At 42.6% G+C, this 215,269-nt stretch overlaps 3 protein-coding genes, 1 long non-coding RNA gene, 1 other non-coding gene and 1 pseudogene across 12 annotated transcripts; 3 read left to right on the top strand and 3 right to left on the bottom strand.

The window, feature by feature from the left end:
• Nucleotides 1–9,487: 9,487 nt before the first annotated feature.
• Nucleotides 9,488–98,494, top strand: MAP3K2 (mitogen-activated protein kinase kinase kinase 2). The gene is made up of 17 exons (XM_016949683.4): nucleotides 9,488–9,715; nucleotides 54,320–54,388; nucleotides 58,457–58,575; nucleotides 59,734–59,774; nucleotides 61,546–61,645; nucleotides 66,991–67,104; nucleotides 67,485–67,572; nucleotides 70,698–70,828; nucleotides 71,704–71,783; nucleotides 73,271–73,338; nucleotides 73,517–73,609; nucleotides 75,260–75,466; nucleotides 79,174–79,322; nucleotides 79,731–79,862; nucleotides 82,306–82,435; nucleotides 88,418–88,595; nucleotides 89,373–98,494. Exons 2-17 carry the CDS (start codon nucleotides 54,385–54,387, stop codon nucleotides 89,596–89,598), a joined length of 1,860 nt encoding a protein of 619 aa, XP_016805172.1. The 5' UTR covers nucleotides 9,488–9,715; nucleotides 54,320–54,384; the 3' UTR covers nucleotides 89,599–98,494.
• LOC107973761 (uncharacterized) lies at nucleotides 29,654–102,923 on the bottom strand. Its single transcript, XR_001716176.4, has 5 exons — nucleotides 102,665–102,923; nucleotides 95,274–95,385; nucleotides 35,531–35,626; nucleotides 30,904–30,950; nucleotides 29,654–29,962 (listed from the first exon to the last, which is right to left on the bottom strand). It is a non-coding gene; the product is annotated as an uncharacterized LOC107973761 (long non-coding RNA).
• On the bottom strand, nucleotides 80,513–80,619 carry LOC112208558 (U6 spliceosomal RNA). The gene has a single exon (XR_002943018.1). It is a non-coding gene; the product is annotated as a U6 spliceosomal RNA (small nuclear RNA).
• Nucleotides 102,924–102,930: 7 nt separating the features above from the next.
• Nucleotides 102,931–139,900, top strand: ERCC3 (ERCC excision repair 3, TFIIH core complex helicase subunit). Of its 8 annotated transcripts, none has more exons than XM_016949674.4 (15): nucleotides 102,931–103,065; nucleotides 103,399–103,604; nucleotides 104,264–104,500; nucleotides 106,782–106,831; nucleotides 107,242–107,377; nucleotides 107,565–107,729; nucleotides 108,200–108,404; nucleotides 110,047–110,361; nucleotides 116,453–116,637; nucleotides 117,708–117,910; nucleotides 124,144–124,240; nucleotides 125,645–125,762; nucleotides 135,815–135,933; nucleotides 137,709–137,861; nucleotides 139,463–139,900. In XM_016949674.4, exons 1-15 carry the CDS (start codon nucleotides 103,038–103,040, stop codon nucleotides 139,592–139,594), a joined length of 2,349 nt encoding a protein of 782 aa, XP_016805163.1. In that variant the 5' UTR covers nucleotides 102,931–103,037; the 3' UTR covers nucleotides 139,595–139,900. The 8 variants fall into 8 exon arrangements, with proteins under 8 accessions (XP_016805163.1, XP_063647108.1, XP_063647110.1 ...); XM_063791040.1 differs by having other exon boundaries at nucleotides 102,939–103,065; nucleotides 104,406–104,500; XM_016949673.4 differs by having other exon boundaries at nucleotides 102,939–103,065; nucleotides 107,547–107,729.
• A 7,142-nt stretch (nucleotides 139,901–147,042) lies between these two features.
• Nucleotides 147,043–149,941, bottom strand: LOC459591 (WW domain-binding protein 11-like; annotated as a pseudogene).
• Nucleotides 149,942–176,985: 27,044 nt separating this feature from the next.
• LOC470525 (cytochrome P450 27C1) lies at nucleotides 176,986–211,769 on the top strand. Its single transcript, XM_009443230.5, has 9 exons — nucleotides 176,986–177,378; nucleotides 190,961–191,151; nucleotides 193,329–193,528; nucleotides 195,571–195,780; nucleotides 197,262–197,425; nucleotides 201,279–201,445; nucleotides 202,913–202,991; nucleotides 203,484–203,687; nucleotides 209,716–211,769. The coding sequence occupies exons 1-9, from the start codon at nucleotides 177,082–177,084 to the stop codon at nucleotides 209,830–209,832; spliced, it is 1,629 nt and encodes a 542-aa protein (XP_009441505.2). The 5' UTR covers nucleotides 176,986–177,081; the 3' UTR covers nucleotides 209,833–211,769.
• Nucleotides 211,770–215,269: the final 3,500 nt, after the last annotated feature.

The following is a 215,269-nucleotide window of genomic DNA, read 5'->3' as shown; positions in this document are numbered from 1 at the left end:
CACTGCAACCTCTGCCTCCCAGGCCCAGGCTTTTTTTTTTTTTTTTTTTGTGACAGGGTTTTACCATGTTGCCCAGGCTGGTCTCCAACTCTATAGCTCAAGCAATCCGCCTGCCTCGACCTCCCAAAGTACTGGAATTACAGGCATGAGCCACTGTGCCCAGACAATACATAATAATTCTACATATTTATCAGGTACATGTGATATTTTGATACATGCATACAATGTGCAATGACCAAATCAGGGTATTTAGGATATCTACCACTTTGAACATTTATCATTTCTTTTTGTTAGAAACTTTCAAAACTTTTATTCTAACCATTTCAATATATATATTATTGTTAACTATAGTCACCCTACTGTGCTATCAAACACCAGAACTTACTCCTTCTATTTAATTGTATGTTTGTACCCATTAACCAACCTCTCTTTTTTCCCTCCTCCTCCTCACCGCTCACCCTTCCCAGCCTCTGGTAACTATCATTCTACTCTCTACCTCCATGAGATCAAATGTTTTATTAGCTCCACATATCACTGAGAACATACAATATTTTTCCTTCTGTGCCTTGAGTATTTCACTTAACATAATGATCATCCATGTTGCTACAAATAACAAGATTTCATTCTTTTCAATGGCTTCATAGTATTCCATTGTGTATATATACCACATTTTCTTTTTTCTTTTTCTTTTTTTGAGACGTAGTCTCGCTCTGTCTCCCAGGCTGGAGTCCAGTGGTGCGAACTTGGCTCACTGCAAGCTCTGCCTCCCGGGTTCATGCCATTCTCCTGCCTCAGCCTCCCGAGTAGCTGGGACCATAGGCACCCGCCACCATGCCTGGCTAATTTTTTTGTATTTTTAGTAGAGTCGGGGTTTCACCGTGTTAGCCAGGATGGTCTCGATCTCCTGACCTTGTGATCCGCCCACCTCAGCCTCCCAAGGTGCTTGGATTACAGGTGTGAGCCACCGCGCCCGGCCCACATTTTCTTTACTCATTCAACTCTTGATGAACACTTGGGTGATTCCGTATCTTGGCTATTGTGAATAGTGCTGCAATAAACATGGGAATGCAGCTATCCCTTTGATATACTGATTTCCTTTATTTTGGATAAATACCCAGTAGTGAGATTATAGTAGTGAGATTGCTGGATCATATGGTAGTTCCATTTTGAGTCTTCTGAGAAATCTCCATACTGTTTTCCATAGTGGCTGTACTAATTTACATTCTACCAACAGTGTATAAGAGTTTCCTTTTCCGGCTGGGTGTGGCGGCTCACTCCTGTAATCCCAGCACTTTGGGAGGCTGAGGTGGGTGGATCACCAGGTCAGGAGATCGAGACCATCCTGGCCAACATGGTGAAACCCCGTCTCTACTAAAAGTACAAAAATTAGCTGGGCATGGTGGCACGTGCCTGTAATCCCAGCTACTCAGGAGGCTGAGGCAGGAGAATTGCTTGAACCTGGGAGGCGGAGGTTGCAGTGAGCTGAGATTGTGCCATTGCACTCCAGCCTGGACAACAGAGCGAGACTTCATCTCGAAAAAAAAAAAAAAAAAAGCCCACAAAAATTAGCCAGGGATGGTGGCGCACACCTGTAATCCCAGCTACCTGGGAGGCTAAGGTGAGAGAATCATTTGAACCTGGGAGGTGAAGGTTGCAGTGAGCCGAGATGACACTACTGCACTCCAGCCTGGGTGACAAAGCGACACCCTGTCTCAAAAAAAAAAAAAAAAGAAAAAAGAAACTACTTATGCCATGTGAAGTGAAAACTGTAAGACACAAAGTTGCATGTATAGGACAGATCACAACTATTAATACCTAAGAACGATTTAAAAAGTATCTAAAAATAAAAAAATACCAGCACAACAAAGATTTACGAATAGAGAAAAAATTGAATAGAAACAGAACTATAGAAGGAATGAGCTTTTTCTTTTCCTCCTGTTTTCCATATTTTCTATTATAAATATGCGTAACAATGGAAAATATATAACAAACATAATGTTAAAGTAGGAAGTTAATGTACTAGCAACCGATGGATAAAAGAATTAGAGCTGATCAAGATCACAGAGAATTCAAGACAACTGTCTGTTAGAAATCTTGTCACATTGCCTCTTTCCACACTTAGAAAACTTTGTGGGCATTCCACACAGCAGAAATCCCAGAAATAACTTTTGTTTGGCTGTGGCAGCACTGTGAACTTTAAAAAATCAGATTTACTAATGTTTTGCTTCTCGTAACAGTGAAGTGGCCCTGGGGATAATCATAATAGATTTGTGGAACATCATTTACATATGGGGTAGGCCCTACAGTCCACTCTGGTCCCCCAAGTCTTGCCTCTCCATGAGCTTCTCAGAGCCAACACAGTTGGCTGCTAGGCAACAACCATCCATCTCTCAGCTCCTTTGTAACCTAATCCGGCTTCTGCTTAGATATAGCCAGGCAGTGTGCCCAGCCCCACGTGGTCCTCGTGTGGGCTGAACCCATCATGGTGATCCTGACTTCTATGCATGCATAGCCATGTGACCCAACTCCAGCCAACAAGATACTATTAGCAGTCAGTTCAGCTACCAGGGACAGTCATTTACATCTCCCATGAGAAACTACACAGCCCTGTGGTCCAGATTAGGGAGGGGATTCTGCTCCCAGAGCCACCATTCCTGTGTATGGCCCCATGTCCTGACTCTCCAAGATGGCCTGCAAGTACTCCAGTGTGGGAGGAAGGGATGAGGGAAGATGTAAAAGCAGTAGTCTCTTAAGAAAGGGACTCTCGGTGAAGGTCCCTGGATGGACACACTTCAGTTGACTTCCCTTTTGCCATTACTTAGTCACCTGGTCACATTTAGCTGCAAGGGAGGCTAGGGAATGAACTCTTTATTATGAGGGTCCTATATGCTCAGATAAAATTTGATTACAATGGGAAGAGGAGAATGAATTTGGGGGCACAATTAGCAGACATTGCTGCAAAAACAAAATGGGTAGTCTGCTGGGAGGCTGATGGGAAATACTATCTTTTTTTTTTTTTTTTTTTTGAGACAGAGTTTCACTCTTGTTGCCCAGGCTAGAGTGTAGTGGCATGATCTCAGCTCACTGCAACCTCCGCCTCCCAGGTTCAAGCAATTCTCCTAACTCAGCCTCCTGAGTAGCTGGGATTACAGGCATATGCCACCATGCCCAGCCAATTTTTTGCATTTTTAGTGGAGATGGGGTTTCTCCATATTGGTCAGGCTGGTCTTGAACTCCTGACCTCAGGTGATCCACCTGCCTCGGCCTCCCAAAGTGCTGGGATTACAGGTGTGAGCCACTGCGCCTGGCCCTGGAAATACTATCCTTAATGAAAAGAGAATCCTTAGCACACCTAGCACCAGATATTGGTCTCTAACACCATTCTCCAACAAAAGAAACCAGGGCCCTTTGGAAAAATGGCTGATTCTAGACTGGGACAGGAAATATTCAAGATGATTTTGGAGTGCTGGCAGTGCCAGAAAGCAAAGAAGTGCTGAAAAAGGAAAAAAAAAATCATAATGAGGGGTGTCAAAGGGACACAGGAGACAAATCAAAGAGCTACCAATGGCCAAACCCAGAATAATTAGAGCAACAAAATAAGTAATGTAGTATTAGATTATAACCCAGAGCATAAGTTATATACCCACAAGTCTATATTAATATAAATAAAAGATTACATAAGTAAACAAGGGGAGAAGAGACAAATCTCACATGCAGAAGAATTCCTAGTAATTTATGCAGATACTTCACACACAAGGAGGTGGAGCATAGCTCCCCATTCCTTAGGTGTGGGCTGAGCATAGTGACTTCCTTGCAAAGAGTATAGTATGGAAAGAGGTGAATAAAGAGTAGCTTTATGGGGGAAAAACCTGACAAACACTATCTCAGGCAGGTGATCAAGCTCAACACCAAGTCATAAATCATACTGACAGTATATACCTGCTATGGTTTGAATATGTCCCCCAAAGGTCATGTTTTGGAAACTTGATCCCCAATGCAACAGTGTTAGGAGGTAGGACCTTTAAGAGGTGTTTAAGTTATGATTAAGTTATGAGGGCAGAGCCGTCATGAATGGATTAATGTCATTATCTATGGAATGGGCACCTTATAAAAGGATGAGTTTGACTCTTCTTGCTCTTTCTCTCATCTTCTCTTTGCCCTTCCCCAACAGGATGACACAGCAAGAAGGCTCTTGCCAGATGTCGGCCCCTCAATCTTGGACTTCCCAGCCTTCAGAACTGTGAGAAATAAATTTCTGTTCATTACACATTACCCAGTCTGTGGTATTTTGTTACATGGACAAAGACAATGGACTACCTTTGATAGGATGTGATAAAGATGGCACTTTACTTCAGTGGTCTCCTTCCCCAGAACCCATAACCTCAGTGTCATCATGAGAAAAACTTTACATGATTCACAATTGAAGAATATTCTACCAAACACCTAACCAGTATTCCTTAGCACAAGGCCATCAAAAACAAGGGAACTCACAGCCAAGAGAAGCCTAAGGAGACGTGATGACTAAGCATAGTGTGGGCTCCTGGAACACAAAAAGGGCATTAGGAAAAAACTGAGGACATCTGAATAAAGTATGGACTTCAGTTAATGACAATGCATCAATATTGGTTCACTAGTTATGACAAATGTACTATACTAATAATACAGGTTCGTAATAATAGGTGTATTAGTCTGTTCTCACATTGCTATAAAGAACTACCTGAGACTGGGTAATTTATGAAGAAAAGAGGTTTAATTGACTCACAGTTACACAGGCTATACAGAAAGCAAGGCTAGGAGGCTTCAGGAAACTTAAATCATGATGGAAAGTGAGGGGGAAGCAGGCATATCTTACCATGGCAGAGCAGGAGAGAGAAACATCAAAGGGGGAAGTGCTACACACTTTTAAACAACCAGATCTTGTGAGAATTCACTTGCTATCACAAGAACAGCAAAGGGGAAATCTACCCCCCTGAGCCAATCACCTCCACCAAGGCCCCTCCTCCAACACTGGGAATTACAATTTGACATGAGATTGGGTGGCCATACAAAGCCAAACCATATCAATAGGAGAAAATGAATGCGGAATGTGGGTATAGGAGAAGTCTCTGTACTATTGTCTCAGTTTTTCTGTAAATCTAAAACTGTTCTTGTAAACAAAAAATAAAATTCTAAGGCCCCCAACCACCTGAATAGACCCCTCCTCTTGGCCAAGGGCACTCCAATGTTAACCTGAAAAACCTAGTTCAGGCTGTGATGGAAAGGGGGAGCTGGACATGCCTCATTCTACCCTCTTCCCTTTTGGAATTTCTGACAGAACAGACTCTTTAAGTCCAATAAGAAACATGTACAATCTATTGTCTCTGAAGCCTGCTATCTGGAGGCTTCATCCACATGATAAAACGTTGGTCTCCATAACCCCTTACGGTAACCCAGAAATTATCTTCTATTGATAGTAACTCTTTCAACCAATTGCCAATCAGAAAATCTTTGAATCCATCTATGACTTGGAAGCCCCCACTTCCAGTTGTCCTGACTTTCTGAACCAATGTACACCTCACATGTATTGCTTGATGCTTTATGTCTCCCTAAAATGTATAAAACCAAGCTGTAATCTGGCCACCTTGGGCACATGTTCTCAGATCTCCTGAGGGCTGTATCACAGGCCATGGTCACTCATACTTGGCTCAGAACAAATCTCTTCAAATATTTTATAGAGTTTGACTCTTTCGTCAACATTCTAAAATAAAAAGTTTATTTTAAAAAAGAATGAGGGAAAGAAACAGAGGGATGGTTCCCCCTTCTTTACTGCGTGGGAGGTCATGTTTGGAGCTGAGGTGGCCGTCCATTGATTCTCAATATGCCTGTTCACAGCCCTAACCAACCTTGGATCCATCTACTGGATTTTTGTTAGGTTACAAAATCAACCTCACTGTTTAAGCTGTTTTGGGCCAGGTGTCTTGTTCGTTGCAGTTGAATGCATCCCAACCAATAGTACTCGTATCATTTTCATGGCCACAGCTGTGGTTTAGACCTTTAGACTTTCATCTCCCTTCCCAGCAATTTGGCCTGCTCTAATATTCCTCCTTCCCAATCTCCTGGCAGCTCTCTTCCTTCTCTAGCTTCACCCCCTGCCTGCATTTCTCTCAACACCCAGTGGCCAGCAACTCTTGCCATTCCTAGGCAGGGCACGTTCCCTCATACTTCCAAGCTTGGACACACTTGATTCCCTCTGCCTGGAATGTGTACTCCTCCATCCTTATTTCTTCCAGCAAATAACTACCCCCGTTCAAGTTTCAGTTGCCAGCCATGGCACAATATGTGGCCAGCAAGATTCTAAGATGTCCCTGCAGATCCCTGACGGCTGGTGTACATAGCCTGCATAACCCTCAGTACTGTGAATATAATGGATTATACTCCTATGATCAGGTTATGTTATGTGACACTGTTGATGTTAAGAATAGATTATCTCAGTGGGCCTGATCTAATCATATGAACTCTCTAAAAGCCGGGTGCAGTGGCTCATGCCTGTAATCCCAGCACTTTGGGAGGCCAAGGTGGGCAAATCACGAGGTCAGGGGTCCGAGACCAGCCTGACCAACATGGTGAAAACCTGTCTCTACTAAAAATACAAAACTTAGCTGGGCGTGGTGGTGGGTGCCTGTAATCCCAGCTACTCAGGAGGCTGAGGCAGGAGAATCACTTGAACCTGGGAGGCGGAGGTTGTAGTGAGCCGAGATTGCGCCATTGCACTCCATCCTGGGCGATAGAGTGAGACTCCGTCTCAAAAATAAAAAAAAAATAAAAATAAAAGCAGAGAGTTTTCTCTGGCTGGTAGCAAAAGAGGAAGTTAGAGAGAGATCTGATGTAGGAGGATGTTTGGCACGCAAGAAGGTCTCTGTCGCTGGCTTTCAAGATGGAAGGGGTCATGTGGCAAGGAATGCAGGTGACCTCTAGGAACTGAAGGCAGGCCCAGGAAATAGGGATGTCAATCCTACAACCACAGGAAACTGAATTGTGCCCCAAAGAAGAATGAGCTTGGAAGATCTTTGCAAGGGCCTCTAGATAAGAAGTCAGCCCAGCTGATACCTTGATTTCAGCCTTGCAATATACCCTGAGTAGAGAACTCAGCCTTGCCCCTGTGCAGACTTCTGATCTGTATAACTGGGAGCTAAAAAACAGACACTGTTTTAAGTCACTAAGTTTGTGGCAGTTTGTTATGCAGCAACAGAAAAGGAACACGCCACATTTCCTCTCTGAAGTCATCTCTCACTTCCCCAGACACACCTGTGACATCTTCCTCTTGCTGCTGTGGTGCCTGATACACATCCCTCCCATGATGCAGGTCACAGTGTGTTATCATTATCCATTTACCTGTCTGCCTTCCTCACAGGATTCTGAGTTCCTGGGCAGTGGGGACTATATAATTTTATCACTGCAATCCCAGGCACAGAGTAGGAAGGCAAAAAAAATATTCATTGAATGATGGTTTCATCAATAAAAAAAATCCCAATATCACTAATTTGTAATCATATATACTAAAGTAACCAAAGATGTCAGAGATTTAATATCTAAGCAAGAGGAAAAGTCACCAATATAAAAGGAGAATGGCGAAAAAGAAAGAATAGCTACTATAACTATACCCACGGGATGTTTCTGAGGAACCCAGAGGTGAATGAAGTCCCCGGGGTGGTAAGTGAGGGAAGGGAGTGGAGAAATGAGCAGCACTATGAGGGGAAAAAATTTATCTCTAGATTACTTAGTAAACAAACACGTTTTTATTGAATGCCTGCTATGTGGTGACCCAGTAACTGTGGAGAACAATATAGATATTTAAGATTTAAATACTATCCTCCAGCATTCTGAGACCCTCCTTTCTGTGGCATACAGGTCTTAGAATGTTAGATTCAAGAAGGTCTTAGATTTATGCATAAAAGTCCTCCATTTTTTAAACAAATAGAAGCAAACTGATTTTCCACTGAGCTCTGTGTTTCTGAGGTGCACATCCTTGTTCCTGTGACTTTGACACCTCTGTTAATGGGTCTGCAATAAAAATTCCTGGAAGAAACCCAGAGATATTTTGACATTACACAACAGTTTCTCCCTCAGTCTCTGCCCCACAAGTGCCAGCTCCCTTGACCCTCAGAGCCCAAGTTGGGTAGCTCCTTACCTCTGGGTCGGGTGAGTCCCATTCCCATCTCTCATTTCAAATGCTCCAGTGGAAATGTGGTCTGGAATATGCATGAAAGGGGTGGATCCAGAATGTACGAAGAAACCAAGTAGAAGCTGAACAGGGAAGAATGGTACAGGAAGTTGTAAGGGGTATTTAAGGAAAGGAGAAGAGATGGGGCGGAAAGATGCTTTCTGGATCAAAGTAGGGTGAAAACGTCGGGATGCAGGTTAGTCATACCACGGAGGGCCTCACCACTAGTCTGATTAATTTGCATTTTATCCTGTGGGAGATGAGGAGCGAAGGAAAGGGTTTTAGATTCTAGCTTTGGGGGTGGGGTGTCAACTCATGTCTCTGGGCTTAAGTTTCCACATCTGTTAAGCTGGAGAAGTAATACTTGCTGGGCTAACCAATGTACACAACCATTGTCATAACCAAGTATCGATGGTGATAAGAACTAAACAGAAAACACAAATAACACTTAGCCAGTCTCCAAGGGGGTGGTTTAAGGTTAGGTGGCAAGCCTGAAGTAATTTCTAAAGTCCCTCAGGAAAAAAATTCTGAAACTTGAGCCACAAATTAAGAGGCAGACGGCTTTTCTCCTTGCAAATGACCTGCCACACAGTCCGTCACTGCCTCTGCTAGCTCTGCTACCCTTGGGCCCTGTCCACAGCCCACGTGGGAGACCTTTTCACGGGATCTACTCGGATGTCTGGGATCTGGCCACTACCGCAGGCTCGAGACAACCCAGGTGCGTATGCGCCGCGCACACGGAACAGCACAGGCTGCCCGGGGGCAGCGACGGGGGCGGGGCCGAGGCCGGGGCGGAGCCAGGACTGGGAATCCCCGCGCCGTCCGGCCGGTGGGGGCGGCGGCGTGTGTGTGGGCGTGGCGGGCCTCTGCGCAGGCGCCGACCCACTCCCCTGGGCCGGGCGCGCGCCCGCGGCGGGTTCCGCTACCGCCGGGCGGAGGGGTGCGCGCGCACGAGCGAGCGGCCGTGACGTGCGCCGCGCTACGCCCGACGTCACGGGTCCGTGTGTAGTGGCTGTCGGGCTGCCTGCCCTCAGCGGCGGCGCCTGACGAGGGTGCCGCGGCCGCTGGGCGCAGCGTTCGGGGGTTGCACGGCCGGCGGCGGCGACGAAAACAACGACCAGGACGCTCGGCGCCCCTGTCCGCAGAGTCGCCACTCCCGCCTTTTCTCCGGTCTCTAGCGACGCGGGCCCGCGGCTTCCTCCTTTCCTGCCCAGTTCCCCGCGGGCCTCGGGGTTGCAGCGGCTAGAAGCGCCGAGGAGCGCCAGGAGGACCCGGCCGGCTGCGAGGATTCACGCGCCCGCCACCCCGCCCGGCCCGGGCTTCATGTGAAAGAGGGACGGGCCTGGACCCAAGGCCCGCGCCCGCCTCCTCGCGCGCCCCTCCGGTCCCCGGGGGCCCCGCGGCAGCCCCCGACCTGGGGCCGCGGTGACAGGCCGCGCTGGGGCGGAGGGGCGGGCTCGGCGGGGGCGGCCCCTCCTTGGGCCTCCGGCTCTCTACGTCCCTGCGGAGCAGCCGGTACGTGCGTGTGTGCGTGCGCGCGTGCGTGCGTGTGTGTGTGTGTGTGTGTGCGCGCGCGCGCGCGCGTGTGTGTGTGTGTGTGTGTGTGTGTGTGTGTGTGTCGGGGGCCGCGGGCTGGGCGCCGGGAGGGGGGCTGGCGGCGGCCTAAGCGCCGCTCCAGGGGCGGAGATTTCGCTGGGTGATTGCCTAGCTGCGGGAGGGCGGACCTTGGGCCCCCTGCATCCAGTCCTAAAGCCCAGGTCAGCGCGAAGTAGGCTGCTGGGCTGTGTTAGCTGTCAGACACGTACCCTGCAGAGATTTTAGAAGAAAGGTTGCATCTGGTCTTGGGATGAAGCAGAAATGGTACATGCAGTAAGCGAAAAAGTGCTTGTCTTTGCACTGTCACTGTGTGGTAATCTTTTGATGTAAGGTTGTTTCCCCCTTTTCTCTTTACGGAATATTTAGGTAGCACTTAGGGTGCTCTTAGTCTGCGCCCGGCAGTTGTCATGCATTATCTCTCTTCATCTTCCCAGCCCAATGAGGTGGGTAAATTGCCCCATTTTACAGGTGAAAACTTGAGGCTCAGAGAGATTAAGGCATTTGTCCAAGGTCATGAAGCTAGTAATCCAGGAAGGCTTGGTTCGAATATGCAGATGTCTTTTTGTAAGACTGTATTTCTCGTCTTGCAAAAAATAAATACGTTTAGAAAATGAGACTAACTGGGCAGTTTCTTTAATGGGATAAATTCTAAACACATAGACAGATACAGTTTAGTTTTCCCTAACGTAAGCTCTTCGATATCTTTTGCCAAATCATTTTCTTGGCTTTAAAAAAAAATTTTAAAGATGGCTTCAGATACCTTTACTTTGTATGTACTAGTACTGGACAGAAAAAAATTATTCTCTTACAAAAAATAAATACATTTGGTAAAACTGCATAGATCTTGAAAAGTCACAAATTTACTTTTGTAGTTTGACCTTGATGCCCAAAGGGAACTCACAGTTGGGTTATTTGCTTGAGATTTCCTTGTTGCAAAATTTGTTGCTGGATTATGTGGCAATTTAGTGATTTGTTCGTTGTCTTATGCAATCTTTTTTAGTTCGATGTCAAATTTTAATGCGTAGAATATCGTAGGAAGTTTGATGGTGTGATTCTTTTTAATTTGTATGGAGTGCTACTAGTCAGTGTTTATAAGTTAACTGAAAATTCTCATTTTAGCATGAGTTTGTATTTTTTAAAACTATGGTGAGAGGAAAAAATAAGGAGCCAGAGCTCTGTACTGAAAAAAAGTCGATACATTTCCTTTGAGTAATTGAAGCTCTATGCATAATTGCAAATGTTTAACAAATCTATTGATGCCCAGTTATATTACTCTGTAATTTTCCTAGTATATTATCAAGTTGAAGAAAATTTGTGGTCTTGCAATCTCTGTGGAGAAAAGGTGAAATTACAAAGTTAACATGTGGATGGTTTACAGATTGATTTGTTGTTTGGTTAAAATATAAACATGTTGAATCTTATTGAATTATGTTGTATATGATATCATTATAGAATGGTTATCCATGTGCCTGTTTTGAGAAACTAGCTGTTAAAGGCTTATCTTAAATAATTGGATTGCATTAGAGACTGAGTCTTATAAGCAATGTTTTAGGTGGAGCTTTTGTTTCTAGTTTATTGGTACCAAAGGGTTAAACTAATAGGTGCTGTATTAAAATAAAGTCATGTTTGATACTCTGCATTTCCTACAGCGTTGGTTTCAGGTTGATTTTCTCTTTCCCTATAGAATTGGAGCTATTTCCCCCCACCTCCCACTTTTTATTATCAAACAATTTCAAGCATACAGAAAATTTGGTAATAGTAAACCACTTGTATCTTGACCCTCTAGATTAAACATTTGTTGGTATCTTGCCATATTTGCTTTATCTATAGGTACATGTACAGGCATACCTTAGAGAGATTGTGGCTTTGGTTCCAGACCACTGCAACAAAGGAAAAGAAGTGAGTCACATAAACTTTTTAGTTTCACGGTGCATATAGTTATGTTTGCAATATACTGTAGTCTATTGTGTGCAATGGCATTATGTCTAAAAAAAAGTATATACCTTAATTAAAAAATTATTTATTGCTAAAAATTTCTAAAGAAATTTGAGCCTTTAGGGAATTGTAATCTTTTTGCTGGTGGAGGGTCTTGCCTCCATGTTGATGGCTGCTGACTAGTAAGGATGGTTGATAAGGGGTGGTTGTTGAAGTTTGGGATGGCTGAGGCAATTTCTTAAAGTAAGACATTAGTGAAGTTTGCCGCATCGATGGACTCTTCCTTTCATGAAAGATTTCACTCTGGCATGTGATACTATTTGATAACATTTTACTCACCATAGAACATTTTTCAAAATTGGAGTCAGTCCTTTCAAACCCTTTATCAACTAATTGCTTATCACTTATCATCTAAGTTGCTTATCGTTGCTTTATCAACTAAGTTCTTGTAATCTAAGTCCTTTGTTGCTACTTCAATAATATTCACATCATCTTCACTAGGAGTAGATTCCATCTCAAGAAGCCACTTTCTGTCCAGGCGTAACGGGGTCACGCTTATAATCCCAGCAGTTTGGGAGGCTGAGGCAGGAGGATTGCTTGCGCCAAGGAATTCAAGAACAGCGTGGGCAACATGGCAAAATCCCATTAAAAAAATATAGAAGTTAGCCAGTTGTGGTGATTTGGGAAGCTGAAGCAGGGAGAGTGCTTGAGCCGGGGAGGAGAGGTCAGGGCTGCAGTGAGCTGTGGCAGTGCAGACCAGCCTGGGCAACAGAGCAAGACCCTGTCTTAAAAAAAAAAAAAAAAAAAAAAAAGGCCACTTTGTTTCCTCATCCATAAGAAGCAACTTTTCATCTGTTCAAGTTTTAGCTCCGCTTCTAATTGTAGTTCTCTTGCTCTTTCCGTCACATCTACAGTTACTTCCTCCACTGAAGTCTTAAACCCCTCAAAGTCATCCATGAGGGCTGGAATCACCTTCTTCCAAATTCCTGTTAATGTTGATATTTTGACCTCCTCCCATGAATCATCAGTGTTCTTAATGGCATCTAGAATGATGAATCCTTTCCAGAAGGTTTTCAATTTTCTTTGCTCAGATCTGTCAGAAGAATCTGATCACTGTCTATGGTAGTTATAGCCTTACAAAATGTATTTCGTTTGTTTTTCTTTTTTTAGTTTCACAGTGCATATAAAGTTATGTTTACAATATACTGTAGTCTGTTAAGTGTGCAATGACATTCTAAAAAGCTATATATATATATATATATATATATATATATATACACACCTTAATTAAAAATTATTTGTTGGCCGGGCACGATGGCTCACGCCTGTAATCCCAGCACTTTGGGAGGCCGAGGCGGGCGGATCACGAGGTCAGGAGATCAAGACCATCCTGGCTAACAGGATGAAACCCCGTCTTTACTAAAAATACAAAAAAAACCCCCCAAAAAAACCACTAGCCGGGCATGGTGGTGGGTGCCTGTAGTCCCAGCTACTCGGGAGGCTGAGGCAGGAGAATGGTGTGAACCCGGGAGGTGGAGCTTGCGGTGAGCAGAGATGGCGCCACTGCACTCCAGTCTGGGTGACAGAGCGAGACTCCATCTCAAAAAAAAAAAAAAAATTATTTGTTGCCAAAAAACTGCTAAAAGAACATCTGAGCCTGGCTCAGGCTAGCCTAATTTTTTATTTTTATTTCTATTTTTAGAGTTAGCATCTCAATGTGTTGCTCAGGCTGGTTGCAAACTCTTTGCCTCAGATGGTCCTCCCACTTTGGCCTCCAAAAATGTTGAGATTACAGGCATGAGCCACTGTCCTGGCTGTATTTCTTAAATTAAGAAATGCATCCAAGTTGGAAAAGTCAAAATACCCTATTCCCTGATGACATGATCTCTCTCATATTTAGAAAAACCTAAGGATGCCACCAAAAACCTCTTGAATTTGACAAATAATCCAGTAAAGTATCAATACAAAATCAGTGTACAAAAATGAGCATTTCTATACACCAATGACGATCCAACTGAAAACTAAATCAAGAAAGCAATCTTCAAAAAAAGAAAAAATCCACCTAGAAATGTATTTAACCAAGGAGGTAACAGATCTCTATAAGGAGAACTACAAAGTCCTGATGTGAGAAATTCTAGATGACACAGACAAACGGAAAAACATCCCATACTCGTTGATTGGAAGAATCAGTTTTGTCAAAGTGACCATACAACCTGATATGGGTTGTTTGTTTGTCTCCTCCAAATCTCATGTTGAAATGCAATCCCCAGTGTTGGAAGTGGGGCCTGGTGGGAGGTGACTGGATCATGGGGGTGGGTGCCTCATGAATGGCTTAGCACCATCCCCTTGATGATGAGCAAGTTCATGTGAGATCTGGTTGTTTAAAAATGTGTGGCATCTCTCCATTCTCTCACTTGCTCTTGCCAAGTGATGTCCTTGCTCCCACTTTGCCTTATGTCATGAGACCTCACCAGAGGCCAAGCAGGTGCCAGCACCATGCTTCCAGTCCAGCTTGCTGAACCGTGAGCCAATTAAACCTCTCTTCTTTATAAATTACCCAGCCTGAGGTTTTTCTTAAGAGCAATGCAAGAATGGCCTAATACACTACTCAAAGCAATCTGCAGATTGAAGGCAACCCCTATCAATATACCGACATCTGCTGGGTAGAGTGGCTCATGCCTGTAATCCCAGCACTTGGGGAGGCCAAGGCAGGCGGATCACCTGAGGTCAGGAGTTCAAGACCAGCCTGACCAACATGGTGAAACCCTGTCTCTACTAAAAATACAAAAATTAGTGGGATGAGGTGGCAGTAGTCCCAGATACTTGGGAGGCTGAGGTAGGAGAACTGCTTGAACCCAAGAGATGGAGGCTGCAGTAAGCCAAGATCGTGCTGCTGCACTTCATCCTGGGCAATAGAGTGAGTCAATTTGTAAGAAAACACATTATTATCTGTGAAGCACAATGAAAAGTGAAATAAAACAAGGTATACCTCTACTGAAAGAAGAAAACTATCAAACTAGAATTCTAGATCCTGGAACTATATATTTCAAAAATAAAGGAGAAATAAACACTTCCAGATATCTTTTTTTAAAAAACACCACTATGAAGCAGAATAAAATGAAGCTCAATAAAATGAGATATACTTGTATATTATTTTCAGCTGAACTCTTTGAAACTAAGCTATGGACATTATGACATTTTACCTCTCAATATGTCACATGCATCCCCTAAAGTTAAGGACATTTTCTTACATAGCCAAAATACCATTATTGTTACTTTTCTTAGGTGCGATACTTCTTTAATATACTCTAATATATATCCATATTTACATCTCATTCGTACTGAATTGTCATTTGTGGTTTGTACACCCATCCCCACCAAATCAGGATTTCATCAAAGTTTATTCATTGCATTTAGTTGTTAAGGCTTTTTGATCTCTTCTAGTCTACAGCAGTTTCACCTCTTACCCCCTTTAAAAATGACAATGATTTTTTTTAAGAGATCAAGACAATTGTCTTATGAAGTGACTCATATTCTCGATTTGTCAGATTCCACCCCCCTCCCCCCGTCATAGCATTGTTTAGCTTGTTCCTGTATTCCCCCATACCAGTTGTTAAGTGTAAACTAGATTTAAAGGGTAGATTAGTTTTAATTTCAACATTTTGGACAAGAATACCTAATAAGTGATTTAATATATTTTATATGCCTCCCATTAGGAGACGTACACTGTGCAGTCCCATTGTTTGTGATACTAAGTTTGATTGCTTGGTTGAGAGGAGTAAGGTGAGGTATATTTTTCTCACTGCAGTCAGCAAGTAATCTGTGGCATGATAAATTAGCACTGTAATGCTAGCCTGTTCTCCAGTGATCTTTTACCTAATAGTTGTGGTATCTTTTGCTGATCCTTGTCAGGCTAACTTTTAAATTTCAGTGTTAATAAATGTTTGTTGGTCTATAGATGGAAACAAGTCACAGGAATTAAAAAATATCCAGCTAGGTTAATCAGAATCTGATTTTGTGGATTTTAAAGATTTTAACAAAGTATTCAAAGTATCCTTTGTTACGAATTTTATAAGAAACCTGGCTTGAAAAATGGGAATAACTCAATGCTGGTCTTCTGTACTCTTAAGAAGTGCATTTAAATTTTTCTTAGATAACATCTACTGCACAAGAATAACCCAGAAATACAATATAAAGGAAGGGTGGATCTACTAAAATACATTTTGAAAAAATTGTCTATTTTCTGATGTAATGGGAGGAACACTGGATTGAGAGAAGATCATTCCTACCATTATATGAAGTTCAAGAATTACAAATTTTTGAGCTGGGCTGTGTGGTGCATGCCTCAACTACTCAGGAGGTTAAGGCAGGAGAATCCCTTTAGCCCAGGAGTTGGAGGGCATCCTGGGCAACATAGCAAGACCCTGTATCAAAAATCAGGGAAAAAAGAAGGATAAATTTTAAAACTTTACTGCATGTTCTTATTTCATAGTGATTGCTTTAGTAAACATTTATCAATAAAGAATGAATTTCTGATGAGATATGTTTGTTACATTTAGAAGTGAACTTCATTTTTATGAAGCCAGTTATAAGTAAATCAAATGTATGTAATACAAAATTGAACTTAAAAAACCTTTCCTCTTATTCTCAAAGTGTTGTGTGAGATGTATCTATATATCTATATCTACACACACTTAACAAGAAATGTTAAGTTTGTCTTTTGTCTTGGATATTCCTGGGATTGATTTGGAACATTGGTTGACTATATTTTTCTTGGTAGTTAATTACTAGTTGCTTTGTAATATTTCTTGTATTGTTGCCTTTATTGTTACTTAACTCTTAGGTTAAAGAGTTAAGATTAGGTCTTAACTCTTACTTTGTTGTTGTTGTTTATACCTTGCCTTCCCAACTAATAGGAGGATAGGGTTAGAATCTTTAGATTCCCTACTGTCACTAGCTTACTGGTTTTCTTACAAGTGGTCAACAATTATTTGTTTGAGATTCATAGTACCATAAATTTAAAAAGCACTATGAGGTTTATAAACTTTGGAATTTTTTCCATTTGTGTGGTTAGTCATTTAGTGTGAACTTTAATAGTTAATAATGACAAAAGAATAGTTTAATATATTTTATCGGTATTCTTTGGATCATTCTCAAATTAGGTCCCTTTATTGTCACTGAGAATGCTCCTAGAGCACTCTGTGCACACTTGCCTCTACCATTGTACTTGCCACATTGCACTATAATCATTGATGTGTCCTTCGGTAGTAAGTTAGCTCATCAAGAACAGAGGCAGCGTTTTGTTGTTTGGTACTCCAGTACCTAGCACAGTGCAGACAGCAGGGATCTCCTTTTGCAGTGCTGTAAGATTACTTAAAAGGTGATGCCTCCCAAAATCATTGATGATTTACAGAAGTTTTGGTTTGAATTTACTGGTTGAGTTTCCTTTGTTTCTTTTTTTCTCCCACGAGATACTGGTTTTACTTTAGTTAAATGTAATTTTCTATGTTCTAGGCACTGATTTCAGTACTGCTTTGAAGATTTTGATTCATTTAATCCCTACAACAACCCAGTGGAATTAGTTACTGTTACTATATCTGTAGTGCAGATGAGGGAACTGAAGCACAGGGACAATAAGCAACTTGCTTAGGTTCACACATCTTGTCTGTGGTGGAGCTAGGACTTGAACTCAGGCAGCCTGGCTCTAGAATATGTGCTCCTAACATGCTGCTTTTCTTGCTTTATCAGGGCAATGAGAAAATTAGATTTGTAATATATCTTTCATCAAGCAATATAAAAACATTCTTTGACATTTATATAATACTATGTAATTCATTGAGTACCCACTGTGTACCAGAGTGGAGATGGTATTTCCAAAAGGCCTTGAAGAGTCGTCAACAGTTGAACTAAGTTAACAAACCTTATACGTTAACCGACTGTGCTTATAATGTGTATTGAAAAAAACTTTAAAATATAGAAAAGATAAAGAAAATAAAGGTAGTGAATAGCTAAGACTATGAGCTTGGGATTTAGACCTGAGTGTGAGTCTGAGCTCCACTCTCTAAGCCTCACTCCTCTGTAAAATTGGGGTATAGTGTCTAATTCATGGGGTTTTTAAATGAGGTTTAAGTGAGATAATATGTTTAGGACAGTGCCTAGCATATAATAAGTATTCCAAAAACATTATCAGTTATTGTAAAAATCTCTCATAATCCACATAGATTCTGCCTATTTTGATGTACAAAGAAGCTCTCTTATTTAATGTGATTGGGAGTTAGTATTTATTAAATTTAAAAAAGTTATTAATATAAGGGGAATACAAATGATACATTCTACCTTAAATGTTTATTTTGTTTAAGAAAACATAGAGGCCAGGCACCATGGCTCATGCCTGTAATCCCAACCCTTTGGGAGGCCAAGGTGGGTGGGTCGCTGGAGCCCAGGAGTTTGAGACCAGCCTAGGCAACATGAGGAAACCCTGTCTTTCCAAAAAAAAAAAAACAACAACAACAACAACAACAAAAAACCCCACAAAATTAGCCAGACGTGATAGCACACACGCCGGTAGTTCTAGCTACTCAAAAGGCTGAGGTGGGAGGATTACTCAAAAGGCTGAGGTGGGAGGATTGCTTGAGCCCAGGAGGTCCAGGCTACAGTGAGGAGTGATCATGCCGCTGCTTTCTGGTCTGGGTAACAGAGTGAGACCCCATCTCAAAAACAGAAAAACCCAGAAAACAAACAAACACAAAAACCATATAGATGTAAAGCAGTCTGAGTATATGATCCATCTAGAGACGTATGATTTTTTCCTCCTAGTCTTTTACAGTTGATTCACCTGTACCTGATTTAACAGTTTTTGTAACTAGCTGTTGAGTTTTTCTAAAATTCAGGTTCATTTTTATAGAATCAACTCTTCATATTTACAATTTTACTGATTTATGTAGTATTTAAACTGAATGTTATTTTATCATAAAAAACTATGTTACAAACTGTAAATTATAAATATAACTAATTTTCGGTAAGTTGATGGGAACATAAATGTATTGGTTTGATGAAAAGTAAGCTTCACTAGTGGCGAATGTTCAGTAATTTGTTGGAGAGAATGGAGAGTGTTGTTTAATTTGCCAAATTAGTTTGTTAAGGATGTTGGATAAGAGAAAATATTGTTGCCTTGCCTTCTAGTATCTCTGAGTAATTGAGAAAGTATTATACAGATATTTAAACAAAGGATTCAGCACTACATAATAATAATGTACCAGTTTTGTTTCAGCTCTTTCAAGTTTTTAAAATTTGTACCTTTGGTTTTTCTTTGTATTCTGGTTCCTTGAGGATGTGTAGTTTTTTAGATCTCCATTTTCCATGTCTGTCGTCTTCTCTCAGTATCTTTGCATTCTGGTAAAGCTTCTTAGGTTTAATCTCTGTAGCCACATCAGTAGTTCTTTTCCTTATTCCCTCTAGTATCTATTAAAAATATTTTTTGTCTTACAGTTTTTGTTGCTGTTATTGTTTGTTTGTTTTGAGACAAGGTCTCTCTATGTTGTCCAGGCTGGAAGGCAGTGGTGTGATCTCAGCTCACTGCAACCTCTGGCTCCTGGGCAAGTATTTTAATCTGCAGTTGAATCGGTATTATCTTGGTAGTCCTAGATTTCACCCATTTCCTTTTTCACGTTGTCTTTGTTTTGCATCTCAGCCTAGCCTCCCATTTGGCTTTCTCTTCCTGTTTTATAAAGACGTGTCTTCTGGCATTGAAGCTATCATACAATTTTCTACAAATTTCAAACCGTATCTTAGGAAGCAGAGATAATATTTGATTGTCTACTGTGTGCCAGAAAATTCATATTACATTTTTAAACTTAATAACTATGGTATATCATATTTTTCTGATTTTACAGGTAAGGCTGAGTCACATAGTGCAGTTGGGATTTTGTGTGGCTCTTCCAGTTAGAGCAAAGGTTCCTAACATTCCCGCTGCCTCCACATTGCTCATATGCTCATTATATTCATCATTCTCTATAATGACTATGTGCACTGGAATACATATATTCTCTGTGATGAATGTGTGCACTGGAATCTTCTGGGGCTAGGGCCAATGTAGTTTAAAAAAAAAAAAAACCACTGAAATTTAGATGCTATTCTAAATAGCTTTTATAATTGCTTTTATAATTGCCCACATTTTTTATAATTGCTAAGTCAGAGTTCTGATAAATATTTGAGTAAACGAATTATTTCTTTATTTGTATTACATATACTTTTCAGTGGGATGACAATAAACTCGTCTATTTTAAATAAATTTTATGGGAAGTGGGTTCATTTTTCTGATCTCTAAGAGAAGTAATATGGGAGAGTTTAATGTCCATAGTTAAAGGATTTATTTTAATTTCTTAAAATGAATAGAGTGAACATTGGGTATTTTCAGTATGATTTCTTTTTTTTTTTTTTGAGACAGGATCTCGCTCTATCATTCAGGCTGGAGTGCAGTGTCAGGATCACTGCTCACTGCATCCTCGACCTCCCAGACTCAAGCAATCCTCCCACCTCAGCTTCCTGAGTAGCTGGGACTACAGGCACACTATTATACCCAACTAATTTTTAAATTTTTGTAGAGGTAGGGTCTCTGTATTGCTCAGGCTGGTCTTGAACACCTGGGCTCAAGCGATCCTCCTGTCTCAGACTCCCAAAGTGCTGGGATTATAGGTGTGAGCCACCATGCACAGCATCAGCATGATTTTTAACTAGTTGTAGACTATTATTCTGAGTAGGCTGTGAACAAAAACCCCAATATCTCAGTGGCTTAAAACAACAGAAGGTGTATGTTTTGCTCATACCATGTATTCATTGAGGGTCAGCTGGGGGCTCAGCTCAACATTTTTGTCATCCTTACTTTGGGTCCCACTTTGGGACCTCACGTGGGAGCAGCCCCTGTACGGAACTGCTGGGTCCAGCCTGCAGACCCTGGCTGAATGATGGATGAACAAGTGCACTCAGACACCAGAAACCAGTGAAAGAGCGGGCTAGGGGACCAGGCCACCCACAGACACCAAGGAGGGTACTGTAAAGAGTTAGCAGCTGCGGCCCTGACAAGCCTGCACTGCCGGCATTTATTCAGTATAGATTTAATGACAAAGGCCTTGAGTCAACACACTGGTAGGCAGTTCACATGGTTGCGCCCCCCCCTTCCCACCCTCCCACCCCAGTAGTCCTGCACGTGGATGATTAAAGGCCAGGTTCCAAGGTCTAAGTAAACTTATCTAGATCAGTTTCTTTACATTCCCTTTTTATCAACCTAAACTGTCAGGCACTGGATAAGAGAATTTGGCTGCCTTCAGCCAAATCTTTTTCCGAAGCTTTTGTAAAACCTTACAGCCTTCCAAGAAGGTTTGCATCTTCCTACAGTTTTTCCCATCACCCTGACTGATCTCCTACATCTCTGCCTTTTCTGTTTTTAGCATCAGGTTTTATTGATAGGAGAGTACAGATATGTGCAGTAGGTTTGTCAGGCGTGGTGGTAACTGCTCATATTCCAGCTTTGCATCCTAGCATTAGTAAATAACATAAGACAAACTTGAGTATAATCAACATTTTTTTTTTCCAATCAAGGAGTGACGTATATTGTTACTCGGCAGTTCAGTTCATTGTGTGCTGTTACTAAGGAACCCCACTGGGGTTATGTTAATCTCTCTCAGCCAAGCAGTCACGTTGTTAGAAGCTGGGAAGGTCGGGTATTTGTCTAAGTAACAGGGCAGAAGAAAGGCGGATTTAGAGGATGGGCCAAATAGAGTGTAGCAGGTACTGGTTGCAGGCAGAGTGAGAGAATTAATCCCAGCACTTTGGGAGGCTGAGGCAGGTGGATCACGAGGTCAAGAGTTTGAGACCATCTTGGCTAACATGGTGAAACCGCATCTCTACTACAAATACAAAAATTAGCTGGATATGGTGGCGTGTGCCTGTGGTCTCAGCTACTTGGGAGGCTGAAGCAGGATAATCACTTGAACCTGGGAAGCGGAGGTTGCAGTGAGCCCAGATCGCACCACTGCACTCCAGCTTGGTGACAGAGTGAGACTCTGTCTCAAAAAAATAAATAAATAAATAAATAATAATAAAGCATAACAAGGAGCAGATTATCTGGAGTGAATGGTGTCTGTGTCCAGAGCAGGATTCACTCAGTCTTCTGACTTGTCTTCTTGAGCATCCTGTCCGGGGCCTGTGTCGTCTGATGAAGCCACATTGTTCGGGGCTATGGGTCCCATAGGGTTATTTTCTTTATTTCTGGTACTGGGTTGGGTCCTAGCCACGCCATGGTATGGTTCGATGCATTATGCTGGAATCCAAAGAGGACCTGAGGGAGTGTGAACACAAGCATATCCTCTCCCCCACGTTAACAATTCATTTGGACCACACCATACATTACTGTTTACGTCTTTCCATAAAACTGCAGGTTTTCTTTCTTGAGAGGTTTTAGCAAAGTGCTTTTCTACAGCTGATTGAAATTTATTTAAATTTTAAAAATTAAGGGTAAATAAGGCTTGTGCTAGTAGTGTTGCAGAGTCCTTATTCATATTCCCCCTTTTTTGTTTTCTGAGCATATTTTAAAGGGTGGATTGGGTACGTTCTATGGCCTGTCCTTGGGAGTTACACGGGATGCCTGTGGAATGTTGGATGTTCCATGTGTGACAAAATTGTTGAAATTGTGAGCTGGCATAAGCCAGACCATTATCAGTTTTAATTTCTGTGGGCCGTCCCATAAATGCAAAAGTTAAAAGAAGATGTTTAATGACATATCGGGTGGACTCTCCAGGAAGAGCATGAGTACTAATTAAATGAGAATTGGTATCAATGGATACATGTACATATCTAAGTTTTCCAAATTCAGGGATGTGTGTAACATCTGTTTGCCATAACTGATTAGGTTCTAGTCCTCTAGGGTTAACACCTGTTGAAGGAGGGGATGTGCCTGTGAACTGGCAATCTGGGCATTGTAGGATAATTTGTTTAGCTAGTCTCTGGGTAAGTTGAAATTGTTTAGATAAGTTTCTCAAGTTTTGGTGGAAAAATTGATGCAATTCGGTGGCTTGGTCAAGCGGTGATGTCATAACCTGTAGGTCTGCTTGATCATTGCCATAAGCCAGTGGGCCAGGCAGTGAGCTGTGGGCCTGAATGTGTGTAATAAAAATAAGATGTATACATTGATCTAGCAGTTGCTGAAGTCGGAGAAAAAGTGCACACAGGGTGGGCTCCAGAGTGGTCTTAATGAAAGCCGTCTCAAAGTTCTGCAATAAATAAACAGTAAGCAGAGTCACTAACAATATCGATGAGCTGAGTGGAAAAAGTTTCTAAGGCTAATATTAAGGCTCCAGTCTCAGCTCTCTGAGTGCTAGTAAATCCAGAATGAGTGAGGGAATTATGTGATCTCCACCAGACAGCCGCTTTTCCATGTTTACCAGAGCCATTAGTAAACAATGTTAAAGCATTAGGTATGGGGGATTGAACTATTTTAGTAGGCAAAACAACAGAAGTACGAGATAAGAACTGAAGGAGTTTGTCAGCAGGAAGGGTATGCCCTATAAGGCCTGTGTAATCAGAGAGTGCTGTTTGCAGGTCCATAGATAAGGGCAATACTACTTCAAATTGCTTTTTACTTAAAGGAATCCTGATGATATCAGGGTCATAACCTAGCAACTGATTGCATTGTCTGAAGCCTGAATAGATGACTTTATTGACTCACTGGACATAGGGAGAGAGTGTTTTAGTCCCGGTATGTGAGCAAAAAACCCATTCTAGAAAGCATAGCTCTGGGCCCATCTGTCCTGTTAACCCTGTAGGGGAGTGTTTAGTGGGAAAAACAAACAGCTGAACTGAATATCATGGATCTGTGCGATCTAATTGCCTTTGAGAGATAGCTTGCTTTACTTCTTCAATTTCCCTTTGTGCCGTAGGAGTTAAATACCTAGGAGAGTCTAGGGCAGCATGGCCTTTTAAGGTAGAAAACAAGTTTTGTAACTTATCAGTAGTTATGCCTAGGGTGGGGCAAAGCCAGTTAATATCACCTAGTAATTTCTGATAATCATTTAAGGTGTGTAAGTTGCTAGTATCTAATTTAAGCTTTTGAGGTCTTAGCAAGAAATTAGTCTGTATCCAAGATATTTCCAAGGAGAAGACATCTGTACTTTTTCAGGTGCTATGATTAAACCTCTTAACTGTGTATTCTTTGCTACAGAGTTATATAACCTTAAAATCACTGGCTCTGTTGGGGCTGCTAGTAAAATATCATCCATAAAATGAATAATCTTGCCATTAGGAAATTCTTTTCTACTGGGAAGAAAGCCTGATTTACACGATACTGACACATGGTAGGACTGTTCAGCATTCCTTGGGGAAGCACTTTCCATTGAAATCAGGGAGCTGGCCTTTCATTATTGATTGCTGGTATTGTAAATGCAAATTCTTCTCTGTCCTCTTCTGCTAGGGGACTAGTATAAAAGCAGTCTTTTAAGTCAGTAACGATTATAGGCCAATGTCGAATGGCTGTGGGGGAGGGGAGCCCCTGCTGAAGGGGCCCCATAGGTTGCAAATTAGCATTGATAGCACATAAGTCATGCAAAAGTCTCCATTTACCAGACCTTTTGGGAATGATGAAAATGGGTGAATTCCAGGGGCTGTTTGATGGTTCTGTATGGCTGGCTTTTAGTTGCCCCTCAACTAATTCACGGGCTGTTTGTAATTTCTTTCCCTTTAAAGGTCACTATTCTACCCAAATAGGATTTTGAGAGAGCCATGTCAAGGGTAGGGGAGGAATAACTGTGGCCATTATTAGAAAGAGGTCTGCAGAGTGACTCCCCCATTGGGCTAATAGGTCCCGTCCCCAAAGGTTAACAGGGAAGGGCATGAGTTGAGGTTGTATAACTGCCTTTCTTACCTCTGAATCGCAACAGGTTAGGGGGCACGTGCTCTGCTTGGCTGTGTGCGCTTCCCCAATGCCAACAATTTTTTGTTTCTGAGTGACCCAAGGACAAGTTTCTGGCTAGTTTTGATCATTAATGTTTGAAATATCCACCCCTGTGTCCAATAAGCCAGTAAAATTCTTATTTCCAATTTTTAAGGTGATCATGGGTCTCTGGTTAGTGATTAATTGATTCCAGTATACTTTTGTGGCTCCTGTGCTTCCAAAACGTCCCTTTCCCCCTTTCTGGGCATTGGGGACCCAGTATGGTAAAAGCAGTTAACAGAGCTGTCTTTGATCCGGGGGGAAGAAATATGCAGACCTTTACATTCCATCATAACTAGTATCTCACCTCGATAATCACTATCAGTTACCCCAGTGAGCACATTGATTCCTTTACTGGATAGGCTAGATTGCCCTAGGACTAATCCCACTGTTCCCAGAGGCAGTGGGCCCCAGATCCCGGTTGCAACCCTTTTAGTGTCTTCTCCTCCTTTTAGCACTAATTCATCGGGGCAGAGTAAGTCCATTCTTGCGCTCCCAGTGGTGGTTGCTCTGAGAGAGAGGACTGTGGGCTTTCCATCTGACAGAGGAAAGCCACTGACATTGCCCCAGTTTGCAGCAGGGCCTGGGGTCAGCCCCTCATGAAGTTTCCCGCCTGGTTACTTACGGAGTTGTCGTTTTTATCAAATTTGGACCTGCATTGATTTGCCCAATGTTTCCCCTTTTTACATTGCAGGCATATAGAAGGGGGTTCTTTTCCTGAGTTACCTTGGTCTCTATTATTGGGACATTCCCTCTTCATATGACCTGCCTCTCCACATAGAAAACAATTTGGGTTTCCCTCCCTTTTCACTTTAGGAGGCCTTAATGCCATAGCCAATATTTTGGCTTTGTGTGTTTCAGTCCCCACCAGTTGACATGCTTGTGTAGTAAGTTCCCTGACTGTGGCTGCCTTTCCTCTGATTGCATGCATTGCTTGTTGGCGATCCACATTAGCGTTTTTATAAGCCAGTTGTAACAAGATATCAGTCCTGGGTGTGACTAATTTGTCTCTTAATTGCCTGGGTTAAACAATTGATAAATTCAACAAATGGCTCCTGAGGCCCTTGTCGAACATTTATAAAAGATCCCTGTTGATCTCTGCTTTTGGAAATTCCGTCCCAAGCCCCGAGAGCGCACAAAGACACTTGTGCATAGGCCTGGGGGTCAAAATTAGTTGTTGTACATCGGCATGGGGACCCCTCCCCTGGAGCATAGCAGCTGTTACATCTTGCACGGCCACCTCGTTCTGGTTGGCTTGTTGTTCGCACAACTCATCGTATTCTGCCCTCTAGAGGAGGTACTGGCTGGCCTCCAAAATTGTTCTAGCTAGCACTGACCAGTCCCATGGGGTCATACGGAAGTTGTCTGCCAAGGCTTCAGTCATTCCTTTCGTAAGGAAATGGGCTAGCGGCTCTGTTTTCTTTAATGCTTTTTCTTAGCTTTTTATAAGCATTAAAAGAAATGGGTTCATGTACCTGATTGCATTGTCGTTCTTGCATTACTGGGCAGGCTAAGAGCTCCCCTTCTAATGCCACTTGCTTAAGACAGGGTCCCCTAGCTGTAGCATATCCCTTGTCTTTTCTTCTAGTTTATTGGAGGAGGGGGCTCAGGCAAAACCTCTGTTTTCTCTTTGTTATTTTGGCCCGGTGATAGCGGGGCTGAGGGATAAGGAGGCAGTAAGGTAGATGACGGTTCCTCCTCCCTCCCCTTTTTAGGCTCTTCTGTGTATAACGGGGCCAGAGCTGCCCTAACTAAAGCCCGTAATGTTAAAGATGTTACTGGGACCTGTTGTCCTTGTGCATGATGTTTAAGATTTCTCCCCACTTGTTCCTAGAGCTCTATGGCTAGCGTACCTTCTTCCAGGAACCATGGGTTATGGGATACAACAGTTTGCATTAGGTGCCTTAATTGAGCCTGTGAAACCCAGGCTCCACTAGCTTTAAGCAGCTTTTTAAATACTTTTATATACTGTTTCTGTTGAGCTGATAACTGTTGTCCCTTGATGAAACCCTAGCCTGAGCAATTCCCTCGAACTTGGAAATTCAGAGCAGGCAACAATGACTTACTGACCACAGTTTTTTCACCTTCATTTTCAAGGGTTCTGTTGTGATCTGTTGCAGCATTCCTCACACAGGGCTCTACCTGCCGGGTCCGACCCACAGACCCTGGCTGAACAACAGATGAACAAATGAACTCAGACACAGGAAGCCAGTGAAAGAGCGGGCTAGGGGACTGGGCCGCCCACAGACACTGAGGAGGGTGTATAAAGAGTCAGCGGCTGAGGCCCTGACAAGCCTGTGCTTGCACTGTGGGCATTTATTCAGTATAGATTTAATGACAAAGGTCTTGAGTCAACACACTTGTGGGGAATTCACATGGTCGTGCTGCGCCCACCCCCACCCCCCAGTAGTCCTGCATGCAGATGATTTAGGCCAGGTTCCGAGGTCTAAGTAAACTAACTTACCTAGATCAGTTTCTTTACATCCCCTTGTTATCTAACCTAAAGTTTCAGGCACCAGATAAGACAATCTGGCTGCCTTCAGCCAAATCTTTTTCCGAAGCTTTTGTAAAACCTTCCAGCCTTCCAAGAAGGTTTACATCTTTCTACAATTTTTCCCACCACCCTGACTGATCTCCTACACGGAACATTACTGGTTAATTAGTTAAGAGAGAAAAGAGACCATATCAGACTACACTCTGGCTTTTAAAGCTTTTACCTAGAAACATTCACCACTTTCACCCACCAGCTCTGGCCAAAGGAAGACTCTTGACTGTACTTGGGATATAAACAGGATGGGGAAATTTAATCTTTCCATATGCCCAGAAGGATAAAAACAAGTATTTGTGAACAGCCCTCCCACGGAGACAGTGTTTTCTGTGGAAAAGTTTTTGAAAATTAATTTTGAAAATCATTAAGTGGAAGCCAGTGGGAAAAATGTGAGTCAATACTATTTCTTATTAGTCTTTGGGAAGAGATCTCCAATCTAAGATGAAGTCATTTTTTACTTGTTTCTTTGCTGCTTTGTAATAATACAGTCAGTCCTCTGTATCTGTAGGTGCTGCTGCATCTGTGGATTCAACCAACCACAGATAGAAAATATTTGAGAATGGCCAAGCACGGTGGCTCATGCCTGTAATCCCAGTACTTTGGGAGGCCGAGGTGGGCAGATCACAAGGTCAGGAGTTCGAGACCAGCCTGGCCAATATGATGAAACCCTGTCTTTACTAAAAATGTAAAAAAAAAATAGCTGGGCGTGGTGATGCGTGCCTGTAATCCCAGCTACTCGGGAGGCTGAGGCAGGGGAATTGCATGAACCAGGGAGTCGGAGGTTGCAGTGAGCCGAGATCCCATCACTGCACTCCAACCTGGGCAACAGAGTGAGACTCTGTCCACACAAAAATAAAAAATAAAATATTTGAGAATAATAATACTAGTCACAATTCAACAAGCCGGGTGCAGTGGCAAATGCCTGTAGTGCCAGCTGCTTTGGAGGCTGAGGTGGGAGGTTTGTTTAAGCCCAAGAGGTCGAGGCCAACCTGGGCAACATCACGAGACCTCATCTCAAAAAGAAAAAAAAAAAATACAAATTTAAAAAATAACTTATAACAACTATTTACATGGCAGTTATATTAGGTATTAAAAATAATCTAGAGATGATTTAAAGTATATGGGAGGATGTGCATAGTTTATATGTAAATACTTTGCCTTTTTATTTTTATTTATTTATTTATTTATTTTTGAGATGGAGTCTCACTCTGTCTCCAGGCTGGAGTGCAGTGGCACGATCTGGGCTCACTGCAACCTCCACCTCCCTGGTTCAAGCCATTCTTCTGCCTCAGCCTCCTGAGTAGCTGGGACTACAGGCGCCTGCCACCACACCCGGCTAATTTTTTGTATTTTTAGTAGAGACGGGGTTTCACCATGTTAGCCAGGATGGTTTCGAACTCCAGACCTCGTGATCTTCCCGCCTCAGCCTCCCAAAGTGCTGGGATTACAGGTGTGAGCCACCATGCCCGACCGCCTTTTTATTTTTATTTTTTTGAGACAGTGTCTTGTTCTGTCACCCAGGCTGGAGTGCAGTGGTGTGATCTCGGCTCACTGCAGCCTCTGCCTTCTGGGTTCAAGTGATTCTTGTGCCTCAGCCTCCCAAGTACCTGGGACTACAGGTGCACACCACCACACCAGGTTAATTTTCCTATTTGTAGCAGAGACAGGGCTTCACCATGTTGGCCAGGCTGGTCTCAAACTGCTGACCTCAAGTGATCCACCCGCCTCGGCCTCCCAGAGTGCTGGGATTACAGGCGTGAGCCACCATGCCCAGCCGATACTTGCCATTTTGTATGAGGGACTTGAGCATTTGCAGATTTTGTTATCTGTGGGGTCCTGAGACAAGTCCCTTGTGGATACTGAGGGATGACTGTAGTTGGATGCTCCTAAGTCATATTTTATTTTAGGTTTGTGACTTAGACGTGTTTAGATGTGTTTCATTATCATTATTTGAGAGTTTCTAATTACTGTTAAGTTTGACTGGCTTTGTTACATTTTAATGGTATTATGGAGGTTTTGTTTTGAGACGGAGTCTCAGTCACCCAGGCTGGAGTGCAGTGGTGCGATCTTGGCTCACCACAACGTCCGCCTCCTGCATTCAAGCCATTCTCGTGCCTCAGCCTCCCGAGTAGCTGGGATTACCGGCATGTGCCACCACGCCTGGCTAATTTTTGCATTTTTAGTGGAGATAGGGTTTCACCGTGTTGGCTACGTTGGTCTCAAGCTCCTGACCTCAGGTAATATGCCTGCCTCAGCCTCCCAAAGTGCTGGGATTATGGTTGTGAGCCACAGTGCCCTGCCTGGAGTTTTAATCCAAAGTATTTTATTCTAATATGATAGGGAAATGAGACCTCATGTCTCCTGATTCAGTTTAAGGAGAGATAGATCAATATTATGTTTCATATGATGGCTTTAATGTATATTCTGATTAGACATTTTAAAGTAACCTGTTAACTCCTTTTTAAAGTTAATAATATCTTATTGTATAATATACATATGTCAGACAGTATTTACAAAACTTCTTAGTTGCTCAGATACTATAAGGAAACAAGATAAGTAGAGGGTTGCTCAGCCTTAGATTGATAAAAATCTACTTTTAGAGATGATGTGACATTAATCCAACCAGTCTGTGATCAGTACATGGCTGCATTCTTTTGACTTCACCCCCAAGCTGTTATGTCTCTTCATATATAATCTTGCCCTGTGATTTGAGAAAGGGTAGATTAGTTATGTGTTCTGAGATCATGTAATGTATATTAATTCACTTCACAAGAATTATATCCCACAGTCAAGGGTTTTTTTTTTTTTTTTTTTTTTTTTGAGACAGAGTCTCGCTTTGTCACCAGGCTGGAGTGCAGTGGCACAATCTCAGCTCACTGCAACCTCCACCTCCCGGATTCAAGCCAATCTCCCGCCTCAGCCTCCCGAGTAGCTGGGATTACAGGCATGCACCACCACACTCGGCTAATTTTTGTATTTTTAGTAGAGACGGGGTTTCACCATGTTGGCTAGGCTTGTCTCGAACTCCTGACCTCAAGTGATCCACTCGCCTTGGCCTCCCACAGTGCTGAGATTACAGGCGTGAGCCACCGTTCCCAGCCAGTCAAGGGGGTTTTGGATATTGCTTTTAGAGTTGGAAAGTTTACACAGGGATGTGCCTGAGGGATTTCTTGCCTAGAGTTTTTCTGAAGGGAGTATCACAAACTACATTCTATTCTGTTCAATAGTTGATGGTAGGTAGGCAGCGTGAGTTAGTCTTAAATCTGCAGTGACTTCAGGATTTCTGAGTTTGTAATAGTGACGCTACCCTCGGACTTGTTGCCTCTTAAGGACCTGTGTAGCCTGTGATTCTGTGAGGTCCACAACTTACCAGAAAATGGTAAAGAGGCAGAAGATACTTAAACGTTTGTGTTCTTGCTTAGAAGGTTGTTAACATGGCAGCAGTCTGGAGAACATTTGTTACAGGACAGCATTTGGAAGGAAGTTAAGTAGCTCTGTTCAATGTGTTTAGTTGATCCAAATGAGATCTCTTACTTAAAGGTATTTTATAGCCAGAAGGTTTGCATTGACCTGTGCTTGATTTATAGTAGGCTCTCAGTAAATACTTGTTGAAAGAGTGAATAAGATAGGAATCAGAATCACCTGTGGGACAGCTTAGTAATGAACTCCAGAATAGTAAGCATTGAGCCCTAGAAAATAACAGAGAACAGAATTATTCTCATGTTATGAGTGGAGAACCAAGACTAAGAAAATACATTTTTGGAAATATGTTAGCCAAAAAGGTAGGGAGTGGGGTGAAGATCTTTTTGGAGAAGGAAAAAAAGTATTGGAAAAATTGTACATACAGTCTTCCTTTATGCCCAGTAGCAACCGAAAAATAATTCAGGGAGACACTTGGATAAGCCCAAAATGATTATATAAAAAAGTGAAGCTTCCTTACTTCAAATGGGGGGAAAAACACATTTTGGGACAAACTATACATCACGAAATATTTTTCTTCTCAGAATTTTTTATTTCTTGTTCTTCCTTTCTCCATCTTCACATTTCTAACTAAAGCATACACGTATCCTCTGAGTATTCTTTTTGTTTTGTTTTGTTGGTTTTTTTTTTTTTTTTTTTCAGAGATAGGGTTTTTGTATGTTGCCCAGGCTGTACTCAAACTCCTGGGCTCAAGGGATCCTCCCACCTCAGCCTCCTGAGTAGCTGGGGCTGCAGGCATACACGACCACACCTGGCTAACCCTGGAGTGTTTTTAGCTAATCTTGTTCTTAGTTAATAAATTGGTATTGACGTTTGTTAATCTGTTACCCACTCTAGTATTCTCTCCATTAAATATTGCTTTTTGCAAATGGGAGAATCAAGTAGTGAGATACGACTTTTTTAGAATGAGGGTTACTTGTTCCTTGGAAGCAAAGAAGGACAGTGCAGAACTGATAAAACAAGGTTTGTTTGGAAGCAGTCAAATTGGAGACCAAATGATGTAGATTTTGTTATATATGCAAGAAGATCTCAGAGGGAAAGCTGCAGAGATTTCTTGGTCAGTAGATTGGGAGGAAGCTTGAGTACTTGAATCATTTAAGGGCTCAATCAAGAAAACAGAGCTACTATGATATTATGGAATAAGGGATTTAGGAAAGGAATAGGACTTCATACAGCTGTGGGAGAAACTCCAGAAGTCAGAGTCTGTAGGGCAGGTCAGAGAAAAGCTACTATTCAGCCTCTTTGAAGCAGTTGTGCAGTGGTCAACTCAGCGTTTACAGGTGAATCTGAGAAGCCAGGTATGCCCAGCTGCTGGAGTGGGACCACACAACTGGAGCTGGTGAAAAGTTTGTGGAGAGCTGTCCCCTCTGTGTAGCTGCCTCTTTTGTGGTCCTCAGTCAAGCTTTTGGTGGTGAACCTGGGGTTGCTGTTTGGTCAGCAGGGTTGGCAATCAAGAAGAGGAGCTGTATACAGAGCAGAGGAGAGCTGTGCAGTCGGCTGGCAACTGCAGCTCTATCTAACCATACTCTTCAGAAAGTCTTTTGCTCTTTTGGCCACCTACCCTATGGAAAGAGGATTCTGGGAAATGTAGTTTGGATGTAACCAGGTTGACACAGTATAAACTGCCACAGCAGTTAAGGATGAAAAGAAACACAGTGGGGGATGTTAAAGTTGTGGGAGTCCATAGTGATGTTTTATGGATCAAGGCTCATACAAATGTGAGAGAGCAAGTTGCTTAAGCTCTCTAAGCCCACTTCCTCCTCTGTGAAACAGGGAAATGATAACTACCTTATGGGATTGTTGTAAGGATGAAATCAAATGTAAAACACTTAGAGTGTCTGCTCAATGCAAGCCATTATAAATAGTAGCTTTTTTTTTTTTTTTTTTTTTTTTTTGAGGCAGAGTCTCACTCTGTCGCCCAGGCTGGAGTGCAATGGCACGATCTCGGCTCATTGCAACCTCTGCCTCCTGGGCTCAAACCTCAGCCTCCCAAGTAGCAGGGATTACAGGCATGTGCCACTACACCCGGCTAATTTTTGTAGTTTTAGTAGAGACAGGGTTTCGCCATGTTGGCCAGGCCAGTCTCAAACTCCTGACCTCAGGTGATCTGCCTGTCTTGGCCTTCCACAGTGCTAGGATTACAGGCGTGAGCCACTGCGCCTGGTCAATAGTAGCTTTTATTAGTAGTCATTGCAGTGGTAATGAGAAGAGATTGAGAAATAGGAGGGGTATATTTTTAAAGATGAGGGGAAAGGTGGAGGGAAAAGAAGATGAGTGCAGAATAAAGTAGAAGACATAGTTCCTATATTTGAGGTTATTGTAGTCTAGTGGCAGAGAGCACATGTAAAAATATGGAATAGTTAGGAAGCTGTTCTGTGAGGTAATATCCTTTCAGAAAGGTGACTGTGTGATGAGTGGAGAGATGGCAAGTGCTGTCATTCCAGTGTAGCCAGGGTTAGGTGCTAGTGTATGTGAAATGTCTAGCACATCGTCTGACAGTCCACAGACGATAATTCTTTTCCATTATCATTTATACATGGAAAGATGACCAGGTGAAGAGGACAGGGAGGGCTTAAGCTGGGCCCTTAAAAGATGGTTTGGACAAGTAGAAAAAAGGAAGCATTTCAGACAGCACAGAGACAAAAGAGACAAAAAGTAGCTATCAATAAGGCACCTGGAACACTTCGTAGTATAGCTCAGAACCTATTGACTCCTACTCTTTGCTTTTTTTGATTATCTATTTGCTTCTTTTGGTTATCTGAATGGTTTTCTGGGTAAATTGTTTTGAGATGCAAATTAGTAGTAAGATTTACTAAAGGAGGGGAGATGGGTATTCAAGGGATGAGCAGAAATCAAGGACCAGGAAGGGGGCTCTATTAATAGCAAGTCCTTTGAGAAAAGCAGATAGGTTAGATTGACTGAAACATATGTGTGCTATATTATGTTATGGTTGTAAGGAGAGTCAAATTTGCGATTTATTTAAGATGTTTGGTAATAGGCTAGCTATGTGCAAAGTACTGTTAGGTGCTATGGGAGATAGAAAGATACCTAAGTAGTGTTTCCTGGCTGGGCTTGGTGGCTCTTGCCTATAATCCCAGTACTTTGGAGGCTGAGGCAGGAGGATCACTTGAGGCCAGGGGTTCAAGACCAGCCTGGGAAACATAGCAAGACCCCATGTCTAGTAAAAATTGAAAAATTAGCCAGGCGTGGTGGTGTGTGCCTGTAGTCTTAGCTACTCAGGAGGCTGAGGTAGGAGGATTGCTTGAGCCAGGCTAGGTGACAGAGTGAGACTCTATCTCTAAAATAAATAAGTAAATACATTTTTAAAAGGTCCTGTATAATGAAGACAGCCAGCTACACAACATTTTTACAAAGCATGGAATGAAGAGGATTACAGGAATTGATTTGAAGAGAATTGGCTAGTCTTGGGTTTTTGTGTTGGAGTTTGAGGTTCAGGCAACGTGTTGACTTCAGAATTCTGACTGAGAAGTACTGTGTTTGATATCATTGGGGAGTTTTGCAATAGAAAGTGTTAAACTCCCATCAGCAAAATATTAATATGTTGTTCAATATGAACTGATTTTGACTGAAGCCTTGGTCATGGTTTTATTATATTAATAAAGTATTAAGGTATAAATTCTGCTTACTTTGGAAGGATTTTTAATTTTTAGAGGATGTTAGCATTTTATCATTTTTAAAATCAAGATTGGTGAGGAGAGCATATTGGCACACAGTAAGCATATGTTAAATGTTGGTTGAAAAAAATAAACAATAAGAGGCAGTGTAATACACAGTCGTCCCTTGGTATCTGCGGGGGATTGGTTCCAGAACCTCGACTCCCACAGATACCAAAATCCCCAGTTGCTCAACATCTCTCATATAAAATTGAGTAGTACTTGCATGCATCCTACACACATCCTTCCGTATACTTTAAATTGTCTCTTGATTACTTGTAATACCTAACACAGTGTAAGTGCTGTGTAAATTATTGTTACACGGCATTTTTTGTGTTTTTTTATTGTTGCATTATTTTAAATTAAATTTGTTTTCGATCTCCAGTTGGTTGAATCCACACATGCGGAATGTGCAGATAGGGAGGGCCAACTGTAGTGTGTAGAAGTGGATTCTGCCCAGGATTGGGCTCAAATCCTGAACCTAATAAATGTTAGCTATTTTTTAAATGTTCACTCTGCTCTGGTATTGTTTTAAGTGCTTTACAAATAATATTAAATGTTTGTAACAATCATATAAAGTAGATACACTTGTCTCCATTTTTACAGAGGAACCGTGGCACTGACAGCCGTTATTGCTAATTATCGTCCATAAACAGTTGAGTGATGTTTTTGGTAAACCAATTATGGGTTGTTGCTTTTTTTCTAGTGCCTGATAACAGTATCAGGGACAACAGTCAGGGTACAGATTGAGAATTTTTTTTAAAGTCTTAAATTTGTTCTAAGAGCTACCTTCTTTCCTCTTTAAAATAATCAAATATAGAAAAAAATTAAGATTTGTAGACATTTGTAAACATTTAAAACAAATTCCCCCGCATTCTCAGTATTGAGAACTAAGTGGGGTGGGGGAAACCCCTAAGTGTGTATCAACTCAATTTTGTTTAACAAACATTTGCATAATTACTACTATATGCCGGCCTCTTTCTAAGCACTTTACATTAACTTAAACGTTTAACTTCCCTAGCAATCTTGAGATACTATTATGCCATAAATCTCCATATTACAAGTAAGGAAATCAAGGCAAAGAAAGATTAAGTCATTTGCCTGCGGTCACACACCTGGTAAGTGGCGAATGCCGATTTCAGTCCCAAGCAGTCTGGTTCTACCGTCTGAGCTCTTCTTGCTGTCTTTATTTTTATACGTAACATGACCCACTGAGAGAGAAAGTATGGATGAGTAAGAAGGGATCTGTTAAAAATTACAAATATGTTGTCTGAGTAATACCTTAAAAAGGAGAAAAATCAATTTGCTGCTTAGAGTTGAATATTGCCTTTAATACTGAGCTGTTTGGAGGAAGAGAACTGACATCTGATAAGGTGTCAGGTGTTTGTGTTAGGTGTTATATATTGTTTTATTCAGCACTTAAAGCAAACCTGTCATATAGTCTCTTCTATCTTCATTTCATAAACAAGGACATGGGTTTGTAATAGCCGAGAGTCACCTATAACTACCGCTAGGTTTTGAACCCAGGTCCCTGTGTGACTCTAAAACATTCTACAATACTTTGTGTCCTAAGAAAATATTAAAAACTCAAATTTATTTGCCAAATAAACTACACATTCTTTTGAAATATTCAAGAAATGATAAAACATTTTATCAACTAAAAGACCTTTTAAAACTCGATAAGAGAAAGGAAGCAAATACATCCCAAATGTGATAATTACTAGGACCACAGGGACCACTAGATGAAAATTAGATTTTTCTCTGCCTTTCTGAGGATGTGCAGGCATGTTTACAAATGACTGCCCCTTTATGTGGAGTGTGATCATTCAAACAATTTGAGATTACATATGTGGTATGACTATTAAGTTATTAAAACTTAACCAAATTTATTGCATCTATGGAAGTATTATTTTATTCATTCTGGGAGGCTGTATATTGTTGCTCTTATATTATTACTTAAAATGTTGGGAGAACACTTTTTAAATTTGTTTTTGTTTTTTTTTTTTTTTGAGACAGAGTGTTGCTCTGTCCCCCAGGCTGGAGTGCAGTGGTGTGATCTCCACCCACTGCAACCTCTGCTTCCCGGGTTCAGGCGATTCTCCTGCCTTAGCCTCCCGAATAGCTGGGACTACAGGCGCCTGCCACCATGCCCAGCTAATTTTTTGTATTTTTAGTAGAGACGGGGTTTTACTGTGTTAGCCAGGATGGTCTCGATCTCCTGACCTCGTGATCTGCCCACCTTTGCCTCCCAAAGTGCTGGGATTACGGGTTTGAGCCACTGCGCCCTGCCTAAATTTGAATTTTATATGGTTTTGAGTAAATAATAGGGTACAAAGTTCAAAATGTTTGGAAAGATACACAGTGAAAGGTCTCAGAACCCTCTCCTCTCTTCCTTTTACCTGCAGCCACCTAATTTTTCTCAGAGGTGACCGGTGTTATGTGGGAAATACTTCTTTGAAATTATCTTCAGAATTTTTGAATACTTGCAATTAGGATATATGTAACCAATGATGATAGATTTGACTTTATTTTTTAAAAACTCAGTTCATTTACGGTCTGGCAAACAAAGGAATCACCAGTTTAAGTAATATATTTTTTAAAAATCAAAAGCAAAGATGTCTGCAGAGTAATGAGATCTGTGGTGTGATTCATAAATTGGCCTAAAATCAATGATCAGAGTTGCAGAGCTAGTAGCATTAAAGAATAATTTTGTCAAATAACTTGAGATAATTAACATACAATAAACTGCACATTTGAAGTATATAATTATGGCAAATTTTGACATACGTGTATAACTGTCAAACTGTCACCCCTAGTTTTGGTAGTTATAAATAAGATAGTGAACATACTCATCATCTCTGAAAGTTTGTTCAGGCTCTTTTGTAATTCATCACTGTCTTACCTCTATCCGTTGTTCCTAGATAACCAATGATCTGCTTTTTTTTTTTTTTTTTTAAACCAGTGGTCTACTTTCTGTCACCATAGATTAGTTTACCTTTTCTAGAATTGTGTATAAATGGGGTCATGCAGTGTATGTGTGTACTGTTTTTGAAGTGGGGAAGAGTCTAGCTTCTTTCACTCAGCATAATTATTTTGAGATTCATCCATATTATTGTATGTATCAATAGTTTATTTCTGTTTATTGCTGAATATTCTTTATTCTACTGTATGGCTGTACCACAATTTGTTTAACCATTTACCTGATGATGGACATTTGGGTTTCCACTTTTGGGCTATTACAAATAAATCTGCTAAGAACATTTGTGTACAAGTATATTCATGTGGACATATGCTTTCATTTTTCTTGAGTAAATACCTAGGCATCGAATGGGTGGGTCATATGGTAGGTGTATTAGTCCATTCTTGCACTGCTATAAAGAAATACCCAAGACTAGATAATTTATAAAGAAAAGAGGTTTAATTGGCTCACAGTTCTGCAGGTTTTATAGGAAGCATGATTTTGGCACCTGCTCAGCTTCTGAAGAGGCCTCAGGAAACTTAAAATCATGGCAGAAGGCGAAGGGGGAGCCAGCACTTCACATGGCCAGAGCAGGAGGAAGAGAGAGACGGGGGAGGTGCCACACACTTTTAAACGTCCAGATCTCAAGAACACCATCAGGAGAGCAGCACTAGAGGGATGGTGCTAAACCATTAGAAACCACCCTCATGATTCAGTCACCTCCCACCAGGCTGCAGCATTGGGGCTTACATTTCAACATGAGATTTGGGTGGAGACACAGATTTAAACCATGTCGGTAGGTGCATGTTTACCTTTGTAAAAAATTGTCGAACATTTCCGAAGTGATTGTACTGCTTGACACTCTCATCAATGCAATGTATGATGTTTTAGTTGTACAACATCCTTGCCAACATTTCAGATGTTGATGAGATGTCTTTTCAAATCTCATTTTGTTTCTTTCACTTTTTGAAGGTGAAAAGGAGGGAAGTTTATTTTTTTGAGCAGTTTTAGGTTTATAGAAAAATTGAGTGGAAAGTAGGGAGTTCCCATATATATTCTCATCCTCTTAACTCCCCTCCTGGTTTCCCGTTATTAACATCTTGCGTTAGTGTCGTACCTTTGTCATGGGTGATGAGCAAATAATGAGGCATTATTGTAAACTAAAGTCCATAATTTACATTAGAATTAACTCTGTTGTATATTCTGGGGGTTTTGACAGATACAGTGTTGTATAGTATAGTGATGTATATCTGCTATTACAGTATCATACAGAATGACTTCACTGCCCTAAAAATCCTCTGTGGTCCACCTGTTCATCCCTGCTCCCCTCCTCCTGAATGCCTGGCAGCCACTGATCTTTTTACTGTCTCCATAGTTTTGCCTTTTCTGAAGTGTTACATAGTTGGAATCAATAGTATCTAGCCTTTTAAAAATTTTTTTTATTTTTTTTATTGTTTTGGAGACAGGCTGGAGTGCAGTGGTGGAATCTTGGCTCACTGCAACCTCTGCCTTCCAGGTTCAAGCGATTCTCCTGCCTCAGCCAGTCAAGTAGCTGGGACAAGCATGCACCACCGTGCCCGGCTAATTTTTGTATTTTTAGTAGAGACGGGTTTTGCCATATTGGCCAGGCTGGTTTCAAACTCCTGACCTCAGGTGATCTGCCTGCCTCGGCCTCCCAAAATGCTGAGATTACAGGTGTCAGTTACTGTGCCCAGCCTCAGATTGGCTTCTTTCACTTAGTAATAAGCATTAAAGATTCCTTCATGACTTTTCTGTGACTTGATAGTTCTTAATATTCCGTCATATGGATATGCCACACTTTATTTATCTGCTCACTTTCTTAAGAACACCTTGCTTCCAAGTTTTGGCCGTTATGAATAAAGCTGCTAATAAAATTCATGCATAGGTTTTTGTGTAGATCTAAGTTTTTGACTCATTTGGGTAAATATAAAGCATGATTACTGGTTCATATGGGAGTATGTTTAGTTTTGTAAGAAACTGCCAAACTGTTTTCCAAAGCGGTTGTACCATTTGACATTCTCAACAGTAGTGCTTGAGCATTTTAGTTGCACGGTATCCTTGCCAACACTTTGGATGGTTAGTCTTTTGTAATCTTGTAGTTTTGGTTTGCATTTCCATGATGACTAATGATATTGAGCATCTTATCTTATTGACCATGGCTTTATTTGCCATCCTTAATGTCTTTTTGGTGAAGTGTACGTCCTAATCTTAATGTTTGTCTTTTTTTGTTGGGTTGTAAGAGTACTTTAGATATTCTGGATACAAATATTTTGTCAGGTATGTGTTTAGTACATTTTTTCTCCTAGTCTGTGGCTTGTGTTTTTATTTTTTTAATGGTGTTTTTTGAAGGGTAAACATTTTTAATTTTTGAAGTTCAATGCATTTTTTTCTTTTAAGATATGTACTGTACTTTTGCTCTTCAAAAGACACCATTAAAAAATGCAAAGAAATGTTTGCCAAAGTCAAGGTCACCATAATTTTTTTCTATAAGTTTTATAGTTTTAGTCCTTATATGTAGGTTTATGATCTATTCTGAGTTAGTTTTTGTCTGTTATGAGGTGACAGCTGAGGTATCCAGCTGTTGTACCACAGTGTATAGAAAAGATTATCCTTTCCCCATTGAATAGCCTTAGCCCTTTAAAAAAATTAACTGGCCATGTATATATGGGTCTGTTTCTAGATAATCTGTTTCATTAACCATTTATCTACCTGTATGCCAATAACACACTGTCTTGATTATTATAGCTTTATAATAAGTCTTGAAGTTACATAATTTAAGTTCTCTTTCTTCTTTTTCAAACTCGTTTTAGAATTTCTAGGTCCTTCACATTTCCTATTCTGTTCTGTTCTATTCTTCTGTATTCAACAGGGTCTCCCTCCCTTGCCCAGGCTGGAGTGCAGTGGCGCAATCATCGCTCACTGCAGCCTCGAACTCCTGGGCTCAGGGATCCTCCTGCTTCAGCTCCTTAGTAGTTGGGACTATAGGAACATGGCACCATGCCCAGCTGATAATTTTAATTTTTTTGTAGGTATGAGTTCTTGTTATGTTGCCCAGACTGTCAACGTAAATTTTACAATCAGCTTTTCAGTTTTCACAGTATTGGCTGCCAGGATATTTAAGATTTCATTGAATTTTGTAACAACATTGAATCTTCTGGTCCATGAACATGGCATTTTGTTCAATTTATAGGTCTTTGATTTCTCTTAGCATTCTTTTCTAGTTTTTTAAAGATCTTGCCGTTCTTTTGTCAAACTTCTTTTGAAAAATGTCTGTTCATGTCCTTTGCCCATGTTTTAATGGGATGATTATTTTATTTTTGTGTGTGTGAAGTTGTCTGAATTCCTTGTAGATTCTGGATATTAGTCTCCATTGGATGTATAGTTTGCAAATATTTTCTCCCACTCTGTAGGTTGTCTGTTTACTCTGTTGATTATTTCTTTTGTGTAGAAGCTTTTTAGTTCAACTAAGTCCCGTCTATTTTTGTTTTTGTTGCCTGTGCTTTTGAGGTTTTAGTCACAAATTCTTTGCCTAGACCAGTGTCCAAAAGAGTTTTCCCTAGTTTTCTTTTCGTAATTTCATAAATTCACATCTTACATTTAGGTCCTTAATCCATCTGGAGTTGATTTTTGTATACGGTGAGACATAATGATTCAGTTTCATTCTTCTGCATATGATAGTCCAATTTTCCCAGCACCATAATTGAAAAATTACATGCCTGTAATCTCAACACTTTGGGAGGCCAAAGTGGGAGGATCACCTGAAGCCAGGAGTTTGCAACCAGCCTGAGCAACAGTGATACACTGTCTTTAAAAATAAAAATAAAAAATTAGGCTAATAAAAAATTAGCCTAAGCCAGGCTCACATGTTTTTAAGCATTTTTTTAGCAATAAATAATTTTTAAATTAAAGTATATACAGTTTTTAGCCATAATGCCATTGCACACTTAGTAGACTACAGTATATTGTAAACATAACTTTATATGCACTGCGAAACTAAAAAAAGAAAAAGAAATGCATTTTGTAAGGCTGTAGCTGCCATAGACAGTGATCAGATTCTTCTGATTAATCGGAACAAAGTAAATTGAAAACCTTCTGGAAAGGATTCATCATTCTAGGTGCCATTAAGAACATTGGTGATTCATGGGAGGAGGTAAAAAAATCAACATTAACGGGAGTTTGAAAGAAGCTCATTCCAGCCCTGATGGACAACTTTGAAGGGGTTCAAGACTTCAGAGGAGGAAGTAGCTACAGATTTGATGGAAATAGCAGGAGAACTAGAATTACAAGTGGAGCCTGAAGATGTGACTGAATTGCTGCAATCTCATAAAACTTGGATGGATGAGAAGTTGCTTCTTATGGATAAGCAAACAAAGTGGCTTCTTGAGATGGAATCTACTCCTGGTGAAGATGCTGCGAACATTGTTGAAATGACAACAAAAGATTTAGAATGTTACATAAACTTACTGGTAAAGCAGCAATAAGCAACTCAGTCGATGAAGGGTTTGGGAGGCTTGATTCCAATTTTGGAAAAAGTTCTATGGTGGGTAAAATTTTATCAAACAGCTTCGAATGCTAGAGTAAAATTTTTCATGAAAGGAAGAGTCAATTGACACGGCAAACTTATTGTTTGTTTTAAACTAAATAAAACTGTTGTCTTATTTTAAGAAATTGCCCTAGTCACCCCAACCTTCAGCAACCACCACCACCCTTATCAGTCAGGAGCCATCAACATGGAGGCCCTCTAGTGGCAGAAAGATTACAACTCTGAAGGCTCAGATGTTCTTTAACATTCTTTTAGCAATAAATAATTTTTAATTAAGGCATGTACATTGTTTTTTAGACATAATGCCATTGCACACTTAATAGACTACACATTGTAAACATAACTTTTATATGCATTGGGAAACAAAAAAATACACTTTATTATGATGTTTGCCTTATTGCCATCATCTGTAACTGAACCCGCAATATCTGAGGTATACCTTTACTTTAATGATGATGTTTTCTGTCTTCTGGTTTGCATTATTCCTGATGAGAAAGTCTGCTGTCATCCTATTGCTATTTCTGTGTGTATAATGTGTTTTTTAAGCAGTTTGTGATGCACCTTGGTAAAGTGTTTTTCAAGTTTTTTGTGCCTTGGGTTCATAAAGAGTTTTGGATCTATGGGTTTATAGTTTCTGTCAAATTCCAAACAGTTATGGCATTTCTTCAAGTATACATTCTATCTTGCCCTGCTGTCATTTGGGGACTTCAGTTGAATGTATATTAGGCTCCTTTCAGTTTGTCTTAGTGTCTGCTTATGCTCTGTTCATTTTTTGTAGTTGTTTATTGGTTTTATTTTTTGTCATCATTATTGTGTTTACTAATCTTTTTCTCCGATGTCTGATTTACTGTTGTTTATTTCATTCAGTGTAATTTTCATCTTAGGCATTGTATTTTTTATCTGTAAAAATTTCATTTAAAAAACATCTTCCATGCCTCCACTTAGCGTCTTCCCTCTATCTGCTTGAACATATGGAATATAGCTGTGACAACTGTACTAATTCTATCATTTGTGTCATATCTGGGTCTGTTATTGTTAGTTGACTGGCTCACATTTTCCTGCCTCTCTTCATATTTGGTACTTTTTGATTCAATACCATATATTATGAATTCTACCTTGTTGGGCACTGGACATTTTTGCATTCTTGTATGTTTTGGGAAGCAGTTAAATTACTTGGAAACAGATCCTTTGCGTCTTGCTCTTAAGTTTCATTAGGTAGAACCAGGGTAGCATTTAGTTTAGCATAATTTTTATCTACTTTTGAGACCACACCCTTCTGAGTACACTACCCAGTGTCCTGTGAATTTTGAGGTTTTCCAGTCTGACAGTCTGACAATCATGATGAAATCTTATATGTGAAAGAGATAAAATCAGGGTGTCTTTGCCAGAGCCTCATCTCAGTATCTCACTAAATCAGGAAGTATATTTGGCTGTGTGTAATAAATACAAGGGGTTACCAAATAAGGGATTTACTTTTATCGTATAATCATTCTGAAGACTCAAAGTAGTCAGCATGCACTCTTTTTTTTTTTTTTCAAATGATATTTCTTTCTTTCTTTTTTTATTGATCATTCTTGGGTGTTTCTCGCAGAGGGGGATTTGGCAGGGTCATAGGACAATAGTGGAGGGAAGGTCAGCAGATAAACAAGTGAACAAAGGTCTCTGGTTTTCCTAGGCAGAGGACCCTGCGGCCTTCCGCAGTGTTTGTGTCCCTGGGTACTTGAGATTAGGGAGTGGTGATGACTCTTAACGAGCATGTTGCCTTCAAGCATCTGTTTAACAAAGCACATCTTGCACCGCCCTTAATCCATTTAACCCTGAGTGGACACAGCACATGTTTCAGAGAGCACAGCGTTGGGGGTAAGGTCATAGATCAACAGGATCCCAAGGCAGAAGAATTTTTCTTAGTACAGAACAAAATGAAAAGTCTCCCATGTCTACTTCTTTCTACACAGACACAGCAACCATCCGATTTCTCAATCTTTTCCCCACCTTTCCCCCTTTTCTATTCCACAAAACCGCCATTGTCATCATGGCCCATTCTCAATGAGCTGTTGGGTACACCTCCCAGATGGGGTGGCTGCCGCCGGAGGGGCTCCTCACTTCTCAGACGGGGCGGCTGCCGGGCGGAGGGGCTCCTCACTTCTCAGACGGGGCGGCTGCTGGGCGGAGGGTCTCCTCACTTCTCAGATGGGGCGGCCGGGCGGAGACGCTCCTCACCTCCCAGACGGGGTGGCGGGGCAGAGGCGCTCCCCACATCTCAGACGATGGGCGGCCGGGCAGAGACGCTCCTCACTTCCTAGATGGGATGGCAGCTGGGCAGAGACGCTCCTCACTTTCCAGACTGGGCAGCCAGGCGGAGGGGCTCCTCACATCCTAGACGATGGGCGGCCAGGCAGAGACGCTCCTCACTTCCCAGATGGGGTGGCGGCCAGGCAGAGGCTGCAATCTCGGCACTTTGGGAGGCCAAGGCAGGCGGCTGGGAGGTGGAGGTTGTAGCCAGCCGAGATCATGCCACTGCGCTCCAGCCTGGGCACCATTGAGCACTGAGTGAACGAGACTCCATCTGCAATCCCGGCACCTCGGGAGGCCGAGGCTGGTGGATCACTTGCGGTTAGGAGCTGGAGACCAGCCCGGCCAACACAGCGAAACCCCGTCTCCACCAAAAAAATACGAAAACCAGTCAGGCGTGGCGGCGCCCGCCTGCAATCGCAGGCACTCGGCAGACTGAGGCAGGAGAATCAGGCAGGGAGGTTGCAGTGAGCCGAGATGGCAGCAGTACAGTCCAGCTTCAGCTCGGCATCAGAGGGAGACCGTGGAAAGAGAGGGAGAGGGAGACCGTGGGGAGAGGGAGAGGGAGAGGGGGGGAGGGGAAGGGGGAGGGGGAGGGAGAGGGAGAGGGAGAGGGAAGCATGCACTCTTTTTTAACTTACTGCTTTTGCCATCCTAAGCATGTGGCCAAGGATTAAAATATCTAACAACTAGTTTTATATAATTTGGAATTTGAAGCTTAGCTCTGTCTAGATTGGAGATACAGATTTGAGGGTTAGTTTATAGGTGATGTTTCTTCAAGAGACTCAATAGAATGAAAAGAGTAGTAGTGCAAGAATGAAACTTCAAATGACACTGGCATTTAATAGCCAGACAAGGAAGAAGAGATTCTGAAGCAGACTCAGGTGAGATGTGGGAAGTGGAGTGAAGAATGGAGACTCGTGAGAGTGCATTGCCATGGAAGCTGTAATGGATATTTATGTTTTTAGCCTACCGGTATTTAAACAGCCTTTTCTTTTCTTTTCTTTTTTTGCAGTGGTGGGGATGGGGTCATCCATTGTGTTAGTCTTGGCGGAAGTAGCAGTGTTCTGTATCTAACCTTTACTGTAGTAGAATATAACATCAAAAGTAGGGAAGTTGGCCAGGCATGGTGGCTCACGGCTGTAATCGCAGCACTTTAGGAGGCCAAGGCAGGTGGATTGCTTGTGCCCAGAAGTTCAAGACCAGACTGGGCAACATAGCAAAACCCTATCTCTACCGAAAATACAAAAATTAGCTGGGCATGGTGGTGCATACCTGTAGTACCAGCTACTTGGGCAGCTGAGGTGGGAGTATCACTTGAGCCCAAGAGGTCAAGGCTGCAGCGAGCCGTGATTGGGCCACTGCGCTCTAGCCTGGGTGACAAAGCAAGACCCTGTCTCAAAAAAGAAAAAAAAAAAACAAACAAAACAAGAAGTAGGGAAGTCTAGATTATATGAAGTAAGCCATGGCAAGGACTTTGGAATTTATTCAAAGTAGAGAAACTACCAGTACTTTCTGACAGAGAGAGAGCATTAACATTCTCTGACTTACTTTTTAAAAGGATGATCCTTATTGTTGTATAGGAAATGAGTTATATTAGAGTTTGGAGTAAAATCAAGTTGAACAGATATGAAACTATTTCAGTAATCCATGCAAGAGAGGATTATGGCTTGGAGTAGTGAAATATATTTTTAAGGGAAAGCTAATGGGATTTGCTAATGGACTGGAATATAAGGTGAGAGCATGAGAGGGGTCAAGCCTATCTCAAAATTTTTGTTTTGAGCAACTGGAAAAATAGAGATGCTTCTTGATAAGACGAGAAGAATAGATTTTTTTTCACTTTGTTTTTGTTTTTACACTTTTTTTCTTCTGAAATATTAATTTTAAGCTCCAAAAGTTGCAAAACCAGTATAAAGAAATTTGTTTTGATTATTTGAGAGTAACTTGCTAACATGAGGTCCCATCACCCCACAACATTTTAGTTTGTAATTGCTATCAATAAGGACATTTTTCTACATATCCAGAATCCAACTGTCAAAATGAGGAGGTTAGCATTGATAGAACCTGTGGATTATATCATCTAATCCACAGAACCCATTCAAGTTTTGCCAGTAGTCCCAATAATGGTCATTTTAGGAAAATAATTCAATCAGGATTATAATTTGCATTTAGTTGTTGTGTCTTTTTGATGTATTTCAATCTAGAACAGCCATAACGTTTCCTTGACTTTCATGATTTTGACAGTTTTGAGGTTTACAGAGCAGTTAATTCTTAGACTATTTCTCAATTGGGATTTGTCTAATGCTTCCCTATGAATCAATTCAGGTTATCAATTTTTGGTAGCAATATCACAGAGGTGATGTGGTATTCTTCTCAGTGTTACCTTACCAGTTGGCACATTTTTTTTAATTTTTAAAAATTGAAGTCAGGCTAGTTAGGTACATGATTTTAATTTGCCTGTTACTGATGATCTTAATTAACATGGATCACTTGACTTAAGCTTTTTTTTTTTATCTGCTGGGTTTCTACACTAAAAAGGGTACTTTTTTTTCCTTTGAAAAATGAGTGGAAATGATTATTTTTTGGAGATGGTGTGTTGAAACTAAGTAACTCATTCCTCATCACACTTTTCATCCACTAGCTTTAGCATTTGTTGATTTTTCTTGGTTGAATTATTACTTAATTATTTCTATTGATGATTGCTGAATGGTGGTCTTTCTAATTTTATTACATTCATTAGTTGACATTCTACTGTAAGAAAAAGCTTTCTCTTCCTCCCATTGTTGATTTATTTGTTTATCTTTGTTTTTATGGACTTATGGTTTTCTTCTTTCTTTTTTTTTGTTTTTGTTTTTGTTTTTGTTTCAGGAGATGGGATCTTGCCATGTCGCCCTGGTGGGACACAAACCCCTGGGCTGAAGTGATCCTCCTGCCTCAGTCTCCTGAGTAGCTGAGATTATAGCTATTGGGCCTAACTTCATTGTTTCATTTTTCTATTCAGGGGGCCTGTAATCCAACATTATTTTTATTTTGATGCTCAAATTGTCCCATATTTGATTAGTGGAATCCCCTTCAAGTTGTGCCTGTGGCCTTTTGACATGTCCCCATAAGTCTTTATGTGCTTTCTTTCTGGTTCAGTGAGATGTTTTAGGCTCATTTTGCAATTACCTCCTCTAAATCAGCTGTATCTCAGTCATATTCGGATTCCTCAGCCGTACAGTGGGGATTGGTACTTGCAGACATCAGGGCAGCGTGGCAAAACTCCATCTCTACAGAAAATTAGCTGGGCGTGGTAGCAAATGCTATAGGCTGAGGTGGAAGAATTGCTTAAGCCCGGGAGATTGAGGCTGCAGTGAACTGTGATAGTACCACTGCACATCAGCCTGGGTGACAGTGCAAGACCCTGTCTCAGAAAACAAAACAAAACCACCTGAAAAATTTCGTTGAGAATTTAAATTTTTATTGAAAGAGAATATACTAAATAAAACTTCCCCAACCACTTTGTGACTTTCTCTATGTGCATATGTATGGTAGGAGAATTTCCTATTCCAGCTAGTTGTTTCCTCAAAAGGTAAATTGGAGTGATATGGCATTATGGAAAGTTTACTTGAGTAAGAAATAAACAGGTATTCAAGTCTTAGCTTTGTCCAACTTTATAAGTTATATTATCTTTTTGGCCCTCAGATTTTAAAATAAGATGTTTAGACTAGATGTTTTCTTCTCAGCTGTTTAAAATTTAGTCTTATATTTGTCTTGATTAAAAGTCCTAAAAACTGAGGTAATATAGTGGTTGCCCTTGAAATGGTACTGATAGGCATGATGAAAGGAGCACTTTCTCGAGACCAGGCTGGATGGCCTGTAATCCCAACACTTTGAGAGGCCGAGGCAGGAGGATTGCTTGAGCCCAGGAGTTTGAGACCAGCCTGGGCAACACAGTGAGACGCCATATAAAAAAACAAAAACAAAAAACTAGCCAGGCATGATGCGTACCTGTAGTCCCAGCTACTTGAGAGGCTGCAGCAAGAGGATCACTTGAGTCAGGGAAGTTGAGGCTGCCACAGGCGGTGATCATGCCACTGCACTCTAACCTGGGCAACAAAGTGAGACCCTGTCTCAAAAAAAAAAAAAAAACAAACAAAAGAAAGGAACACTTTCTTGTTTTATGTTATATTCTGTGTTAATAATTTTTACATTTTTTCTTTGATAATTCCTTAATGTTACTTGACATTTGAAAATAATATAACTAAAAAGAAATTAAAGTTGTCAGTGCTTACAAAATGGCAGCATGCAAGGATAACATGGTTGTTTTTGTAAAAATTTGAATTAGTTGCTAATATTTGAAATTGGGGAGATCTCACATTAAAATTTGGATTAGGGCTTTTTGAAAAACCAGCATATCTGATAATACTGAGCCCGAACTTCTGTAGCAGCTATTGACTGGAGCTGAGGCAGTTGCTTCTCTAGGTGAGCAAATGATCTCTAGTTATTCATAGAACCAGCCACTTCTATTTTGTTTCCTTCCTTTCTCCCTTCCTTCCTTTTTCAGATATAATTTGCATACCATGAAATTCACCCTTTTAAATACTACAATTCAGTAATCTTTCATTTATTCACAGAGTTGTGCAACCATCACCACTGCCTCACTCCAGAACATTTCCTCATCCCCCAAAAGATACTTCATACTCATTCACAGTCATTCCCCATTTCCCATACCCTGGCTTTAGGAAATCACTAATCTACTTTCAGTCTCTGTAGATTTGCTATTCTAGACATTTCATGTAAGTGGAATATGGGGCTTTTAAAAAATCTGGCTTATTCCACTTAGTATAAATTTGTCCATGTTGGAGCATGTATAAGTACTTTATTCTTTTTAATGACTGAATTTTATTTATTTGTTTATTTATTTATTGGAGATGGAGTCTCACTCTGTTGTCCAGGCTGGAGTGTAGTGGTGTAATCTGGGCTCACTGCAACATCTGCCTCCCATGTTCAAGCAATTCTCCTGCCTCAGCCTCCTGAGTAGCTGGGATTACAGGCTCCTGCCACCACGCCCAGCTAATTTTTGTGTTTTTAGGAGAGATAGGGTTTCATCACATTGGACAGACTGGTCTCAAACTCCTGACCTCAAGTGATCCAATTACCTCAGCTTCCCAAAGTGCTGGGATTACAGATGTAATCTGTAAGCCACCACACATGGTCAATAATATTTCATCATATGGATATAGGACATGTTTATCTCTTCATCAGTTGATGGACATTTGGGTTCTTATAAATAGTGCTGCATTGAATTTACAGAGTTTTGTGTGGTTGTGTGCTTTCAGTTCTCTTGGGTATATACAATAGGAGCGGAAACAGTGGCTCATATTTCTTCACATCTTCATTACCACCTGTCATTGTCTTTTCTTTTTGATTATAGTCATCCTACTGGATGTGAGGTAGTATGTCATTTTGATTTTTATTGGCATTTGCCTGATGACAGATGATACTGAGAATCTTTATTTTTCTTTTTCAGTATTGTTGCGGCTCTTCAGTGCCTATTGCAGTTTCATATGAATTTAAGGATCAGCTTTTCCATTTCTGCTAAAAGAGGCCATTGGAATTTTGATAGAGAGTTCATTGAATCTGTAGATAACTTTGGGAGTATTGTTATCTTAAAAATATTGTTTTCCCATTCATGAATATGGGATGTCTTTCTGTATATTTAGGTCTACTTTAATTTCTTTCAACAGTGTTTTGTAGTTTTTAGAGTGCAAGCTGCATTTTTTTGTTGTTGTTAAATATGTTCCTAAGTACTTTATTTTTTTTGGTGGTATTGTAAATGAAATTGATTTCTTAATTTTATTTCCAGAATGTTTATTGCTAATGTATAGAAATATAATTGATTTTTGAATGTTGACCTTGTATCCTGCATCTGTGCTGAACGTGTTTATTGATTCTAATACTGTTTTTGTTTGTTTCTTAGGTTTTCCTGTATCTAAGATTATGTCACTTGCAAATGGGTATAGTTTTACTTCTTATCCAATCTGGATTCCGTTTATTTCATTTTCTTGCCTCATCTTCTGACTAGAACCTCTAGTACAATATTAAATAGATGTGTGGCAAGAGTGCACATCCCCATATTCCTGGCCTTACTGGGAATGTATCCTGTTTTTCACCATAATCAACTTGATTATGTCCTCTTCTGTTTGTTATCTTTTGAGCATAAAAGGGTGTTGAATTTTGGCACATGTGTTTTCTGTATGTTTTGAGATGATTTGGTTTTTGTTCTTTCTTTTTTTTCTTTTTTTCCTTGAGACAGAGTCTCGCTCTGTTGCGCGGGCTAGAGTACAGTGCAGCATGATCTCTGCTCACTGCCAACCTCTGCCTCCCAGGTTCAAGGGAGTCTCCTGCCTCAGCCTCCCAAGTAGCTGGGATTATAGGTGCCCATCACCATGCCTGGCTAATTTTTGTATTTTTAGTAGAGGCAGGGTTTTGCCATGTTGGCCAGGCTGATTTCGAACTCCTGACCTCAGGTGATCCACCTGCCTCAGCCTCCCAAAGTGCTGGGATTACAGGCATGAGCCACTGTGCCTGCCTGGTTTTTGTTCTTTGTTCTGTTAATGTGGTTTTTTACATTGATTGGATTTTATGTGCTGAACCAACCTTGATTTTGTTGGATATATCCCAAATGTGCATGGTATATAATTTGTTTTTTAATGTTCTAGGTTAGGTTTGCTAGTATTTTATTGAGGATTTTTGCATCTGTATTGATGAGATATTGATCTTTAGTTTTCTCATCTTGTGATGGCTTTATCTGGTTTTGGTATTGGAGTAATACTGGCTTCACAATGAATTGGGAAGTGTTCCTTCTGTTTTTTTTTTTTTTTTACCAGTTTTTGTAAATTCTGTAAATGTTTGAAGTGATCTGGTCCAGGGCTTTTATTTGTGAGAAATTTTTCATTTCTAATTTAGTCTTTTTACTTTTTATAGGTCTGTTCAAATTCTTAATTTCTTCTTGATGAGTCGATTTTGATAGTTTGTTTCTTTTTAGGAATTTGTCTATGTCATCTAAGTCATCTAATTTGTTGATGTACAGTTGTTAACAGTATTCTCTTATCCTTTTTATTTCTGAAAGGTTGGTGTAATTGCTCCCTTTTTAATTCTTGAATTTAGTTATTTGTGTTTTCCCTCTTCTTTTTTTGATTAGTCTAGCTAAAAGTTTGTTAGTTTTGTTGATCTTTTCAAAGGGCCAATTTTTGTTTTCTTGATTTTTTTTTTTTAAATTTCAGTGGTATTTTTATTTTCTACTCCCTATTCCTTTAGCTTGTTTCAGATTTAAATTGTTCCTCATCTTCTAGTATTTTAAGGTCAAAGGTTAGGTTATTGATTTGACATCCTTCTTGTTTGTCAATGTAAATATTTACAGTTATAAATTTTATCTTTAGATGCATCCAATAAATTTTGTTTTGATGTGTTTTCATTTTTATCTCAAAGTATTTTCTAATTTTCCTTATGCCTTCTAGTGACCCACTGATTATTTTTATGTTTTTAAATTTTCACATATTTGTGAATTTTCCAGATATCCTTGTGTTGCCAATTTCTAATTTTATTGCATTTTTGTCAGAGAACACACTTTGTGTGATTTCAATCCATGTAGTTACTGAGATTTGTTTTATTACCTAATATTTGGTCTGTCTTGGAAATGTTCTATATGTATTTGAGAAGAGTGTATATTCTGCTGTTTTGAGGTTGATTATTCTGTAGGTGTTTGTTAAGCCTAGTAGTTTATAGTGTTGTACAAGTCTTGTATTTCCTCATTGATTTTCTGTCTACTTATTTTATCCATTATTGAACGCAGGGCATTGAAATCTCCAACTTTTATTTTTGAATTGTGTTTCTTCCTTGAATTTTATACTTTTTTGCATTGTGTATTTTGCGATTCTGTTGTTAGGTACATATAAGTTTATAATTGCTATATCTTTTTGATGTATTGGCTATCTTTCATTATAAAATGCTGTTTGTCACAACAATTTTTGTGTCTGTTTTGCCTGATAGTGGTGTAGCCACTGCAGGTCTGTTTTGACTACTGTTTGCATAGTATATCTTTTTCTATCCTTTTACTGTCAACCTGTTTTGTCTTCGAATTTAAAATGTAGACCAGGTGTTGTGGTTCGTAGTCCCAGCACTTAGGGAGGCCAAACTGGGAGGATCACTTTAGCCCAGGAGCTTGAGACCAGTCTGGGTAATCTGTACAAAATCTTTTTTTAAAAATCAGCTGGGTGTGATAGCATGCACCTGTAGTCCCATCTACTCGGGGGTGCTGAGGTGGGAGGATTGCTTGAGCCTGGCAGATCAAGGCTGCAGTGAGCTGTGATCATGCCAGTGCACCTCAGCCTGGGAAAGAGAGCAAGACCCTGCTCCTGCCCCCCCAAAAAAGTGTCTGTTGTAGGCAACATATTCGGGTCAAAATGTTTGGGACCAGAAGTTTTTTGGATTTTTTCATGTTTTGTAATATTTGCATATACATAGTGAGGTATCTTGGGAAAGGGACCCAAGTCTAAACATGAAATTCTTTTATGTTTCATATACATCTTATTCATATAGCTAAAGGTAATTTTATACAATTTTTAAAATGTTTTCGAGACAGGGTCTCGCTCTGTCACACAGGCTGGAGTACAATCATAGTTCACTGCAGCCTTGACCTCCCTGGCTCAAGCAGTCTTCCCACTTTAGCCTTCCAGTTAGCTGGGACTACGGGCATGCACCACTACACCTGGCATTTTCTTTTTTAAATCTTTTTTTTTTTTTTTTTTTTTGGTGGAAATGGGAGTCTCCCTATGTTGCCCAGGCTGGTCTCAAACTCCTGGGCTCACGTGATCCTCCCACCTTGGCCCCCCCAAATTGCTAGTATTATAAGTGTGAGCCACTGTACTAGCCAACAATTTTTTAAATAATTTTGTGTCTGAAACAAAGTTTCTATTTTATTACCCTTGTAGGCCTCTTGCATGGGGGAATTTGGGCATGCATGGAAAAGATATATTGCAGTGGAAGGGGCTGGTAGGGTCTTTTTTCTCCTGGGGGATGCTGAATAAACTGAGTTGTGCATCTGCCTTTTGACTGTGACATATCACATGAGGACAGGTTTGTGGAATTTTCCATTCATAGTGTCATGTTGGCACTCATATTTTTCATCTTATTTTCTAGTTGACCTGGGGATTACAGTTAACATCTTGTAATAACATAGTTTGAGGTAATATCAACTTAATTGCAATGGTATACAAACACTTTTTTTTTTCTTCTTGACAGTCTCGCTGTGTCGCCCAGACTGGAGTGCCACAGCTCACTGCAACCTCAACCTCCCAGGCTCAAGTGATCCTCCCACCTCAAGCCTCCCAAGTAGCTGGGAACTACAGGCATGCACTACTGCACCCGGCTAATTTTTGTATTTTTTTGTATAGATGGGGTTTCGCCGTGTTGGACAGGCTGGTCTCGAACTCCTGGGCTCAAGCAATCCGCCTGCCTAGGCCTCCCAAAGTGCTGGGATTATGGCATGAGCCACTGCACTTGGTCATAAACACCTTTCTTTTATGTAACTCTATCCTTTCCCTTTCCTGTGTGCTGTTAATATTATGTGAATTATATTATTATATATTGTATACCCAGCAACACGGTTATAATTATTGCTTTATGCAGTTTTTTTTTAAACCAACATATTAGTTTCCTATTGCTGCTTATATAGAAAAAGAGTTAATGTAGTGGGCCTGATTGCTGATTTGTAGAAGGCCTGCTTAGGAGTCAGCCTTTGGCTGACACCTGAGAACTTGGATTTCAGGAGAGTTCCTGCCTCCAACTGATAATGGTTTGTACAAACACTATGGTTTATGCTGAATACCTGCTTTTCTTCTGGGAGTCTGGAATTTTGGTATGTGTTAGGCAAGGGGGTGCCTACATGATCAACCTTCAATATAAAACACCTCCCCCTAGCGAAATGTGTAAAGTATTCATATTGTATATTTTTCATTAGTATTATTTATACTGACTTTTTTTTTTCTTTTCTGGCTCCTTTTCTGTTTCTTTTTATTAATATGTTGATCTGTTTTATCTTCTCAGGCCATAAAGAATGCTGATGGGAGAACCATTTTCCTAATTTTCAAATTGTTGAGCTATTTGCCATAATGGGTGAGTTCAAACTAAAAGCGTTTTTCAGTAATAATTAAAGGATAGAATGGAAGTGAAAAAACTTTCTCTATTATGTGTTATTATAAACCTTTTTATAAATAAATTTTATGATATAGCAGATTTATGAAATGTTTTATATTTACTTAATAGACTTTGAATTAAAGTACTTTTTGTGTTGCTGTAGTTTTAGAATGATCATTTTATGCATAACAGTAGGGACATTCAAAATAAGCTGTTAAGATGTGTTGTGATTTGCTTGAAGTCTGATGGCAAGAGAGAAATCATAAAATTTAATTTTATCATTCATAGAGCAGCAAATCATTGGTGCTCAGGGAGAATATGTTATACAACTCTTGGTCGTATATTGTGGTATAATGTTAGTTTAAAGACACTATGGGAATGGATTGTGTATGTTCAGTTTACATATCATTTTGTTTTCCTCTTTACCTCCTTTTTGTTTTTTCCTTTTCTCCTTTGTGTTAAGGGTTCCAGCGTGAGGCAGGGAATTAGTTAGACAGGAAGACACTAGAAGGAAATGGAGTCATGAATGGCCCACCCTATCCTAAATCAAGAAAAATGGTACTGAGTAGTTGGATGCTAAATTTTGAAACTTAGACTGATCCTGGGATTTAATTCTGACATTTGCTTGCCAGAGTTTGCCTTTATCACACATTTTCTACTTCTTGCTTAACAAAACAAATACACACACACACACACACACACACACACACACACACACCCTCATGAAGAACTTATATTTGCCCATGTGATGAAAGTGGGGGCTAGGACACTTTCACTGTGTGTCATTGTAGCAAGTATGTAAGCTTAGACTTCACCTCCCTACTTTAAAAATTGTTCTTCCACTTCCTCTTCTGTAGTCATGAGTAGCAGTGCCCCCTTGTAGCCCAAATTCTCCGCTCTAGTCAGCCTTACTTTCAGCTCCAAATTGGATGTACTTTTACTGAACTCCTTTCAACTTTTCATTTTGGGTGCTGTCACTTGTACTCTATGTATCGATCAAATTTATTTTTGTCAGCCTCAGATAATACTGCTCTATAGTAGGGCAACATTCATTGCTTAAAAACATATACAAAGTTAGTCGCAGAACACCATGACAGATGTTTGAATTTTTGATTGAGGATGTTCTTCTGTAATTATTTTTCAAATATCATGAGTAAGCATATAAGGTATTTAATTCAACATTTCTGATAAAAGATTTTTGAAAAAATTATTTTCCAAGTATTTTTTGGTTTTGTGCTCAATTCAGTTTCCTTCCAACATGTGTCAGAAACCCATTGGGCCGGGCGTGGTGGCTCATGCCTGTAATCCCAGCACTTTGGGAGGCCGAGTCGGGTGGATCACGAGATCAGGAGATTGAGACCATCCTGGCTAACACAGTGAAACCCCATCTCTACTAAAAATACAAAAAATTAGCCAGGCATGGTGGTGTGCGCCTGTAGTCCCAGCTACTCAGGAGGCTGAGCCAGGAGAATGGCGTGAACCCAGGAGGCAGATCTTGTAGTGAGCCGAGATCACGCCACTGCACTCCAGCCTGGGCGACAGAGCAAGACTCTGTCTCAAAAAAACAAACAAAAAAAAACCATTGTACTTACCCATAAGTACATAAGTGTACTTATGGGTAAATAAGTGCCCAGTAGTAATTCTTCAAGCCCGCCAAGTAAGGAACTCAATTAAATTGCCCTTTGTTTTGTATGTCACCTTCCTAATATGGGAAGTTTTGTTCAACTGGCCCCACCCTTTTTTACATATATAACAGAAAACGGTACTTATTTTTTTTTCCATTCTCATTTTTCTTAATAAATAAGTAGGCCGGGTGCAGTGGCTCACATCTGTAATCCCAGCACTTTGGGAGGTCGAGGTGGGTGGATCACGAGGTCGGGAGATCGAGACCAACCTGGCTAACTCGGTGAAACCCCATCTCTACTAAAAATACAAAAAATTAGCCAGGCGTGGTGGGGGGTGCCTGTAGTTCCAGCTACTCGGGAGGCTGAGGCAGGAGAATGGTGTGAACCCAGGAGGTGGAGCTTGCAGTGAGCCGAGATCACGCCACTGCACTCCAGCCTGGGCAATAGAGCGAGAATCCATCTCTTCTTGCCCCCCGCCCCCCCAAAAAAGAAAGAAGTATTTATAAATGTGATAATTTTAGCCAAAGGCCCTCCCCCAAGGCATTTATTTTGACATTGTAATATTAAGCATATAAAATTGTTTAAATTCAAATGTTTAGGTTTCTTCTAATAAAAATTAGAACAACATAGATAGATTTAAGTTTCCACTTTGGGAGGCCAAGGTGGGAGGATCACTTGAGCCCAGGAGTTCAAGACCAACCTGGGCAACATGGTGAGACCCCCATCTCTACAAAAAAATAAAAAAAGAATTAGAGTTCATCTATCCCTAGTATAGAATTAAGGATTTACCTTTTTTTTTTTTTTTCCTTTTGGGAAACAGATTCATGCTCTGTTGCTCAGGCTGGAGTGCAGTGGTGCAATCTCAGCTCGCTGCAACCTCTGCCTCCTGGGTTCAAGCGATTCTCCTGCCTTAGCCTCCCAAGTAGCTGGGACTACAGGCACCTGCCACCATGCCTGGCTAATTTTTGAATTTTTAGTGGAGACGGGGTTTCACCATATTGGCCAGACTTGTCTTGAACTCCTGACCTTATGATCTGCCCCCCTCGGCCTCCCAAAGTGTTGAGATTACAGCCTTCAGCCATTGTGCCTGGCCAAGGATTTACCTTCTTAAAGAAGGTCACATCAAATGCTTTTATTCCAGTTGAGATCATTGTGAGCTTATTGATGGGTACATCTATTGTGATTATATTGTACCTGACTGTGGCTTGGTTACCTATTTGGCTAAACTAACATTATGATAAAATTTTATTTTATAAAAAATCCTTGGTGAAGGATTATAAAATTTTTTCTTAACCTGGAAATATTAATAAATTAATAAACCAATAATAAAACCGTGGCAACCATAACCTTTAAATTTTAATATGCAAATAATTTCACTACAAAATAGACTATATTAAGTGTTATTAAAAATTAGTAAATTAGAGAAGTCAGCTGTTTGTGTGTTTGAGAGACTATTAGGGCTACTGAATTGTTGGAATATTTTTAGTGATTTCCCATACAGGATATGGCATGTTTTAATTTTTACTACTCCAAGAACATAAGTTACTGCTCACCAAAATGGTTACATTTTAAAATGTAAAGTGTAAAGTCTCTTGATTCCTTTATTTATCATTTGTGATTATCATTAGTAGAATTGATTTACTAGTGAAAATAAATTAAGTTGTCCCTGATGTCTTCTGGAGAGCTTATAATTGGCATTACTGGCAGGCACATGGTTTTAGTCTCAGAAGGAAATCTTTGGTGTATTTAGAAGAGTCTAAAAGTTCATGTTCATGATCCTTTCTCTCAGTTTTATGGACTTGGTACTTTTTCTAAGGAAAGGAATTTTCTTACATTGTTGCTGGCCAAGATCTGTAAATAGTCTGTTTTTAGTCTTGTCAAACCTTATGGTGAAGAAGTTTGAAAGAGCATTTCCAAATACAGTAGGCCAGTATCCACAGGTGAAGCTTTTCTTTGCTTCTGACTCTTAAGTATTGATGAAAGAATAAAAAAACCTTCCAAAATTAAGTCTGTACTTTGAATATAAATGCTAAGTAATGAGATTTATACAAAGTTGTTTATTTTTTTTTCCCTACTTTTTAAAACATTTTAGATACCTTGATGTTTTGTTTAGGAGTCATAGAAAAGAATTTGTTATAACAGGGCAGTTTTGACCTTATTCTAGGATATTAAATCATTGGAAGAATCAGAATGACTTCATCTTGTCCATTAGTGTCTCATGTGTGGACTGATGCTAGAGATTAAGTCTAGTGCAATTTTATTTTACCAAAAGTGTAGGCATTAAAAATGTTCTAGATGCATTTTTGCATTAATACATTCTCTACATCAAATTTTATTTTAAATTTTGTGTTTGATGTCTATACATGTTGATATATATGTCACAATTACAATTCTATGTATGTGTTGTTTCAAAACTACCTAGATGATCAGCAAGCTTTGAACTCAATCATGCAAGATTTGGCTGTCCTTCATAAGGCCAGTCGACCAGCATTATCCTTGCAGGAAACCAGAAAAGCAAAATCTTCATCACCAAAAAAACAGGTATTTATTTTAATAAGTATTTTTTTATGAATTACTTTCCTTTAATATCCTAATCTTATGGAGGACTTGTTTAATGTGTTTAGCTTTTACACTTTCGAATCAAGAATTTTGTTAGTGTTTGTTACACATTTTTGTGTAAGAGTGTGTGTTCATCTATTAACAGTAGCAAAGACGTGGAATCAACTTCAGTGTCCATCAGTGGTAGACTGGATAAAGAAAATGTGGTACATATACACCATGGAATTCTATGCAGCCATAATAAATAACAAAATCATGTCCTTTCAGGAACATGGATGGAACTGGAGACCATTATCCTTAGCAAACTAATGCAGGAACAGAAAACCAAATACCACATGTTCTCAGTTATAAGTGGAGGGTAAATAATGAGAACACATGGAGACATAGAGGGGAGCAATAGACACTGGGGCCTGTGAGAGGGTGGAGGGCAGGAGGAGGGAGAGGATCAGGAAAAATAACTAATGGGTACTAGGCCTAATACCTGAGTGACTAAATAATCTACAAGCAACTCCCCGTGACGTGAGTTTACCTGTATAAGAAAACTGCTCATGTACCCCTGAACTTAAAAGTTAAAAAAATTTTTTTTAAGTTTGTGTTCATAAAGAATTGTAGCATTCTGCAGCCAAGGTTGACCCCTTCCCAGAAAAAATAAGGTAGCATTTCATTTAATGTGCTAACTGTTCTCCAAAGCTGACATTTCATCCATTTTTCAAGCACTTAAGCAAATTGTGTTTTGTTTTGTTTTGTTCTTCAAATAGTCTACTCTGGATTTTTAGAAATGAGGATGTTTTTGATTCTGATAAATGAAATTAGTTTTGGATACTCAGCATGACACATAAAAATATGATATTCTGTATTTCCCATAACAGGATCAGCAAATGTCTCATACTCCTGGTACCTTCACTAATAGATCTTGGTGTTCTTTCCTGTTGAGCCCAGATTCAGCAACATAATTCTCAACTTTTTAGCAGACACTATCAATTGTTTGGAGCTGGTACAGAACTTCAAACTTCCCTCCTCGTCTGGTCTATTTTAAATGAATGGCTAAAAAACAAAATCATTTAGAAATTGTAGAAATTTTATCTAATCTCTGAATGATTTGTCTAATCTCTGAAAGACTGATTTGTCATTTCATTACAGAATGATGTCCGAGTCAAATTTGAACATAGAGGAGAAAAAAGGTAAGGAAGGAAACATTACATGTTAATTAATTGATTTAATCAAATGTGTATTCTAATTAAGCTATTGAAAGGTTCTTTTCAGATTTGAATGAAGTTTCATGGTTTACAAATTGAGAATAGAGTAGTCCTTGGGAATGTGTAATGTGCTTAGACTTAAGATAGATAAAATATGTCAAAATTCAGGTTAAATATTAGAAATGATTAATGTCTTTGCAATTTTCAGAGATAAATAAGATCTCTGTTTAATACAGCCTTTACATATTTTCACTTCCTTTTATTTTTACTTGGGGGAAATTAAATATATTTTTCCTTATAATTGTTTCATCCTTCCAGATACTATATAGCATTTATATACGTGAGCTTAACATTTACAATTCTGATTATTCTCAAGAGACCTCAGTTTTATGACATTTACGTCATTAGTAATGTTGAGGAAAGTGAATTGGACTAGTGGCTGCAAATTATTTAGCAGAGATGTAAACCTAGTCTTCTACTTGGTATCTGTATCTCAGTGCACAAATGATAGGGTGGTAGTTGACAACAAAATTGCTAACAAGACCTAATAGGAGTTAAGGCCGATAGAATTTTTTTTTTTTTTGAGTTGGAGTCTTACTCTGTCGCCTAGGCTGGAGTGCAATGGCGTGATTTTGGCTCACTGCAACCTCCACCTCCTGGGTTCAAGCGATTCTCCTGCCTCAGCCTCCCGAGTAGCTGGGATTGCAGGCAACTGCCACCATGCCTGGCTAATTTTCATATTTTTTAGTCGAGATAGGGTTTCACCATGTTGGCCAGGCTGGTCTCGAACTCCGGACCTCAGATGATCCACCCGCCCTGGCCTCCCAAAGTGCTGGGATTACAGGCGTGAGCCACGCTCCCAGCCTGACGATAGAATTTCATTTCTGCTATTGGTGTCTCATGAAATTAATGTAGTGAAAAGCCTAACAGTTTTAAGGATTTTAAAGTGGCTCACAAATCATATAAGCATATTCTACATAGAAATATTTAAAACTGGAATATATCAGATAAACCATGGAACTATCCAATCTATTTTCCTGTTTAAGATTCTTTTTTGGATATTTTCCCAATTTTTTCATTCATTCAGCATTATTTGTTGAGTACTTAGTATATGCTAGGCCCCAAAGGAATAAAGGGAGCAAAGCAGACACAGTCTTTTTCCTTATGGGGCTTATAGTGTGGTATTGGTGGTCTTCAAGCTTTAGGTGCATGCTCTCTAGGGGCAGCACAGGCCAATCCTTTGGGAAATAGAAAGAAAACACTAGAATTTTAATCTTGTAAAAATATTTATTTTGGAAGTATGCCTACATGATATATGTACCCAAAAATGTTGAGTTGATAAGGATACAGAAATCAAAATTTGAATCCCTGGAGAACAACTTTATTCTTTTTAACAGTTTCATTTCATTCTGTCATACAGATGTCACATAGTTAAGTTTAATCACTTTCCTGAATAAACATTTTGCGTTGCTCTTTAACATTCATATGGTAGTTTCAGTGCAAATTAAAAACTGCAGAAAATTTTGAGAATTTCCTTTTTAAAATTTGTATTAGGATAAAACAGACTTCAGAGTTTTTGAACTTTGTGTTGAAAATGTGTGCCTGTGTTAAAAAATGTGCTGTTGTAGTGTTAAGTAAAGTGAATATTTACGTAATTTTTAGTTAATCTTGTATCACTCTAAAAGGAGGTAACTTTTGCAAGTTTATTATTTAACTTTGCCTAAGAAAATAAAATCTTAAAATTGTGTTTATATAGAATCCTTCAGTTCCCCAGACCAGTTAAACTGGAAGATCTGAGATCTAAAGCTAAAATTGCCTTTGGACAGTCTATGGATCTACATTATACCAATAACGAGGTAAACATGTACAGTTTAACTTTAGTAGATCTTACCTTCAAAAGTAATGTGTTCGTTTAAGAGACTGCTTTTAAGACTCGTGTTTTTATTTAGGGATTGATAAATATATGGTATGTCAGAAGAATAAAACAAGTAAATTTTAACTGACTAAAATGGATTTATTTCATTGTGGAAAGTAATAGAGGGTGCTACTATGCAAATAATTGAATGAGGGTGTATTATAGGGGAAAATATATGTATTACTTGGAATTTTGCTGCTTATTTATGGTTTTGTTTTTATTCTGTGTACTTTATTGATGAACTGTCTTTTCCTCTCATACTCTACACTTGGCTACAGATGACAGAGCTTTGGTAGTTAAACAATTGAGTTAAAGGATTATTTTAGTGTTGGTTAGGGCTCAATTAGATTATTATGTTTGGGAATCAGTATGTATGATCTGAAGGGCTTGCTCTAGCAGTGAGGAGCTCTGCGTTGTGGAGAAACCCCTTTTTAATGTTCTGTAAACTTAGGATTGGATTCAGTGATCTCTGAAGTTTCTTTTAGTTCTTGAGATTCTATGAGATATCAGGATCTTGTGATCTTAAAATTTATAGGACAATTTAGTTAATAATTGGGTTAGTAATTAGGTGAATTTGTTTTTTATATTCAGAAAGTATTTATTAATTTTTCAGGCATAATGCTATAAGTTGCAGCACCTCATGGAGTAGACCTTATAGACTTGTGGTACAAGCAAACCATTAATAAATGAGTTGTTTGAATATACGAAGTTCTTTGAAAGAAATGCATAAAGTAGGCCAGACACGGTTGCTCACGCTCACGCTTGTAATCCCAGTACTTTGGGAGGCAGAGGTGGGCAGATCACGAGGTCAAGAGATCAAGACCATCCTGGCCAACGTGGTAAAACCCCATCTCTACTAAAAATAAAAAATTAGCTGAGCGTGGTGACGTGCACCTGTAGTTCCAGCTACCTGGGAGGCTGAGGTAGGAGAATCGCTTGAACCCAGGAGGCAGAGGTTGCAATGAGCTGATACCGCGTCACCGCACTCCAGCCTGGTGACAGAGCGAGACTCCGTCTCAAAAAAAAAAAATGCATAAAGTATTGTGTCGAAGAGTAACGGGCAGAGCACAGTGGCTCATGCCTATAATCCCAGCACATGGGGGGAGGCCAAGGCAGGAGGATCACCTGAGGCCGGGAGTTCAAGACTAGCCTAGGCAACATAGCAAGACTCCATCTCTACAAAAAAGTAAAATTATCTGAGTGTGATGGCATACACCTGTAGTCCCAGCTATTCGGGAGGCTGAGGCAGGGGGATTTAAGGTGGGAGGATAGCTTGAGCCCAGGAATTTGAGGGTACAGTGAGCTACAGTTGCACCACTGCACTCCAGCCTGTGTGACAGAGCTGTCTGAACAAAAAAGAATAAATTTTTTAAAAATGTCTTGAACTTGAATTATTATCCCATAGGATGATTATAGGGGAGCCTAAACATATTTTTTTTCTTTTTTCTAAAATTGTATTATGGAAAACTTTCAAATGCCAAGATACATTAAGACTACAATATTGTCTTTATCTACCAGCCTAGTAGGTCTATCAAGAAAAATGAGGTTAGCATGACATGATTTGTCCATATTATACCTATGTCACCTCCTAAGAATTGCTGTTTTTTTTTTTTAGTGACTTCTCCCAGTTTGCTATGTAATTTTTTTCTGGGGTTTTCTTGAGGATTGACATCAAGCTAACTGGTTTTTGTTTTTGTTTTTTGTGTGAGACGAGGTTTCTCTGTCACCCAGGTTGGAATGCAGTGACCTGATCTCACCTCACTGCAACCTTTGCCTCCCAGGGCTCAAGTGATCTTCCCACGTCAGCCTCCTGAGTAGCTGGGACCACAGGCAGGCACCACTGCTCCCGGATAATTTTTGTATTTTTGGTAGAGGCGGGGTTTCACCATGTTGCCCAGACTGGTCTCAAACTCCTGAGCTCAGATGATCCACCTGCCTTGGCCTCCCAAAGTGCTGGGATTACAGGTATGAGCCACCGCGCCTGGCCTGATCTGTATTTTTAAGAACCTTTTCCCATTTTCTAAAAATTGGAAAACTGCTTCATTTTTAGTTTATTTTTCTCATGCTTTCTGAAGGATTTCTGTGAGTGGTTCTACCATTATATTTTGGTGGCCTCTTGGCAGGAATGTGGTAGGGGTGGCATTAGGATAAGATTACATTTAAGATTTCTTGCAACCCTGAGATTCTGTGAGTGAACTGTATCCTGTTTCATATCTTGACATATTGTCCCAAACCAAATGCATGATCTTGGACACTGGGGGTACTAAAGAAAGTCTTACTAGTTTGTGGACATGTGGTCAGGCAAAAAATTCATTTATACTGCATGTTATTCCATTTCTATAAATATTTTTTTCTAGTGTAATATTAATTCCTCTGTTCAAAATGAACTGTTACTCTATAAACTTCTAGTTGGCTAGAATTGAAACGTTAAGGAAATTTAAGCTGGAAATATAAGCTGAGGTTGTTTGGATTTGTTAGTTTGGCTTCTCTTTAATAAGGTGTGTGTGTGTGTGTGTGTGTTATGAGGGTTGGTTGTGGAGGTGTTCAGGGTGCATGTGTGTGTGTGTCATGGGGGTTGGATGTGGAGGTGTTCAAGCCAAGTAAGGATTTTCTAAGATCATTTCCATTTTAGATGAGTAGAGCAGGAATTTTTTTTTTTTTTTTGAGACAGCATCTCCCGCTGTCACCCAGGCTGTAGTACAGAGGCACAGTCATGGCTCACTGGAGCCTTGACCTCCCTGGCTCAATCAATCCTCTCCCCCCTCAGCCTTCTAAGTAGCTGGGACTACAGGCATGCACTACCATACCTTGTTAATTTTTGTATTTTTTCTAGAGATGTGGTTTCACCATGTTGCCCAGGCTGGTCTCAAACTCCAGGGCTCAAGCGACCCGCATACCTCAGCCTCCCAAAGTGCTGAGATTACAGGTGTGAGCCACTGCGTCCAGCCTGGAGAACCTTTCAATGGCTGTCTTCATACTTCACTATGTAAATTCAGGAAGATAATTCAGTTCTTTCAGATTTCAGTTCTGTTTAATGGTTCTCGAACTCAATTTTAAGTTTCCTTTCTAGAAAGCATTTATATCAACAAACAACTGATTTATCAAAAATAAGCCAGAGGGTGATAGATTTCATGAATGAGACTGAAATGAATTCACCAAGCAAGAAAACATTATCTGATTTATTTAGTGTAATGTAGATAACCTGGGACTTGTTCATGACTCTTAGTCCTCATTTTACGGTTTGTAATAGGTAACCTTAGAACACAGGCAGGATCACATTAGGTCTGTAGGCAAGTGCCTAAGCTGCTGCACCAGGCACTCCTCCAGGATGTTCACATTTTACAGCAGCAAACTGAAGAGCAGCAGAATCATTTATGTTCATATTTTTTTCTGTCATTTGACTTAGTGTTGTTTTCCCCCAAAAGTAGCAGTATCTTGGAGAAGTAAACAATCCAGTTATAAATGAATAGTAAAAGTAAGTATTCAGATTTTCCCCTCAAATGAAAAATCGGCGGAACAGTCATTACCATTGCTTTAAAATGTTTTCCAGTGCTTGAAAAGTAATAGACTATTGAAGATAGAAGCAAGATATACCAATATGTTTCCTAATTGGTGGGAAATAGAAATGTGTTTAAGTAGATCAGTAGATCAGGCTTGTTCTATGATACCAAACAGTTAATAATTGTATTTTATTAGAAAAAAATTCTCATAGAGCGAAAAGAGCCCAGTTAGTCGGTCACTTACAGTAATACAAAATTAGCTACAAACAGAAATTGGGAATATATTTTAATAACAGAGTAAGTAAGTGCAAGCAGATTGTCTGATGGAATTCACATAAATCCTTCTTTATATTCGTGTTTGGCAGCCTTTCTTATAACAAGGACTTTTTTGGCTGGGCACGGTGCCTCATGCCTGTAATCCCAGCACTTTGGAAGGCCCAGGCGGGCAGATAATTTGAGGTCAGGAGTTTGAGACCAGCCTGGTCAACATGTTGAAACGCTGTCTCTGCTAAAAATACAAAAATTAGCCACACGTGGTGGTGCATGCCTGTAAACCCAGCTACTGGGGAGGCTGAGGCAGGAGAATCACTTGAAACCAGAGGCAGATTGCAGTGAGCTGAGATTGCCACTGTACTCCAGCCTGAATGACAGTGAGACTCCATTTCAAAACAAAAAATCAAAAACCCCAAGGACTTTTTTCACAAAGAAGTCTGCAGAATGAACACACACCATGCCAGCTAGTGGGTTTGGGTTCAGATTGAGCTTTTAACACTGTGAGATTTATTAGACAGCATTTACCAGGTTGTCTGCTCTTTGCTCATTGCTGGTGTAGGGGGTCCTTGTCTTCAAAGAATTTATACTGTGAGACCCCAAATTAATTCAGCCTTGCATTTTAATGGCTCATATATTGTGCTGAGTAGAGCAGGTTAACTAGTGCAGAATATGTTCACTTGTTTTTATTCTGTTCCTCCTTCAATGAAATGGAATATACTTTGAAGTTATTGACAGAGTCTTCTTAAGTTACTAAATTGACTTTTTTTAAAAAAAGAACGTATTTTTATTTCTTAAATTGTATGAATTACACTTTTTCTCATAGACCTCTTAGGTGCTTTTGTCCTCTATAACATCTGCTGCATGAGAAGACTAGTGAAAGCAGATTCCACATGCAGGGTTTACTATGGAATAGTTAACTCATTAGCTTATTTGTTTTAGGGTATAGTGGTCAGGTCACCAGGCTCAGAGAGAAGAACTCTAGGTGGGCTGTAGATTGCAGATATGTTACTAGTGGTACCCCTCCATGGCAGCTGTCCTCCATGGCAGGTGCTCAGGATGTTGGTATGTTGAAGAGCACACCAGCTGAGAGTGCAAATTTGTGGTTACTATTGAAAAAAGAACTGAGTTTCATCTATACAGAAGAAAAGTAGTACCTTTATTTCATATGGTCTTTGTCTGTACTCCTTCATTCTTTTTAGGGGCGAACATACTATAACTTAAATTTAGCAATATTATGGAAATATCCTAGAAAATTAATCTTTAAATGTTATTTTCTAGAAGAATGTAATGATTAATAAAGAAAAATTTAAAAACATACATGTTCATTCTAAGATTTTAGTGGCGGTAGAATGAGGAGGGCAAAACAATCTACACATACACATTCAGACTTTCATCATAGTAACAAATCAAAGAGCAAGGTATTTTGACATTTGTAATTCCTTAGTAGTGGAGATGCTCATGGAAGAACTTGACCTGGTGAGATAGCTGCATGATTCCTTATGTTTGTTTTTAGTTGGTAATTCCATTAACTACTCAAGATGACTTGGACAAAGCTGTGGAACTGCTGGATCGTAGTATTCATATGAAGAGCCTCAAGATATTACTTGTAATAAATGGAAGTACACAGGTATGATTTGGGATATTTTTTTCAGTAAGAATTATAGGACTTAGGCTTGTAAAAGTTAACATATGAAACATAATTATATTCTATAATCATTGCAATATTTTCATTATGATTAAATGTAAACTTAACATCCTTTAATTACTATACTTTAATATCCTTACTCCTCAAAAACCCCAGTCATAGAAATAAGTATAATATGTTGTACATACGAAGCTAATAGAAACTGACAACTTAGAATTATGTTAGAATTAAAATTTCAAAGAGTAGAGGATTTGATTAAGGCTCACAAACAATATAAAATGTTTTGTACTTGGCAGGGGAGAGGATTCTGTTTAAAGCCCCAAGGAGGAAGAATAGCATTAACTGTCTTTTCTCCTTTGTAGGCTACTCATTTAGAACCATTGCCATCACTAGAAGATTTGGATAATACAGTATTTGGAGCAGAGAGGAAAAAACGGCTATCTATAATAGGTAAACTAGTGTCTGAATTATGAAATGAATGATTTCTCAATTTCTTCTCCATCCTTTAATGTAGTGTGGCACCTAAACATATTCCTGATAAACAATATTTTATTTCTCTACTTCCTATAATTTAATTTAAATACACTCTAATATTTGACGTCCCTTGGAAATTCAAGTTTACAGGATTAGTAATCTCCAATTTAAATTCTTTATTTATATACTCAGGGTATTTTAATATTAACAAATTCAAATAAAACTTTAAAGAGGTTTTAGGCTGGGCGCGGTAGCTCATGCCTGTAATCCCAGCACTTTGGGAGGCCAAGGCGGGCAGATCACAAGGTCAAGAGATCGAGACCATCCTAGCCAACATGGTGAAACCCCATCTCTACTAAAATTACAAAAATTAGCTGGGCGTGGTGGTGCATGCCTGTAGTCCCAGCTACTCAGGAGGCTGAGGCAAGAGGATTGCTTGAACCCGGGAGGCGGAGGTTGCAGTGAGCCAAGATTGTGCCACTGCACTCCAGCCTGGCGACAAAGCAAGACTCCATCTCAAAAAAAAAAAAAAAAAAAAAAAAGTTTTAATTGTACAAATAGAATGGAGGAAAAAAATTAAAAGAAGTAATTATAATGTATTAAAATTAATAGACTGTAAAGTCACAAGCCTTTCTCTAGGGTTTTAGTGATTGCCAAGAATGCTCTCAAAATAAAGATACTCAGAATTTTTATATTATGCTTTATTATTACTTTATTAGTATTCATTTTCATTTGCCATTAATTTATTGTTATAATTAAGATTATGATATAAAGAAATAAAGATCTTGCATGCTGTAGTTTAAGGAGGCTTTATTCGTGCAACATGAGTTGGACACAGGTACTCTCAACTCCCCATTCTGTCTGTTCTTCAATTTGTATAAAACATTGATAATCTACATTTTTATTTGATAAAAGCATTACATTGTTTCAAAAAACTGCTGGTATAAATGTTCTTTGAGAGAGGGCAGTGAGTATGGCCATTAAAGATGGCATGAAAACATGTATGAGGGGCGGGTTTAAAAGAGAAAAGTTAAAGAGGAGGAAAAACAAATGTGGTTGGGAATCTAAAAAAGATTGGTAACAGAAGAGGATTGTTGATAATCAAAGAAAAAATTGTATTGGCATGTGAACCATCAAAAAAATAGACATTATTCATGTTCTCTTTTGGTCCCCAGAAGAAGCTATTTTATGACCATTCTCTTCTAAGTGTCTGTCTTAAATAAGTCCTACTTTGGGTTTCAGGAATGCAGAAATGCGAGCAGCAGAGGTGATACACAAGCAAAATACAAATGGCTTGTCTTTAGCATTCAGATATGTTTCGATATAGTTTTAAAATTTGGTGAAAGAACATTTGAAACACCCAAATTCAAATTCCAGCTCTCTGATGAACCTGAGACCAGTAAATGTGTCTTCATCTTTAAATCATGGGATTGTTGTAGCATTAAATTGAGAGAACACTTGTACATTTTACTTTTCAAACTAGAAAGCTTATTGTACATTTATACATTTTGTACATTGTACAAAGCTCAGATGTTCATTGTACATTTCTTTCTTTATGCCCATTTCTTATCACATTACAGTACTTGTCATTTTTTTAAAAATTGCTAATTCACTTTATTTTATTTATTTTTTGAGACAGAGTCTCACTCCGTCACCCAGGCTGGAGTACAGTGGCGCGGTCTCGGCTAACTGTAACCACTGCCTCCTGGGTTCAAGTGATTCTCCTGCCTCAGCCTCCTGAATAACTGAGATTACAGGCGTCCGCCACCATGCCTGGCTAATTTTTATATTTTTAGTAGAGATGGGGTTTCAGCTTGTTAGCCAGATTGGTCTCGAACTCCTGACCTCATGTGATCCACCCACCTTGGCCTCCCAGAGTGCTGGGATTACAGGCGTGAGCCACAGTGCCCAGCTCTAATTCACTTTAGTTGCATTGGACAAAACAAGCTAAATGTACTAGTTAAACTGACATTTTAAATATATTTTGAATTAAAATTACACTGAATACCTCAGTCTTATTCTAATAAATATTCTTGTTTGACGTCAGTGCCAGCATAAGAAGAAATTGGAAATCATAAAGTATAGAATTAGTGGTCTTTTATTGGCACTGCTTTAAACTTGGAATGGCTTTGCTAGATATGACCATTATCTATTTTTCTTATATGTTGGCAGTTATTGTTTTTAATTGTTTTTATAAAAGGGAAATGGAGGAAAAACTCCTTTAGGTTAGGAGTGTATGCTGATAAACAGGTCTCAACCAAGAGTGCGTTGGCATACGCATTACTGTGAAAAATGGGTTGTCAAATAAGGAGACAAAATTTTCATAGCTTTTTTTTTTTTTTTTTTTTTTTTTGGTCCTATCTCCTTTTAGTAATTGACTATATTGATCTTTTGTAAGCACGGGTATATGGAAGGAATAAAAATATTAGGGACCAGTATTATTGTGGCTACAGTTGTTATGAAGCCTAAATCAATCCTGACTCAAATTGAGCTCCTAATCATTTTACAGACAAGTGTAGACAGTACTCTCTTTTATGCACATGTCTTGGTAATAATTTTGCTCTCTTTTTCCTCCCTGTCTCACTAACAAATGCTTACATATACTCACAATGACTCCTTTACATAAGGCTAAAATGTTTTTTGCTTTAAATTGGACCAGAACTTAAATGCTCACATAGTTTAATTTCAAAAAACTATGAGGAAAGGTGAGACACTGTACTAATAAATATAGCATCATTTCCACAGAACCAAGTAAAATAAAGTGGGTTATTATCTCATAAGAAATGTGATTACTTAAATAAACTGTCTTAATGCCAGAAATCTATATTGTATTATCATCCTATCAGCAGTCAGAATACCATCCTACCTAGTGAGTATAAATGAATATTATGGTGAGGTTAATAATTATGATAGGGTGGGAATTTACAAAGGTTATAAAGCTATTTGAAGATTTACAAATGAATGTTCTGATAAGTTTTAATAAAAATTGAATTTTCTTTTGCTGAAATTATTAATGATATAATTCAGAAATATAGCCTATTTAAAACAAAACTTGATTCCCTTGCCTATAATTATAAATTACATTATTTTTCTTCCTTGAGGTCCTACTAGTAGAGATAGAAGTTCTCCTCCCCCAGGTTACATTCCAGATGAATTACACCAGGTTGCCCGGAATGGGTCATTCACTAGTATCAACAGTGAAGGAGAGTTCATTCCAGAGAGCATGGACCAAGTAAGCAAAAGTTTGATTTTTTAAATTTAATTTAAAGAGATGTTGTCAGGGTCAGTGTGATTTGGCAGGTTACTGGGTGTTTGTGTGTATTATCTCTTCTCTAATTACATATCTTCTTAACTGAACAAAATAGAAAAAATATAGGAAAATGCCCATTAATTTACATGTGCCTGTATAAAGAAAGCTGGAATACAGCTGGTTTTATATTGCTCAATAAGTGAATGAATGAGAGTGAGTGAATGATAATGCATTTGCTTTGTAATTTAACAGCCAGATTTTTTTTTAAACATTTGAAAGATAGAATGAAACTATAAATATTTACCTTTGTGAAACTGAGGTTTGTGAACTTTCTGAAACATTTAAAAAGTACTTCAATTTTATAGTATTAAAATGTTTTCATGGAGTTGCTGTTATTCCCTTAACATTGCATTGCATTGCATTATATGTTCACACTATTATAGTAGTTTACATTTTCTAATAATGTAATAGTCATAGTGTCATTAGTCTCAGTTTGGGTGGGGCCATTGTTCAGTTTTCAGTAAGCAAAATAGTGTGAAATATTGTAGCTTTTAATTAGTCAATAGTCTATAGAGAAAGAATATTTTTCTCTTAGGAAATTTTGAAGTCGTGGCTTGCTTACAAGGGACATTTGAAAATGAGTAACTCTGGAGAGTGACCATTATTGAGTATGGAATTGTTCTAAAATTGTGAGTGAGGGTTGCACAACTCTCAGTATTCTAAAAGCCTTGACTTGTATACTTTAAATGGGTGAATTTTATGTTACATGAAGTATGTCTAATTAAGGCAGGTTTTTTTTAATAAGCAACTTTTGGTTATATCAAATTGAATCATGGTGGAACTCCTTTTTTTCCTAGATGCTGGATCCATTATCTTTAAGCAGCCCTGAAAATTCTGGCTCAGGAAGTTGTCCATCACTTGATAGTCCTTTGGATGGGTAATGTTTATCGTCGTTTTTGGAGGGTTTGTTTGTTTATTTGAGACAGAGTTTTGCTGTCACCCAGGCTGGAGCGCAGTGGCGTGAATGCGGCTTACTGCAGCCTTGACCTCCTTGGCTCCATCAGTCCTCCCAATCTCTGACCCCCGAGGAACTAGGACCAAAGGCATTTGCTATTAATACCACATCTGGCTATTTTGTTTGTATTATTTGTAGAGATGGGGGTCTCACTTTGTTACCCAGGCTGATCTCGAACTCCTGGGCTCAAGCGAACCTCCTGCCTTGGCCTCCTAAAGCGCTTGGATTACACACATGAGCCACCATGCTCAGCTTATTGTAGTTTTTCTTTTTTAATAGATATGAGTAAATATTCATACAGATAGAATGTTGAATTATCAGTAACTTTTTTGTGCTACATTCAGAGGAATAGAATTAGTACTTGTGTATGATGACGGCAGATGAATTTTTGCAGTGTGGATAAATCCCTTTACCTCATGGGACTCAGTATCTTTGTTAGTTAAAAGGAAATCTGATTATAATAGTTTGAGTATTCCTGCTTGTCAAAATTGTGTGTTTGAAGGCAAATCAAATTTAGAATTTATGTACATTTACTTTTAAAACTGTGTTTATGAAAAGTGCTATCAACTTTTACATTAATATGTTTGGTTTTGGAAATTTCCTGAGTTATTTCACCTGTTCAGGATTATGTTCATTCTGGCACCAGATTAGAAATAATTTAAATTCTTGGAAATTGTAGCCCACTGTGTCACATTGGTACATGTAGGCAAAAATTTAAGTACTTTTGTGAAAAAGCTGTTCAGGAATATGAGCAGGATAAAGTTGCAAAATGTGAATTTTTTGTTACACGTGCTCCCCCTCCTGGTCTCAATAGGACAGTATTCTTGGTAATCCTCTCTGGAATTGCTTTATGAAAGCAAATTCTGAAAAAATAACTAATATTGCGTGGGAATGCACATTTAAGTTTCTTTTATCCATGTATATGAAATTTCTGTCTGTGTCAATGTCTATCTTAAGGTAGACATTTAAGAAATTCAGGGAAGTAGTGACGAAAAAGCTATATATTTGAGTACTTACCATTTGCAAAACACTATCCTGGATACCTTACTTATGTACACTTGAATAGTTGGAAATTATCTTTTTTGTTGATGCAGAAGGGTGATTTGCCAAGGTTACATAGTTAAGTGGCAGAGCTTGGATTGAAACACAGTGCTTAGAAACACCTAATGATTCCAAAATACGTCATTCTTCCACTGTACTGTAAGGTTAATTTTAAAAGTCATGCTCTTTGCCTACATGTACCAAGTAAGTGTAGTTTTTCTTTTTTAGGTATGCTAACCTTTCAAAGTGAGCTCCTTTACACAAACACATACAGAGAGGCACAGATAGATATAGATATTGCTCAAAGATTTTCTTTTTAATGTCTTACGTTCTTTCTGTAAACTTAATGTGACGTTTTTTCTTTATAGAGAGAGCTATCCAAAATCACGAATGCCTAGGGCTCAGAGCTACCCAGATAATCATCAGGAATTTTCAGGTTAGACTTTATGAATTCTAAATGTTTAAATGTTTATGTCATTGGATAATGTTTTGGCTGGGAGGGAGAGGGGGGATTTTTGAAAAGTCAAATAAAGATTTATAAATGTGCTTTTCATCATTAGAAATATTTAACTATTTTTTTAAATAAAAGATAACCATCTTATATGTCTTAACAGACTATGATAACCCTATCTTTGAGAAATTTGGAAAAGGAGGAACATATCCAAGAAGGTATCATGTTTCATATCATCATCAAGAGTATAATGATGGTAAGTTTCTAGCAATTAGACCACAAGAATAGTTAAAAAATCTCAACAACAAAAATAAATACAAAAAGTTTTTAAAACCTCATATTTGTGTAATACCATTAGAAAAATATGAGGAATTGTGTTATAACAAAAGTATAATGGGCATTTTGGCTTTATGTCAACTTATAAGACTTGGTTATCCCTTAAAAGAAAATGAATAATTTTTTGTTTTAAGAGACAAGGTTTTGTTGCCCAGGCGGGAGTGCTGTGGCATGATCTTAGCTCACTGTAACTTTAAATTCCTGGGCTCAAGTGATCTTCCTGCCTTGGCTTCCTGAGTTCAGGTGTGTGCCATTACAGGCATTTGCCATCACACCCAGCTAATTAAAAAATTTCTTTTGTAGAGACAGTGTCCCACCATGTTGCCCAGGCTGGTCTTGAAGTCTTGGGCTCAAGCAGTCCTCCTGCCTCACCCTCCCAAAGTGCTGGGATTACAGGTGTGAGCCACTGCACTTGGCCAAAAAGGAGTAATTTTCTTTCTTTCTTTTTTTTTTTTTTCTCCCCGACACAGAGTCTCACTCTGTTCTGTCACCCAGGCTGGAGTGCAGTGGCATGATCTCTGCTCACTGCACCCTCCACCTCCTGGGTTCAAGCGATTCTCACCTGGCTAATTTTTGTATTTTTAGTAGAGATGGGGTTTTGCCATGTTGGCCAGGCTGGTCTCAAAACTCCTGATCTCCAGTGATCCACTTGCCTTGGCCTCCCAAAGTGCTAGGATTACAGGCGTGAGCCACCGTGCCCGGCCTAATTTTTGTATTTTTAGTAGAGATGGGGTTTTGCCATGTTGCCCAGGCTGGTCTCGAACTCCTGGGCTCAAGTGATCTGCCTGCCTTGGCCTCCGAAAGTGCTGGGATTACAGGCATGAGCCACTGCACCCATCCAAAAGGAGTAACCTTTAAATGATATTAGAAAATTACTCTTTGATGATGAGATTGATACTTACATCATCCCTTTAAGAAAAAAAATTACTGGCCAGGTGCGGTGGCTCATGCCTGTAATCCCAGCACTTTGGGAGGCCGAGGCGGGTGGATCACCTGAGGTCAGGAGTATGAGACCAGCCTGGCCAACGTGATGAAACCCTGTCTCTACTAAAAATACAAAAAATTAGCTGGGCATGGTGGTGGGCACCTGTAATCCCAGCTACTTGGGAGGCTGAGACGGGAGAATCGCTTGAACCCTGGAGGCGGAGGTTGCAGTGAGCCGAGATTGTACCACTGCACTCCAGCCTGGGCAACAAGAGTGAAACTCCATCTGAAAAAGAAAAGAAAAAATTACTACCTGTGAACTTCTGCATCTTTGTTTTAGATTTTAAAATCATTATTGGAAATGAGAGTAAATTTTTTTTATCCTTTTTATCCAGAAGTGAGGAGGTTCCTTTTTATGATTTGTGTGTGTATGTTTGTGTGTGCACACTCATACATGTTTTATCATAAGAGATTATTTGAATTGGTATTCAGATCCTGTTTATTTTTTCCCACCCAATCATTCCTATTTGGGTTTCTTAGCCTAGTTACAGGACAAATTTCTATTCTCTGCATTACAAATTTTAAATACTTTAAAAGTATAACATATTAATAAAAGGTATAAGGTCATTCTCTTTTCATTTTTTAGGTCGTAAAACTTTTCCAAGAGCTAGAAGGACCCAGGGGACTAGCTTACGGTCTCCTGTGAGTTTCAGTCCTACTGATCATTCCTTAAGCACTAGTAGTGGAAGCAGTATCTTTACCCCAGAGTATGATGATAGTCGAATAAGAAGAAGGGGAAGTGACATAGACAATCCTACTTTGACCGTAATGGACATCAGCCCACCCAGCCGTTGTAAGTAATAGAACTTGGTATAGTGAAATGTAGAGCAGAACCTTTGCAGAATTTTATATTATTAAAAGGAATAAATACTAAGTGAGTTTTTGGGGTCAGATGAACTACTCAAAAAAGGTAATAATGGTGTTTCTAAAAGGTGGTTGGAATGTCAGGTATAAGCATGGTATCACTGCTAATTACTTTAGTTCTTCACTTGTATTAGGAAAATTATTACCAACTAGTCATTCTTTATCCATGCATTCCACATATCCTTGTTGAATGCCTACCACTGAGATTTCAAACATAATCTCCAAGACGTAATCTAATGGGATAGATGATATATGGAGAAATAATTATTGTATAGCATTTAAATGTGAGTAGAAATCACCAGCTGAGGAGCTAATGTGCAAGAGGCCATAACATCATCTAAAAATGGGGAATAGTTCAATTTTTGGCTGATGTGGGAGTATCTTACTTGAAATAGTGGGAATAGGCCTACAGTGGTAACTCAGGCTGGATTGCAAAGCATTCAGACCTTACTGTGTAAGCAGTGCATACAAAGATTCATGTTCAAAGATGTTTATTGCAGCACTATTTGCATACTCTGAATTCCTTTTTGTGTGCTAGTGTGTCATAGTTTACTTTTATATCCATGTTGACCCCATGCTATATTGCTGTTATTTTTGCTTTAGACAGCTATCTTTTGAAGTGATTAAAAATAAGAGAAAAATGTCTTTTTTATATATCTTCAGTCTATTCATTTTTATAGATCTTTGTATATATCCAAAATCTGTATAAACAAAGACAGATCCAAGATCTATTGGGTATCAAATTCCTTCTGCCTGAAAAACTGCATTTTAACCTTTCTTGTAATATAGGCGTGCTGGTAATGAGTTCATTCTGCTTTTGTTTGTTTGAAAAAAGTCTATTTCTCCTTCATTTTTGAAACAGGATCTCACTCTGTCACTCAGGCTGTGGTGCAATCTCAACTCATTGCAACCTCTGCCTTCTGGGCTCAAGCAATCCTCCCACTTCAAACTCCCAAGTATCTGGCACTACAGGCATGCACCACCATGCCCAGATAATTTTTGTATTTTTTGTAGAGAGTGGGTTTTGCTGTGTTGCCCAGGCTGGTCTTGAACTGTTGGGCTTAAGCTGATTCACCTGCCTTAACCTCCCAAAGTGCTGGGATTACAGGTGTGAGCCACTGCACCTGGCCTTTCTAGCACTTTAAAGCTATTGTCCCATTGTCTTCTGGCTTATATACTTCCTGAAGAGAAATCTGCTCTAATTCTTATCTTTGTTCCTCCATATGTAATATGCTTTCTTCCCCCGCAGCTGCCCCAGCTGCTTTCAAGATTTTGTCTTTGATTTTCTACAGTGTGAATATGACGTGTCTAGGTATATTTGTGTAGGGTTCCCAGCTGGTGTTCTTTCAGTTTATTATATTTATAGTTTGTCTGTGAAAAGTTCTCAGTTGTTACCTCTCCAAGTATTTTTTCTGTCTCATTCTTCCTTTTTCTTTTGGGATTCCTATTACCTATACACTAGACTATTTGATACTGTCTCATACCTCTGTTGTCTCTCTCTCTCCCTCCCTCTCCCTCTCTCCCTGTCTCCCTCTCTCCCCCACCATTGATCTATTTTCAGGTTCACTGATTCTTTCCTCAGCCTTGTTGCATCTATTTATGATCCTGTTGAAGGAATTCTTAACTTCTGTCATTGTTTTTCATTTCATGCATTTTCATGTGACTCATTCCTGTAGTTTCCATCGCTCTGTTCACCATCTGTTCATGCATGTTGTCTACCTTTTCCATTAGAACCTTTAACATGTTAGTCATAGTTATTTTAAATTTCCCTTCTGAACCTCCTGAGTCTGGTTGTATTAATTGCTTTCTCTTTTGATTTTTTTTGGAAGGGTTGCTTTTTTGTGTCTTATCATTTTACATTGAATGCCATATATCATGTATAGGATAAGGGAGGAGGTAAATAGAATGTATGCCTGGAAATAGGCACAGCTCTTCTTCTGCTAGGCTGTTACTGTGAGGAGCTAAGTCAATCAGTCTAGTTAGGAGTTGAGCTGGGTTTGGATTTTGTTGTTGTCATGGTCTCTGTGCACCACTGACTTTAAATTCTTCTAATTACCTTGTGCTGGTTTCCTAAAGGGATTTTCTCAATGGTCCTGCTCCATCAGCTTCTTTTTTTTAATCTGAGATGGAGTTTCACTCTTGTTGCCCAGGTTGGAGTGCAGTGGCGCGATCTCAGCTCACTGCAACCTCCCCTTCCCGGGTTCAAGCGATTCTCCCGCATCAGCCTCCCGAGTAGCTGGGATTGCAGGCATCTGCCACCACACCTGGCTGTTTTTCTTTTTCTTTCTTTCTTTTTTTTTTTTTTTGTATTTTTAGTAGAGATGGGGTTTCACCACATTGGCCAGGCTGGTCTTGAACTCCTGACCTCAGGTGATCTGTCCGCCTCGGCCTCCCAAAGTGCTGGGATTACAGGTGAGCCACTGCGCCCAGCCTTGGCCTTTCTTTTGTGCCTACTTCTCAGAGAGGGAGGATCTCTCCATGGCCTTGTCATGCTCTCAGTAAGTGGATTGCTGTTACTTGCCAGCCTAGGAGAGGGGAGGCAGACTAGAGGGTTCTGTGTTGTCCTATCCAGCTTCAGTCTTAGGCAGGCTTTATCTCCTCAGTTCTCAGAGATGGGCTTGCCCACCTTCCAGGAGTAGGAGTGCTCTAATGATCAGGGTCACAGAAGGTTTCCAGCCTCAGCCTCTCTCTCAGGGGTAGGGTTGTTGTTTTTTTTTTCTTTTGGATTCCCCTAGCCTCAGTGGGTCTTTAACTGTAATGCAGGGGTGACAGGGTTTGCTGCTTTCTCCAGCAGCTGAAGGCTCTTGTTTCTTAGGGGAGAAGGGTTTGGAAGGACTTTCTGCATTTCCCACAACAGTGGGCCATTCCCCTTCTCCAGGCCTTGACCACCAAGGGAGGCTTTCCCTGGTGTCTCCTGCTCCTGTGAGTGCATGGTAGAGGTCCACAGAAAAGACTTAGAGCAGGTGTGAGCTCACCTGTGTCTAGATCTCCCAAGGGTTCAGTACTCTCATGCCAGCCCACATTTGTTTAAAATGGAGGTGAATTCTTCCTTGCTTGTGTGGGTCTTTGTCTGTGCTTTGCCACAAGTGAGCCAGTGCTTCTGTTCTGTCTCTCCTTGGAGGTACCACTTTTTCCTTAGATTTCAGGTTAGCTGGTTGCCCTGCAATCTTAGTTTTTTGATATGTGTTCAACAAAAGTTAAATTTTGTAGATTACCCAGATTTCTCTTGTTGTTTGGATGGGAATGATACTCTTTCCAGCTTTCTACATTGTAGGTGGAGGCTGAAAAACTAAGTACAAATATTACTGCAGTGAAGAATAGAAATGGTGCATCTTACAGTCTTTGGAATGTTAGATTGAGTGAAAGAAAGATGCTGTCACATGTGTAATTAGGAAAACAATTTCAGAAAAAAATGAGTCTTGGGATACGAATCTCTTTTTGGTTTAGGATTTGTAGAAAATTGACGAAAGAAAAATTTGAAAGATGGTAACTATGTGAATTTGGATAATCATAATTTTTCCTTATATCCAAGTACATTCAATGAAGGATGTCACTAATGCAGTATGCTCATTTAGTTATTAACCATTTATTTGTGTGCTGTTTGATATTTCACTTTAAGAAAGTGTTCTTTTTCAGCACCTCGAGCTCCGACCAACTGGAGATTGGGCAAACTGCTTGGCCAAGGAGCCTTTGGAAGGGTCTACCTCTGTTATGATGTTGATACAGGAAGAGAATTGGCTGTTAAGCAAGTTCAGTTTGACCCCGATAGTCCTGAGACCAGCAAGGTAAAAATCACTGCACAAATTACTTTGTCACATTATAAGAAACTTTATTCATTATTATTTTTTAACATTAAGCGCCTTCCATTCTAAATAAGAAGCATTTTTTTTTTCAAAAAAAAAAAAGCAGTTTTCTTTAGTATAAATTATTTGTAAAACAGATTAGATATGTTTGTCTATTTTTTAATATGGATTTTTCTTTTTTAGTACTTCAGTTATAATCCTAATCTGAGTCAGTGTTGCGTTAGCATATCATCAAGGACTGTTTAAAAAGTTATTGGTTAGAGACTTTCAGATGTTTATTACTTGGGAACTAAAATTTTCAGAATGAAATCACCTTGATGGTCCATGAAGTTAGAATTTTTTGCTTTTACTGACATTGTTGAAGACTTAACAATGAATTCTCTCTTTCAGGAAGTAAATGCACTTGAGTGTGAAATTCAGTTGCTGAAAAACTTGCTACATGAGCGAATTGTTCAGTATTATGGCTGTTTGAGGGATCCCCAGGAAAAAACACTTTCCATATTTATGGAATATATGCCAGGGGTAAGTTAGTACATCTTTTTGAAAATACACATTCTATTTAAAATTTTAGTTAATAAAAGAAAAACAACAAAAACGTAGATTATAAAATGTTAACCCTAGTTAAGGACATTTTGGAAGAGTTTTAAATTAGAGCTGAGTAGTATTTTCTATCCTCTTCCTCTGTCTTTGTATTTTTTAACTCATTAATGATAAAAGTATTCTCAAGTAGGTTACAGACATCTTAGCAGTCCATCTTCAGATTTCCTTAAATGCCCTAAAATGCCCTTTATAGCTGATATATTCACACCAAGTTCCAGTCTATACATACATTTAATTGTTATGCCCCTTAATTATCTCTCTCTTCTAAAACAATTTTTTATAATTCTTAAAAAGAAATAGAGACAAGGTCTCACTCTGTTACCTAGGCTGGTTTCAAACTCCTGAGCCCAAGTGATTCTTCTGCCTTAGCCTCCCAAAGTGCTAGGATTACTATCTAGAGCAGTCAATTTGTACATGATATAGATTTGACAGAGAGAGGAGGATAGCCTGTTAAGAGTCTTCACTCTCAGGATCTGGAAGAATTTGAAAAAAAAAAAAAAAAAATTCGCATGGATTTCTCTAGTAGCATTCTTGTGGATTTTGTTTTTTTGTTTTAAATTTTTTATAATTTTAGTTATATGGAATGCTTCACAAATTTGCGTGTCATCCTTGCACAGGGGCCGTGCTAATCTTCTCTGTATCGTTCTAATTTTAGTATATGTGCTGCCGAAATGAGCATGCGGATTTTAATTTGTTTCTTTATCCCTTTTTTACTATAAACTCCAAGTTAGATCTAAGGTCTAAATTAGATTCACATTCAACCTTTTTTATCTGATACATCATAGATGAAGCTGTGTACTTTATGTTGCATCCTATCAGGAGCCAATTTCTGGTTATTCCACTGTAGCAATGCAAAGACCTACCATTAGATGAGGATGATTGACATATTGATTCCTGCATTGTAAAGTTTTGTTTTTTCCTGCACACCAGAAAGTAATATGAGGTATAGCAGTGGCACATAGGAATAGCCTGTTCCTTTTCAGCCATCCACCTAATGTTTTTAGCACTGATTGATAGTCATCACTAGAGTCTATAATTTCATTAGGAGTTATAAAATGTGATTTGTGACATCTGTCATTATATAGAGTACATCTAGTATTAATGATTTTCAAGGTGGTGATTAATATGTTTACTTATTTAAAAATACATGCATTTCCATAATTTTTATTTGTTTATTTTTGAGATGGAGTTTCGCTCTTGTTGCCCAGGCTGAGCAATGGCATGATCTCAGCTCACTGCAACCTCCGTCTCCCGGGTTCAAGCAATTCTCCTGCCTCAGCCTCCCGTGTAGCTGGGATTACAGGTGCACGCCACCACACCCAGCTAATTTTTGTATTTTTAGTAGAGACGGGGTTGGCTAGGCTGGTCTCGAACCCCTGACCTCAGGTGATCTGCCCGCCTCAGCCTCCCAAAGTGATGGTATTACAAGCGTGAGCCACCACGCCCAGCCGATGCCTGGCTAATTCTTGTATTTTTAGTAGAGATGGGGTTTCACCCTGTTGGCCAGGCTGGTCTTGAACTCCTGACCTCAGGTGATCTGCCTTCCTCAGCCTCCCAAAGTGCTGGGATTACAGGTGTGAGCCACTGTGCCTGGCCTATTCTGTATAATACTACAAGTAGAGACACAGTAGACTGAACAAACAAGCCATGCTGAACTGTAGGTGTGAGTAGTTGACTGGGCACACTTGCTGCTTTCCATTATGTGTGTTTGCAAATTTGGGTCCACAGAATTGCAAAATGCTCTCCCTCCAAGGATGGCTCATAAACAGTGGAAAGGACAAATGGTTAAATCTGTAAAATCCAAGGATTTACTTTCATATGACGGAGTACACCGTTTACCAAAATTCAAGGAAAAGCAGAAACATTTGGATGTATTTTCCTGTCAAAAAAGAGATGTGTCCCTCAGGAAGCATTTTATTTCTGTCTTTTAAAGGGATTATTAATCAAACTTATACATTGGAATCACTAGGGAAGTTTTCAAAATTCAAATACCTATTCCTCACTTCAGACTGATTCAGCTTCCTCAGAGATGGCACCTTATCCTGCCCTAAAAAACACTTGAGAAAATCTATTCTCCTTTTGTGTATGTTCTCATGTTTCGAACTTGAGTGTTGAGTATATAAAGAAAAAACTTTAAAATCTCTGTGTTCTTTCTAGTTATACCCATTCCTTTTTCTGAGAAAATCAGCAGATGTCAATAAAATACTTTAAAAACAGAATAAGAACAAAATAAGTAAAATTCAAGTAGGACATGCTTAGACGAGTGAGATGAGAATTCCTGCCCTCTTTACTGATAAAGATTTAATAGCAGTTTTCATTTCAAACCATATACAGTAGTTTTTATTTTTGTTTTCTTTTCTCCTAGGGTTCAATTAAGGACCAATTAAAAGCATATGGCGCTCTTACTGAGAATGTGACTAGGAAATACACCCGTCAGATTCTGGAGGGTGTCCATTATTTGCACAGTAATATGATTGTCCATAGAGATATCAAAGGTAAGTAATGAGGTATTTTCTATTTTAAGTACACAATTCTTAGTGAATGTGAATGAAACAAGTGATGTGGGTAAGACATTTAACATTAATTCATCTATCTCTGAAATACTACAGGGAAACAGTTCTCTTGCTTTCTTATGGACTCTGTCAGTGTTCTGTCACACCAGTCCTGTCTCCACAAATGGGTAGCTCTGCTGTGGGGGCTCACAGAGTCAGTAAAGTTTAAGAGACCATACAAGTGAGATCATGTTTTCATACATATTGCATAGGTATTAGGATAGATTGGCTAAGAGTAGGATCCCTGCTGCCAGATGGCCTGATTCAAATTTGGGCTTTTATCCGCACCGTGTGGCCTTGGACAAGTTACTCAGTCTCTCAGTTCCTCATTCTTAAATGATGGAGATAATAGTATCCAGCTCATAGGATTCTTGTAAGGAGTAAATGAGTTAATGCATGCAATATGCTTTAATTTAAACTCGGAGGAATGGGTGTCACTACCGAGGGAAAGAATGAAGAGAAGCAAAGAAAAGAGCCCCAAACTGAGCTTTGATGAACCCCAACTATGTCAAACTGACTTTAAAACTCAAAAACTCAACTGTTTGCAGGGATAAAGGATGTAGGTAAATGCATAAAGTCACACAAAAGCAAGTGGTGGGGATAGGTACAATTTAAGAATGCTTCAAAATCTATACTACAAAACATACCTGGAGGTTTGGTCCTGTAAAGGTAGGTTGTGGCCCCAAATTTAGACATCACTTTATAAATCAATCAATAAAAATAATGAATAGCAGCATGATGGTGCATGACTGTAGTCCCAGCTACCTGGGAGGCTGAGGCGGGAGGATCGCTTGAACCCAGGAGTTCAAGTCCAGCCTGAGTAATGTAGCGAGACCCCATCTGTTAATAAATAAACAGTCATGTGCCACATAATGATGTTTCCACGTCATTATGGACCACATTTACAACAGTGGCTATACTATATAGACTAGGTGTGTAGTAGGCTATACCATTTAGGTTTGTGTAAATACACTCTATGATGTTTGCATAATGACAAAATTGCCTAAAAATGCATTTTTCAGAATGCATCTCCATTATTAAGCAATGTATTACTGTAAATGTGTATGTGTACATGTTTGTATTTGCATGTATAAAGATATTACTCATTGGTCTTGCTGGGGACTCTTACGAGCTCCCAGGCTTTCACTTCCCCTTTGAGGTGTGGCACGTCCTAATTATGGCCATATTCAGACCAACAAGAACATTCCTAACCAGTTCCTGGTGATAGAGTAGAATGCAGAATGCCTAAGCCAGATCACCTGTACTAGAATGGGACTTAGAGTAAGTCTGAAAAGATGGGGACATTGCTCATGATCTATGCATCTTAGGCAGACCTCCCTTGTTAAGTACGAAACCTGATAGCTTGAAGAACCTCATAGAGAAGTTACTCAGTTAGGAATAATGTCCATTCAAGCCAGCTTCTCGTTAGCCCTCATAATGAGGCAAGGCAAAGGAACTGAGGGAGCTACCCGCCGAGTGGATCTTCTTCAAACTTTGCCAGAAGTGATGAGCCATCCTGGTCAAAAGAGAAGGCTGGAAGTAAGCTTATTTTAAAGCATAGGGCAAATATACTGATAAGAGAATAAATGTAAAATATAAAATTGGATGTGCAATATGATCTTAAGTTTGTAAAATTCAAGTATGACCTAGAAGGAAAATTTCCATATGATTGATGGTGGTTATCATCAAGTGGCAGGATGAGTGATGGTCGTTTTTTTTTTTTTTTAAGAGAGTTTCACTCTTGTTGCCCAGGGCTGGAGTGCAATGGGGAGATCTCGGCTCACCACAACCTCCACCCCCACCCTGGGTTCAAGTGATTCTCCTGCCTCATCTTCCCTAGGAGCTGGGACTACCAGCATGTGCCATCACACCCGGGTAATTTTGTATTTTTAGTAGAGACGGGGTTTCTCCATGTTGGTCAGGCTGGTCTCGAACTCGCAACCTCAGTTGATCCACCCGCCTCGGCCTCTCAAAGCGCTGGGATTACAGGCGTGAGCCACTGTGCCCAGCCTTTGTTTTTTTATTTTGAGTCAGGGTCACCCTCTGTCACCCAGGCTAGAGTACAGTGGTGCTGTCATGGCTCACTGAAGCTTCAACCTCTTGAGCTCAAGCAGTCCTTTCACCTCAGCCTCCCGAGTAGCTGAGACTACAGGCACACACCACCATGCCCAGTTAATTAAATTTTTTTTTGTAGAGATAGGGTATTGCTATGTTGCCAAGCTCCTATATACTTTTTCTGTATTTCTCAAATTTCCATGAGCAACTTTTAAATCGTAAGAGAAAAGGAAGATAGTTGATTGGTTTTCAATTTAGACCCATGAAGTCATAATGAAACCTAGGATGAAAATGAATTGATTATATTGCTAGGGAACCAACTCATTATTTCAAGAACTAGTTGCTCTCTTCTGCCTTTGTTTTTGTTCCGTTCGTTTTACAAACTAGACCACTGAAGACGAAATTAATGGATGAAAGGACACTTATCTTCATAGAAGTATTTTGGCTAACAAGCGGAGAAAGAATAATGAACAGATATTGCATTAAACATTAATAGCTGCTGATATCACTTAGAGACTGTCTAGAATACAGCATCATCTATCTAGTTTTGTTCCTCAGTCCCCCAGAAATTGAACCTGAATCTGATCACGCCTCCAAATTCGACTACAGAATTATGTAATATACATATAGGACAGATGAGCATGTTAAAATGATTCTTTGGGATGCAGTCAGCAAAATCTAGACCATGAGAAAGCTATAGGCAAACAACTTAGTTTCTTCATAAGTTGCAAAGAAAAAAGAAAAGGAGATTGGAGAGAACTTTAGGAAAGACTTAGAAGATTTATCAGTGACTCCCAATGTATGGACTTCATTTGGATTCTAGTTTTTTTTAATGTAACAAATTGAACACCGACTATATATTTGATAATATTAAGAATTTATTGTTCATCCTCTTGGATGTGATAAGAGTCCTTATCTTTGAAAGATATGTACTGAACCATTTGTTGATCATGACATCTTGAATTTGCTTCAAATCCTAGAGAGGGGAGGGGGAGTGGTTGGCAGTATGGCTGGGGCAGGATTGTCCAGATGGATGTTGAGGCTGGGTGATGGCTGCGCATGCTGCTCTACCTTTGTGTATGTCTGAAAAGTCTCCTTAATAACTTATTTTTAACATGTCCAAAATAAGTTTTTAGAAACTTCTGTTGGAGCCTGGCTACCCGTTTTCTCCTCAGCCCTTCTTGTGGATAAGCATTGGTTCCACATTGGTGATTCCGCCCCAGAGACAGCTTCCCCTGTCTGTGACCTGCCTTGGACTGTTCCTTCCCCTATCAGAGCCCTGCTTGTAGCCAGTAAAAAATGGGCTTTGTTGTCCTTCCACTGGTTAAGTATTCTAGAGACGGTGGCTTTTTTGACATTCCTTCTTAAAGTACTGGATGGTAGGAAATGTTAGACAGTGCTCTTTTAGAAGATCACTAATGTCATGGCATGTTTACACTTAAGGTGTGCAGAGAATGGACCCTGGACTCTCTTCTGGAGAGAGGCTTTAGGGAACCATCATTGACTAGACTGGGGAATTTGCTGGTAGAACAGAAAGACAGGTACAGAAGCCCCGTGATAGGGGTGGGGTCTCTCTATCCTCTCCAGTCTGTAAGGTAGCTTTTCTCCACTATTCAGTCTCCTTCTTAGAGACCGTTTTTTAAGAAAAGGGTAAGAGAACCAAGAAAATGAATCTCTTTGTAATATAAAATATGGTTAAGGTTATGGAAGAGTTAAAAATAAGAATTGAAGTAAAATTTTAAAATTAGATAATAAAATAAATGGCTTATTTAAGAATAGGTAAAGAAAAAGTTAAAAATGAGAAGGTCCAAAGTAATGAGGGCTATGTGGAAAAAAATGAGAAGAGAAATGATTTATAAAAGACAGAAACTAGATTTATAATCCCAGAAAAAATACAGAGTTTTTAAAATGATAAGAGTGAAAATAGAGAATAAAAAACAAGTGAGCCTAGTGCCCAAGCTTGGTTTTTTGTTTTTGTTTTTTTGAGACAGGGTCTCACTTTATCACCCAGGCGGGAGTGCAGTGGCATGATCTCAGTTCACTCAGCCTTGGCCCTCTGGGCTTAAGCGATCCTCCAGCCTCAGCCCCCAAGTAGCTGGGACTGCAGGCACATGCTACCATGCCCAGCTAATTTTTTTGTATTTTTTTGTAGAGATGGTGTTTCGCCACGTTGCTTAGGCTGGCCTTGAATTCCTGAGCTCAAGCGATCCACCCACCTTTGCCTCCCAAAGTGCTAGGATTACAGGTGTGTGCCACTGCACCTGGCCAATATCTTGTTTTTTTAATACCATTCTCCACTAAAAGGAACCAGGCCTCCTTGAGAAATGGCTGATTCTAGCACTGGTGCAGGAAATATACAAGATGAGCCTGGAGCATCTTCAAATGCCAGAAAGCAAGAAAGTGCTCCAAAACAAAAGCCAAGGATACAATGATGGGGGTATGGCAAAGGGACACAGAGTCAGTGGAAAGAACTCCAGTGGCTGAAACTGATAAATAGCAGGCGAATAAAGTAGTACTGGATTATAACCCAGTGTATAAAACAAATATCCATGTTCATAGTGATGCAAATGAATGATTTAATAAATATGTGGGAGAGGGGAGACAAATCTCTTCTGCAGCATAACTCCAAATAATTTATGTAGCTACTCAGCCTGGAGCATAACTCTTTACTCCTTAATTGTGGGCTGTGCGTGGCGAATTTCTTCCAAAGTACGGAAAGGGTGGGGGAGAATGACTTTACAGTGGAGAACCTGACAAACACTATCTTAAGCCAGGTGATCAAGGTCAGCATCAACAATGATGTTGACACTATGTGCCTTTAATATCATATGATGAGAATGGCAGTTTACCTGTGGTCTTCCTCCAAAAAACTTACAACCCCCGTTATGAGAACATGAGACAAATCCTAATTGAGGGGCATTCTACAAAAACCTGACCCCAGTACTCCTCAGAAATGTCATGGTCATCAAAAACAAGGAAAATTTGAGAAAGTATCCCACCTAAGAGGAGCCTGAGGGGACACGATGACTAAATATGGTGTGGGATCCTGGTTAGGATCCTGGATCCAGAAAAATGATATTAGGGAAAAACTGAGGAAATCTAAGCAAAGTATGAACTTGGTTAATAATATTTCAGTATTGGTTTATTAATTGTGGCAAATGTACCATACTAAGAGATTAGTAATAGAGAAGCTGGGTGTGGGGGTATATGGGAACTCTCTATACTATCTTTGCAATAATTCTGTAAATCTGAAGCTATCTAGAAAGTTTATTATAAAAGCTAATGAAATTTTAAATGAAAAGCTCAAAGCCTGCCTATGAGACATTTAAAATATTAGAAATTGGGAAGTAAAATTAATATAAAGCAAGATTCAATATTAAGAAAACTCTAAAATATAAGGTAACTAAATTTAAGTAATAGAGGGGGAAAATGCTTTTGTTCTGAAGGTCCCTAAGGAAGTTCTGAGAAAAGGCTGACTTCTCAGGGAAATAAGCTTCAGCCATGGGCTTCTTGCTTTATGATAGAGAAACTGGGGGCTTTCTTGGTCCTTCACTGAGCTTCATTCTTAGCCCTTTTCCCCTTTCTCCTCCTCTTCACCCCCACCTCCAACCTGCACCAGTCCTTTTCAATAGAAACGTCCTAGGTCCTAAACACACAGCTGACCTAAAAATGTAGTGTTCTTGCAGCAAATCCTTAATGAGCACCACCTGTGTGACTAGCATTATGCCAGCTACTGCCAGAGGATGAAAAGCAGCCTAACTTTGGGGACAAGTCAAAGAGTCTATGAAGTAATTCTCTGCCATTGTTCTTTTATGCTATATTCGAGACTGCCAATAAAATTAATGAAATGAGGCAATGTCTTATTTTTAGGCGCAAATATCCTGCGAGATTCAACAGGCAACGTCAAACTAGGAGATTTTGGGGCCAGCAAACGGCTTCAGACCATCTGTCTCTCAGGGACAGGAATGAAGTCTGTCACGGGCACACCATACTGGATGAGCCCTGAAGTTATCAGTGGAGAAGGCTATGGAAGAAAAGCAGACATCTGGTAGGTTTTGATATGAAGTTTGCTTGAAAACCACCTGCCGCCTATGTATTTCCACCTGGGATTGAATTACTGAGGCAGATGTAAATGATCTTTTGTACTTCCAAAATAGGACGTAAGAATTGCGAAGATTAACACTATATTAATTGTGCCTTATTGAGGCTTATAATTGACTAAATAGTTAGAATCCTTGAACCTGTCCTCCATTCTTTAGGAAGGATTTTGTCGCGAGCAAACCTCAGCATTAAAAAGCTTTTTGCTATTACAGAAGTAAATAAATAGTTACTTTGTTTGTCTAAAGACCTTTAAAAGTACTTCATCTTTGTTGTCAGTGTCTTATAATTCATTTAATCTTTAATTCTTTTATAATTTTAAGTTAGAACATGAAATGGCCATTTTCTACTTCCCACCCAGAAAAGACTTTAATAGACATTCATTTTAGGCACCTGAAGGCAATTGATTTCTAATGCTTATATTCTTTGTAAGATAAAGACAAAAATTATTTTTAATATCAGGTTAGAAATTATATAAAACAAAAATAATATGAATAATGTTCTTTGCCCAACCGTTTGAATTAAGTGATAGTCATTAAATTTATTTTAATTGATTTTTATGTTTAAATTAGTTTTACGAAATTAGAACTTTTTAATGAAACTTTGAACTTGAAATTAAGTCATATTTAAATATATATGGACTTAATGCCTGTTTCTCATTTTCTAGCTAACTAGCTTTCTTTCATGTTGTTGTTTGTGTAATGTATTTCTTTTTGTTTCTTTTCAGGAGTGTTGCATGTACTGTGGTAGAAATGCTAACTGAAAAGCCGCCTTGGGCTGAATTTGAAGCAATGGCTGCCATCTTTAAAATCGCCACTCAGCCAACAAACCCAAAGCTGCCACCTCATGTCTCAGACTATACTCGAGATTTCCTCAAACGGATTTTTGTAGAGGCCAAACTGAGACCTTCAGCTGATGAACTCTTAAGGCACATGTTTGTGCATTATCACTAGCAGCCAGTAACCTCTCCTGTGCCTCTACCTAGCTCCCATCTATTCATTCACCTTCTCTCTGACTGCACTTTTCTTTTTTATAAAAAAAGAGAGATGGGGGAGAAAAAAGACAAGAGGGAAAGTATTTCTCTTGATTCTTGGTTAAATTTGTTTAATAATAATAATATCCTAAATTTTTTATATTTAATCTTTTTTTCCCTTACAAGAACTTGAAGTTTTTTTTTTTTTAATTTTTATAATGTACTGATGTGGTTCAGAGAGATAAAGCACTTTAGTACATAGTCACTCTTTTTAGTACAAACAAATCATTTGGAATACCTAAAGATTGTAGAGTCATTCCCTCTATCACTGACACATCAGTGACGATGGGAAGACATGGAAAACAAGGAGAAGAAAATGATGTATAATTTGTAGTTTTTAGTGATAGTATTTAAAATATATCCTCATTTGTGGGGTTGAGCCCTAAACTTTAGTTTAGGGTAGGTACTCAACTTAAAGAATATAGGTTTCTTCTTACATCTGTATTCTTTAGATCCTAACCTCTGTCTACCAACCTTTTTGCTCAGTAGGAGTCTTGATAGAAGATATGAATCTCTGAGAGGTATGTTTATTTGTTAATCCTAACCAGTATAATAAGCAAATACACTATAATAGATCCATGTTACTGGAATCTGTAAACCTTGAGGGATAGCTTTCTGCTTAAAAACACACACACACACACACAGAAAACCTTTATTTTAAAGTCAAGTTGTGAGCAAATCGAAATAAAAGACAAAAGGACATCACTCTTACCAAATGTGTGAGCAGTAGAAGAGACCACATTTACAGTCAATAGAAATAATGAAAAAAATAAGGTGTTTAGTGTATTTTAAACAGTTTTGTTTTGTTTTACTTGAGGGGGACGTCCCAAAATTAAAGGAATGGAGAAATAATCAAAATCATGTATACCATCTTCTGTTTCCAGCTCCTGATTCCCCATAGGTAACATCCCTTAGGAGCGAAGAGTTCAATTAGTAATGTTTATGTGTTATGTCAGGAGATGAAACCCTTGTTCTTAGGATCACAGAATACTAAAGCACCTCAAAAAAACAGGTATCATGTGAAACAGTGGTTGCCAAAAGTGGAGCGAGGATAATTTCACTAGGCATTTGGCAATTCTTAGAGACATTTTTGGTTGTCACAATTGGAAGGATACTAGTGGCATGAATTGGGTAGAGGCCAGGGATGCTGCTAAATAGATTATAATACACAAGGAAAGCAGCCTCAAAGAATTACCCCTCCCAAAATGTCAAAAGTGCTGAGGTTGAGAAACCCTGAGGTAAAGATCAGTCCCAGTTATAAACTGAAAACAGCTATTTACAAAGCAGTAAATGCAAGAAAGAAAAGGAAGTCGCAAAGAGAAAGTGATGTAATGCAAATTGAGGATTTTACAAGATCAGATACTGCTGCTTTAAGTCAAGGGTGAATAATCTCAACAAACAGCAAATAGCAATCACTTTACCAGCTGCATATTGCACCCACATAGGTAACTCTTCATTTTAGGAACAAACTGAATTTGAACACTGAGCCTTTTGAACTCAGCCATCTCTATATATTCTTTCCTTAAAACTCATGATTTTGGGCAAAAAAAAAAAAAGCATATCAAAACAAAGTTTTAACTACTAATGGGAAGGTTAAAAAGCTGCCAGGTATTTCTAGTACAATGTATCCACTAAGAGCAAGGACATTGTTAAATGGAACAAGACAGCTGGGAAAGGCCCCACTATCTCTAATAGAATTGTGCTACTATAAAACATGAAGATATCAGCAATTTGGCCACTTGCAGTTTTTTTCAGCATGTTAAAGCAAGTGCTAAGTACTTTATTAGTACTTTATTTAGTACTTTATTTTAAAGGTCTAGAAAACAACAGTCTTCCTGGAGGCCCCAGAATCCCTTTCATGGGATTCATAAGGGACTCAGGTATTCTTATTTTCTGCCAAAACGTGTGCTTATTTAGGGACTCTTTTACGATACTTTGTTTCTGAAGTTAGGTAGATCTTGGTTTACTGTGCCAAGGTCCTACCTAGCATTCCCTGTAGGAATATTTGAAATTCCACTAGCTAGTCTAAGAAGTCAAAGCACAAAATTAATTATCAACGCTTCTCTCATACTCTTAAAATTGAAGCAGTTTGCAGGGAAGAACAAGAATGAGGTGTCCCTGCCTTGGTAAAGCAACTGCCAAATTTTGTTCTAGAAAGAATCCCCAAGTGTGTGGATCTATTATAATTTCTTTATCTTTTATGAATGAGGGCATCTTTTCTACTTGAGCAAGATCATGGTCCTCGACCAGTGGGCTTTTCCTTCATATCTGTCCTGTGTAGTTGTGCTTTTCCTTTGGCTCGTTTTTGGTCTGTCAGGGTAACCAGCAGTGCAGAATATGAGACAAATGCTCCTTAGAGAGAAATCTGGTGAGACTGTAGAACCCAGAGCAAAACTGTTTTTTTTTCAGTCTCTGTTTTCTTTTCTAAATGCTATAGAAAATAAAGGCACCTGAAAAGAAACTACTACTTTAACACTGCTGTGGAAGGCCTTTGCTTTATAAGAAAAATATTATTAGCTATGGGAAAGTAATGTTCTTTATGTAAAGACTTAAAAATAGACTAATAGTTTACAGAGTTATTATATAAAATATGATGTGAATTTATTTCAAACAAGTTGTGAAGGTACCAAAAACCACAATAAAAGTTAATATATATAAAAACTACTAGAACAAAAAAGCTTGAAGGTGTGGGGGTGGAGGGTATGGAAGACCAAAAGTAAATTTAAAAAAGAAATTTTTGAAAGGAAACAGCTTCATCAGGGGAAGTTAAATATAACACTCCGTTTTTTTCTTCTTTCTAATAATGGTATGGATCAACAAATGCAATTTGAACTTTTTAAGATAACTCTAAATGTATTTTGTTTCTTAAATGCACAATTGATTCTTCTATACTGTAATGCTTCTTTGCTGACGCTGGAAAATGGTCAGACTGCTGACTTTGTGCCTTTAAAATGCATTCTGCTTTGACAGTGGCAGACTTTTTGGTGCTGGAGAAGATTCACTAGCAGTCTTATATGTGCTTTTCAGGAAATATCTTTCTACTTAAGGCCTTGAGAGATTCAAAGTGGCATGACTTAGGCTTGGACCAAATATAAGATCTTTTACATTGCAAACAAAGTGTTGTATTGAATAAAAGGGTTAAAAAAATCATAATGACTAGTGGAAATTTTGATGGGTTGTTAATTATTTAAAATGTATTTAAAAGTATACAGACTGAAAATTTCAGTATGAATATCTTGAAAATTTTCAGCACTTTTCCTTGTTTACAAAACATCTTTCTAACTTAAAAAAATGACTATTGCCTTAGAAAGTTTTAAAAGGCACAGTTACCCTTACATAACATATATAAGGAATTAAAATATTAATGCATTTGCTGAACTGTAAAAGAAAATTTTAAACCTTGATTTCAGAGTGAATTGGATTGGCTTTCACTTGAGAGAGTCTTTACCTTATTCCCAAAGAAACTGCATTAAAAAGATGAAACTATTTCTTTAGACTAAGTCTCTGCTACTCCAGCTCATATATATGTCAGATCTGCTCTGTAGTATTTCTGACATGGAGTTGTTATAAGATATGTGAAGTCACTTAGAAAATAAAATCAGATGTGAATAGTTTAGCAGGATGACCAAGCCAGATGTAGACTCCTTGGCCTATGGCAAAGTTCTGTGCCAGTGATTTTATTTGGAGTCTGGGAACTGATAGCTTGATATAAAATCACCTGGTGTCAATTAAATATACGAATCTATCTTTTTTAATGGAATGAATCTTCTTTGTTCAATAATTGTAACTTATTATGTCAGGTACTAAATTAACATCCTTAAGGAGGTCACAATCTAGGAGGAACATGGGCAAACAGTTACTTATTTTATGGCATACGCTAACTCTGAAAGTTCAGCAATGATGTTTTAAAATGTTATTTTTTATTAAGGGAAAAGCAATTTTAGGTAATCATTGGCTGTTATAAACGGAAATGTCACTGACAACAGGGATTAGAGTAAAAGTATCCCCAAACTGGAGGGATCCCCTCCCCAACCAGGTCACATAGCATCTCTCTCAGGACCCCCTCTTACTGCAAAACCCAGCCTCTACTCAACAGTTCTGGTGATGGGGAGCATTTATTCCATAACAGTGTTTTTTTGTTCTTTTTTTTTTTTTTCCCAGTGTCTCTTTTAAAGGAAACATACTTTATTTTGGTCTAAATTGTGAAAATACCCAAAACATTTGATAGAAATTGAACTCTGTCAACAGTGTTATTTATACTAAGATCAGGACAGTTTCTTGAGATCATACTGTTTTATTACTAAGTTTGGCCTTTGTTTTACAAATGTAATGTTCGTATTTATTTGAATTTTAAGATTGGTTAAATGTTAATGAAAAGCAATCCAATTGTTAATTTTTAGTAGTGCCTTTTCTCTGTATGCCTTAATTTTATTTTATATTAATAATTCAAGTTACCCACCAAAATGAAGATTTTTTTCCAAAATCAGTAGGCTTCACAAGTTCATTTGGCCTTAGACTGTGTATTGGTCCTTAAATGTTTCTTAATGCCTGCCTCCTCCTACCCTTTTCTACCTCCTTTTTTAAAAAATAAATAAATAAATAAATAAATGTTAGGAGAGAAACATTAGGATTTGTCTGTGATAGACACGCTGCAGCTTCCACTAGACATGAATTCCCTACACAAGCATAGAAAGAGGTATTCTCGTTCTAAAGAGACATGTAAATGTTTTCTGGGTTGGATATTTGATTTTCAATCACATTGGCACTGTCCAAGTTCTTGGCATATTATAGTTCAGTTATGATTTTCATGGTAGAGTTACAGTACTTGTTTTTGCCCTAAAGAAGTCATTCACATGGTTTACAAATGTTAAGGCAATGAGATAGGACAGTGAGTAGGAAATCCAGGGATAGCAGATTCTAGTCCTTAATTCTCAGCTAACATTTTGGGTAATACTCACAGAAAAGAAAGTTACTTTTCTGTGAAGTGTGTGCATGTGCGCGTGTATGTGTGCGTGTGCATGCGTGTGTGTGTGTGTGTGTGTGGTTAGAGTTGGAGGCAGGGATGGGAAGGAAGAAGGGGAAAGGTATGAGTGTTCAATTAGGTCAGTTTCTGGTTTTGGAAGAACAACTTAAATGTATGACCTACTGATGACATACAGTGAGTGTAGTCATCCTTGGGTAGGAACACCAGTACATTTTCCAGAAGTAGCTAGTACAAATGATTGTATAATAATATTGATTGTAAATTGCTATACTCTTGGTTGCTAAAGGTAGATTAAAATTCAATTTGTGTATATGTAAAATAATCTTATATATAATTCTTAAATAGAAAGTAATTGATTTTACATAGTTCTTCCTGAACTTTTTGGAACTGAAATTCTGCCAAACATTATCAAAATGAGCTTCCTTAGCTTACCAAGTATTCACAAGGAAATTCTCTTGTACCTCTTTTTGGTTGGCTAGGGGAAGCATGCTGTGAAGCAGCTATTCCTACTTACAGTTGTCTTTGGCTTGGCTTTGACTTCTGCCATGGTTTGGACAGGATGCCATGGTAGGTGTGGGAAGTATCAGGGCCTCCCATCTTCCCATACTCACCTTCCAGAGCTGTTGATGGAAATGAGCTCTTGGGGGAGCCTAGAGATTCTTTTTTCAGTGGTCCTGTAAGCATTCAAGGTTGAGCTTCAGAAAGATGAGGGAGGAGTCATAGCTACAGTAAAGAAAAGAATAGATTTTATCTGTTGCCTGTATACAGTCTCATAGAATTCTTCTTATTTTTTATAATTGTGCATTTTAATTGATAGTCATATGGTATTTTTGTTAATAACAGCAAAGGCATTAAATCAGTACCATTGTTCCTTCTGCCTGATGACTTCTTGTTTGTAACACAATCTGTATTATCAGAATCACTTTAAACCAAAGCTTTTATATTCCCTGTACACATAGCCAAAATAATTAGCACTGTTACTTCTGTCCACTTGTAAGCTAATAGTATAAAAATTATAAAGCAGATACTAGTAGAATTTGTATTCTGGTATATCCTTCAAGGAAAAGGACAGGTGATCAGTGCATTTAGACATCCAGAAGTTACTTCCACTATTGAGGAACTATGTAGACATGAATTTAAGCTTGTACATGTGCCAATCTTGTTAATGTCACTTGACCACTGATTCACATAGACATTAACTTCTGATGCCTCAGGTTGATGGCGAACTTTCTTCCTAGTGTCTTAACATTTATGAACTTATGTTTGACTTGAGGGGCATTTCAGCAAAGCTGTGAGGAAAAGTAGGTTCTGGACTGATGTCTGCTTTGTGCCATAGACATTTTGGAACATAAGGAAGTATCTGCTTCTACTATATATACAGGACTTGTCCCCAAATAATTTCTGAATCCCTTAATGCAGTTGAGAATCCCTTAATGCAGTTGAGAACAGTAAAGTTCATGACCATACCGAAAAGCACTTTTAAGTTCACTTCTTTTTAAATATTTTTTTAGAATTTATTTTTTAAAAGCATATGTAACTAGTGATGATTTTAGCATTAGCTTTACTTGGAGGGGAGAAGAAACAAAATTACACCTTAAACTCTATTAGATAGACTACAAAATGGATTTGATGTATTCTTACTTTTCCAAAGAATTTTTTCCACCTGGAATAAGAAGAAGAGGACTAGTTGAAACATTTGAGCTGGAGAGGCTTATGGGCAAAATGAAGTGGGCCAAATTCTTGCAATACACCCTATTCAATTGAAAGTACAGTGTCTAAGGATAAGAATACTTCTTTAAAGACCAACAATTGTTTTAATGCAATCTTAATTAGTAAGTGGTTTACATTTTTTCTATTGTTATTGGTTTTAAAATTTGCTACCCTGAATTCTGAAATATTATAAGAGTTAATACCAAAAATACTTTTAATGTCTGACATCTCTTACATTTCACATGGTTCTTTTTATTCATTGTAAATAAAAGTAAACTTGGATAAATTTGAGAATAAACTTTGAATTGTTAGCAAACTATGATTATCAATTTGTAAATTTACCCTTTGACATAATAATGTACATTTTTAAATGTAGCCATTAAATTCTCTATATTTAACCTATTGGTTTCTCTCTAAATGTTTTTAATCTCAGTTGAATGCTGGGCAGTTTATAATTATGTACAAAGGGTTTTTTTCCTATTAAGATTGACATTTTTGCACATTTTTGGAAATGTTTAATTTGTACACTGATTTACTACTATGACCAATAATTGTTGATGAGTGTATGAGCATCATGAATGCGTGCATTGAACTACTGTCTGTGTCTTTATGTTTTAACTTCTTTCAAGATGTAGCCATCAGTTACTGCACTGCTATTACTGACTTAAATGGACCTTTTTGCTTTTACAAACTATACTTATCTATGGTTCTTTGTTGAAGAACTCAGGAGTTCGACATTAATAGAAATTAGAAAATTTTATAATGTATTATAAAATCCATTACTAAGTTGAAAGTATGCTTTTAACTCTGTGTATCAGGGGATGTATGTTTGTGTGGAGATGTTTTTTTCTGTCTGTAGGCACATGTATATATCCCAGTAAGTTCTTATTTTCATTTCATTTCTACATTTTTATGAACTTGTTTTATAAGGGTACTATTTAGTTGTGATAATTAAATATATATAAAAGCTTTCTGAGAGATTATTTACTATACGAATATATTTTCAGCTGGCTGATCAAAAGTATTTTTAAAATTTTGTTTTTAGCCATTCAAAATGTATTTGTATTTTCAGAATTGAATGCAAATCATACTTAGAGCTCAATTAAAATACTCTTGCAAGAAAAAGCATTAAATTCTCTTTGAGAATTCTGTGAAATGCAAATTAAGGGAAAAATAGGTTTCAAGCAGTAGCAAAAACACACCGCTAAAAATGGCCTTTGAATTCTCAGAGCTATGGAAAAATGTGAGAAACTAAATTGTCTCGAGATGTCAAGATTTTTCTATCTCCAGTTGCTATTGGCCTGTCCTACTGTTGTCTTTGAATATTTCCTGTATTCCACCCCAAAAGATTTCAACTTTTAGTTTTTCTATCACCGGGCAAGGTCAGACTGGGTTTATAAAACAATATATTGGCATATTGTGATTCTTTGTAATTGACTATAAATTGGTTTTGAAATGTCCAAACATACGTTGTGTGTCTTTATATTGTACTGTGTGTTTTAAGTAACTGGCAGAAAAAGAATTGGAAATGAAATTTCCAATCAGACAATGTAGTATTAAAGAAAACTTTGTTTTAAATATGCGGTACCATGTAAAATTACTCGTGTTAGGAATAAAGTCCACTGTTGAAGTTGAATGTCACTAAGCTTATTATGTTAAAAGGAACCAGTGTGATTAGGAAAACCTACCAGAAGCCAGATACAGTGTGGTACGTGCCACATTTCATGCACATTTTGATTTTGTGTTGTCATTCAAAATTGTGCTTGTAAAAATGTATACAATTTCTGAGTTTTATAATTTCTAGGTACTTGTTTTTTCTTGCTGGTAAATAGCTTTTTTTAAAAAAAATCTAATATAAAAGAAACCATGTTTATATTTTGTTAGTGATCAATGACTTTGTTTATATGGAAATTTGTATATTGTTGGCACACATTTTGTTCAGGTTTACGTGCATGAAGGCCTGCAATAATTAGCACAATGAAAACTGCTTTTTCTTATATGTTCATTTTTTTGAAAGATTGTGGTGCAAAGGCTTACTCTAAGTAACCTTCTGGACTATGGAATGAATATAAATGAATGGCACTTTGAGTGTTAATAAAGCTAATATTTATTTCCACTGTGATTGGTTTTTCCAAATCTATTCTTGGACACATTTTATTTACAGTTATTCCCTCCTTGCTTGCGTTGAGCACTCTCTAGGAGACCAAGCGCAGACAAATCTAAAAACAATGAAACTAAACCAAATCTTTCCAGTATCTAAGTCTATAATGTTCCACCCAACTTGTAGTATATCTTTGGCTGGACATCTTGATTACCTAAATCAGAACTAATGATTAAAAACAAACACAAACCCTACTATCAAACCTACTGAGTATAAGGAATGGTCTCTCACATGGTGTTGGAGATTATTTATTTATTTATTTATTTATTTTGAGACAGAGTCTTGCTCTGTCGCCCAGGGTGGAGTGCAGTGGCATGATCTCGGCTCACTGCAAGCTCTGCCTCCCGGGTTCACGCCATTCTCCTGCCTCGGTCTCCCGAGTAGCTGGGACTACAGGCACCTGCCACCATGCCCGGCTAATTTTATTTGTATTTTTAGTAGAGACAGGGTTTCACCATATTAGCCAGGATGGTCTTGATCTCCTGACCTCGTGATCCATCCGCCTCGGCCTCCCAAAGTGCTGGGATTACAGGCGTGAGCCACTGCGCCTGGCGGAGATAATTTAATACTTTGGTATAGAGAGCAACTTAACACAACCTCAGAATTGAAACCTCAGAATCAGAATCAGAAACCTCAGAATTGGCCGGGCATGGTGATCCCAGCACTTTGGGAGGCCGAGGTGGGTGGACCACTTGAACTCAGGAGTTTGAGACCAGCCTGGGCAACATGGTAAAACCCTGTTTCTACAAATAATACAAAAATCAGCCAGGCGTGGTGGTGCATGCCTGTGGTCCCAGCTACCCAGGAGGCTGAGGTGGGTGGGTTGCTTCAGCCTGGGAGACAGAGGTTGCAGTGAGCTGAGATTGCACCACTGCGCTGCAGTCTTCATGACAGAACGAGACCCTGTCTTAAATTTCAGAACCTTGTATATCCTCTGACCCACCAATTTATACCTAGGAATTAACCTGTGGAAATAGATTGTGAATGTTTTATCTATAAAAGCCCAAACTTAAAACTCTAAATGTCCAACAATAGGGGCTATTGTAACAAAGTACCGCACATTAGGTGGCTTATAATAAAAAATTTATTGTCTCACAGTTATGGAGGCTAGAAGTCTGAAATCAAGGTGTGGGCAGGACCATGCTCCTTCTGACACCCATAAGGGAATCCTTCCTTGCCTCTTCCAACTTATTTTTATATATTAGAAATTGGGTCTCACTATGTTGCCCAGGCTGGCCTCATACTTCTGGGCTCCCACCTCAGCCTCCCAAGTAGCTGGGACTACATGTGCTCCATGGCGTTGTGTCCAGCTGCCTCTTCCAACTTCTGATAGCATCCCTTGGTTTGTGGCAGCATAAATCCGATCTCTGCTTCCATCAGCACGTGGTGCTTTTTGTGTGTCTATTGACACAAGTGTGTGTGCTCCCCTTTTTATAAGGAGACCAGTTACTGGATTAGGCCCACCCTAATGACCTAATTTTAACTTCATTACCTCTATAAAGACCCTGTTTCCAAATAAGGCCATATTCTGAGGTAGTAGGGGTTAGGACTTCAAAATATCTTTTTGGGTCAGGCACAGTGGCTCATGCCTGTAATCCCAGCACTTGGGGGGCCAAGGCGATGGACAACTTAAGTCCAGCAGTTCAAGACCAGCCTGGGCAACATGGTGAAACCCCGTCTGTACAAAAAAATACAAAAAGCCAGGCATGGTGGCATGCCTGTAATCTCAGCTACTTGGGAGGCTGAGGAGGGAGGATCACTTGAGCCCAGGAGGTTGAGGCTGCAGTGAGCCCAGATCGCACCACTGCACTCCAGTCTCGGCAACAGCAAGACCCCGTCTCAAAAAAAATAACTTTTTGAGGGGTGGGGGACACAATTCAACCCATAGTCTGTCCTCTGGCCCCTACAAGTTCATATCCTTCCCACATGCAAAGTACATTCACCCCATCTCAACATCAACAAAAGTCAGTCATTCCAGCATCAACTCAAAGTCCAATATCATCTAAATATCAGTTCAAATCTCATCACCCAAATCATCCAAATCAATTGACTCTGGGTTAGGTTTCCTGTTGGAGCAAATTTTCTATCTATGAACCCATGAGAACAGACAAGTTATCTGCTTCCAATTACAAAGGGATAGGCAGAGGATAGACACATTCCATTCCAAAAGGGAGAAATGGCAAGGAAAGAGACTTGCAGGTGCCAAGAAAGTCTGACACCTAACAGGGCCAATGACAGGATTTTAAGGCTTGAGAATAATCCTCACTGGCTTGATCCTCTGTCCTCAGGGCCCACTGGGGTTGCAGCCCCGCACCCTCAGAACTGAGGAGGTGGTGGCAGTGGGTTCAAACCCAAGCCTGTCCCTTTCAGTCCTGTGGTGGCGGAAGCAGCCTCACTGGCCTCTGAACTGCCCCTGCCAATCCCTTTCCTACCTGTGGAATCCTGGAAGTCCAACAGCCTTCCTTCATTTCATCCCATCTATGTACCCTAGTCAAAACTGTCCAGGTTTCTGTGGAGATGGGTGATTGGGTCTATAAGCCACACACCTAATCTCTTGCAAATAAATGGTTGTCCACATCCTTAGTGTTTCTCCAGAGCATACTTTCTCTCTCCTTTTTTTTTTTTTTTTTAAACAATGTGAGTATGCTAAGAATGATCCAAATCTTCAAGTTCTGGTTCCTTTTTGTTGAATAATTCCACCTTCAGTGTATCTCTTCTCACATTTCACTATAAGCAATAAGGAGAAAGCAGGCCTCAGTTTTTTTTTTTGAGACGGAGTCTTGCTCTGTTGCCCAGGCTGGAGTGCAGTGGCGTGATCTCTGCTCACTGCAACTTCTGCCTCCTGAGTTCAAGAGATCCTCCTGCCTCAGCCTCCTGAGCAGCTGAGACTACAGGCGCGCGACACCACGCCCAGCTAATTTTTGTATTTTTAGTAGAGACGGGGATTCACCATATTGGCCAGGCTGGTATTGAACTCCTGACCTTATGATCCCCCGCCTCGGCCTCCCAAAGTGCTGGGATTACAGGCGTGAGCCACCACACCTGGCCCAGGCCTCACTTTTAACCATTATGTAGAAATTTCCTCAGCAAAATGTCCAAGCTTATCACTTATAAGTTCTACTTTCCACCCAACAGAATACAATTCAGGCAAGCTCTCTACCACTTGCCTCCAGTTTCAGTAACATATTTCTCCTTTCCATCTGAGCCGTCACCAGAATCACCTTTAATGCCCATACTTCTACCAAGGCTCTTCAAGACAATAGAGGCTTTTCTATCATGCGCCTCAAAATTCTTTCAGCCTCTACTGATTACCCAATTCGAAAACCACTTCCCCATTGTTAGGTATTTGTTACAGCAGTACCCTATTCCCCGTACCAAAAATCTGTGTTACGTTCTCCAGAGAAACAGAACCAAGAGGCCCACTGAGCAAGCGAGATTGATTGATTGATTTTAAAGAATTGGCTCATGCAATTGTGGGGGTTGGCAATTTGGGAATTCAGGTACGAGTTGATGTTGTAGTTTTGAGTCCAAAGGCTGGAAACTCAGTCAGAACTTTCTGTGTTGCAGTCTGGAGGCAGAATTCCTTTTTCCTTGAGAAACCTGTCTTTGCTCTTAAGGCCTTCAACTGATTCGGATGAGGCCCACCCGCATTATTGAGGGTAATCTGCTTTATTTAGGCTGAGACATGAGAATGGCATGAACCCGGGAGGCGGAGCTTGCAGTGAGCTGAAATCGCGCCACTGCATTCCAGCCTGGGCGACAGGGCGAGACTCCGTCTCAAAAAAGAAAAAAAAAAAAAATTTTTTTTTGAGACGAACTCTCGGCCTGTCGCCCAGGCTGTAGTGCAGTGGTGCAATCTCAGCTCAGTGCAGCCTTTACCTTCTGGGTTCAAGAGATTCTCCCACCTCAGCCTCCCAAGTAGCTTAGACTACAGGCGTGTGCCACCATGCCTGGCTACTTTTTTTTGTATTTTTCGTAGAGATGGGGTTTCACCATGTTGGCCAGGCTGGCCTCGAACTCCTGACCTCAAGTGATCCACCCACCTCAGCCTCCCAAAGTGCTGGAATTACAGGCGTGAGCCACCGTGCTCAGCCAAATTTTTTTTAATTAAAAAAAAGAATACTTCCTTACCCATGGACTCAGGTCACATTCTCTCTCTCTCTCTCTCACACACATTTATTGCCCACATGGCTTCATTAAAATTTAAGTTCCAGAAGGATGAGGCCTTTAATTCGCGCACTACACGGGTGCTCAACACACAGTATTTTCCTTCAGTTGTAGAGAAATGAACAGTGGAGGACCCCCGCTGCTGGGTCGCACGAGCTAACAGATCGGCTGTCGCTGGCTCTCCGCTCTTCCAGCCACCCCCATCACGGCGCCTAGAGGCGGGACATCCTGTGTGGACAACAAGGAGCTTCCGGATTGAGCCGGAAGTCCCCCCAGAGCGGATGCCGCGGCGGGCCTGTGGGAGCACGGTCACCTTCTCTCTGCTGCTGTAGCTGCCATGGGCAAAAGAGACCGAGCGGACCGCGGTGAGACGTGGCGCGGGCACGCTCAGCCACGACTGCCCTCGCCGGCCCTGCCCCCCGCTCTGCCTCGGAGCTGCTCCGGGCCTCTGCGCCGGCCGACCCTGCTGGCCCTCCCGCGCGCACCCCGTTGGGACAGGCCTTTGGGCGGGAGAGATGCCGGACCTGGGCGCAGCCCAGCGAACTCGGCCTAGGGGAGACGGGTGAGGGGCGCAACGCCTGCGGGATGCAGGTGGCTCTTAGCTAGGAGTTTGCGGCGGCGCAGGTGAAATGCTGCCAAGCGGTGCGGAGGGAACCCTAGGCTCCTGCTGGGCTTACTTCTGTGTTGGTATCTTGCAGACAAGAAGAAATCCAGGAAGCGGCACTATGAGGATGAAGAGGATGATGAAGAGGACGCCCCGGGGAACGACCCTCAGGAAGCGGTTCCTTCGGCGGCGGGGAAGCAGGTGGATGAGTCAGGCACCAAAGTGGATGAATATGGAGCCAAGGACTACAGGCTGCAAATGCCGCTGAAGGACGACCACACCTCCAGGCCCCTCTGGGTGGTAAGCATGCCCTTATTAGCAGGGCCCAGGAGTGTGCGGAGCGGCAGCTAAATCTTGGGCATCCTCAGAGTCAAAACTGACATTCAGGATACTGCCCCTAGAACTGGCCGGGAGAGAATTTTCATCCACACACGTTGGAACAGCCCAAGGCAACAGCGAGCAGTTGCGCACACGTGTGGCGGCCGGACCTGGGCTTCCAACAGCTCTAACCCCTCGGTTTACTCTCACTCCTTCCCCAGCCCTACCCCATGTAGTGAATCCTTTTATCTGCCGAATAAATAGCATTTATCATGTAACAGTTTGTTTCCTCAAGTAATGGAAGACATGTTCGGTAGCAAGCGTTTGCTCTACTTAAAATAATGTTATACATTTAGTTGAAATCTAGCCAAAAGGTAACTTGAGGATAGCCAGTAAGATGGGCTTTCTCTGTGCAGAATAGTAGGAAACAGCTGTTGACTTTGGAAACATTTTCTTCTATTTTTCTTTACTCTTCTGTATCTGATTAAAGTAACAGGCCCCATAGTTGTCTGAAGGAGTGCTTGCAAGAATATCTGTGGTGTTGGGCAGCTTATTCTTTCTTGATAATGATATGGGCAAGAGCCCAGTAGTCTCTGCAACTCATGTTTCCTTGTCTGTTTTGTCCATTTGGTATCTCTCAGGCTCCCGATGGCCATATCTTCTTGGAAGCCTTCTCTCCAGTTTACAAATATGCCCAAGACTTCTTGGTGGCTATTGCAGAGCCAGTGTGCCGACCAACCCATGTGCATGAGTACAAACTAACTGCCTACTCCTTGTATGCAGCTGTCAGCGTTGGGCTGCAAACCAGTGACATCACCGAGTACCTCAGGAAGCTCAGCAAGACTGGAGTCCCTGATGGAATTATGCAGTTTATTAAGGCAAGTGACAGCTGAGACCAGCAATTCCACCTGCCCTGCTAATGTAACAATGGGCATAGGTGCTCCATGTTGTCAGCCTGTGGCAGCCATGAGAGTGTGCCATTCAGATTTCCCATGGGGAGCATAACGACTGATTACCCCAGCCGCTACACTCTGGATCCAGCATTGTGTTCTGGGTGAGGCCACGCTTCTCATGAGCCGCTCCCAGCTGTGGGTATTAACACAGAGGGGCTACTAATTCAGGCCCATTGTAGCCAGGGAGAATTTGGAAATGCAGCCCAAAGTGAGTGTGCTGGGGACTGAATTGTGTGTGTTCCCCTCAAATTTTGTCTTCAAAACCTAATATCCAATGGTAATGTATTTGGAGTAAGAAAGTAGTTAAGACTAAATGAGGTCGTGATCCGATATGATTAGTGTCCTTGTAGGAAGAGACACCGGAGCATGCTTTCTCTCACCTGCCCTTCTTGTCATGTGAGTACACAATGGGAAGGTGGTCCATGGACAGGAGCCTTCACCAGAAACTGAATCGGCTGATACCTTGATCATAGACTTTCAGCCTCCACAGCTCTGAGAAAATACAGTTCTAATGTTGAAGCCACCCAGTCTGGAATTATATTATGGCAGCCCAAGCTGACTAACACAGGTGGTAAACTCTGTCTAAAGCTAAGTATCTGCAGGAGACCAATAGTCAGCAAGTTCCATGAGGGAAAGTCAAAAACAACTTCAGATGTTTTTGACAAAACAAAGAGGGTTCCATGTGATTAATAGTTGAACATGCTAGGTTTCTTCTGCGAGATGGGTGAATGCCATTTAAAAGAGATGGACAGTGACTTTCATTGCCTTTGGCTGATCCAAAAGGAGTCAGATTCAGACCTTGGGATCTGGAGTGGCAGAAGAGTGCCACAGGAATTCAGTATGGTACTGCAGCCAGTCCCAGAGAAGCTGCAGGAGTCCTGGAGAGAACTCTCTTTTCCTGTGATGTGAAAGCGTGCCCGGCCAGGTGCAGTGGCTCACTCCTGTAATGCCAGCACTTTGGGTGGCTGAGGTGGGTGGACCACCTGGGGTCAGGAGTTCAAGACCAGCCTGGCCAACATGGCGAAATTCCTGTCTCTACTAAAAATACAAAAATTCGCCAGGCATGGTGGTGGGTGCCTGTAATCCCAGCTACTCAGGAGGCTGAGGCAGGACAATCACTTGAACCCGGGCGGCAGAAGTTGAAGTGAGCTGAGATCTCACCATTCATTGCACTCCAGCCTGGGCAACAGAGCGAGACTCCGCCTCAGAACAACAACAAAAAAGAAAGCGTGCCCAAGGAGAGGACCTTGTACCAACACTGTGGCTCTGCCTGGTCTTGGCTGCGAATTGCCTGCAGGGATGTAGGTGTTGGTGCACTGTAGTGGTGGATCAGGGACAACAGCGGGGATAGGCAGCCCCTCAAAGTCTGACTGGCAAATTTTTTTTTTCTTTTTTTTTGAGACGGAGTCTTGCTCTGTCGCCCAGGCTGGATAGCAGTGGCACGATCTTGGCTCACTGCAACCTCTACCTCCCGGGCTCAAGCAGTTCTCCTGCCTCAGCCTCCCAAGTAGCTGGGATTACAGGCGCCCATCACCATGCCCAGCTAATTTTTATATTTTTAGTAGAGATGGGGTTTCACCATGTTGGCCAGGCTGGTCTCGAACTCCTGACCTCAGGTGATCCACCTGGCTCGGCCTCCCAAAGTGCTAGGATTACAGGTGTGAGCCACCGTGCCTGGCCTGAGTGGCAAATTTTTATTGTTGCCACACAGCCTCTACTGTATTCCTTCCTAAAGGTGGTTGGGAACCTGGGAGGATTTAAGCTGTATTCTCTGCCATCAAGATGCTTACATTCTATTTGGGGAAATAGGAGCATTGGTGAAGAGGCTTTGCATTTTATTTAAGCCGCAATTACTGTGCACATACTCTGTGGAGTTGTAGTAATACTGGTGTGGTCTTCTCTAGGCTAGGGTGGGGGCTGTGGGAATAGAGAGGAAAGGCAGAATGCAAGATTTTAAGCAGCGTTTTATAACTTAATGGATATGCATCAGAATTACCCAGGCAAGAGGAAGATTTTGGTCTCAGAAAGCAGAGGCCAATGGAAAAAGCTCAGTTTAGGCAGATCTGACCACTTTAGGATTGCAAGTTGGGTTTCCCTGAAGTAAAATGAACTTTTCACTTGGTTGGTAGGTGTAAGATGTGACCAGTAATGAATGTGTTCTGAGTTAGCTGCACATTTACCTGTTGGATGTTATCTGTATTTGCAGTTGTGTACTGTCAGCTATGGAAAAGTCAAGCTGGTCTTGAAGCACAACAGGTAAGAGATTCCGTGACAGGCCTGTCCCAAGGCACTGTCACTCTCTGTGCACCAGCAGGAATAAAGGGATATGGGAAGGACCTGATGTTTATGCTGTCTTTTCTGTGAAGCACAGATAAGAGGAGAGAAACAAGAGATGTGGCCCAGACTGGAAACTCGTCCACTGGCCACTGTATTTCCTCTAGCAGTGGAACTGGGCTCAGGCCCCTGCCTACTTGACCTCAAAGTGGGGCTTTGCCCACAACCCTCATATGTTAAATCATGGCCGGCAGCTCATGGTACAGATTTGGCGAAGGGTTGTGGGGAGAGTCATGAGGCTTGTATTTCCAGACCATCTAATTGAATGAGCAGTGGAATCTCCAGGAGGTACCTGCTGGTCAGTAGACCCCTTCTTCCTCCCCTGCTTGCAGATACTTCGTTGAAAGTTCCCACCCTGATGTAATCCAGCATCTTCTCCAGGACCCCGTGATCCGAGAATGCCGCTTAAGAAACTCTGAAGGGGAGGCCACTGAGCTCATCACAGAGACTTTCACAAGCAAATCTGCCGTATGTGGACTCCTGGGCCACCCTTGGGTGGGGGCAGGCATTTAGGATTTCAGTTCTCTCAGGTGTCTTTAACCCAGCACTTACAACCTAGCAGCCCTGCTGGTTCTACCCTTTACAACTTCACCCATTGCTTGATAACAGCAGAATTAAATGTTGTGTGCACGTTCAGCACCTACCTCTCTCACAGATTTCTAAGACTGCTGAAAGCAGTGGTGGGCCCTCCACTTCCCGAGTGACAGATCCACAGGGTAAATCTGACATCCCCATGGACCTGTTTGACTTCTATGAGCAAATGGACAAGGATGAAGAAGAAGAAGAAGAGACACAGACAGTGTCTTTTGAAGTCAAGCAGGTTAGTGAATGTACCTTCCTCCTGGTTCCTTCACTGAGCTGCTGTTAGAAGCTAGCCCAGCCATGTGTCGACTCTGCCTGTAGTCTGTGTGAAAGGAAGGAGTCCCTGTTGGTCCCTGAATTGCTTTCTCCTTTTTATTATCTGTGAGCCATGGCATCATTTCTCCTGATGGAGTTAAAGTCCCAGTGTCCTCTTTTTCAGGCTGGTAGGCTGGTCTTCACAGGTTCCTGAGGAGATGTGAGAAATGGTGCCTGAAGGTCAATTTTGCCTGCTGATTAGATTTCATTTTCAAAGTGTTGTTAGTCTGGGTTGCTTTTCTGTGCTTTATCCCGGTTGTTGACTGAGCAAGATCTAAAATTGTAGAAGTTTAGATAGAATGCCACTTTTTTGACCATTGGACCTCTTAGAAGATGTAATGTTTTTGAGCACAGTAACAAGATTTTAAAACCCCTTTTGTGCCCTCTTTCCAGGAAATGATTGAGGAACTCCAGAAACGTTGCATCCACCTGGAGTACCCTCTGTTGGCAGAATATGACTTCCGGAATGATTCTGTCAACCCTGATATCAACATTGACCTAAAGCCCACAGCTGTCCTCAGACCCTATCAGGAGAAGAGCTTGCGAAAGATGTTTGGAAACGGGCGTGCACGTTCGGGGGTCATTGTTCTTCCCTGCGGTAAGTGGTACCAGAGTTAAGAAGGTGGCCAGGCTGTTGTGTCTGGATCTGCCAGCTGCCTCCCGCTTTCTCTCTGCACATTTCCCTAAATCACACCTTGCTGAAAAGCCAAGATCAGGTGACTCCCTGATTCATGACTTGACAAATATTTGAGTGCTTGCTGTGTATGGGCCCTGGCCTGGACACTGGGGGTATTATGGTGGCTAGAACAACACTTCTGACCTCATGGAGCTCACTCTTCTGGGGAAGAGACAGATGGTAAGCAGATGTGTACAATCTTGGGTGGTGCTAGAGTCGGCGAAGAAAAATTAGAGCACATGAGGGGTGAGATTGTAATGATGGCAAGGGGCTATTGCACTTAGTGGGGTTAGGTTCTTGTTCTTGAATCAGCCTTAGGGGTTGTGTATTTGGAGACTCCCTAGCACAGAAACTTTGGTGTTCCTGGATGACTAGGATGGTGTGCAGGTCCAGGGAAAGGCAGGAGTGGCCCCCTGGGCACCTGTTTGACCACTTATCCCAGTAATGTCAGGTCCTAGCCTAGCTTCTTGGCCAGAGACCACAGCAGACTCACCTTGGGACCCCACTGAGGACTTACAGAGGCAAGGTCTTCAGGGAAGGGGAGGTTCTTTTTTTCCAAAACTCCAAGGGTTATTTTGATGTTGTTTTCCTTTTTTATTTCACTTTACAAATTTTTTTTATTTACGTTTATTCCTGGTAACTCACAGTGTATTTTTATAATAAAGGAAGGATCTCTGTTTAATGGAAAAGCTTGATTTTTCTCTTGATCTTCAAATGGTGGATGGTAGTAAACTCAGAAGCTCCTGGAATTTCATTTTCTCTGTACACACATAGCGCATCCCTGAATTCTCAGCCCCGTTTGCTGTGTAATAATAATAGTGGTCTTTTGCCGAGTGCCTCCTTCTGTGGGCCAGGCATGCTGGGACCCAGTAGCTTCACTGTCCCGTGGCTGTGGGCAAGGTAAAGTACTCCTCAGCTTTAGTTTTTCAATCTTTCTTTTTTCTTTTTGAGACAGAGTCTTGCTCCGTTGCCCATGCTGGAGTGCAGTGGCGCCATCTTGGCTCACCACAACCTCCGCCTACTGGGTTCAAGATATTCTCCTGCCTCAGCCTCCCAAGTGACCGGTATTATAGGCACCCGCCACCATGCCTGGCTAATTTTTTGTATTTTTAGTAAAGATAGGGTTTCACCATGTTGGCCAGGCTGGTCTTGAACTCCTGACCTCAAGTGATCTACCCATCTCGGCCTCCCAAAGTGCTGGGATTACAGGTGTGAGCCACCGTGCCACGGTGGCTCAGCTAGGTTTTTCTATCTTTAAAATAACAATAACAGGCATTTCTCTTCTCACTGGTTTGTTTTGAGATTTTGACATTTAAATGAGATGTGTGTAAAGTGCTACAGTAGGCCCCAGCGCCTGCCAATTCTCACATATGTATGTGAAGTGGGCATGTCTCCTCATTATAAAGAAGAAAACAGGCTGGAGCAGTGTGTGTCGCTCAGATGTCAGCTATGTGGACTGTTACAAGACATTTTCCTAGATTGCTGTACTTGTGAGTCATTCTGCCTGTCCCTGTCCTTCATTTCAACCTGTCCTTGGGTGGAATTGCACTCTTGTTTCTTGTAGGTGCTGGAAAGTCGCTGGTTGGTGTGACTGCTGCATGCACTGTCAGAAAACGCTGTCTGGTGCTGGGCAACTCAGCTGTTTCTGTGGAGCAGTGGAAAGCCCAGTTCAAGATGTGGTCCACCATTGACGACAGCCAGATCTGCCGGTTCACCTCCGATGCCAAGGACAAGCCCATCGGCTGCTCCGTTGCCATTAGCACCTACTCCATGCTGGGCCACACCACCAAAAGGTCCTGGGAGGCCGAGCGAGTCATGGAGTGGCTCAAGACCCAGGAGTGGGGCCTCATGATCCTGGATGAAGTGCACACCATACCAGGTAAGCAGGCTGGAGCTGAGCTGTCCACTTGCTGAACAGACAAACCAATTTCCAGTTGTTAGGTTGGGAAAGGGACTGCTGTGTAGCCCACCCAACTGGCTAGAAAGACTTGCTGGCTTGCTGGGTAAAGCTTTTAATAGTTCTTTTTTTTTTTTTTGAGGGGGAGTCTCACTCTGTCACCCAGGCTGGAGTGCAGTGGCACGATCTCAGCTCACCACAACTTCCACCTCCCAGGTTCAAGCAGTTCTCTGCCTCAGCATCTGAGTAGCTGGGATTACAGGCACCTGCCACCATGCTAGGCTAATTTTTGTATTTTTGTAGAGACAGGGTCTCCCCATCTTGGCCAGGCTGGTCTTGAACTCCTGACCTCGTGATCCACCCACCTCAGCCTCCCAAAGTGCTGGGATTACAGGCGTGAGCCACCGTGCCCGGCCAGTAATTCTTAAGTGGGATGCAGGCAGGAGTGTTCACATTCACAGTTTGCCTAATCACTGGCTCAGTAGTGATTTAGAAAATGATATTTTCTTTCCTCCATCTTCCTTTTGCTGCTCAGCTTCATCTGTCTTTTAATGGCCCTCTAAAAACTGGGTTAGGAGCACTGAAAAGCCCTTCCCAAAATGGTGGCGATGTGTTTTATTTGAAGCCCGGAATATTGATCCTTAGTCAATATGTAATAGAAGCCCTACTTCTCCAAGTATCATGGGCAAACCTTTTTTTTTTAAGCTGCTCTATTGATTTAATTTATATACAATAAAATCACCCCTTGTAAATATATAATCCAATGAGTTTTAGTAAATTTGTGGACCAGTGCAACCATGACCATGATCCAAGTTTTCTTTTCTTTTTTTTTTTTTTTTTTTTTTTGAGATGGCATCTTGCTTTGTTGCCCAGGCTGGAGTGCAGTCGTGTGATCTTGGCCCACTGCAACCTCCGCCTCTTGGGTTCAACTGATTCCCCTGCCTCAGCCTCCCAAGTAGCTGGGACTACAGGTGTGTACTACCACACCCGGCTAATTTTTTTTTATTTGAGACAGTTTCGCTCTTGTTGCCCAGGCTGGAGTGCAGTGGTGCAATCTCAGCTCACTGGAAGCTCTGCCTCCCGGGTTCAAGTGATTCTCCTGCCTCAGCCTCCCGAGTAGCTAGGATTACAGGTATGCGCCACCACGCCCAGCTGATTTTATATTTTTAGTAGAGACAGGGTTTCTCCGTGTTGGTCAGGCTGGTCTCAAACTCCTGACTTCAGGTGATCCGCCCACCTCAGCCTCACCCTGGGATTACAGGCATAAAGTACCACACCTGGCCAAATTTTTGTATTTTTAGTAGAGAAAGGGTTTCGCCATGTTAGCCAGGCTGGTCTTGAAGTCCAGACCTCAAGTGATCTGCCTGCCTGGGCCTCCCAAAGTACTGGGATTATAGACGTGAGCCACTGCATTCGGCCACCATGATCCAGTTTTAGATTTCCTTTTTACTCATTTGCAGTCAATCTTTGTTTCTCTATCTAGCTTCAGATGACTACTGAACTGCTGTCACTATAGATTTGCTTTTTATGGAAAATTTATATAAACACAATCATACAATATATATTATGTCTGGCTTCTTTCACTTCCCGTAATGATTCATCTGTGCCTTAGCATTTATCAGTAGTTTGTTCCTTTTATTGCTGTACAGTTTTTTGGGCGAATCTTTTTTGATAAAAACAGATTAAGGGATTAAGATTAACAAATTAGGAGTGGGCATGGTGGCTGACACCTGTAGTCTCCTAGCACTTTGGGAGGCCAGGGCAGAAGGATTGCTTGAGCCCAGGAGCTTAAGATTAGCCTGGGTAACATAGTGAGACATGTCTCTACAAAAAAAATTTTTTTTAATTAGCCAAGTGTGGTGGTGTGCACCTGTGGTCTCAGCTGCTGAGGAGGCTGAGGTGGGAGGATCACTTGAACCTGGGAGGTTGAGGCTGCAGTGAACCATGATTGTGCAACTGTACTCCAGCATGGGTGACAGAGTGTGAGACTCTGTCTCAAAAAAAAAAATAAAGATGAACAGATTAGGGTAAATTAAGGAGTCTAATAGAGGTTACTATGAACAAAATGAAATCTGAGGCATTTTCACAGGTAGTGTTCAAAATGTCAAAATGGCCCCAGCATCTGGTTCTTTCTGTGCATGAGAGCTCTTCAGCCCTGATGGGTTTCTGGAGATACCTAGAGATGTTCACAGCTGGCCAGGGAGGGCTTGGAGGTCTTTCTGATGGAAGCCCAGGGTGTGGGCCCTGCTGTGGGAAAGTACTTGGCATAGTGAGACAGCACAAGGTGGCCATGCGGCCAGAGGAGAGCATAGGAACAGTAGTCAAGGCTGAGGAAGATTAGCGGTATTGGGGCAGGTCTTGTAGGACCTTGTAGGCCACGACAAGAACTTTGGCTTGTACTCTTAGTGTGAAGCCATCTGAGGGATTTGAGCAGAGCATGTCATGAGTTGACTTCACACTGTAAAAATACTGCCCTGGTTGCTGTGCTGGAAATAGACTGAAGGAAGCAAGACAGAAGCGGTGAGGTGAGTTTGTGGAATCCCAAGAAGTGTGAACCAGTAAGGATGAAGGCGTGATCCGACTCTGGATATGTTGTGAAGCTTTAATTGACAGGTCAGGTGTGGAATCAGAAATCAAGAATGACACTAAGGTTTTTGGCTTGAACAAAGGGAGGATACAGTGGGCATTAATTGAGATGGGGAACACTCTCAAAGGAGCTGGTCTGGAAGGTGACTATCAGGAGTTGGGCTTTAGATGTGTGAATTTGAGTTTCCTGTTAGGCATTCAGGCCGTGGCAAAAAGGTTAAGAAATAGGCCAAAGAAATTGATAGACATTTCACCAAAAAAGGATATACATATGTCAAAAAAGCACTTGAAAAAGGGTTCAACCTCATTAGTCATCAGGGAACTGCAGATTTAAACCCACCACAGGATGCTCCCGTATGCCAGTTAGAAGGGCCAAAATAAAAAATACTGATGTGCGGGTGCTGATGAGGTCACAGCAACTGAACTGTCACACATTCCTGGAGGGATGGATTGCAAAGTGTACGGTCACTGTGGAAAACAGTTTGTCCATTTATTATAAAATTACCACATGACCCATCAGTCCCATTCCTGTGTATCCTGGATACATGAAAAGAGGTTTACACAAAATCCTGTACACGAATGTTTATGGCAGCTCTGTTCATAATATCCAAAACCCAGGTGCTCATCAGTGGGTGTCTGGATAAACAAGCTGTGGTACATCCATACACTGGAACACTACTCAGTAGTGAAAAAGAACAAACTTGCTGCATGTTGCAACCTGGATGAATCTCAAAAGCATGGTGCTGAGTGAAAGAAGTCAGCCTCAAAAGCTTCCATAGTATGTGATTTCATTTATACAACGACAGTATAGTGCTGGCCAGCAGATCAGTGGTTGCCAGAAGTGGGGGGTCAGAGATGGATGACTCTAAAGGAGAGCACAGGGGAATTTTGGGGGATGCTGTCTTTATCTGTACCCTGATTGTGGTGCTGGTTACAAAAATGTAAATATGTTAAAATGCATAGACGTGCCCCCCCACCCCCCGCCCCAAGTCAGTTTTACTGTGAGAATTTAAAAACTCAAAAGAAAAAAGGTGGAAGGGTGGGTATTGGGTCTGCTAGGATTGAAAATTGATGGTACAGAGAATCACTACCCACAAAGGAGTCTGGAATTGTTCTGTAGCAGTTTGGTTGGAAGCTGTGTTCAGGGCTTGAGGCATTCTGTCTGACTATATGTTTGGTACACGTTCATGTTTTTCTTTAACCCAAGCCCCAGGTCCCAGGTTCCAGGGGACAACAGCACAGATTTGGGATTGGTTATCTGATGAACAAGTACAAAAAGGTGCATCTCACACTCACATATGTCTGTGAGTTTGTCTCTCTCTCATCTAGTTCACTGGATGAGTTAGTCTTTGGTTGAGTTGCGGAGTGAAACCAACAAACTCTAAGGGATTTTTGAGTACAGGCCCCATAAGCCCAGTGGCCTGGCCATGCTCATTGTCCCAGAGAGCAAATGTTAAATAAGGGAATGCTAGGAAATCACAGTAAGTCTCCTGACTGTCTTAACGTCTGCTGTGTTGGGTTAGGTGGAGTGATCAATCTTTGAGATTTATCTCAAAGGATAAAGATTGCTGTGCTGTTTTACAGATTTTTCAAAAGGAGCTCTGTTATGCCTTTTTATTAATGATTCATATTATGGTACTTGTGTATATTAAGTGCTTCCTGTGTGCTAGGTACTGTGCCAGTTTCATTATTTCTACAGGTATTTATTGAGAACCTACTAAGTTTAGGCACTGTACTTGGCACTGGAGACAAAGTGGAAGGGACAGCCAAGTAACCACACAAATAAATGCCAAATGACAACCATGACATAATGTTGAGTGATACAAGCCACACACAAAAGTGCATACTATGATTTCATTCATGCAAAGTTCAGAAAGGAGGCAGACCCCTCTCAGAAGTCAGAGGAGTGTTTCCCTCAAGGAAGAGTGCTAGTTATTGACAGAAGGGGTCAGGGGAGAGACCTCTGGGTGCCTGGTTCTCTATATCCTGATCTAGGTGGTTCCACAGCTGCATGTCTGTAAAAATATATTGAGTAGTATGCTGTGAGTTATTCACCTGTGACAGCTGTCAGGGCTGTAGGAGAGTGTAATAGAGGGGTGTGACGGGGTCACGGGTGTCCAAGCAGAGTCCTACCTGCCTTATCCTTGTCTTGGGTTAGTATGTCCCCCAGTGTTGCCTCTCTGGGGCCCACACTGGGTTGGTGTAGCCATTGCCTTGACTACCATTTCCCTCTAACATGGGGAGCTTGGTCTGAGGTTCTTGGCTACTGTATTTTGGAGCCAGCACAGTCTTTCCTTAGACATAACCCTGAGCTGATTTTGTTTTCTGTGTTGTGTGTGTGTGTGTGTGTGTGTGTGTGTGTGTTTGCATGTGGTGTTGTGTGCAAACCATGTAGATGTAAAAACTAAACATTTACTTAGAGTTAGGCAACCCTATGTTATTTCACTGTGAACGTCTTTGTGTTTTGGTGCATTCAGGCCTCTTTTTCCTTAGATTTTTGTGTCTATTTACTTCTGAAATATCATTAGCCCTACTTTCAATTATATTGTAAGATAAGCATGACTCAAACATTTTAACCTTGCTTCAGAGTATTAGAATTTTTAAAAGGTGAGCCCGTGGAAATCCATAAATTAGGTTTTTTAAAAATGAATAACTCATACCCTTTATGTGTTTATTTTATTTGATAAACCAGAGAGAATTATAATGTTCAAAAGAAAGGAAGAAAAAGAGGTTGCTGGTTGACCAAAGTGATTGAATTGGTAAAGTTTGGAGAGGGGAGTTTCCTAAGGCGGGCCGGAGGGCTTGGGTGAACAGTTCCTGGAGTTTCATCACTCCCGTGGGATTCGCTTTCTTCTCAGTTTCTGGGAAAATGATGGGAAGCTGAGCAGAGCTGGCTTCTTTCATTTCTTCCTCTCCCTAGATTGTCAACTTTCTTTTCAGTAACCTGGGTACAAGTTTTAGGGGAAAATTCTTTGTGTAATTTAGAGCTTAATGGTATTAATAGTAAGTATTGCAGGTTGTATTTCAAATTGCCATCTGCACTTCTACTGATAACTGTTGTGAGGGGAATGCTGGGATTCATTAACTTGGAGATTCCTTAAGCTCATTTCACCCTCTTGTTCTCCTTTTCATTTTCCTTTGGACAGGTCTAAAAGTGATGGTGAAGCGTTTGCCTGGTCATTCTTGTCTAGAGCCAGCTTCTGTGGTCCTGAAACCCGAGGGTTAGTTCAGATGGTGTCATAAGCCAGTGTTAAGTTGCACAGCTATGAGCATTTGAAAAAGTGACAGTGTAGGCTGGGTGCAGTGGGTCACGTCTGTAATCCCAGCACTTTGGGAGGCGAAGGCAGGGGGATTGCTTGAGGCCAGGAGTTCAAGACCAGCCTGGGCAACATAATGAGACCCCATCTCTACAAAAAATATTTAAAAATAAATAAATAAAAAATAAGAAAGAAAAGTGACAGTGTGAATGCTCCCATTGTTTCCTCAGCCAAGATGTTCCGAAGGGTGCTCACCATCGTGCAGGCCCACTGTAAGCTGGGTTTGACTGCGACCCTCGTCCGCGAAGATGACAAAATTGTGGATTTAAATTTTCTGATTGGGCCTAAGCTCTACGAAGCAAACTGGATGGAGCTGCAGAATAATGGCTACATCGCCAAAGTCCAGTGTGCTGAGGTAGCTGGGCCTGGGCTGGGGGCGTCTGGGAAAGGGCCTCCTCCTATGGGCAGGGGAGTGATCAGATCGATTCCTCATGGGCAGACACAGGTCAGGACTTAGGCTCACCTGCTACTACCTCATACAGGATCCTCAGTCACCCTGTGGTTGGGTGGTACTAGACCCACTTGCCGCATATCTTCTGCCTTGTCACATATCTCACATACCCCTGAATTTGTGATGATTCTTTTTCCTAGCCATGGGGTTTACCAGTCATGGATTTCTGTGGGTGAGGATTAGCATTCAGGGCACAAGGATGAATGAAGGCCCCTGATACCACAGTGCTGCCTGGGAGCCTGGCAGCAAAGGGCTTTGCTCTGATAGCCCCAAGCGCCTAACTGATATGCTCCCGGCCCTGCTGGGAAGTGTGTGAAGAGGTGGCGGTACTCAGTAGCAGTGCTGACTCGTGTGTGGAAGTGTGGCCTAAATGGAAGAATTGCTGACACTACCGATTGAGAATCTGGTTTCACACACTTGCAGCTGGTGTGAAAATAACTCCCTGGATATGATTGCATTTAAAAATCTTTTAAGCAGTTGACATGTGAAAACGTCCAGTTCAATAGGAGGTATTAGGTTGGGTTTAGTTTTGTGCATGCATTTATTTTCAGTTGTACTGATTTCTAATTCACATAGCATTTTTTTTTTTTAAAACAGGGTCTCACTCTGTCACCCAGGCTGGAGTGCAGTGGCGTGATCTTGGCTCACTGCAACCTCCGCCTCCTGGGCAAGTGATTCTCCTGCCTTAGCCTCCTGCGTAGCTGGAATTACAGACATGCACTACCACACCCAGCTAATTTTTGTATTTTTAGTAGAGACTGGGTTTCACTGTGTTGGCCAGGCTGGTCTTGAACTCCTGGCCTCAAGTGATCTGCCTGCCTCAGCCTCCCAAAGTGCTGGCATTACAGGCATGAGCCACTGCACCTGACTGGTTTTGTTTTAAAGCTAATTCTGCTAGAGAAAGGTCTTCAAAAGTTTTTAATTGTGTGATGTTTAAACTTGTAAAATGACCCCTGGTTCTTACTGTATTACAGGTCTGGTGCCCTATGTCTCCTGAATTTTACCGGGAATATGTGGCAATCAAAACCAAGAAACGAATCTTGCTGTACACCATGAACCCCAACAAATTTAGAGCTTGCCAGTTTCTGATCAAGTTTCATGAAAGGAGGAATGACAAGATTATTGTCTTTGCTGACAATGTGTTTGCCCTAAAGGAATATGCCATTCGACTGAACAAGTAAGAATTGAAAACTTGGAGCTTCCTCCAGGCCAGTTTCTCTTCCCCATTGAGAGTGCAGAAGGTGGCTATTGTTTTGTTTTTTCGTTTTTTTGTTTTTCTCTCAGGAACTTCTTGGGCTCCAAAGATCTTGTTCTGTGGCCCTGGTCTCAGAAACCAGGGAAGACCTAAAGTAGGTGGTTGGAGTCAGAGGTTAGAGCATAGAGAAAAGGGGGGCTAGTCACCTTGAGCCCAAAGAACAGGGAGCAGAGACTTGGACTGAGCTGGGTGGGGCCCCATGGAAGATCTGGGCTCCAAAGGTGGGTGGGAGTTGGCATTTGGAGCTTTGGGCTGTGTGAGCTCTGTGGGTGGAGAGGAGGCCAGACTGGATGGCCTAGGGGCTGGGAAGGCAAGATGGGCGGGGCTGGCATCCCAAGTACGGACTGGCATCTGGAAGGAGCTTAGAAATGCCCACGCAGTATCCTCATCAACCCATGGCTCCACCCAAATATTTGTGCTTAAAACCTGGCTCTTGTAAAGCTCTGCCAAGTAAGGAGGAAGAGGTCTGCGCTTGCTCCTACAGTGACACAGGACTTCAGGTGCTGTAAGTGTTGCAGAAGGCCAGGCCCTCTATGGAGACAGGTCAAGCTATGTGCTATGGGTACTATACATAGGTTTTACTTAATCCTCACTTCAGCCATATAAAATGTTGTTCCCATTTTATAGAAGGGAAGACAAACTCATAGAAAGATTAAGTTTCTTAAGTTTCTAAAATTATACTTTTATTTAATTTAGAAAGACTTTTTAATCCAAGTCAACATTTAGATTATTGTGAAAAACAGCAATTCCCTGCTTCTGTTTTCCCACCCACAATTCTATTCCTTGAAGACAGCCGCTTTTGACTCTTTTTTGTTGTTTACCTTCATATTTCTTTCTTTCTTCCTTTTTCCTTTTTTTTTTTTGGAGTTACGGTCTCACTGTGTCACCCAGTCTGTAGTGCAGTGGTGTAATCACGGCTCACGGCAGCCTTGACCCCCTGGGCTCAATCAATCCTTCCACCTCAGCCTCCCGAGTAGCTGGGTCTACAGGCACGCACCACCACACCCAGCTAATTTTTGTGTTTTTTGTAGAGATGGGGTTTTGCTATGTTGCCCAGGCTGGTCTCAAACTGCTGAGCTCAAGCAGTTCCTCCTGCCTTGGCCTCCCAAAGTGCTGGGATTAGAGTCATGAGCCACCACACCTGGCCAGCCTTCATCTTTCTAAGCAATAGCTTATGTAGTAATTTCTTGATGATCAGTTATAGAAATTGCCTATTAACTTCCTACTGTAGGAGTTGAGGGTTTAGCTTTCTTACATACACCACTCTCCCCACTCCTGTTTTCTCTCCTACCATTCTCCCAATATGGGAATAGCACAAGTTGGGGGTTACTTTAATATTCAGTTACATTATTTTGACTGTGTAAGTATGTTCAGGCAGAGCTGTAGAGTACTATTACATTTTCCTTTTTTTTTTTTTTTTTTTTTTTTTTTTGAGACGGAGTCTTGCTCTGTTGCCAGGCTGGAGTGCAGTGGCGCTATCTCAGCTCACTGCAACCTCTGCCTTGTGGGTTCAAGTGATTCTCCTGCCTCAGCCTCCTGAGTAGCTGGGACTACAGGCACCCGCCACCACAGCCTGGATAATTTTTGTATTTTTGGTAGAGATAGGGTTTCACCATATTGGCCAGGATGGTCTCGATCTCTTGACCTCGTGATCTGCCTGCCTCGGCCTTCCAAAGTGCTGGGATTACAGGTGTGAGCCACCATGCCCGGCCTTACATTTTCTGTTTTGTAAATGTTTTTTTGCCTTGGAGTTAATAATTGCCTTGTCATTGTTTTTGCTTGGTTTTCTGTGCATTGAATAATTATTCCCCTCCAAAGTCTTCACATAACCATAAACTCAGTAGGGTCAGGTAATTTCTCAGTTCTGTTTTTCTGTTTCCCCAGTGGGATCCCCACCAGCACTCCATCCGCTTACTCTGTTCTGGCCTGCTTGCTGTCTAGGACTAGAGACACCACCAGCTGTTACCATGGGGTTTCCCTTGGACACTACCCCATGACTTCCCTGGGCCTCTTTGTTGTGTTTCGCACCCTGAAGTCTCCACCCTCTTGGTTACTCATTTTGATGGAGCACATGTTCCAGTAGGTTCCTGAGAGAAAGGATGTAGGAGGAGAAGCTTTGGAGACTTCACATGTTTACAGATGTCTTTACTCGACTTTACACTTGATCAGTAGTTTGGCCAGGTCCTAGAACTAACATTGGAGCTTCCAGTGCAGCAGTTTGGCAGTCTGATGCCCTTTGCTTCCTCTCAGTGTGTTGTCTGCTGTGGTGGCTGTGCGTTTTCCTTCCCTTGAAGACTGGTAGGATCTTCTCTCTTTTTGGAAATTTCAAAGTGATATTCTTAATGTTTTTTCTTTCATCGTGATGGGCACTCAGTATATCCTTTCCATCTGGAAACTCGTGTCCTTCAGTTCTGAGAATTTCTATTTTTTTGTTGTTAATCACTTTCTCTATGTATTCCCTTCTTGGAATTTTGATTCATCAGATGTTAGATCCTCTGAACAGCTTCTCCAGTTTGCTTATCTTTTTTCTACTTTTTTATCTCTTTGTCTTCTAACCCTTGTATTGAGACTTGTTAATTTCTGAGAGTTCTTTCCTGGTAACTGTTCTTGTTTTGTTTGTGAATAGAGTGTCTTCTCGGAGGCTTTGAAAACTTTTGAAGCTTCCATCTGTTTCCTGCCATGTCTCTTTTCTTCATTTTTTTGTCTTAATTGTTTTTACCTGTCTTTTGAGTCTTTCTGAGTTTTGGTAATCCTTGACTGTATTTTTTTGGTTTAAAGTCACTGAAAACCTGGCAGGCCTTTCTGTGTGGCTTAGTGGGTTTGCCAGCTTGTGGACCTCACCAGAGTGGCTGGGCAGGGCCTGGCTATTTCTTCAGGAGGTTGCCAAATGCCAGTATCTCTAGGACTTTTCTCTTGGGCTGGACGGTTTCTTCAGTGAGGAATTTTTCAGTCCCCTGGGCACCACCGTGTGTTAGGGGAAGAGGAGGGCTTGTGGAATCTTTGCATTCAGTCTTGCCTTTTCCCTCATCTCTGCCGGGCATCCCTGGAGAATAAGCCTCCAGTGCCCCACCAGTGGAGGTGGCCTGCCTGCTGCCGGCCGGACCCAACTGCTCCTCACACTCACACACCGCCAGTCCTCCTGTGCACCTCCCCACCTTCGCAGGCAACTGGTGACTAGTTCCTGAGCCCTCCTGCGTGCTGCAGAGGACACAGAGGCGGCGGGTTTTGTATCGGTCTTCCCTCCTGCTGGCTCCAGCTTCTGCTTTCTCTAGTCTGTTAGCTCAGGTACTGTGCCTGCATCTGTCTGCTTTTCAGCTTCTGAAATGTTACCCACTTCTCTCATCTGCTGTTATTTCTTCTCCTGTTTTCTTTGTGGGTTTGTGTTCTGTCACATTAGTGCCAATTTGAGCAGGGCAATGAGACAGTTCCTGTATTTACTTTGCCTTATTTAAGAACTATTCTCTCCCCATCCTTCCTCCCACAGCAATGCTCCTCCAGTCTTCTGGAGCCTCACTCCAGGGGCCTCCCCCACCTACATTTGCAGCACTCCTGAGGCTTGTGCCTTAGCCGCAGCCTCCCGAGCATCTGCTTGGGCAGGGACGTTAATTTGCCTGGCACTGTCAATTCCAAGCCAGTCTGTCACAGTGAAGGGCAGCAGATTGTGGCTGTCTCCTGTGTACTAGAATGATCATTACAATGTGTACTTTTTACCTTTTTTTGTGTGTCTCTGGCCTTTAAATGTATGAAGTAGTGTTTTTTCTTCTTGGTTTTCTCGCTTCTAAAATGATCCTGCGGGCCAGGCGCAGTGGCTCATGCCTATAATCCCAGCACTTTGGGGGGCCAAGGCAGAAAGATCACTTGAGCCCAGGAGTTCAAGACCAGCTTGGGCAATATAGTGAGACCCCACCCTTTAAAATAAAAGTGATCCTGTGGCTCTCGGGCATTGCTCCATTCTTTGCTCGTGTGTGGTGGGGATTCTCGAAGCTTTTGGCTCCTCCCAGCCTTCATAAGAAAGGCATTGGTATCACCAAAGCACTTTGCAAGAGAGGCTTAGGGTTATATGGCAGTGTGGGGCTGTGGGCAGAGCATCGTTTTTGGGATCAGACAGACTGGATGTGGGAAAGTTGTTTACCTCTGAACTCCTTTTGTACTTCGGTCACATGGAGCTACTGCCACCCAATGTGTACTGGGTCCTGGTGTCCCTTGATGGTGGGGGGTGGATTCTTGTGCCTGGCAGCTTGTAAGTATTTAGTAAATGTGACATTCTCCACTTAGAGGGTGCTTTTCCTTCTATTTCATCTGTGTGGGGGAACCTTTAGAAACTGAGGGCTCCCCACTGTGCAAGTAGTTTTTCCTGGTGATGGAGGAGGAGAAAACCACCTAAAAACCTGGGTATCAAGAGTCAGGCTGTTCTGACGAGTGGGACTTCTAACCTTTTTCACTGCATGACATGCATAGAAAATGATAAAATTATGTGGTGGCCGGGACATTCTGGATCAAGGCAAGGCAGCTTGTGACTGGGCTAACCAGAGGCCATCAGCCTGGGTGTGCAGCTGCCCAGGCCCTATCCAGCTTCCCCACAGGCAAGGGGTTTGCTCTTTGAGGCACATCCATTAATGGGCACTGCTCTGGGTGCTAACGGGCCTGGGCAGTGGAGCAGCCACTCCCAGGTTCCACCTGCTCAGGCTTCTGACCCTTGGTTTCCCACATGTAAATTGGGGAACATGAAACCTGTCTTTTACAATGCTGAGGAATCTTGGCAGGGCTGGCTGGATTTTTTTCTTTTCTTTTTCTCTTTTTTTTTTTTCTGAGACGGAGTCTCACTCTGTTGCCCAGGCTGGAGTGAAGTGGTGCGATCTTGGCTCACTGCAACCTCTGCCTCCCAGGTTCAAGTGATTCTCCTGCTTCAGCCTCCTGAGTAGCTGGGATTATAGGTGCCCACCACCATACCCAGCTAATTTTTTTTATTTTTAGTAGAGATGGGGGCTCACCATGTTGGCCAGGCTGGTCTCGAACTCCTGGCCTCAGGTGATCCACCCACCTCGGCCTCCCAAAGTGCTGGGATTACAGGTGTGAGCCACCGCGCCTGGCTGGATTTTTTTTTTTTTTTAATGTAATACTCAGCTCAATGCCTGGTGTTGGTAGGTCCTGCGTACCTGTAGTTTGTCTTCATTGTCTTTGCTGTTGTCATCATCATCATCACTGTTGTTATGATTCTTGGGAAGCTACAAAAACTGTCCACCGTCACATTCCAAGACAGAGGGAAGGAGTGTGACATTCCCAATGCTATGGGATGATAACCATTGAGTTCATTGATAGGGTTGTGCCCTTTGGCAGGGAGCTGGAAAAATTTTTTTTTTTTTTTTTGAGACGGAGTTTCACTCTTGTTTCCCAGGGTGGAGTGCAATGGCGCGATCTCGGCTCACCACAACCTCTGCCTCCCCGGTTCAAGTGATTCTCCTGCCTCAGCCTCCCGAGTAGCTGGGATTACACACATGCGCCACCACACTCGGCTAATTTTGTATTTTTGGTAGAGACGGGGTTTCTTCATGTTGGTCAGGCTGGTCGTGAATTCCCAACCTCAGGTGATCCACCCGCCTCGGCCTCCCAAAGTGCTGGGATTACAGGCGTGAACCACCGCGCCTGTCAGGGAGCTAGAAATTAAAGAGAAGTTTTTAAAACTTAGTGTTATGGGAAATCAGCACAAAAATGGCTGAAGGGCACTTTTCTCCTTTCTGCTTATCTCTTGGAGCATGCCTGTGTCTTGGCAAACAGTTGCTTCCAGCCTTTTTTTGGAAATAGCAGTGGTTTCTTTGCACCTCTCTTTGGGCTTCATGAAATGTGGAGATGCTCCTTGTATAGACTCTGTGCTGAGAGTGAGAGATGTTGAAGCAGGAAAAAGCATAGTCCAAAAAGAAAACGAAAAATGGAAAGGAGGGAATCCCGAAGAGAATGGTGGGCCTAAACCTAGAATCAGTGGGGAAGGCTGGGAGGTGCATCTGTAGCCAGTCATTTTTTTGGGTGTAACGATATTCCTACATGACGAGGGCTTTCTACTTGAGAAGAGCTAGCCTGAGCTCCTTTTTCCCTCTGATGTGTTTTCAAGATAACTGAGGCATTATTCTGTGGTCTAACACAGCTTCATTCTTCTCTAGACCCTATATCTACGGACCTACGTCTCAGGGGGAAAGGATGCAAATTCTCCAGAATTTCAAGCACAACCCCAAAATTAACACCATCTTCATATCCAAGGTTTGTGTGGCATATGGGGTGGAGGTGAGGCCCCTAGCACTCTGGGGACCTGGGGGGTACACTATGATTCCTGGACAGTGAATTCATGTCTGCTGAAGGAACTTCTCATGCATGTTTTCATTTCCGACATGTCCAGGGATAGGGGGCACTGCCTGGGGTTAGTGGAAGGAGCAGACTGAGGATTTGCATGCATCATGGATAATCTATAAAGGCTATTTGAGGTTTTTCCAATTCTTTTGGGGATGTAGAAGTTTTAAGTTGTATTTCCTTATTTATAAAAGGAAAAAAAGTTCATTTCCTACTCTGGCAAAAGTAGGCATTTAGATGAAGTTCTCTTTACAAGTTGGAGATCCTGTGTGTCGCGGCAGCCTTTGTCCTGGTTCCTGGTGTCCCTTGATGATGGGTGGTGGATGTCAGCACAGACTTGCGCAGGCCCAGCTCAGGGATGGTTTACTCTGCAATCAGAAGCTGTAGCCCCACAGTTTAGAATAGTCATTCAGATTAAGACAGACCCAAAGCACAAAAGAAATGAGATTTTACAACCGGGCGCGGTGGCTCACACCTGTAATCCCAGCACTTTGGGAGGCTGAGGCAGGTGGATCACTGGAGGTCAGGAGTTCGAGACCAGCCTGGCCAACATGGAGAAACCCCGTCTCTACTAAAAATACAAAAATTAGCTGGGTGTGGTGGCAGACACCTGTAATCCCAACTACTCAGGAGGCTGAGGCAGCAGGGTTCAGTCACTTGAACCCGGGAGGTGGAGGTTGCAGTGGAGCTGAGATTGTGCCATTGCACTCCAGCCTAGGCAACAAGAGCGAGACTCCGTCTCAAAAAAAAAAAAAAAAAAAGAAATGAGATTTTATGTGATTGTGGCTGGGCGCTTATAAGCACCAAACCTTCATGTCTGTGGCTGGGAACCTCGATGTTTTGGAGCCCCAGAGCTGAGGAATCCACCTACAGTCAGAATTCCATATGGGGCAGTTGTTCCTCCCAGGTCACATCCCACGTGTGCTGCTGGTGTCAGTGGCCAACAGGTAAGAGTATGGATGGTTTTGTGGAGACATATTTCTGTAGCCAAAAAAATGAATGACTCAAAGTCAGTCTCTGTTCAAGGGCCCTCTCATCTCTGGGCTCCTGGCACCCAGCACTGAATGTCACTGATGCCTGGTATTAATTCTTCAGGATGACTCTTAGGAGAACTCACACAAGGTCCTGGAGACCCAGAGATGCCTTTCTGAGGTTTATTGCTTCACCTCTCTCTGCCTGCATCAGATAGACCCTGGTATAAAGAGGAGAAAAGAGTGATTATGTTTCAAAATTATCTACAGAACTTATTTAAATTCTGGATCAGTTGACTTTTTTTTTTCCCCTCATGTATAAAAACCTTCCAACTTGTTTCTGTAGGTAGGTGACACCTCGTTTGATCTGCCGGAAGCAAATGTCCTCATTCAGATCTCATCCCATGGTGGCTCCAGGCGTCAGGAAGCCCAAAGGCTAGGGCGGGTGCTTCGAGCTAAAAAAGGTAAAGTGGCCTTTCATCTTCTGTTGCAGGAGGTCACTCCTCTTAAACCACTTCAGTTAGGAAAACGATAGGGGTGAGAGCTGCCATGTGCCCTGGGGCTAAATAGACTGGAGGGAGGGAATCCCAAAGCAAAGACCTAGATCCTTATGGCCCATCATTATTTCTCATACCTTGGGGGTGAATATGCAGGTGTTTTCCATGACAGTGGCACGGAATCCACACAGATGTGTTCTGTACACTGTGCAGCTGTGTTGGTAGATGGTGAGAGGGAGCCAGGGCAAGGCAGTGCTTATGGGGTAGACGTGGAAGGGAGAAAACAGAGCTGGGCCACCAGTGTAAGTGGAGGAGCTGGAAGCTGCTTCTGGAACTTGATCAGGAGGCAGGGAAAGGTTTGGTAGGAGCAGCTTGGGCAGACACACAATGGGCACGTCATTCATAACCTGTGCAGAGTGCCGCCCTGGTGGCAGCTTGCAGCAGGGGCAGGGCAAGCTCAGTGAGTGAGGAGGTGAGAATCCTCATTGCAAAGGCTTTTTCTGAGGAGGCGTGGCACCCCTGTGCTTGCTTACTGCAGTAAAAGGGCCCAGACCGCCATTGTGGACATGGCAGGGACTGACACTCTTGCTAAGAGATGGCTGTGTCTGTCTTACTGGGACCAGGGCACATCCTGAGACAAGGACACAAGCCCTATCCTCAAGGAATCTGCTTATTCAAGGAGGCATCTGGACTGCTAGAATGTTTGAAAATGACAAGATTAGTGGGCATCTGTTGGAACTGTACTGCGTTCAGATGTGTTTAAGAAGCGTCTAGTAGCTTGTATTTAAAATGGAGATGAGGCAGATAGCATGGACTAGAAATAGCATGGACTCAGGCACCAAGCCAGCTGTGTCACCTTTGGCAAATTATTTTCTCCTCTGAGATTTGGTTTTCCCATCCAAAGTGGGGGTGACAATCCTGTCTTGCCAAGACTGCTGTGAGGATTCAGCTTATAAGTCATAAAATGTAGTCGGCTGGCTGGGCACAGTGGCTTACACCTATAATCCCAGCACTTTGGGAGGCCAAGGCAGGAGGATAGCTTGAGCCCAGGAGTTTGAGACCATCTTGGGCAATGTAGTGAGACCCCATCTCTACAAAAAATAAAACTAGCTGGGCGTGGTGGTGTGTACCTGTGGTTCCAGCTACTTGGGAGGCTGAGACAGTAGCTTTTATAAACTGACAGGACTATGATCTGCTAGCAAATGTGAACATAATTCATTACTTATTCCTTACTCTAATTTGAAAACTCCTTTATTGATTGATTGATTGATTGAGACAGAGTCTTATTCTGTCACCCAGGCTGGAGTGCAGTGGCACAATCTCGGCTCACTGCAACCTCCATCTACTGGGGTCAAGTGTGATTCACCTGCCTCAGCCTCCCGAGTACCTGGGACTACAGGCGTGCACCACCACGTCCAGCTAATTTTTTTTGTATTTTTAGTAAAGACGGGGTTTCACCATTTTGGCCAGGCTCGTCTCTAGTGATCCACCCACCTTGGCCTCCCAAAGTGCTGGGATTACAGGTGTGAGCCACTGTGCCTAGCCTTAAAAACTCCCTTAAATGTGAATAGAAGGCCAGGCGCGGTGGCTCATGCCTGTAATCCCAGCACTTTGGGAGGCCGAGGCAGGCAGATCATGAGGTCAGGAGATTGAGACCATCCTGGCTAACATGGTGAAACCCCGTCTCCACTAAAAATACAAAAAATTAGCTGGGCATGGTGGCGGGCACCTGTAGTCCCAGCTACTCGGGAGGCTGAGGCAGGAGAATGGCGTGAACCCGGGAGGCAGAGCTTACAGTGAGCCGAGATCGTGCCACTGCACTCCAGCCTGGGCGACAGAGCAAGACTCCGTCTCAAAAAAAAAAAAAAATGTGAATAGAATTGTTTTCTTTCTCAAAACACTGTTTAACATAAGACACTTGGCTCCTTTCTTTGCATCTCTGAGCTCTTGTAAGATTCGAGAAACAATTACATTCAAGGGCAGTATGCTTAACCTACTGACATTTGAACTACAAAGCAAAGATGTTCAGATTTTCCTGAAGGATCAAGTCTTTCAGGCCACAGAATTTTCTGTCCTAGTTTCTTAATACAGTAGTCCCCCCATATCTGCAATTTTCCTTTCCACATTCGATTACCCATGGTCAGCTGTAGTCTAAAAATATTAAATGGAAAATTCCAGAAATAAACAATTCATAAGTTTTAAATTACACACTATTCTGAGTAGCATCCATGATGTGAATTCTTGCTTTGTGCGGCATATTCATGCTTAAATTCTCCCCACCCATTAGTCACTTAGTAGCCATCTCAGTTGTCATGGACTGTCACTGTATCTCAGTGCTTGTTTTCAAGTAACCCTTATCTTACTAATGGCCCCAAAGCACAAGTGTAATGATGCTAGCAATTCAGATATGCCAAAGAGAAGCTGTAAAGTGCTTTCTTAAAGCGAAAAGGTAAAAGTTATTAATTTAAGCAAGGGAATAAAAATCATATGCTAAGGTTGCTAAGATCGAGGGTTAGAATGACTCTTCCTACTGTACAAGATGATCATCCCCAGAGCACATAGCCGTCAGACTTTCCAAGGTCAATACAAAAGAAAGAATCTTAAAGACAGCTAGAGAAAGGGTCATATAACTCATCATGCTAACAGCAGACTTCTCAGCAGAAACTTTACAAGTCAGAAGAGATTGGGGGACTGTTTTTAGCATTCTTAAAGAAAAGAAAAGAAATCCTGGCCGGGCACGGCGGCTCACACCTGTAATCCCAGCACTTTGGGAGGCCAAGGTAGGCAGATTGCTTGAACTCAGGAGTTTGAGACCAGTCTGGGCAACATGATGAAACCCTGTTCCTACAAAAAATACAACAATTAGCCAGCTGGGTGTGGTGGTGTGCACCTGTAGTCCCAGCCACTCTGGAGGCTGAGGCAAGAGAATCGCTTTAGTCTGGGAGGCAGAGGTTGCAGTGATCTGACATCTCACCACGGTATTCCACCTTGGGCAACAGAACAAGACCCTGTTTAAAACAAAAACAAACAAAAAAACAGGCCAGGCGCGGTGGCTCACACCTGTAATCCTAGCACTTTGGGAGGCCGAGGTGAGTGGATCACCTGAGGTCAGGAGTTCAAGACCAGCCTGGCCAACATGGTGAAACCCCATCTCCACTAAAAATACAAAAATTAGCCGGGCGTGGTGGCAGGTGCCTATAATCTCAGCTACTCAGGAGGCTGAGGCAGGAGTATTGCTGGAACCCAGGAGGCAGAGGTTTCAGTGAGCCGAGATTGCACCATTGCACTCCAGCCTGGGCAACAACAGCAAGACTCTGTCTCAAAACAAAAAAACAAAAACCAAAAAACCATAGTGAGACCCAGTCTCTTTAAGAAAAAAAATAAAAAAGAAAAATCCTAACCAAGAATTTCATATCCTGCCAAACTAAGCTACATAAGCAAAGAAGAAATAAAATCTTTCCCAGACAAGCAACTGCTAAAAGAATTTGTTATCACCAGACTGGCCCTACAAGAGAGTCTTGAGAGTTCTAAACATGGAAATGAAAGAATAGTGACACCTGCTACCACAAAAATACACATAAGCACATAGCCCACAGACCCTGTAAAGCAACTACACAATCCAAACTACAGAGCAACCAGCTAATGACACCATGATAGGAATAAAGCCTCATGTCTCAATATTAACCTTGAATGTAAACAACCTAAACACCCCACCTAAAAGACTTGGAGTGGCAAATTGGATTAAAAACAAGACCCAGCCTTCTGCTGTCTTCAAGAGACCTCTCTCACATGTAACAGGACTCATAGGTTCAAAGTAAAGGGATAGGGAAAAAAAATCTATCACACAAATAAAAAAAAAAAGAGTGGGGCAGGGGGTCACTATTCTTGCATCAGATAAAAGAGACTTTAAACCAGCCACAGTAAAAAAAGGACAAAAAGGTCATTACACGATGATAAATGGTTCAATTCAACAAGAAGACTTAACTATCCTAAATATATATGCACCCAACATTGGAGCACCTAGATTCATAAACCAAGTACTTCTAGAGCTAGGAAAAGGCTTAGACAGCCACACAACAATGGTAGGAGATTTTGACACCCCACTGACAGCATGAGACAGATTATAGAGGCAGAAAACTAACAAAGAAATTCTGTACTTAAAATTCAACACTTGACCAATTGGACACCCCATTGACAGCATTAGACGGATTATAGAGGCAGAAAACTAACGAAGAAATTCTGTACTTAAAATTCAACACTTGACCAATTGGACCTAATAGGCATCTACATAATTCTCTACGCAACAACCACAGAATATATATTCTCATCTGCCCCCAGAATATACTCTTAAGATTGATCACATGGGCCTGGTGCCGTGGCTCACACCTGTAATCCCAGCACTTTGGGAGGCTGAGGCCGGCAGATTGCCTGAGCTCAGGAGTTTGCAACCAGCCTGGGCAACACGGTGAAACCCCGTCTCTACTAAAATACAAAAATTAGCTGAGTGTGGCAGCATGCGCCTATAGTCCCAGCTACTCGGGAGCCTGAGGCAGGAGAACTGACTTGAAGCCGGGAGGCAGAGGTTGCAGTGAGCCAAGATCATGCCACTGCACTCCAGCCTGGGGAACAGAGCAGGACTCTGTCACAAAAAAAAAAAAAAAAAAAAAAAAAAATTGATCATGTGTTTGGCCATAAAGCAATGTGAGACTTTATGCTCGACTTTATTAAAGTCTCAATAAATTCGGCAGGGTGTGGTGGCTTACGCCGATAATCCCAGCACTTTGGGAAGCCAAGGCGGGCGGATCACGAGGTCAGGAGATCGAGACCATCCTGGCTAACACGGTGAAACCCCGTCTCTACTAAAAATACAAAAAATTAGCCGGGTGTGTGGTGGCAGTCGCCTGTAGTCTCAGCTACTTGGGAGGCTGAGGCAGGAGAATGGCGTGAACCTGGGAGGCGGAGCTTGCAGTGAGCCGAGATCGCGCCACTGCACTCCAGCCTGGGTAACAGAGCGAGACTCTGTCTCAAAAAAAAAGACTCAATAAATTCAAAAAAGTCGAAATCATACCAAGCATGTTCTTGGGTCACAGTGGAACAAAAGTAGAAATCAGTACCAGGAAGAACTCTCAAAACCACACAATTGGCCAGGCACAGTGGCTCATGCCTGTAACCCCAGCACTTTGGGAGGCCAAAGTGGGAGGATCATTTGAACTCAGGAGTTCAAGACCATTCTGGGCAACATAGCGAGACCTCATCGCTAAATAAAAGAAAAAAGAAAAAAAAAACCCACACAATTACATAGAAACTAAACAACTTGCTCCTGAATGACTTTTGGATAAACAAATTAAGGCAGGAATCAAAAATTATTTGAAACAAATGAAAACAGATACAACGTACTAAATCTCTGGGGTACAGCAAAGGTATTGTTAGGAAAGTTTATAGCACTGAACACCTACATCGAGAAGACAGATTTCAAATTAACAATTTGAGATTTCACCTGAAGGAACTAGAAAAATAAGAACAAGCTAATCCCAAAACTAGCTGAAGAAAAGAAATAACTAAAATCAGAGCAGAACTAAATGAAATTCAGACTCAAAAACAATACAAAGGATCAATGAAATAAAAAGCTGGTTCTTTGAAAACATAGATAAGGCCAGTCGCAGTGGCTCATGCCTGTAATCCTGGAACTTTGGGAGGCCGAGGTGGGCGGATCACAAGGTCAGGAGTTCAAGACCAGCCTGACCAACATGGAGAAACCCCGTCTCTACTAAAAATACAAAAATTAGTCGAATGTGGTGGCGCATGCTTGTAATCCCAGCTACTCAGGAGGCTGAGGCAGGAGAATTGCGTGAACCCAGGAGGCAGAGGCTGCAGTGAGCCAAGATCGCACCTCTGCACTCCAGCCTGGGTGACAGAGCGAGACTCCGTCTCAAAAAAAAAGATAAATAAGATTGATGGACTGCTAGTTAGATTAACAGAAAAGAGAAGATCCAAATAAGCAGAATCAGAAATGACAAAGGTGACATCACAGCTGATCCCTAGAAATACAAAAGATTCTCAGAGACTTAAAAATACCTCTGTGCACACAAACTAGTAAATCTAGAGGAAATAGATAAATTCCTGGAAACATACAACTTCCCAAGATTGAATCAGAAATTAATTGAAACCCTGAACAGATCAATAAGGAGAAATTGAATCAGTAATTTTAAAAAAAATATGGCCCCAGGCATGGTGGCTCACACCTCTAATCCCAGCACTTTGGGAGGCTGAGGCAGGTGGATCACCTGAGGTCAGGAGTTCCAGACCAGCCTGACCAACATGGTGAAACCTCGTCTCTACTAAAAATACAAAACTAGCTGGGCTTGGTGGCGTGTGCCTGTAATTCCATCCACGTGGAAGGCTGAGGCAGGAGAATTGCTTAAACCCTGGAGGTGGAGGTTGCAGTGAGCTGAGATCGTGCCACTGCACTCCAGCCTGGGTGGCAGAGTGAGACTCTGCCTCCAAAAAAAAAAAAAAATCTACCAACTAAAAAAGTCCTGGACCAGATGTATTCAGTTCTACTGAAACTATTCAAAAAAATTGAGGAGGAGAGACTTCTCCCTAACTCATACTACGAAACCACTATCATCCTGATACCAAAATCTGGCAAAGACACGATGAAAAAACTACAGGCTAGTATTCCTGATGAACACAGACGCAAAAATCTGTAACAAAATGAGGACGAAGCAAATCCAGCGGCATATCAAAAAGTTAATTCACCACAATCAAATAGGCTTTACTTCTGGGATGCAAAGTTGGTTCAACATGTGGAAATCAATAAATATGATTCACCACATAATTAAAAATGAAAAGCATATAATTATCCTAATAGACACAGAAAAAGGTTTTTTGTTTTTTTGAGGCAGAGTCTTGCTCTTGTTGCCCAGGCTGGAGTGCAATGGTGCAATCTTGGCTCACTGCAACCTGTGCTTCCCAGATTCAAACTATTCTCCTGCCTCAGCCTCCCAAGTAGCTGGGACTACAGGCACGCACCACCATGCCCAGCTAATTTTTTTGTATTTTTAGTAGAGACAGGGTTTCACCATGTTGGCAGTGCTGGTCTTGAAGGCCTGACCTCAGGTGATCCATCCACCTTGGCCTCCCAAAGTGCTGGGATTATAGGTGTGAGCCACTGCGCCCAGCCCAGAAAGAGCTTTTGATAAAATTCAACATTCCTTCATGATAAAAACCCTCAACAAATGGCATCGAAGGAACATATCTCACAATAATAAAAGCCATCTATGACAAACTCACAGCCAACATCATACTAAGCAAGCAAAAGCTGGAAGCATTCCCTTTAAGAACTGGAACAAGACAGCCGGGCACGGTGGCTCTTGCCTGTAATCCCAGCACTTTGGGAGGCCGAGGTGGGCGGATCACAACAAGGTCAGGAGATCTAGGTCACTCTGGCTAACATGGTGAAACCCCATCCCTACTAAAAATACAAAAAATTAGCTGGGCGTGGTGGCAGGCACCTGTAGTCCCAGCTACTTGGGAGGCTGAAGCAGGAGAATGGCATGAACCTGGGAGGCAGAGCTTGCAGTGAGCCGAGATCATGCCACTGCACTCCAGCCTGGGCGACAGAGCGAGACTCCGTCCCCCAGAAAAAAAAAAAAAAAAAAGAACGGGAACAAGACAAAGAGCCCACCCTCACCACACCTATTCCACATAGTACTGAAAGTTCTACCCAGACCAGTCTAGCAAGATAAAGAAATAAAAGGCATCCAGATAGGAAAAAAGGAAGTTAAATTATCTGTCTTCCCTAATGATGTGATTCTATACCTAGAAAACCCTAAAGACTCCACCAAAAGGCTCCTAGACCTGATAGGCAACTTGAGTAAAGTTTCAGAATTCAAAATCAATGTACAAAAATCAGTAGCATTTCTATACACCAGTAACATTCAAGCTGAGAGCCAAATCAAGAACACAATCCAATTTATAATAGCTGTAAAAACAAAAGACAAAACCTAGGAATAACTACAGAACACTCCTGAAATAAATCATAGGTGACAGAAACAAATAGAAAAACATTCTGTGCCTGAGGATTGGAAGAAGCAATATCATTAAAATTGCCAAACTGCCCAAAACAATCTACAGATTCAACACTATTCTATCAAATTGCCAACATCATTTTTCACAGAATTAGAAAAAAACTTATAAAATTCATCTGGAACCACAAAAGCACCTGAATAGCCAAAGCAATCCTAAGCAAAAGGAACAAAGCCAAAGGCCTCACAGTATCCAACTTCAAACTATGCTACAGGGCTTACAGTAACCAAAACAGCATGGTACTGGTACAGAACAGGCACATAGACCAATGGAGCAGAATAGAGAGCTCAGAAATAATGCCATGTACCTGCAGCCAACTGATGTTCAACAAAATTGGCAAAAATATGCAGTGGGGAAAGTACTCCCTATTCAATAAATGGTGCTGGGGAAACTGGCTAACTGTATGCAGAAGGATGAAACCAGACCTCTGCCTATCACCACATACAAAAATCAACTCATAATGGATTAAAGATGTAAATGTAAGACCTCAAACTATAAGGATCCTCGAAGAAAACCTAGGAAATACAATATTCACAAAGTTGTGCAACTATCACCACAATTCATGTTTAGAATATTCTCATCAGCTCCCAAAAGAAACCCTCATCCATGCACAGCCACTCCTAATTTCCTCTTGTTCCCAACCCCCAGCTCTAGGCAGCCCCTAATCTACTTTGATGTCTGTAGGCCTTTTCTGGACATTTCATGTAAATGCAATCAGACCACTTGGGGCCTTCTGTGACTGGTTTCTTTTCACTTAGCATAATGTTTTGTTTGTTTGTTTTTTGGAGATGGAATCTCGCTCTATCGCCCAGGCTGGAGTACAGTGGGGCGATCTTGGCTCACTGCAACCGCTGCCTCGCAGGTTCAAGGGATTCTTCTGCCTCAGCCTCCCGCGTAGCTGGAATTACAGGCATGAGCCACCACGCCTGGCCAATTTTTCTATTTTTAGTAGAGATGGAATTTCACCATGTTGGCCAGGCTGGTCTCAAACTCCTGACCTTGAGTGATCCATGCCCACCTCAGCCTCCCAAAGGGCTGGGATTACAGGACTGGGTCACCACACCCGGCAGCATAATGTTTTCAAAAAGATTATCCATATTGTAGCATCTGTCAGTACTTCATTCTTTTTTATTGCTAAATAATATTCGATTCCATGGACATACCACATTTTATTTATCCACACATCTGTTGATGGACATTTGGGCTGTTTCCACTTTTTGGCTCTTAGAAGAATTCTGCTATGAAATTCATGTACAAATTTTTGTGTGGATATAGTTTCATTTCTCTTGGATTTATGCCTGGAAGTGGAATTGCCAGGTCATGTGGTTATAACAGTGTGTTTAACATTTTGATGAACTGCCAGACTGTTTTCCAAAGCAGCCGCATCATTTACATTCTCAGCAGCAATGCATGCGGGTTCTAGTTTTTCCACATCCTTGACAACAGTGGCAGTTATCTGCTTTTTTGATTGTAGCCATCCTCGGAGAGGGGCGTGAGGTGATAATCTCATTGTGCTTTTGAGTTGCATTTCCCTGGTGATTAATGGTGTGGAGCATCATTTCATGTGCTTACTGGCTATTTTTATATTGTTTTTGGAGAAGTAATCTGTTCATATTCTTCTCTCATTTATAATTAATTTGTCTTGTTGTTGAGTTTCAATAGTTCTTTATATAACCTAGATACAAATCCCTTATCAGATACATGCTTTCCACATTTTTTTATTCTGAGGATTGTTTTTTCACTTGATGGTGTCCTTGGAAGCACAAAAGACTTCCAAATTTTGATGCAATCCCATGCCAAGTTCAGGTGGTAACCCCGAGTGCAGGGCTTTTCCACTGCAGTGCTTGCTTTTGAGCCTGGGACCCTTAGCTCTTGGCATTCTAATGGCTAATGTTGTCTTCTTTATTGCCGTTTCTCATTTTTTCCTGCAGGGATGGTTGCAGAAGAGTACAATGCCTTTTTCTACTCACTGGTATCCCAGGACACACAGGAAATGGCTTACTCAACCAAGCGGCAGAGATTCTTGGTAGATCAAGGTTATAGCTTCAAGGTACATATCCATTTGGCTTCTGGTTAGACTAGGACCAAGGCCTTCTTGATACCCTGGCCTCCAGGAGAAGCGAGGGCCACTGTCAGCAGGCAGGCACCAAGCATTAGGAGATTAGAGGCCTTGCCTCAAACTCCCTTTATCTCTGCATGAATCTCTGAGGGCAGCTGTTGGTGGAAAGTGTGCCGTCCTGGCAGGACTGAGGTGCCATGGCACTATGACCAGCACTGTGTGAATCTGAGCCCCGCAGGGCTGCTTTCTCAGGGATGCCTCTCCAGGTAGCTAGGAGAGCTCTTCCTTTCATCAGCTGGTAAGCTCCAGGCCTTAGTTTGCCTCAGTTTGCCTCCCAGACATCAGAGCTATCCTGTACTACAAATCAGGTATTTTAATAATTGGGAAATTCTAAAGCTTTGGCTAACTTTCACTGGCTGAGGCATTTGCTTTCTTTCCTGTTACACAAATATTACGTTTATGTCAGTATTTGGTGTCCAGAGGGCTTTATATTTTGGGGATAGATGGAGGGTTCTAGAAGTAGGGGAATTAAATTCCCCCTATGGTCCACTAAAAGGACATCCCTAGAACATTAGACTCCCAGGTTCTTGATTGCAAAAGACTGCAATCCAGGCTGCCTTTTGAGGTATGTTTTTAATGTGTCTCTTTATGCATTGGTGAGAGTTCCCATTATTGGCCTTAGGAGGACAGGGTTGTCTGACCTCCCCTCTTTTAGCTAGAGGCAGTGACACTTCAGACCTCTCATGCTGGCCTAGAGGACAAGATGCTTGGGTTTTGAGCCCAGTTTTTTGGAGGATTTGCATCATGACCTTTTTATCCATCCATGAAAATCCCTGCTGGTAATAGCATTCCTACCTCCTGATTCCTGCTGAGCTGTGAGGGTAAGAGGAGCACCAGGTCAGAAAGAGCAATTCTTTGAAAGGTGACCTCGACAAAAAGGCACAATGCCATGCCGTAGTAGTTTGTGTTGGTTGGAGCTGTGTCTTCGGTGCTGCCTGTTGAGGAGCAGTGGTTGGAGTTCCCAGAGTCATGACGTGGAGTGGCTGGGCCTGGGCAGATGTGCACATCGTCTGTACTCTGGATCCCTGGCCCAGAAGGACTCAGATCCTTACTTCTAGGAATTTTCATTTAATGAACATTATGAGAATTGGAGGGAAGGAGAATTCCCTTTACAGAATCAACCCAAGTTTTCTGCAGGGATAGGGAGCCCTTGTAGTAAGTTATCCCCATAGAAATGAAAACCCAGTCTCCACCATGCTGTGCTTACTCTCTCAGAGAAGCTCTATAAATAATCTTCCTGATATCCTATCATTTTCATTTTCACGTGCTCATTCCTGCTGGAAGCCCCAGTTGCGGAGCACAGCAGATGCCAGGGACCTTCACAAAGGGCCACAGCCTGTGCCTTCCAGTCACTTGTCCCTTCCTTTGCTCCAAGATGTGAAGGCTACCCGAAGGAGCCTTTTAAAATCACTAAGATTCTTCCTGTTGATCTTCCATACATGATCATTTAGATGCTGTGTGCTGGGGGCAGATTTCTCTGAAATTCCTGCATCCCTCTGGTCTTGAGATCATTAGTCAAGCTCCCTGTTAAAGGCAGCTCCTGATGCTGGTCTCTGGAATGCTAGGGAGGAGCTCTCCATTGTTGGCCACCAGGGTGGCTGGGCCTAGGGAGGGAAGTGACCAAAGCAGGTGGACCCAGGAGAAGGCAGAGGAGGGCTGGGGAGAGAGAGCAGAAAGGGGCATGTCTGCTGGCTTGGGCTTTGCAGGTGATCACGAAACTCGCTGGCATGGAGGAGGAAGACTTGGCGTTTTCGACAAAAGAAGAGCAACAGCAGCTCTTACAGAAAGTCCTGGCAGCCACTGACCTGGATGCCGAGGAGGAGGTGGTGGCTGGGGAATTTGGCTCCAGATCCAGCCAGGTGAGTAAATGGGTGAGGAGGTTCCAGGTGTGTGCTGGACCTCCAGGTGTGAGTAAATGGGTATGTGCTCTCACAGGGCAGCGTTTGTAGACACAGACACAGACATGTAGTCCTGCCTGGATGGGCCCATGGGATTTTTTTGGAAATGTTGGAAAACACGGAAGAGATGAATAGAAACAGTCCTTGTTGCCCTTTTGGTGTGTGCCCCTTGTACTGTTGCACACAGCTGAGCTCACAGTGGTTGTGACTGGTCTCCTGCTTTGCTCACATGAGTATTTGTTAAATCTTGATGTTGAAGCCCAGGATGGCAAGCAGGTGACCCCAGCTCACCTTGGTGGCGACTGGAGGGAGCATGATGGGCTGGGGGTACGTAGTTCGCACACACAGGGCTGCCATCCCTGGCTGTGGCCACACAGTTCTCCTCTGGTTTCTCCTCAGTGATAAAGCTGAGCCCTCTAGCCCCTAAGACTGCTCTGAGGATCAACTCTTGTGGTAGCTTCGATACTTAACTTTGAAAAATGTAGAGTTCTGTGAAAATACTCAACCTTTCATTTATTCTACAAATATGCCTGCTCTAGGCCAAGTAAATATATGGTCTAATTAGTGAGAGCATCATTATGGAGAATTAGCAGGCCTGTCCAAGGGGAGAAGTGCACTTCAGTCAGGTGCGTTTGAAATTCAGTTGCCATTAGAGCTGGAAGGTGAGCAACTGCTGGGCCAAGGCAAGAAGGAAACAGCTGTCCCTGGGAAGGGGCTGCCCTCCCTCCAGCCTAAGGCTTTCCTCCCCCGACCCAGGGGGCACTGTCCATGGGAACCCAGGAGAGTGCTCTCATTGCCCTCACTGGTTTTAAGGAGGTGCCTGGTTCATTCTCCTCACAGGATAGCAATGTCAGCACTGATGTGGTTATCCCCATTTTACAGATGAGGTCATTGAAGTGCAGACATTAATTACTTGCCTCAGGGTTACTCAGGGACAGGAGGAGCCAAGAGTCAAGCCCAGGGCTTTCTGTCCTTCCACTTGATTCAAAGCCTTATGGTGGTGTCTCAGGAGATTTTAAGGGACTTTTGCCCTAACTGTTAAAAAATTCTGTTCAGGCCAGGCATGGTGGCTCATGTCTGTAATCCCAGCACTTTGGGAGGCCTAGGCGGGAGGATCAGTTGAGTCCAGGAGTTTGAGACCAGCATGGTCAACATATCGAGACCCTGTTTCTCTCTTAAAAAAAAAAAAGTTTGTTCAGAAGTTGTTATTAAGTGAGGTAGTGCGGCATTATGGTTAAGAACAGTCTGAAGCCAGGCTACCTGGGTGTTCAAATCCCATCTCCTTAAGAGCTATGTGATCTTGGACAGGTTAGTTCATCTCTCTGTGTCTCAGTTTCCTCTTCTTTCAGGTGTGGATTATAGTAGTTTTGAGGATTAGAGGAGATAATGCATGTAAAATGCTTAGAACAATGCCTGAGACAGTAAGCGATCTGTAAACATTATTAAAAATGATGTATTAAATTTATGTAAGTCTTATAAAATTTGCTGTGATTATAAATATTATAAAAGGAGTATCTTTTCTTCTGGAGACTAACATGGGCTGGTCCCCCCCTTCCCGGCAGGCATCTCGGCGCTTTGGCACCATGAGTTCTATGTCTGGGGCCGACGACACTGTGTACATGGAGTACCACTCATCACGGAGCAAGGCGCCCAGCAAACATGTACACCCGCTCTTCAAGCGCTTTAGGAAATGATGCTTAGGCGGGGTACTTCGTTCAAGACCGGCGCTTGGCACCCTTGTCGGAAAGGGATTTTCAGCATAACATTTTCCTTCCACCTCTTTGACCTTCCCTCCAGCGTTGGCCAAATTGTGCTGAGGAAGATGCATCAAGGGCTTGGCTGTGCCTTCATAGGTCATCTAGGGTTTTATAAAGGAGGAGGAGACAATATTTTTTCAAACTTTTTGGGGAGTGGGGTCATTTCTGTATATAAAAAATGTTAATATTTAAGGTGTATTTATGTTACTGTTCTGAATAAACAGAATGGACCATTGAACCAGTCTTCATTGTACAAGTGTTTTTATGCTTCGTCCTGGGCATGGGTTATGTCTGGATGACCAACCTCCATCAAGGCCCTACTTTGTAGCAAGCACAGATGAGTAAGATGGAGCCCATCCCCAGGGAGCTACCAGGGACATGTACCCTGAGATAGAAGAAACGTTGGCAGGAAAGGCCTGGGGAACGGGGAGGGTGATCCAGCCAGAGGGAAGAGCCTGGGTAGTTGACTGTGGTCCCTGCTCACAGCTTAGCCTGGTGGATTGAGACTGGGGCTTCAACCGCACAGCTTCCTGCTGTTCTGGTGGTCACAGCTGTTCCTACAGCCTCGTCCGAGGTAGACACCCACGTCATGAAGGCCTTCCAGGTTGGCTCCTGGTGCCTCATCTTCTCTGAGAGAGTGACCTCTTGTTTCTCCCTCAAAGTACGTTTTTAGAAATTGCTGAGAGGCTAGATGCCTCTTCTAATAGCAGTTTAGTGCCCTTGGGTGTTTTAATTGCTACTTCCTTTATTTTTAATGGCTTTGGGCTTTTCTTTTATGTTCCTGGTATGAAAGCAAAGGTGTTGAGGAAAAGACAGGCCAGGCAGGATTGCTTCTTGAAAGGTAGGCACACACAAGGCATATTCGCCTTGCAGAAGGACTTGTGATTCTGAGGAGGAAGCCCACTCTGCCTGTAACAGGAAACAGCGCTCACACTTGGGGAGTGTTGAAACCCTGGCTACATAAGGCTTCCAAGTGGCATCCCCACAGCTCGGCAGCAGCTTCCTGTCCTCAGCTCTAGCACAGGTGGGCTACTCTCTGTGATGCAGCCACAGACTGAGGAGAAGAAAGTATTAGGTTGGTGCAAAGGTAACTGCAGCTTTTGCCATTACTTTTTTTTTTTTGAGACAGTTTCACTCTTTGTCCAGGCTGGAGTGCAGTGGTGCGAACTTGGCTCACTGCAACCTCCACCTCCCGGGTTCAAGCGATTCTCCTGCTTCAGCTTCCCAAGCAGCTGGGACCACAGGTGCCTGCCACCACGCCCAGCTAACTTTTTGTATTTTTAGTAGAGATGGGGTTTCACCATATTGGCCAGGCTGGTCTCAAACTCCTGACCTTGTGATCCGCCCGCCTCGGCCTCCCAAAATGCTGGGATTACAGGCGTGAGCCACCGCACCTGGCCACCATTACTTTTACTGGCAAAACCCACAATTACCTTTGCACCAACCTAATACCTCTTTTATCAGGGGGCTTTGAAGCAAGAGCCACCTGCCCCACATTCCGCCTCTCTGAGCTGACCTTTTGGTGACAAACACACTCTCATAGTCTGGTCAGTAGCTGGTGCTGCCAGGCATCTAGCCACTATCAGTGCAAACCCCAGGAACCAGCAACAGGGCCCTCGCTAGGAGTAGGGGGCCGAGCAGCCCTGTCTGAGATGCGTGCTTGAGCCCACAGACTCGCCTGTCATGTAACCCTGATGGGTCGGCACTCAAATGTTCAAACTTGACTGTAACTCTTTTCAGTCTACCTCCTGTCTTGCCTTTACACTTGAGATCCTCAAACAATACTGAGCATTTCCTGTATTTTCACATTTCTGGCCCCTGTTTTCTTGTCTACTGACAATGTTGAATTTTACCTGAGCCCTGTGATCCTAGGAAATAGATACATTTAAAGGAATCCCTTGTCCTTGGTGTTCTGGAAAATGGCTTACTGCAGAGAACCATCCTTCCTGGTATGACTCATGAATGCTCCCCTTGAAGACCCCAGTCGAGGCCAGACACAGGCCTTTCAAATTCCCATTCTTTGCCCCATAAATTAGCTAAACTGCTTGTCCCCAGTGATCAATGGGAACAAAATGCTTGTGAACCAGACTTTGGTTTACAAACTTTGGCTCACCCTCCCCTCCACCCCTCGAGAGAATAGACTGGACTCAGGGTAAGTCACTGATTGGATCTACTGTCCCACCATGCTACTCCCCTTCATCCCACTTCCTGTCTTTTACTTGCTTCCCTCCCTATAAAAGAAAACCCCTTTTGCCTAACCCTGAGACAAACAGATCTTATGTTCAGTGCATTCTCCCTGCTGCAATAGTACACCCCTCCCCACCACTTTGCAACAATCCTTTCAAATAAAGTCTCCCTTTACTAAGTCCAGATTTTTTCTTCTTATTTTTCTTAACATTGTCTATTCTGTGAACTTGAGTTCCAGATTTTTTATTTGACATCATGTAACAAGTTTTTATCTGAATTTCCAAATGTCTGTTGGTAGTATATAAAAATATAATTCATTTTTATATATCAGTTTTTATATATCATTCCTCAGTCATGCTAAACTCAGTTCTAGGAAATTTTTCTGTAGATTTCTAGAATAAGTAGACTAAAATCAATGAAGATATAGAAGACTTGAACAATACTATTAACCAACTTGACCTAATTGACATTTACAGAATTCTCTACTGAGTAACAGCAGTATAAGCATTATTTTCAAATACACAGATCACTTGCCAAGACAGAATCAATTTCAGGCCCTACAAGTCCATTGGAAAGTACACTGGTAAGTATTTAAGCCATACAAGCTGTAATCTGTGCCCACAGTGTGATTAAGTTAAAAATCAATAGAAAAAGAGTCTGGAAAACCCTCAAATATTTGGAAAACGTGGTGGTTAATTTTAGGTGTCAGCTGAGTTAAGGGATGACAGGTCACTGGTTAAGCATTTTTGGGTGTGTCTGTGGGCATGTTTCCAGGAACGAGGAGCATTTGAAGCTGTAGACTCAGATCCACCCCCACCAACGTGGGTGGGCCTCATATACCCATCAAGGGACCAGACAGAACAAAAGGATGGAGGAAGGGTGAATACAAATTGCAGAATACAATATTGATACATTAAAAAAAAATCAATTGGCCGGGCGCAGTGGCTCACACCTGTAATCCCAGCACTTTGGGAGGCCGAGGCAGGTAGATCACCTAAGGTCAGGAGTTTGAGACTAGCCCGGCCAACATGGTGAAACCTCATCTCTACTAAAAATACAAAAAAAATTAGCCGGGTGTGATGGTAGGCGCCTGTAATCCCAGCTACTCAGGAGGCTAATGTGGAAGAATCTCTTGAACCCAGGAGGCGGAGGTTGCAGTGAGTTGAGATCACACCACTACACTCCAGCCTGGGCTACAAGAGCAAAATTCTGTCTCAAAAAAAAAAGAAAAAAATCAATGATCTTTTTATATACTTAGAGACAAACATTTGGAAGTTGAAACAAGAATACTATTTACAATAGCATAAAAATATGCAATGCTTAGGGATTATCTTATGAAATATGTAAATTCTGCCTGTATTCGCCTATTAATTTAATCTTTTTTTTTTTTTTAAACAGGATCTCACTCTGTCACCCAGGTGAGTTCAGTGGCACAATCAAAGCTCACTTCAGCCTTGGCCTCCTGGGCTCAAGCGATCCTCCTGCCTCAGCACCCCAGTCCGACCCAGTAGCTGGGACTACAGGCACATGCCATCATGCCCGGCTAATATTTTTTTTTTTTTAATTTTTTGTAGAGACAAGGTCTCACTATGTTGCGCAGCCTGGTCTTGAACTCCTGGGCTCAAGTGATCCTCCTGCCTTGGTTTCCCAAAGTGCTGGGATTACAAACGTGAGCCACGGCACCTGGCCGGTTTAACCTATTTTAAATCGAATTCTTAACCAGATTTTTCATGGAAACGTACAAACTAATGGTAAAATAAATGTCAAAGAATAAAGAAACAAAAATATCAAAGAGAATTTATAAGAACAGTGCAGTAGGCACAGGAACAGAAAAATATACCAGTGGAATGGAATACAGAGCCTAGAAAAATATTACTGAGAACTTGATCTGTGATAGAAGTAGCATTATATAAGTGTGTATACACACACCTACATATCCTCCTACATCTATATCCATTCCAACAGTATCTTTCTATCTATCTATCCCCATGAGTTCACACTGAAATCTCTACACAGGGTTTATTTGTTTATTTATTTTCAGATGGAGTTTCGCTCTTGTTGCCCAGGCTGGAGTGCAATGGCACAATCTCGGCTCACTGCAACCTCCGCCTCCCAGGTTCAAGTGATTCTCCTGCCTCAGCCTCCTGAGTAGCTGGGATTACAGGTGCCCACCACCATGACCAGCTAATTTTTTGTATTTTTAGTAGAGATGGGGTTTCACCATGTTGGCCAGGCTGGTCTCGAACTCCCGACCTTAAGTGATCCGCCCACCTTGTCCTCCTAAAGTGCTGGGATTACAGGCGTGAGCCACCGCATCCAGCCCACAAGGTTTATTTTATCATCTATTTTATGTTCACAACTTCATTCTTTGACAATGAGAAAACTGGCTCCCATTTTACACAATATATTAAATATTTTCTTATTTGCTCCCTTATAGGATGTACGAAAGTCATTTCAGACCTGTTAGTTTATGCCTCTGTGAAAATTAGATTTTAATTTTAATTCGAGTTCTAATTAGATGACTCTAATTTTCATTTAACTCTAATTTTAATTAGAGTTAATTTTGTGTTAGGGATGTTTGGATTTGTAACCTGAGGGCATAGAGACTTAATCTTGTGTTGCTTGTGTTTTTTCCCCAACCATCCTTCAGTGTGGTTATGTTGTTCATTTGATGAGCAGTTTCATTCATTTGGGGCTTTTTGTATCAAACTTTAGTTTGTATAAGATTGTCCTTATCGTTGTTGATTTCTTATTTATTTATTTATTTGAGACGGAGTCTCTATCTCTCGCCAGGCTGGAGTGCAGCGGCGTGATCTCGGCTCACCGCAACCTCTGACTCCCAAGTTCAAGCGATTCTCCTGCCTCAGCTTCCCGAGTAGCTGGGATTACAGGCACGCGCCACCATTCAAAAATGCCCTAGCATTCTGTGATGCAATATTGTGTGACTGAAAGAAACAGTATAGAAATTGGAAGACTGGATCTTAGTTTGTGGCGGGCTGTACCTTACTATATGACCTTGGGGAATTCACCCAAACTGCTTTTGCCTCCATTTCCTGTTTGATTTCTCCATTATATTAGGTCAGAGCACAAGGAAGATCTGAAGAACATATTTAAATTCCAAAATGAAATCCGAACATCTCTCTGAGAAAACCTTCTTTTTTTTTTTTTTTTTTTTTTTTTGAGACGGAGTCTCGCTCTGCCACCCAGGCTGGAGTGCAGTGGCACAAGCTCAGCTCACTGCAACCTCTGCCTCCCGGGTTCAAGTGATTCTCCTGCCTCAGCCTCCCGAGTAGCTGGGACTACAGGTGTGTGCCACCACACCCAGCTAATTTTTGTATTTTTAGTAGAGACGGGGTTTCACCATGTTGGCCAGGCTTGCCTCTAACTCCTGACCTCAAGTGATCCTCCCGCCTCGGCCTCCCGAAGTGCTGGGATTACAGGTGCGAGCCACCATACCTGGCCGATTTTATTTATTTTTCTCTTTTAAGCATGTAAAACACTAACATGATTCCAAAGTCTAGACTGCACAAAAAGTTATATTTAGGAAAGTGCCTTTCTCTTATCGCTGTTTCCTTTGTGTTTTTCATCCGTTTCTTGACATTCCTTGTAGGCATCTAATTTCAGTTTCTGGTTTATCTTGCCTGTGTTTCTTTTTTGCTGAAATGAGCAGACACATACGTATTTTCTTATTTTTCCTTCTTATTTTTTCTTCTTTCTTACACAGTAGATATTATACTGTAGATAATCCTTTGCACTTTGTCTTTCTTTAATAAATTCTGGAAATTGTATCAATTCATTGAGGTCTTCCTCATTCTTTACAACCTCATAGTAGCCCATTGTGCAAATGTACCATAGTTCATTTAAGCACTGTTAGATGTGTGGCATTTAAGTTGTTTAAATTATTCTGCAATTGCAAACAATGCTTCAATAATAAACCTGTGCAAATGGGTTTTCTTATAGTTGGAAGTATATCTTCAGGGTGAATTCCTGGAAGTGGGATTGCTGATTCAAAGGTAAATGCAGGGACAAGCACAGTAGCTCATGCCTATAATCCCAGCATTTTTGGGAGGCCGAGGCAGGAGGATCACTTGAGGTCAGGAGTTCGAAACGAGTCTGGCCAACATGGTGAAACCCCGTCTCTACTAAAAATACAAAACTTAGCCAGGCACATGCCTGTAGTCCCAGCTACTTGGGAGGCTGAGGCAGGAGAATCCCTTGAGCCCAGGAGGCAGAGGTTGCAGCGAGCCAAGATCTTGCCACTGCACTCCATCCTGGACAACAGAGTGAGACTCCATCTTAAAACAAAACAAAACAAACAAACAAAAACGGCAGGCCAGATGCGGTGGCTCATGCTTGTAATCCCAGCACTTGGGAGGCCCAGGCGGGTGGATTACCTGAGGTCAGGAGTTTGAGACCAGCCTGGCTGACTTGGTGAAACCCTGTCTCTACTAAAAATACAAAAAATTAGCCAGGCGTGGTGGTCGGCGCCTGTAATCCCAGCTACTTGGGAGGCTGAGGCAGGCGAATCACTTGAACCTGGGAGGCAGAGGTTGCAGTGAGCCGAGATCATGCCACTGCACTCCAGCCTGGGCAACAAGAACAAAACTCTGTCTCAAAACAAAAAACAAAACATAACAAAAATGGTAAATGCGTATGTAGTTTTTTTTTTCTTGGTGTAGAACATTTATTTATTTTTCCCATGAATCAAAGTTTAGTTCAGTGGGAAATAATTTTAATCAAAGAATTGTACATTTTCTTCCCACATATCCTGCTTTGTATTAGGAAACTATATTGTGATCCATTTCACTATAAGTAAAATATTGCAAAATATTTACAGGAAAGTATTAAAAATAACTGAAACACAAAAGGCAAGATGAGATAAACTGGTTTTTCAGAAATCTCTACTCCAGTGCCCATAGCACACAAGAAGAGAGTCAAAACAAATAAGTAACTAAGATTCCCTGATCACAAATTTCCAAAGAACTGGAGAAGGGAAAGAAACAGGGTGAAAATGGTGGTGTGAAAGGGAATGGACATTAGCAGCACTGCTTCAATAACTGATCTATTCTGAATGAAATACCCTCTTTTCTGTGCAGTAAATTCTGAACAAGGCTATATTTTAGGATATTCCTTGAACTGAAATTAGAAAACACCCTGACAACGGAAGCGGTTCTTCCTTCTAAGTTTAATAAGAGCCTCTTTCTCCATGGGCCACTGTTGTGAACAAAAGCCTGTTCGGGCATCAAAAGCTGTCACAGCAGCCCTTCCATCTCTTTCATGAAAGCCTCATAGACATCATCCTTACTTTGTACTGAGACAGAAACAGAAGGACCAGATTTGGGTGCTGCTTTGGCAAGAGGCACAGCAGAATCATCCTCTGATTTTCTTTTCTTTTCTTTTTTGTTTTTTTTGAGACAAAGTCTCGCTCTGTCACCCAGGCTGGAGTGCAGTGGTGCGATCTCAGCTCACTGCAACCTCCACCTTCTGGGTTCAAGCCATTCTCCTGCCTCAGCCTACTGAGTAGCTGGGACTATAGGTGTACATGCCTGGCTAATTTTTGTATTTTTAGTAGAGATGGGGGGTTTCGCCATGTTGGCTAGGCTGGTCTCAAAGTCCTGACCTCAGGTGATCTCCCCACCTTGGCCTCCTAAAGTGCTGGGATTACAGGCGTGAGCCACAGTGCCCAGCCCCTCTGACTTTCTTTGGAGAGCAGCAGTAGCCCCTTTATTCTCCTGATGTACTGTGAGTGCAGTGGGCAAAAATCGAGTAATCTCTGCCTTGGGATTAGTGATCTGTGGCTTGGCACTGATGGTTGCTGTGGCTTTCTTCTCAATGGTGGCTGCACTCATATCATCTGCCTTGGGCCGCTGAATCAAGTTGGGCGGTGCATTGAAAACCCCAGGGTTCGGCCAGGGAGCTGGTAGGAAAAGCCCAGCGGGGGCAGGTCCAAGTGGAGGTACCAATGGTGGGCGCATCATGCCAGGATGAGGTGGAGGAACACCCAGAGGTGCAGGGGGAGGTATTTTCGGTGGGGGTCCCCTAGGAGGGGGACCAGGAGGCAGACCTGGAGGTGGACCTGGGGGAGGGCCAGGTCAGGCTGGTGTTGGTCCTGGAGGTAAAAAGTCGGGGTAAAGGCCCTCGGAATCCTGGCATTCCAGGTGATCTCAGGAATGGAGGAGCTCCTGGAGGTGGGCCAAGAGGAAGGCCCGTAGCTGGCCCAAGAGGCCATAATGGTGGAGCAGGTGGTGGTCCAAGAGATGGTGGTCCTGGGATGGGACGTGCTTGTATCTGAGAAAGAGGAACATGTGTGTGGCATTTAAGATGTATAAATTATTCTGCAATTGCAAACAATGCTTCAATAATAAACCTTGTGCAAATGGATTTTCTTACTGTTGGAAGTGTATCTTCAGGGTGAATTCCTAGAAGAGGGATTGCTGATTCAAAGGTAAATGCAGGAACAGGTGCAGTGGCTCATGCCTATAATCCCAGCACTTTGGGAGGCCGAGGCAGGAGGATCACTTGAGGTCAAGAGTTCGAAACCAGCCTGGCCAACATGGTGAAACCCTGTCTCTACTAAAAATACAAAAATTAGCTGGGTGGCAGACGCCTGTCTGTGAAGAAGCGGTGGATGTGTCATCAGAATGAGACTCTTCTTTATGCTGTTTTTGTGATTGTTTTTCTGCTTCAGAGTCATCAGAATCATCTTCATCATCGTCCTCTGAAAATTCCTCTACTTCTGGTCTCTCCTCAGGGACTTCTTGACCTGCCATGGAAGCATCATGGCTTGAAGAGGACTTAACCCCTTCATGTTCTTCTTTTTCTTCCTTGATTTTCCAGGCATCTCTGCAAACCGTACACTCAGACCTGAGTTGTTTTCTTCATTGCTGTCTCTCTCACCATCATCACGGTACACAATTCATCCCCCCACTTTCTCCATCTGATCTGTTGGTGTCACCATCATCAGGATTGTTACCATGCTTATGTTGGTCCTTGTCCTCAGAAGGGCCATCATCTTCACTGGCGCTAGAAACATCATCACCATGACCTTGCCGGGCAAGTTCAGGATTATATAACATGTCTTCTTCATCTCGCCCATGAAGGGGAAGATCTAGGGCAAAACCCACTTTACGGCCATACATGTGCAAGACTTCAGGAGGAGGTGGGCCGGGGAAGAGCCAGGAGATTTTCTGCCAGGGGGCAAACGTGGAACATTATGCCCAAGAAGAGGAAGGATAGAAACTGCCCGACTTGGAGGTCCATAGGCTGAGGTTTTCCTAAGGATGGAGAGTGGCTGGGACCAGGAAGTGGAATGTCCTGGATCAAAATGTTGGAAGGAGCACGCGGCACATCTGGCAAAAGAATGCTCTCCACTTCCGCTTGCTGAGCATTCTCGACAGCATCAAAATATTGCCTAAGTTGAGCCCTCTTCTGTTCATACTCTACTTCTAGTTTTTCAAGTCCTTGTAAATATCTGGATTTTCTTTTTCATAGTCATAGAATATGTTCAAAGGTTTCACGCAGTTTTTTACGCTTGTTTTTCAGTACTTTCTCATTTAATTGTGGCTGTTGCAGTGGGTTAAACTCCATTTCATCCAGTTTCTCCATGTCCCGGGTAATCTGTTTGGGATCCTTCATTTTTAAAAACGCAGCTCTGGCCGGGCGCAGTGGCTCACGCCTGTAATCCCAGCACTTTGGGAGGCCGAGGCAGGTAGATCACCTGAGGTCAGGAGTTCGAGACCAGCCTGGCCAACATGGTGAAACCTCATCTCTACTAAAAATACAAAAATTAGCCAGGTGTGGTGGCACGCGCCTGTAATCCCAGCTACTTGGGAGGCTGAGGCAGGAGAATCGCTGGAGATGGAGGTTGCAGTGAGCCGAGATCGCGCCACTGCGCTCCAGCCTGGGCGACAAGAGCGAAACTCCACCTCAAAAATACCAAAACCAAACCAAAACAACAACAACAACAAACACTGCAGCTCGAACCGTCATGCTCTGTTTTTTGTTCTTTAATTCTCTCTTCTGGGATTCCTTTCGGACTTGGTCTGTGGGGTTCATAAATTTTCCACTGTTGGTGGATGATGTAGATCTCCGTCCCATGTTGAAAATTTGTGTGGTTTACTTGTTCATTTAAAAAAAAAAAAGAAAGAGAAAAGAAAAGGGAGAAAGAAAAACACTTCTGCTGTGCTCCCAGGACTGTGAGAAGTGGGGAGGCGGCGATTCCCGGCCTCTTTCACTTTGTAAGGGCCTCTGGGTCAACCCCTCAGCCACCGCCATCGTGAAACCTTGCGCCCCTCCCGCATATGTAGTTTTGTGAAATGCTGCCACATTACCCTTTACAGGGTTGTACTTATTCACATGTCCCCTAGCCATGCATGAGAGGCTTGTCTATCCACTGCGTTACCATCAGAGCGTATTGTTATATTTTTTAAATGTTGAAGATATAGGCTTGGTGCAGTGGCTCACACCTACAGTCCTAGCACTGTACAGCTAAGGCGAGTGGGTCACTTGAGCCCAGGAATTCCAGACCAGCCTGGGCAACATAGTTAAACCTCATCTCTACAAAAATACAAAAAGTTAGCAGGGCGTTGTGGCACGAACCATGACCGCACTGCTGCACTCTGGCCTGGGTGACAAAGTGAGCCTCTGTCTTAAAAAACAAAATAAAAGAAAATATTATAGGTGAGAAATGGTATTTTAGCGTAGTTTTAATTGACATCTCTCTTATGAATTAGGTTGAAAAATCTTTCATATATGTGTGTGTATGTGTGTGTGTGTACGTGTGTATGTGTGTATGTGTACGTGTGTATGTATGTGTGTGTGTGTGTGTCTGTGTATAAATTCCCCATTCTTATCTTTTGCCATTTTTTCTATCGGGTTAAAAAAAATCTAAGCTGAGTGCAGTGGCACATGCCTATAGTCTCAGCTACTTGGGAGATGGGAGGATTGCTTGGGCCAGGAGTTTGAGGCTGCAATGCTCAAAGATGGTGAGATAGCACCTATGAATGGCCATTGCACTCCAGCCTGGGCAACATAGTGAGACCCTCATCTCTAAAAATGAAAAACAAAATATAAGTAAATAAACATTTTTAAAAATAAACCTTTATTCATTTATTTATTTATTTTGAGAGAGGGTCTCACTCTGTCACCAAGGCTGGAGTGCAGTGGCACTATCACAACTCACTGCGGCCTCCACCTCCCGGGCTCAGACGATCCTCCCACCTCAGCCTCCCATGTAGCTTGAACCGCAGATGTGCGCCACCATGCCTGGCTAATTATTTTTATTGTTTTGTAGAGACAAGTTCTCATCTTGTTTCCCAGGCTGATCTCAAACTCCTGGGCTCAAGAGATCCACCTGCCTCAGCCTCCCAGAGTGCTGAGTACTACAGGTGTGAGCCACAGCACCCAGCCTCTCCACTGGCTTTCGGGGTAATATATGTTGTAAATATTTTCTCCCAGTGTGTTGGCTGTCTTTTTACTTTGCTTATGGTGATATTTGCCATGCCAAAAACCCTCATTTTTTGTTTTAATTTAATCAGTTTTATCAATGTTTTTAGTGCATTTAGTGAATCTGGATTTTGAGTCATAATTAGAATGTCTTTCCCTACATGCAAGTTAAAGAGAAATTCACCTCGTTTTCTCCTAATACTTGTAGGGATGTATTTTCCATTTAGATTCCTGATCATTTGGAGTTTATTTTTCAATAGGTGTGATGAGGTGTAGCTCAGTTTCATCTTTTCCCCCAAATGGCAAACCAATTGTCCCAGCATCATTTATTTAAAAGTGCATTTTTGCCCTAGTGATTTCAGTTGCTACTCTTATCGTACACTAAAGTTCCATATGTATTTAAAATTATTTCTGTTTTTTCTGTGACAGACTTGACAAACTATAATAGACTTGCTTACCTATTCAAGTGCTGGTACTACATTGTTGTAATTATAGAGGTTTTATAGTATGTTTCAATGTCTGATTGGGCTAGTCACCTTCATAGCTTTTCCTTTTTAGTGATTTCCTGGCTATTCCTAAATTACATGTTTATTTTTCCATATGAAGTTTAACATCAACTTATCTAGTTCCATTTTTTCAAAAAGCTTGCTGGCATTTTTTATTGGGATTACATTAAATTTATAAGTTAACTTAGGGAGACCTGACATTTTTATTATGTGTAGTCATTCAAAGAACAATAAATGTCTTTCAATTTGTTCAAGTACACTTTTATGTTTTTAAAATTTTCCTCGTGGATTTTGTACATTTCCTATTAGTACTTATTCCTAAATACTTTATCTTCTTTTTTGCCATAAAAATGGCATTTTCCATGCCATTATATACTCTAACTGGTTATCATTGTGTATATGAAGGCTATCAAGTTCTATAAGATAATTTTACAGCTTGCTACCTTATCGAATTGTTAGTTTTATTGATTTTCTAGGGTTTTGTATGTACACTCGTATCATCTGCTAGATATAGTTTTACTTTTTCAAATCTCATGCATCTTATTGATTCTTCTTGTCTAATTGCATTGGGCTTATATCTCTATAATGTTGATTAGAAGTGGAGATGGTGGGCAAATTCATCTTGTTCTCGATCTTAGTGGAAAGTTTCTGGGGCTTCCCCATTAAAGAGTTGGTGGCTTTTTCACTAAAAGTGTATGTGTTGGGGTGGGAGTGTGTGTGTATGAAAGTGCACATATGTGTATTTACATGTTAATAAAGGATAGGTCAAGGGTGGTGGCTCATGCCTGTAATACCAGCACTTTGGGAGGTCATGGTGGGAAGATCACTTGACGCCAGAAGTTTAAGAGTAGCCTGGGCAACATAGCGAGACCCTGTCTCTACAAAAACATTAAAAAATTAGCTGATTGTGGTGGCCTGTGCCTGTAGTCCCATCTACTCGAGAGGTCTAAGTGGGAGGATTGCTTAAAACCCAGGATTTGGAGATTTCAATGAGCTATGCTGACACCACTGCACTCCAGCCTGGGCAACAGAGTGAGACCCTGTCTCTAAAAATACTCTGAATAATATAACTTATTTTCTTGAGGGTTTTTTTTTTTCTTGAGACAGTGTCACTCTGTCACCCAGGCTGGAGTGCAGTGGTACCATCTTGGCTCACTGCAACCTCTGCCTCCCAGGTTCAAGCTATTCTCCTGCCTCAGCCTCCAGAGTAGCTGGGACCACAGGTGCACTCCACCACACCTGACTGATTTTTATATTTTTAGTAGAGATGGGGTTTCGCCATGTTGGCCAGGCTGGTTTTGAACTCCTGACCTCAAGTGATCCACCGCCTTGGCCTCCCAAAGTGCTGGGATTACAGGCACGAGCCACCACTTCTGGCCATTTCTTGAGTTTTAAAATTTTCTTTTTTATTTTCTTGAGACAAATTCTCACTCTGTCACCCATGCTAGAGTGAGTGGCACAGTCATGGCTCACTGCAGCCTCCACCTCCTGAGTAGCTGGGACTATAGGTTCACACCTTCTGTAGTCCTGGCTATTTTTTTTTTTTTTTTTTTTTAGTAGAGAGAGGGTGTGGCTCACACCTGTAACACCAGCATTTTGGGAGGCTGAGGCAGGCAGATCACTTGAGTACAGGAGGTCCAGATCAGCCTGGGCAGCACGGTGAAATCCTCTCTCTACTAAAAAAACAAGAATTACACACTCTTGAGTTTCTTTAAACAGGAGTAGGTAAGGAATTTGAAAAGGCTTTTTAAAAGCATCTATGGAAATAAACATATGATTTTTCTCCTTAGATCTGTAAATACAGTGTGTTAGTTCACTTATTAATATTTAGCCAGTGTGTATTCCAGGAATAAATCCCACTTGGTTATGTTGTATCATTTTCATAGTGTGGTGGTGTATTCTGTTAAATAGGGTTTTATTTAGAACTTTTTCATGAATATTCATAAGTGATATTTGTACTTTTCTTTTTTTGCTGTTTTTATCAAGCTTAGTTGTTAATGCTACACTTATTTTCTAAAAACAGTTCAGGAATGTTCCTTCATTCCCAATGATCTGGAAAAACTTGTGAAGTACTGTGACTGCCTGGTCTTTGAAGATTTGGTAGAAAACCTTGTGAGACCATGAGGTTTTTTTGTTTGTTTGTTTTTGTTTTTGTTTTTTAATGTGGAAGTTCCTTGATAATTATCTCTGTTTCTTCGAAGTAAATTAGTCTGTTTAAACTGTTTGTCTCTAAATGGGGTCAATTTCAATACATTCTATTTCTCTTAAAGTTATCCACTTCATATAGATTGTCAGTATTTTCACAGAGGTCTGAAAAGTAGCCCCTTAGGTTTTTAAAAATACCTTCTGTTTCAGTGGTTATTTCCCCATTTGGTATTTCTTATTTTGTGCATTTGTACTTTTTCTCTTTTTCTTGAGTAAATATAGGTCGTAATTTGTCTGTTTTATTTTCCCCCCAAATTACAGATTTTAATTGCATCTATTGTAATTGGATCTATTGTTTTAAAATTCTTTATCTCATTAATTTCTGCTTTCATTTTTTACTATTTTCTATCTCTAGTTTTTATAACTATTTTCCTTACTACTTTAGATTTAATTTGCTCTTCTTTTTTAGTTTCCTAAGGTGGAAACTTAGATTATTGATTTTAGGTCTTCATTCTGTTCTGATATGTACACTCAATGCTATAAATTTCCTCTTAAGCACTGCTTTTGCTGCATCCCACAAATTTTGATAAACTTTATTTTCATTTTTGTTTAATTTGAAATATTTTAAAATTTATCTTGAGAATTCTTTGATCCATGAGTTATTTAGAAGTATGTTGTGGTAATCTTCAAATATTTAGGAGTTTTCTAGCTATTTTTCTGTTATTGATTCCTAGTTTCATTCTGTTGTCATCAGATAGCATACTGCTCATAGTTTGAATGTGTCCCCCAAATTTTATGTGTTGGAGACTTCATCCCTAGTGTAGCACTATTGAAAGGTGGGGCCTTTAAGAGGTCATTGGATCATGAGGGCTCTGCCCTTACACATGGATTAATCCATTCATGGGTTAATGGATTAATGGGTTATCATTGGAGTGGAACTGGTGGCTTTATCAGATGGGAGAGACCTGATTTAGTATGTTAGCATGCTTAGCCCCCTTGCTATATGATACCCTGCACTGTCTTGGGACTCTGCAGAGTCCCCACTAGCGAGAAGACTCTCACCAGATGCATTCCCTTGATCTTGGCCTTCTCAGCTTCCATAACTGTAAGAAATAACTTTCCAGTCAGAAGTTTGCTGCAGGGGTGGAGCCCTCATGGAGAACCTCTGCTAGGGCAGTGTGGAAGGGAAACGTGGGGTCAGAGCCCCCACAGAGTCCCCATTGGGGCACTGCCTAGTGGAACTGTGAGAAGAGGGCCACCATAGTCCAGACCCCAGAATGGTAGATCTACTGACAGCTTGCACTCTGTGTTTCGAAAAGCTGCAGACACTCAACACCAGCCCTTGAAGGCAGCTGGGAGGGAGGCTGTACCCTGCAAAATCACGGGGACAGAGTTGCCCAAGAAGATGGGAGCCCCCCACTTGCATCAGCATGACCTGGATGTGAAACTTGGAGTCAAAGAAGATCATTTTGCAACTTTAAGGTTTAATGACAGCCCTGTTGGATTTCAGACTTGCATGGGGCCTGTGGCTCCTATGTATTGGCCAATTTCTCCCATTCGGAAGAGTTGTATTTACCCATTTCCTGTATCCCCATTGTATCTAGGAAGCAACTAACTTGCTTTCCATTTAGGCTCAGAAGCGGAAGGGACTTGTCTTGTCTCAGATGAGACTCAGATGTCTCAGAAGGGACTTGGACTTTTGGGTTAATGCTGGAATGAGCTAAGACTTTAGGGGACAATTGGACAAGCATGACTGTGTTTTGAAATGTGAGGACATGAGATTTGGCAAGAGCCAGGGACAGACTGATATGGTTTGGCTGTGTCCCCACCCAAATCTCATCTTGAACTCTAGTTCCCATAACCCCATGTGTCATGGGAGGGACCCAGTGGGAGGTAACTGAATCATGGGGAAGTTACCTCCATGCTGTTCCTGTGATAGTGAGTGAGTTCTCCTGAGAGCTGATGATTTTATAAGGGACTTCCCCCACTTCGCTCTGCACTTCTCCTTCCTGCTGCCACGTGAAGAAGGATGGGTTTGCTTTCCCTTCTGCCATGATTGTAAGTTTCCCGAGGCCTCCCCAGCCCTGCAGAACTATAAGTCAATTAAGCCTCTTTCCTTCATAAATAAACCAGTTCTGGGTATGTCCTATAGCAGCAGGAGAACAGACTAATATAATTTGTTACTATCTTCTATTTGTTGGCCTTGTTCTTTGTTTCTTTTTGTTGTTGTTGTTCCACTCTTTTTCTGACTTCTCTCTCTCTCTCTCTGTGTTGTTTGTGTGTGTGTGCATGTGTGGCTTTTAAATTTTTTGTAGAGATGGGGTCTCACTTTGTTGGGTGAGCCCAGGTTGGTCTCAAGCTCTTGACCTCAAGTGATCCTCCTGCCTTGTTCTCCCAAAGTGCTGGGATTACAGGTGTGTGCTACCACCTCCAGCTCCTTCTCTGGTTTTAATTGAACACTTATATAATTCCATTTTCTCTCCTCTCTTAGCATATAAATTATCCTTTCCTTTTTGAGACAGAGTCTCACTCTATCATCTAGGCTGGAGTGGCACAATCTTGGTTCACTACAACCTCTCCTTCCTGGGCTCAAGCAATTCTCCTGCCTCAGCCTCCCGAGTAGCTGCGATTACAGGCGCTGCACCACGCCTGGCTAATTTTTGCATTTTTAGTAGAGACAGGTTACACCATGTTGGTCAGGCTGGTCTCGAACTCCTGACCTCAAGTGATCTGCCTACCTTGGCCTCCCAAAGTGCTAGGATTGCAAGCTTAAGTCACCACACCTGGCCAAATTATGTTTTTTTGTTTGCCTTTTTAGTGGCTGCCCTTGAGATTGCAATAAACATTTACAATGAATCCAAGTCTTCTTTCAAATAATACTCTACCCCTTCACAGGTAGTGCAAGTACCTAACCACTGAGTATTCATAATTCTTCTCTTTCATATCTTATAACATTGCTGTCATTTTCACTTATCCATAAGCTACAATCATTGGATACTTTGTAGCTTTTTGTTTTGAACAAACTGTTATATCAGTTGAGAATAAGAAAAATAAGAGATTTTACTTTATCTTCATGAGTTCCTTCTGTAATACTCATTATTTATGTAGATCTGAGTTTCTGATTGTATTAGTCCATTTTCATACTGCTATAAAGAAGTGCCCAACACTGGGTAATTTATAAAGGAAAGAGGTTTAATTGACTCACAATTCAGCATGGCTGGGGAGGCATCAGGAAACTGATAATCATGGCAGAAGGCAAAGGGGGAAGCAAGGCACCTTCTTCACAAGGCGTCCGGAAGTAGAAGTGCCAAGCAAAGGGGGAAGAACTCTATAAAACCATCAGATCTCGTGAGAACTCACTCGCTATCATCAGAACAACATGGGGGAAATAGCCCCTATGATTCAATTATCTCCATCCGGTCTTTCCCTTGACATGTAGGGATTATGGGGATTACAATTCACGATGAGATTTGAGTAGGGGGACACAAAGCCTAATCATATCATTTCACCCCTGGCCCCTCCCAAATCTCATGTCCCTTTCATATTTCAAAACCAATCATGCCTTCCAAACAGTCCTCCAAAGTCTTTGTTCATTCTAGGATTAACCCAAAAGTCCAAGTTCAAAGTCTCATCTGAGACAAGGGAAGTCCCTTCCGCTTATGAGCCTGTAAAGTCAAAAGCAAATTAGGTACTTCCTAGACACAATGGGGGTACAGACATTGGGTAAATACACCCATTTCAAATAGGAGACATTGGCCAAAACAAAAGGATGACAGGCCCCATGCAGGCCTGAAATCCAGCAGGACAGTCAAACCTTAAAGCTCTGAAATGACCTCCTTTGACTCCATGTCTCACATCCAGATCATGCTGATGAAACAGGCCTCCTCTCAGCTGCTTTCATGGGCTGGCATGGAGTGTCTGTGGCTTTTCTGGGTACATGGTGCAAGCAGTCAGTGGACCTACCATCCTGGGGTCTGGAGGGCAGTGGCCCTGTTCTCACAGCTCCACTAGGCAGTGCCCCAGTGGGGACTCTGTCAGGGCTCTGACCCTATATTTCCCTTTTGCACTGCCCTAGCAGAGGTTCTCTATGAAGGCCTTGCCCCTGCAGCAAACTTCTGCCTGGTCATCCAGGCATTTCCATACATCCTCTAAAATCTAGGTGGAGGCTCCCAAACCTCAATTTTGTTTTTGTTTTTGAGACAGAATCTCACTCTGTTGCCCAGGCTGGAGTGCAGTGGTGCAATCTTGGCTCACTGCAACCTCCACTTCCCAGGTTCAAGTGATTCTCCCATCTCAGCCTCCCAAGTAGCTGGGACTACAGGCACACACCATCATACCCAGCTAATTTTTGTATTTTTAGTAGAGACGGGGTTTCACTATGTTTGCCAGGCTGGTCTCGAACTTTTGACCTTATGTGATCCATCCCCCTTGGCCTCCCAAAGTGCTGGGATTACAGGCATGAGCCACTGTGCCTGGCCCCGAACCTCAATTCTTGACTTCTGTGCACCTGCAGGCCCAACAACACATGTAAGCCATCAAGGCCTGGGGCTTGCATCCTGTGAAGCCATGGCCTGAGCTGTGCCTTGGCCCTTTTTAGCCACAGCTGGGATGCAGGGCACCAACTCCCAGGACTGCATAAAGCAACAAGACCCTGGGCCCAGCCCATGAAGCCATTTTTTCCTTCTAGGCCTCTAGGCCTGTGATGGGAGGAGCTGCTGTGAACACCTCTGACATGTCCTGGAGACATTTTCCCCATTGTCTTGGTGATTAACATTTGGCTCCTTGTCACTTATGCATACTTCTGAAGCCGGTTTGAATTTCTCCTCAGAAAATGGGTTTTTCTTTTCTATTGCATCATCAGGCTGCAAATTATCCAAACGTTTATGCTCTGCTTCTCTTTCAAACATGAAGTTCCAATTCCAAACCATCTCCTTGGGAATGCATAAAATCAAACACATTTAACAGCACCCAGGTCACCTCTTGAATACTTTGCTGCTTAGAAATTTCTTCCATTGGATACCTTAAATCATCTCTCTCAAGTTCAAAATTCCACAGATCTCCAGGCCAGGGGCAAAATGCCACCAGTCTCTTTGCTAAAGCATAGCAAGAGTCACCTTTATTCTAGTTCCCAACAAGTTCCTCATCTCCATCTGAGACCACCTCAGGCTGGACTTCATTGTCCATATCACTATCAGCATTTTGGTCAAAGCTATTTAATAAATCTCTAGGAAGTTTTAAAGTTTCCCACATCCTTCTGTCATCTTCTGAGCCCTCTTAACTGTTCCAACCTCTGCCTGTTACCCAGTTCCAAATTTGCTTCCACATTTTCGATATCTTTATAGCAGCACCCCACTTCTGGTAACAATTTACTGTATTAGTCCGTTTTTATACTGCTATAAAGAACTGCCTAAGACTGGGTAATTTATAAAGGAAAGAGGTTTAATTGACTCACAGTTCAGCACGATTGGGGAGGCTTCAGGAAACTTACAATCATGGCAGAAGGCAAAGGGGAAGCAAGGTGCCTTCTTCACAAGGAGGTAGAAAGGAGAAGTGCCGAGCAAATGGGGAAGAGCCCCTTATAAAATTATCAGCTCATGAGAATTCACTATCATGAGAATAGCATGGGGGAAACTGCCCCCATGATTCATTTATTTCCACCTGGTCTCTCCCTTGACATGAGGAGATAATGGGGCTTACAATTCGAGATGAGATTTGGGTGGGGATACAAAGTCTAACCATATCACTGGTGTATACTATTTTTTTTCTTTCTGAGGAATTTCAACATTTCTTGCAAGGTATATCAATTGTGACAAGTTTTCTCAATTTTGTTTGTCTGTGAAAGTATTTCTCCTTTACTTTTCAAGGATAATATTTCTGGGTATAGAATTCTGGTGGTGGTGGTTGTTGTTTCTGTCAACACTTAAAATATTTTGCTCCAAGCTCTTCTTACTTGCATGGCCTATGAAGAGAACTCTGATTAATTATTATACTTGCTCCTCATAGGTACAGTGATTTTTCCCTTTGTCTTAATTCAAAATTGTCTCTTTGTCTTTGATTTTCTGTGGTTTGAATATGCTATATCTAGGTGTAAATTTTTTTGGTATTTATCCTCTTTGATTTCCTGAGCTTCTGAATCTGGGGTTTGGTGTCTGTCATTCATTTTGGAAAATTCTCAGTCATTATTACTTCAAATATTTTTTCTGTTCCTTTTTTTTTTCTTGTTTTGATATTCATTATGCATATGTCACACCATTTAAAATTGTCCCACAGTTTTTGGATGTTTTGTTCTGCTTTTTAAAATTATTTTTTCTCTTACCATTTAGTTTTAGAAGGTTCTATTGACATATCTTCAAGCTCAGTGATTCTTTCTTTGGCTGTGTCCAGTCTATTTTATTTTTATTTTTTATTTTTTTTGAGATGGAATCCTGCTCTGTCACCCAGGCTAGAGTGCAATAGTGTGATCTCGGCTCACTGCAACCTCCGCCTCCCAGGTTCAAGTGATTCTCCTGCCTCAGCCTCCTGAGTAGCTGGGATTACAGGCATGTGCCACCATGTCCAGCTTATGTTTGTATTTTTAGTAGAGGCAGGGTTTCACTATGTTGGCCAGGCTGGTCTCAAACTCCTGACCTCAGGTGATCTGGCCACCACAGCCTCCCAAGGTGCTGGGATTACAGGCATGAGCCACTGCGCCCGGCCATGTGTCCAGTCTATTTAAAAGCCCATCAAAGGCATTATTTCCATGACAGTGTTCTTTATTTCCAGCATTTCTTTCCTTTTGATTCTTCCTTATTGTTTCCATCACTATGCTTGCAGTATCCATCTCTTATTGCATATGGTTCATTTTTTTCTATTAGAGCTCTTAGCATATTAATTATAGTGCTTTTAAATTCACAGTCTGATAATCCCAACATCTTTGCCACATCTGAATCTTGTTTTGATGCTTACCTTGTTTCTTTAAAACATTTTTTGTCTTATAGGATGCCTTGTAATTTTTTGTTGGAAGCCAGACATTAGGTACTGAGAAAAAGAACCTAGGCAAATAGGCCTTTGGTATGATGCTTTATGTGTATTTGACAAAGAGTTAAGCTGTTTTGATTATTTGATGTACCTGTATGTTTCAGAGATATTAAAAGTTCCTCTAATGTTAGTTTTGTCTCCTCTGTTGCACAGAAGCCCTGTTGATGTGCTGGTAAGATGTGGGGGCAGAACAAACCTTCTCTAGTTCTTTGATTAAATCTCAGTCTTTTAATGAGCCTGTGTTCCTGTGCTGTGACCTTCACAAGTACTTCTCAGTGTCTCCCCCTTTGTTGGGACAGGATAGCTAGAAGGGAGTAGACTAGGATATTTCCCTTTCCCCAGGACAATTAGCGTTAGTAAAACCTCAGTTAAGCTCTGGTAAACTCATTTCTCTTGAGGGCAGGCCTTATTAACAATAGAATCCCCTGGCTTATTTCACCCTCCCCACTGACAGAAATACCACGGGATTTTTCTCTTCACCTTGATGACCTGGTAAGCCTTCTGGAAGTAAAACTCAGAAAAGTGTTGGGGCCCCCCTAAGAGTGGGCTCCCTGGAGTTTTTAACTCTCAAGCAGTCCAAACAGAGCCTCTAGCAATTCAGCAACTGCAGTTTAAGTTTTCCTACCCTGGTACTGGTTCCCATAAAGGTTTCTGCTCTTGAGCTTCCACTCAAGTAGTGAATCAAGTCATGATTCTCTGTATCTGCCGTCTGTCTCTCCAATTTATAAGACAGTAATTTACCCTATGACCTCAATTATCTGCAGGATCTAAGAAGAGCGGTTGATTTTCAGCTTGTCAAACTTCTTTCTTGTTGTTAGGGTGGGAATGACGACTCCCAAACTTTTTACACGCCAGACTGAAAACTGGAAGTCTGGTTGTCTTTCTTTCTTTCTTTCTTCTCCTTCCTTCCTTCCTTTCTTCCTTCCTTCCTCCCTCCCTCCTTTCTTTCTTTCTTTCTTTGTTTCTTCCTTCCTTCCTTCTTTCTTTCTTTCTTTTTCTTTCTTTCTTTTTTCTTTTTTTTCTCTCTCTCTCGGAGTCTTGCACTGTCGCCCCGGCTGGAGTGTCATGGCACAATCTCAGCTCACTGCAACCTCTGCCTCCCGGGTTCAAGTGATTCTCCTGCCTCAGCCTCCTGAGTAGTTGGGATTACAGGCACGCACCACCATGCCCTGCTAATTTTTTTTTTTTTTTAGTGGAGACAAGGTTTCACTATGTTGGCTAGTTTGGTCTCGAACTCCTGACCTCGTGATCCGCCAGCCTCGGCCTCCCAAAGTGCTGGGATTGCAGGCATGAAGCACTGTACCTGGCCCAGAAGCACAAAAGTTTTAAATTGTAGTGAGCTCCAACTTACCTACTTTTTCTTTTCTTTCTTTCCTTTTTTTTTTTTTTTTTTTTTGAGACAGAGTCTTGCTCTGTCATCCAGGCTGGAGTGCAGTGGTGCGATCTCAGCTCACTGCAACATCTGCCTCCTGGGTTCAAGCAATTCTTGTGCCTCAGCCTCTCAAGTAGCTGGGATTGCAGGCACCTGCCACCACGCCCGGCTAATTTTTGTATTTTTAGTAGAGATGGTGTTTCGCCATGTTGGCCAGACTGGTCTTGAACTCCTGACCTCAAGTGATCCACTCGCCTTGGCCTCCCAAATTGTTGGGATGACAGGCGTGAGCCACTGCGCCTACCTAGCCTTTCTTTTCTTGTACTTGCATTAAGTGTCTTACCTAAGAAACCATTGTGTAATCCAAGGTCACAAACATTTACTCTTACATTTTCTTCTAAGGATTTTATAGTTTTGTCTCTTACATTTAGGCCTTTGGTCTATTTTGAATTAATTTTTATATACGGTATGAGGTAGAAGCCCAGCTTCATTCTTTTGCATGTGGATATCCAGTCATCCCAGTACCATTTGTTGAAAAGACTATTCTTTCTCCATTTAACTGTGTTGGCATCTTTGTCAAAAATGAAATTGGGCCAGGTGTGGTGGCTTACACCTGTAATCTCAGCACTTTGGGAGGCCAAGACGGGAGGATCGCTTGAGGCTAGGAGTTTGAGACCAGCCTGGTCAACATAGCAAGACCTCATCTCTAAAAAGTAAGTAAGTAAATAAGTAAATAAATAAATAAAAGAAATTGACCATAAAAGAAATTGATCATAGATCTATGGGGTTATTTCTGGACTCTCAATTCTATTCCTCTGATGTAGATGTCTATCTGCATGCCAGTACCACGTCATCTGGAGTATTGTAGCTATGACGCAAGTTTTAGTAAGTTTTGAAATGAGGATGTATGAGTCCTTCAACTTTGTTCTTCCTTTTTTTTTGTTTTGAGACGGAGTCTCACACTGTTGCCCAGGCTAGAGTGCAGTGGCGCGATCTCGGCTCAAGGGCTCACTGCAAGTTCCGCCTCCTGGGTTCACGCCATTTTCCTGCCCCAGCCTCCCAAGTAGCTGGGACTACAGGTGCCCGCCAACACACCCGGCTAATTTTTTGTATTTTCTTTTTTAGTAGAGACGGAGTCTCACTGTGTTAGCCAGCATGGTCTCGATCTCCTGACCTCGTGATCCGCCTGCCTCGGCCTCCCAAAGTGTTGGGATTACAGGCGTGAGCCACCGCGCCCGGCCTTGTTCTTCCTTTTCAAGAATGTTTTTGGCTATTCTGGGTCCCTCGCATTGCCATACATATTTTATAATCAAATTGCCAATTACTGCAAAAAGGGCAGCTGGAATTTTGATGGGGATTACATTGTAAGAGTACATCAACTTGAGGAGCATTAGTAAGATTAGCAAGATTAGGTCTCCCAATTCATGTACTAAATGAGATGTCTTTCCATTAATGTAGGTCTTAAATATTTCTTTCAGCAATGTTTCATGGCTTTCAAAGTCTAAGTCTTGTACTTCTTTTGTTAAATTTATTCTTAAGTAAGTGTTTTATTTTTTTGATGCTATTGTAAGTGAAGTTATTTTCTTCATTTCATTTCCAGATTGTTCGTTGCTAGTGTGTAGAGATACAACCAGCATTGTTTATTGACCATGTGTCCTGCAGCTTTGCTGAACTTGTTTATTAGCTCTAATAGCATTTTATGTGTGTTTGCAGGTGGTTCTTACAATTTTATACATACAAGATTATGTTGTTTGCAAAACTGAAGTTTTACTTCTTCCTTTTCAACACTAATTTCTTTTATTTCTTTTGCTCATGTAATTGCCCTGACTAGGATCCCAGTACAATGTTGCATAGAAATGGCAACAGCAGAGGTGCCTGTCTTGCACCTGGCCTTGGGGGAAGCCTTCAGTCCTTCATCATGAACTATGACTTTATGGGTCTATGAGTGCCCTCTACCAGCATTCAATTGTTACCATCTCCATGGTCCACGCAAGGAGACGGCGGCTCAGAGAGGTTGACTAAGATGTCCAGCCAAATAGCTGGTAATTGAGAAACTCAGGGTTTGAATCTATTCTGTGATTTTCAAAGGCTCTTGGTGCTTTCCCCCTCTGCCTGGAAGTGGCCAGCAATAAGAGAGCCCAGGAAGAAATGGGGAAGAGTGAGGGCTCAGTGCTGAAATAGCAGAGCTTCTCCATACTACAGGTGACGTTGGAAGTCATCCATCCCAATAACATGCTCACCTCCCACCAGGACTCCTGCTCCAAGACAATGGTTGGCCTACCTGTAGCCCAACTCTCTGCTCTTTTGTCAGCAGCATTTGCTGGATGCTGGCAGCATTTGGAGCCATTTGAGGCACGTTCTTGTCTGTGTTTCTGCCTCTTCCATGGAGTGTGGGGTTGTCCCAGGTAGGAGTACTTGCTAGGAAAGTTATGTGTTGGATGTAAACAAATGATCTTTTACTCCTTCCAGTTTCTTATCTGGATTTTTTTTTTTTTTAAAGATCTCCACAGTCAATCTTTATTAATGATGAGACGTTCTACTGCCTCACAAGTTTCTCATCTTAAAGAAGGTTTTTGGCCAGGTGCGGTGGCTCATGCCTGTAATCCCACCACTTTGGGAGGCCGAGGCAGGCAGATCACGAGGTCAAGAGTTTGAGACCAGCCTGGCCAACATGGTGAAACCCCGTCTCTACTAAAAATACAAAAATTAGCCAGGTGTGGTGGCACACGCCTGTAGTCCCAGCTACTCGGGAGGCTGAGGCAGGAGAATTGCTTGAACCTGGGAGGCGGAGGTTGCAGTGAGCTGAGCTTGTGCCACTGCACTCCAGCCTGGGTGGCAGAGAAAGACTCCTTCTCAAAAAAAAAAAAAAAAAAAAAAAGAGAAGGTTTTCTCAGGAGAGATGTTTGGATTTAATTTTGGAATTTAGATATATTCTTCAGATCTTCCTCATGCTCTGAATAATGGAGAAATCAAATAGGAAATGGAGGCAAAAGCAGTTTGGGTGAATTCCCCAAGGTCATATAGTAAGGTACAATCCTGCCACAAACTAAGATCCAGTCTTCCAATCCCTACACTACTGTTTCTTTCACACACAATATTGCATCACAGAATGCTAGGGCATCTTCGAAGAGAGCATTTATTCCCCATACATTGTCCCCAGTGCTCTGTTATGAAAGCTTAGCTGTGAGCACACAGTGTTTGCTAAATGTCTGGGCTTGGAGCCCGAGACGTGGGTTTGAACTTTAACTGTACTGCTTATTGACTGAGGGCCATGGTCAGGCTAGAGAGCCTGTGTGTCATTTTCTCCAGCTATAAAATATAAAATAAAAATAGGAACATTTGCCTCATAGGACTTTTATGAGAATTAATTGACAAACTGTAGTGTTTTGTATAATGCCTGGTATATCGTAAATGCACAATAAATGATAGCTGTTATTATAACACTTTTCCTTTCACAGTTCAAAGGAGGCCAGTTGAGTTGTTAGTGGATCTGGCTCACCCTGTTGGTGGCTTACCTTCAGCTGTGCACATTTCAGCACCTAACTCCTGACTTCAGGGCCTAGCCTGAGGCTGAGAAGACTTTCACGGATGGTGGAAACCTACGTAGCTTTTCCCACTGGTCTAACAAAGATGTCGGGCTGCCATAGAGTTAGGCTGATTTTATGGAGAGATATTGATTCTCATGTCTAGGTGGGGGACTGTGGATCTTTACAAAGATTATAGGTAAGAGAAAAACAATGCAATGGTAGACATCAAAAGCCTGAGCTGCAGAAGGTGACTGAATAGAGAGTAAACCAGAATATTTTCTCCTCCTCCAATTTCCTGCAGGCACAGCTGTTCTCGGAGCTCCCCACACTGCAAACCCAGGGGCTCCCAGTCAGCCGCTGGGCTCCTCCGGAAGCCTGTCCCTGGGCACATGGGAAGGGAAAGGGTACTATCTTAGTCTGTTTGTGCTGCTATAACAGGACACCACAGACTGAGTCATTTTTTAAGGAACAGAAATTTGTATTCTCACAGTTCTGGAGGTTGGGAAGTCCAAGATTAAGGCACCGGCATCAGATGAGGGCCTTCTTTCTGTGTCCTCACAGGGCGGAAGGCAGAAAGAGTGAATCCACTTCCACAAATTCTTTTTCAAACTTTATTTTTATTTTTAGAGATGGGGTCTTGCTCTGTTGCCCAGGCTGAAGTGCAATGGCACAATCATGGTTCACTGTAGCCTCAAACTCCTGGGCTGAAGCAATCCTCCTGCCACAGCCTCCCGAGTAGCTGGGACTACAGGCATGTGCCACCATGCTGGGCTAATGTTTTTTTTATGAGGTCTCACTGTGTTGCCCAGGATGGTCTAGAGTTCCTGGGCAACACAGTGAATACCCTAGAATACCCTTCTGCTCTGGCCTGCCAAAATGTTGGAATTACTGGCGTGAGCCACTTCACCTGGCCTACAAACCCATTTTTATAGCAGCATTCATTCATTCATGAGGCTGAAGCCTCATTATCTAAACACCTCCCATTAAGCCCCACCTCCCAATACTGCTGCACTGGGGATTAAGTTTCCAATGCATGAATTTGGAGGGAAATATTCAGACCATAGCAGTCAGGGCAGAACCCTGGCTCCCATACCCAGCACAATTGTCATCCCTGGGTACCCCACATTCTTGCCTAGACATCAGTTGGCCTGGTTCACTCTCTGCCCTGGAAGGTGGGGAGGGCTCAGGTCAGGAGTTAGCCTGAAAACCAAAGGTGGTGCAGCCTGGAGCGTGTGGGAGGACAGGCCCCTGTCCATTCTAAAGCTGAGTGCACTACAGCCTCATGCTACAGGGTGCTCAAAGCCCAGATATGCCACAGACAGATCTAAGTTTGAAGCCAAATAAAACCAGCTTTCAGTGCCCAGCTGTGTGACTTGGGCAAATAACTGCACCTCTCTGAGTATCAGTGTTCTCATCTAAAGAAGAGCGGACTGTGTACTGTTAATGGGAGGCCTGATGGCATATGGTAGTGGGTGATCAGCAAATGCTACCTTCTCTTGGTCACTTAGCCTCTCTGGCCTCAATTTCCATATCTGTGCAATGGGGATCCCAGTCCTGTACCTACAAAGCCCTCAAGGTTTAATGCAGAAAAACACAGACACCAATCTCAAAGATGTCACAAAGCAGGATGGCGTGGCAGAAGACAGATGCAAAGTGATTTGGAAAGAGATGGCATGTTCTGTGCTGTGAGGTGGCCAGAAGGAGCTTCCCTGAAGGAGTGGAACTTGATCTGTCCCGGTAATGGGAGTAATTAAACAGGCAGAGAAGGCACCAGACATTAATTGAGTAATGAGGAACGGTGCAGCAGGGCTTGGCAGCAGGAATGCACATACCCTGTTCTAGAATCAGTCTTCCAGGGGTCTCTCGCTTTACCAGGAAGCCATGAAGCCTCTTGTGGGCTCAATGCTGACACATCAGTTGACTAAGATGAGATCAAAGCATGATGAAATCAGCCCTAAACGGGGCAGGAAAGCATTGAGGGAATAAAAATGTACCGTGAGTCCAGCTTTCTCACTCCTAGGTATTTTATTCATGCAAAAACCTGTACGTGAATGCTTAGAGTGACTTTATTCATCATTGCCAAGACTGGAAATAATCCAAATGTGCTGAGTTGATCAGAATGATCCACAAACGAGAGTACATTCCTATAATGGAATACTACTCAGCAATGAAAAGGGACAAAAACCTGATAAATGAAATAACATGGTAAATCCCAAATGCATTATGCTAAGAGACAGAAGCCTGATTCAGGAGGTTATCTCCTGGATGATTCCATGCATAAGATACTTTGGGAAAGGCAAAACTGTAGGGGCCTAGCTGGGGTTGACTACAAAAGAGTATGATTTTTTTTTTGAGATGGACTCTCGCTCTGTCGCCCAGGTTGGAGTGCAGTGGCGCGATCTTGGCTCACCGCAACCTCTGCCTCCCGGGGTCAAGCGGTTCTCTTGCCTCAGCCTCCCAAGTAGCTGGGACCACAGGCACCTGCCACCACGCCTGGCTAATTTTTTTGTATTTTTAGTAGAGACATGGTTTCACCGCGTTAGCCAGGATGGTCTCGATCTCCTGACCTCGTGATCCGCCCGCTTTGGACTCCTAAAGTGCTGGGATTACAGGTGTGAGCCACTGCGCCCGGCCTGAAAAACATTTTTGAGGTAATGGAACTGTTCTATATCTTGACTGTAGTGGTGGATACACAACTGTATATGTTTTTCACAACTCAACTCATAAAACTGTACACCAAAAAGAGTGAACTTCAAATTATACCACTGGACAAAGGACATGGGAACTGGTGTCTGGGTAGGCAAGCTCACATTCTAGTCAACTTACCTTGGTATCCACCACATACGAGGAATTCAGCAATCACAGATCACAACAAATCGATTCCAGTCTCATCAAATTCTGGGGTGTTGAAATACATCAATAAGATATTTTCAAACCTAAGTTTGATTTATATCAGAACATGTAAGGGGAGAGGAAAGAGTGTGGGACTAGGAGTTGGAAAAACTAGAGTCATCGTGGCTGCCTGCCTACTGTATGACTTGGAGCAAGTCGCTTGAATAATCTCTAGTAATTAGTCTCTGACTTGCCTTGTCAAAGGGTTGTTGAGAGGGTCGCATGAAAAGAATGTATGTTAAAATAATGTACGTTGTAAATTATAAGTATTGCACACAAATCAGGTATTGGTATTGTCATTGATCATGTGTTTTCAAATAGGGAATATAAGTATCAGAATTTAAATGACATATCCAAGAAAAGAATCCCAAGATGAAACCCCATCCTACAGCATCTCAAGTTAAAGAGTTGACACTCTCAAGACAAAACTAAAATCAAGCCTTGAATGAATTATTTTAGGTAATTTAGAAGCCATAATTATAAGAAGACTACAAATTACTTAATCTATAAAAGCCTCCGTGCTCTATTTGTTACAAGGGAATTCATTTTTTTTACAAAAGTATGTTGCTCCATGAAGTGCCTGTGTCCTCTGTGCACACCTTGTGTGAAGCATCAAGGTCCACTGGAGTAGGCGGGGCTGACCAGTGGGAGCTCCTCAGGACAGGGGCCAGGGCACAGCTCCTGCTGCTCTGGGCTGCACCTGCAAGATAACAGAAGGAGGCACTAGACCTTGGCAAAGTCTGCACCACAGCTGCTGTGGTCTGAATGTTTGTGTCCCCCAAATTTAATTGGTTAAAATCCTAACTCCCAAGATGATGGTATGAGGAGGTGGGTCCTTTAGGAGGTGATTAGGTCATGAGGGTGGTGCCCTTATGAGTGGGATTAGTGCCCTTATTAAAAAGGCCCCAGAAAGCTCACTTGCCCTCCCACCACATGAGGACACAGCGAGAAGACAGCCCCAAAATTAATTGGTTAAAATCCTAACTCCCAAGATGATGGTATGAGGAGGTGGGTCCTTTAGGAGGTGATTAGGTCATGAGGGTGGTGCCCTTATGAGTGGGATTAGTGCCCTTATTAAAAAGGCCCCAGAAAGCTCGCTTGCCCTCCCACCACATGAGGACACAGCGAGAAGACAGCCCCAAAATTAATTGGTTAAAATCCTAACTCCCAAGATGATGGTATGAGGAGGTGGGTCCTTTAGGAGGTGATTAGGTCATGAGGGTGGTGCCCTTATGAGTGGGATTAGTGCCCTTATTAAAAAGGCCCCAGAAAGCTCGCTTGCCGTCCCACCACATGAGGACACAGCGAGAAGACAGCTGTCTGCAGCCTGGAAGGGAGCACTCACCAGAACCTAACCATACTGGTCCCGATCTCAGATGCCCAGCCTCCAGACCTGGGAGAAATAGATGTCTGCTGTGTACAAGTTACCCAGTCTATATTACAATGGCTCAAACAGACTAAGAACAGTTTTTTTCAGTGGACAGTGAGATCATGAGTTAGTTTAACTCCTGGGAAGTAATTTGGCTAAAGTTAAAGTCATGCTTTACCATTGCAGAACAAGTTTCCATTCAGCAAAGTGTTTTGTGGTTTATTTCAATTGGTACTGGGGACTGGATTTCTTTACTTTGGTGACTCAAACAGAAATTTACTCTTAAACGTGTTTGAGTGTCGCTAGGTTCCCGCTCTGCATTGGCTTGGGGGAATCCAGCCATGAGTCAGACACCGCCCCAGCCCTCAAGATGTTTACGGCTCTCCGCTCTGGCTGGAAACATGTTAATGTAAACAAGGAAGCCTGGGAAAGAGTTAAAAGGTGACAGATCTGTCACAGACAAGAGCCTGGGCTGGGCTTGCCAGGCACCCTGCCAATGTCTACAGGGAGGAAACAGGCTGGAAAAGGGCAATTTAGTGAGGCTGTCCCAGAACTGAATCCGAATCTGCAAGATTGAGGACCACACCCTGAGCCATCTAGATAAATGCCACTTTGGAGAGAGAGAGAGAGATTGAGAGAGAGAAAGAATGAATGTGCTGATTCACAAAACTGAAAGTTACAGAGGGGGTGGTAGATCTCTTCTAGGTACAGCTGGATGGCAGGCGTCTCCTATGAGGGTGTCAGGGGTTTCTTGATTAGGTGGTCTCTGGACAGATGGCTGCCTGCAGTCGCAAGCTTCTGGGGGCCTTCAGATTGCAATCCCCAAACAAGAGCACGTCTGCACTGATTGCTCTAGCAGAAGTCCCATGGAGGACTCTGCTCCCAACAATGCCCCCAACCCCTGGATCAGGGGCCACGGACAGCCAGCCCCATCCAAACCCCTGGGACTGACTAGCATTGCTAGGGAATGTGGGAGGAAGGCTTTCCAAATAAAGGTGAGCGAGCGAACCTCCTGTCTTCCCCTGCGGCCTTTGCTGAGGCACACCTTCCTTTCAGAATTCACCAGTGTCTCCTTCTCGGTTATCTGTCCCATCACCACTTTCAGAATTCACCAGTGTCTCCTTCTCGGTTATCTGTCCCATCACCAGTATCTCAGAAACAGTGAGTGCCGTGCAGCACCGCCCCTACTCAGCGCCTACTAGAAATTCTCATCACTTTCCTGCAAAGCAGGTGTAGTGAAAGGCATAAAAACCCTGGAAACAGATTTGGGTTCAAGTATTAACTTTGCTCCTAACTTAACTCTTTTGGGAACATCTCTTTAACTTGTTTCTTCATCTGTGAAGGAGGATAATGTGCCCATGTCATAGAATAGCTGCGAGGACCAAATGGATTCACAGGTGCCCAGGATAGTGCCTGATGCTCAACAGATGATTAAAACGTAAGCCAATATTTCGTAAAGCCGGTCAATGACAACAATAGTTTTTCATCATGGAAAGTTAGAGATTTTTGGCAGTGAAGAAACTGCTGCTAAGTCTTTGCTGGCTGACAAATCCCACTGGAAAATGCCCACATTCTTTGTAGGAAGAAATGTTTATTTTCTGCCTCAGGTGACCAGGATTATCACGGCTTCAGTAGCAACACCCGATTCACAGAGAAGACGATCTGAGGTCTCCCAGTTCTGTCTCCTGGTATAACTTTGTTTTGTTTTGTTTTCTCTCTGTTCTGCCTTTTTATTGATGACTCTGGGGAAGCAACAAGATCATACTACTAATTCTTTTTCCTTTTTACCCATTAATTCTTAAGTGGAAACCAGTCAGAGGCATGGAATTGGAGCACAGGAAGCTGGTGTGGGTGAGAGAATTTCATGCAGACCGCAGGGAAGCTTGGAAGATCATCCCTGCCCCACCGTGACCAGCAGGTCTGGGTTTCAGAATTCAGAGGCTTGCTTCCTAAAATGTCTTGTACAGCAGCTCCCTTTTCTGAGATCCAGTTTGACTAACCCTGTTCTCTTCCAGGAATATATACCCTGCATTACTCTCTGCTTACCTAACAGCCGTGACATCTCTATTCCGAGTGCTAGAGATTTATCCGTGGTCATCTGGATTGGAGTTCTGGGAGGTGGTAAAGCCTGTCTCTCGGTTTTACTTCCACAGATGGTCATTTATTGTGTATAGAGTTTATTTACCTTTTAGAGGGCAACCCATTTTCCTATTTTGCTGTTGTCATTGGCTGTTGTTGGCTGTTGTTGGGAGAAGCTCATTTCTTCTCTATTACTGACAACAAGCTGGTTTTCTTGAAGGAATACATCTGTACAAAATCTCCTGGTTTAAGGTCAGACAGGGACAGTGGTGCCCTCCTGTTGGAATCTCACTTCTGTTTTTCTTGCATGCTGGAAGGGAAAGGAACAAATAAATGGACAGTGTTTTCCTATTTTGGAAAAGTAGTTTTTCAGTTATTTTTTACTTATATTTAAGATTTCTTATAACATTTGATCCTTTATTCCCTCCACATTGAATCCCTCACAACTATGAGAATCATTTACTTGTATTTTTTATTATTTTTATTTTTTTATTATTACTTTTATTATAAAGGCAATATTTTTATAGAAAACTCAGAAACCAAAGTAACATTACATATGTATATTAGAGTAAAAGAAATTCTTCCAATCAGGATGACTTTTTCTATTTCTGGGTTCATATATGTTTTCCACTAATAATAATTACCTACAAAACAGTAGTAAGAAAGCAGCATACTGCTCTATTGCAGAGTTTCAGACCGATCACTTATACCAATGTACTAACACTCTAAAATAGCCTTTGGCTTAAAGGATTATAAATCCTTCTGCTATAAAGACACATGCACACATATATTTATTGTAGTACTATCTACAATAGCAAAGACTTGGAACCAATCCAAATGCCCATCAATAATAGACGTGGTGGATAAAGAAAATGTGACACTTATACACGATGCAATACTATGCAGCCATAAAAAAGAATGAGTTCATGTCCTTTGTAGGGACATGGATGACGCTGGAAACCATCATTCTCAGCAAACTAACATAGGAACAGAAAACCAAACACTACATATTCTCACTCATAAGTGGGAGTCGAACAATGAGAACACTTGGACACAGGGAGGGGAACATCACACACTGGGGCCTGTTGGGGGTTGTGGGGCAAGCAGATGGAGAGCATTAGGACAAATACCTAATGCATGTGGGGCATAAAACCTAGATGATGGGTTGATGGGTGCAGCAAACCACCATGGCACATGTATACCTACGTAACAAACCTGCACGATCTGCACATGTATCCCACAACTTAAAGTATAATTAAAAAACAAAAAGCCTTTGGCTTAATATCATTAGAGCTTGAGGCAAATTTCAAGAACTAATATCTTTGTTTATTTATTTAATTATGGAAACTAGCTTCAGACATCAGCAGAGATGATATCCTAAGACGCAGGAGAGCGGGGGAGCTGCAGGGAGCTCCAGAGAAGCCTGTCTCCATGTGTGTTTAAATCTTTCTTCCCCCTGTCTTTCTCTGTATTCTTCCTTCTCCTCTTCCTTCCTTTCTTTACTGCAGTCTTTTCCTTAATTAGCCTTCATAGAGAACCAGCTGCCTTTAAAATCATTGTTTACCTATACTGAACAGTTTAATATATGATTATTTAACAACCGTCAATCATTGTTTATCTATATTGAATAGTTTCACGTCCAGAATGGAATGAATTGACTTCTACATATGTGGTCCTTTAATGATTTCTTAAGGACCAGTATCGCTCTGCAAAACTTTAAAAGCCTCTCCTAGAGCAAGGCGATTGTGCCATTCTTCATCCTCTGCTGGCTAGCCGTGTTGCCACCCACTTCTGCCTGCTAAACGGCTCCTTTCCTCAATCCCTGCCTGAGTGCTACTTCCTTCAGGATGACTTTCTTTTGCACTGCTCCATCCTACCCTATAACTAGATGTGATCGCTTCTTGCCACAAATTCCAATCATATTCAGTCCAGTTTTGTGACACTTATAGTAATCTGGCTTGTATTTGTGTACCTGTTTTATTCTTCAAATAGGTTATGGCCTCCTAAAGGCAGGATCAAAATCTTACTCTGAGCACTTTGCAGCTATCATGCCTTATAATTAAGAGTTGCAAGGGCCGAGTGCAGTGGCTCAAGCCTGTAATCCCAGCACTTTGGGAGGCCGAGGCAGGCGGATCACGAGGTCAGGAGATCGAGACCATCCTGGCTAACACAGTGAAACCCTGTCTCTACTAAAAATACAAAAGATTAGCCGGGCGTGGTGGCGGGCGCCTGTAGTCCCAGCTACTCGGGAGGCTGAGGCAGGAGAATGGCGTGAACCTGGGAGGCGGAGCTTGCAGTGAGCCAAGATTGCTCCACTGCACTCCTGCCTGGGCGACAGAACGAGACTCCGTCTCAATAAATAAATAAATAAGAGTTGCTGAGTACTTATTAATCAAATTCTTTTCTTTTTTTACAGACAGGGTCTTGCTCTGTTGCCCAGGCTGGAGCACAGTGGCTTGATAATGGCTCACTGAAGTCTTGACTTTCTGGGCTCAAGCAAACCTCCTGCCTCAGCCTCCTGAGTAGCTGGGACTATAGGCACACACCACCACACCCAGCTAATTTTTTTATTTTTATTTTTTGTAGTATCCAGGTCTTGCTATGTTGCCCAGGCTGGTCTTGAACTCCTGGGCTGAAGCAATCCTCCTGCTGTGGCCTCCAAAATTGTTGGGATTACAGGCGTGAGCCACCGCACCTGGTGTTATTAATCAAATTCTGTAAGTTGAGTAACTATAGCCTTCTTTGCGTCACTTACGTGATACTTCAATTATTCAAATGCAGTGTAGATTTTACAGAGTTGTAAAGGTATAAACTACTCATTAAAAATAAAATATTTAGCTGAGCCGGTGGCCTGCACCTGTAATGCCAGTTACTCAGGGGGAGGATCGCTTGAGCCCAGGAGTTCAAGGGCAGCCTGGGCAACATAGTGAGACCCAGTGTCTAAAAAATAAAATAAAATATTTTTATCTGGGCATGGTGGCATGTGCCCGTACTCCCAGCTCCTTGGGAGGCTGAGGTTGTAGATGGCTTGAGCCCAGAAGTTGGAAGGTGTAGTGCCCAGTGATAGTGCCTGTGTATAGCCACTGCACTCCAGCCTGGGCAACACTGCCAGACCTCTCTCTGCTCTTTTTTTTTTTTTTTTTGACGGAGTCTCGCTCTGTCACCCAGGCTGGAGTGCAGTGGCAAGATTCTCGGCTCACTGCAAGCTCCACCTCCCGGGTTCACGCCATTCTCCTGCCTCAGCCTCCCGAGTAGCTGGGACTACAGGCGCCCACCACCACGCCAGGCTAATTTTTTTGTATTTTTAGTAGAGACGGGGTTTCACCGTGTTAGCCAGGATGGTCTCGATCTCCTGACCTCGTGATCCGCCTGCCTCGGCCTCCCAAAGTGCTGGGATTACAGGCGTGAGCCACAGCGCCCGGCCTGCTCTTTTTTGTTGTTGTTGAGACGGAGTCTTGCTGTCACCCAGGCTGGGGTGCAATGGCGAGATCAGCTCACTGCAACCTCCACTTCCTGGGTTCAAACGATTCTCCTGCCTTAGCCTCCCGAGTAGCTGGGATTACAGGCGCGTGCCACCACGCCTGGCTAATTTTTTATATTTTTAGTAGAGATGGGGTTTCACCATGTTGGCCAGGCTGGTCTCGAACTCCTGAACTCAAGTAATCCGTCCACCTCGGCCTCTCAAAGTTCTGGGACTACAGGCCTGAACCTCCCTCTCTGCTCTTAAAAAATAAATGCTGGCCGGGCGCGGCAGCATTTTTTTTTTTTTTTTTTCAAGATTACAGCGTCAGTAATCCCAGCTACTCGGGAGGCTGAGGTAAGAGAATCGCTAGGACCCTGGGGGCGGAGGTTGCTGAGCCGAAATCGCGCCATTACACTCCAGCTTTGGTGACAGAGCGAGACTCTGTCTCAAAAAAAAAAAAAAAAAAAAAAAGCTTAGTAACAATACGTTGTAAACTGAAAAAAATCTTATTTTTTACGTTTAGATGCATGAGTACCAACTGTATGAAATCTTCAAATAATGTAACTCAGCGAGCAGTTTACTGACTAGGAAAAAGTTCCCTTCCTTGAAACCACATGGCACACCTCTGGCCTTTCCCGTGCTCCATCCCTCCCTGTGCGGCCACTTCTTTGTGCAGCCAGGCACTGGGTTCTGAGTCTAGGTTGGCGGACTCCTCTCCTCGCCTCGGCATGGAGGTGGCTTCTCTTCTCCAAGCCTTGTGCAACAGGACCCGTCCTTGTGAGGGACCAGATAAACGCCCCAAGCTCAAAGTCGCTCACTCTCACCTAGTCCTCACTGCTTCCAATGGTATGCGGAATAAAAGCGATGAGCCCGAGGAAAGCCATCGTAAACGACTGTGATTGTCTTTAAGAAAGCTTGTGGCAAGATAATAATGTGGTCATTTTACAACAGTAGGAACTACGTGCAAAATCGTCTCACTTTTTCCCCCCCTTTGAAAGTTGAGTTACAATAATTTAAGTTGAAACCATAAAGAACTGCTTCTAAAATGCAAAAAAGACCAAAGATTTCTTTAGTATACCTTCAGTAGTCATTTCGAAGGACGGTAATAATTTACAAAATCCCCGTAGACTTTTCTTTTTTTGGCCATGGTTGGAAGTGGGGTTGACCTTAAAACTTGGTGGTTTCAAGGAACGCTTAAGTGTGAATTAATATGATGTGAAGAAATAATAATAGCCTCATTCTCTTGCAGTCTAATCACAGCCTTTTCCCCAGCCCCAGGGGAGGGAGCCTTTAATAAGGGTCTGTGTAAACTGATGCCCCGGCCGCAGGAGTACGGAGAAGCACTGCTCTGACAAGTTAAGACGGAGGAAACAGCAACCCAAAGAGCAGCCCCCGAAACAAAGTTGCTCAGACAAACAAGCCGATGCAGACGAGCGCCATGGCCCTGCTGGCGCGGATCCTGAGAGCCGGGCTGCGGCCGGCGCCCGAGCGGGGTGGGCTCCTGGGCGGCGGGGCCCCGCGGCGGCCCCAACCCGCGGGCGCACGGCTCCCGGCGGGGGCGCGGGCCGAGGACAAAGGCGCCGGGCGGCCGGGGTCGCCGCCGGGCGGGGGCCGAGCCGAGGGTCCCCGGAGCCTCGCCGCCATGCCGGGGCCGAGGACCCTCGCCAACCTGGCGGAGTTCTTCTGCAGGGACGGCTTCAGCCGCATCCACGAGATCCAGGTAGCGCGCGCCGCGCCGGGAGGGAGCCAGCCCGGGCTGCTGCCCAGAAGGCTGACGGCGCGGGCGGGAGGGCGCCGGGGAGGGGCGCGGGGTTGGGGAGTCCCAGGGAGGGGCGGCGGGCAGGGATCCCCGGGCACTGGGCGCCGCGGTGGGTTGGGGGAGCTGGACTGGGGTTGTCCGGTTAAGGTTCGCAGGAAGGGGCGCTGGGGAGAGGACGCCGGAAAGGCGATCCGGGGTGGAGGAGGCAGGAACCGGGAGCGGGGCGGGGGCGTTGGGGAGGGGTCTTCGGGAAGCGGACCCCGGAGAGGGGCAGCAGGCAGAGGGAGCTGAGGAACGGGGCCAGAAAGGAACGGCTGGGAAGAGGCGGGGGAAATGGGTGTCTCGGGAGGTGGCGGCCGGGAGGGGTCCCCTGGAGGGGCCCCAGCCGGGACCCCTGGGGAGGAGGTGGCGGAGAGGGGAGTCAGGGATGGAGTTTCGGAGAGTGGTAGCCCGAGAGAGGCGGCGGGCAGGGTCTCCAGGGACTGGTCCCGGGGAGGGACCCAGGCAGGGATTGCCTGGTTGGGGAACCTGGGGAGGGGGCGCCGCGAAGGGAAACCAGGAATGGGACTGCGGGGAGGGCACCAGGGCTGAGGTCACGGAGGAGGAGACTTGGGGAGGGGCAGCGGGCGCCTGGTGGACGCCGCCGGGGCCTGGGAGTGGAGAGCTGGCGGGACCCGCGGAGTTGGGGCTGAGGGGGCTGCTGCCTGGGGCCGGCCCGAGGGGAGCGCTAGGTTCCCTAGCTCCTCTAGGCTCTGCGGAGCTCGGTGTCCTTAGGCGGCCGAGACCGTGTGTATTCATTTCTAGTCCTTTTTGTATTTTGTAATGGCGGGGGAAGAGGGGACAGAGGCTCGGAGGCTCGGGGTGCCGTAGACTCTAAGCCGGAGTTGGGGGCGACACCTGGAGTTCGCGCCGGGACTGGAGGCAGGGACGTGGGAGGAACCCAGGGGTCCCAGCCACCCGCTAGGGCGTTGGGGCCGGCGAATTCCGCACGCTTCCCACTTGGAGCCTGAGTGCTGTCCTTCCCACGCCCACCTCCGTTGCGCCCTTCGTGGCAGGGGCACTGCACCCGAGCCGCGGCGGCGCCCTCCGATGCCTTCGCCCATCGTCCGCCTCCCCGGGTGCCCGGCCCAGCACGCACTGTTATTTCTGGGATGGGGGCTTTTGGTGTCTTCCGAGAACGCCCCCTTCTCCTCCCACCCAGGCCTGTCCTTCTGCCCAGAGTTCCGGTCTTTCGAGACCCTTCTCCATCGAAGCCTCTTCTAACTACCCACCTGGGCTTCAGTCATTCATTCGTTCCATCAGCCATTCAGTCAATGAACGTGACGGAGAAGCCCCAAACCTCATTAATGGAAAAACGGGCGTGCGAGGAGCAATTTTAATTCGGCCGGGAATTAAAATTTAATTTAATTTTAATGCCAGGAAGTCCCAACCGTCCCTCCTCAAGTCCGCCACGCCAACCCTATACAGTTCCAAACCGCCACCCCCACCGCAATGCTTAGAGGGCTCAAAAATGATTTTCTTTGTAGAATCTGATAAGATATCAGGATGGCAACTTTCAAATACAGTAAAAAGTGTTTTGTTATTTGCTGTTGATGGGTTCAATACAGCCTGCTTTCTGAAGTGTAATTTAATTTTTCTTTTATCCGCCCCTACTGCCATCTGCTTTTATCCTCATACCTCACCCAGAGTTTGTTCCATGGGCACAGGTTTCTTTGAGACGGACCGTGTTAAAGCCTGTATCCAGTCAGGATGTGTGGCAGTTCAGATGGGTATTTTCCATTCACCCGCCCCTGCCGCCAGCCCTCACCCTGAGCTCAGCCCCTCCTGCCCGCTGCTCAGACAGCTTCCTTCACCACACCCAGGGCCCTGGGGCACGGAGCAGAGAGTCACAACTGACTCACTTGGTGCCTTCTCACCAAGCGCACACAGGACCTGGAGAGTAAAGGAAATAAAGGAAAAAGTTCTTTCCCTTTACTCTCCAGGTGGCACTACCCCAACCCTCAAATGTGGTACTTGTGGGGACTCTCACCTTCCTGCAGCCCCTCTGAGGACTCCCAATTTCGAACACATGGTTCTAGAAAAACCCTCTCTTCCCGCTCTCCAGGTTGCTCATTGTTCTGTGACCCATCACATCCAGTTCACTTGCGTTCCCCTTGCAATCACAGAATGTTAGCTAAACAAGGGCTCTTAGTGTTCACCTACATAGCTCACCTCTCATTTTACAGATGGAAAGAGTTGGGTGGTTACCTAAGCGACTTGCCTAAGGTCAGGCAGCTGGTGATTGGCAGAGTAGAAATCATAATTTGGGTCACTAGATGCTATTTAGGGTGTGGTAGAGCAGCAGGATGGCCGATACAGGAGTGATGTCCTCCAATGCTGGCCCTCTGCAGCCACCTGTGGAGCCTTGGGCTAGTCACTCATTCTCTCTGCACCTCAGTTTTCTCATCCGTAAAGGAGATTAGCAATCTCCATTCCTCTCATGGGTTATGATAAGGTCAAATGAGCTTAGTGTTATGAAACTGTAATAATAACAAATAATAACGATCAGTATTTCTAGAACTCTTTTCATGTGCCAGGCACAGTTTCAAGTCTTACGTGAAACTTATTTCTCCATTTTTTGGGTGAGGAAACTGAGGCATAGTGGGACCTAACTTCCAAAGGTTATTCAGCTAGTAAACTGTGAGCCCAGATTCAAACTCCAGAGTCTGTGCTCTTAACATCCAAGCAAACTCTCAGTACTGTGCCTGACTGTATAGTTCCATGGCCCACCACCAGAAAGTGATGAAAACTATCTGTATCATTCCTACCTCCAGTTCCCTTGTGCTGATTGTACCCAATTCAGTAGCTGGATTGGCTTGAGGAGTGGCCCATTTCCCAGTAGTTCTTGTTACCAGTCATTCCTTCAGTGGGCCCCTTTAGAGACCTGAACTCTTTGGGGGCCACTTATTGTTAGGCAGAAGTGACCCCTTGGAGATGGACTCATTCCAGGTTAGTCTGAGTGTCTTCATTTTCAGGTCTCCAGAAGGAGTGAGTATAAGAGTAGAGAAATGACAGTGCTCCTGGCCCACTGTTTCTGAGATTGAGAGCTGGAGTGGTAAGAAACCTGGGCAGATACCAAAGAGAGTCTTAGTAACTTTCCCCTGCCCAGCCCTGTCTGTGTCATGCTGAGCCATGTTAGAGGCCCATCACTTTTGTGTTTTAATTGAATAATTTAGTCTATTTACATTTATTGTGATTTCTTTTTATGCAGGGAGTAACAGCTTTCTTAAGATATAATTAACATATCATATAATTCATCCATTTGAAGTATACAACAATCACCGCAGTCAACTTGTAGAACATTTTCATGACCTCAAAAAGAAATCCCATATCCATCAGCTATCACCCCCAACTCTCCTATTCCCCCTGCTTTAAGCAACCACCAAGCTACTTTCTGTATCTATAGATTAGCCTATTCTGGACATGTCATATAAGTGGAATCATGTAATATGTGGTCTTTTATGGGTGGTTTCTTTCACTTTAAACATTTCAGTATAATGTTTTTAAGGTTCACCCATGTTGTAGCATGTATCAGTACCTCATTCTTTTTATGGACAAATAATATTGCAGCGTATGACTATACCACATTTTGCTTATCCATTCATCAGTTCATAGACATTTGGATTGTTTCCACCTTTTAGCCATAATGAATAATGCTGCTATGAATTTTTGTGTGTAAGGTTTTGTGTAGACATGTGTTTTCATTTCTCTTGGATATGTATCTAGGAGTGGAACTGTTGGGTCAAATAGTAATTCTATATTTAACCTTTTGAAGAACTGCCAGACTGTTTTCCAGAGTATCTGCACCATTTTACATCCCCACCATTATCATAAGAGGGTTCTGATTTTTCTACATCCCGGTCAACATTTGTTATTACTTGTCCTTTTGATTATGGCCATTCTAGTGGGTGCGAAGTGCTATCTCTCCCTGATGACTGATGATGTTGAGCATATTTTCATGTGCTTATTTACCATTTGTATATCTTCTTTGGAGAAATATCCATTGAAATCCTTTGCCCAGTTTCTAATTGGGTTCTTTTCTCTCTTTATCCTTCCTCCCTCTCTCCCTCTCTCTCTCCCTCCCTCCCTTCCTCTACTGATTTGTAAATTTCTATATATTCTGGGTACAAGTCCCTTATCAGATATGTGCTTTGCAAATATTTTCTCCATCCGAAGGTTGTTTTTGCTTTCTATTTTTACATTTTATTTTTATTTTTTAATGAGACAGGGTCTTGCTATGTTGCCTAGGCTGGGCTCAAGCAATCCACCTGCCTTGGCCTCCCAGAGTGCTAGGATTACATGCCTGAGCCATTATGGCCGGCCTTGTTTTCACTTTCTTAATAGTGTTCTTTGAAGCATAAAAGTTTTAAATTTTGATGAAGTCCTATTATCGATTTTTTTCTTTTGTTACTTGCACTTTAGGGATCATATCTTAAGACATTATGCCAAACCCAGGGTCATGAAGATTTACCCTTATGTTTTCTTCTAAGAGTTTATAGTTTTAGCATTTACATTTAGAGCTTTGATCCATTTTGAGATAATTTTTTTTATATAGTGTGAGAAAAAGGTAAAAATTGATTCTTTGCTTGTGGCTATCCAGTTGTCCCTGTGCCATTTGTTTAAGAGACTATTAAATCCTTTTCCTATTGAAAGATCTTGGAACTCTTGATGAAAATCAGTTGACCATAGATGTTTGAGTCTTAAATCTAAGCCAATGATTATGCCATTACTGCACTGTCTTGGTTACTGTAGCTTTGTACTAAGTCTTTTTTTTTTTTTTTTTTTTTTTTTGAGATGGAGTCTCGCTCTGTCGCCCAGGCAGGAGTGCGGTGGCGCGATCTCAGCTCACTGCAAGCTCCGCCTCCCGGGTTCACGCCATTCTCCTGCCTCAGCCTCCCGAGTAGCTGGGACTACAGGCACCCGCCACCATGCCGGGCTAATTTTTTGTATTTTTAGTAGAGACGGGGTTTCATCGTGTTAGCCAGGATGGTCTAGATCTCCTGACCTCGTGATCTGCCCACCTCGGCCTCCCAGAGTGCTGGGATTACAGGCATGAGCCACCGCGCCCGGCCTGTACTAAGTCTTTTTTTTTTTAAATTTCCTCTAAAAAAAAAAAAACACCAAAAAAAACACACAAAAAACAAAAAACGGATACATGTGCAGAACATGCAGGTTTGTTACATAGGTATACGTGCACCATGGTGGTTTGCTGCACCTATTGACCCATCTAAGTTTCCTCCCCTCAACCCCCACCCCAGCAGGCCCTGGTGTGTGTTATTCCCCTATCTGTGTTCATGTGTTCTCAATATTCAACTCCCACTTATGAATAAGAACATGCAGTATTTGGTTTTCTGTTCCTGTGTTAGTTTGCTGAGGATGATTGCTTCCAGCTTCATCCATGCCCCTGCAAAGGACATGATCTCATTCCTTTTTATGACTACATAGCATTCCATGGTGTATATGTGCCACATTTTCTTTATCCAGTCTATCATTAATGGGCATTTGGGTTGGTTCCATGTCCTTGCTACTGTAAATAGCGCTGCTGTAAAAATATGTGTGCATGTGTTTTTATAGTAGAATGACTTATATTCCTTTGGGTATATACCCAGTAATGGGATTGCTGGGTCAAATGGTATTTCTGGTTCTAGATCCTTGGGGAATCACCATACTGTCTTCCACAATCGTTGAACTAACTTACATTCCCACCAACAGTGTAAAAGTGTTTCAGTTTCTCCACAGCCTTGCCAGCATCTATTCCTGACTTTTTAATAATCACCATTCTGACTGGTGTGAGATGGTATCTCATTGTGGTTTTGATTTGCATTTCTCTGATGATCAGTGATGTATACATTATACATTGAGCTTTTTTGCATGTTTGTTGTCTACATAAATGTCTTCTTTTGAGAGGTGTCTGTTCGTATTCTTTGCCCACTTTTTGATGGGGCCATTTGTTTTTTTCTTGTAAATTTGTTCAATTTCCTTGTAAATTCCAGCTATTAGACCTTTGTCAGATGGGTAGATTGCAAAAACTTTCTCCCATTCTGTAGGTTGCCTGTTCACTCCGATGATAGTTTCTTTTGCTGTGCAGGAACTCTTTAATTTGATTCTAGTTGTCAATTTTGGCTTTTGTTGCAATTGCTTTTGGTGTCTTCGTCAGGAAATCTTTGCAGATGCCTATATTCTGAATGGTATTGCCTAGGTTTTCTTCTAGGGTTTTTATGGCTTTGGGTTTTACATGTAAGTCTTTAATTCATCTTGAGTTAATTTTTGTATAAGGTGTAAGGAAGGGGTCCAGTTTCAGTTTTATGCATATGGCTAGCCAGTTTCCCCAGCACCATATACTGAATAGGAGTTCCTTTCCCCATTGCTTGTTTTTGTCAGGTTTGTCAAAGAGCAGATTGTTGTAGATGTGTGGTGCTATTTCTGAGGTCTCTGTTTTGCTCCATTGGTCTATATGTCTGTTTTGGTACCAGTACCATGCTGTTTTGGTTACTGTAGCCTTGTAGTATAGTTTGAAGTCAGGTATCATGATGCTTCCAGCTTTGTTCTTTTTGCTTAGGATTGTTTTGGCTATATGGGGTCTTCAATTCCATATGAAATTTAAGTTTATTTTTCTAATTCTGTGAAGAATGTCAATGGTGGTTTGATGGGAATAGCATTGAATCTATAAATTACTTTGGGCAGTATGGCCATTTTCATGATATTGATTCTTCCTATCCATAAGGATGGAATGTTTTTCCATTTGTTTGTGTCCTCTCTTATTTTCTTGAGCAGTGGTTTGTAGTTCTCCCTGAAGAGGTCCTTCACATTCCTTGGTAGCTGTATTCCTAGATATTTTATTCTCTTTGTAGTGATTATGAATGGGAGTTCATTCATGATTTGGCTCTCTGCTTGCCTATTGTTGGTGTATAGGAATGCTTGCGATTTTTGCACATTGATTTTATATCCTGAGACTTTGCTGAAGTTGCTTATCAGTTCAAGAAGTTTTTGGGCTGAGATGATGGGGTTTTCTAAATATAAAATCATCTTAACTGCAAACAGAGATAACTTGACTTCCTCTCTTCCTATTCGAATATGCTTTATTTCTTTCTCTTGTTTGATTGCCCTGGCCAGAACTTCCAATACTATGTTGAATAGGAGTGGTAAGAAAGGGCATCCTTGTCTTGTACCAGTTTTCAAAGGGAATGCTTCCAGTTTTTGTCCATTCAATATGATATTGGCTGTGGGTTTATCATAAATAGCTCTTATTATTTTGAGATATGTTCCATCAGTACCTAGTTTATTGAGAGTTTTTAATGTGAAGGGATTTTGAATTTTATCAAAGGTGTTTTCTGCATCAATTGAGATAATTATGTAGTTTTTGTCCTTGGTTCTGTTTATGTGATGGATTACGTTTATTGATTTGTGCATGTTAAACCAGCCTTGCATCCCAGGGATGAAGCTGATTGATCGTGGTGGATAAGTTTTTTGATGTGTTGCTGGATTCGGTTTGCCAGTATTTTATTAAGGACTTTTGCATCAATGTTCTTCAGGGATATTGGCCTGAAGTTTTCTTTTTTACTCTGTCTCTTCCTGGTTTTGGTATCAGTATGATCCTGGCTTCATAAAATGAGTTAGGGGGGAGTCCCTCCTTCTCAATTGTTTGGAATAGTTTCAGAAGGAATGGTACCAGCTCCTCTTTGTATTTCTGGTAGAATTCAGCTGTGAATCCATCTAGTCCTGGGCTTTTTTTGGTTGGTAGACTATTAATTACTGCCTCAATTTCAGAGCCTGTTATTGGTCTATTCAGGGGTTAAATTTCTTCCTGGTTTAGTCTTGGTAGGGTGTATGCATCCAGGAATTTATCCATTTCTTCTAGATTTTCTAGTTTATTTGCATAGAGGTGTTTATAGTATTCTCTGATGGTAGTTTGTGTTTCTGTGGGGTCAGTGGTGATATCCCCTTTATCATTTTTTATTGTGTCTATTTGATTCTCTCTCCTTCTTTATTAGTCTAGCTAGCAGTCTATTTTGTTAATTTTTTCCAAAAACCAGTTCCTGGATTCATTGATTTTTTTGGAGGGTTTTTCGTGTCTCTATCTCCTTCAATTTTTCTCTGATCTTAGTTATTTCTTGTCTTCTGCTAGCTTTTGGATTAGTTTGCTCTCGCCTCTTTAGCTCTTTTAATTGTGACGTTAGGCTGTCAATTTGAGGTCTTTCTAGCTTTTTGATTTGGGCATTTAGTGCTATAAATTTCCCTCTTAACACTGCTTTAGCTGTGTCCCAGAGATTCTGGTACGTTGTCTCTTTGTTCTCGTTGGTTTCAAAGAACTTCTTGATTTCTGCTTTAATTTCATTATTTACCCAGGAGTCATTTAGGAGCAGGTTGTTCAATTTCCATGAAATTGTGTGCTTTTGAGTGAGTTTCTTAATCCTGAGATCTAATTTCATTGCACTGTGGTCAGAGAGACTGTTTGTTATGATTTCAGTTCTTTTGCACTTGCTGAGGAGTATATGTGGTCAATTTTAATTGACAAATAAGTGCCATGTACACTGAGAAGAATGTATATTCTGTTGATTTGGGGTAGAGAGTTCTGTAGACATCTACTAGGTCCACTTGATCCAGAGCTGAGTTCAAGTACTGAGTATCCTTGTTAATTTTCTGTCTCGCTGATCTGTCTAATATTGACAGTGGGGTGTTAAAGTCTCCCAATATTATTGTGTGGGAGTCTAAGTCTCTTTGTAGGTCTCTAAGAACTTGTTTTATGAATCTGGCTGCTTCTGTATTGGGTGCATATATATTCAGAATAGTCAGCTCTTCTTGTTGAATTGTTCCTTTTACTATTATGTAATGCCCTTCTTTGTCTTTTTTGATCTTTGTTGGTTTAAAGTCTGTTTTGTCTGAGACTAGGATTGCAACCTCTGCTTTTTTTTTTTCCCGCTTCCCACTTGCTTTGTAAATTTTCCTCCATCCCTTTATTTTGAGCCTCTGCGTGTCTTTGCCTTTAAGATAGGCCTCCTGAATACAGCACGCTGATGGGTCTTGACTCCTTATCCAATTTGCCAGTCTGTGTCTTTTAACTGGGGGATTTGCCCATTTACATTTAGGGTTATTATTGTTATGTGTGAATTTGATCCTGTCATCATGATGCTATTTGCTTATTTTGCACACTAGTTGATGCAGTTTCTTCGTAGTGTCATTGGTCTTTATATTTTGGTGTGTTTTTGCAGTGGCTGGTACTGGTTTTTCCTTTACTTATTTGGTGCTTCTTTTAGGAGCTCTTGCATGGCAGACCCAGTGGTAACAAAATCCCTCAGCATTTGCTTTTCTGGAAAGGATTTTATTTCTCCTTTGCTTATGAAGCTTAGTTTGGCTGGATATGAAAGTCGGGGTTGAAAATTCTTTAACTATGTTGAATATTGGCCCCCAATCTCTTCTGGCGTATAGAGTTTCTGCTGAGAGATCCACTGTTAGTCTGATGGGCTTCCCTTTGTAGGTGACCTGGCCTTTCTCTGTGGCTGCTCTTAACAGTTTTTCCTTCATTTCAACCTTGAAGAATCTGATGACTATGTGTCTTGGGGTTGATCTTAATATGGAGTATTTTAATGGTGTTCTGTGTATTTTCTGAATTTGCATGTTGGCCTGTCTTGCTAGGTTGAGGAAGTTCTCCTGGATAATATCATGAAGTGTGTTTTCCAGCTTGTTTCCATTCTCCCCGTCTCCTTCTGGTGCTCCAGTCGATTGTAGGTTTGCTGTTTTTATGAAGTCCCATATTTCTTGGAGGCTTTGTTTATTCCTTTTCATTCTTTTTTCTCTATTCTTGTCTGCATGTCTTATTTCAGTAAGGTGGTCTTCAAATTCTGATATCCTTTCTTCCACTTGGTCGATTTGGCTGTTGATACCTGTGTATGCTTCACGAAGTTCTCACACTGTGTTTTTCAGCTCCATCTGGTCATTTATGTTCCTCTCTAAACTGGTTATTCTAGTTAGCAATTCCTCTAACCTTTTATCAAGGTTCTTAGCTTCTTTGCATTGTGTTAGAACATGCTCCTTTAGGTCATCGTAGTTTTTTATTACCCATCTTCTGAAGCTTACTTCTGTCAATTCATCCATCTGATCCTCCATCCAGTTCTGTGCTCTTGATGGAGAGACATTGTGATTATTTGGAGGAGAAGAGGCACTCAGGCCTTTTGGTTTTCAGCATTTTTTTGTTGATTATTTCTCATCTCTGTGAGTTTGTCTAGTTTCAGTCTTGAGGCTGCTGGCCCTTGGATGGGGTTTTTGTGGGGGCCTTTTTTTGCTGTTGTTATCAATGCTGTTGTTGTCGCTTTCTGTTTGTTTTTCTTTCAATAGTCAGTCCGTCTTCTGTAGGGCTGCTGCAGTTTGCTGGGGGTTCACTTCAGGCCCTATTCTTCTGATTCGCTCCTGTGCCTGGAGATGTCACTCAAGGAGGCTGAAGTGCAGCAATGATGGGTGCCTCTTCCTTCTTCTGGGACCTCTGACCTCAAGGGGCATCAACCTGATGCCAGTAGGATTGCTTCTGTATAGGGTATCTGACAACCCCTATTGGAGGGTCTCACCCAGTTGGGTGGCATGGGGAGCAAGACCCTTTTAATAAAGCACTTTGTCCCTTGGTGGGGAGGGTGTGTTTTGCTTGGGGGAAACCCACTAGTCTGGATTGCCTGGATTCCTCAGAACTACCAGGAGAAGAGGATAAATCTGCTGGTCCGCAGAGACTGTGGCCACCCCTTCCCCAAGGGCTCAGGCCCAGGGAGATCAGGGTTCTGTTTCTGAGCCTCTGGCTGGAATTGTTGGAGATCCTGCTGGGAATCCCCAGCCACTGAGGAAGGATGGATCAGGGTTAGACCTGAAGAGGCACTCTGGCTGCCAACTGCCACAGCTGGTGTGTTGAGCTGTGGGGATAACTCTTGGGACCAAGCCATCCAGCCTCCCTGGCTCCAGCAGGGGAAAAGTGCAGCATGGAGCTATAGAAATGGGTGCCACCCTTCCCCAACCCAGGGAGCTTAGCCTGTTGGCAGTTGTGAGTCCCAGTGCTGGCTGCTGCCCCTCCCCCAAGGAGCTCAAATTGCTTAGACAGCAGGCAGCTGCAGCTGGTGCTGGTCGCCCCTCCCCTCAGGAGTTCAGTAGGCTTAAGCAGATTCCAGCTGAGAGGCTGTAGGAATCTGTGCGTACCAGGGTTGGGACGCTTGGCTCTGGTGGCATGGGTTCGAGAGTGGGATCTTCTGATCTGTAGGTTGCACAGTTCTGTGGAAAAAGCACAGTTTCCCCAGCTGGGTAGCCCGCTCACTCACCACCTCTCTTGGCTGGGGGGAGTGGGTTCCCTTCCCCGTGTGGCTCCCAGGTGGGCCACTGCACTACACTGTTCTTCCTTCTCTCCGTGGGTTATGCCAGCCTTCTAGTCAATTTTGATGAGAGAACCTGGATACCCTGGCTGCCAGTGAAGGATTCACATGCTTATTATGTTTTTTTTGTTGGGAGCCTCTGAGCGCCACTGCTTCTAGTTGGCCATCTTGGCCCCTCTCCCATACTAAGTCTTGAAACAGGAAAATGGGGGTCCACCAGCTTTGTTCTTTTTTCAAGATTGCTTAGGCTATTCTGGGTCTCTTGCATTTTCGTATGAATTTTAGGATCAGCTTATCAGTTTCCACAAAGAAGCCCACTGGAATTATGATAGGGATTGTGCTGAATCTATTTATACACTTTGAGGTGTATTTCTATCTCAACAATATTAAGTCTTCCAATCCATGAACATGGGATATCTTGCCATTTATTTCATGTCTTGCCATTTATTTCAGGTTTTTTTAAACAATGTTTTGTAGATTTCTTTAAACAATGTTTTGTAGATTTCTTTAGACAATGTTTTATAGTTTTCAGAGTATAGGTTTTACCCTTCTCCTGTTAAATTTATTTGTAAGAATATTATTATTTTTTTTGTGTGACAGAGTCTTGCTCTATCACCCAGGCCCGAGTGTGGTGGTAAAATCTTCACTCACTGCAACCTCCACCTCCCAAGCTCACGTGATCCTCCCACCTCAGCCTCCTGAGTAGCTGGGACTACAGGCTCACACTGCCATGCCTCGCTAATTTTTGTATATATATGTATTTTTTGAGATAGAATTTCACTCTTGTTGCCCAGGGTGGAGTGCAATGGTGCAGTCTTGTGGCTCACTGCAACCTCTGCCTCCTGGGTTCAAGCGATTCTACTGCCTCAGCCTCCGAGTAGCTGGGATTACAGGTGCACACCACCATGCCTGGATAATTTTTGTGTTTTTAGTAGAAATGGGGTTTCACCATGTTGGCTAGGCTGGTCTCAAACTCTTGACCTCAGGTCATCCCCTCGCCTTGGCCTCCCAAAGTGCAGAGAGTACAGGCATGAGCCTTTGCACCCAGCCATGTATTTTTTTTAGAGACAGAATTTTGCCACGTTGCCCAACCTTATCTCGAACTCCTGTGCTCTAGCGATCCACCCACCTAAGCCTCCCAAAAGTGCTGGGATTACAGACAGGCATGAGCCACTGCAGCTGGTCAAGTATTGTATTCTTTTCGATGTATTGTAAATTGAATTGTTTTTTAAATTTCATTTTGGATTGTTCACTGCTAGTGTATAGAGATACAATTGATTTTTGTATATTGATTTTGTGTCCTATGGAACTTGTTTATTAGTTCTAATAGTTTTTTAGTGGGTTCCGTTGGATTTTCTGTATGTGAGATCACGTCATCTGCCAATAGAGATAGCCTGACTTCTTCGTTTCCAATCCAGATGTCTTTTCCTTCACTTTCTTGCTGGGAGTCAGTTTTAGAGGCTCGTTACAGACTGTCCACAGAGGGCTTGCTCTGCAGACTTGGCTTGGTACTGCTTGGGTAGAGCTGTTGGGCCCATGGAAAGGGGCTGGCAGACAGGGCTCTGTTTGCTCTGGACATTTGTCTCTTATAATGACATTTCTCTCTTGTTGCTCCACACAGCTAAGGTAGTTTTAAAAACATATCCCTAAAGAATAAGAAAACTTCCATGATCATGCCTGTAATCCCAGCACTTTGGGAGGCTGAGGCAGGAGGATCACTTGAGGCCAAGAGTTCGAGACCAGCCTGGCAACATTGAGAGACCCCTGTTTCTACAAAAAATAAAAAATTAGCTGGGAGTGGAGGTGTGCACCTGCAGTCCTAGCTACTTGGGAGGCTGAGGTGGGAGGATTGCCTGGGCCCAGGAGTTGGAGGCTGCGGTGAGCTATGTTTATGCCACTGCACTCCAGCCTGGGCAACAGAGCAAGACCCTGTCTCTAAAAAACAAACAAACAAACAAACAAACAAACAACAAAAAAGAGATGGTTATGTGAAAACATGTTTATCTCAGCAATATGTAAATTACTGCTCTGATTCAGTGCTGTATTAGATAGCACTTCCCTCTGCCCCAATTTTCTGCTCCTCTAGCACACAGGATGTTTATGTTAAAGGTATATCATATCTATGTATTTTTTCCTTTTTTGATTTCTCCATGGTATTGCAGCAGAAGCACACACGGGAATATGGAAAAATCTTCAAGTCTCACTTTGGTCCTCAGTTTGTAGTATCTATTGCAGACCGCGATATGGTGGCTCAGGTGCTCCGGGCGGAGGGCGCTGCGCCCCAGAGAGCCAACATGGAGTCCTGGCGGGAGTACCGAGACTTGCGGGGGAGAGCCACCGGGCTCATCTCGGCGTGAGTATGTGGGCCCGGGCTGAGCCACGGGCTGGAGGGGGAGCTCAGGGGGAGGCCCCCTCCTCCAAAGCTGGGTTCCTAAAAGCCAGCTCTTAAAAAAGCACAGAACCCCCCCATGGAATGATATCAGACAGTCTCCTTGTGCGATCTCCCAGACATAAGAGCCCTGCTGGGCTTTCTGGCTCCTCCTCCGTGCAGAGTTGTCCCGTCAGGAGCCAGGAGGGGCGACGCTGGCTCGGTGGTGGGCAGAGCGCTTCGGAAGCAGGGCTTTGTGGCTTTGGGAGTCCATTCAGTGATAACCGAGGCAGACAAAACTCACAGCGCCCTTGTCTGTGCACAGGGAAAGGAGGTGGTCACTATTTCAGGAAAATCCCTTTGACGAGGGGCTAAGAACCTCCAGCCTTGGTCGCCACGTGGTGATTTTCCTGTCTCATAGCAGACTGTGTTTATTCATTTTGAACCAGCGTCACCAACACCTCTGTGCCTTCCAAGAGATCGTGGCCCGCGGCCAGGCAGGGAGGCCCAGGGCGCCTGCAGATGCCCCGGTCCAAATCCCCATGGGGTGGGACTTCTGTTTGCAGCTCTTTTGATATCTATGTCCTTATACATAAATTGGGGAGAAATACAGCCACCAATTTCTCAAGTAAGATAAATAAGAATCGTGACCAGATGTCACCAGGGTCCCTCAATTTCCGTCCTGGGGGAAATAATTAAACAGCTCCTCCTGGATGTTCAGGCCTAGAGGGGCCGGAATGCTGAGGCAGAATCTCTCTGCCCTGTTAGCTGCAGGCTCAGGAGCCTGTGTGGGTGCCTGGACCCCTCTTCGGCTGAGATGGAGTGAGGCGGTGCTGGTGACTTCAGCACAGTGGACAGCAAAGGGAAGGGCAGTGCCTAGGCCCAGGCGCCGGGCTGGCTTAGCTTGGGTCCCCCAAAGTCCATCTGGAGGCAAGGCTTTGAGTGCAGGTGGTCTCGTTGGGAACGGGAAGTGGAGCAGGGTTGGGCGGGAAGCCGTGCGGAGGCGTGGAGGTGTGGGTGACGCTCGTGGGCACTTGAGGCTCAGTCCTGCCACGACCCTCTGAGAAACTGCAGAACACTCCTCAGACCTCCAAGGGGTTCCCTCAGTGTCCTGCCTTCACTGGGAGCGGTGTGCTGGGCCTGCTACCTGGGTGCTCTCCGAGTGCAGCCAGGAGCCCCAAGGCCCCACACCCTGGTAACAAGCTGCAGCCACTCTTTCTTTCCCACACCCTGCTAACAAGCTGTAGTCTTGTTTGTTTGTTTCTTTCTTTCTTTTTCTTTCTTTCTTTCTTTTTCTTTCTTTCCTTTCTTTCTTTCTCTCTTTCTTTCCTTTCTTTCTCTCTCTCTTTTCTTTCTCTCTCTCTCTTTCCTTCCTCCCTCCCCCCTCCCTCCCTCCCTCCCTCCCTCCTTCCTTCCTTCCTTCCTTCCTTTTCTCTCTCTCTCTCTTTCTTTCTTTTTTTTCTGAGATGGAGTTTCGCTCTGTCGCCTAGGCTGGAGTGCAATGGCGTGATCTTGGCTCACCATGACCTCTGCCTCCCGGGTTCAAGTGATTCTCCTGCCTCAGCCTCCCGAGTAGCTGGAATTACAGGTGCCCACCACCACACCCGGCTAAATTTTTGTATTTTTGGTAGAGATGGGGTTTCACCATGTTGGCCAGGCTGGTCTTGAATTCTTGACTTCAGGTGATCCACCCATCTTGGCCTCCTAAAGTGCTGGGATTACAGGCATGAGCCACCATGCCTGGCCCTCTTTTTCTTTTTTAATATCAGTCCTTACTTCATTTATATATACATATGTATGCATATACACATATATATTTTTTTCTTTTGCTAATTAGCAATCTCATTTCTTTATTACAATATTATTTCAAGATTTTTTAAAGGAAGTCGTATTACTTTTACTAAAGATTATTACTTACCACTGGTAGTTTTTTCCTTAAAGTTTGCTTCAAAGGCAAGAGTGTAAGAAGCTCTAACAGGCTCCAGGGCTGCAGTTATTAACTCCTCTCTCCCCAGCAAAAAGTCTTTCCTGTCTTAATTCTACTTTGTTGGGCAGCTCTTGTTGATTCTTTATGGCTGAAATTTTTTTCTAGAGGTTCCTTGAATTCTTTCCCAGAATGTCAGTGTAAGTAAGATGATTTGAAACTCACTTGATTCTTCTAGGGAGGGTGAACAGTGGCTGAAGATGAGAAGCGTATTGAGACAAAGAATTCTGAAACCGAAAGATGTGGCCATTTATTCTGGAGAAGTCAACCAAGTTATTGCTGACTTAATTAAAAGAATCTACCTCCTCAGGAGCCAGGCAGAAGATGGAGAAACCGTGACCAATGTCAATGATCTTTTCTTCAAATATTCAATGGAAGGTGAGGTGGAATCAGCAGGTGGGAAGGAGGGAAGAATGGACACTTGCCCCAAACCTGCAGATGTCATCTTGGATCATTCCCTGGGTCCCAGGCAGTGTGCTAAGTCTGGGACATACATGCATGTCACCTCCACGGTGCTAACGTGAACCTGGTGTGAACCACTGTTGACCAATGAGGAAACTGAGACTTTTTTTTTTTTTTTTTCTGAGATGAAGTCTTGCTCTGTCACCCAGGCTGGAGTGCTATGATGTGGTCTTGGCTCATTGCAACCTCTGCCTCCCAGGTTCAAGCGATTCTCCTGCCTCAGCCTCCCGAGTAGCTGGGATTACAGGCACCTGCCACCACTCCCGGCTAATTTTTTGTATTTTTAGTAGAGACAGCGTTTCACCATGTTGGCAAGGCTGGTCTCGAACTCCTGACCTCGTGATTCGCCCGCCTTGGCCTCCCAAAGTGCTGGGATTACAGGCATGAGCCACTGCACCTGGCTGAAACTGGACTTAAAAAAGAACTTGCCCAATGCCACACCCCCATCCCTCTTTTTAGAGGCAGAAAGTTAGTTTCAAATTCAGGTCTTTTAAACTCAAGAAGCCATGTTCCTAATTACTAATTTACATGTTCAAAAAAAAAAAACATTTTGTTTGAGCATAATTTTTAAAAAGGAGTGAAGTTGAGAGGGCATCTACTTCAAACTCATTCTAGCTTTTAGTCATATTGAATGAGGGGTACATTCCTGTTCAAATAGCAATACCAAAAAGGCTTCAGTGAAGGTCTCCCTCTTTCCTGAATGCAGCAAAGGTCACTAGTCTCTCATGTATATGTCAAGAGATGTTTTATGCACATACAGAAAAATGCATGTGAATATTCTTTTTATTTTTAAACAATAAAGGGTAGTACACCAAACATACTGTTCTGCACCGTGCTTTCTCTTTACTTAAGAATGCATCTTGGGGCTGGGCGCGGTGGCTCACGCCTGTAATCCCAGCACTTTGGGAGGCCGAGGCGGGTGGATCACCTGAGGTCAGGAGTTTGAGACCAGTCTGGCCAACATGGTGAAACCCTGTCTCTACTAAAAATACAACAATTAACTGGGCCATGGTGGCGGGCACCTGTAATCCCAGCGACTTGGGAGGCTGAGGCAGGAGAATCGCTTGAACCAGAGAGGCGGAGGTTGCAGTGAGCCAAGACCACACAATTGTACTCCAGCATGGGTGACAAGAGTGAAACTCCATCTCAAAAAAAAAAAGCATGTTGGTCTAACATGGTGATGTTTGTGTAAAAAAAAAAAAAAATAGAATGCATCTTGGAGGACTTTCTATCAGCTTTCTCATCTTTTTTAAAAAAAGCTTACCTTCAAGTTTCACTCAAGTTAGCTTTGCAGAGTTCTGATGTTAATTTTCTCTAAAATTAGTAACAAAATCATCCCAGAAGTGATTGGTAAATACAGTTCACAGCTCTGCCCGACACGGATTCATCCAGGCCACTTCTGCTGAGCCTTTAGCTCTCCAGGCCTGGGCTCTGCGTTTTGGCCAGGAGGAGTCACTTTTCAATTCCTCAAGTTGGGCAAGTGGCTGGAAGGCGATCCCCAGTGGCCAGGTGGGGCAGGGAGAGGCCCTGTGGGGTTTGCCGACTCCTTCCTGAGAGGAGGGTGTGGGGGGAGAGCAGCGACACGCTCGGTGATTGTCCCTTCCCCAGGGCTCATCATTTCAGACCTGTGCTCCAGATCTGTCCCAGGGTCCTCCTCTGCAGCCTTAGCCAAGCTACTTAAACTCTCAGAGTCTTCGAATTTCCTCCAGAGAGTGGGCTTCTTCATCTGTGCCTCCCAGGGCTGTGGGGCTCCTTAGGTGAAGCAGCAACAGCACCACCTGTCAGCCCTAAATGCCAGCACCCTGCAGTTCAGGACGCAGAGAAATCCTCGGAGGGACGATGCCTCATTCGTGAAAGGCACCTGGACCACGTTTGAAAGTTGCATTTATGGCCCAACATTGCCTGTTGGTATGGTAAATAATCTAGAAGAGGGTTTTCAAATTCTCTTTCCTGTCTAGGAGTGGCCACCATCCTTTATGAGAGTCGTTTGGGCTGCCTGGAAAACAGCATCCCACAGCTGACTGTGGAATACATCGAGGCCCTGGAGCTCATGTTTAGCATGTTCAAGACCTCCATGTATGCAGGCGCCATCCCCAGATGGCTTCGCCCCTTCATCCCAAAGCCCTGGCGGGAATTCTGCAGGTCCTGGGATGGACTCTTCAAATTCAGTAAGAGAAGAATTGAGAGCACCTTTTGCAGAAGCAGGTTGACCTGCCGTGTTGTGTGTCTAACTCTCATCCAGACAATGGGTGACCATAGCAGAGGATGCCTAGATGTAGTCACGTGTTAGTTTTTGGACCCATAACTTTTGGATTTTTTTTTTTTTTTTGAGACGGAGTCTGGCTCTGTCGCCCATGCTGGAGTGCAGTGGTGTGATCTCAGCTCACTGCAACCTCTGCCTCCTAGGTTCAAGTGATTATCATGCCTCAGCCTCCTGAGTAGCTGCGATTACAGGCACCTGCCACCATGCCTGGCTAATTATTTTGTATTTTTAGTAGAGATGGGGTTTCACCATGTTGGCCAGGCTGGTCTTGAATTCCTGAACTCAGGTGATCACCCACCTTGACCTCCTAAAGTGCTGGGATTACAAGTGTGAGCCACCACGCCTGGCCATGGATTTGTTTTTCAAAGAAGCAAAAAGCATGTGGGTTGTGACTACAGGTAACATGATCAGTTTTTTCATTTTAAAGTAATTTTTATTTTCACTAGCATGCTAGCAGGGACAGGTACAAGTAAATGTCCATGCAAGATGATGTCTTTACTCCAAATAAATTGGTCAGTGCTTAAAATGTAGAGTTTCAGGTCCACGCACATTCATTTGAATGTTACAATTTTTGTTCAAATCCAAGGTGAGATTACAAAGAGATTTGTTTTCTTATGTGACTAAAATTTTTACTATAAAAGCATTTCCGAAAATAAAGAAATTATTTTCAAAATGCTTAGAACAATGTTCTAGAGCAATGCTAACACTGAATAAAGTGTTTCATGGTGTCTTTTCAAGATCAATATTTAGGCTGGGTGCAGTGGCTCACGCCTGTAATCCCAGCACTTTGGGAGGCCGAGGTGGGAGGATCACCTGAGGTCAGTAGTTAAAGACCAGCCTGGCCAACATGGCGAAACTGCGTCTCTACTAAAAATACAAAAATTAGCCACTGCACTCCAGCCTGGGCCACAGAGCGAGCCTCTGTGTTAAGGAATCAACAACAACCACAACATTTATTTGAATATAGAAGTCCTGAAGTCTGTGCTGTATGGTAACATCCCAGATAATAATGTGTGGCCTTTTCCCCTCCACTCATTTTCTCTTCTGAAAGTGTGGTAGAAAAAAATAAAAGAGTTTGCATTTTATTACTCATATTATATAAATAATTTATTTGGCTATTGGATTAGTAAAGCAAACATCTGCAAATATCCTACAGCTTATTTTTAAAAAGGAAGATACGTTTAGCTTGTCTTTTAACTTTTCATTCATTTACATAAGCAAGTGTGTGAGTGAAACTCCCAGGTTGACATTAGATAAATTGGGTTTCCTTACCCTCTGTCACCTGCCACTGGTTTAGTTAAGCTACTGGGAGGACAGAGGGCTTTGAGACTGAAAAGATGATTCTCAACCCAAACTCCTTTCAAAAGAAATACTGTTTTCAAACAGGCCAAATTCATGTTGACAACAAATTGAGGGACATACAGTACCAAATGGACCGAGGCCGGAGGGTGAGCGGGGGCCTTCTCACATACCTCTTCCTTAGCCAGGCGCTGACGCTGCAGGAGATCTACGCCAACGTGACTGAGATGCTGCTGGCCGGCGTCGACACGGTGAGTCTGGGGGTCCTGTTCTCAGCAAGCAACACACGATAACCCCTTCCTCATCACCTCATGGACGTTGTCTACTTTTTTGGAGGGGGAGGATGGAGTTTTACTCTACTGCCCAGGCTGGAGTGCAATGGCATGGTCTCGGCTCACTGCAACCTCTGCCTCTCAGGTTCAAGTGATTCTCCTGCCTCAGCCTCCAGAGTAGCTGGGATTACAGGCGCCCGCCACCACTTCCAACTAATTTTTTGTACTTTTAGTAGCAACGGGGGTTTCACCATGTTGGCCAGGCTGGTCTCCAACTCCCGGCCTCAGGGGATCCACCCGCCTTGGCCTCCCAAAGTGCTGGGATTACAGGCATGAGCCACTGCGACTGGCCGTTGTCTACTTTTAAGGCAGATTTGTTTAGCACACTGTTCATATTTGTACTAGGCCTGCTGCACTGCTGAGGGGCTCCAGGAGGAGAAAACTCTGTGTATGCAGTCACGCCTCACTTAATGATGCAGATTTGTTCTGAGAAATGCGTTGTTGGGTGGTCCTGTCATTGCGTGAACATCTTAGAGTGTATTTACACAAACCTAGATGGTAGCCTACCACATACCTAGGCTGCATGGTAGAGCCTATTACTCCTAGGCTACACGACTGTACAGAATGTTACTGTACTGAATACTGTGGGCAGCTGGAACACAGTGGTAAGTATGTGTGTATCTAAACATACTTAAACATTGGCAAGCTACAGTACAAATGTGGCTTTATAATCTTATGGGATCACCATTGTATATTGGGTCCCTCATTGACCAAAATATCACTATACGATGCATGATTGTATATTAAATGTAAGGTGCATAATGATTTCTGTGAAAAGCATAACCAAAATTCCATTAGCACACACACAAAATTATAATAAATGTTTAAAGTTTACAAATCATTCCTGATTTGTAAACATTTTGTCATTGTTTCATAATTTCATACATGAAGAGGGTACAGACATTAAAAACCTTATTAGTTATCATTTAAAATATTTCAGGCCATGGAATTTATTTATAAAGCCAAGAATTCATTTCATTCACTCCCCAATTTGTTCTATAAAGCCAACATAACTTCAAAACCAAAACCTGCTAAAGAGAGTGTAAAGAAAGTAAACTAAAGCAGTTTGGTTGATGAGTGCGTGTGTGCGTATCAACAAATTCCCTGTGAATGGAGCCCAGTAGCATGGCAGATCAATGATACACTGGGACCAGGGAGGGTTCATATCAGAATGAGACAGAGCACTGCCCATTAACCTGGGGGGAACCCACAGGCTATCCGATGGGAAAGGAAGAGGCAGACCAGCATGTATACTGTGTCCTGTGAGTAAGATGCAGCGGCACCGCCCCCTCCCGGCTGTGTGCATCTGCACATCTGTCCGTGACTGTGCAAACACAGAGCAGCGCGTGGAGGGAACACACTAGATAGTTAACATGGGTTTCTTGGCTGGCTGGGGGTGGCATGGTCCGGGGGGAATAAGGAGCCAAGTTCCTTTCAAAAGCACATGTGTAATATGATACAATTAATAGGATACGTGTGAAAATGATCGCCATGTAGGTACAGGTGAAAGCAGTTGTAAAATTTGCTAAAAGGAAGTGGCAAAACAGGGAGGAGCTAGGCTGATGCTTTCAGTGGGTGGAAGATAATGAAATTTCTGGCTGGAAACTGGGGAAGCTGCGGGCTGGGGTGCTGCTGGTGGTCGGGTGGAAAGAGAGAATTAAGATTGCGTGACGCTTCGCTGTTTCCAAAGCATTGCACGCACACCCTGCCTGTCTCACAGCTTCCTCTAAGGTAGGAGTCATTGACTTCATTAACAGGTGGGGAAACTAAACAACCAAGCCCATCATCTCAAAGCTTTTCCTTTGCACGGGTGCTTCCCGGCCTTGAATAAGGCACGCCCCGCACAGACCTACATCTTAAAGGGACAAAAAAGCCTCAAGGCTTTATTTTTATTGTAATATCACTTAAGCATGTAAAAGCGAAAAACAAAACAAAACAAAACAAAAACAAACCCACACAGCATAAACTCCTTATTCTTTTGGATTTTGTGCAACAATAAAACAAAAAGTATATGAACTAAATGCAAACTAAATGATGCAATCAATGGGAATTCTAATTAACTACCTGAATGTGATGGTGTGGATTCGCTCAAATTAAGACACCACTTGAAAGGTGAAGAAATCAATGAATGGCTTGGTCGCTGAGCTTGTGCCTCCTGCCCCCTGGTGGTAACTAAGAACATCACAATGAGGCGGCATTCAGAAGGAAGCTGTTCCTTTTAGCATCCTACAATAGAAGCCAGGGAACAAATTCTTACAACTTCATACTGATTTTTAAAAATTAGTATGACTTTATTGCGGTATAACTTATGCATAGTCAACTCCATTTAAACTGCATAATGCGATACAGATTGTTGACAGATGGAATCATTTATGAAACGACTGCCACATTTTTCTAAACATTGATGAGAATGGAATTATGTGGCATGCTGTCTTTTCCATCTGGCTTCCTGCACTCAGAAGAATGATTCAGGTTCATCCATGTGGTGGCATAGAACAGTAATTGATTCTTTTTTATTACTAAGTAGTATTCCATTGTATGGATATACCACATTTTTTCTATAAAAATGTGATCTAAATAGAAATTTTCTATTCTCTTGATAGGAAGCATCTAAGTAAACTTTTATAATTTATAAGACCTTGCACATTATATTATATAAACAAGAGGGCTGCCCTCTAAAACACGTGATATCTTCTACAAGAAAATGATATCAATATTGCCTGCTTAAATTAGTTTTTTTTTTGGTGAAAGAGAAAGGCCTTTATACTGTGGCATTTCCTTGTTTACTAGAGAGTGAAATGTAGTCCCATAGATACTATTGATTTTAGCGAAAATCTTGGGACCTACGAGAATAAAACAATTATTTTCAATAAGTAGAAAGGTTTGAGAAGAGGTATAAAAAATGACATGGCTGACCGGGCGTGGTGGCTCACGCCTGTAATCCCAGCACTTTGGGAGACCCGAGGTGGGCAGATCACAAGGTCAGGAGTTCCAGACCATCCTGGCTAACACAGTGAAATCCTGTCTCTCCTAAAAATACAAAAAATTAGCCGGGCGTGGTGCCAAGCGCCTGTAGTCCCAGCTACTCGGGAGGCTGAGGCAGGAGAGTGGCATGAACCCGGGAGACAGAGCTTGCAGTGAGCCGAGATCGCGTCACTGCACTCCAGCCTGGGCGACAGAGCGAGACTCCGTCTCAAAAAAAAAAAAAAAAAGACACTGCTTTGCATAGACGAGTTATTGACTTGCTCTGTGTGGACCTTACTTGATGAAGGCAGGACACGATGGCTAACTAGTGATCTCCTGTGCACTCCAATCTCTAGATTAGGGCAGCCAGAGTGGGCCGGGCCCAGCATCCTGGGGATTCTGGGGGGCAGCCTGAGGCCCTTTCTGGCACACACCGAGCAAGCCCTGCAAAGAAGGTCACACAAAGTCCCAGCAGATCCTCCAGGCTCCACGGCATCCCTGACATATTGCTCTTCAGTGATTAAAAAAAGCTCCAGGATCATTTTTCCTGTGGCTCTTCATGACAGGAGCACATGAATCATAGAGTGAATGTCACTTGCCAAATACGTTCAGTTATTTATTTATTTATTTGCCATGAATTAAGGAAACAGTCTTTCGTTTTTAGTAAGACATTAGGTGCTATATGGAATTGGATGAGTTTGACTTCATGCTGTGTGTATTCCCAGGGGACTTCCTACCTGCCACCGCGTCTGTTTCAGTCCCTGGTGTTACTCACTGCCTGCCTGTGTCTGCCACTTTCTCTCCTTAGACGTCCTTCACCTTGTCCTGGACGGTGTACCTCCTGGCAAGGCACCCAGAAGTGCAGCAGACGGTGTACCGGGAGATTGTGAAGAATTTAGGGGAAAGGCATGTTCCAACTGCAGCTGATGTCCCCAAGGTCCCGCTGGTCAGAGCTCTCCTTAAGGAAACCCTGAGGTAAAAGGCTCGCCAGAATCCGTCAACAAACTGTGTCCCTTAGGTCCCTGGTTCTCTAGCACAACAAGTCCTCCAAATGCCCCCCCCCGGCTGACCTGTTCAGGATGAGGATGTTCGTGACTGTTATTTTTTCTCTGCTCTTGTCAGAATAGCAGAAAGACCATTCTGTTTTACGGGTCGACATAATCTTTGTTCTCTGTAAAGATCTTTGGGCCAGGCGCAGTGGCTCACGCCTGTAATCCCAGCACTTTGGGAGGCCAAGGCAGATTACCTGAGGTCAGGAGTTCAAGAGCAGCCTGGCCAACATGGTGAAACTGCGTCTCTACTAAAAATACAAAAATTAGCAGGGCGTGGTGGTAGGCACCTGTAGTCCCAGCTACTTGGGAGGCTGGGGCAAGAGAATCACTTGAAGTTAGGTGATGGAGCCAAGATTGCACCAGTGCACTCCAGCCTGGGCAACAGAGCGAGACTCTGTCTCAAAAAAAAAAAAGGAAAAAGATCTTTGGAGCAGTCATTGAATATTGTCCCTGCTTTAGCCAATTGGCTTACTGGGGGTTTCCCAAAATGTTCCTGGGTCAATGGCCTTTGACTTTGTTCCTCTGAAGATAACACGAAACAAGATCGATTTGTTAGGAAAATAGTTTGGGCTGTTCAGCTGATTTGCAGACCTGGATACAAACCTCATGGTTCTTGAGTGAATGTCCTCATCTGGGTTGAGACGCCACCCAGTGAGGCTCAATTACTCCCAGACAGGGCTTTCCTGACAAACAGAAAAGCCGGAGGGATGTGGGTTGTCCTGGGTTGAGGGGATGGTTTGGGTAGGAGGTGGGATTAGGGACGGATGACATCCCTTCCCCCAAACACGGCATCCTCTGTGAGGAAATGCTGTGACAAAAAGCAAAGCTTGTTTTCTGCAGTATATACTAAAGAATTCTTTCAAAGCTGACTTGATAATGACCGTCAACCTATATAGCATGCTGTTGAACCTCAAAATTAAAAAAAAAAAAAGCAGCTGGCTGTGGGGTTTATTGGTATTTGTCAATTAAAGTTTTATTCAGGGTTTTCTGAGATAATCTGATCGCTGAAGTATCTTTTCTCCAAATGCATTTCATGGGGCCTTAAGTCCTATGAACTATTCCTTGATAAAGTGGTCCCGTGGTCACATAAAATATTAGAAACTTGGAATTTTCCCTCCTGGGAACACAATGGCATGTGAAAGGCTTGGCTTTGTGTTTTGCAAATGTTTTGCTTTGGGAATCTTTTCCACATTCCTCAGAATACTCGCTGGTAAAGCAAGCCAGCAAAGAAGCAGCAAAGGTCCTTGCAAAATGTTTCAGTTGAAAATGTACCATGTGTTACTTTTTAAGAATTTTTAATGGAAATGGGAATATATCCAGGGTTCTGAATGTTCAATAAAATACTGTGAAAGTCACCACGCCATTCCCGTCCCCGCTGGCTCTTTTCCAGGCTGTTTCCAGTGCTGCCAGGGAACGGCCGGGTCACCCAGGAAGACCTGGTTATTGGCGGGTATCTGATTCCGAAAGGCGTGAGTTTGGGGCCATGGGGGTGGCCAGGCCTTGCGGGTCGGGGTTGAATTGGAATCTGCTTCTACCTTCAGGAAGTCTTTGTCCCTAAGCAGAGATCAATAGGTTTCCTTTTCTTTTGCATGTATTTTAAGATGAAGATGGGGTGTTGGGAGAAAGGAAGGGAATGGTGTGATCTCACTGCTCTGGAAATTTACTGCTCACCAGCAAGGCAGCCCATGCTCCTTGGCCTGCTCCCCAGGCCGTGTGGAAGTGGCCAGTCACCGCTGGGAGTCTCTGAAGGGCTCGACGGCCTTCTCAGTGGCTGCAGTGACATTTGGGGTGCAGTGTGGAGTGGGAAGGGAGGGAGCGGCTGCCATCCTGGGTGTGAGTGGACCCAGGCGGCCCCCAGGCGGGAGCACCCCAGGAGACTGTCCGGCTAGGGCTCTGGGCCCTGCCCTGCTCTTGAGTGATTCTGCTCCTTATCCCTTTTCTGTCATCCCTGATTTCCTCAGACCCAGCTGGCCCTTTGCCACTATGCCACATCGTACCAGGATGAGAACTTCCCTCGGGCCAAGGAGTTCCGGCCTGAGCGCTGGCTGCGGAAAGGAGACTTAGATAGAGTTGACAATTTTGGATCCATCCCCTTTGGTCATGGGGTTCGCAGCTGCATAGGGCGGAGAATTGCAGAACTGGAGATTCACCTCGTCGTGATCCAGGTAGGGCGTGGAGGCCAAACGTTGGCCTTTGGGTTCGGCCTCTTTCTACTGGGCACAACAGGATAAAGACTTCCAGGTTGAAAAGCAAAGACGGTTTTGGAAACTTAAGATCAAGAGCCGTCAGGCACTGTGGCTCACACCTGTGGTCCCAGCTACTCAGGAGGCTGAGGCGGGAGGCTCACTTGAACCCAGGAGTTCAAGGCTGCAGTGAGCCGTGATCACACCACGGCACTCCAGCCTGGGCGACAGAGTGAGATCCTATCCAAAAATAAGAGCTCTGCATGAAATCCTTTGAAAATGCCTCCCCATCTCCCGTGCCCACCCCATCCTCCAACCGTGGTAACCATCTTCAACCCCATGGCCTCCTGCCTTGCTTCACTCCTCCTTCACATCCATCATGTGGGTGGACGACAGGCCATGGCCTGAAGATTTGGATGGGGTGTGTGTCACTGGGGGTGCCAGGGGCCCAGAGCCCAGCTCTCCTGCCACCACACGGTGAGTTAGGAGAGAGGGGAGCGGGAGTCAAATGAGTGGTCTTCAAACGCTAGGGAGCATAAAGCCAGCAGGGAGCACCTTACAAGGCGGACTCCTAGCCCCGCCTGCAGAGTCACGGGTTTGATGGGTTAGGGGTGGGGTGTCCACTGCTGCTGCCGATGCTGATGGTGCGGTGCGTGGGCTACACTCTGAGAAACCCTGGAAGTCTAAGCGAGGCCCTGTGGGGATTGGGGACCCCGCCTCCACCTCTAGTGGCCGTGTCTGCAGTTAGGAGCTGGCCTCTCAGGCACCGTCAGCAGCAGGCCCCCCCCCGGGAAAGGCACAGTGGTGCTCTTGCTGGTCTCCTTTGTTTAACTGACCCAACCATTTACACGGAGCAGTGGTTCTCAAGCTTCTTAGGTTGTGAAACATCAGGAAGCCCTGGGTGTTGTTAGAGAACACCTTACATGTGAAGATACATAATTCTGGGTTTGCACCGTATCTGGGTTCAGGCTATAGCAGGAACTAAATAACACCTGAAGGAAATTTTATAAAAGTAAAGTCAATGGCGGAGAAAATTCCACCCATTAGCCTCTCCTGCAAGTTGGAGAAGACTGTTTCAGCGACGGGAAACCTTGGCCCGAGGTTTGGGAGCTCCATTGTTGCCTGAACATTTGGAGAATGTGGGGAGTGCCTGGTGACCTCATCTCCCCATTTTACCGATGAGGAAACCGAGGCTCAGAAAGCAACAGTCACTTGCCAAGTCCCACAGTGGCAGGTGCAGGGCAGGATCCAGGTGTCTTGACTTTTCCCCTACAAGTCATGCAGGTGCCCCCTCCAGGCTCACTGGGAGACCGGAGCCGGGCAGAAGGGAGAGTAAGGGACCAGGGAAGCCTGGTTGGCTGGGAGGAGGGGTAGAGGGATTCTGGATGGTCAGGCTCAGGGTGGGCACCAGAGCTGGAGAAAGTAAGGGTCTACTGCCCAGGGAGGAGGCAGAGAACGAGGTGTGGGGAGAAGCCCCGCTGGCTCAGGGCTGGCTCTGGAGGCACAGGTGGCCCATGAGACTCTGCTGGGGTGGGGCTGGTGGGACCAAGTGGCCATCCCACCTTTGTGTGGATGTGGCCGCTGCCCCTGTCCCTGGGAGTATGTGAGTGGCAGCTCGATGTGTAGGGGGAGCTCAGGGCAAGCTGGCTTCACCCTCAGTTCTGCCACTTGCTGGCTCCGGGACCTTGGCAGGTTTCTCAGCCACCTGAGCTGAGCCTGTCACGTCATTTACAAAAGGGGCCAAATCCCTGCCTGATAGGTGTGTGAGGAGTAAAAACAGTCCACGCACAGAGTCTGTGCCCAAGAAGTGGAAGCTGTTCTCATCTTCTGAGCCCTGCACTAAGTCTGCTGTGGGGAGTGTTTTCAGGAAGGTCTCAGCTCCCTAAAATGCTGCTGTGCCTCCCGCAGCCACTGCACCCTCCCGGAGGGCATCGGTGAGTTGGGAGGGAGGCTTGTTGCCCCCAAGCTCTGGCTGCCTGAAGAACCGGGGTAGACACCTGAGCAAGAGGCCAGCGGTGAAATGGTATTTGGAGCTCGTGATGGGGTCTTGTTTGCTGCTGTCAACATATGAATATACCTGCTAAAGTTTTTGCTTAAAAAGTCCTCATTTCTACCTGGGCAAGTGTAGAAAGGGAGCATCACGGTTTTTATTTTATTTTATTATTATTTTTGAGTCTTGCTCTGTCGCCAGGCTAGAGTGCAGTGGCGCAATCGGCTCACTGCAACCTCCGCCTCCTGGGGTCATGCAATTCTCCTGCCTCAGCCTCTGGAGTAGCTGAGATTACAGGTGCCCATCACCACGCCCAGCTAATTTTTGTATTTTTAAGTAGAGATGGGGATTCATCATGTTGGCCAGGCTGGTCTCGAACTATTGACCTCAAGTGATCCACCTGCCTTGGCCTCCCAAAGTGCTGGGATTACAGGTGTGAGCCACTGTGCCTGGCCCATGATTTTTTTTTTTTTTTTCAGAGTCTCGCCCTGTCACCCAGGCTGGAGTGCAGTGGCGCAATCTCGGGTTGCTGCAACTCTGTCTCCCGGGTTCAAGCGATTCTCCTGCCTCAGCCTCTGGAGTAGCTGGGATTACAGGCACCTGCCACCATGCCCAGCTAATTTTTTGTATCTTTAGTAGAGACGGGGTTTCACCATGTTGGCCAGGGTGGTCTCGAACTTCTGACCTCAAGTGATCCATCGCCTCGGCCTCCCAAAGTGCTGGGATTACAGGTGTGAGCCAGCACGCTTGGCCCATGATTTTTAATTGTTAAGAAAAAAGCCAGGCACTGTGGCTCACACCTGTAATCCCAGCACTTTGGGAGGCCAAGGCGGGCAGATCATGAGGTCAGGAGTTCGAGACCAGCCTGACCAACATGTGAAATCCCATCTCTACCAAAAATACAAAAATTAGCCAGGCCTGGTGGCGGGTGCCTATAATCACAGCTACTTGGGAGGCTGAGGCAGGAGAATTGCTTGAACCCAGGAGGCGGAGGTTGCAGTGAGCTGAGATCGTGCCACTGCACTCCAGCCTGGGCGACAGAGTAAGACTCTGTCTCAAAAAAAAAAAAAAAAAAGAAAAAAAAAGAGAAGGCACAAATAGTACCAGGAATGAGCAGGAAGGCACAACTGTATAGACAGGAGTTGATTTTTTTTTTAATCAAGAAAATACCTAAAACAGTTTTTTTGCCAATGAATTTGAAGACTTAGATAAAGCATACTGTTTACTAGAAAAAATATAAGTGATCCAAATTGACTCAAATGAAAGAGAACAGACCTAAGATATCGAATCAGTGAGAGCAGATCAAAGAAATGAGTCAGTGGTAAAAAGATTTACCCCTAAAATATCCTGAACCTAGACAGGGTTATTGGCAAGTTTTATCAAACCTTCAGGGAACAGGTAATCATCATCTTATATAAATAGAGAATAGAAAAAGGAAGTCTCATTTTGCGAGACTTGCATAACCTTGATATTCAAACCTGGAAAGGATGATATGGAAAATAAAAACTACAGGCTGGCCTGACTGATTAATAATTGAAGATGGAAAATATGCAAAATCAACAGTTGGCAGGCTGAATGTATAAAACGGAAAGGCATCTTCACATATCAGGTGTATTCAGGAATGCAAGGATGGTCTGCCTAGAGAAAATCTGTCAGTAGAATTCACCAAGATAAAAAGGAGGAAAATTACATGAGCATCCCAAAAGATAATTGATAAAATTCAACCCCAATTAATGAAGAAAGTCTCTTGGCACAGAAGCAACAGTGGAGCCTTTCTTTCTTTTTTTTTTTAATTTTACTTTAAGTTCTGGGATACATGTGCAGAACGCGTAGGTTTGTTACATAGGTATACATGTGCCATGGTGGTTTGCTGCACCCATCAACCCGTCCACTAGGTTTTAAGCCCCACATGCATTAGGTATTTGTCCTAATGCTTTCCCTCCTCTTCCCCCCATCCCCCTGACAGGCCCCTGTGTGTGATGTTCCCCTCCCTGTGTCCATGTGTTCTCATTGTTCAACTCCCAACAGTGGGGCCTTTCTTAACCAAATAAATGGCGTCTGCCCCAACAGTACAGGAACGTGCCTGAAGGCTACTGGGAAGGAAAGGGACAGCTTTCATGGTGTGATATTAATGTGTTCCCTTAAAATCAGGAAAAAGATATTTGATTGAACAGAAATGTTTGGAAGATCCACCCCAGCTCCCTGGGAGCTGGAAACTGGATGTAGGGGGGCGGGGGGGCAGTGTTTTTTGTCTTTTGTCTCCTGCATAGTTTTAATTTTTTCAACAAACAAACCACTCAGAAAAGAAAAAATACCGTGTGGCACGATGGCCTTGAAGTTAGGAGACCCACATGTCCACATGCGAGTCTTCCCTCTACCGCATGGGAATGAGCAGGCGTTTCTGAGAGGTCAGCACGAGGGGTCAGAGGTTAGGTGTTTAGGCTGAGCCACCCAGATGCCAGCAAATGATGTAGCTGCCTGAAGACATGCTGTTCAGCTCATTTCTTTAATAGTGACAAAGGCATGAGTTCCGCCTGCGTCCCCATTGCAAGCCTTGACCCTTGAGCCTTGGTGCCCTGTCTGACTCTTAATTATTTAAAAGAGATACCTTAAAGAGATAATCGCTTTAGGGTGATGGATACTTTGGTGTTCTTTCAAACTCACTGTGTAGGTACATTCCAGTTTTACCCTGGGAGGCAGGGCTGGTTCTGCTTTTGAACTATAGGAATGAGAAATGGAATCAAAGGTACCAACCAAGATCAACAATCTCATCATTCATTCCTTTTTCATTACTATTCACTATTACCAGCACAAGTGATTGTAAATTAGGCTCTGAGGAGAGCTCTACCTCTCCTTTCAATAGTGTTAGAGGCGGAGAGTGGTGGCTCATACCTATAATCCCAGCACTTGGGGAGGCGGAGGTGGGAGGATCGTTGGAGGTTAGGAGTTCAGGAGCAGCCTGGGCAACAAAGCGAGTCTTTGTTTCTATAAAAAAATTAAAAAGTTAGCCAGATGTGATGCATGCCTGTAGTCCCAGCTACTGAGGAGGCTGAGGTTGGAGGATCACTTGAGCCCAGGAGGTTGAGGCTGCAGAGAGCTGTGATCACGCCATGGGGCCCCAGCCTGGAGCCCCAGCCCATCCTGGGTGCAGCTTCTTTGCCTGGGAGACAAAGCTGGAGAGAGAGGAAGGGCAGGGCGGGGACAGCCTGGGCCCTAAGTAGGAGACTATGGTATTGCCAGCTCATCTGCCCCCTGCCCTTTCCAAATGGGCTGAAAGCAAGGTCCCTCCTCCCCCCAGGAGCCTGTCCGTGGACAGAAGTCTTTAGAGCAGGTTACCTGTATTCCTAAGCCCAGGGCTGACTTTGAACATCAAGCTCTAGCCGGCCGCCGGGGGAGATAATTGCTTTAGGTGTTCTTTCAAACTCACCGTGTAGGTACATTCCAATTTTACCCTGGGAGGCAGGGCTGATTCTGCTTTTGAACTGTAGAAATGAGAAATGGAATCAAAGTTACGAACCAAGAATATTTAAATTCAGGATAGTAGCACGGTGAAGTCTTTTGGAGGATTCAGCTCTCTCCGCCTCTGTTTCTGGCCGGGTCTGAAGTGTCTGCAGTTTCGGAACCAGCAGGAAACCCGGAATTTCACTTTGTTCCGCATTTCCCCCTGCTCTTTTGATGCCTTCTTCATCTAGACCCGCAATGGAAGCAAAAGAGTTAGAATTTGAAATGGCAAGTGAAACTTAAGTCATCTGAGCATCTGCCTGCATCTCTGTCCCACCGGCTGCCCAGCTGCTTAGTGGACATGCCTAGGCTCTGGTACGGGATCTAAAGTTCTGTTTCCAAACAGCGGGCTTCCCACTGACCCGGAGGTTCTGTAGCCTCCAAAAGCTGGATGTGGGTGCTCATTGCCTGCGCTCTCTGCAGCCCAGTGCCGCCACAGGAAGAGTAAAAGCATTCAGGGAGCACTGAGAATTTTCTGCTGTTCCAATTCTGACCCCTTCTCTCTCTTTCTCTTCTTAGTTGCTTCAACATTTTGAGATCAAAACATCTTCTCAGACCAAAGCTGTTCATGCAAAAACCCACGGGCTCCTGACGCCAGGGGGGCCCATCCACGTGCGATTTGTTAACAGAAAGTAAGCCTAGATTTTAAACCTGGGCTGATGTAGCAGACCGGCTCGCCGACACACAGTGGGTATTTGTGTGTCGCTGATCACCGTGGAGAAGGAAAGCGATGTCGCTAAAGGCTGTCTTGTTATAGACTGGCCTCCCAGGTCCTGGGACACTTGTAAATCTTTATGCAAAGTAATGTAAAAAGGTTGCTATTTTACTGGTGCATACCAGAAGTTGCCCTTTCTTTGGGGGAAACAGCTGTTTAAAAACCAGTGGCAGTGAATTTTTATGCTTCATACATTGTGCTAGACTCAATATTTAATGACTGGCAGTATCCTATGCATTTACTTGTACAGGGAAATGGTGGTTTACTTACAAATTCAGTTCTTCAATATATGTTCTCTAATACTGGCATCTGGGCTCAAATTGCCATCAACAGTAAGTTGAAGGCAATTTCAACTTACTGTTTCTAATTTGAAGAGGGAACATTAAGAATGCCTCTGTAATACTGTAATTATGGGAAGAAAGCACCAGAGGCAACATTTTATCCTGAGCACCAGATTTAGATCCTGTTAAAGGGCTCAAACTTAAAAGGGCTGGCCGGGTGCGGTGGCTCACGCCTGTAATCCCAGCACTTTGGGAGGTCAAGGTGGGAGGATTGCTTGAATCAGAAGTTCGAGACCAGCCTGAGCAACATGGTGAAACCCTGTCTCTACCAAAAATACAAAAATTAGCCAGGTGTGGTGGTGCACACCTATGGTCCTAGTTACTCGGAAGACTGAGGCAGGAGGATCGTTTGAGCTCAGGAGGTTGGGTCTGCAGTGAGCTATGATGGCACCACTGCACTTCAGCCTGGGCGACAGAGTGAGACCCTTTCTCAAAAATAAAATAAAATAAAATAAAATAAAATAAAATGGCTGTATTCTTACTTTTCTCTCCACAACGAGTGCTTAATTTTCTAGTCATAACGCCTAATGAAGTTGACTATTAGTTTTTATTTGGAAGAAGTAAAAAAGAAAGCTCCTGGTGAAATCAGGAATAATCAGATTTTCTAACCAAATTTAAATACAGAGTAGAGCAAACGTATAAGAACTGGAAATATGACGACGTAAAATTTTGTTGCCTAAGTTGTGAGAAGTAATAAAACAGGCAGCATGGAAAACAATGTAACTTTAGAACATTTTTATTTCAAGGGAAAATAAATACATAAATAGAGATGCTACAGATACAACAATATTTTTATCTTGATGGTGTTGTTTTAAATATCCACACAAGAACCCTCACCCAGCTGTGTGCCTGTGCCAGGCTCTCTGGGAAGCCGTGGCTCCGGGAGTGCTGGGTCCTGAGGAGTTCTGTTGCCTTTCCTGCTGCTCACCGGTTGCTAAGAGGAAACACCGTGATTTCCTGATGCTCTTGCCTTGTCATCATGCCTGAAACAGCTTATTCCCAATTCTGTAATTCCTTTTACATAATCCTTCTCCAAAAATTACTTTCTTACTAATGTAGACCATACAGTTTTTTTTCCATTTAGTAAGTCACTCTGCAAAATAACCCTTAAGTAAATAGACATAATATCCATTTCACATACCATTTTTGTTAAAGTATATAATAAAGTTGAAACCTCTGTGTGGTAGCAGAATAACTCTAGTATGAATGCTGTAAATGTACAGGTAAATGTGAAATTAGGTCATATTAACTGGCCAAGTGTTGGATTGATTACTTTGAGGTAGCAGTATACGTATATTAAGTTTTATAAACTAGATGAAATTGCATTCTGTTTGAGACTGAAATTTAAAAATATTGAGAATAACTAAGCGACTTGAAGTGACCTCTTATTCCCTGGGTATATATACAGTGTGACCCTCTCGTGAAGTGTGGCTCTGCCTGGGGATCAGCACAGGGTGAATAGCAAAGTGCGGGCTGGGGGTAGCACCTGTGCCCGCTGCTCAGTCTCACTGAACAGGAAGGGAAGCAGCCAGACACGGGGGCCTCCTGGTGTGATGTAGCAGGAAGTGCAGGGCGCCACCCAGGAAGCATCCACGCCAAAGAAATGGAGATTCAGCTGGACAAGTTTCTAGGTTCGCTACTGGTTTATAGGAAATATGTGGTATACAGGGAGATGTCAAAACTCCATGGGGGCTGGGCGTGGTGGCTCACACCTGTAATTTCAGCACTCTGGGGAGGTTGAGGCAGGAGGATTGCTTGAGGCCAGGAGTTTGAGACAAGCTTGGGCAACACAGTGAGATCCTGTCTACTAAAAATCAAAAAACTTAGCTGAGTGTGGTGGTGCATGCCTGTAGTCCTAGCTATTTGGGAGGCTGAGGCTGGAGGATTGCTTAAGTCTGGGAGGTTGAGGCTGCAGTGAGCTGTGATCCGCTATTACACTCCAGCCTGGGTGACAGAGCAAGACTTCATAACAAACAAACAAACAAACAAACTCCATGGGGATGCAGTCAGCAAAATCCAGAATAGAGTGAGGTCTATAGGACCAATGTCTCGGGTTTCCAACAAAACAAATACGTGACAGGCAAAAAACAAGAGGAGGGGCGAGGCGAGGTGGCTCATGCCTGTAATCCCAGCACTTTGGGAGGCCAAGGCGGGCGGATAACCTGAGGTCAGGGGTTCCAGACCAGCCTGGCCAACATGGTGAAACCCCATCTCTACTAAAAATACAGAAATTATCCAGGCATGGTGGCGGGCTCCTGTAATTCCAGCTACTTGGGAGGCTGAGGCAGGAGAATCGCTTGAACCTGGGAGGCAGTTTTCAGTGAGCTGAGATCACGCCACTGCACTCCACCTGGGCAACAAGAATGAAACTCCGTATCTAAAAAAAACAAAAAACAAAAAGCAAAAAAAAACCAAGGGGAGAGGAGAACTGTTACAGATGAAGCAATATAGGAGATATATTAACCAAGTACAATGCTGGACTTCGTTTGAATCAGATTCAAATAAACCACTTGTAAAAAGACATTTAAGAGATAATTTTTAAAAATAAAATAAAAGCCAAAAATATTAATTCTTTCAATGCATGAAAAAAAGAGAGCAACTCGGGGAAATTTGAATGCTGACTGTGTGTATTTGATGATATTTGGGAATTACTGTTAATTTTTTTGTTGTGATAATGGTAGTTATGTTTAAAAAAAAGAGACCTTATCTCTTGGAGATAGCTCTTAAAGATATAAATGTTTATGGCTGAAATGTTATGGCATCTTGGATTTGCTTTAAAATAACCCAGCTTGCTGCAGGAGGTGGGTATTGTGTGTGTGGGAAGGTGGGGAGGCTGCGGAAGGAAGAGATGACCCAAGATTAGGCAGATGTGGCTAACTGTGGAAGCAGGGTGGTGAGTGGGGGCTCATGACATTATGCTCTCTACTTTGTGTACGTGTGAACATTTCCATAATAAAAGATGCCTTCAGAAACAAAAGACTGATCAATAATCTCATCATTCATTCATTTTCCATTACTATTCGCTTTTACCCGCACAACTGATTGTAAATTAGGCTCTGCGGAGAGCTCTACCTTCCCTTTCAATAGTGTTAGAGGCCGGGCGTGGTGGCTCATACCTGTAATCCCAGCACTTGGGGAGGTGGAAGTGGGAGGATCACTGGAGGTTAGGAGTTTGAGAGCAGCCTGGGCAAACAAGGTGAGTCTCTTTCTACAAAAAAATTTTAAAAATTAGCCAGGTGTGATGCATGCCTGTAGTGCTAGCTACTGAGAAGGCTGAAGTGGGAGGGTCTCTTGAGCCCAGGAGGTTGAGGCTGCAGAGAGCCGTGATCACACCATAGTACTCCAGCCTGGGTGACAAAGTGAGACCCCCATCTCTTAAAAAAAAGGGGGGGGTTAGAAATGATTGGCTTAACACACTGCAATAGTACAAGGGTTGTGCTAGGGTTTAGGGGACCTGTTGGGGCCCAGGTAGCCTTTGCAGCTGAGAAGGAAAGACAGGACAAGTCAGATAGCAGGAAGAAAAGGAGAAGTGGTCCCAGCAGGGGCTTAAATGGGTCAGACCACAGGGTATGACAGCAGGGGGTGGTGGGGCCCATGGGGGCACTCCCTGCCTGAAGGTTTTCAACCTCCAATTTTAAGAACGTGCTGGGCAAATGAAAGGGCTCACCTGCTGGTCAGGTCTGGGAAGCTGGCCGGGGTTCATGAGTGAGCCAAGGGCCCAGCACAAGCAAATGCCAGCGTGAGGCGGCTCCACAGCCCCTTCCCGGCCGAGGCAAGCACACCCATCAGGAAGGTGGGGGACCAGCACAGAGACAGCAGAGCCATTTAGGTGAAAGTAAAAAGGAACTTATCAGAGGGACACTGGGCATTTGTCAAATGGAAGGACCAGCAGACCAGCCAAGCATCAGCCAGGGCCATCCAGGAATCTTAGCTCAGGATCTGGGGCTTCCCCAGCTCCTGGCTCATGTTTCTGTGGCTCTCCTGAGGGGCTTGGCCTGTGATGGGCAGGTGCTCTGACAAAAGCAGGAGGGCTGCTGAGCTGGCAGCCACAGGAGTCCACTGGCCAGCATCGCCAGTTGCTGGGCCGCACGTCCTCTCTCCCGTGTGTCCTCTTTCCCTTGGGGTCCTTGCACACCTGTGTGTCATTTCTAGCCCCTCCCTCCTCCACCTCCGATGAAGACTTGGGCCATTCACTATATATATATATATATATTTTTTTTTTTTTTTTTAGACAGAGTCTCGTTCTGTGGCCCAGGATGGAGCACAGTGGCACCATCTTGGCTCACTGCAGCCTCTGCCTCCCAGGTTCCAGTGATTCTCCTGCCTTAGCCTCCCCGCATAGCTGGAATTAAAGGTGTGTGCCACCAAGCCCAGCTAATTTTGTATTTTTAGTAGAGACAGGGTTTTACCATGTTGGCCAGGCTGGTCTCAAACTCCTGATCTCATGTGTTCCGTCCACCTCTGCCTCCCAAAGTGCTGGGATTACATGCGCGAGCCACTGCGCCCAGGCTCAATACATCTTAGGTCACTTCCTGGAAAGAAAAAGTTCTCCAGTGACTTTTAGCCACTGCCACACTCTCATTTAATAATGAAAACATGCAGTCCAGTGTAAAGAAAACTTTGCTTAAAGCTGAGCATCTCTCCTCCCTCAGCTCAGGGCGGTGGAGGCTGGATGCCGGCAGGGCTGGGTGCCGTTTACCTCTCTGTTTCCTGCCTTGCCCTACCCAACTCGCACCCTAGGCTCTCAGGCTCCTCTGGTTTGGAGCTGGGGGAGGAAGAGGAGCTGGGGTGGGACAGGAGCCGCTTGACTGATGCCTCGGAGACTTGGCCTGAGCCTCTTCAGCCTGGGCAGACACAGATGCAAAATGGACCCTCGCTCCTGGGGGTTCTTTCTCAGGGCTTTTCCCAAACAGGGAGCCTCCAACCAAACTTACCAAGAAACGGGCAGTGCCTCTCCGCCAGGCAGCTTCTTATGACTGCCGGTCAGCCTTGGGCATCCAGGGTCCACTTCTGCTTG

The sequence above is a fragment of the Pan troglodytes genome, chromosome 13 (genome assembly GCF_028858775.2).
Source record: "Pan troglodytes isolate AG18354 chromosome 13, NHGRI_mPanTro3-v2.0_pri, whole genome shotgun sequence".
NCBI lineage: Eukaryota > Metazoa > Chordata > Mammalia > Primates > Hominidae > Pan > Pan troglodytes.
Note: the sequence above shows the minus strand (reverse complement) of the source record. Positions and strands in the feature narration are given on the sequence as shown.

Coding starts and splice junctions, on each gene's coding strand:
- MAP3K2 (XM_016949683.4), top strand. Junction 59,775..61,545: donor GAACATAGAGGAGAAAAAAG/GTAAGGAAGGAA, acceptor GTGTTTATATAG/AATCCTTCAGTTCCCCAGAC. Junction 70,829..71,703: donor TTCCAGAGAGCATGGACCAA/GTAAGCAAAAGT, acceptor TTTTTTTCCTAG/ATGCTGGATCCATTATCTTT.
- ERCC3 (XM_016949673.4), top strand. CDS start 103,038: ATGGGCAAAAGAGACCGAGCGGACCGCG. Junction 135,934..137,708: donor ATCAAGGTTATAGCTTCAAG/GTACATATCCAT, acceptor TGGGCTTTGCAG/GTGATCACGAAACTCGCTGG. Junction 137,862..139,462: donor TTGGCTCCAGATCCAGCCAG/GTGAGTAAATGG, acceptor CCTTCCCGGCAG/GCATCTCGGCGCTTTGGCAC.
- LOC470525 (XM_009443230.5), top strand. CDS start 177,082: ATGCAGACGAGCGCCATGGCCCTGCTGGCGCGGATCCTGAGAGCCGGG. Junction 195,781..197,261: donor GGATGGACTCTTCAAATTCA/GTAAGAGAAGAA, acceptor GTTTTCAAACAG/GCCAAATTCATGTTGACAAC. Junction 197,426..201,278: donor TGCTGGCCGGCGTCGACACG/GTGAGTCTGGGG, acceptor TTCTCTCCTTAG/ACGTCCTTCACCTTGTCCTG.